At 48.7% G+C, this 231,483-nt stretch overlaps 3 protein-coding genes and 6 long non-coding RNA genes across 18 annotated transcripts; 4 read left to right on the top strand and 5 right to left on the bottom strand.

The window, feature by feature from the left end:
• Window positions 1–3,682: 3,682 nt before the first annotated feature.
• On the bottom strand, window positions 3,683–10,524 carry PSMD6 (proteasome 26S subunit, non-ATPase 6). Its single transcript, XM_068695090.1, has 8 exons — window positions 10,305–10,524; window positions 8,982–9,187; window positions 8,365–8,510; window positions 7,087–7,306; window positions 6,885–6,993; window positions 5,597–5,765; window positions 4,134–4,211; window positions 3,683–3,986 (listed from the first exon to the last, which is right to left on the bottom strand). Exons 1-8 carry the CDS (start codon window positions 10,447–10,449, stop codon window positions 3,890–3,892), a joined length of 1,170 nt encoding a protein of 389 aa, XP_068551191.1. The 5' UTR covers window positions 10,450–10,524; the 3' UTR covers window positions 3,683–3,889.
• Window positions 10,525–18,896: 8,372 nt separating this feature from the next.
• On the bottom strand, window positions 18,897–25,995 carry LOC137862552 (uncharacterized). The gene is made up of 3 exons (XR_011100398.1): window positions 25,812–25,995; window positions 20,803–20,877; window positions 18,897–19,892 (listed from the first exon to the last, which is right to left on the bottom strand). It is a non-coding gene; the product is annotated as an uncharacterized lncRNA (long non-coding RNA).
• A 4,170-nt stretch (window positions 25,996–30,165) lies between these two features.
• On the bottom strand, window positions 30,166–127,536 carry PRICKLE2 (prickle planar cell polarity protein 2). Of its 4 annotated transcripts, XM_068694156.1 has the most exons (9): window positions 127,387–127,536; window positions 127,012–127,097; window positions 58,609–58,792; window positions 48,062–48,175; window positions 46,361–46,498; window positions 45,835–46,038; window positions 44,085–44,271; window positions 40,981–41,835; window positions 30,166–32,011 (listed from the first exon to the last, which is right to left on the bottom strand). In XM_068694156.1, exons 1-9 carry the CDS (start codon window positions 127,426–127,428, stop codon window positions 31,143–31,145), a joined length of 2,679 nt encoding a protein of 892 aa, XP_068550257.1. In that variant the 5' UTR covers window positions 127,429–127,536; the 3' UTR covers window positions 30,166–31,142. The 4 variants fall into 4 exon arrangements, with proteins under 4 accessions (XP_068550257.1, XP_068550260.1, XP_068550261.1 ...); XM_068694159.1 differs by lacking the exons at window positions 127,012–127,097; window positions 127,387–127,536 and adding an exon at window positions 82,068–82,258; XM_068694160.1 differs by lacking the exons at window positions 127,012–127,097; window positions 127,387–127,536 and adding an exon at window positions 67,331–67,795.
• Window positions 33,044–46,194, top strand: LOC137862281 (uncharacterized). Its single transcript, XR_011100165.1, has 2 exons — window positions 33,044–33,551; window positions 43,517–46,194. It is a non-coding gene; the product is annotated as an uncharacterized lncRNA (long non-coding RNA).
• Window positions 127,537–137,639: 10,103 nt separating the features above from the next.
• Window positions 137,640–213,382, bottom strand: ADAMTS9 (ADAM metallopeptidase with thrombospondin type 1 motif 9). 5 transcript variants are annotated; one of them, XM_068695163.1, is made up of 40 exons: window positions 212,995–213,382; window positions 212,454–212,872; window positions 210,914–211,073; window positions 198,571–198,857; window positions 197,579–197,662; window positions 197,355–197,476; window positions 196,937–196,977; window positions 196,705–196,810; window positions 194,919–195,065; window positions 193,912–194,053; window positions 193,529–193,636; window positions 189,386–189,531; window positions 184,891–185,072; window positions 184,663–184,799; window positions 184,213–184,330; window positions 183,858–183,953; window positions 180,899–181,065; window positions 180,660–180,789; window positions 179,978–180,104; window positions 178,187–178,397; window positions 177,391–177,555; window positions 176,091–176,255; window positions 175,164–175,283; window positions 174,277–174,381; window positions 173,964–174,131; window positions 173,485–173,769; window positions 172,669–172,830; window positions 171,958–172,134; window positions 159,598–159,765; window positions 154,501–154,674; window positions 149,779–149,949; window positions 148,350–148,544; window positions 146,381–146,513; window positions 146,057–146,151; window positions 145,805–145,899; window positions 145,576–145,709; window positions 144,304–144,395; window positions 142,769–142,873; window positions 140,972–141,066; window positions 137,640–140,539 (listed from the first exon to the last, which is right to left on the bottom strand). In XM_068695163.1, the coding sequence occupies exons 1-39, from the start codon at window positions 213,086–213,088 to the stop codon at window positions 140,977–140,979; spliced, it is 5,823 nt and encodes a 1,940-aa protein (XP_068551264.1). In that variant the 5' UTR covers window positions 213,089–213,382; the 3' UTR covers window positions 137,640–140,539; window positions 140,972–140,976. The 5 variants fall into 5 exon arrangements, 4 of the variants coding, with proteins under 4 accessions (XP_068551264.1, XP_068551265.1, XP_068551266.1 ...); XM_068695164.1 differs by having other exon boundaries at window positions 193,529–193,633; XM_068695165.1 differs by lacking the exon at window positions 159,598–159,765.
• On the top strand, window positions 154,555–161,796 carry LOC137862778 (uncharacterized). The gene is made up of 3 exons (XR_011100515.1): window positions 154,555–154,693; window positions 160,353–160,452; window positions 161,553–161,796. It is a non-coding gene; the product is annotated as an uncharacterized lncRNA (long non-coding RNA).
• Window positions 162,452–163,678, top strand: LOC137862780 (uncharacterized). Its single transcript, XR_011100518.1, has 3 exons — window positions 162,452–162,590; window positions 162,701–162,835; window positions 163,545–163,678. It is a non-coding gene; the product is annotated as an uncharacterized lncRNA (long non-coding RNA).
• LOC137862777 (uncharacterized) lies at window positions 212,688–213,968 on the top strand. 2 transcript variants are annotated; one of them, XR_011100514.1, is made up of 2 exons: window positions 212,688–212,826; window positions 213,738–213,968. It is a non-coding gene; the product is annotated as an uncharacterized lncRNA (long non-coding RNA). The 2 variants fall into 2 exon arrangements; XR_011100513.1 differs by having other exon boundaries at window positions 212,692–212,826; window positions 213,734–213,968.
• On the bottom strand, window positions 213,748–228,321 carry LOC137862779 (uncharacterized). 2 transcript variants are annotated; one of them, XR_011100516.1, is made up of 7 exons: window positions 228,161–228,321; window positions 224,143–224,209; window positions 223,784–223,856; window positions 221,483–221,594; window positions 215,967–216,079; window positions 214,588–215,573; window positions 213,748–213,872 (listed from the first exon to the last, which is right to left on the bottom strand). It is a non-coding gene; the product is annotated as an uncharacterized lncRNA (long non-coding RNA). The 2 variants fall into 2 exon arrangements; XR_011100517.1 differs by lacking the exon at window positions 228,161–228,321 and adding an exon at window positions 226,447–226,699.
• Between the last annotated feature and the right edge of the window lie 3,162 nt (window positions 228,322–231,483).

Genomic DNA, 231,483 nt, shown 5'->3' with positions numbered 1-231,483 from the left:
ATATGTTTCTGCTTCGTTATGAAATCATTCACCATTAAAGGAAAACATTATCTGTGTCGGTGCCTATGTGAACTAATTTCAGAGAACTGGAGAATTGGGCAAATCCTGTCCTTTTGCCTCAGCACTGCGTCAGCTGCCCCAGGAGTCAGCCTGCTGCAATCTGAGCCTGACGTCCTGCGAGGTTTTGTGGCATCTGGGTTTTGAGAGGTGCCGGGAGTAACGCCGTGGTTTTTTCCCCTGCGAGTTCTGTCGCTGAAGGCTCCTGCTCTTTGGTTTTCTAAACAGAATAACAAGAAACAGCTTTTACAACCCCAAATCCAGTACATTGAAGGGTTGTGGGTTTTTGTTGTCGTTTTGGTTTGTGTTCGAAAAAAGCATCTTCCATTTTTCCCAGTTCAGGCGCCCAGGGTGTGAATTCAGCAGGTTAAATGCTCTTGCAGGCTTTTCTCTGCATGTGACTCAGGACGATTGCATGCGGTGGATGACTTCAGAGAACAGTCTGCAAAACCGGTAAAACTCCTGTTGGGGGGGTAGAACGTGCAGCCAGGGCAATGGGGTTTTTGTTTGTTTGTGGGGTTTTGCCTTTTTCTTTTCTTTTTTTAATGCTAAATGTTTTCCTTAGTATTTGGGATAAATGCTGCAAGCTATAAGTGGGGGTCAGGCAGCAAGCAGGTTCTGCTTTGTCTTTTTATACTGAGTACTTCTAATATTTCTCTATTTACATTACCTTTTGTATTGGCTGATTTTTTTTCGCCTTCCTGCAAATATATATTTTTTCCTAGCAGTAATTCCTAGCTTCTGCTCCGTCCTATGAACTACTGGCACTGAAGTTGTTGTGCTGGGCTCTACAAGTGACTACAGCGTGAAGCATGCAGGAGACGTGAGTTCATGCAGCAGAGCTAGCGCTCCTTGGTTGTCATCAAATTCAGGCAAGTCCGTAACTGAGCCATCTGGTTCAGGATTGCAGGATTAACTCTGCATTTAACTGCATTTAAAATAGGGTTCTGTGTTCCCTGATGCTGCAAGGTGAAGAGGGAGGAAAGGTGAGGTCTGATTGTGTGTTGGAGGTGTCCCTGCCCATGGCAGGGGGGTTGGAATTCGGTATCTTTAAGGTCCCTTCCAACCCAAGGCGTTCCAAGAGGAAAACGTTTGCATTTATCCCATATAACCGAGTTCCAGGGAGCACTGACTGCATGGGGAAAATCGCAGCTTATAATCAGGAAGAGTTTTTTGGTGGTGTGGAAGTTAGAGCCCAACAGTTGATGCGTGTTATGCAAATCCAGATGTCAGAGAGTCTCTGTGCATGCTTTTGAGTGCACGTACGTATTTTAGGTGGCTGCAGGAGCATGGAGCTGGCCCCAGCCTCTGTGAGGCACAGCGAGGCCAGCAGCAACCGCACCGGCCCCCGCTGCCTCCACACGCTGCTGCCACTTCTGCCAGCTACTGAGCCAACCGATACAAGAGCCTGCCTTTGGCTTTATTTAAATGCAAATTTCTGTTGGGTCATTATTATCACGTTCTGCTGCAACAAATAATCAAACACACATGGCTTGTATGATCCACCATGGGACTCTTAATTTGACTGAATGCTTTTCTCAGTGCTTTGGCTGAGTGCTGCATTAGCGATTGGATTTGTTCCTAACAACCAGCGTGGGATCTTTGTCGAAGAGAAGCAGCGTGTGCTTGTTTTATTTGTGTTGTTTTGTTTTGTTTTTTTTCTGGCCCACCGAACTTTAGGGGACTCTCGAAAACCTTTTCTGAAGTTGTTTAAATTAACCTGGATTCAGACTTCATTGCGAAGGATGAAAACTGGCCTGAGACATGCAGTCCAGGATGTGCTGTGTCCAAGCCAGAGAGAAATGGCTGTAGTTGACATCTGCCACCAAATTCATGGAGAGTCTTTCTTGAGCATCAGCAAGGCCAGCAGCACACCAATGCTTTGGTTTAGCTGCTCTCCAACTGCTGGAAGTGTCCATCCATCTGCAGCCCTTCCTGAGCACAACAGGTAATTTATTTATTTTTTCAAAAGCAAGTGACTTGTCTGAGAGCCCAAACTTTGGAGCCCAAACTCCAGCAAAAGAACAAGCAGAGTCTTTGATAGTCCAGCAGACCGGTGAGCCGAAGGATGTTTGCACACAAACTAGATTTCAGCTGTTTTGTAGAAGAGCTTTACCCACACAACCTGTAACACCCCCACCTCTTTTCCCTCCCTCCCGTGTTCCTGTGGTTTAACAGCGAGTGTCTTGCAGAGCGAGGCAGAAAGCATCGCTGGGGGGGGGCTGCAGCTTGGTATCAATCTCTGCGTCTGGCTACTGCAGTGCTAGCGTCAAGTCAGCCTTCCAGAGGGAAATTGGAGAATGGCGTTAGTTCAGGGAGCTGCGCAGGATGAAATTACAAGACAGAATGTACAACTTTTGCATGTGGACTATAAATCCCCAGCAAAGCGTCAGGGCTGAGGCATGACTGGGTGTGTCAGAGATACAATCTGAATTAAATAAATTGAAAGAAATCAAGAGATTAAATAAGTCAGAGGAAAAAGTAGCATGATCATTGGACAATGAAAAAAAGTCACTTCAGGTTTTAAAGCAAGCAGAAATTCTCTCACTTCTGAGTGATATGGAAATTGAAGTAGGCAGTTAAAAATAATAGAGAACGTTATGCCCTTGATCATGGCTCTCACTTGATAATTTCAGGACCAGACCACCCTGGACCTCCCAGAACTCCTACTATTTGAAAAAAGGCTGACTATGTAGCAGATGATCACTTTTTCTTCTTTCAAGAGAGCAATGTAAGTAGCTGCTCTTGCTGTGTATCCAGCTGTGGACTCCAGGAGGTGTTACCTTTCTCTATGACCGTCCATTATTTGACACGGCTGAGAGGCCAAACTGCTGCCAAGAGCCTTAAAATTCTTCAGGTAAAATTGTCGTGACTATTTCCTGCCAGCTCTTGCCTAAAAAATTTTGTTAAGAAGCCCTGCAGGTTCCTTTTAGTTCCTCCTTCACAGGACTAGGCTCAGATCATAAAATGACTGAGACAAGTCAAAATCTTTCTGAAAGGGGGTCTTTAAAAATTCTCTAGTGCAATTAGCATTTTCCTAGATAACACTAAGATCCTTGCTAGAAATAATTTATTGGAGGCAGACAAAAAAGACAAAACTATATTTATTCCTTAGCACCTGTCAAGAATGAAACCATAACCCTCTACAGTATTTGATCAATTGCCTTAACCTGCAGTAGTATCTTGTGACAGCTGCAGATCTCTGAGGAAGTAATTTCAAATGTAATGCTTTGCTAATGGGCTAGCTTTCTTTTCAACAGCTAAAATGCCACGGTAAGGGAGAGGCTGTTTTAGTTCAAGGTGTTCCCAAAATTATAGCCTTTATGGTTTTCATGGTTGTATTAGTGCTCTACCAGTCATTTGCATCCTTAATCCTTTTCCCTTACGCTGTAATCTTCTCATAGCAAGAATTCACACTGTCTGGATAGCATTCAAGCTCAACTACAATTTTTGGCTATTATTATGCAACTGTTTTTCATTTTTGATTCGAATACAGAAGTCTTAAAAATACAACCGTAGGATTGCCATTAGTTCTTTCTGTTTAGATCTTGACCTTGCTTTGCTATTAAATATTGAACACTGACTGTATAGTGGCAAGTAAAGGAACAAAATATATTCCAAGAGATCAATTGTATCATACATTTAATAAATGAACTGGGATCCGTACACCAAAACAGAACATCGCTTACATAATGAAGTGGAAAGTAAAAACACTACCTCTCCTGCTAGTTTTTTTTTTAACCTACAGTATACCAAGTTATACAATATATTTATAGGATACCTCCAAAATGTTTTAAACATCTACATTTTCCATTCCCTCGCATTACAAAAATTACATATTAATTACTCTGGAAAGTTTCTGAACTCTGTTTAGCAGCAAATCTCCTTTCTTGATGGTTTCTTGGTACTGCCAATTCTTGCTATCAGGCCTAAAAATTGTGAGAAAAAAAAAAAAGTGTTTAGATTTGAGATCACATTTTACACAAAGAAACTTCCATTTATGTAGTTAAGTGTGATCAAAACATACAGAATTCAAATGGGGTGTGAAATATGATTTCTAGGAATTGATAACGTACCTGTTAGTTTCTACAATCTCATTTACTTTGTCTATTTTGCAGTGTAATCGCCCAGCTGCAATAAATCTTGAAAGCTCCCTAAGAAAAGAGAAAAAAAGTTGGTTAAATGATACTTCACCAAGGAACTGCAGCCTAGCAGCACAGAACCTGCTCACATTGATAGCCTGCTGACAAAACAACACTGGCATCACACTATTTCTGAAGCAACAACCTATGTATTTTCATAAGGTAGCTTACACACGCTAATCTTATTAGTGCTTGGACATGAAACAAGAACAATCACTACAGCAAGCTGAATACAAAACGTCTTAATATTTTATTCTCAGGCCAAAATCTCACTCGAGTTAAAGTGAGACTCATTTAGCTTAGCATCATTTACTGCTCAAATTCAAAGGCAACAGTCACAGAACACACATTCAGAATTTATCCTGTAAATATCTTCACACCAGTCAATTCATTTTAAAGGTCCCTTAGTAGTTTCTTATTTTCTAGTAGTTCTAAATATACTTGTATAAATATGCTATACTTTTTAATACTTTTAAATACCTTTAAAATATACTATAATCAACTGGTGGCTCACAGCACATTGATGTAAACAGACAAAATTTCTGGGATATACAGTAAGACAAGTTACAACTAATACTAAATTAATGAGAAGCTAGTGTGACAAACATTTACCTCTGAATTGAATGGTATTTGATTTCTCTTGAAAAACCTATTAATTCATTTCTGAATATTTCAAGTAGTACTCATATTTCTGTAACTCTTTTCTATGTTAGAAAATCTGAAATGTCTTTATGAAAGAAGAATGATTCCTGTGAAAGCATTTGAAACAAAGCGTTTCACATACATAATCAAGGTAAAAGTCAATCTCTCACTTCACAATAGTTCTCATCTAAACTAACTCACTTCACATTAGTTCTCATCTGATCTAAATCTGACTTTCCCTCTTATACCCTAGAAAAGGAATTGGAAACTGAGACTGCAATGTATGTCTGAATTAAGTGAAAAACATCACGTCCTGCTTACGTCCCAGAAAGCAAGCAAAGCTAAATGAAAGAGACGTGTACGGTAGATAAAATACATCATTCCCTGAAGTTGAAATATTTACTTTGGCATATCTGTGAACCAAGTTGTCTTCTAAAATATTAAGTTTCATGGCTTATGAAGGTCCACAGAAATATCAGTATAAAGAACAAAGCTACTAGTTAAAGACTAGTTTCTCAAATGGCCCTCAGAATGAAAGAAGTACTGGAAGAGTTGTCAGGAGAGATTGCTCTCAAACTATTTTCTTTACTGAAACAAGATTCATTTATGTTTCTATGAAAGGAAGAGCTTGGCTAAACTTAACTTGGCAGGTTTACAGTCAAAGTAAAACAAAGATTTTTATTCATGAGATCATTATAAATAATTAAAATGTGTAAAGTGAGATCTTTATAAACATAAAAAGCTAAACAACTTACTGATCTATGAATTCTACGCTGACTCCAAATGCTTCCGCCATGTATCCTAATGTCAACGACCGGTAAGACTCAAGGAGCTGGCTGTATGCATGGATTCTCATTTCCCGTACATAGTATCGATAGTGAGGTGCAAACAGCCAATCTTTTTTCATCTCTTGCTCTACAATAGCTGGAAGAAGGAAAAAGAAGAAAAAAATCAATTTCTAATCTGTAAGAAATGTAAAATATTGTTTAGGTAAATTAAATATATATAACACCAGTTAATAAATAATCCGTGTGATCAAAACAACATTGCATTCTTGCATACTTCTGAGTATGAAAAGTATTCTACACTACGCATAAATAACTGTGTAAAACCGTATTCGTTCTAGAACCAGAAGCAGCAGTAAGATGCAAACAATATTGTGGCACAGCTAATTTGTCAGCACAGAATACTTCTAGGATGTCAGCAGCTCTCTCGTGTACTGCAGGGGAATCACCTCGCTAGAAGTCAGGGCTGAAGCCTGCAGCCACCTTGGTGTAACGTGGTGCTGAGATGCAAGCAGTCGTTGGTGTGTATCTACCTGAAGAAACGCTCTTACCCAAAGCTAGGTAATCAAGTAAGACTAACTGTCTGGCTACAGGTAAGTTACTTATAGGGATTTCTAGGAACTATGACTTTTTCTCCTGCTGACACTTAGTTCTCAGCTTGTGGCAAGACCAGCAATAGAAAAACACTGGCCTTCATTTTAATCTCATCAGGCCTCGTCTTCCACAAAAGGAAGGGTTCTTTTTTGCTCTTTCTAAATACCTGATTTTCTTCTATTCTAAATAAAAGAATTGCCAAGAACGGAGAAAGTTTTCTGAAAAGACTTTCTTAAGCATCACCCTTTTACACACAAGCCAGACCAGAAAGCCTGGTAGCAGCACTTTCATAGCGATGAAAACTTCAGATGTAATTTCTTTTACAGTCTGAGATTTTGGCGTCTTTATAAGGCCTGTAATTTATTTCGAAGATCAAACTTTCAAAACTTTCCCGTTTGGCCTGGTTTTTCACATAAGAGGGTGCTCCACAGCTAGGTGTAAAAGAATTTGAAAATAATCAGATGTGACCTTTCGTAAGGCTCACTGTATGTGAAGATATATTTTTAAATTAGCAACAAATTTCAGGTCACTTTTTAAAAGAAGGATTTTTTGTTTTCTGCATAAAGTAGCTCTAGATCTAGACTGTAGCTACTCCACAGAAGTTGTGAATGATCTGAAACGAGCAACTGTAGCACCTGAAATACTGTTGTAAGAAACAACTTACCTAGTGACTGGAAAAAGGCTGCATAACTGCATTCGTAAAGGGAGAAGAGATACTGTCGTACAGCAGGCAAACTATGTAACACTTCCAGAATCTCTGCTCCTTTAATAACCTGAAAGCAGAAGAAGAAAAACCACATTTAAATACTATCACTTTCAGCATGGAGATAGAAAGAAAGGCTGGGTTTGCTTGAACCCATGCTTACCTTTTCCCTAAGGTCAGGCCTGTCTAATGCAATCATGCTGACGTAGACAGTGTATGTTACAAACGTTTTGTAATCCATAAGTTCATAGGACGTAAACGTTGAAACTGTGTCGAGGAAGAGCTCCGCTGCCTGTTTGAAATCTCGAATAGCTACACAGTACAGACCCTGGTACACTTTTAGACGATTTCTCCTATCCCAGTCCCCGCCTTCTTCTATTAGACTTAAAAGAGAGAAAAAAATAAAAAATACTTATGTAAATGTATTATGGAATAAGTTATATGAAACATGTACAGTGAGTCAACTGACACTGTGATTTGAGCAAGAATAATCTACTTTATGGCACAACTTGCTGAAACAGACGAGGCTTCATACATCTGTCAGGGGCAGCAAAGACACTTCCTGGGGGCAGGAGAAGCCAGCTGCTTTTGCACAGTGCACGTCTCAACTTTAAAAAGTTTACAGCTTCTAAAGTTCAGACAACAGCCTTCTGAGATGCACACACAAATATTACTGCCAACCTCAACCATGGCAACATACTTCCGCTGCTAAAATCAAAGCTGCCCAACTTGCAGCACGGAAAGAAATTGTAACAGCCAAACTTTCAGGCATCTCATTATCATAAAATCAATGTGGCCAGAAGCAAGAGCACAGGCCAAGACAAAACCTGTTCAGAAGGCAGTGCACGAGAAAATCAGTGCCCAAGGAGCAGTGTAACGGGGAAGAACATCTAACATCACCTCCCGAGGCACCAGCACACACTGGAAGCTGCAGCTTGCTACAAGAACCAGTGAAACATGAAATGTTGAGAACAGAGAGGGAACAGCTAGCAGTGGAAATGGGGGCAGGACAGCTGCACCAAGCACGCCGTGCTGACACTGGGCTCTCGCTCCTAGAGGAGACCCTGGCATTTTATCAGCCCAGCTGGATGGCGCTGGCGTCAGCTGAGTTCAGCTGGAGTTCCTGCACTGTGCTTTGTTGTGCGGGGGAATCACACCCCAAGCTGTTTTCTAACAGCTACAGAACAGCGCCGTGGGGAGTACAGCTTCAAACCAAGGCAGCTGCTAGAAAATAACTGAAATAGAGATATTAACTTTTTTTTTTCCTCTTCCCCTTCATAAAAATCCATGGTCTAGGAAGCTCTGTAGTACAAGGTAACAGTGCCTGTTACTCTGTGACTCTGTCTGTCAACCAGCTGTTGTCACTGTGTGATAGGGAGGTGTTCACCTTCCATTTCTTCTGCCACAGTTTCTCTGAGCAGCCCCCCAGCCCAAACCATACCTTTTGGCCTTTTCGATGTTCCGCGTGATGAGGTCGTTGTCCATGTAGAACAAGCCAATTCTGAGGAGATAGAACACGATATCCAGGCGATGTCCCAGCGCCACGGTTTTGTCGTAAGTCTTGCGGAAGGCAGTCAGAGCTCCCTCCTAGCAAAGCATTTTACAGGATGAGAACTTGAAACGCAGCTGGATTCATTGCAAAACATCTGTCAAATGTACATGCATTGTCTTCCAGGGACAGGCCTGGCAGTTTCACACAGAACTTTAATGCTGCGTATTCTGAAAAATCTTAAAGAATCAAAGTTCAAACAGGAAGTTAAAAAATGTATGAGGAATGTTTTTTTTTTACCTCTGAGGACTACGGCAATGGACTGTAACTTGAAATTAAGTTGCATTGTGTAACTAGCTTAGGAAAGCCTAAAGACACAAGGTAAATGAAAACTAAAATCTACAAATGGAAAATAAATGTATCCCTTTTCAAGAAAAAATGTTTTAATAGCCTGCTTGTTTGTTACTTGGTAATTTACGTTTCAATTCCCCCTCTTCCATCTCCCACTCACAGAGAAACCACACTGCCAAACCAAATGTGAAGCCATCAAGCCTATGCCAGGAACCAACCTTGTCCCCGATCCTGCACAGGTACTCAGCTTTGGCCATCATGGCATCTCGGATTTCACTCTCCCCCAGGATCTTTTCAGCATCCTCTAATTCGTTATCGAGACGTTTCAACTCCTCCTCGTTAGCTTTCTTCATCTTGTTCAGCAGCTCCGTGTCTACCTGCCACTCAAGAGACTTGCAGAGCGCTTCGTAATACGGAGCCATGTCTGAAAGAAAAGCCAGGAGGTTTGTTACTGCCTGCTGCGACGGGCGCGTTTGTGCAGCAGGGTACTGACGGACACCACAGCAGCTCACCAGTGCCAGCTGGGCTCTTTCTGCAGCCAGGTAGCTGTTAAGTCCACACAGCCAGCTGCGCGTTACCGAGATGCTTCAGCGGGCCTTGCCTCTCCTGGTTGTTTGTTCAGATCCTTCTTACCAGGGCTGCTTTTACACCTCTCCCACTCAGCACTTCCCTTACCGTTTATTGAACCCTCAGCACACCCCAGGCACAGCTCCTGCCTCCTACACCACCAGCACCCCACTGAGAGCACTGAAAACCAGGGACGGGCACCCCACTGATGCCTCCAAACCCCCTGGACCCTTCTCCTGACAGCACCCCAATCCTCCCTGCTGCTGTTGGGCTGCCCACGTTGGGGGCTGGTGGTGCTCTCCAGGCGGGCTGTGGGCACACAGACAGACACACAGAGCCCCCAGGCCACCCCAGGGATCTCCCCACCCACCTCCTGCTACTAGATAAGACACATCCACCCCCTGGCTGGCTGGCTGGCAAATGGGCAGACAGACTGACAGACCCACAGACTGACAGACAGACAGGCAGGCTGTCAGATAGCCCATCAGACAAACTGACAGACCCATAGACAACAGGGTGTCAGTGCATCAGACAGACTGACAGGCTATTGGACAGGCTGGGAGGCTGTCAGATAGACCAGGAGGTCATTGGACAGACTGACACATTGTCAGATGGACCATCACACAGAGGGGCAGGCCGTCAGACCGATCCTCAGGCCATCATACAGACCAGGAGGCCGTTGGACAGACCAACACGCTGTCAGATAGACAATCAGGTAGACGGGCAGGCCATCAGACAGACCCTCAGGCCATCAGACGGACGGGGAGACCATCAGACGGACTGACAGACCATCAGATAGACCATCAGACCATCCATTAGGCCATCAGACAGACCGACAGACCGTCAGACTGCCCCTCAGACCGTCCGTTAGGCTGTCAGACAGACACACAGACCAGAAGACCGACGTGAGGCCACCCCTCAGCCCGTCACAGCGCCCCTCAGCCCCTCAGCCCGCCCCGCAGGCCCTTACGCACCGTGCTGCCTCACGGCCGCCATCAGCTCATCCCTCGCGGCGGGGTCGGGCGCCCGGGGCCGGAGGCTGAGCAGGAAGCGGAGCTGCGCGATGCGCAGGTCGGGGTTTTTGGGCAGCCCCTCCTCCTCCAGGTTCTCCAGCGGCATGGCGGCGGTGGCGGTGGTGGTGGCGGCGGCGCGGCCCCAGTGACTCAGCCGCGACTGCCGGAAGCGGCGCCCCGCTTCCGCTTCTACTTCCGCTTCCGGCCCCTCCGCGCGGGCCCGCAGCGCCCCCTGCCGGCTCGGAGGGAAAGGAGGGGGCGGGGGGCGCGTTGCGCATGCGCAGTGTGGAGGGACGGGGGAAAGAGGGGAGGGGGGAGCGGTGCGCGCGCACAGCGCGGGCTGCAGGGGGCGCGCGCGCACGCGGCCTGAGGGGGCTGCACTGAGGGGAGGGGGGGGGGACATGGGGACGGTGCCCACAGCCCCTGCAGCCGCCTCAGGTGGCCTCCTGCACCCCATCCCTCAGCCCCTGCGCTGCCCCTTCCTCATGGGGCAAGTGGAGTGTGGAAATAATTAAAATAAATCGAAAAACAAAGCCTGTTTTTGCGAGGTGGTGTTCTTGTGGCGCGCCATGAGGGGAGCCCAGGGGCCGCTCAGTGGGGTTTTGATCCCCAAAGTGTGCCCCCACCGCCTCGCCTTGGGACGGGGTTGGGAATTTGGGGATGTTTTTTTGTCAGAAATAGCGGGTGGGTGTTGGGATGGGTCGCCCACGGAGGTGGTGGGGTCACGGGGCCTGTGGGGCTGAAGGAAAAGGTTGGACGTGGTGGGAAAAAAATAAAATTCCTTGACTGGTGGTGGGAAAAAATAGAAAATAAATCAGTTTGTAGCCTTCGTGGTGGCGGAAATAAACTCGACTATGTTACCCAAGAGCATATTTGTGGCTCAAAAAGCCAGAAGGCAGACAAAAAGGGCTCTAAAAGCCCTGTGTTTTGATGCCATCACATGCTGTGCGGGACTGTGACTCCTGGCTTCTCCACCACACTCCCACATACTTCTCATTTAGCTTTTTTTAGCATTTCTCCATCTCTGTGTTAAACACTTTGGTTTTATCTTTCCTGGCCTCGTGCTCTTTCGACACGCCACAGTCCTGCAGGGCTGCTGCCCACCGCTCCTGCTGGATTTCCCCATCAATCCCTCTTTGTGGGGATGGTGCGGTTCAGCGCCGCTTGCTGCCCTAAATCAAGGCCCTTTCTCATCCTATAAAGCAAGGCGAGCATCAGCCCTCGTTTTCCCTTGCCTGTTTGTCTCTGTCATCCCTAACAGGATAACGACGCGGCTGGAGCCGGGCTGCTGCTCCTGCTTAACCAAGGATGCTCCTCCGGACACACTTGGCTCTTAAATGATGCCTTTTGCTGGATCTGAGCTTTAAAAACAGTGCCTCAAATATTTTGGAGTTGGGTTTCTCTTCTAGGTCATGGAGAAATTGGTTCCTCCACTGTTTTAGCACCGCTTATTCCCAAGATTGGTTCCTTTGCATTGGCCATGAATTATTTAGAGATTTGCCAGCAGACACTGTTGTCTGCCGCATTTTTGATAAGTGCTAATATTTGTTATGTTGATTCTGATCTTTTTGTTTGTTTGTTTGTTTCTCATTTAAATTGCTGGCTTGCACTTCTACAGCGTTTTACAATAAAAAAAGGAGAACAAGTGTTTGGAGTTGGGCAGTTCCTTTGTTCTTGAGGAGCAGCCTTTTTTTTTTTTTTTTTTTTTTCCTGTTTCTTTTTTTGACTTGCAATCTCTTTTGTATTGATTGTGCCATCAGGAATTGCTTTGATGCTTTGCAAAGAGCTGTACATTGCAGTAATGCTGATGATATTTGCCTGGTGGCCTTTGTGTTTGCTCAGAAACCTATTAATTACTTGGTTGGTTTTTGTTTGTTTGATTAGGACAGACACCTTTAGACCCCCTGCAAATTATTGTGTTGGAATCTTGTCCCCAGATATGTCTCAGGATGACGTGCTCTGGAGCTGTGGCCTGCTGCATGTTGCTAGTGTGCCACGGTTAGGAAGAAAAGTCTGGCTGGATCTCTCTGACGAGTCCTGTGCTCCAGGCACTCTGCTCACCCAGTGGGTATTGCTCATGAGAGACGTCAAGCTGCGGTTTGGTCACAAAGATTTAGTTCCTAATAAAGATCAGTCTTTTTTTAAAGACCGTGCAGAACTACTGTGTCTCTGGTCACTTGTACTGTCTGCCCAAATCCCTCGCCCTTCTAATCCTGCTGCATTTTGGTGTGCACGATGCGTTGTAGAGGGAAGAGCCAAGGTTTCATTACTGTGCCACATGAAGAAGCTTTTCATTTTCCCATTTCTGGATTTGCCACCTTTTACTTGGCCCCAGTGTCAGTTGTTAGGAGCGAGAAGAAAGTAAGGGAGTCGATTTTTAATTTTCTTGGGCTTAGTTACTGCTGAAATGTCATGTTTTGTTTTGTAACTGTATGAAACACTAGTTAATTAAAAAAGCCAACACTTCTCGTCTGTAAATATTTGCCTACACTTTGCATATTTATGTATATTTAAGCAATAACTGGGAGTAAGGGAGCCAGCTGCACGCATGTGACATTCACTGCTAAACACGGAAGGAAATTCAAAGAGAATATTTGGGTCTCAAATACCTATATGAGGAAATAAGGCCCTGTGGTGACTGTAATTCTTGTGTGGCCTTACAGCATTTAAAAGGATCTAAATGAATAAATACAGGAGGTGTGTTTTTTTTTTTTTTTACCAAATGGACCTCAGCTGACTGCTTCCTTCCCAGCAAGGCGTGGTGGTGCTATGGGCAGCCCCGTGATGGCCAGCAGAGACAGCAGGGCTTGGCTGCAGGTTGGGAAGTGCACGTTTCCACATCTGTGCCATGTCACTGGGCACAACCTGGGACACAAGAGGTCCCAGCTGAGCATCAGGCAGCACTTCTACATGCCGAGGGAGCTTTGGGAGCAGTGAGCACCCCCACAAACACCAAGCTGCCCACCCCAGCTCACTTGCCCCCTAGTCAGCTCCCCTACCACTCTCTCCTCTTTCACCGGCCATGGCTGAGCCCAAATATCACCAAATGTCCTTGCTTTCCAACTACAAAAGGAGTGAAGGGTCCTGTGAGTGGGCTGCAGTGTTTGTGCTGCAGCGAGGAGCTCTGCACGCACCATCCCACCGTAAGCTGCAGGCTCACCTCCGTAGTGCCAATTACACCTTTTTACCTCGCTTGAAGCCGTGCTGTGATCCTCAGGCTTTTTCATCTCGTCAGCTGGGTATCCGTTTCACTTTAATTGCTGCCCTTTATTTATTTATCTGGCTATTTTCAAATCAGTAGATCCTTCCCTGTTAGCGCACCAGGGGTGCTTTGAAGGGCAACATTTCCCTTAATCCGCGCATGAAGTCTTTTTGCAGAATTAAATCAGGGAGTTCCAGCAAACAGCCAGCTTAGAGGGAAGTTAGTACCCCGGGAGGACAAAACGAAACCGCATCATTAGTCAGAGATGTGGGAAGCTGTTAGCATCTAATGGCCGTGAGACATCGCAGGGCAGGTGGGTGGCTGGGGCTCTTCCTTTGCTCCGCCACCTGCAGCAGCCCTGCACATTGGGGCTGGCAGGGCGCTGAAGCTGTTGGATGCGGGTGCTCCAGGAATCTCCTGGGCAACTCCTGTTTAATAGGTGAGAAAGCACTTTTATTTGTTGCCGGGAAAGCATTCAGGAGGAGAAATTTCCTGGGTGAAAAGGGTGGCGGGAGGCAGGGCGTCCTCCTGCCCAGAGCCTGGCCCTGATTTGCCGTGCAGAATTTTGGACTCTTGTCATGATCCAGGCTCCTGCCCTGAATTTATGCCATCATCAAACACAGCACCACTGCACTGACATTTGTAACGAATGCACGTGCAAGTGGTTTACACTTGAACCCTAAAGGCTGCCTTTTATTTCAGGTATTGTGGCTTTTAATGCAGTCAGGTGGAGGCTGGTGTTGTGTGGCTGCTTGCTAACTGTACGAAATGGCAGACTGTGCGCCTGAATTCCAAAATGAGGTCCACTGACTGCATCTTTTCTCCTAAATGCAGATTTACTTTCAGAAAATTGGTGTTTTGGAGCGACCTACCGGTGCACTTGTTTCATATACAGCAGCAGCACCTGGGGTGTAACCAGCGCTGCTATGGAGAAGCGATGGGAATATTCACAGCCTGCTGGTGGACCTGGCCCTCGCCTGCCCACGTGAAGCACCGAGATCGATACTTCCCACAGCCTGATGCCAGAGTTTTATGGGGTGCGGGATAAGGTCTGCTGCCTTGTAAGACATCCCATTGTTTGCAGAAATCCACAAATCTTCATTAAGGTTTGTGGTCTCCAGCTGTGTGCCTGTGTCTGCCTTTGTTTTTTAGGTAATTTGTGCTGTACACTTTCACCAAATGATTGCTTTTATTGTATGCGGTTCCTTCTGCTGGGCACTTCTCTGTTGACTATGATTACTACCACGTCAACTGCAAATGCTCCTTTACTGTATAATTAACTTTATCTGCTTGGCTACAATGCCTCTCCCTGGTAATTACACACACTTCAGCTCTTTCATTGCATTTCTACAACTTTACGAAGTGCTGTGATTACTCTTGCCCGGTCTCTATCCAAACTGGAGGGTTTTCACGTCTACAATTACATCTTTTTCCTTGCAGCAGCCCTGCCGTAGTCTGGATATTGATGACGGTGCGTACCCGATCTTTAAATAAACCATCTGTTTGGACATTGGGCTTTGCATGTGCTGGTAGCAAAAAGCTCACTCAAGTCCTCGGGTTGTTGAATGGTTGGCGTTGTAGTTAGACCTGGGGAAATTTGAAGCGGAGAGCAAGAATTTAAAAATCTTTCAGTGTTTCTGCTCCTTGGGATTTACTCTGTTTTCCTCCTTAGCTCAGTCTTATCAGCCTTTTTTTTTTTTGTATGGTGCATTAGTGACTTTTGTCCTCCATAGATTTTTTTAACCTCCTTTTTCTCAAGGTAATAGTCGGGTGCAATCATACTGTCTGCCCGTCAGCCTGCGCTTCTGCTCTCTAATGGATTTTAAACCTGGATCAACTTGAACCAGATTTGTCAGCTGCCAGGAGGCCTCAGCGATCCATGATTGCTTGGATTTAGGTGCCAGCCAGGTGGGACTGACCCAGGCCAGGAAAGGCGCAGGGGTTCTGGCTAACCTGTGCCACCCTGCCCTGCAGCACCCACATCTCCGCCCCAGCACCAATGATTTCTGTGCAGCCCAGGCTAATTTTGTGGCCGTGGCAGGGAAGGGAAATGTGGGCAGCCATCAGGCACGTAGAAGGGAAATTAGGGAGCGTTGCAGTGGTGGGGATGGGGCAATCTGGGCAGAGGGGAGTCTGCGGGAAAACAGCCGTCGTGGGCGAGTGCACACAGAGCGGCAGCTGACACCGTAATTACAAATATTGACGTGCTTTGCCAGGTCTTTTGCACAGCTTCTTTTCAAACACGCAGCCTCGTTTTCTTTTTCACTCTTTATAATGACAGGTCATTTTCACATCATGCGAAGAAAAGCGCTCGGCTGAGGAGTGTCATGTAACTTCTATTTAGATCTCGTAGCAAGTCAGTCAAACACACATTAATCAAGGGAAGCAGCCTTTGATGCAGACATGACTGCAGCGTTTTATCACGGTGCTGTCTTTTAAAATAAACACTGCGGTGGAGTGGATGCAGCCCGAGCATCCTGCTGGGTTCACAGGGCACGATACCTCTCTGACCCACGTGGGAATTTGGCTCTGACCATCGCTGAGGACGGCTGCTGTACCTGGCAGCACCTGCTGGATGCCCACTGATGTGAAAGTCAAATCAGCTGAGGAAGCTGCTCCTGCTCCTTGCCCTGAGTGCTCTGAGTGCCAGGGTGGATGGGAGCGAGCTACACCCGCACAGCAGTGCTGCAAGGGAAAATTTGGGTTTAATGAAAATAGACGGGTTATTGCTGCGGTGCTGCAGCCACATCAGTACCTTTTGGTTTTGGGTTTAATCTTCTTCAGCAGCAAGTTGACCTTTTAGTTCCTTGTGCCATCTCTTTGTATTGTAACCACCCTGAAGCAAAGAAACCGTGGTGGTACATCATGAACGAGCTCTCAGTGCCCTGCAAGCCCCTGGCTGGCTGGGTTCAGCCCGTCCCCCTGCTTAACTCACACTTTGCAGCTGACCTACAGCATTGCCTGCTAGGTGTTGTTATTTTTCTCTCTGTTTCCATTTCCCTTTCATCCCTGACTTTCCCCTCCCCATCTCTTGCTCTCTGTACCTTCCCTTTTCCCTCGTGCTTTTTGTGCTTGGGGGTGGCAATTCACCTCGCCTGGCAAAGGAGATGGTTCTCCTGCTGTTGCCTCCTTTCAGCATGCAGTTTGGGTTTATCATGTAGTGTATCAGATGCTATATTTTACACGGTGTGATTTACAACTCCTAAATCCTCCTGGTAACTCACATGAGCGGGGCGTGATGCCCAAGCCCTTCTCAGTTGTTCACCCTCTGAACCAACCTCTTTTTACCTTACCCTCCAAAGTGGTGTGGCAGCTACCAGTGCATGGACACCCATCTCTGCCACAGCATTATTCTCATTTATTCGCTGTTTATTGCAATTTGGCACAAAAAATGGAACGGGATTGTCCTGGCCCGCAGCCAGCAGTGCGTGCTGAGGGGTGGCGCAGCACAGCCTGCTGCTTCTAACATTTTCCAGGTTAACGTTTTTCCCTGGTACAATTTAATCCCTTCCTCTCTAAAAGCATAAATCGCCTTTAATGTTTTCCTAGCGTGACCTGCACGACAGCACCTCCCCATCTTGCCCATTTTCTTCCATATTCACACCGAATCCTGCACTGCCACTGCTTCCAGCACCATCCCCACTGCTCTGGGGCTCCCTCCGGGGCTGTACCTGCTGCTCTGCTTCTGGGGCTGGCACCCAGAGCTGTCCCCTTATTATGTTCCCTGATTCACGCCTTCCCCTGGATATTTCAGAGCTCTGGCACCAAGCCGCTCTGAATTTGGTGGCCTGGCTGCAATCTGTGCATGCCTCTGGTGATGGCCATCCCTGCTCAGATGCCATTTAGCCAGGGGTCTGACCATCAAACAGCCGGCCCGCTTGTCCAGGGCTTGGGCTGCAGTTGGGCTGAGCTCCCAGAAACTCTGCCTGCCTCAGCCTGGGGCACCGAGCGCTTGTTCTCTGCTGGCATCCTTCTAACCACATGTGTAGTAGCACTTAAATACATACACAGCACACAGAGCTACACATACAACTATACACACTGTGCTGTATACATGTAAACACACGTATGAATATATCTATCTGCATGTGCATATATATATATATATATATATATCTGTGTATGTAATAAGCCTGGCAGGAGTCTTACTTGCATTTTTTCTTACTCACATTTTTCTTTTCCCTTTCAGAGCATTTCCCTCCTGGAATTTTCTTTACGGCTGAGCCATGATTTTCTGTTTTGCTTCCCTTTTTCCCTCTAGACTCTATTTTTGAAGAACATCTAAAATTACTAAACTATTTATTCAATTGACTTTTAATGTCTAGAACCTTTGCAAGGAGAGTTTCCTGTCTTTTTTTTTTAAATTTTTTTTTTTTTTCCCCAGCTATTTTCAGCTATCTTTTTCCCACCTACCTTCTCTGGTGTTTTGTGCCACTTTACTTGTAGTTTCCATGACAATTCTCCTTAGAGTTGGAGGCAGCCTTGTCCTTGGTTGCTGTTTTGCGAAGCTGCCCTTGCTCGTGCCCATCTAGAGCCCTGCCTGAATTCCTTACTTCCACATCCCCTGTTTGTCCCAGCAGTGCTGTACAGGTGCAGCAGGCTGATATAACACGTATTGCATTCAGCACATTGCCTTGGAAGTGATTTGGAAGGCAGGAGCATCTCTTAGTTGAAGGAATCAGCATGTTCTGGCCTTTGGAAAGGACACTTGACTCGCAGAAGGGCTGTTAGGATGGGTTCTCTTCTCCTGGCACAAGGAAACTCGCTGCCCCTACTCGAATTCCCAGCAGCCTGATATTACAGGTGTGCTCAGCCTGGTACAAACAGCTCCTGCCTTATTGCACAGCCTACTCAACCTTCCCATATGCACCCCTCCCTGGTCGTTTCTGCTCTTGATGTTGTTTTTTTCTTCAGCTGGCCGTTTCCTTCCATTTTTCTGCGCACTGCCTCCCCTCGTGCTTACCTCCTCTGGCCTCCCCCACTGCCCCCAGCTTCCTCCCGTGAATCCACTTCGGTGTAACCTAAAACACACCACGTGGAAGTGGGAGCCCAGAGAAATATTTGCTCTGGCTCTCGGTCGCACCCAGAGATGCCAGCGAGCTCAGAAACGGGTTCTCAGCCCGGTAGTAAACCGAGCCTTTCCCGTAAGCTGAAAATTTGAGTCTTTCGCACACGCTGCAGTCAAAATGATTGTCAGCTCAAACAGCGCCTTTTAACCAGATTCAAAGGAACGCATTCAGAGCAGATTTGGAGTTTGCCCCACGATCAAACTAATTACAATTACCAGCCCGTTACTGAAACAGAAAACACCCAGACTGCCACAATATTTGAAGCACTTCAGAAAAAAATGCTTTAAAGGCCAAAGTGATCATCTTTTAAACAGTCTTAATTGCCTAGAAGATAAATGGAAATGATGTGCTGGGGGAAGGGGAGAGTTCAGATAATCCACGTGGCTACGACGAAGGAGGAGGAAAGGGAGGAGGCTGCGATAGATGTGTGAGCCACCCGGGGGAGATGTCTGTCCCCAGCCAGCTAGAAAAGTCTGTGTCTCCTCCTGCAAAGCTGTGTCCTCCTCCAGCTTCTTTTTTGGGAAATGAGTTTTCAATACCAGGTTGATCAGGGCGTTGGCTTGCTCCTCCATCCCCAGCAGGTGAGCTCTGCTGGCACTGGGCAGAGGCAGCAGTGTTGGGCTCAGGGGAAACTGCCCACACTGAGCCGTGTCCCTTGTGTCCCTCATGGCCCACTTGGGGCTCAGTTTTGTATTCATTTCTAGTAGAGAGGATGCCCTTTCTGCCCCTGAGTTCCCGGCTGGATGTGCTCTATCAGGGATGCACGGTGCATTTTCCCAGGGAGCTGCTGCTTGCTGCATGCCCCCTGCCTCCGTGCTCCCACTGCCTGTGGCAGGACCCCCAGAAACAGAGCAGCAGGGAGCGAGACATGGGATGAGCCTGGAAATCGTGGCTGCAGCTCCCAGTCTGCATTTTTCCTTTGTATTTGGACTCTGCCCCATGCCCTGTGGATGCAGATCCAGGCAGCGTGGTCACGGCTCGCTTCTCCTGCCGAGCAGCGGTGTTTATGGCTGGTTTTGGCACACGGGGCTCGTCTTGGCTTCACCCCAGACGTGAGGTTTGGGGATGACAGTAACCTGCAGCACGGGGCTTTGTCCAAAGGTCTGGGAGCTGAGAAGGCTTTATCAGCAGTGGGTTCACCTCCCTGGTGGTGGGGTCCAGGTGTGGCTGCTCTGCAGTCCCCTCCTGGCATCTCATTTTATCCCAATCTAGGCTAACGATGGGAATGTTCTGGACACTGCAAAGAGATGTCTTGGGTACACAAAGCCACTCACAAGCCTGAGAAGAGAAGAGGGAATTTTTCATTTGGCAGAGAGATAGGCATGGTGAGCGCTCTTGTTTTTAATAAGCTTACAAAGCTCTCTTTAAAGCCAGGGCTTTTTTTTTTTTCCATCCTGAACACATGAGGTATTTTCATTTCATAATGAACGCGTGTTATGTCCAACTTCCAGAAAGCCTTTCACATGAAAAAAAAAAAAAAAAAAAAAAAAAGCAAAGGCTTTTTTAGATGCCGAAGCGAACGGGGTGGAAGTAATCATGAAACCAAATGCTGGGATATTTGCTGTGTGCTCAGAGATTGTGTGGCATCTCACATTGTCTGAACCAGAGCACCGGGTAATAATCATACGTGCAGATCTCTCAGGCTGGGGCAACAGGGAGAGAAGCCAATCTCTGTGTCTCCACAGAGCTGGAAGAAATCTCGGATATTTCTGTTTGTCTGCAGAACAGCTGGGGACTTCTCAGACATGAATCTAATTAAGCATATTCCTCGCCACAAACACTTCAAGTCCTATTTCTGAGATCCGGATGTCTGTCCAAAATGAATCCTTAGGAATATTGCTTTCATGCAGTGTGTGTTTGTTGTTTTTTTTGTTGTTGTTTTTTTTTTTTTTCCTTTGGTCTGGGTGAAATTAAATTATATTTATAAGCTTGGCACAAAATTTACTGAAGTCAATAATATTGATTGATATCTGGCCATCAGCAGAATGCCCTGCATTAATAACAGCGGAGTTTAACACTGAGGGCTGGGGAGGCTGCTCTGAAGCCAGCCAGGCGGGGATGACATATCCACGTACATGCATTTTACACACCCAAAATGCTCAATCCTCTCCCCACAAGCACATCGACTGCCCCTGCTTGCAGGCAGTCAGGGGAGGACCAACCCAAAGGCAGCATTTTCTGTGCTCACCACAAAAAGATCTTTAAAATACAGCATTTACTTCCCGAGATGCAGGCGCTGCTGGGGTCTCCCTTGCATTTCTGCCTCCCTGGTCCCTCGCAGCTCACCTGTGAGCCGAAGAGGAGGCAATTAGTGTAATTAGGGCTCGTTTGAAGTTTTGCCTTGCCTGCATTTTGCTTGTGGCTCATTTTCTTGTGCAGTGTTTAGCAACTGGGAAAAAAAAAAAAAGAGATAGAGCCCTGCATGGGTTGAGGCTCTAAAATGGGGATCTCTCCCTTAAAAATAATAGTAAAAAAAACACCAATTTTTAGAGAGAATTAATTTCTGGGTTTGCCCAAATCCTCCCTCAGAGGAGGCGAGGCTCAGGCAGGGTGGGGAGCCCAGGACATCCTCCTCACCTGTGATTTCACCACTCACCCTCAGGTGGGCTTTCCAGGGCTGGTTCCTTCACAGATCATTCCCCTCTGGATTTTTGAGGATTTGGAGGAATTGTTTCCTCCTAATATTCCAGGTAATAAATTTGCCTGAGGAAAAATTCCGGTACTGATTCACTGAGGTTTTTATCCGTCCGCCTATTTCCTGCTACCTCTAATTTCATTCTTAAGCCATCTGTCACCAGGCACAAGGCTTGCAGGAATCCAGCCCTGGGCTCCAAGTCCTGCTTCATGATGCAGCTAAACTGCAGCTGTGGCGAGGCTGGTTGGTGCAGCCACGTATCCTAAGCCCATCAAGGGGAAAAAAAAAACACAATAAGCTTTCATCTCATAAGCTCCTCCTTGGGTTTCTTACATCCGAAGTTATTTGTCTGTGCTCCTCAGTGTGGTTTATGTTCATTTGCATACACGATGTGTAGCTGCAGCCGGTGAATTCTCCTGGTACGCTTCCACTCTCGTAAGAAATGTGATGGGAAGTGGAAGATGTGATCATCTCTCTCCCTAGTGGCACCAGTAAATATCACACATATCAGATTAAACCCTTGACATTTTTCCAACAGTGTGAAATTTGCTTGAAGACGTTGGAAAATGAGTTATAGATGTGAAAGCAAGGCTCGGGAGATGAATGCAAACACGTTAACCCTAAAACCGAGGTGAGTTGCTCTCCCCAGTGTCCTGGAGCATGGGGAGAGGAGCTGGGGGTGCGTGGGGTGAGCTGTGAGACAGAAATGCCCCCAGCTCTGGAGCAGCAGCAGGTGGTGAAGTCCTGCCCTAGGGTGCTGAGGGATGGATGCCAGCAGTGGCAGGGCCAGTGCCTGCTCCAGCAGCACAGCACTGAGTGAGCAGCATTAGCAGAGCAAAACCTGTGAGAGCAGAGAAATATCGAGCATTTCAAGGAAGAGGCTGATCTTACTGCAGAGGAATCGTGGCAGCAATTACAGCACTGAAAGTAGCTCGATGCCTCTCCTTAATTTCCTAAGCACTACCCTGTTGCCCCTTTGGAGACGACCGAGAAGGACCCGATCCCAGCTGCTACTTGTGAGTGTGCTCACGAAAACTGCGGCTACTTACAGTGCCTGGGAGCATCGCTGGAGTTTCCATGGCGATGCCCAGGCTGGCTGCAAGATGCCTTCCTCAACCACCTCACCGTGCATCCCTCCCCAGGGACATGACAGGAGGAAGCAGGGGGCTCAGGGGAGGCAGTGCTGCTGCTGGAGGGCTGACGGTGAAATCAGAGCGGGTACCGGGTGCTGGGCGGGTTGGGAGGGCACCCGAGTGCTGCAGGTTTGGGAGGGAGGCGAGCCTGGACCTACACCTGCAGATAGAGATGGGGGAGGAATTCACCACGCCGAAATTCAGGCCCAAGTAGCCCTGCGGGGTGCTCTCGTGTTGGCCCTGCTGACCTGGCCCAGAGCTGCTCCTGGGTTTTTGTGTCCTCCTCAAAGGGGCTGTGGCTGCGTGGCAGGCGTGGAGTTGACAGAAATCAGCTGAGAGCACATTGATGGGTGGCACCGTAAAGGTCACCTGGCAGCGGGTGGCTGGCTTCCATGCAGCAGATACTCCAATTTTCTCAACAAACAGCCCCCAGACAAGAAGGTGAGGGGGTTACACACGGCTAAGCTACTCGTAGAGCTGGCATTTGGGGACATGGGCCCGCTGCTGATACCTGACGGGAAGCCTGTGCCATCTCAGGGGCTGGGAGGTTTCACTGGTAATAAATCCTGGCCCTCACCTGAACGCAGGATGACTGCGTGTCCACCTGGATGCCTGGCCCCTTCGGCTTTGTGTGCTCACAGCCTGTGTTTGGCAGGTTTAGGTGTGCCAAAGAGAGCCGACAAAGGTAACACCTGGGGCACTGCACAGCGCCTGCTCTGCCAGGTCCTGCTCCAAGGCCACGACCATCCCCTGACATACAAAGTTAGTGCAGTTCCTACTGATTCCAGTCCTCGGAGTGAAGGTCAACAGTACCTTTTTTTTTTTTTTCTTTTGAGAGCAGTAATGGAAAAAAAATCTTACCAGATATGGAAACAGGGTCAGAAAGCCATGGATAAGTGGAGCAGAGCATCAAAAGAAATGACAGGAGGCCTAATTATGGGACTGAAGGTATGGCGTGAAGGAGGTAAAAAATCTCACAGGAACTTGTGTCTCCTTGTATTTTTTCGAGAACATGAAAAGCTCTTTCCTCTTCTTGCCTCAGCCTTTTAGAGATCAGTACATTTTTAGCTGAAAGTTGGAGACGGGGACCAAATGGCCCAGGAATTAAGCAGCAGATTTCAGTTGTCTAGGAACAGCTGGAGAAGTGTTAGCATTTTCTTCTCCATACACAGGACGCGATGACTGACCTTGAAAATGTAGACGAAGTCAAGGGAAACAGTTGGGCTTTTTTTCCCACTTTTCCAAACTGGAGTTTGCAGGCACCACCACCACATGTCCAACAGAGCTTTCTACCAGCTACCCACTCCGTGTGCTTAATTTAGGACAAAGTTATGTAGCACCGAGCTATTATATCTTTAATGCCTCAGTGAATTCATCCTCGTGCTTGTCCTGATGGTCTGGCATGGGCCACGTTTGCACGTTTCTATTTGCACAGTGACAAGCAGGCATTCACGTTCCTGCCTAGGAGCTTGCCCATCCCAAGGTTCAAATTTGCTCATGCAAATGGGGCAGCACAGCGGGGGCAGCCAGCCGTAAACCCCCCTACCAGAAATTCAGCCTTCTGAAAGCCTCAAATTCAGGGACCCAGCATCTGAGGGAATCAATGAAGAGTGAGGTTGTGTTGAGAAAACGTCCCCCTGACCATGCTCTGGGGGAAAGCATGAGGAGTGTGAGCAGCATGGGTGGTGCAGAAGGGCCCAGGCGCCTTTCCCTGCTGCATGATTTAACCTCACCTCCCTCTGTGCTCCGTGCAGCCACCTCTCCTCTGCTCTGCAGGCAGGCAGGGCCCTGGGATGCTGCTGCTGGCTGCAAATCAGCTCTCTCAGGCCCTTGCTGCAGAAGTAACCGTGGAGCACCAGCGAGAGGAAGGCATTACGCTGCGGTATGTGGTCCGCTCCCACTGCTCGTGAGGCTCTTCCTTCCCCGAGGCGCCGCGAATTAATAACGCAGGATGAAAACGAAGCCAATGTGGTTATCAGGGCTATTAGATGAAAGCACGTCGGGAGCTGATGTGGCTTTAGATATCCCGGCTGCAGCCTGATGCAGTGGGTAATGGGGAAATCACTTCTCTGGAAGAGCACACGCGTGCCGGTGGGAAGAGGGTGCCCCGCCATCCCCAGGCCTGCCTTATCTTCGGGAACGAGTGCTGTGGAATCCGGCTCCGTGTTGGTGAAACTTGATTACTGCCTTATCAGCCAGTCCTCGAGGGATACAGGCATGCTGTTATTAAAATATGTTATTTCCTCGCAGCTCCTCATGTAAATGATAGGGGCCGCGATGCAGAACCGCCTGTGTGGCTGCAAGCGCATTGTGCTCACCTCTGCAAATGCAACCCCGTCTGTTTCAGAGCTGGAGGTGGGTGCTCACTGCAGGGCACTGCCTGTCTTCTTTGTCTTTTGCAGCAAGACGTGCTCTGTGATGAGGTAAAACAACCAGCCAGGTGCTTTTTGCCAGCCCCATCCCAGTAGCCTGTGAATCTCAGGCTGGTCCCCGAAACCATCCTGCAAACCCCAGGCACTGCCTGAACATCCCCAGACATTAATTTCCTCAAAAAGGAAAACGGTTTAAAACATTTTCATTTTGCCCGTCATGTCTCTAAACCGCCTGCAGATTCCATCAGGAATTTGGGGTTGTTTTGACCTGGAAGAATCAAAGCATCTCGGTTCTGACAAGCCGCCGTACTTTGACTGACACCAGCTAAAATCAGCTCTTTCAGACTAAGAGATTTTACAGCGTCATTTGCATACAAACGGGGATCCAGACAAGCACCTGAAAATTTCTTGCACATCCTGACACTTGAGATGAATACAAGGCGTTTTACACCGAGAGCCCAGCGGATGCTCAGCAGCACTGACGTCCTCATCACCATTAGTTTGAAACTCGGAATTATGAAAGCGATTCTGGGAGACTTTCACCTTTCTTTCCTCTCCCCCAGCCAGGGGCTGTTACGAAGCGAGCAGCACTAAAGCTGGAGGCCTTGGGGGCTGCCATAAAGCCTCCACGGGGAGCGGCGCTTGTTTGCTCCAGGTCTTCGTGCATCCCAAATCAACTTCCTCGCTTTGCATCTTTCACCACCAGCGATCACCTTCATAAATATGCACAGAGCTGCTTCCTCTGAGCACGGCCCTCAGCCAGCACCGCCCGGCCAGGTGGTGGAGGCAGGCGGGGAAACTCACCCCCACCGTTACAGAACCTGAAACAAACTGTTGGAAACGTCCCTTCCCTTCCCTTCCCTTCCCTTCCCTTCCCTTCCCTTCCCTTCCCTTCCCTTCCCTTCCCTTCCCTTCCCTTCCCTTCCCTTCCCTTCCCTTCCCTTCCCTTCCCTTCCCTTCCCTTCCCTTCCCTTCCCTTCCCTTCCCTTCCCTTCCCTTCCCTTCCCTTCCCTTCCCTTCCCTTCCCATTTGGCCCCAAATAAAGGCAATTTTACACCAGCACTCACTTGGCTCCCCTGTCCTGCCCCTGTAGCTGCGCAGCTGGTGCGAAACGCAACATGCAAATATTTCGCTCAACATTTTTAAACCGTTTTTTACAAGGTTCTATGAATTTAGTAAAACTCCTTAAATATTCATAGACCGCTCACCAGCCACACCATCTGATGAAGGATGGAGCAGGCTCAAGGGGAGGGGAGGGGGGGGGAGGATTTACTATTTTGAAGAGTCATCCCATAAATTATTCAAGAGCTCTAATGTGACCAGCTGTATTTACTATCAGGGGCCAAGAGCTCCCAAGGCTGCTGCCTCCCCGCTCCGACCAGAAACCTCCCTGCATCGCCTCTTGGCTCAGCGTCAAGGGGTGATCGAACCCATCCGGCTGGGGCTGGAGGAGGCTGGGGGCTTCTTCTGATTCCTCCCAGCCTGGTGGCGAAGCCTTTCGCTCAGCATCTCCCCCCACGTGCCCCTCAGATGCCAAAAACAAATGTACGAAAAATAAATAAATGATTATTTAAACTCCACTTATCCATTAGAAATGATGTCATTATATTTAATTATTTTTTTTTTTCCAAATGATGAGGCTCATTTATGAGCAAGAGAGGGGCACCTCCAGCCCCATGGGGTACCATGGATGGGGTCCTCACCCTGGCAACCCCCCCCCGTTTGGCTCAGCAGGCACACGGGCCCTGTCCATCGCCGTGCCCTCGTGCCTTGCGAGCGATCAGGAACAACGGCAGCACCTCCAGATGTTTTGTGTACCCTTCAGCTTTTGTTTATTTGTTTTCTGGGCCAAGTTACTTGGGATACGGGCAATGTAAATAATGAATATGTGATGAGCAGCAAGAATGGATGCTGCCCCTGCCCCGCTGTTCCAAAAAGCCTCATTAAACCGAGTACCAAAATAAAAGCTGCTTCAGCCTGCTCCAGCGCCAGCCGTAAGAGTGCTTGTGAGCAAATAATTGACAATTAGAGACCAACTTACAGAAAGGAATTGCGGATTTAAATAATCTAGGATTTTTATTCTCCTTGTGGGTAAAAACGTAATTGTGCTGGAGCTTTGGATTTGGGGAAACTGAGGCACCGAGCCCTGGCAGAGCCAGCAGCTGGGCAGGGGTGGCCAGGGCCAGCTGGCTGTAGGGCTGGAGCTGTTACCAGTCCCTGCACGTGTTAATTTATATAAATATAAATTTATTTATACGTAGCCTAATGTACACAAAGCCTGGCCGTGGGGGTGAAGCTGATGTGGGATCATGGCCCAGGGGACGGGGCGCCGGGCTGTGTGTGCATCTGGGTGTGTATGGGCACGTGTGTGTGTGTGTGTGATGGGCGCTCTTCAGAGCTTAATGCTTTATTTAGGCTGAATTAGCTCGCTTCACAGGGCTTTGTTTATCCATTTTAATAAATCAGGTCTTTCAGCTAAATCTCACTTTAAGAACTGATCGTAGCCAGAGCCTCCAAGAGCGCAGCAGATATAAATATTTGCTTTTACAACGGGAAAACTCTCCTGGGAGTGCTTTAGCAAACGGCTGCGGTTTTTGCCTAAAACAGGGATGTCGGTGACTCGTTGTGCTGTTAATAAGGAGGGGAGCAGCAGCGAGGTGGAGCAGCAGGCAGGAGCTCTCGGGTCACTGCTCACCCCAGGTGGAGCAGCACAGGGGGATGCACCCAGCCCAGCGGGTCCGTGCCAAGAGGCAGAGACTTGAATGATTGAAACTTCATCCTTTATTCCCTTCTTTTTTCCTGCTGGGAGTTGCAGATGGGCATTCTTGGCACCAGCTGTGGCTCTAGTGGTGTCTGGATGTTTAGCAAGTGAGTGTCAGCATCCAGCAGTACCTGACTGGGAATAAAAGGCTTTTATTTAATTTTAATTTTTATTTTTAGTATTGTAGAATAGAAATAGCTGTGGAAAATAGCTGGTATTTCAGCGTGATGGCTCGCAGATACTTTTGGAAACAGGTGCCAGCTCTCTTGTGGCTTCTTCATGGCCCTCAGCATCCCTGGCCACCAATTCCCCCTTTCCCCTTGTACTCAAACAGGACCTGAATTCCTAAATAGATTTAAGGATCTAGACTGAAAGTAGGCTGCATAAAGTCTACTCTTTAACATCACGTCAGGTGGTGTGAGCAAATGGGATATCCCCACCCCCAAAAAAAGAAAAAGTCAGGGCATTTAGACTTTAAAATAGCGCCCTGGAATTGCTCTTAGCTAATGAGCTTCTCCTGGCCGTGGAGGATGGTAACCTAGTAGGAGGCAGCAATCTGCAGAATGAGGACAGCCCAGACCTCAAAAAAAAAAAAAAAAAAAAAAAAAAAAGATGTTTTATGGAAGAAAACTGTGGCAGCAATAGGCCTAAACAGATTTTTTATTTATTATTTTCTTGTAGCAGGGCTGATTTTGTGCCAGCCTGACCACAGCTGGAGAGGACTTCCTTGGCAAAACCCCTACACCAGCAGCATCCACGCCTCCCCCACTGCCTGGCACTCATCTGCATCAGCTGGGGCCATGTTAACCAAATTTTTGGAGCTGGGGAAGACAGAAATGACCATGAAGGTGCCCCAAGGTGCCCCCAGCTCCCCAGGCCGCCAGCAACCTGCAGGCAGCAGGTGCACGAGGGTAACCCAGCGGGGCCAGATGGCGAGGGAGCAGAATTTCACGGGCTTGTAGCTCCAGCCCTCAGGCTCAGTGGGTTTGTCAGAAATGGTTAATCATAGCCTGAACAAGGAGAAGGAAAAAAAAAAAAAGAAAAAAAAAAGATGAAATTTTCTTTTTCCCCATGTGCAGAATTGTATGGGACTTCTGGAGCCCATATGAAGAGTAAAAATGATTCTGAAGTTGGGTTTAGCTGGTTTACGCTTTTATTGCTGAAATTCAAACCGACTTGGGGCTTTCTGCCTTCCAAAATGCGGTGTGAGGTCTTTACGTTGGGCTGGCAAAAGGCACGACAGAGGGGAGCATCGCCAGAGCTACCCTTATAGGAACAGTATGGGAAAAGGTGCAGCCCTGCCGACGGTCAGTAATGCTTTAACCCTGCTGGACAGCAGGCAGAAGCAGCTACTGCTCAAGCTCAATTTTTGGAGAGGCAACAAGCGGTTAAACAAGCCAGCGAGGGATTAGTTCTCTGTCATTTGCCGAGCGATTCAGGGTTTGCTGTACAAACAGTGGTTAGTCCTCAGGCAGCTCAGCTGCACGAGGTACTTAGGGCTGATAGACAACATTCATTGTGCTTTTAATCAGTGACAAAGAATTAAATTGTACATATTAAAAGCCAATTATATAATAACCTGTAGTTAGTGTCATACTTGTCACTGAAAGCTATACCCCTACCCTCCTTACCAGGCCTGTTTGGGAAAACATGCAAAGATCTGTGATCTTTCTGAGGAGAAGGCTGTTATTTATAAATTACAGGTTGAAATCTCGCTCGGCACAAAACAGAGCAGTGCTGGGGATTTCAGCTGAGCTGCGCTGACTTGCCCCAGGTGAAGATCTGGGATTTTTAAACACCAAGCCAGCAGTGGGGGCAGCAGCCCTGGGGGCAAGAGCCTCCTGCCTTGGGTTTCCCTGCCCACCAGAGGAGTCAGGGATGGGATGGAGCTGATCCTCATGCTATAATTGTTGATCCTCATGCTTTAATTGTAGCACTGGCCTGGTGGAAATACAGCCCCGTACTCCCCAGTTAACCATCACACCTTCAGAGTAAAATCATACTCATGAGACTCTTCCCTTTGGATGAATACTTCCATTTATTCCAACTGGAAAAAAAAAAAAAAAAACATTATTTTTTTAAATATACTTAAGTGTCATTTCTTTTTTTTTTTTCATTTTCTTTTTGAAGGAATAATAATTATCACATTGTCCTTTACAAACGACAAAAAAATTCCTAGCAATAGTTTGTGGTGTGGAGACATCCAGCTTCACGTTTTTCCTGCAGCTGCTGCTGTGGGCAGGCAACGCCGGGTCCCCGCGCTCTGCGGGGATGCTCCTGCAGCGGGGAGGAGACGGGTCCCCTCCGTCCTCCCGAATTTCCACTGGGAGGTGGTGAGGATGCCAGAGACCACTTCCACAAGCGGCATCACCTGTGACCCTGCTGCTACCCCGATGGCTGAAAGCACACGGAGGAAAAACTCGGGTCCACCAGAACACAGCTGAGCCCCGCTGATGTGGCTCTCGACCAGGGCGATGCTGTCGGTGGTCGGCCAGGGCAGGAGCAGTTTGCAGCCGGTCTCTGAAGTGTTAGGCAGTAGGCAATACTGAGACTTCCACTTGGTAATGAACAGCAGTTAACATAACCCGGAAAACTAGAGCACCATAAGACAAGTCTATATTCAAAACAACGTCATGCTGACATCACACAATTGCACCATTTACACTTTTATTTACTCCAAATAATAGTTCAACGTTTAGTAACTTCAGCATTCTCTACAGAGATGTAAAATTCCTTCTCCAGCTTTGGTCATTTACAACTTTGCAGACATTTGGTAGTTCTGTTCTTTCCTATTTAACAAAAAAGTCACTTTTGCAGCTGTCAGGACTCCTGTATTTGACTGAGAGTGTACCTAAAAACCACAGGTGTGAGCAGACTTCAAAGTGCCACCTAGGCCTCTTCAAGACTTAATGAATCAGCAAATGTTCTCTTTATTTACCAGGAACAAAACGAACAGGGAAAAAAAATGGAGTTTAAAAAATAAAACAACTACTCGAACTCTCACTAATATGCTTAAGAAATTTGATGATGAAATGGAAAGTTGAGGGGGGCTAAAGTACTGTTTGTTCAGCTCTGGTGGGATACAGCTATGGATGTGCATGCATTTTCCCAGTGACTCCTAAGATATAGAAATTCCTCTGATATTACAAAATACAAAAATATTTTCTCCAAACTCTCATTTACATTGCATTTACAACAACCATGGAAATAACTTAGGCTCCCACGCTGTCTGAGAGAGACAAACACGTAACAAAATTGGGTAATGGGAAATGATGGTGTGGTGGAAAGCAGGAGCTACCAGCGGATGGATGGTGACAGCCAACAGTGGCAACAAAAACGTACGGGCAAAGAGAACTCAAGGGGTGGCAGTACTCGGGAGAGAGAAGAGAAACTACTAGGTAAATATTACAGGCTAAAGTGAACTTTTTTTTTGTTTTCAAAGTAAGATGTGCAAAATATATTCACTGTGCCCACGATTATGACTATTTATAGAAGCCAGTCTACAACCTTCTCACAAATCCCTACTCCTCAGGCCTTTTTGTTACAATAAAAGCGCTTACATGGTCTAGAACAGTGCAAGTTTGTGAGTTAATCTACATTCTCCGAAGGTGCCCGGCAAGGATGCCATTAGGATATGATACAGTTTTTGCTCTTCTGTCTTTTCCGGCTGTGCAACTGTCCTCTGCCACCCAAGGTGGAAGACTTGGGCATGCTGTAGGAGCCGTACTTGTGCAGGAGCTCCTCGCTGGTCACGTACCGGAGGCGGGCGGGCTGGGGAATCGGCTCCCCGAGGAAATAGCCCTCGTTGTCGGACTCCGAAGAGGAGGAGCACGTCGAGCACCAGTCGTACTCGGCGAAGTAGGGCCCCCAGCGCTCACCCAAGTGGTTCTGCAGGGCGAGGTCCGACACCGTCCTGGGACAGTGGCCGTAGGCGTCCCTGCGGGGACCCTGCTCCAGGCTCTCTCTGCAGCTCCGTTGGTGCACGAACTGGTCGTAGTCATCCCTGGCTCGCAGCGAGGGCCTCTCCTTCAGTCGGCAGCACTGCTCGCTGGCCAGGTGCAGGGCGTTATCCGAGCGGGAGCGCCGGGAGCGCCGCGAGCGGTGCGGGCGGTAGTGCCGGTCATCGTCCCGCAGGGTAGTTCGCCGGCGCGTGCGCTCGCTCATGGGGGCATGCCTCACGCCGTCCTGCGCCCCCAGCTTGCCCCCGGGCACCCCGCTGCCGTAGTCGAAGCTCTGGTGGAGGCGGCCGTGTGCCGGCCGCTCGCGGTAGCCGATGGGGCTGGCCAGGTCGTGCAGGTTGGGCTCCAGGTCTTGGTACTGCTGCACGGAGAGCAGGCTGCGGACGGACTCGGCGCTGCGGAACTGCACGGAGGAGTTGAGGGTCCCCATGTTGCTCAGCTTCTCCGAGACGTTCATGCCTGAGTCTTTGCTCAGGTCGGGCATGGAGAACCTGGAGAGATGCTCCTGGCGCTTGGCTCCGCCGTCTGCTGAGAGGCCTTGGTGGGGGAAGGGGAAAGGGAGGAAAAAAGAGAGATCAGGAGGAGAATTTCCTGTCACCGGAGATGCAGGGAGACGGCTGATTTTGGCCTGAACCTGTGGGTTTTTGCTTTCAAATAAGCTTTGTTTTAGATGTTGTCCTGAAGAGCCCTTCAAGAGGATGCTTTCTGTTTTATTTTATTTTTTAAGAGGAGACAGATCCTCCTTTAGGGAAATCACACCAATTTAAGGTGTTTTGAGTAGGACTCCAAGGACTGTTAGATGCTTTTCGCGACTCCCTTCCCCATATGTCTGTGCTGTCTGCGACTTGATAGGAATAACCAGTGATGCCAGCAACGAATTCATGCGTCAGAGGTAACCCGAGGCCTCCGGCACGCTGAGATAAATAGGGTGCCATGATCTGGCACCCACACCTTGCTCAACAGTGACATGTTTTGAAGGACTGGGCAATGTCAGGAGCAGCCAGAAATGGGGACGCCGACCAATTCAGGCTCGTCACCGAGCTGTGATGTCCCCAGGTGGGGTGGCAGGAGCAGCCTTGGCCACGCTCAAGGGGCTCCCCTCCAGCCCCAAAGTCCCTAAGGCTGCCACAGAGAGGGGGGCTGTCTGCTCTGTACCATCTCATGGACAAGAAACTCAGCACGCTCCATGGTTCCCTAGGCTCTGGCCTGTTTTCTGGGTGTTTTCTGACTCTTTTCTGACTGCCTCCACGTTGGCTTGACAACTGGCAGCAGTAAGCTCTTGCATTACAAGCTAAGGACAACACATTTCGCAAGCTGTTTCAAAGGAAATACATTTCATCCCAAATCAAATGCAGAGTGTTTGCTTTGGCACTTCTCTCCCCGTCACTCTCCGGCAATCTCCCCGTGCAGACCGAACGGGGAGTGCTGTGCACCATCAGCAGGATTTTCAACATGACGCACGCCCCTTGTGCAATCATCAAGAATTTACGACTTGGTAAATTAATTAAAAAAAAACAACAACCCAGCCCACAATTCAAGAGTAAATTCTTTCTCCCTTAACAAAAGCTGCTTGCATTTCATCAAGAGCTCAGCTCTACCCACTGCCTGCCAAAAACGAGCAAGAAGAAGGGCTGCTGTCACTACCCCTGCTCACAATCCACTTCAGCATCTTCAGGACTTGGCCTTAAAAAGACCTACAGATCCTGCAAAGTTGGGCAAGGCTTTCCTGAAGTGCCCAGCCCAGCTGAATCCTACCCTTGGGGGCACCAGCAAGAGCTTCAGCACTCCAGCACAACCGGCTGCCAGTGTTTCAGCCTGGATCTGGCACTGCCTGGCTTTGCTCCCCAAGTCCCAGCCGCCGGCACCATTTATGAAGCGAGACTGTCTGCTTGCTGGCTTTCCTGCTTTTAATTGGGAAGCTTCCAGTTTTCATCCCAGCAGAGCAAAGCTAAGCAAAGGCAATGCCTGAACGCCACGGGAAAAGGGAGAGGCTGAGCTAAGAAAAGCAAAGCTGCGTTTTGTTTCGAGGACGCACTTTGCGCACCAACTTCGTGCCTTTATTTTTTGCTGATCTCAGGTGAGTTAAACCAACCCTGCAGCTGCCCCCCGCCTCCTCTGTTTGGAAGCAGCCCCGCACGAAGCTTCCCAGCCTGCTGCTGCCTTTGCAGCACCGTCTGTCTCGTGCCACTGGAGCAGCTGCCTTCTGTGCTTTGCTCCTGGTTATGCCATTTGGTGCGTTATTCGCTTCGCCCCACCCCCCCTGTGCCACCCCAGAGGAGCCAGCGAGCCCCCCAGGAGGGACGAGCACCCTCACAGCATGAGCAAAAGCCTCTCCAAAGGCTGGAGGAGCAGCGGGGTGGCCAGCTGAGCCGACCCAAGCGTGAATCACAGCTGCCGACAGCTGAGTTTGGCCTTAATCAGCTGTGTCAGACAATAGCTGATGCCAAAGAAAATGAGCCCTGGGTGACATTCATGCAGTCCTTCATTAAGAGAAGCAGCGCAGCCCCGTAATGAGGAAGAACGACACGGGTGCTCTGCAGAAATACAGCCTTGAGCACCACAGGATGCTTGGGCAGCGGCAGCGGATCCGTTTCGGCAGCAGCATTTGCAAGGAGATTTGTCCTGGTGCACAGCCAGCCCCTGCCATGTCTGCCACAGCACCTGCACTTTCGGCTCCTCTGGGTCTGCACCCAGCAAGAATAACCTGAATGTGCATGGAGAGGCTCCTGAGACAGGAGAGAGCTGAGCAGGATTTCCAAACTAAGCACCACGGCACTGGCCAGAGCCCTGCACGCAGGAAAAATATTCAGAGATGTTCAGGTTGAGGTTTTGGAAGACCCCAACCCCTTTTCGGAGGTCTCCAGACCCTTGCAGGCACCTCAGCAGGAGCAGAGCCTTTTCCTTCCCCTCTTCAAAGAGCCGGTCAGCGCTCGGGGAAACTTTTGTACAAGGGGCTTGTGCTACATGCACAGCCCCGAGCTCCCAGCATAAGGTTTAATCAGCAATTATTAGGCCCAAGGGATGGTTTTGGCTGTTCATCCGGATGGCCTGAATATAATTAAGCGCACACATTATGAGGTCTTTAATCACTGGGAAAACATTGATTGTACCAAGGCTGAACGCTGAGCCGGCTCCGGGAGGGAGCGTGGCCCCACCATGCAGAAGGGGAAAGCACCCAAGAGCTCCGAGTTTGAGATTACCAAGCCTAAAGGAAATTTGCTTAAAAAGCACCACAAATAGAATATATTTCCCCACTTGGCTGGAAGCAAAGCACAACGGGTGCCTGCCCGTGGTCTGTCCATGCTCTGAAACAATCCTGCCCTCCTCCACGGAGCTGTGAAGCCTCAGCGAGCCGGGAGTGCTCCAGCCTGACTGCAGGGAGTCCAGGGGACAGCAATAACAACTGCTCTAAAATGTTTGAGCTAGAAAACGTGAGCTAGGAATAGCGTTTGAAAGACCAGGGGTTGTTTAGTCTAGGGAAGAGGAGGCTGAAGGGGAATAGAATAACAGCCTCCAAACACTGACAAAACGCTTGCAAAGAGGAGGGGAACGCGTTGTTCTCCAGGTCTGCTGAGCTCCTGCAAGGAAAATTTCAGCAGTAAAAGCGGCCAGAAACCTGCAAAAATGGGATGCTGGAGGGCTGCTGAGCACAGGCAGCTGCTGCTGGTCCTGGCACCCCGTGCTGATGGCTGCAGGTCCCCGGGGACGCTGCTGTGGTCCTGTGCTGCCCCTCCCCTCCCCTCCTGCGGTTGTTTAGCTGCAGCACTGCATCGAGGCCCGAGCTTCTTGAGTTACCAGCACTTATTTACAGCCACTGCAGCTCCCCCTTAATGAAGTGTTTCATCTGGGAACACAGCTAATAATCCGATCGAGCCCTAACCTGGAAGAAAGGCAATGCGAGAGGGGGACCCTGCCACGCAGCGGGTATTTTTCCAATAAGGAAACCCGAGAATCTGTTCCACGGGGCTGTGCGGGAGCCTCGCTCTAGCCTGCGGTGTGAGCTGCCTGCTTCTGTACAAACCTCTGGCCCCTTTCCAAGGGTGCAAGCCCGGGGGTGACACAGTAACCCAGAGACGGCTCCCACGAGGCTTTCCTTCTGCGAAGGCACGAGTCCCCAGCGGTACATGCAGCAAATGCACAACACAGGGCTTGGGATAATGCAGAAATCCCAAATGTCATCAGGGGCTTCTCCCCACCACCCATCACACCCCAAAGCTGCTGCTCCTGCTTTGCTGATGCCGACCACGGCCAGCCCAGGGGCTGTGGCAGGAGGCGATGTGCCCGGCTGTGAGCACGGTGCCGCTGGCGTGCCCGTCCCTGCAGCTCGCGCCCGTGGGCACAGCAAGCTCTCATCCTGCTGCTGCCCACCGCTGCGTGGGGCTGCCAGGCTCAATATTTCACGCCGAAGCCATGGAAACGCACGCGTTTGGGATGAACACAAGCGAAAGCTGTAGCTCGTCTGCGGGCATGCGATTTAAAGCTCGGGCTGGCTACGGCTCTGGGAACACAGAGCGGGTTTCTGTTTAACATTAGGGTTTGCTCGGAACACGCTGTACGATCCCCGCCCCGACTGCAAAGGCTGCCCCTGTCCGATCGGGTGCTTCCAAGGAAAATACAACAATGGAAGAAGCAAACCAGCAGCACGAAGTCCAAAGAGCTGATGTTGCTTGTACGCATCACCTCCAAAACCTCGCCACAACAAAGCACTGCAACACGCTCACGTCTCCCCGGCTGCGTTACGGGCTTTGCTAAACCAGGGCTGCATTAATTATGGATTATTAAAACACTGAGCAAATGACAGCGGAGGGGCTACGGCGAGCACGTAGGCTTGGTGTGAGGCTGGAAACGAGGCACCCAGGAGGGGAGGCAGCTTCTGGGCCACGTTACGCTGAGCTCCCCGCAAAGCTTGGCTCACACAGGGCGGCACGGCTGCAGCCAGCAGCCCGTGCAGAGACAGCATCGTCTGTCCCTGCGTGGGGAGAATGCAAAATTTGTGATATTGCAAACAAACAGGGCTCTCCTTGCCTGTATATTTACCAGGGTGCAGGCATTTACCCGCACATCAGAGTCCTCAGCGCCCCAGCCTCATTGAGGTGCCTGCACCAAAACCCTGCGCCCGGACAGGAGAGGTGCTGTGTGACAGGGACACAGCCACGCAGGAGGGGATGGTGTGGCACCCCTCGTTCCCCCATATCACAGCCCTGTCTCTCCTCTAACTGCAGGCAGGCACGTCCTCCCTGCCCCTGCAACAGGATTTATTTGAAGTTCAACCCCCAGCACTAAAAAGGGACTTAAGGAGAAACAGCCTTCCCGGGGATTTGTTTATAACTCAGCCTCGCTGCGCTTCTGACCGGCCTTGGGGTGGTGCAGAAATAAAGCAGAGCCCTGATAGAACTGGAAGTCACGCAAAGTAAACAGGGCTGCGAGGGAAAGGCCAGGAGCCCTGCAATTCGGGGGGAACCACAGCGCTTGCCAAACACATCACGGTCCTGAGGAAATCTTCCCATGTTGGGCACATCCCTCCCCAGCTGAGCAGGGGGAGAAGCACCCAAGGGATGCAGCGGGGGGGCTCTGACATTTCCCTGGCACTGGGGGCACACGGATGGGGACCAGCCCCCAGCCCCTGCTCGCCACAAGGACCATCCCCACCATCCCCAACAGCGTGGGGGACGAGGCATTTGCTGCCAGGAGCAGCATGGGCAGCGCAGCGCAGCCTTGCAGGGACCAGGACTGGTGCACACACATGCAGGCATTTTCTCTCCCCACTTTCTGCCTGTATCACAGTTGTTGTTTAGTCCTGGAAAGAAAAAAAACAAAAAAAAACAAAAACTAACAAGCTGTTTGGGGCCTTCGAGCATCTCGTAACAGAGGAGGTAACAGGAACGTGTGCCATACACGTGCAGTCACACTGCACCCTGTACCAGCACCAGTTACATTTTTTTTTTTCCTGGATTTATGCCTGTGACAGATGAGGGGAGGAAATGAAGCTCGGCTGTTACCCTCACCCAAACACGTTTTCTCAAGAAATACATCAAACCCCTTTCTCCTTTTGCACAGAGCAGCGTCACCATTCAGCACAGCTCCCCGCCGCAGCACTCGTGCTCTGCACGCAGCTCGGCTGTCACCGCAGAAAAACATCCAGCCCGCAGGTACTTGCTTAAGCGGGCTATTTGACCAGGTGGCATTGTGTGGAAATGACTGCTGGGGATCAGCAGAGATCAGCTCTTGATTTCTGATTCAGCTGCTAGGCACGCACAGCACTTGCAAAACCTTTTTAGAAGGCGATGCAAGCACCCCACAACTCTGGGCACACCGTGAACACCGGGGTTGGGGCTGTAGCAGACTGAGCACCTTTTGGCAAAAAAATATAAAGGGTAATATAAAATACAGCAAAAATGAACTTGGAGAATGTGCTGAGAAATGCTTTCAGATCTCAGCTCAACATCCCGGAGCAGGCGCTGGCCCCAAATCTCACTGGAAAACCCCCGTGTCCCTCGCTGCCTCTCCCCCAGCGCTGCCTCTGCTGGCACCTGGGCTGGGGCAGGACCCGGCCGCCCAGAAGGGGCCGTTCAGAGCCTGTTGTAGCCTTTGGCTGAGAGCTGAGAAGGGATTTCCGAACTACAACGTGGGAGGAAGGATGAGATGAGCCCCAGCAGCAGGAAACTCTCCCCTTTGCCAGTGTCCAAATCCCGTCAGCGTTCACGGGGATTACACAAGCACAAGCAGAGGCCAGCAGAGATGAGGCCGGCTAACTCCAACCCAGAAACAAAGCCTGGGGAGGGCTGTGCTACCTCCGACACTTGGGCACCTAACGGGAGCCTGCTGAGGCATCATGGCATGGCCACAGAGCACAATGGAGCAATTCATGGGTGAGTGCTCGGGAGCACGGGATGACCGTGGCGCCGCACATCCCAGCTAAGCCATTCGGGATCTGCTTTAGGGCGACTAAATGGTGTCTGGTTGGTAAGAGGCTCCCCAGGACTTCATTTCACTCCTGTCCAGAGGACAGGAACCACCATCAGACACCCGGTTTGTTACCCACCCCCACTGACATCTCCAGCTAATTATTAGTTAAGTCATAATAGAAACATCACAGCAAGAGCTGCTGCCAGGGAGGAACCAGTCAGCTTTTAATACGCACTCTGCAGGTCAGGGACTGTTTGCTCCCCATAAAAAAGAGCGTTTCCAACCATGCCATAAAATATTAGATGGATTCAGCGCTAATTATTTCATTTTATAAGGTGGAGCAATGCGCAGAGTTAGGAACTCAAAGGGAGCTCACAGCTGGGCAGGAGAGAAGCTGCCTGCAGAGGCTGGGGAGTGCTTCACAAGGGTCTGCAAACCCGAGGAGATACCGTCAGCCCCTGCCTGCCTTCTGAATATAATTTACAAGATGTGCATAGGGAAAAGCATAATGTGGAACAAGCGGCACCGCAGCCTGGTTTGCATTTGTATGGTGTTTGCCATGGAGCTCGCTCTGAGGGGACAAGGAAAGGCAGTGGCTGTGCCCTCTTGCAGAATTTAGGCTTTGCACCTGGCTTCAAAATCCCACGCTCCCACAGACCTTGGCCAGGTCACCAAGGCTGTCCTCAAAATGCTGCCAACCAAGTGGGATAATTCTGGCTCTGTCCCCGATGCTCCCCGCCAGCGAGCACAGCCCTGGGGAGCTGCGGTTATTAGCACAGTGCCCCTGAGCCCGAGCTGAGCCAGGTCCCAGAGCAATGACAATTACTAGATCTTACACATTAATAAAAACGTTATCACCTCCCTCTTCAGAAGTACTGCTCGCATTCGTTACAAGCCTCATCATGCTGAGCAACTCCTCCGAAAAGCAGGCAAGAAGCAAGCAGTTTGCACTGCACAGAAACCTACTACAACCACACGACGAGGATGCCTCTGGAAGATCTCTCTCCCAGGATTCCCAAATGAAATACAGAACGAGTTTTCATTTTAATATGAAAGATTTGCTACGTTTCTCACCCCTTGACTTGTACCTCAGAAAACTTGCTACACTTCGGCTCCACAGCAGGAAGCAGTCGCTTCAGTATTCAGACGTTGCTCACTGGAACTGGGTGTTGCTCAAGACTATTTGTACCGGCAGGGTTTACACAATATGAATTTTCAGGAACAGGAGCAACTTTTGAAATATGGGGCTTTGTTTAGGAGGGCAATTCCCAGCTCCCTCTCCATTTCACGTCTTATTTTCCCTTTTTTTTTTTTTTTTTTTTTTTTTTTCTGAGGCTGTTTGAGCAAAGCCCTCTCCAGCTCATCAGCCTCTCCTCTCCCCCCATGCTCTTAACGTTTGCTGTTTAGGGGGATCCTGGCTCATTTCACGTCTTGCCACGGGGCTGGCAATTTCCCTAAACAAACACACCGAAAACTATAAACAGGGCAAGGGTGTACCCAAAGCAAACCTGCCCATCCAAGCTGGGGAAACACAGGCCCCAGGTTCACCAGCACGGGCTCCCCAGGGCCAGGGATGCTCCCTGGGGGGGAATCCCTCAGGACCTGGCTCCTCCAGGCTGCTCACGGATGGGGGACAGTGAGGGAAGGACTCGATTTTGTAGGGGCAGGAGCAGGATGAGCCTGTCTCCAAACAATGCTTGGCTGGAACGGAAACACGCTGGGGGAGTGGTGAAGAAGGAGCAAGCCAGCATCTCTGGCAAGCAAACCAGGCTTGGTATTTTCTTTTTTGAGAAGTTTGCTGCTTAGGGAGTCCGAAGCAAACGCCAGCTGTGTCCGGTTTGGGATTGGGATGTACTGGGGAGAAAAGGGCTCAACACTCATGTGAGATGGGAAAAGCATCTCGCCTGGCTTTTTCCTGCAGTCGCAACAGCATTGGAAGAGGAGAAAGAGAGCTCCATAGAAATGAGAAGGAATTTGTCTTAACTAGCCGCGAGCTTGATGGCTGCCTAACAAGCAAAAGGGGTTGCAAAACTGGGCCTGTTTCAAAGCATTTAAAAATATTTTTAGCCCACAACGGCAGCTGACAGCAGTCCTCAAAGCGCTGAATGCTAGGATCTGTCTCTGCTTTAGCAGTTGGCCTTGATTTTTCCTCCCTCTGCACAAAAGGGAGGATTAAAGAGCTTGCAAACATTTGTTTTGAGCTATGCAGAAGGGCCAACCAGCTATAAAGAGCTGCGTTTGCTAAACAAGCAGACCAAGTGAGACGGGGCTGCCATGCACACTGGGAGCCGGGCAGGAGGCCGGTGGCCCCCCGTGATGTCCCCAGGCTGCCACCCACACCAGTGCCAGCACGTCTGGTGGCTGAGAGCAAGGGGAGAGGAACAGGAACACTTGCACCCCACATTAATTACAACAACAAGCTATAACGAGCCCAGCTGCTGGGCTGTGCCCACCTCCATGTGTCCGAGCACAGGGTGAGCAAGCACTTTGCAGGTCCCCAGGTCTGGTTTAGGGGAAGGAGATATGGAAGACACCCGCTGTGGTGACCCAGCACATGGGTCCCATCACACGGAGGGGGACAGGAGCCCGGGGTGACGTACCTGTGGCATTTGAAAGCGCCAGGGACTCCATGGAGCCGCGGGGAGTCTGCTCGGTGGGCGTCAGGTCCTCCGTGAACTTGAGGGCGTTGATGGGATGCCGGGTGCGGCACTGCGGCGTCGGCATCCCGCCTTCCTCCTCCTCTTCGTACTTGGGGACTTTGAGGCTTCCTCTGGTCTCGGGGAAGCTCTGGTTGGACATGTCGCTGTAGCTCTCCTGCGAGCGAAGCCGCCCCGAGTAGTAGTCCTCTCTGCAGTCCTGGATGAAGCTGCCGCCGTGCCCCTTCATCGCCAGCGAGGAGCTCCTCTTGGGGTTGCTGAAGTGCTTCCCCCATAGATCTGGCTGAGAGCCCGGGACCTGGCCGGGGTTGTAGGAAGTCCTGATATTGCATTGGCTGAGAAGCTGCAGCGGGCTTTGGGACTGCCCCTGCTCCATTTTACTCCCGTAGTGGTAGAGCTCGTCCCTGCTCCGCCACACGTGCTCCCTGTTGAGGCTGGGCGTCTGGCTGGCCAGGCTCAGCAAGTCCATCTGCAGCGAGAGCGGGTCCACGTCGGCAGAGAGGCGGCTGGAGGTGACCTGCAGCTGGCTCAGCGCGCCCTCCTCCGCCTTCCCCTTGTTCTTGCCGATCTTGGCGCTGCGGCGGGACTCCTTGGCCCGGGCGCTCTGGAAGGCCGAGTCGGAGGAGTCGGAGCCGTTGGGGTCGTCGCCGACGCTGCAGGCCCTGGAGCAGAAGATCTGCCCCTGCTTGGGCAGGAAGGGCCGGCCCAGGAGGGATTTCTTGCACTGAGCGCAGCAGAAGCAGGTCTCGGTGGCGTGCCAGTGCTGGCCGTCGTACGTCATCTGGCCCTGGTCGATACCTTGGGGGGAACCAGATAAAAAGTCAGCCCTGTGCCTGTCCCAAGGCCGGGTGTGCTCACACGGCACTCAGGCAAACCGAGCGGCCCTCCTGCGCCAGCAGCACCTCTACCCGCGCTTGCTCTCACAAACCCTTTTGGAGGGGTTTCTGCAGCGTGTGAAGTTACGCCCGTTCCTAATTCTTTGCAGGTTGCAGGCCTCTGCTAGAGACTTACTCAGTGCTGGGAAAGGCAGCGGAGCCGAGCCTCAAGCCATTTCACATTAAACGGGGATATTTCCGATCATAAAGCATAGGAATGCGAGCTCTCCATAAGGTCCTTGAAGCCAAAGCAATAATACGCTGCCTATTTAAAAAAAACAAAAAGCCTCCAACCGAACCATAAAGAGGGATCTGTGCTGCCTCGGTAAGTGCCTAAGAGAACAGATCCCATCCCTGCCCCTCGCTGCTCTGCTCCTGACTGCCTTCCCAGCCTGACTTTATTCTGGCTGCTGGGGCCCCTTCCCCAGATCGGAAAGGCAAGAGCCTGCCCAGGGGATGTGAGCGCGTCCCCTTGCCTTTCCCCCAGCCAAATTTCCTGGCTTGCCCCTGCCAAGCCCCTTGGGATAAGGAACGAATGCACTGGGGGCTGACAGAGAGCCTGTCCCCAGCCAGCAACACCCCGGGGCTGGCTGCAGGCACCGGTCAGAGCCGCTGCAGCACGTTTACTGGTATAGATGCAGCGCTCAGTCAAAGCCATGAGCAGAGCTCCCGAGGCTTCAATTATAGTATTTATTCGCCTGTTTAAGCTGCCATTCTGGGTAAAAGCCCCCATTACCTGAGAAACTGCTGCACAAGGTGCAGGCTGGCCAGGGCAGCAGCGAGCCACGCTGCACGTGGGCACAGCTCGTGCCTGCATGCACGCTGCAGCCACTGCTTGCACACACTGCACAGCAATAACGAGCAAAATGCCTTTATATAAAGCGCCCTTGTAGCCAGAAGATAGAAAAGACAGCGGGTAGGATTTCATCAGCTCCTTTCTCAATGATCCAAAGCCACCTCTCGGAGACAGGGGCACAGCTTCCGTGCTCAGTAGCTCTACCAAACAACCCAGTCCTCCCAAGCACAAGCCTAACTCTAATGTATGTGGCTGCTAAGCACAACAGCTAGCAACTACTCAGAGCAAGTCGCAGTAAAATGGCTGCAGTCCCTCATTGCTAGAAACACGCAGATATGCAGCAAAATGGGAACCAGAGGGAAAACCTGGCAGCGAGCGGGCTCAGCGCCGATCCACCGCGCCAGCCCTGGCGAAGGGGAGCCTGCAGCCTGTGCCCACACCAGGTAGCAGCTGTCACATTTACCTGTTACAGGCTCTTTTCTTTTATCGAGGCCTGGCAGAACGAAAGCACGTCTGCTATGGGGAAGGGGATGCAAACTAGCTGGGCTCGGTCCATGCAGGGCACCGCGGTGGAGCCGGCGAAGGGGATGGAGGGGAAAACAGGCAGCAGATGGGGGAAGCACGAGGGAAGGGAGCGTGAGAGGCGTAACAGCTGCTTCTTCACTGCTCTGCAGCTGAGCTTTCGGGATGGATGTGCTATAGGTCGCAGCAAACACGTCCTCCAAGTGTTTTGTTGAAGCCCTGTGTCTTCCCCCGTGCCATCTGGCCACCGCACAAGAGCAAAATGTTTTTTTTTCTCTCCCTGCAGCCCGTGAATGATTTGAGCGCTGCGCAGACACGTGAGCTCACCTCCACGGACAGACAAAGGCCACCCTGTGCCGTGCTTCCAACTGCAAACAAATGCTCGGCCAAGTGGCAAAGTGAGCACAGAGAGCAAGGCTGTGACAGCCCAGCTTGCTGCCCCACGGCCATGTACTGGGGTGACAGCTAGCCCCAGTATAAAACGCACCCTAAATCACCCCATCTCCCTGTGCTAGGAAGGCAGGTCGACTCTGATCCATCACTTCTTTCCGTCTGAGAACATCTATCTGTGGGTTAATTAAAAACGGCAAACACAAACAATAATGATGCCTAATGAGCAACCATCTTTCCCGTCAGTAGCTCATTAACTCGTGCGAGCCTTCAGCAAGCTCGGCTGGGCAGAAGCTTCAATCCAAAGAGCCAGGCTGCTGACAGGAAAATGAGTTTTAGAAGAAAAATGCACACGTTAAATTCGGCCAGAGGAAGCTCTCGCTCGTTCCAACAGTTCCTGGGGCTGCTGACAGCCCTCCTGCCACAAAGAGGGATGCAAGCCCATCCCGGGGAGGCGCACGTACCGATGTGCTGGGCGCAGGTGTCGCAGTACTCGGCGTAGAGGGACTCGAAGCAGCTGCAGCAGTAGGGCCGGCCGTCCTTCATGATGTACCTCTGCCCCCCCAGCACGGTCTCGCACTCGAAGCAGCAGAAGTGCTTCATGTGCCAGTGCCGCCCTTCAGCCTCGGTGCACTCGTCGGCAAAAATGATCTGGGAAACACAGGTGGAGAAGAGTTAAGTCAGAGGAGGGACGTGGGATGCAGGCCCCAGTCTTGGCGTCTCCTGCCTGTGTGATTTAGCTGTGCCCCTTTCCCACACAACCTCTAAATTTTACAGCTAAAAATCTGGGTCTGGCTGCAGGCAGGCACACCCATCGGCTCCTAGGGAGCAGCACCCAGGGGAGCCTCCTGTTACGATGCAAATACACCAGGAGGGTGTCAGTGCACGGACCAGAAAGCGTTAACACCCAGCTCATGGCAACGTGTCCTGGCGCTGCTCGTAAGCACATCCATCAGCAGAAGGGGTCGATCGGGGTAATAAACACACTTATATACAACCTATCGACCCGGGGGACTTTTGAAGAACAGAACAGCCACTTATTAAAACACATCTACCCGTCTCTCAGACAGGGGCCTGAATACAAAGGATGATCAAAAGGACAATGAGAAGTGGCAAGGCTCTGGAGGGAAGGGAAGAAGTCGCAACCTGGCTCCTACCACGGCTGCCACCTGCTTGTGCCGAAAGCTTTCCCCTTTCTGAGCTTCTTTCTCGCATGCTTCACTGGAAGAAGCGTGTGTGAAAGAAGCAGCTGAATGAAGGACTTGTATGAGAATTTGCAAGGATGAAAAGTACATGAAAAAAAATTACCCAGCCTAAACCACGGGGAAACGGGGCCAGTTGCATGGTTAGGAGTTGTTTTTTCACTGGTAATGTTACAAATTTAATTGGATACATACGTCAATGTTCTTTATATTTGAAGCCTTGGATTTTTACTATTATACGCTTGCATAGATGGGACTTGCTATTTTATAGTACATATGGTTTTCCACACTATGGTTTTCATAACTTTAAAAGCCAGAACAATTTCCTTCACCAGCCTTTTAAACAGAGATTGACACTTGAGAAACGTTCAGAGTCAACTCTGCACGGTTTTCTATATTCGTTTTGTATTCCATTTGTTCAGCTTCCTATATCCCTTTAATCTCCTCTCTGAAAGCCAGTTTCAGCTCGGCGTGCACTCAAACACCACTACTTGTAAGAAACACAACACTCATCCTACCAGGGGCTTCTTCTGGGGGGAAGGAGGAGAAGGAAGGAATGGCACACACACAACCAGGCTAAAATTACGCAGCACGGGTGGGTGTGTTGTTACTGGAAACGCTCACGGAAAGCCCTCCCCGGATGTCTGTGCGTGAGGACCTGTCTCAGAACAGCCCCAGGCAGATTTCAGCTGGAAATCCCACAGCAACCCCAGGATGCCAACTGGAAACCCCAGGAAAAGCTTGGATGAACACTTGGCAAAGCCAAACCATTGCGTTTTGTGTGTGCTCCCCACACGCACAGGGGGAAAAGAAATGTTTGGGCCATCCCCGTGGGCAGTGTCCATACCGGGGTGCATCTTTCAGTGGGCAGTAGTGGGATTTTGGGGTTGGGTGGAACCCTTTGGTCTGTTTTACTTTCAAGAATCACTCAAGAAAAAACTTCACACCTTGGAAAAAAACGTGGTACAGAGGTGGGCAGCTGGGATTTTAACAGGGCTTGCGGGGCTCTCACCTCGTCGCACGCTGCGCACCGGGGCTTGAGGCACTCGGCGTGGTGCCTGCCGCAGTAGATCTTGCCATCCTGGTAGAAGTAGATCAGGTCGACCAGCAGCTCGTTGCAGACGCTGCAGATGAAGCAGGGAGGGTGCCAGCAAACGCCATGCCCAGCTCGCGAGGCGAAGACGGCCATGTCCCCGCCGTTGATCTGCCCGCCGCACTGTTGGGAAAGACAGGGTATGATATGGGGCTGGGGAGCCTGCTGTCACCCGTCCCTCATGAGTTGCTTTTCCAAAAGTGGCAGCAGAACGTGCTAATTCATTGCTCAGGGAAAGATCTCCCTTTCTGGTGTCTCTCCATCCCTTTTCACCCCCAGGATCCCATCAGCTCCCCCCACATGAAGCCAGGAGCTTTGGGATTAGCCAAAGAAACTGCTCTGGTCCCCCAAAACTATGGGGTGCTCATGGCACACACCTGGCCGACCCCAGCTTTGGTTACTGGAAACCCATCCTGCTCGCATCGCTCCGTCAGCCGCTACCCACCTGCTCGCAGATGGCTCCCGTCATGGTTACAGGGAACGGCCGGACGTTGCCTCTCCCTAAGTTTTCCCTCTTCCTCTGATTGCTGAAGAGTTTGAGCTCTCTCTTCTCCTCCTCATCCAGCGAATTGCAGTAGCGGACCTAGAAAACAGGAGTGACGCTCGGTGCTCCGAGCTGCGGTCCCACGGGCTCTGCAAGCCTCGCTAAGGAGTGCGAGAAAACACAGAGCTACCTCCAGAGGTGGGATTTCAGCAGGAATCCAAACCCTTCCTGCAACCACTTCAATGACAAACAAAAGAAAAACAACCAAAAATGCACAAATGGACCTGGTCCTTGCCATGCAGGAGATTGCTCTCCAGCTGCTAGGTTTCTAGGAAGGCTTGGAAGTCTTAAGTCTTATCCTGACCCAGCAATCGGACTGATGCTTTCCTGCTTCCTCCACCAGCCACCTTAAGGCAGAGATTTTACAGCAGCTTCAGAATATTTTGTTGGTGTTTCTTGAGCACAGCCCATGTTCCCTATGTAAATGATGCAGTGCCGGCTGTTCGGGACCTCCAACCATTATTCTGATATCGGATAAAGTTTGCGTGCTTGCAAAACCTCCTCGGAAGGCACTAAGTGAAATAAAAGGATATAAACAATGAATGTTGCAGTTTCCCCAAAGCTTATAAAACGGTGAGGTTTCTCTGGGTATTTTCACCCCACAGACCTAGCTTTTGGCTGAGCAGATCTCAGCGGAGAACACCAGCAGGGTCCCTCACCGCGACTTCTCAGAGGAATAAAACCAAGCACAAAGGGGAACTGGATGTAAAACCTGCCAAGGTGCAAGGAAGCAGCACAAGCTCTGTGTTTCTTCCATGGCTGCCAGGGAAGGCAGGCGGGCAGGTTGGGGCCCGAGGGTGCAGGCGAAGCCCCTGCCCGCTGCCTGCAGCTCCCTTCCGCGCCGGCAGCGCCGCCGTGCTCCCGTGGCACCCGGCCACGCATGGGCGAACTCGTTAACGTCTGACCTAGATGCAACAAGCTCCCTGCCTGCGTTTCCCAGAGCGGATTCTTCAAAAGGAGCACGAAAAAGTTCTTGTTGTTGTTGTTCACACAGGGAAATGCTGCGGGCTAGCAGAAGCCAATGATGTCGCTGATGGAGGAGCACGTCAGAGACCAGAGCCTTCTCGCTTGCCTCTTGCGAGAGGCACTGAGGTGTGTTTGCTCTGCTGGTGTTGACTCAAACCCTGACTTCCCAGGCTCACAGGCTCTCTGCTCGCACTCGAGAGCCAAACACCTCCTCGCTGCATGCGCTCATGAGCTGGAAGCAGCACTTGGGAAGGGCTTCTGTAACTTGGGATCTGGCCTCACTGCTCCGAACAGCTCTTGGAGCCGCTTCCAGCGTGGCTTTGGCCTCCACGGGCTGAGAAAGCTCTTTTGTGTCAAAGACGTGAAGAAAGCCCATTTCAAGAATAAAAGCTGAAGCTTTAAAAACAAACAACTCCCAGCCTCCAGTGGAACCCCACCAGGTAGCAAACGTGTCTGTTTAAACAGCAATGTCACCGAACTCCAAGTAAATCCCCCAAAAAGCACCCAAAGAGCTGCAGAGAAGTCCAGCCAAGCCTCCGACCAGAGGGACCCCAGGAGGAGCACCCCGTCCCCTCCTGCCACCCTGCCACCACCCTGCTGTCCCCGCGGGGACGCTCTCCCCCCTGGGCCGCTCACCTCATTGTCGTGCGGCGGCAGCTGGTGCAAAAGCTGCTTGATGCGAGATTTTTCCCCCGGGCTGTTGACGTAGGGGACCTTGTCTTCTGGGAGGCAGCTGTAGTACTGGTGCACCTAGGGAACAACAGAGGGGATGGCGGTGACACTCCTGGCCGAGCCGTGTCCCCGCGCATGGAGCAGCCACCCCCGAGTGCAATGATTATTTCTCGTTATCTCAAGCGGGGCAGACGCGTGCTGCTCCGTTTTCCCTGCCTTTTTTTTCCTCAAAAGAGGGCTCGGGAAGGGCGGCAGCCCCAGCAGCTCGTTACCGTTTGCTCCGTCAGCCTCCAGAGCGTGAGCATGCTTCGCCGGGTGCGGGGATGTGTCGGCACCTGCCTCGGCAGGGGAGGTTAAAAAGGCTGCGCCCCGGCAGCCTCCGTGTTGCCGGCTATCTCAGCCTCCACCTCCATCAAAACCCTCCGGGCCTTTTCTGCTGCAATTTGTGGAAATAAACAGCAGATAAAATCTGTTGGAAGGCTTGCTTTTATTTATTTATTTTTTAATTTTTTTTTTCCTCTTCTCTTTCGTCTTGGAGCACGTAATTAAGATCAATTACTGTAAATGCAGCACGGTGGGGCACGGCGTGCCCCGATGCAGGAAGAGCCTGGTGGCAGCCCGGAGAGGAAGCACGCCCTGAACTCCAGCGTCTCTGCTCCGGCTGCCACACCTGGGACGTGAACTCTAGGGCCGGGATGCAGCTCCTGGGATCAGGATCAGCTCCAAAACAGCCACGGTGGCACTCAGGGGCTTGGAGGAACCAGGAGAATGTGAAGGTAAGGGAAAGCTCTCACTGCGTGGCTGGGATCAGGGGTCTGTGCAGCCTCGGACATCTCGGGATGCTCGGGCAGGAGCAGGGGGACAGATGCCTTCCTTAAATCTGCACTCGGCTAGAGAGACGCAAACTGCTTTCCCAGCACTTGCAGCTTTCTGCCTTTGTCACGCTGCATGAGTCCCCCGATACGTTTCCTCTGCTTTTGAGCACTGCAGAAATTCATTTCAGAGCATCTGCACTGCTGGCAGATTTCACAGCCCTTTTTCCCAAACGACACACGCTTTGCAGCGGCTTCACGTGAGCTTTTGTGCTACCGGCACGGTTTGGGCTTTGACCTGGGCACCCCCACCTGGGCTGGGCTGCCCCAGAGAAGGTTGTTCCTCTGCTGACACAACCACACAGCATCTGCGGGATGTACAAGCTACAGCCGGTCACCGAGAGGGACAGGGCTGGCAGGAGAGCTCACCCACGGGCTGGCAGGCTTTGTTCATTTTTATTCTCGGCTATATGTCCAAACCCAGCACTGTTCTGGAATAATTACTCCGCATTCAGCTGTCTCTGTTCTCATTCAGAGCTACCTGCAGGCAGAGCTGCAGTCGTGTTTGCAATTGTTCTTCCTCTCAACAGCTCCATTTTATGATTCTTCTCTGAACCAACACTAAGATATGACTTTCCCTTCATTGGATTTTTATGAAAAAGGAGATTTTTAGCAGATTTCCACCCGTAACTCTGCAGTGCTGACAAAAGGAAATGCTCGTGTCCTGAAGCTGAGGAATGCACTGAGCGTGTGCCTCTGCAAACCCCTGAATTTGCTTTGCTAAAGCAGAGCAGAAACAGAGCCACCAGCTATGGAAACTCTCAAAGCAAGAAGCACGGCTGCTAAGTATTTTGTTATGTTAAAAGGGGAACAAACTATGTACATTAGAACACTTACTTTGCATTTATAGACCATCCTTCATCCAGGGACATCAAAGCACATGAAAAACACTTAAATTCTTATGGCGCACTACATGAGGGAGCAAATACATCCACTGCAGAGCACTATTTGGGGCATAACCATGTGAAATGGGCTGTCTGTGTTCATGCACCTTGTCCATAGTGGAGCTCACAGCTGAAAATCTGAAGGCGATGTCCCCCCTGCCATTCTTTTGTCTGGCTGCCAGGCTCCAGCTCTTCCCCGCTGGGCCGTCCTGGGTGCCCCAAATGCCTGCTGCCTTTTTCTGGGCCAAACTTCCCACGTGCGGGTGGATGGGCTGCTCAGGTCGCTGGGTTTGTTTGTTTTCCTCATGACAAAGTTCTTTTCCCCCGTTGAGTCCCTGAAGTTGGCGGGGACCAGAAATGACTTCTTTTTGAAGAGCTGCCAAATGACATCAGGCTGCTCTGGTCCCTACAGTAACGAGCCGTAAGACGCGCACCCTAGGCAAAAAAAAGCAGGGATGTGTGTGTTTTGTTTTTTTTTTTTTTTCCCTTGGCAGCCCAAGAGGCCAGGAGCTGCCTCCCCGCAGCCCGGCACGGCGCTATGTGTGTGCACGGCTCCTCTCCTGCTTCCGCTGGGAAGTTTTCCATTTAATCCCATCAGGTCTGCGGGAACTGGCTCCCATCGCACCATCAACATAGCTCGGCAGGGATGGGCGATTTGGTTTGAAAAGCAAAACAAAATAAATACTGCAGGCTCCAACCTGCGTTGCGTTGCCCGGAATAACCCGAAAAGTTTGCTTTGGATCCGCATCAGCCAGCGGGATCTGCTCACGGAGGGGCTGCAAAGGAGGTGGCTGCTGGTCCTGGGGCCCCGGATGGCAAAAAAGCCCTGCGGCTGCTGGCCGGGACTGCGGGCACGTGACTGGTGCAGATGCTGGGTGACAATAATCCAGGCTCCTGCCAACAAAACCTCTCATTTATTGCTTCCTGGGATGTCCCCGATCCATGGGACAGGGCCACAAGTTGCCATGGTCCTGGAGAGAGCAGCCAGTGGTTGGGCTGGCACAGCCCGGTTGTGATGCTCAAGAATAGGGAAAAATAAAGGAAAAGGGGGATTTTCAGATAAATCTGGCTTTTCAGAGAGAAAGGCCTGCAGAAAATGTTAACTCACTGGAAAACTAAAACTGCTCCGTCTGCACTTTGCTTTTGTACCAAAGGTCGGTGTTTTCCATGAAAGTCACTGCTGCTCCATCGGTGCCGGTTCAGAGCACACACACACAGATCCTCGGAGCCCCCACAGGCAGAGGGCCCCATCCAGACCCCCCAGGAATCAGCGGACGGCTCTTCACTGACCCCGAGGGCTCTGCAACATGAGCTGCACCCAGATAAGGACAACAGCACGGGGTGATGACTCAGGATGGATAACATATCCCTTTTAAGTCGTGCGGTATCCAACTGCTTTATTATTAAATACTTGCTCTGTACAGCACAGCAGCTCAACTTCCTGCTATTTCCCCTTGCAACAGGCCTATTTTGTCCACGATTATCCTCACAAGCAGCATTAAAACACACACACCACGTGAGGGGCCCTGCTAGATTTCCTCCTAGGCTTCCTCGCTCGCCCCTCTGCTCACATCTGGATGGGAGAAACCCTGGAGGAGTCTGGAAACCATCAGGCCAAGTCAAAATAAGACTTCAGAGTGGGTCAGGGGCCCCAGATGCCATCAGGATGGGGTGGCAGGGTGCAGGGTGAGCCCCCTCCTGCTGCAGGGAAGTCTTGGTTGTCCCATGAGCACTGTCCCATGCCGTGAGAGTCTGGGCACATCAGTCGCTCACCTTCCCCACCCACCCTCCCCATCCCAGGGTGTTATCTTCATCTTTAAAGATGAAAGAAATTACCTAAGCACCCTGTGTTTTAACGAAGGCATGGCTAACAAACGCGGATACACATTTTGGAAGTTAACAGCTCCTTCAAGCTAAAAGAAGGGGAGGGCAAGACAGAAACCAGGAGAAAGGAAAGAACATAACGTAAAACGAGGGTAGGGAAAAGTCTTTAAAGTGGAGCCAACTTTATTCAAAGGCATTGAGGAAAGTAATTACATTAGTTTACAAATGCCTTTGTGTTCTGCAGCCTTCCTAGGTTTGGGGTGTGTTTCCAGTTTAACTTTTACAGTTTAGAAACCTACCCTGGCCCTGCTAAACACAGGCATGGCTGCGGCTCCTGCCGGCGGTCCCACAGGCTCCTCGCCAAAGACAGAACACGCCCAAGCACCTTATGAGCAAACCCCACTGCACCTTCTCCAGGAAGGAAAACTTTGCAAGCAACCTGTGAATCTAAGCCATTGACAAAGGATCTTTTTAATAATGAATTAAAAGGGGGGCAGGAAGGGGATCACATTTTTTTATGCTGTGAATTGCTGGGAAGCAGCACTGCGCACAGCCCTTCGGCAGCGCACGCTTAGGATGCAACCAGCACAGCCACCAACAAGAACACACCTCTCTTACAACACCTCTACCCCGAGCACCCACCCAGCAGGGCTGTTTGGTGTGACTGTACCGCTGGATGGACCACAAAGGAGCACGAGGTGTCCTGGCACGCTCCGTAGAGGTGCTGAGTTGCTGAGCTACAACAGCTCCGGCACAGCCAGTGGGGCCGGGACCTGGCGCTGACAAAACCAGCCCTGCGAGGGCAGGATGCAGCAGCCTGAGTGCAACAGAGAGCCTGGATGTTTTCTCCAAAGGGTGACCCTAGTGGGGTCAGCAGGGCTGTGGGAGATTGGGGGAGATGTGATGAACTCCGGTGAAGTGGGGAGAAGGCAGCAGGCGGCTCCAACAAGCCCGTGCTGGCCTGAGTGAGCGGGGATGTGCTGCCTGCCCGCCCTCTCCTGCCCAGCGTGGGTTTTTAACAGCACCGAGACGTTAAATGATCTTTTACATTGAGAACCTGAAAGCTACAAAGGAACGAAGCTGATGTCTTCGATATTTCTACCATCCCTGCTGGCCTGCCACAGAAAAAGAAAGGTGAAAAAAAAAAGAAACACAAACAAGCCACACATAAATAACTCTGAAAGCATCTGCAAAATTTTGCAAGTGCTTGCAAACAGCCCTCACAGAAGAGCTCTACAGATCGCAGACGTGTACAGCTAGGAAACAGGTTCTGCTTGGCCCAAACCTGGCACGTCCTCCTTTTCTGTGGCCGTCAGGATACAAAGCACTTATTTATTCCTGGGAGCAAAACAATCCTCGCAGCGAGGCCGGGTGCTCCGAAACAAAACAGAGAGGGAGCACTGCAGGCGGCTGGGGCTGGTGTGGGGATGCAGCCGGGCACGTCCCGGGACAGCCGGGCATCCCATGGGATGACTGGGGCAGAAAGGCTGCTCTCCATCCTCCTGTGCCCACAAGCAACCTACTCTGCAAACAGGGAACTGCTGTTGGGATGCAAACCATTAAAAGGAATCTCTGTATGCTTATTATTTAAAACTATCCATTGCCTCTTCTAACTGAGGAACCCCCAGGGAGAGTGTACAGGCCTGTGTCTCCAGGACTGGAAATTGTGCTGGCAGCTGATAAGCACCACAAATGAAGAGAGGTGTTGGGAAAAGCACACAAAAGCCTCAGGTGGGAGAAGATCTTTATCACTCCCCAAATCCGTGATCGTGCCTGTGTGCTGACAGCAAAGACCATCCACAGCGCCAGGCGGCCCAGCATCCCGCCGTGCTGTCCCTGTGCCTGCCGCCACGGGTTTGCTCTTGCAAACCCACTCCAGAGTCATAGGGACAAAGGCAGAGAACAAAGAGAAACAATTCCCATAAATTCTGTTTGTTCTGGCATACTTTGCAGCTCTCCGTGCGCTCCTCTCCCACGGCTAATGGCAGCAGATCCGTTTGAGTGTTGCTGTTCCTTGGTTTCTTGTTGAGAATGACATCAATTTCTGTCAGGCTTTTGGAGCAGTTCTTGCTCTATAAAAGATCCTGCAGAGACATTGCTTCCTGCTGGCATTAAAGAAGAACATTTGAATCAAGGACGTACATCCACAAGTTTTAGACTTGTGAAAGCGCATGCCATGATTTTCCTTTTTCTAAGCAAAAATGGAAATTGGATTAAACAGTCAGAAGCAGTGCTTTCAAAAGCTTTTGATGGTGGTCTTTCGGCTGCTACGTGCTGACCAGCAGCCCCGCTCTCACACCAGAGTCCCTTGGAGCACCAGCATCTGTAAGGATCATCTGCTGCATTGATTATAGCTGATAATTCTTCTGGGTATGCTACTTAAAATGCTCTTTTAAGTTGAGGGATAGCATGCTAGAATAATGCTGTAGCAAGTACAAGCTGTAATTGTACGCTGGAATAAAGCTCCAGGACAAGAAAGGGCGAGAAGGTAAAATGCACTCGATCATGATACATCGGCACAAGTGAGGCACACGTCCCCCAGAGATAACGGCCCAGATAACTGTCTGTCTTTTACCAGTGAGGTGGTAAAAGTCCTTCTTTTACCACTGAGGTGGTAAAACTTGGTATTTTTAGGTACGGTGTAAATGCGTATCCACTACAGGTTTGTCTTCGCTGCTTACTCACTAGCAACCTGAACAGCAACTCATAGAGCTTGGAGGTTTTGTAACTCAGGTACGTGCTATAGGCCTTGCAAAAGCTCCAGAACAGGAATCAACACGTACATTAGCCCCCGAATAAATTCCCCTGACACCTACAGCCTCACACCACACTGCGAAGCTCTCGAGATCCTATCTCCCGGTGGCTGCCTTAGAAGAAAATGGCCCCGAATCATAATGCTGCTAATATTAGCACAGATGAGATTTTCTTAACTTTGAAGGAATTTGATTCGACAAACCGTGCTGTCAGCAAGAGGGAATTAAGTTCTTATGGCACATACGAGGATCTTGAACGTTGGCGTGTTGGAGCCATATGGGAAGCCACACCGCAGCTAAGGCAAAGGCACATCTTTTGTTCCATTTGAAATCTGTGCCCGTAGCCAGCTGCTCCTATTACGGAGACACAATAAAGGCAGAAATCCTCAAAAATCCCTTGTATCCAGAAATTCAAGTTGGCACGTTATAACCTCTTTGGATTTCTCCAAACCACAGGCCCGAGGAATTCAATGCTGCGCATTCACATGTAGTTGCGCATGCCTTGCCTACAAAATGTGAAAAACACATTAGAGAAGTGTTTATTTTCAAGCATCTGCCCCAGACTGGGTGTCAGCGTGAGGAAGGCCCAGCTCGTGGGCCACCAGCCCCAGCAGACACGCCGGCTCCTGCAGCCGCCCTCGCAGGCCTCACAGCCAGGCCCATCTTGGGGTCACTGGGATGGGTTTCTATTGCTGGCTGCCAATTTCAAGATTTTCACACTTTATCTGACCAGAGAACTGCAGGAAGGCAAAAAGAAGAATTTCTTCAAACCCCGAGCTTCTGTTTCTCCCTTCGTACAGCCGTATTTCTCCCATCTGCATCAGCGTCTTCCAGAAGAGAGCTCCCTCCTCTACCACGAAACAATTTTTCATCAGGGTCCTGGTGCAGGTGGGATGAGAGCTCACAGCAACCTCCCGGCCACCCTGGGTAGCCAACTGCTATTGCAAGAAACCACATTTTCTGAACACATTGTAATTTATGGAGCTCACTCTTGGGTTTTTACCCTCCGCCTTCCCTGTTGGCAGGTTGCCGCTGAGCCTAACACCTCTGATGGTTTGAAACCTCTTCCAATTTCCTGCCTGAATGCATTCAGAGCCAGTTTATATCTATGTTCGTGTGCCAAAGTTTTAGCTTGAATAACTGCTCTTCCTCCTGTAATACATAGGGAGTGATAGCAGCCTTTCGACTGGGGAGGCTGAGCAAACCAAGCTCTTCTGGGCTCCACAACACAATAACATTTCCAATCTCCTTCCAGTTTAAATTTCTTTCCTGAGCATAGGTTTCATAAATTTTAGCCCATTTTCCAGATGAATTTTTACCATACCTTATGCAGTTGTATTTTAGCATTTTTATATCACTACCTTTGTTACAAACATTCTTAGAAATATATAACAACTGTTGTGCAAAGCACTCTGTAGTCCTGCAGGCTGATCAGCTATAATAAAAGGCATAACTTGCAGCTCTGCTCTTCAATACAACAGCTGGATCTGACTTGACCAATGCTTTTTTTCTATTCAGTAATGGGCATTAAGTAATCAACACGATTTTCACACAGCTGGCATGTACCATGGACCAGCTGATCACTCCTAAATTACTGTCCAGGAATCCAGTGAGACCTAGCATGCTTGGGTTGATTCCCCTTCTGATTTTGTCTAATAAATATTTTAACCTACAGATAGAAGGGACTCTCCAAATTCTGAAATGACCCACTGAAACTGCCAAAAACCGATGTCATATTTGTTGGCCAACTTCCCCCACTGAAACCCTGTAAATTGCTGCGCTGAGTGAGACGTTGAACACTGTCTCCCAAGAACAGCGAGGTAGGAAGGCTGTCGTCCAAGTATAATAAGAAAACTGCATTAGTCTTTCAGGGGACTACTTACCTCCCCAGCTCATATGCTGCGTGGAGATTTTAATAAAGTAGAATATTGCAGAAAAAGTTGTTTCATTTCATCTGTTTCATGTCAGAGAAATACGACAGCGAGGCAATGGAAGGTAGAGAAAAATTCATTGCCTGCAAATGTGCATTTTCACCCCAGCCTGAGAGCAGCGTCCCCATCCTGCAGCTGGGCCCACCACCAGCTGCTTGACGGCAGCTGCAGGCTTCAGACACCAGCCTTCGAGAGGCTTTGCATCACGTACGCACGCTTGACTCATCGAACAGAAAGCCACATGTCTGTCTGCAGCCTTGTACAGCTCCAGCAAGTCGCTGCAGAGGTTCCTGCTCACTGCACTGCGCCGGGCTGTGCAGGAGGCCAACCCCCCCAGCGCCCCGGGGCACCTCCAGCACCACTGTTATCTACAGGAGAAGCTCAGGGTGCTGCTCTCTATGCCAGCACCACCACCACTACCTACAGGAGAAGCTCATTGTGCTCCTCTCCACACAAGGACAATGCCTGACCCTTTGTGGCTCTTCCATAGCCAAACCTTTTGTCTCCTTAGAGGCAAGATCCCCAAAGGGCTGCTGGATGAGCTGTGCTGGAAGGATTTCAGTGCCTGTCTTAGGCTCTGCTTATGGCTGCTCTTCATCTATCTCCATGGTGATTAGAGAGAGGCCTGAAGTGGTAAATCTGCTGAAAGACCCAGCAACACAGATAGAGAAGCGTAGTTAGAAAGCTCATGTTTGTTTTGAGGAGCACAGTGACCTCTGAAAGAAACAGGTGCTGGAAGAACCTAAAAATACATCAACCTGGGTAACGCATCAGACGTCAGTACCTACTGCGAGAACTCATGGACTTTTTTTCTCCTGAGCATCCCAGACTCCCTGAGGGGAAATAATTTCTTAAGTATCACCTCAGGGATCAAAGAAGCATCCACATCTACTGGTATATATCACCACTGTGCTGGAGATGGGTCTCAATTGCTGTCCATGGCATGCTGCAATCATCAGATAACACGTCTACGGGGTCAGGCATTGCCTTGTTGCTAGATAGCTGTATTTCTACCCGAAGATAGAGTGACACAGGACAGCATGGGCTCCAGAAGCCACTGGGCCCAGGGCAATGCTGAGAGCAGGAGGCTCCAGCTTGGGTATGGTCCTGCAAGGAGACTTCTGTAATGCACCTGGTTTGTGTCCCCTCAGCCTGAGGGACAGGCAGAGCTCCTCCAGGATCATCTGAACCTGGCCATGCACCCAACCTGGCACCTCCTGGGAGGCTCCCAGGGAGCCTCCACCACAGGGAAGGGGACAGAAGACAAGGCTGCTGCCTGACTGCCACGGCTGGTTGGCACCAAATGGTGCTGCGGGGCTGAAAGCAAGCACTAAGCCAGGCTTGTAAAGACAAGAGGGGGAAAAAAAAAGAAACCTAAACAACTGGATTTTCTCTAATCAGACAGATAATATTTACAGCCTATGGGTGGTGCCAAAATATTTCAGGAAATGCCTAAGCCCTTTGAATAAATCTCAGGAAAACACGGGATTTAAAGACAGTAACTGTAACAATAAGAATGAAAGCCTTCTACCCTCTCCCAGCCTCCTTACATGGTTTAAAATGATTGCCATAGCAATTATCAAGGCTAAGCTCATTTTGTAGTCCCCACTGCAAATTAAGTTCTGAGTTGAACATGTAAAAGATCAGCATAAAAACTAAACGAATTGTGTAAGCTGCACGGAGCAGAAATCAATGCACTTTCCACGCAGACAGCATGCTGAGGTCTAATCCGTCCTGTTAAATTCCTACACAGAGATACTCGAACTTCATTAGAGAGATTATTTCCCATAAGTGAAACTTCTTGCCCATTTTTAGAGTGACCTGCTGGCTTTGTCCGTCTGTGCTGGGCTTACTGCAGGGGCACGGTGGCCCAGGAGAGCAGAAATGTGTGCCAGCTGCCCCAGGCACACTGGCATCCCACCACTTCTTCCCCATGAAACAGCGATATGCCTGTCTGTACCTGTTCCTTTCCACAACCACAACAAAATCCATCCTGAAAGTATTTTGTTTCCCCCCTCTCAGTTGCCAGTTACGCCTACAGACACAAAAAACCCAAGTCCCCTGAGGACTGCATCCTGACGTCACTACATTTGTGCGTTCAGACCAGACCTGCATCAGAAAGTTTCTACAGCACACGCAGAAACAGAACCGTACGCAGCAAGTGCTCGCTTCCCTAAAAAATTAGGGCAGTTATTTCTAAAGAGCGGATTCGCACAATATATTTTGGCATCTTGGCGTTACAGTTACCTGCTCGGGTTTCAGGCCGGGGGGCACCCACGCATACTCCTCCAGGGCACAGCCCGAGTCGTCGTCGGAGGTGGAATTCCTCTGGAAGTCGAACATGAGCTTGGTGACGGTCTTCTCCATCTCCAAAGGCATAACTGTCACGATGTGCTCTTCCTGGGAGCACTTACAGTGAAGGCAAATCTTCCTGCAAGGGGAAGAGAGAGAAAAAAAGAAGAGTTCCCCTAGTGAGCTGCACTGCAAACGGGAAACAGCCGAGATCCCTGCCAGCCGCTGGCCTGCAGCTACTGAGCTCAGCCACTTTTTTTTTTTATGCTCAGGCATTTTCTAACAAAGCATTTGTCCCTCTTGCACGCAGGAAATAAAAAGTCCGTATTTGCTATAACAACACTTGGCAATTCAGCTGAGTCAGGCTGTCAGGCATTTGGGGCTATGTAATTGCTCGTCCCTCTGCTGCTCTGCAGAGAGCATTTCCAGGGGCCACGCGCCCGCCTGGCACGGACCGGCCGGTAATTGCAGAGCACTTACCAAAATTAGGACAGCCAAGCTCTTGGCTAATGCATAAAATGGTGGATTGACTGGGAAGCTGTGAATGACAAGTCCTTTTAGCATGCTGATAGCATAAATTTGCTTATTAAAGTAGCATAAAAATTGATTATAGTCTGAACATATACAGCTAAATTAAATTAAGGGAGGCGACACAAGCTGCAGTCGCACGCCAGCGGGATGCTAACGGCCCAGCTCGATGGCACACGCCTCGGCTCAGCGGCATGTCAGCTTGCTCGCTGCCCAAGACACATGCAATGCTGTAATATAATTTATTATAATAAGAAGTACAGAGAGAGCAACCAAAAGGTTGCCATTTAACACACATTAGCTTAACTCAGTGCAACTACCACCACTTAACGTTTCTTTTAAGTGTGTATTCCTGCAGCTGATGGTCCAGAGGAGATTTTTTCATGGGCATGGACCCAAGTATCCAGCTGCTCTGCTGCTAGAACACCCCAGCCATTCACCAGGGGTGATAGCGAAGGACAAAGCAGCCTGAAAACACTCCCCATGCCCCCAAATGGGGGTTAGAGTGCTGATAAATTGCTTTCTATTTCTGAAAATACAATGCTCTTCCACAATGTGGGTCAATGTTATCTATTTTAAAGTAACCGCGCAGGGTTCTGAATTAATTTGAGCTAATCAAACGCTGCTGACTTCTGAGGAACTGGGTGCCACTTCACGTGGGCAGCAGAAGGGGGAATCAGGCCCACATTTCAGAAATAAGGTAACAGACAAAAAGCAGGAGAAAAGTTACTGCGACCACTGCAGCTCTCTCTGCTATAACGCTGTAATTTCTCTGCCCTCCAAAGAAAATTGGAGGGCAGGAACAGTTAAACATCAGGGGCTTTCATTTTCAAACACCTTTCCTTCTCTTTAACCACCGCGCAAAGGCCAGCAAAGCATACCAGTGCTCCGATCCAGCTTTGAGTCTAAATTTCCACTTGGCCATTACAGCACAAAAAATGCACTCTAGCAAAAGTCAAGAGGCTCCGTTCAGTCAAGCCAGGGAGATTTGCCAGATTTTCCCATTTCCTGCCTTTCATCAGATCTAACGTACACACAGACCCAAACGCACCCCGAGTGTCTGGTTTGCGTCCAGCCAGAGCGTCTCGGCATCGCCTCCGGCCGTTACCTTCAAAAATAATCAAGGCACAATTTCATGCGAATACTTTAATTAATCAGCTACTGTAGAAAGGCTCTCTGCCACAGCAAAGCTGCCGGTTCCTTAGCCGTTTCCATCTCATTTCACAACACGATTAGCAGCAGCTCGATACGCAACAAGATGTTAAAAATAATTAATAGCTCCAGAGCCTCACATTCGGGGTTTGCGACTTGGGCAGTTATCCTAACGGAGTTTAGGGCTCCTTTGCCAAATTTAATTTTCAGGACATCAATCACGGGCTTCAAAAGGAGACAGCCCAGCAGCGTGTGCTCGGAGAGCTAATGAGAGAAATCGTGGTATCAGGTGGCAGGGTGGAGAAAACGGCACGGGGAGGGAGGCTGAGAGCAGGCAGCCTCTGCCCCGCTGCCGCCGGGATGTGCTACGTGCCAGCAGCCACGGAAGGATCAGGAGAGCCAAGGATGAGAAGGACACATGGAGCCCCTTGTGACGTCCCCAGGCCGGGACAACGGGCTTCATAAAAACTTTGCACTGTTAAAAATTGAGCATGGGGTTTCTGCAGCCTCCCTGGGCGAACCATACAAACTTGAAGATCTTGCCCTGGAGATGTTCAGTACTCCTCCTTTCCCCTCGTTAAAAACAGAAGATTAACAGTTTTAATTACAAGTATTTTCTTTATGTTAGGATATGCTGTTTCATGGGAACAATACTCAGCATCCTAAGAGTATCTTTCTACTCCTATGATATGGTTTCCATGACTTCTTCACATAGGTCTCACTTATTCAACTTTACTTGATCATCTTCCAGCTCCCTATAATTAAAAATAATTCCCCATAGCGAAAGCTTAATATAAAAATGTACATTTCAAACGTGAGATGAAACTGCAAAAGCAATATCCCCAGTCACAACTCAAAGCAGGAGGGCATTGAGCGAGATAACGCCGGTGCTCGATCGTGTGAATAGTGACCAGAGCAATAAGATGCTGGTGCTGCTGATGCCCTGGTGCTGAGCTGATGGGTTTTGGGGACACGTGGGGCCACCAGCCCGCCCTGCTGCTCCCTCTACCACATTAGGCATTACTGTGGCCACAGGATGAGCATCCAAGCCCGGAGCTGCTCAGCACTGCCCCGGCGTGCTGCATGCCTTTCCTTATACAGGGTGCCGAGCTGCACGTCCTGCACAGGGACAAACCCTCGGCTTGGCCAGCCACCAGCCTCAGCTGAACACCACCACCTTGTCTGGAACGGCTGCTGCTCCCCAGCTCAGCTCACAGCGTCAGCCAAGGAGCCCGATGCTGCTGGTGGTGAGAGCAGGCGGCTGCTTTCTGTTGGTTGGGTGGTGGTTTTTTTTGAAAGTAAGAACAAAATCAGGCCAAATGCTCCCTGGAAATCCTATCTTCATTCCTGAGCCCTTCTGCCTTGCTCTCAGCCACGCTGGGGTGGCTCGTGCTAGCCCCTGAGAAAGCAGAAAGGATCTGCAAGCCCCTCTTGGGGAAGTCCTGCCCCAGAGTAACAGAGATGCGGAGATTTTGGTGCTGTTACTGGAAGCTGGGAGCATCCCAGAACCTCACCTGACTCCAGAGCTGAGAACTAGCAAAGAAAAGGCCAGTGATGCTCTGTTTCCTAACAAAGCAGGGAGAGCTGACAGCACTGCCAACCTCAGGCACGGAGAGCAAATCCAGGAGCTGCCAACCGAGAGCAAAGAGGAGAGGGACCGTGCTGAGGGAGGCACAGGCTGTGGAGCATCCTGGCACGTCTGCTCCGCGTGGAGCTGTGCGTGGGACAGCCCTGCAGCCGGGCTGGGAGGGGAGAAAACTGGGAGAAAATGACATTTCCTGGTTTCAGATGTAGCTGGAGAGAGGCCCGCCTCGAAGTGACTGCACATGGCACGAAGCAGCGGCGGCTTGAGAACAGATTGAAAAATTTGTTCTGCTCAGGGTCAGCAATTCAACGGGTGAGGTTACAAGATGGACACGTTTGATTTTGTGATGGCTGCTTGGTGTGGTGCTCCTGGCACCGGGGAGGCTCCAGCCCGTCCCGTTACCTCCCCACCCACTGCTAGCAGCCCTCAGCTGAGCCCTCTTTCTACAGCCCAAAACAGACACAAAAAGGGGAATGTAAAGGAAATGGGGCCAAAGAGATCAAGTGGAGAACCTGGCTGCAAAGTCCCTCTTGCTTGGGATGCAGAAGCACGCTTCTAACCCAGGTGCACATCCATGAGGTTCAACACAAGTCCAACTGACCAGCGAGGTCTCTGGGACAAGGATCTCTCTCGTTACACACAGCAGTCAGCCAATAATGCAGCAAATGGCACCAAAGCAATCCGTGCTCAGTTTAGGACAGTTTAAAGCCGTGGCAGAAACGTTAACATTCTTCCTGGACAAAGAAGGAGCTCGGCAAACAGCTCCTATCATCTACCCGCACCGCTTATCTCTGTTCCTCACTCGTTTCTTCTGTGATGGAAATAAATGGGTTGTACCAGGGAGCGATGTGAGGAACAGAGCCTTGTCCGCAGCCGGGCCACGAGACGCCTGTGCTCTGCTGTCATGAAGGATTTGCATGCATTTGTGAGCACATTAGCATGCAAGATTGGGAATCCCTCAAAAAGCAATCCTCTGCTCAGCTCGGATGTGAGGTCTGAAAAATAATGGGGCGATTCCCTTGCATCGTGGCGCAGAGTGATTTTTTTTTTTTTCCAGGATTGAGCCATCATTCTGATTGCAATCAGCCCTTTCGGCCAGTTGTATGTCACTAAACCACAAGGCTTCATAGGAAAAGGGAGAGGCTGCGGATTTGGGGCAGCTCATGTGACCCCTGAGCCTCTTAACAAGGGCTTCTTAATGTCTCTGCCTGTTATCTCCTCCCTTCATTTGAGAGCTAATGAGGCATCCTCCCACCCCGAGCGAGCTCCGGCTACACAGACCCATCTCTCCAGATCCCACAGGCAAGGCAGACATTTGTCCTGACCGAGAAACGAACGCAGCCCCTCACTCCTTCACCTCTCCTCCAGTAAGGGCAGTGCTCTCCCGTTTTACAGATGGGGAAGCTGAGGCACGGCAGCAGAGCTCTGCCCACGAATTCACCACGGCAGGCTGAAAGAAGAGTCACTGACTGGCACCCCACGTTGGAGCTGAAGCTCTGCATCCTCCTCCAACTCCTCGAACACCATATTTACCTTACACATAACCCCGGGCAGCTGCCCAGAGGTACCCAGTGCCCACAGAGCTCAGCTACGAAGTGGCATCTCTCTGGACAAAACGTTTCTGCCACTTCACACTCTTCTAGACCCACTTCAGCCAGGAAAAACAAACACAGCTATCAGCAGGAATGAATTGCAAAGACTTTGTAAGACCCGGGTTGAAAAGGAAGCTTAAAAAAAAAGCTTTTATCTGCAAAACCGGGGTGCACGAGGCTAATGGGGTTGTTAATTAGCCACAGGCATTTACAGTAGCAGCAATCCAAAGTCTGAGGACAGGGTGCCCTTGGTGGCCTCTAAGTACAGCTCGGTTGACCCTGGATGCTTGGATCAAGCAGTTGGCTTAAGAGATCACCATAAGGCAGCAGCAAGAGAGCAGGTAGCACAGTAATGCCACAAAGCCAAGGAAGCACAGTAATGCCACAAAGCCAAGGAAGGGAGAAATAATCCAGGAACCAAACTACTCCTAGGGCTGCAGCTCCTCCTGATCTCAGTGCTGACAGCCAAGCATGCACAGGCTGCACACCTCCAGAAAGGCTTGCAGCACATTGCTTTATTTTATTTCCCTCCGACCTTTGTGGTGCCAACAGCAGCAATTGCTAAGGCACTCGGGCTGGTGTTGAAACTTTTATGACAAACCCCATTTCCACTCCTGGAAAAATTCTCCCCTCCTGGCTGGTGTTGTCCATGCTCGGTTTCAGGCTGGAGACTAATTTTACTTTTAAGACTTGGTAAAAATCCTTTACCATTGCAGGATTTGCTCTTGCTTAATTAAGAAGGAAAAAGAACTACCCCCAGTATTGCCAATTTCAACAAAATATGAGCAAAACCAGCCTAGGATGGTTTTCCACTTGGTCTGCCTTCAGGGTGAGTTGAAGAAGCAGGTGGAGCATCTGCGTGTGGGTCCCCACTGCTGCCCCCAAATCCTGCTCCCCTGGGGCATGGCCCATAGCAGGCTCCGGTTTTGGTGTCTGTCACCTTCAGCGCCACGTGGTAGACAAGAGCCAGCAACACACAAAGCTGGGCACCTCCACGATGAGACCAAGAAATTGGGGCAAAACAATACACAACGTACTGGTGGAAGAAAATAAAACCACCACCATCAGATCCCCAGTCTGGGCTCTCTGTGTGTTCCTAGACAGGCAGGGTAGCAGGACTGCATCCAAAGACGTGGCCAGAGCTCTCAGCAGCACCACGGGACGGATCAAAACACACCAACCTGCCCATGCTCAGGTGCCACCCTGTGGCTACACCCAGCTGGAGGAGCTGGGGTGCTTTGTGGGTGGGTGGTGGAGCCCAGGGGTGCTCCAGCTCTCTCCAGTAACACCAGTCCCCTCCTGAGCTGGGCGAGGGCCCCAGGGTGCTGAGCAGGCTCCTGATCCTGATCCAGGCTGCTCCCCTGAGCTGCAGCCCCACCACTGACCACAACAGATCCAACACGAAGATGATTAAAATTAAGGAGTATAAATAACGTGGCAGCCCTCAGATGAAGTCTGGAGTTCTCAAGATATTTTGCAGAGGACGCAGCACTTTTTTTTCCCCCTAACACAGGTGAGACAGGGGTGGGCTCCCTGCGAGCCGCTGCGAGCTGCAGACCAAGCGAGGGAGAGAAGAGCAAGATGTGAGCCCCATCCCTGGCCAGGCAGGCCAGCAGGAGGGAAGGTGTCCAACAGGCTGCTCTGACACATCCTAAACGACGGAGGCAGCCTGCCAGCTCAGGCTCACATCTCAACATATCTGTTTGTTGTTTTATTTTTTTTCCCCTTAAAGGTCCAGCTCTTAGAATACAGAAATGAAAACAACCGCCTGTTTTTTCCCAGTCACGGAGATGAAATGCAAGGCGTTAGTTTCCAAGTCAGAGAGCACAATAGGCTCAGTAACGACCCCAAAGCTGGTAGGGAACCAATCCTTAAGACATTCTCATGATTTTGGGAAGGGAGCCCCAGGAAGGGGGCTGGGGACGCCTGGAGGGGTTTGGTGTCCCCTGTGGCAGGACAAGCCCAGCCCCAGAGCTCAGCTGTGCCTGGCAGGGACCGAGCCCTCACGCTGGGCTTTGCTCAGCATCGCTCCCTGCCCAGCTGCCCAGCACTGCCTACACCACGGGTTATCTTGTTGGTTTTTTAATTACATCGTTCAGCAGCTTTGCAGCCCAACGAGACACAGAGCTGCATCTCAATGGGTTTCTTTCCACTGCTTACCTGAAGGAAGAAAACTGCCTTCAACCTCAGGCTCTAGCAAGACACAGCCTCTACCTCTGGATCCAAAACCAGCTCTCCACAAGCCAGGGAGCAGCCCGGCTCTGCTCACCATGCAGATCCTCACAGTCCCTTCTGCGTAACACCAGTCCCTCCATGAGCAGGATTTATCTCCCCGTCCCTCTCCCTTCACCCACCAGTTCTATCTCCTGCGGTGGTCCCCGGCCAGCAGCGAGGCTGGAGCAGGAGCTGTGATGTGCCCCGGGCTGTCTGTGCTGGCTAAAGGGACCTCACCCGCTCCCATTTGCAGCATGACAAGCAGAAACCAGGGGAGCAGCGAACCCCTTTCAATTTCAGCACATCCCAGGCCGCGTGTCCTAGAGGAAAAAACCTGACTGATAGGCAAAATGCTCAGACGCGGGATAAGCTACGCTCGAAATTGTAATTATTTCAATAGCTGAGGCTTAGACAGCGTCCCCCGAGAGAGGCAGTGCTGACCCAGTTGTGCAAGCAATCGCTGCCAGGCTGCTCTGTGTGTGTGTGCCGGATCACCCCGAGCCGGGCTGCCACCAGCAAGTGCAGGAGGCTGGGTTTTTGTTCAGCTCCATCCGCCTGGTATGAAACAAGCGGCAGGAGAAGATTAAAATGCGAAGGAAAACACAACCTGGTTAGCTGCAGATAGTTTTACTTGACAAATCTTTATCGCGGGCTCAAGCCGGCACCCTTATAAACACAAGGCATCGATGTGAGATGTTCGAGTGCTCCCACAGCAGGTGAAAAAATAGTGGAATAAAAATAAATCAGATAAGTTACAAGATGAGGGAGCTAAAACTGAAAGGATGACACTGCATCTGGTGCGAATAATTATTTTGGCATTATTCTGCCCAGTGCTAATCCTCAACAGCTCGAACAGATTCAATCACTGTTTAACCAAGGAATCATGACTACAAAACAAAGAGTAACTGGATTAAAATCTTTCCATGGTCACAGGTCACGTCTGTGTCACATCTGCTTAAAATGTTCCTCCAAGGAATAGAAAAAAAAAAAAAAAGATTTGACTTTAGAAGATTGCATCGAAATACACAGCCTCCAGGTTTCAGTTCTAGCTTGGTTTATACTTAGGCATTCTGGCATTGAAAGGAAGGAGGTATTATTACTTCAAAACTGTCTGTTCTCAGGAATCCAAACCCAGCACAATAAACATCTGAGCAGTAATGTCATCATCCACAATACCAGCCTGCACACAGCCTGCTCAGAAAATGCCCAGAGAACCCAGGCTTCCTGAGGCTGCGCTTGCCAAAGCAATAAAATTAGCACTGAGAGATGAGGATTTTTTTAATACTTATTTAAAGCCAGCTGAGCCTTTCTGATTATTTTTAAAATGAAAAATCTGTTCGAGTGGCATCACCGCTGCTGACTTCCTGCGGCGGCAGCGGTGCAATTTAACCATTAACCTTTTACATCCATAAACAACGAGAACAGCTGAAAAAAAACCCCACAGCCCCTCTCTAAAGGTCGCCACCAACTAACAGTGCGTGGAGCAAAGTTATCAGGCAGCTACGTGCACGCACAGAACACCGCTCATCCCTCCTCCCTTCTGCTTTCCATTCCTCCCAAAAACACACGACGACTCCGAAGCTGTTGCAAAAAGGCAGCCTCTTACCTGTCCCCGCCGACGACCGTGTTAGTTGTGACAGCTCGCTTTGGGCTGGCGAGCTGCTCCCCGGCACGCCGCAGTGCAATAAAGCATCCTGTATGCTCGCAGAACAGCGCAACAGCCCGGCCGGGGCGACGGCGAGGCAGGCAGCAGGGCTCTGCTTGGAGCACTCAGAGCAGGCTCGTGCTCAACGTGGTGTAGCAGCGGGGAAAATCACCCGTGGAAAACCGCGCCGCTCCTGCCCCACGCATCAAGCTTTCGCTTCCATTGCCTCACTCAAATCGCAGCTCTGGGGGGGTGCCTCCCTCTCTGCTCCCAACCAGCTGAATCCAGCAGCCCCCGGAGCTGCCTTCCCCTCGGTGACCCTTGGCGGTGGCGCTGGGATGTCCGACTCGCTCTGCGAGCGCCGGGCACTAAGGAGCAGAGATGCAGCCCGCCGAGAAGAACTGCGGGAGCGGCGCGGGGCTCTGCTGTTGCATTGCTCTCCTCTGCTGCATGCTAATGAGCAATGATGTCAGCCAGCCAAAGGCACCGCATCCGGACCGCGCGCCGCCACGCCACGGCCACCCTCGCATCGATTTACATGGCAATCAGCCCGCTCCTATAAATCAATAAGCCCTGCGGGCTGCTTTGGGAAAGGGAGAGCAAATCCTTCCCTCTGGCTCGCATGTGCGCCTTTCAAAGAGTTGGCTCTGCACCAGCCGCCCAAATTGAATGGTGTGAAGACGCTAATTATCCTTCCCCAACCATCTTCTCATTTGATGCTGACCCAATCGCAACTTGCTGTCAAACTTAAGGCACGGCTTCGTAGGTAAGCGGGCTATTACAGCAACGATCTGCTGGCTCTGAGCAACGGATCATTTTTCTCCTGGCTTTCAGTGCCCTCTTAATTATTTTCTGCAGTCACTCGCTACGATTCCCCACTGGTTTTTCAGACGCAGCCTGTTTGCGCACCAGCAGGGCTAAACATTCTGGGAAACGTGAGTTATTAGCGTGGCGTTTCGGCTGCCGCATATTTTAATGCATTTTCTCTGCTACAGCCCCCAGAGATGCCCCGTTCACACCTTTTCTGAGCACCTCGGGCAGGCGCTGCAGCCCCTGGGAGCAGCTGCCCCAGCGGGGACGCTGAAGCCTCGTGCCCCGTGGGGGAAAAGCAAAGGCACGGAGGGATGGAGCTCCGCTGCTGGGAGCTCTCAGCTCGTTGCTTGGGAATAAGGTCGCAAACGAACCTGTGGTGTTTGCAGAGTGAAATTTGAAAACCTCATTTCCGGGTTTTGGGATGATAAAAGAGGCAAATAAAACGTTCCCAATGTGTATTGTTTCCACGGCGTGCTACTCGCTTCCAGGGCCTAGCTCCAGCTCTGCGAGCCCTCGCTTTTGGCAACGCTAACCGTGTTTACAGAACACAGACGGGTGCAGAAACTACAGCTGCGAGTCTTCCTCCAGCCTAAAAATGCCTTAAATTATCATTATTAAGGTCATAAATTAGGTTTCATTACAGAGCATTATGCTCCAAGTACGCAGGGCGAGCCCTTCAGCCGGGACACCCAGCGCAGCGCCGCCCAACTCGCCCGGCACAGCACAAGGCACAGGACAGACAGACAGACAGACAGGGGAAGTGCAGAGCCCTCACCTGGCTCAGGCACCACGTTAGACGAAAGGCAATATTCCTGGCCATTAATTAATTAAGTAACACTTTCTTACTCCCCTCTCTTTCTGAATCAGAAGCAGCAAGTGCAGGAGCTGATCTCTGAATCTGTTCCTGCGCCCAGCTGGGTCAAAGCTTCCCCTGGTGGCAGCAGCATCACCACCACCTCTGCTGAGCGATGCCGAGGAAGATCCCCTCCGACCACACTTGCAGGAAAAAAGCCCCCCCTGCCCTCCAGCCTCCTAAGCTGTCACATTTTGTCCTCTCCAGCTTTCGCCGGCATTGCAGGCAGGCTGTCAGCTCGCCTCTGTCTGCTGAGCGTGCCAAGGCCCCAGGATGACGTATTTTCCTCTTAACTTCAGAACATGTTAATTAAAATACAAAGGAAGTGAGACAAAACCAAACGGGGCAAAAGCAAATAAAGAAGGCTGCTTGTAAAATGATAATGTAGAGCAGAAACTCTGCAGAGCAGAAATTACCCGTGTTTACTGTAACAGCCTTCCCTGGAAATACGTTGTTAAAAGCACACGGCAGTAATAGGGGCTGCGGCTAGCACAAAGAACGCGCACCACTCAACATGACAGGTCCTGTAGGTGCTAATTTTCACTGAATACATGAGTAAAACGCCTGCCTTTATCTGCATTAACTTCCGAGGAGCGAAGGCCCCGAGCTATAAACACTCGGGAGCAAGGCGTCAATTAGTGCACTGAGTGCCACTCCAGCAGGGTGCGAGCTCTGAGCCCACCTCTCATACACGTGCTCCGTGCCACTTGCTCTGCAGTAGCCTGGACACCCCAGAATCAGCCTGGCACAGCCCCGAGGGCAGGGAGATGGAGGTGTGAGCCCCAGGCACCCAACTGGGTGCCCTACAGCAGAGCTGAGTCCTGCAGCACGTTTTGCTTGGCTGTCTTGGCCAACTGGGTCATCCCAAAGGAAGAGATCTCAGCAGAAGCTGCAAACTTTTAAGTGTAAGTTGATTCACAAAGAAGCTGCAGGCTTTTAAGTTGATGCAGTGAGATGAAAGGCGGGTGAGAATCATGAGCTGATGTAAAGGATCAGCCACGCCACTGCTTACAGCATCTCAGCCGCACGGCTACGAGCAAGCGCGCGGTGTCTCCGAACAGCGAGCCTAATCAGTTCCTGGCAGACTTCCTGCTGTGATACTCACAGGCCTAAATATCCCCAAAATCCAATGAACGGGCTATTCTGGGACAAGAAATCAGATTAGAAGATGCCACTTGTGGACACACAACTGTCTTTGGAAAGTGGAAATGAGCCTTCCTGCTCTGAGAGCTGCCAGCGCCTTGGCAATTGCTCCATATTACTGCTACCTACTCAGCGCCTGTGAAAAGGTCATGTGTTGGAATAACTCCAGAAGGCACGCAGTATTTCTTGATGGATGCTGCACATTACGCAGGTGAAATGGGTGTTTCATTAAGCAGCAAGGTGAGGACTGAGCCGGCAGAGTGTATTTCTGAAGGTCACATGAAGGACTTGCATCATTACAGGGATGGATGCTGACAACTACCCGCAGGGAAGCGAATACTCTGAACAACCCGAGGTACAGCCTGAGCTACTGAAATAGAAAAGCAATTGCATCAGAGCAGGAAGCCATGCTCAGGTTCAGAAGTGTGTGATGGCCAGCTCTGCTCATAACCACAGCCACTTCTTTCTGCCCTTTGCTCCAGGTTTTAAAGGCAAAGACCCAAGCTTTAAACTTTCTGACATTTGCACAAACTCAACCCTACAGCTGGTATGAAAAGTCGCTGTAAAAGAGCTCGCATCTTTCAAGTGCTGTCTTCTTTATCACCTTGGCGTATCGATCAGCCGCCAGGCTCCACGTGATGCTGTTTGTGATCACAGCGAGCTACAAGGCACGGCCACGTGCAGCCACAGCAGCCTGGCACCCTCAAGGTCACCGGCTGCTAAACCTGATGGATGTCAGGTCAAGTTGCCTTTCTGAATTATTTAGTGAACATCTTCTGCTTGTCAGGGACGTGCTACCACGGGATGCTGTGCAGGCTCCAGCTTCTGCTGTCCCTGAAAGCTGCCTGTGGGACAAAGGCTGTCCCCCTGCGCTCCTGGGCTGCTCAGGGACGGTGACACAGCAGGTCAGCAGCTCCCCTTCGCCAAGCCTGGCTTTGTGCACAACAACAGCTTATTTTCCCACCTCTTTCTACCCACAGAAATGCAGGACTGGATATGCACGGTGTTCTTTTTCCCCTCCGTTCCCACACTCGCCCTGTAATTTGCACAGCAATCTCCGCTCTCCCAGCCAGTGCTGGCTCCGATGCCAGGACGGGCTGTGCTCCGTGCAGTCCCAGCACGCTGCCTGGGGCTGGGGACATCTGGGACATGAGCAGGGACACCGTCGGGACCTCACACCCAAGGCCACAGGGCAGCAGAGCAAGAAGCTCTGCAAACACCGGATACCTCTCAGTGCCAGAACTGCGGATGCCTCATCTCCAAAAAACTCTGAGGAAAAACGGGGTAGAGGCAAAGGAAGTAGCATCCCATGCAGAGCGTTAATCCCAAACCCCAGCCTGCTCAGCTCTTCCCCAGGACTGCCGTTCGTACCTTCACGTGGCTGCTGCCATGCGCGAGACAGACACGTTCCTCCTGCTGTTCCTGCTGCTGCGCTTCACTTATTTTTGGCAGACGCACGGGTAAGGATCCGTGCTGTCAGTCTGCAAGGAGGAATTTAGCTTTTAAAACCGTATCGAGCCCGGCAGCAGACGACACAGAAGGGGAGGCAGAGCCTGTAAGCACCACAGACGATTTCAGACAGCTATCGGTGCTCCCTGCTAATTCAGCCAGCGAGACAGACCCGACCCTCACCCTGCACATGCAGCCCACGTGCCCTGGCACCCCTGGACCACACAAACCTGCGATTTCAGGTGGTGAAAGGTGGGAGGACCTGGCACTGTGCACACACAGCCCAGCGAGCACACAGCCTGGGTGCACACACACCGACAGCACGCCCCGGTACCAGAGCTGCAGGCTGGGTTTCCATCCATCGCTGTATTCCACCTCCTTTTTTTTTTTTTAATCACCTTAATGCAAGAAGCTTTACACAGCTTAACAACAAAAAGGCTTTTCATAGCCTCTGGCTTGAACTCTGCACTACTACGTTTTTTACTTTTGTATGTTAAAATCAAATTTGTAACAGAATGTGAACAACAATCTGCATGCTCAAGTTTTGTTTCTTCCCCTTTGCCAGCCTGACAGCATTCTCATCTGAAGGCTTTTTAATAGTGTCCCTTAATAATGTCTACAAAAACCTCATTAGAGCACTGCATCGAACCTTAAGCTAAATCAACTCAAAGCACTATTTTTTAATTAAATATTTTTCTTGGGGCCTTTCCACAAACAATAAAGCACTCAGTGAAAATATGCTACGAAGGAAATCCATAAATCTTCAGCTTATCTTGCGGTGCATTTTCCAAAGATCTAAACCTTTGATCGGTTACACAAATTAATTTTCCATTTACAAAAAAGAGAAGATGTGCGTACAGGATAACCCCGCGCTACCACGTACCTCAGCAGCAGCTCAGGGCTCCCTCGCTGCAGCCCTTCTCTCTACCTGACACTGCCAGGGTTGCTGTCACTGCAGATGATTTTTTATTTATTTAATTTTGCTTCAAACCTGTCTGATAAGGTGTTTTGGGTCAGCAGTTGTGCCCTGAGGGTTTCATGTCTTTGCTCACAGTGCTCCCTCAGCATCATGCATGAGAAGGCTCTGCCTCCGCCCGCTCCCCCCAAAACCCCATTATCGCAGTGTTTTCTTTTCCCTGCACGTTCAAGCATCTCCATGCTCAGCAGCGAGCCTTGAGCCAGCCCAGGGCCCTGCCCAAGCAACATGAGCAGGGTTTGTACCCACCAGACCCCAACCGTGCCAGCCTTCCCTGGTTGGCAGCTGGATTTCGGCACTACCCCTTGCCCTGGGCAGCATACGTTGGCCAAACTGCCCCAAAACAACCAGTGGTTTAAGCTAGCTGTGTTTCTGCTCTGACATGGCCAGATAGGAGTGCTTGCTCCCTTGGCCAGCTAAGAGAAGAGACCTGCTTGGTCCCCAGCTGCATTAAATGCAGCAAGGTAACGCCAGCACATTTTAGATTCATCTCCTGCTCCTGTGACATATCACACGTCTGGGAGGAGAACGTGTGTTTGTCACGAACATAAATGGGCTTTCATGATGCCTGCGAGTCTTTTACATTTCCAAGTGGATCTGCAAATGCAGGGAGATTGCCTGTGGTCAGGAACGTGGTGGGTCCTCACGTCGGGTAATGAACAGCCTCTTTAAAGCTCAATGGGAAGAGAGGTGCCAAAATGGGTTTTGATTTCCTACCCTGACATTAAATTAAAACAAATAAATAAATAAAATACTGGCAGCTCAACTTAATTTCACTGTCCCCAGCCCATTCTGGACCATAACCCCCACGCACCCTGCCTGGAGTGCATGGGGCAGGTCAATACCTTTTGGGATACTGCAAGGCTTACAGCCTGCCTGCCCCGGTACGAAGGCTGGATGGAGCCCACGTGTCCCTGAGACAGGCTGGCACGGGATGCAAATGACAATAGTTGTTTGCTATCCTTCCCTTTGTTTTAATTAGGAACAACAATTTGTTATCATGGCTTGACATTTGCTCCCACTCAGGAATAAATTGTTTCCTCAAATGATACGCTGAGATTACAACGGGTTTTGCGTGTTTGTATTGGTTTTAGTAGCTCATAACAAACCATGAAATTCATTACTCTTGCCACAAGCACCCATGAGATATGCCAACCAGGGTGTGATTTATACAGAGCTCGACTCACTGAAATTAAAAGGTTTTAGTGTTGCCTGCAAGAACTCAAAGATTCAAAATTTTATACAGCTCAGTTACAAAAAGTCTCGGGTTCAACCTATTCCATTGTTTTATCTGCCTAAGGAGCCTGAGCATTAAAGTCAGGGTAAAAACAATTCACTAGATATTAATTAAGTGTAAAATTTGAACAGTCTTTTTAGCGATAAGCCTTCCGGCCTGCAAGTTACTTCATTATCTTCTTTAACTACTTAGATGCTATGTACAGGAAGGTACTTAACAGCAAAACTTCTCCGCCACGAGATAATTTGGCAACAACGCTGAAAGAAATCACTGGAAACAGCCCGTGCCTCGGCATCCTTAGCAGAAAAGGCCTGTCAGTCATCTCCCAGCCCCGTTCCTCAATGCCACGTCAAGCCTCGTACATCAAGCACAATACACAAATCGCCAGCCCCATCAAGACCATTAGAGCTGCTCAGCCCGTCATGGAAAGGTCAGGCTGGCGCTGGCGGCGCGGGATCAATCACAGCCCTCATCAAAGGCGGCCACGGCCGAGCCCGCGAGAGCGCGCAGCTGGAAACCCCAATCCCCCCCTTTTCTAAGCTGTCATCTTCTAAACCGTTTTCCCTTATTGTAAAACACGGCCCAGCTTTTATCTTATCGCAATCTACAGGGAAAGGCAACTAAACCAGCTGCCGAACAAGCTGGGGAGAGCAGGACTCCAAGGGAGGGATTACGACCGTATCAGGCCTGGGTTGAGCAGGGACATGGCCCTAACTCCAGCGCAGCTCCCTGGGAGGCTGTGGGGTCCCAGCCCTCCTCGCTGCCCCTTGAGATGGGCACAAGCAGCACACAGCCCTTGCTCCAACCACCCTTGTGCTGCTAAGCCTGGACTTCCAGATGGCGCGTCCCAAGCAGGAGGTGTCCTTGGAGCATCCCTCCACGCCTTGTCCCCACTCGCCCTATATAACAGACTAGAGAAAGGTCAAAGCCACCTTGCAAGGAGGTGCTGGCTGATGCCACGATGGCAACAACGAGGCACAGAGTGCAGATGTCCCCAGCCAGGGGACAGCACGAGTGCCCTACACCCATGCAGGAGCATTAGGAAGACACAAACATCACCGTGCCGGGGTCCCCAAATGGGAGCCTGGGGTGCAGGGCTTGAGGGCACTACCAGCACTGGCTCACCAGGGCAGTAAAACTCAACCACTCGCATTTAACGCGGAGACGAGAGCAATATTGACTGCTATTGCTCCCACCAGCCAGTCCTTGCTAAGCAGGCTGAAAACCACAGGCCATTTCTTCCCTTCTTTTTATTTTTTTCCTACCAAACCCTGCTGCATGCAGCATTATCTTCAAAGGGTAAAGCAAACATGTTTGCTAAACATTAGCAGACTAAATACATCAGCCCTTTAGAACCAATTATTGCTGTTAGAGATTTAGTGAGCCTCATTGTTTCGTGGCTCAGAAAGCATTTTCCAGGCTGCTTTGGAGCAGGCTGTTCTTCAAAGCCAGTAACCCCCCGACTCGCCCCCCAAATAGAAACCAGGTGGGCATCCAGAGGAGCCGTGGTTTCTTTTTGTTGAGATTTAACTTGCATTGTCTCCTCGCAACAAAAGAACAGCTGCAATTTTGGGGGTCAGGGCGCTCGAGTCCAAAACCAGGGATCAAAACCCTTTGCTCCGCTGTCACACAGGAGGCAGAGCCAGCCACATCTTCTGGCAAAAGCCGTGCCACGTCTCACCCTTCTGTGCTCTTATTTCAGGGTAAATCAGCTAATCCCCAACATCCCTCCCACATGCCAAACAGGATTATTCCCCCGCAGCAGCACAGGGAAGCATAGGAGAAGGGCAGCTGGGCTCCCCGTGGAAGGAAACGCTTTGACTGTACCTCCAAAAGCCAGTCCCTGTCTCAAAGATGAGCAACCATGGATGGCCAAGCAGACAGATGGGGGAAGGAGAAGGGGAGCTCGTGGTACCGGTGAGACTGTTGTAATTAGTGTAATAAGCAGCAATCACAGCTCAACAGCTGCCTTCCCCTTGCTGAGCGTCTGCTCCACGCACCAGCACAAACCCACAGCCAAGGAGGATGCTGACACTTGCTGTACTCTGAATATCACCACTTTGAGGAAGTTTTCACTTGATTGAGGTTTTCTTTCCAGGTGAAATGCTGAGGGAAGCAGCCTTCCTGCTCTCCCAGCCCCTGCCCACCTGAGCAAGCAGCACCCCGTGTTACAGCAGGGTCATGACACCAGGCTCGGTTTTGGCATTGACTGACTTCGCGTGGGGCTTACAACAAGACCTCATTGCCCCTAAGCTGAGACCAACCTTTCTGAAGCCCAAGGAGCCTCAGAGAGGAACCATGCTACAGAAAACAGCAAACCATGGCAAATCATTTACTACAGCTGTGCCACCAGCCTTGCCTCTGACCAGCTTTAGGGGCTTGCTGGACTGCAAACGCAGCGAGCACAGGCACGGCCAAGACACTTGTGTGACAGCTACGGGTCCCGAAGGGCAAAATATGTCATGGCTTAGATGCAGGCTGCTTCTGAGTCCCTGGGCACACTGTGAACACATCCCCAGGGAGATCTGCTCCTTCTTGCTTCCTTCTGCCAGCCCTTTGTCTACAGGGATGGTCAATGGGAGCTGTCAGATGCTCGGGCCCTAATGGATATTTTGGCAGGAGTTAAGCGTGGAGCTCTCACTGATTTTTAGTGGGTGTTTGGCACCGATGAAGTGCCTAATGTGAAGATGTTCGGAGGTGTGAGCTCTAAACTCTTTATGTGAGGGTCTGTTTCCCACACTGTGGCTCCTACAGTGCTTCAGAAAATGAGCACGCTGAGAAAACAAATAATGACAAGCTCGGAAAGCAGAAAATGTTTACACCAAGGAAATTTAACCCCTCCTTTAAACAAGCTCCAGACCAGGCTGGGCAGGAGAGCCGAGGACTAATTGCAAACAGGCGGCGAACTGCTGGAACCAGCACGTCAACAAACACCATGCCGAAGGGTTAAAAAGCATGCAACACGAAGCCAGAACAAAGATTTCTTTAATTTCCCCGTGCAAAGAAACACGTTCGTATTTTCCCTGACAAGCGGCACGTCAAAGCAACAAAAGAAGAGCAAAAGAGCCATTTCTTGTGACTTTGATCAGCCCCAGCTCCCCAAAAGCGCCGCGGGTCGCCGCGTGCGCAAGGCGCAGCCACGAGCAGCCTCCCCGTTAATGAAGGCTAACGAGCAGCTCTGGCGGCAAGGTGAGCCCTGAGTTAATCAACGGTGGCTTACGCAGCGTGTGCCAACACCTCGGCTTATGCAGAGTGACAAAACACGACACAACAGCAGCAGTGAGCGGTGCTCAGCGCTGCGTGCCGGCGGCGGCCGCGTCATTTTCCTGGTGGCTGCAGGGAGGGAGCAGGCTTGCTCCTCGTGCTCGGGGCGGGACGAGCCGTGCTGTCGGGAAGCAAAGAGCCCCACATGCTTGAGCCTTTTGGTTGCAGCTCTGCTGTAAGGCACCAGTGGAAATTAATGGAGCTTTCAAGTGCATAAATGGATGGTGGAGTCAGCCACAGTGAATCTAATTAGTTGAGATCAGCATTTATTTTATACCAAGGGGCGTTCAGGTAAAGCAGGTATTTTCCCTTTATCTGTATACGTGCCTTTTACGCTTGGCAAATAGTCCACCAAACCCATCTCCTGATGCTCTGAAGTTCACACCAAGACACATTTGTCCTCCCATGCAGACAGCTACAGCTTCGCCCACGGGTGCAGCCTGGGCTGGGCACATCTCCTGGGGCAAGTGGTCTACAAGCCATCACCAACACAAGCCTGCATGTCCGAAGCCCACATCTGGCACATCTTGCAACCAGTACAATCCAGAACAAGGTATCCCGAGTCCTGACACAAGACCCTATTTCAAGGGAACGTTTAACCTGCCAGGTTGCTGATGTTTCAGCCCTTCCATCACTGTGGGAAGTCAACGCCCCGTGCCGTGATCCTGAGGACACAACAACCAGCAAACAAATGCAGCTCAAACACTCAAGTGGCTTCACTTGCAAAACCTAAGTGACGCTTCAGATTTATAGCACCAGAGTAATTTGATGCCTTCTAGCCTGTTAATGAAGCAAGCCTTAATACCGTTTTATCATCAGATTTAATCTTCCCGGCACCATTTCACGCCCACGGATAGCGCACTCCCTGACTTGGTACCTTGGCGGCTGTCGGACACAGCCCCCGAGCAGCAGCTGACTCCCAGCCCCACTGAGAACTCAATCGCGGCTAATCCCATCCCTTTAAAGCAACTCAGAGTTGAGCAATCTAAAAAGGAGACAAATGAAGTCACTTAGGCTTATCTCCCTAATTGCCTGCCTGTGAATCGGGAGGGCTGGTGTCAGCCACCTGCACTCACGCAGCGTGGAGATGAATTAATGCCGGGCAGAGAAATCAGGCCTTAAATATTTACCGTGAGCATTTTCAAACCTGTGATTGGAAGTACTGAAACGCTAGCACTGCTGCAATGCCAGATCCAGCCCTGGCTGTGAGGAACACGGCCTCACCTCCCCTCTGCTCCTGCCCTGCCCAGTGCCAGCGAGGTGGCAGTGTTAACGAACACGGCCCCATGAATATTTAATGCACATTTTCCTGCGGTCCTGCTGTGATAAATGGCCATCTCATTACGAATTACCTTTCCTTCATTTATATCTTGGTGCAGAGTATCTGGAGTTGGAACTACTTACGGGCAACTGAACGGCTGGAGACATCAGCAGATAAACCAACACCAAGAGGGCAGAGCCCAAACACAAACTTCAGGGGAACGTGAAGAGAAACCCAGCCTGTTCAGAGCAAACATTTCATCTCTGCCACCTCCCGGGATGCACAGAGAAAGGCCAAGGGGACAAGACAGCACTGCATTTTCTTTTTAGTGCAGTTATTTGTCAGGTTTTATCATCCCTTGGCTTTTTCAATTGCACGTGGAGGTCCCAGCTCCAACGGGGGCATGCCACCCGTGCCACATGGATGTGGCCATACCTGGGTACCATGCCCACAGCTGGCTCTGCTCCGACACCTCCACCCAAAACCAGAGCTGGGCTGCTCTTCCCACATCTGAAACCTGGGAGCGTGTCCATGACTGGTGCCAGGTTATGCAAGCAAACCAGGAGGGACGTGAGGAGGGAATGGGGATTGCCCCACGCTCTCCTGAAGGAATCACCATCACTATCAGGTATTAATACACTTGCCACGCTCAGCTGGGGCACCCAAGATACAGCTGACCATGAGAACACACCACCACGCTTGCAGTTGCAGTCATAGCCATAATCATTTAGGAATCCAGATGTAAAAATACCATGGGGCCACGAATTCACACCATGAGGCTACAGATACAGAAGACCCAAGGGAATAAAGCTGGGGTATGTTGGAACTGTCGGTAATTCTTCCCAAATCCATAGTTTTGTTGGCACGGATGCCAGAATTTAACCAGAGGGCAAGCATTTAGCTCTGTTTTAGCTGGAGAGTCCCAGACGATGCCTCTCCAACGTACACATGGAAGCAGCCTCATTACTCAATCCATCTTTCAGCGAGTTCTGCATCAGGAGAGGTGTGAAGATAAGGCTAACGAGGGCAGCGTCATTAACACACAGCACAAAAGCAAGAACAAATAGGCTCATCTGAAGCAGGGGCTGCTGCTGCATGGGTCACAAGGAGCCTCCGAAGTGCCAGAGCTGAATCTCTCTACCCTGAGAGCGCAACAAGTGGTGGTGGGTGGGCAGCACTGGTGAAGAACTGGTACCAACTGGTGGGGCTGCACTCCCAGTGCTGAGCAGGGATGCTGGGTGGTCAGGGCAGTGCTGGGCTTGAGCTAGCATGTGGGAAACATAAAGGAGATAAAAGATGCTTTCTGGCCTCCAGACCCAGCCCTGACCCTTGCAGGGAAGCAGAGGCTTCAGCCTCCCACCTCCTGGTGAGCTCAGGATGCTCACCCTTGTGTCCTGGGATGTGAGCTTTCCCAGAGGAACGCTCATCCCTCCCACACACAAAACACACCCCAAATCTCCACTGTCCTGCAAAGTGAGGAGCCTGTGACAACCCCACTATTTCAAATACTTGAAATATTCGAGCAGGTTTTGAGCATGAGCCCATGCATTCGAGGAGACCACTTCTACACAGTGCTTTGTCTGCGTAGCCCTGCCGTCAGGAACAAACACATATCCACACTCAGGTTTTAAATTCCCTGCTGCTGGGGGAAGCAATTCCCCGAGGAGCACTGATGCCCACCTCTCAGTGCCACACCACCGAAGGCTGACATCATTTATACAGCCAGCCTGAAACAGCCGGGTGGGTTTCTAGGTCACCAGTCCTCATCTGTGCCTTCACTCTATTGGAAAGCCCACCAAAGGACCCCAACACAAGAGGGTTGGCAGGGGGGAGCCCAGCAAACTGCCCCCCAGCCTAGGAGAGCCTCGCTTAGGCTCGCTTGTGCATCCAAGTGAGCTGGCAGCTGCCTTTTGGAAAGGAAAAAGACTTTTTGAAAGGGGAAAAAGAAGTGTGTTTTTTTTTTTTTTCCCCTTCTTCTTTCTCTGGGTGCACAAACAGACTCATTTAAGGTGTAAGTAGATCAAGTAGCTAATTAAGAAAATAACCGATAACTTAATCAAGATCATTAGAGGAATCAGCATGTTGCTGCCATTATTTAAATGGTACCAGAGCAAAAATGTGCCTGCACAACCAGAGCTTTAAAAAAAAAAAAAAAACACCTCGGGGAGGCCGGCTCTGCCAAGAGCCAAGCACGGGGAGACTTCCACGTAACACTGCTCGCTTGTGTTACACCGAAAGCTGCACACCATCTGAGGCTGCTTCAGGAAAACGCTCAAATCTCCTGGTAATTTCCTGCAGACAGGACATTTAATCATCCCCCGGCCTCCACCGCAAAAAATCGCGAGTCAATGATTCACACTTCCAGAGGAATTCACCCCAAGAACAAGCGCAGTCTTCTGCTGCGGGACGCAGCCCCTGCCTCTCCCCGGTGGGGGGGGATGCGACTTTTTAACAGAAATACAGCCCGGCACGTCGGGCCCTGGGCATTCCTCTCCTTCGGCATCTTGTGCTGACTTTACTGCTCAGTGGGCTCCTCATGGGAAAGGCTCTGCACCTCCATGGGGACGTGGTGATGCACTGACCCCCTGGACACACTGCACCCATCCTTACTGAATTTATTCCCACCAAGAATTTTTCCACTATGGCACACAAAACTAGAAACATACATTTTTCGCCACCCAAACTCACCCAATTCCTTCTCCCAGCCAGCGCCACGCTCCTGTGTTGTGCCACCCCGTTATTTTAAGGCTCGCTCCCCCCAGCACGGGTGTTTGCGTTTGCTCAGCACCCTGCCTCTCCCTCTAATTACTCCACCAGTTGCACGGATAAAAACATCTGCTTCAAGAGAGAAGCACACAAATAATTTGCACGGCCTAAACAAACAGAGGATGTTGGTAAACAGCCCTGCAGCAGTCCAAATGCCGCAGCCCAGATCCAAATTCCTGCTCCTCCTTTGCAGGAATCCTTTTTTCTTCCCCAACCCAACACGTTGTTTGTCACTAACCGGCGGGGCTGTAAAACACAGCTTCCTCTCTGCTTAATTCCCAAAGTATTCGAAAGCAATTGAATCCAGCAAGTTTGATTAAGGGCTTAGAAGTCTTTGTTTCACTTAAAAGAAACCTTTGTTTTGCCTCAAAGAAATTGGACGTTTTCTCTGGAATTTACAATAACACAGGAAAAAAAAAAAACACACATCCAAAAGTTAAAAATAACCCTTTCCCCTCTATTAAACACAGCTGCCAAAGGTTCAGGATTTGCATTTTGTCATGCCACACAAACCCTTGCAGCAGCTGAGAAGACACACACCACATTTGGAGACCGAGTGCTAAAGATAAGCCTCAGACTCCCGCAGGGTTTCGCACTTCGGATATTTTAAATGGGGTTAAAAAAAAAAAAAAAAAAAAAAAAAGGAGTGGCTCAGAAGCAGCGATGCAAAGCCCCGACTGTGTCACCTAAAAGCTTTATGGTGTCCGTGGGTTCAAATATGAGCATTGGGGTATTCCTGGTCCCAGCTCTGCCCCGGCACATTGAGGCCGTGCCTGGCAGTGAGCATTAAAAGCCGTGGGTAACGCAGCGCCGAGCGCTCGCGAAGGCAGGCAGAAACCTGAGCTGCAAAGAAAAATCATTTCCCAACGCAAACATTTGTACAGCATTAAAAGGGCTTATCCTTTCATATGCTATAAATCGAGCGTGATTACTTACCCGGGCTAAACGGGCACGCACTTCACACGCCGAAACCCCCCCGGGTGACGGGCAGGGGAAGGGGGGACGCTGGGCAGAGGTGAGGCGAGCGCCTTCGCGCCGGGACCGGGGCGCATCCTGCCGCGGTGCCCTGCCGGAGGCTGCCTGCGAGCCAGCAACTGGCTGAGGTCATCTGGGGAGTTAAAGCTCCCCGGCTGCCTCCCCAGCTCGCAGAGCGTGACGCCCACCGGAGTTTTAGCTTATTGGTGAAAATCGCAAGCCCTAATCCAATCCTGTCCCTTTACCCAAATTTAGCTCTCCACGGAGCCAACATCCCTTACGGTTTTGACTAGCGGTCTGAAAGCGAAGTTACCTCGCCCGGGTATAAATCACGTCAAGAGAAGCAATAAAAAGCCCACGCTCAATTTGCTTCACCTCTTTCTCCCCAAAGAGCTCCTCGTCTACCTACTTCGAGGGGACCACAGCCCCGCACGTGCCTCTGCAGAGCGCCAGCAGCCCAGCCTCTCCGCATGCATCACCTGAGCGCAAGTCAACAAGCCGAACGCCGCCGTGCCAGGAAAAACAACATTTATCACAACGCCTAAGCAGACGCTGACACATCTGGGTCACGACCGCATCACGCACGGGGAAGGTTTACAGAAAGTGCACGGTTCCCGAAGTGGTACCGAATTTCACAAAGGGAACTGCTGAAACGTAAAGGGTTCGTGGCGAGTAACAGCCCGGCGGGCGCACACATATGGTTTTCCTTTCTGCCGCCTGGCGCAGACGCTAAGCACGGCGCACAAACCGAAACCTCGGCTGCGGCGACAGCCCAGGGAAGCGGGGCCGAGCTGGGGGCTGCTGGAGGAGGCTCGGGGGCCACGGAGCTGCCCCCATGCACGGGGGCTTCCTCCTGCGGGCAGTGACCAGGGACCCTCGGCTCTTTTGCGAACAATGGGTGGCAGAGGATGAAAGGCACGCATGCAATCATGGATTTCTGCGCTGTTACAGATGTGTGGAGCTGGAGGAACTCCAGGACGTGGGCCAGCGTTTGGGTAAGCTCCGAATGCGCTCACACAGCTACCTCCTAACGAGAGGAGCTGCCTGAGCTCCAGGCTGCAGGAGCCAGGTGCAGGCAAAGCTGCCCTGGCCATCACAGGGGTTAGGGCCTGAACGAGCTCTATTCATGGAAAGCAGAGCTTCCAGTAACTCGGATGCAGCACTTCCAAAGGGTATTCCCACTGTAAGCCTAGTAAGTCCCTTTGCATTAAAAAAAAATCCCCTTTGCAAGCTTCAAACGTGGAAATAATCAAAGCATGCATTAAAAAAAAAAAAAAAAGAAGTTATTTTGCACTTGGCAGCGCTAAGCTTGGAGCCATCCCCATCAGGAACGGGACCAGAGGAGCCTGGCAGCCGCAGGGAGGGCTTACGCTGGTTCTCCAGGAACAAAAGCAGCTCACACAGCCCAGGTTCACCACGTGAGAGCCTAATTAGAGACTGAAGCCCACACAGCAAACAGACAGACTACAGAGGAAATTGGAGTCTAATTTACATGGAGAACGATTACTTACTGCAACCAATTAGTGTCAAGCTGACTGACAGACTACCCAAAACAGGCTTTCCCTGCCCTGCCTTGTACTGCAAGCCTCAGCTTTCCTTGCCGCTTTATTTTCAGGAGGTGAGGGGCAGCACCTTGCCAGGAGACACGAGCATCCCCCCAGCAAACACAGCGTTGGAGCTGCCCAGGAGCCACTAGGCATGAGCCAGCAGCAGAGAACAGAGCAATGTGCTCTCTTTCCTAGTCTTTAAATCCTTAAATCACATCCCAAGGGTCCCGACGAGAAATTCGTCATTCTGGGGCAGTGTTTCCCTTTTCATATCCTGCCTGCCCACATCTGGAGCCTTCAGTCCCTGCTGTGAAATCACACAGGGGACCTGGAGGTAAGGTTTGTGTCCATGCAGCAACACAGCTTGCAAAGTGCCCAGGCTGCAGTTTCTGGGTCCTGACCCATGTTGCTGGCCTCTTCTGCTGAAGACAATGGTATCACAGCAGTAAAAAGGCCTGGTGCTTTGTCATTCTCTACAAAGGAGGTAAAAAGACACCCTGTCTCCAGTAACAGGACTTCTTCCAGCTGCTTGCAGAAGAGCAGACATGGACAGAAAAGCTGCCTCCTGGCTCGCACAGCAGTGCCTGCAGCACCTGTGCTGGGGAGAGCATTGACCTTGCTCAGGGCAGTCTTCCTCAGCTGATAGCTGCCTTGGAAGACGAGGATTTCATGTTTACCAACGTACAAACTGCTTGCTCATACTGCAGAAAAGCTGTCCTTCCTCTGCACTGAATTAGTCCAAAAACTGGTAAACAGACTTAAAAAAAATAAACTGAAGTACACACACAGAATCAAACAAATGCTGTTTGCCTTCCATTCATTGTTAAAGAAAAAATGCCTCGTTCTGTCATTATCATTTTCCCCTTCCCAGAACACGCTCCTCATGAACAGGACTAATTGCTGTCCTTTGCTCCATGTCACAGACTGCACGTGCATTTTGAACGCACAGATTACAACTTGCTGCATTGTCCTAAACAAACTTCTTCTAAGGACAGGCTGTATGAGCAGCCTCTTCACTCTTCAGAGAGTCTTATTCATATTCAGGCACGCAGGGTCTGTATTTTTGTTATTTAACACAAGCTAATCAACCCTTCCTTTTAGATGCACCAATATAAAGCATATTTAAGGACTCTGGGTCTTCTGTACAGATAAGACACATTACTCTTTTCATCTCTGCAGGCTACACAGATATATGGTATCTTACAGGAAACTTCTGTAAAAAGCGAAGTGGGAGGAATCGCTTTGTGCAGTACCTGTTAGCTGCTTGTGTACCTGGAGACAGCCAGGACCTCAGGTGGTTCAGCACCAGCAGGGACACTGATTGCAGTTCACCTCAAGTCAAAGGCAATAAACCAATTTCCACCACAGGAGCACCGTCAGGAGAGGTGATGCCCGGCCACCTCACCTGCATCTCCTGGGGACAGCCACCACGAAGGCTGTGAGTTGTGGTGGCCCTGCTCCCCCTCGTTAAATCAAATCTACGCTAATTATCAAGTAGATGCAATGAAAATGCGCATGTGCTCACACTCCCCAGAATTAAGCTCTTAATCTTCTGTTTATAATCAAATTCACCTCCTTCACACCCTTTTCTTCCCCAGGAACTGACTCGCTGCCACTTTATCTGCAGCCCTGAGAACACCAGGCTGCTTCATTTTTGCTTTCCCCTCCGGTGCTACTCCCTGGATCAGCTCTTCAGGGACGGGGCTCTGCTGGCTGTAATTCCCATTAATTCCCGCTATGATTAACAGGTCAGCTCGCAGTCCTCTGATGACGGCAGGGTCCAGAAGTGCAACTCTATCAAAATTATCTCCACATAAAAGACAATAATTAGAGGAGCGAATTCCACGCTGAGACTTTATCGGCTGCGCGCTTGCTGCTCGCTTTTTGTGCTGCTGCTGCTGGGTTTGGAGAGGGGCAGGCTGCAGCCTCCTCGCTCTACGGCAGGGGCTGCAGGCACACAGCTCTCTGCAGCAGTGGGCGAGATGTTGATTATCAAAGGGTGGAGAAAATCACTCCAGGAGGTGGTAGGGGCAGGCAAGGAGAAATTAGAGAAATTTTCTGAGTGCATCCGTGCCGCTCCCATCAGCGCTCGTGGAAATTACGCCTGCTGATCAAGTAGGTGGCCTTCAGGAGGCTGCTCTGAAATTACAGGGCAGGGAGGGGAGTAAAAGGCGAGAAAAGGGAGGAAAAAGGTGCAAAACAAATTAACCCCCAACGAAGGCTGCAGAAATCGTTGCGGCTGCCTGGGAGCAGGGCACAGAGCAGCAGCTGCTCCCTGCGGGCATCCCCGCGCTGGTGGTCAGTGGGGAGATAAAAGGCGGCGAGACCAGTTGTAAAATACTTGTAAAAATGCTTATGGGCTCAGGCCCTTTGAAGCCACCTCGAGCTCTGCTAAATCGCTTGTTTCATTTGTGCTCTGCCCAGGATTTGCTTGGGTTTGCGCTAACCGTGTTTACGCTGAAGCACAGCATGTCCGAAGGCGGTGCGGATCTGAGCCCAGCTCCAGCCTCACCCCGTGCTCCGAGGGGGTGCTGAAGCAGCTGAAGTGCCAGGTGTGGGCAGCACCACGTCCTTCTGCCTCCCAGAGAACCTCAATTCATCTTTCCAGAGTAGCCTTTCACTGCAAGCCTCTGTAGACCACCCTTCCCTCTTCCTTCTGGCTTCTCCAGTAGGTGTAGGGGAAGGGAAGCCGAAAGCACCTTCACGCCACCTTCCTAGGCCTCTGAAAACGCAGCAGCAGAAGCCATCGCAGTAATAAAAAACAGAAGGAAAAGCGAGAACTTCGGTCGCAATCCTGACCCTGCAACCTGACAAGGTGACAGGTTATTAAGAAATATCCATATTAATCCCAACTGCAAAGCGCTCCGTTCAGCCAATTAAACCGCCTGAATGGCTGAGCGCTCCCGCAGACCTTTGTGCTCCCCCCCCTTTTTTTTTTAAATGCCCTCTTAGGGAAAGGAATGGCTTCTGCAGAGATGAGCTGCCCGGCTCCTTCCCGCCTCGCCATGTGCGTATAAAATGTTCTTGGCTGCTTTCAAACCCTGCACATTAATCTACGCAACAGAGCCTGTCTCTTCCAGCGTCTGAATGATTTCTCTTTGGGGCGGGTAGGACGGAGCTGTTCCACTTGGCATCACATCCCCTCCCTGCCCCCTCCTCGCCTCGCTTTTTATTTTTTGGTACTGCCAGAAGAGCTCACAAGACATCTCTCCGAGTGTGTGCGAAGCTGGAGAACATCCTGCTGTAGGAACACACAGATATATATATCTGTGAGACAGCTACGATGCCCAGGAATGAACCAGGAGATGAGGCTTTTAATGCATCACGTTATGGAGAATACAGCCCCTCCCTTCCTGCAGCTTAGGACTTACTCCTTATTTCTCCCTCAGCCATTTCTTTGCCTGTGGCTGAACCCAGAGTGACAGGGAATGTTTCCTGAATTAAGGCTGCTGGAAATGAAATAGAGGAGAGGTTTATTTGTGGCCATCACCAGAATTCCTCCCCGCGCAACGCAAGCCCCACGGTCCCATCTCAACTAGCCTCATACAGCGATAAACCCAAACATCCCCGCCACACAAAGGGCTGTCCGGTACAAAGCCATGCCACTTTTTATTAACACCATGCTTGGGGCTGGGATTTTCACACCTGCTTACCCCAAATTTCTGCTCGTGAGGATCCCGGCTGCTCCTGTAGCTGCCAGTGAACCCCTCACTGGCTGCTTCACGGGGCCTTCAGGGGCAAGGATGGGAAGGATAAAAGTTGTCTAAGGACATTCAAGCATTTCCGAGCAAGCACCATACACCCCGTCACTCTTGGAAACGCAACCCAGCTCCCACAGCACATCTTGAACCTTGGAAACCGCCACAGGAACAGCGAGCACTTTCCTGTACTTCTAAATATCCCCAAATCCCCAGCCTCTGGCGCTCTCACAATAATTCAGCACACAGTTCTCAGCACTGCGACCCCATAAAACAAAATCCATATGGGGCCTGCCCCCGCCAGCCAGCCGATACCTGCCAGGAGCAGTAATCTTGGTGACACCAGATCTGTACAATAAAGAAGCCCGTTTCACCGGGGCAGGGTTTTCCTATAACTAAAATGGAAACAAAAATTGGCTCACGAAGACAAACGATGCCTGTGACAGTTTTTTTTGCTGCACTTGATTAAATACAGCACACAACAAAACCATTTCTCCTCCTCGAACGATAAACTCCATAGTCTAAAATTAAGCCCAGCAGGGTAAGATCCTGTACAGATTTCGAGATATTGCAAATTTCTTGGAAACCCTGACTGCACTGTGTACACACACTGCAAAATCACTCAAGAACCTCTGGCACCAAATATAAACACAGCAAAAGCTGAAAATCATGTAGGGTTTTTATCTCGATACAGCCCGTACCACTGAGTACAGCTGTGGTTTGCCAGTTCACAATAAACCACGCTTTGCTTTTGATCATTTTGGTGTGTAACTGTGGATGCGAACGTAAGATATTATCATAAAAAGAAAATGGGAAGGAAAAAGCACAATTAAAGAAGTGTGCCAACCCGAAACATGCTTTTTGAGGGGCATTTGTAGATATCGGAACTGCACCATTTCTCTTCAAGACAACCAATCCTTTTCATGAAAATATAATAAGCCCTAGAGAAATTCTGGTTGATCGTTATTAAATGGACAGCCCTCATGCATTTTTTCAGTAAAATAACTGAAGCTTGGCTTTAGCATAATCCTGCAGATTATTTACATCTTCTGCAGTTTTTTCCATGGCTGCTGAATAATCAGAGCTTCTTAGAAAACCTTTGTCAGAGAAACATAAATCCTTTTTCCCCCTTCTTTCCTTTCTCTTTTACCTGTTTTTCTGCACCCCTTCTCACACAGGAGCAGAAAGGAGGCCAAAAGTCCCCTGCAAGTAGGCCCAACAGATACCCCTTGCACCAGCTGTGAGCAGTCAGCATTCCCCACACCATGGCACTGCCCAGTTTTTGGGGCAATTCTCTTATTTCTCCTCAATACTCAGCTTCCAGAGCCGCCCCATTAAATGGGAGCTTGGGCTGCCTTTTAAATGCATTTTCTTCAAGAAAATGGGTTAAAAGATGGCAAAACTGTGCCTCTTCTGATGGCAATAAGAGGATCTCCATCTCCTCTTCAAAGGAAGGGTCTTAAAACCCACTGGAAATGACTTGAATATTGGGTGCTTTGTGGGGGAATCTTGCAGGGATGCTTCAAAAGAAGCTCTTTGCTTTCTTCTTCAGGGTCTGTGTCATTTCCAGTCACACAAACTCCTTCCTTCCTTGCTTTTGCCAGCTACAACCATCCACCACAAACGGCTGCGCACAGAAAATGAAGACAATTAAATACTCTTAAACAGTAAGGGCTGCAATTGGCATGTTAATGAGATCTTTACGCTCCCTAATGTGCTTTCTAAAAATAAAATTACACCCAGGTATAATGCTCTCACGGCTTCGGCATGCCCAGGGAACTGTCTGAATGGAAATTCTCTAATAATTTGGTTGTGCAGTCTCGAAACCAGCCAGGCCCTGCCAACGCCCTGCAGATGCTCCATGCACCCTCAGAGCAACAAGGGCTCGGCTGCTGGGCAGGGTCCCAAATTTTGCCTCATCTCAGGTCAATTCGAAGCCAGGAGACATGGCACTTGGCCTGCTCAGAGCCTCAGAGCCAGGGGTCACCTCTCAGCACCACCAGGCCCAGGCCTCAGCCCCACGGCAGGGTTGGGACCCAGGTCTGCTCCCACACGTGGGACATGCTCCTTGCCACCCTCTGGGGACCTGGGGGGTCCCATCCTGAGCAGCAGTGGTTTGAATTACACAGCAGCCTGCTCTGCAGAAGGCTCGTTTGCAGTAATTAGAAGCATGATGTGGGCGCAGGGGGGGACTTCAAAGCACACCGGTAGCAGAAGTCTCAGAAAGAGTGGTCAACGAGCAAAAATTCGTAAGAGCCCTCAAGCGTCTCTTAAACCAGAATTATACAGAAATCTTTTTTAGGGAAAGCTGTCAGGTCACTGCAGAACCCGCTCCAAGGAAAGCTCGCGGTCTTTCTTCCTTTTTGTATCTTTTAACTCATGCAATTCGCACAGGCAGACACATGCTCTGCTTTTCCTCTGCCTGTCTCTAAAACCGAACACAAACAAGGGCTCGTGTATACTGAAGTCTGTAGGAAGCTTAACATTTACTTGGCTTTTGTGTAAACACTTACGTGAATTACACAAGTTTCAGCCAAGAGGCTCGGCACCCCATCGTGCAGAGCCATATAATTCATTACAATTAAAAGCAGAGAGTGAGGCAATCAGGCTCGCCTGACAGTGTGCTGTTATGGATTTGCTCTTCCAAATGGCTTCCAATTTGTCTCCGCAGCAGCTCAGCCTCTCCAGGAAAAACCTCCCAGAGCATCCCCAACCCAGCCCCATCCTGCACCACCATCCATCCCCTCTGGGAGCTGGGTGGGGTGGGGTGGTGGCACCCAGCTGCAGCTGATGGATGGGGAGGTAGGACCAAAGATGCTCAACCCAAAGATGCAAGGAAGGTGTGAGTCCTGCCCCCATGGAGGTGAACGTGTCCCCACAAACGCGTTTAAATAACAAGAATCAACAAAAATGATGCAGAAAAACATGCATCACCCCCAACTGCCAGGCAGCGTGTATTCCCCAAGTCTCTGCCTTTCTGATTCAGTATTCATAAGATGCTAAGCTATTATTACACTACCCTACGGAAAGCGCTGCGGCTTACGGTGCTGCAGACAAGTGGTGTTATCACTTGGTATTTCTTCTTTTGTTATTACAGTGAATCTTCCTACATCTCTGAAAATAATCCAATTATTGCTTACCACTGGTAAGGTCACTGCTGCTTTGAACAGAGATCTGGGTAATGCTCTGATTACTCTTAAGCAAATATTGCTAGGACTTGGGCAGAAATTTCAGAGAGATTGAAAATCCATTTTACTGGAAACCACAGATGGAAAAATATTCACACTCTAGAGGATATAAACAAAAAAAAAGGCATCGTTTCTCAGCTGTATTAGAAAAATATTGGTTTATCCGAAATCAAGAGAATGGATATATTCAGCTATTAAAACAATATAATTTCTCATATCATATAACCGTCAGAATAAGGCAATCATTAAGTCTTTATTAAATGTTCCCATACAGCCTCCAAAGTGTATTGAACTACTTAAAGGCAATGCATGGAAAACAGCAGAGGGTTTGTATCACTTGTGGGAATAAAACCACTCACAGAGAAAGGCAGATATCAAAGATCAATCTGTAATAAGGAAAAGGCAGTTAACATCCCTCATAGCAGACTCAGAGATTATTTTTCTGCATTGAGCCAACTAGATAAAAGAAAATTCACCTGAAACGCTTATGATGCCAAAGAAAAGGTGTCTATAATATGTCTTTTGGTGCAATTAATCACGGGTTCTACACTGTCAGACCATCTTTAGGTAATGACAAAAAAAAAGGGGGGAAAAAAATAGCCAACCCTTTTTTGCCTTAAGAAGGAATTAATCACATTGTCACTGAAAGATGGTTTTTCTGCCATCACTTTTCTTGTACTGGCCAACTGATATGAGAAACAAAACCCTGCTAGCGCTTGCTATCCTGCTGACAGAGAGGAAGGATGCTCAGAATTAACCCTCGCGTGTCCTCCCCGCTGGGAAGGGGCACATCTCAGCGACACCACCAGAAGACCCCAAAGCACAGGGGTGTCTCTGGACCGGGGGCAGAACAAGGACCGCCAAGGACTGCTGGGGCGCCTGACCCATGTGCAGCTTCTCTTTTCCTCTCTGCAGTGGCATCACTTGCTGTACAGTGGTGTTTTGTGGCTCTATCCCATGGTTGGGATCTGTACCACGTCCTGGCTGAGCCCCCTGAAATGCCACCAAGGCCGGGGACGGTGAGCGGGCACAGCACTGCTCCAGCTCTCCTAGGAAACCTGCTCCTCCTGCCTGACACAGGGACATCCCCAGGGACAGGGGAGTGTGGGAAGCACGTCAGTGCCTTTGTCTCCTGCCTTCCTTCTGGGACCAAGAGGGGGAACCCAGCTGGGACATGCATGCACGGCAGGGGACCGCTGCTGGGGCATCCGCTGCAGGGGAGGATGCGCAGGGGACGTGGATGCACAGGAACACGCAGAGGCACGGGGACGCTCTCGCAGACACGCTCCAGCTGTTTTCTATTTTGAACAAATAGCACGAAGAGTACAAACACTATCTAGCAGCAGCTGCAGCGACACGGGGCTAAAGACTCGTATCTCATGCGATCATTCCTACAAACAGATAAGTTGCCAACTAATCCTCCCTTCTCTGAGTAATAAATACATTTGCATTTTTTCGTGGCATAAGATCTGTTTTTTTGAAGAGAAAGAATCACAGAAGCAGCAGACAAATACTGAAAACTGAATATTTAACAAGTAAATTCTGTTTATGCCTTACAAAGAGCACCGGCTATTTAAGCACCTTAGATTATTAAGTGAAATACCAGGAAATACAGGAGGAAAAATACAGAATGCTTTGTGCTCCGTTAACAGGACTAAAACCCAGCACACAGGAAAACACACGGGGATGGATCTATAAAACCTTCCAGCAGAATGACCTCCAGGTGAGAAGTGCATTAAGATAACTGTATTCAAAATTTCCGCATCGTCCTGCACAGCTCCCTCCCAAAAAACAACCTGGGTGAAAGAAGCTAAAGTGAGTAAGGAGGGCACGAGGTAAAGGAAAAGGCACACAGGGGTTGAGGAGAGGTCATGGCAAAATGACAAGCCAAGTAGTGCCCATCATTGTCTTGGCATGGCACAGCCTTGATTCTGCTAGGTTTCCCAAGGAAAAAAATAAAATAAAAATCAACTGGAACATCAAAAGTCAAGTTGGTTTTAGTAATTCCGGCTTACAAGCAGCACTTGGTAGCGCAGGCTGGGCACAAGGACTCACAAGCCAATACCTGAACCAGAAGGACCCAGGGAGGCTCGTTACGCTCACGTTTGGGCAGCGGCTTTGAAGCAGAGCTGCTGAAAGGAAAGGGGCCTGGGGAGCCTGGCGCAAAAGGAAGCGGGCCGGGCGGATGCACGCAGAAACCCAAGGCGGCTCATTAGCGTGGAGGCGAGCATTGTCAAAGAGCTCACGTCTGCACCAAGGCACGGACCTGGCGTAACTGAGCCCTGCTCTTTAACCGGGGTTGAATTAGGTTTTAGCACACGGAGGTGAGGCAGAGAGCACGGCACAGAGCTGGCTCTGCAGCAGCCGCGGTGGCCAGCAGACCTGCAGCAGCCCGGCACCAAACACCGAGCATGCAAAACAAAAGGATTAAGTTTCCTCTTCTTACCGCTCGATCACAGCCCTGCCAGCACGCACCCCATACACCCACTGCTCCCCCAGTCTCCTGCTGCAGGAGCTCTGAGCTTTCCTGACATTTTGCTTTCCATTGTTTCGGGTTGATTCAGTCAGAACGGCACACCCCTGCAGGGCTGCGGAGGGAAGTGTGAACACCACCACCCCTATCCTATTAAACACTCAAGATTTGGGGACTTTTCAAGTTGGACTGGACTAATTGCTACGGGTGACAGAGCTCTGCTGGAGCCAGCAGGACGTGGCTGCACAGAGCAGCCTTTCCAAAGCGCAGGTATTTTCTCTCCCTGCCCTTCATAAATCTAGCCAAATAATCCGTTTATTTGGCGTGGAGCGCATGCACGGTGAAGTAACGCCTCTTGCGTTATCGAGGCTCTCTTCAGGGATGAGTATGTCATTAATCACCGCTGAAGCCAACATTAAAATGATATTGATGTTAAGAATCCCAGGTGTCCCATTTGGTGCTCATATAACATATGGTACATGTGAATTTTATAGCTTTTGTATTAATCTGCCCAGAATGCCATCACTTTGCAGGATTTCATAAAATATTAAAATTACGGAGGATAATTTATTTTACAATTCCAGGCAAAGGCCCTGGGAACCATGAGAACCTCCCCATTAAATTCACACAGGTCTGCGACTCACAGCCCTAATATCTTGCATCTGTTTGCTGAGCGAGAGAGAGACGCGATGTCTTGCAACTCCATTACGTGATGGATCAGTCTGAATTTGCTTATTAAGGTTTCTACAATCCATTATCACTGCAGGGGAGAGGGAGAGAGAGGGGGAGAGAGACACGACTGACTAAGGATGTTTATCAAGCCCCATGAAGTCCAGACAGACGCTCCAAACAAATACTCCGTAGTCACTGCAGAGAAGTGCCGGGCATCTTTATTGACAGCCAAACCATGAATCACGCGGCTGGCTTTTAAACACCCAGCAGAAGGCTATGATGGGTAAGGACAGCAGAGGAAAAGACTGGATTTTCATGTCTTTTGATTAATGTATCACCGCTGCAAGCATTTCAAAAGGACTCCATGCATCTGTGTGCCAAGCACTATTTGTAGCATCCAAAGGCGGCTGAGATGCTCGTGCACCAGGGCACGGAACCCACCACAGGGTTAGGAGGCAGCTCCCTGTTATCTGTCCAGTTACTCGTGGCTGGGATTTGTGTTGGAACCAGACTCACAGGGGCTCTGGTATGGGCTGGTGGGCACAAAGTCAGAAGTGACATGATACAAGGGTGACTTCGTGCCACCCGATGGCAATCCCCACTGCACGTGCTACGCCTTTCGGAAGCAGGCAGGATGGAGCTGGCCGGTGCCAAGATACTCCCTGCTATAATGATTACTGGAGGGAGTGATTTCTGCAATAGCTATCAGGAAGATTCAAAGCCAACAGCTGCTGTGAACTTTGAACAACCACAGAACTCAATAGCAAATCTCTGATGAATGTTTAACACCTACAAATCTATTTTCAAGATCAGGAATTGGTATAGAGCTAGTAGCCTGCTGCAAAACTACGTGCGCATGAGACACAAAGTCAATATTTCAAACAATTAATCCTCCCCCCCAAAAAAAAGATGGCTGGAAGGGATCATGCAAGGTCCTTTGGTCCAGCCCCATGCCCCAAGGCTTTGGTGCACTGACTGCAGAGGCAATCGCCCACGCTGCAGGAAGAGGCAGGGGAAGGACTCAACTGCAACACCACATTGTCAAGCACAAGTGTGGAACTGCCCAGGTCGCACCTGAAAAAACAGTTAGTAATTCTCATACCTTAAAAGCAGCACACGCAAACTTCTGCAAAATTTATGATTCCCCTGTTCATCGTTGCAAATGTGGCTTATTGAAATCCTCCAAGTCTTGTGACCAAACAAATCATCCTATTGAACACAAACTGAAAGAAATGGATGTGGCTGCATCTGCTTAAATGAGCACACAATTGGTAGTTACTAAGCATGCAATTATGAAAATTTGAGTCTGTATTTACAGAGATGTTTCCCATTAAAAACATCTTGGTAATACCAAATATTCTTGGACCGCTTCTCCGCAACGTAAAAAAATCATGTGCAAAAGTACATTTTACTTCCAAGACACCATAAACATGAACGTCAGAAAACCAATATTCTGAAAAGGGAAGTTCAAAGTTTTCATTCTTGCCCCAAATGGCAGCAGTACAAACAAATGTGCAAACAACCGCAAAACAGCGCGTGTGTGTCCAGCAGAAAGATTGGTGTCCCACAGCCAAGATCGCAAACGATAAGGACAGTGATGACGATAAATGAAGTTGGACCAACAATGTCTGTGCTCTGAATTACACTTGGATTCTGTGACTTGCAGCTCCCATGGCACACACGCTAAATGCATGGACAATTTATCATGGGGACATGTGGATCTGTGTATTGGTTTCAGAGGTACGTTATGTGGATTCACACGAGCAGACAGAGCGCGTGTACCCCAGCCAAGACGCTCATGTCTCTCTCATGTGCACTGATGGGTGGAACAGGCTCTTCAGCACACCGTGTATTTGGTTGATTCACCCATAATTAACATCTGGGTGCCAGAAGAGAATGAGAGCTGACACAAGGCCCGGGACTTCCAAAACTAAGGAGCTCTCTGAACCCTTGAAAACTAAACACTGAATTAAGTAATTCATCCCTTAACCTGAAAAGGAGTTTTCATTTCCAGTTTAAACACGTGTTAAGTTTTACAGATGTGTTTGCCCAGGGTTTTGACCCAGCATCTCAACTGGTGAGAGATGACCCAGCAGATTGAGGAATCCACAGCACTGCCCTGCACCACAGAAACAAGGAGATTTTGATTTAATAGTTGTTCTCTGGAAAAAGAACAAGTGGAAACATTCCCATTAAATTAAACGGGGCTAGAGAATAACAAAACAAAACAAAAAAAAACCTCGCATGCACCACCAAAACTCTACAAAGACGCAGATGGCCACTGCAGCTCAGCCTCCCTTTCTCCCGTGTGGGATGCTCGTTGGAGAAACATCCCCCAAGGGACAGATCAAGTCCCTGTTCACAGTAACCCAACCTGGGGCCCTGCTCCCTCCCCGGGGTGATCGCAGCACTTCGCTGGCTGGGATGCAAAACTGTAACTGGAACCAAAGCATCACGAGTCGGCTTCACAATTTCATTTCTGGGAACTTCCCAGCAGCTCTGTCCTTCCCTATTTGACAGCCCCATGCTGCTCATGTGTAGTTTCATTGATTCTCCTTGTTTTTACAGGTCCATCAGACACAACTAAAAGCAGGAAATAGATAAACGCACCTGGGAAAAAGTCATTACCATCCTTGTAACACCCCCTCAGACTCTCCTTGCCGTGCTGTATTGGAGGACACCACATGCTCTCTGCACGCTGAGCGTTAAGCACTGCGGCAAAGGAAATAATCCTGGTGCTCTAAGCCACAGCAAATCAATCTGGATTATCCCATTATACTTGTCCTGAGAAATAAGGAGGCATTTCTCTGGGGCATTACCCATTCCCTGATGCCCTGACACCTCCCTGTGTTCAGTAGGGCTGGCTGCCCCCAACCACAAGCAAAACCCCACTGCCCATCGCTCTGGGGGGCTCTCGTCAAGCCCCCAGCAACAGACAGGGCTCCTGCTGACATTGTTCACTGCACCTCCTCCACCAACATATCACACCATCACAACTACTTCCACAACGCTCCAAAATTTTGTATTTTTTTCAGAATTCCTGGCTGGGGATTACTGACCTCACATCACAGCCTCAGCCACCACATGCAATGCATGAACCAGGTGGCACTGCCTGGTGGTATAACCCCACGCAAGCAGACACGACCCCTGCCAACACCTGAAGGAGACGCGAGGCTGAAGCTGGCACAGTTTGCTTTCGAGCAGCCGCTGGGGATGGAAGCGAAAACACGAAGTGATGGCACGTGTGACCGGCAGCGCTGCTCTAATGTCACAGTGAGCAGGAGCACACACACCTCCCCTGCGAGTTCACTGCCACGCTTTTGCACCAGGCTGTTTGGGATAGTCTCCAGCCACCATAAACACGCCTTTTGTTCGCCAACTTAATTAATGCCTCAGCAGCGATTAGCAGAATCTGCTTTCACCAATGCTTCTTAAAACCAAGGCTGGAAGAGCAGTTCAGCTTATCCCAAAGTAGATTTGCTCCTCCCGTGCTAGGCAGAACACCAACACAAGCCTTTGAGATACATTTTCAATCCCCCTCAAAGAACATATTAACCATTTTGGTGGCTTACATTTCAGTTAGGAAGAGTCCCCCTCCACATTTAAACCCAATTATCGCATACCAGAACCCAAAGTCGCTTACGTGGCCTTGAGAGCTTCATCGAATGAGGAAAACAAATCTCACTGCCGTTAGAGGAAGGATGCTCTGAATTCAGCTTTTCAGATGCTCTGAACGTTTGACATCAGGAATGCAAGTCAGTAAGTCAATAACCACAGGGCAATGCTCCGGGTCTCCCAAGAACTACGACCATTCACCGACAGCAAAGCTTGTGTGCAGATTTTCCACGCAGTTCCTGTGTTGGATCTGCCTAGCGTAACTGTCTCAGGTGATTTACATAGGAGCTGAAAACCTTCCCAAAACACTGAAGCAGCACTGTCCAATTTGTAAATACCCCGGGCTCCATGGAAGGTTGTTAATGTTAATACAGGGAATCTGTTTGATGCAAATGAAAAAAAAAAATTCTCATTACAGAGTTTCTTGTAATGACAGTGCTCAAATATAACCACAACAGTCTGCTTTTGATTAGAGCAAGCCGTTTAGTGCCGCCGTTATTATTTGTTGTTTCTATGGTTCCTTGGGTGTGCATAACTCTTCCCAGACAGACACAGGGAAAGGCTCAAATGCTTCTTCACTGAAGTAACAAATTCTGCTGCGTTTCAGCAAGGTCAGGCTTCCTCACCGTGCTCCCCACTCATTTGTGGTCCAGGGCAGGGCTTGGTGGGTCCAGTTCAGACTGGTCAATTCTGCTTTCCTCTGCTTTTCTATATTCTGCTTTCTTTGTTGTTGTTGTTTTTCTTTTGTCTTTCCACCTTCTATTCCCCCCTTTCCTTTAGGAGCAGGAGCGGGGTTCCCTTACTCATTCATCCCTATTGGGAACTTCCCGTGCTGCCCTATCAACTTCCAGAGGAAAACATTCCCAATTTTATTACGGCTGAAAAAAATCATTCCCACCTAAATGAGAATTGTTTCATGTTTGTTTAAATCAGCTCGGTGTTACGGACGTACAAAAGCTGCTGCCCAGACGAGTGCATCAAATTCAGCACACGGTCCCCATCCAGCTACATGGGTGGCACAACACAACACTGCAGGCTGGCAAAGCCACTTTCAGCCATCACACAGCGACATTTTCCTTCAGTTTCCTCAATGTCGGGTTTATTTTGATTTAAAAAATAAATAACAATAATAAAAAAAACCTCCAGCAATCTGTCAGGTCAGAGCGCTAGAAAAAGGAGTTTGCATTTAATTGCCCGGCGGTGGCTAACAGCCCCACAAGCATCTTGTGTGCCCAGATCTGCGACCTCAGCTACTTGGCACACACTTTGTTTGGCTACAAGAGACGACACCAGCCACACAAAAGCGACTGCACAGATCCGAGGTCAGTTTGTGCAGTATTAATGAAGCAATATAGATGATAAGAAATACATCCAGCGCCTGGATATCCTGTATGCTCAGGGGAACCCGGCTCATATTAAACAGCAAAATAGTGATCTATTGTGCAGGATGCACGTCTGGAGGAATGGCTTCCAGATGGGACCACACCACTCAAACAGAGATTGCAAAAAGCCCTCTTTTTAAATGAAATAACATATATATATATATATACGCTACACATACACATCGCTCACATTTTTCCAAAGGAGGCTTTATAACACCTCCCCTTTAATTTGTAAGTCTTTTGTACATAGATTATTTTTTTTTTTGAGCCTAAGGTGTTTTATTGTCACAGTATAGCTGTGATTTTATTATTATTATTATTATTATTTTTACCTTAGAAGATGCTAATTTAAATGAGAATCGCCACACCTTTCTTCTGCCCTGCCAAATTCTTCTCCCAGCTCTCAGGACGGCTGGGATGGATTGCAAGGCTGGAGCTCAGACAGCAAGGAAAACAAATGTAAGTGGTTTTAATTTTTATAGTGCTTGCATGTGCAGTGCATAACCCCCTATTCAGAGTAAACAAAAGCATTGCGGAGCTGGAGGGGGTGATAATCAGAGTACACAGATCTCAATAAATACGTCAAACTATCAAACTGCCAAGCTTGGCTCTTTCCTTAGCTATTTGAAAGCAACCAAGCAAATTCTCGGAATTAATCAAAAATCCTTTACAAAGGCCATATAACAACGAGGCTGGTAATAAATCACATCAGCAAAGTATCACAGAACAAACTGGCACTTGTCTTTTGGAGAGACTGATACTGGGGAAAAAACGCTGTTCTCCACCCTCTGTAAACATTATTAAAAAGTTGTTTAGTTGCCATTGACATATTGTTCACAAAGCTGTTGAAAGATGGCCCGCTTGCCAGCAATGTAGGGAAATGTTCAGCGCAGGCTGAAGCCACACCACGAGTCCGGGTCCCTGCTGGCGGGCACCAGCACTCCTCTGGGTGCCGGGGCCAAGGACACCCAACAGGCACAAGCCAATTTTACCTCTTACAACTCCAATATTTGACTCCTGCTCTTTTTTTTTACATCTGTTCACCATGCCCAGTGATGTGCTTATCGGTTTCATTTAAACATTATTTACCTCTTGAACATAAACAGTTTATCGCTCGAGAGCCACTCTACGCCAAACACGGGCTGCGAGCAATATTCCACCCTCTCACTTATGTAAATACCATTTATTCACAGGAGGCACAAAGAGCAGTGCCTGCGCCGAGGCCCACGAAGCTGTGCACCCACAATTTGACAGAAAATCTGAAAAAATGGGGAAAGGCTCGATGCAAAATCAGCAGCAGGTATAAATCAGGAGGGACCCCCCCCACACCACCAGGGCACGTCGCAATCCGACGCTCGCTGCACACCACAAGCCACCCACCCAAAGGCACCAAGCGATTTCCTGCAAGTCCCAAACAGTTCTGAAAAGGCATTTTTCTGGGGGAGAAACGTCAGATTATGGCAAAACGGGTATGGATTTTTGCTTTGTGGCACTGTTTTGTCACAGTCAGGTGGAGCCTGTCAGGAGGAATCTGGAGAAATGATGGCTAAAACATTGTGACAGCCAGGTTGTGCTGCTTAGGTGGTGGAAATTGATATTCCCAAGTAAAACGGTATTCCCTAATGACTGATAACACAACTGATACAAGTTCAGTGCCAACAACAAGAAAAAATCGGTAGGAAAAATTAATTCACATTCTGTCTAATCTCTATTTACTTTGCTAATGACTCCAAACCCTTTCCTTATTCACCTGCCTTACTACTTGTTTACTAAATACGGCAATAAAGAGTTTTTTTTCCCACTGTTTATTTGTATTTCCTATTAAAAGGAAGGCAGAGCTTTACAGAAGGGTAATATACCTGGTGGCTGCTGTCAGCAAAACAAGAGCTGCGGCAGCTGCCTGCAGCCTGAGCAAGCTCCAGGCAAAGCGCCGTGCGTCAGGGTGGAAATCAAGCGAAGTCGCGCCCGCTCGCCACATTCAACAACATCCTCCGTGCAACCAGCTTGGCAGCTGGTGGAAATAAAGCAACCTCTCACGGACCTGCCCGTGGCAAAGCCCCGAGTGGGGTGGATGAACGCCCCGTGAGTCACTTCGTTACCAAGGCTAAGCGCGAGCTAATTAATTGACTGTATCTGTTCCCCTGCTCTGTATTTATGAAATGCAATCTCCCCCAGAAAGGCTGGCTGCCTTGCAGTTACAACATTCAGATGTTATAAATCCGCGAGCCAGAATCAGTAAACATGATGCAATTAGAAAAATAAGTTGATGTGGAAAATCAACTTAAAGGGTCCTCGAGAGAAAAAGCACTTCTAGATAAAACGCCTCATAAAAACGCACGCGATGGCGGCCTGGCTGCAGCACAGCACACAACCAGGGAGTACATTTTACTTCGTCCTGAGTGAATCACGCCCTGAGACAGCTCGTTCTGCCTTCCCATCACAAATGGGTAGCAGAAGTACACAGCCCTGGACCTAGTCCTGCTTCTCGAGCCGTTTTACCCAGACTGGACCAAGGATTTGTGGCCGTATTTATTCTGTAGGAAGACTTCTCTAGCTGTGCTTCTTGCTGTTTGCCAACATTTTTTCTTGATTTTACTGTCACGTTAATTCTCTTTAAATCCCATTATAATCACCCTTAATCCAGCTGCCTGGATCCCAGCATTCGTTACCTTGCCATTTCCCCTCCGTGAGGTGTGAAGCTGCCTCATCCCACCCGAGTCAGATGAGTTTCTAATTGCAGAGCCATTCCCAGGCTCTTTGTTTCTACTTGCAAAACAATTTCCAGTCGGGAGGCAAGTAAACCCTTGCACAAAGCCTGCACTTTCACACGGTCAGCACATTTCTTGGCTCCCTCGGCAGCTCCCCAAACCACTGACCAGCTGCCTGCCTCCTGCAGGACCCGACACGAGAGGACAGGTCCGTCCCTCGGTGGCTTGTCCCACTTCAGAGGTCTCCAGATACCTGGGTGGGCAAACCTCTCATCTCCTCAGAGGGCTCCCGTGAATCACAGCCTCTCATGCAAAGGCTGAGGTCACTCGGAGAGAGATCAAGAAGCATTTTTGGTTGCAAGATCATCATTTCGGGACACTCTGCCCTACATCTCCACCAGCGGGTGTGGAGGCCGAGGGTCGGGTGTCTCTGCTATGGGAGAAAGCCCAGCTGCAAACCAGGCACCAAACCAACACAAGACCAGGGTGACACCCCTACCCTTAAGACCTTGTAACCCCCTCGAGGAGAGAACAGGTTTATCCTATTGCTTTGTTGGGTTCCGTTGTGCAACCAAAAGCGGTCAGGAGCGCTCTCTTCTAAAAGAAACCCATAAAGACCAAAGCAAACATCACTGGGCTGGGGCCACAATTACGGCCCTCTACTCACCCCCCAACCTACGCTCACCACCCCACACCCCTCGAGGAGCCGATTTGCACATCAGGACTGGGGATTTGGGGGATTTTTTCCTTTCTTCTGGCTCCGAGCGATGCAAGGAGCTGGCTGAGCACTTGGGCAGATTGTTAACCCAGCGCTCATGCCAACATGTGTCAGACACCATGGCAACTGGTGCGCTAAGCTAATTATGGCTGTACACAACGCTTAATAATGAAGCATTATATCGCCTCATTAGAGAGCCTTTGCCTGGCTTCGGCCCCGCTCCCCGTGCTGGCTGCAAGGTGAGGCAGGCACCCGTCCGCCAAAGCTCTGCGATGCTGGGGAGGGGCACCTGGGCACAGACCGCTCCATCCATCCCCACAAAGGGGCTTTGTGGGTGACAGGCACCCCGTCGAGGTGACAGAGCCAGCAAACTCTCCGCTGCTCTTCTAAGAAACACCCGTGCCACAAGACAAACAGACAGGGGCAAGCTCCGGGCGCAGGTCCTGCTGCCCACCTCCCTCCCCAGCACCATCGCTGCTCTCCGTGTGTGGTCCCCGTATAAGCACCATCTGTCTCGAGTTTAGCACAACACCACCGCAGTCCCAGCAATTAAAACAGCCTGCCAGAGTTAAATCCTAAATAAATGCAAAGTCGAGTAAATGATAGGCAGCGAAGATAAATAGGAAGGGGAAGCCCAAACACCATCGGGGTTGGCATAGGGGCTGGGGCGGGCGCTGTGCTGATGCACAGGAATGGGACCCATCCCCAAATCCCACACCCACTGTGCCTACAAACCCTGGGTACAGCACCCCGAGGCCATCCCAACCCTTAGGATCCAGGGGTACAACTGAGACACACCCAGAGACTCAGCCCCTCATCCTGCCACTGCAGCCTGTTTGCTGCCATCATCATCCAGAGCGAAAATCAGGCGCTGTTTTGAAAAGGGAGCAAGGAATAATGGGCTGGTGGTGCTGCACTCATCTCTGAAATCCAGGTCAAATCAACCCCAGGTAGAGTCATTTCCCTTCCTGGCCATTAGAGTGGTGACAGCCCCGTCAGGAAATCGCTGGCTCCTTAATGCCAATTGAGCTGTCCGTGGCTGCCTGTACCTCGCTGCAGCAGCAGCAGCTGGGGGGTGAGAGGGAGGCTGCAGAACATCACACGTGGAAATGCAATTTGCTGTGAGTTAGGGGAAAAGCACCATCAAAATGCAAATCTTGTTTGTTCAGGAGCAGAATGAGTTTAAAGGCTGGAACTCCAGACACAAGGAGCATCACCTGGATGTTCTCCTCCGCTCACCTCTTGCTGACAAGAAAGCGAGCGGCGATGCAAGGCGAGTTAAAAACAAGGCCACATGTGGGCAAGACATGAAAGCACAGCCTGGCCCTCCCCACATTAACAGGAGCGACCGGAGCAACGCGACATGAAACGATGCCCTCAAAATGTAAATAGGGAGCGACCATCTGCATGGGGCCAGGAGATGAACTGGGCAGCGCTCGTCACCACGCTCGTGTTACCAACTGATGTGGTTTCCAGAAACCCTTACTGAAACCCAACGTGCAGCTGACCTTGATTTACTTTCTCCTGCTTACAAAAAAAGAAATGCAGAAACAAGAGTTTCCTCTGCGGTTCTGTGAAGACTTGAAAGGTAAAAAGGCGATGAAAAGGAGCAGGGGTGGATGGGGTTTGGGCAGCCACAGACAAACGGAGCACACTGAGCAGCTGTCACAAAGCATCGGGCACCGGGCCAACCCACCAGCTCCCCAAAAACCCTGCCAAATTCGCTGTCAGCTGAATCTGCAAGCCACTGTGTGCCGAAGAGCCTGCAAAAGACCCTGCTGCCATCCGTGCCCGGGGGGGTCTCACGGCCAGCTGGCTCCCCGGCTGACTTTCCCTGCTCTCAGCTCCCCCGTGCGAGTGCCAGCAAAGCTTTGGGGCACAGTGGGGTGCTCGTGCATGCCAGGATGCACACACACACACAGGCATGCTGCTGCCAGTGCTGCACAAGCATGCTGAACAGCTGAATTCCTGCATGCTTCAAGACGCTGAGCCATTTGGAAACACGTCTGGAGCAATAGGAACAACCTCCATGAGCAGCCCTTGGTTGGGAACGAGCAGTGCTGAGGAGTGGGATGGGGCTTGGGGGCTTTGGGGAGTAAGAGGAAAATGGAACAGGCTTTGTCTACCTTTATCCCTCTATCACATGAAGCTCCTCTGGTCCCCGCTGCTCACACCCAGATGAGAGCACTGTGCATCCTCTCGGAGCAGCAGTCCCCCACTGCAGGTGTCCCACCGACTCCAGCAGGAAGGGGACCGAGCCCTGACCCAGGGGATGCAGGTGGAGGCTGCTCGGTGGGGATGCTTCAGATAAATATCACATAAAACAGCTCGACCCCAATTCCTGTGCAGCAATGCATTGGCTTGTGTTTACCACCCACATACCATTTTATTAAGACATAATCTCAAGTAGGAATTGTTGCCATTGCTGAAGTTTATTTTAACATATGGCTAACCGAGACGAAGAAAAACACGTAAAATACATTTTAACGTGCTATTCTTGCCTAATGGTTTTTATAATTTTTTTTAATGCCCAATATATATTTATACATTCCAAACACTGGGGGGGATGTACGTTAAAAAATTATATCAGTCACATGGTGACTGCTAAATGAGAAAGGTACTGTGGTTCCTTTGTATTAGTCCAGAACCACTAGCACTGTTCTAATTTTCAATAGGCAAAAGGCAATTTGTGGTTTCATAAATTCTGTGCAAGACATCATAATTCTTACCTGGTTACGGCTGTCAGATGCTGATACACCACGGCGAGGGGTTTTTAAAACCAGAGATGGATGTCTTGTAAAAAGCCCAAGGCATTTAAAAGGCAGAAAAATTGTTTCAGGCCAGAAAAAGCCCAGTTCAAGTCTTGGTTGGGGTGAGCTGCTTTTGCTACGGTTCAGCAAGGTATTTAAACACGTGCCTAATACGAAGCCCAGAAGCAGGCTGTGCTGCCTTTGACAAACCACCCACGTGTGCGACTTCAGGCTCGTGATGTGCCATTGAATCACGGCCTCAGCACACCAACAACATGAACCCGTTTGCAGAATTGGCCTCTCTGGAGAGGTGCCCCCAAGCAGCAGGCTCTGCAATCCCACCCACGAGCAGGGGTTTCATGGGGTTGGGTTCCAGAAACCAGGACTGACCGACCTCAGGCCAGCACAGCCAGAAAGGCAGCGACCTCGCAGGGCAGCCTGAGCTTCCCCCGACAAATCATATGGGCTGCCACGACCCTCAGAGGCTCTGCAACTCACCCGTACAATGAATTATTGACTTAATCAAGGGTGGCAACGAGTCTTGTTCCTACCACGAAGCCATAAAAACATGGACACGCCAGGTGGAAGACGAGCTCCTAACGCATCAGCTGCAACACCCCGGGGCTTTTTCCAGCTCCGGGTAGCAGGACTGGATGAAGTTACAGCAGAACACCCCGAACAGCCCCTGCTTTTCAGGCTTGGAGGTCCACGGCCCTAAATGCATTTATCCTCTTCTGAAAGCCCACTCTGCAGAATTTAATTGGATATATTCTAAAATGTCAGCTTTGTTTCTTCACCAATAAAGCAGAAAGCCACTCTCTCCCATGTTTATTTGAAATAGGGATTTAGCGGGTATTAAACGCGTCCCTCTCAGCTAAGGTTCCAGGCCAGGGTTTAAGTATCTGTGTTACGAGACGAATTGGAGTTTTAACTCGCAGTAAGCACATTCTAAAAATGGAATAAAATAATCAAGTCCATGTGCAAATCTCTGCCCCCCCGGTAACCCTCCTGACCCCATCACAACCCACGCTCTGACCTGCACGGGACGTTCACCCCTGCCCACTGTATACATGAATTAAAACAAGCCAAGAAAGCAAAGACAGAAAATACTCCCCAATTTTGTAGTTTTCAGCTAATTTCCCTCAAAGGAACAGAAGGGCAGAGTGATGGGGGATGAACTCGGAGCACTCGGAAAGGCCGCCGTGCACACTCGCAGCACGCTGTACGCATTATTTACATCTCCGCTCGCATCCTGTTTTGATGCAAATCTCAACGTACTTCACCCCGTCTGCAAAACCAGCAAATTCCTGCAGATCTGGCAAAAACACTTAGGCCTCTGCTTAGCTTCGAGGCCAGAAGTTGCTCAATGGGGCCATTCATGGGCCCTGCAGGGGCTTCGGTGCTTCCCGCACCCAGGGGTGCTGAGCTCTGTGCCTGGATGTACCCCTGAGCTGCTGGCACTACCCAGCCAAGCAGGTATTTTCACCTACATGCCCTTTGGCTTTCTCTCTCCCTTTGTGCTGCACGTGACACGATGGCAAAAAGAAGAAAACCATGAAGGACACCAAGTTCTCAATTTGTTTCGAGCTGGTTGCCTGAAGGCAGTGGTGCTTCAGCACAAATAACAAGCAGCAGAGGAAGGCATTGCCCATCCCATATGGAACAATGCTCCTAAAGTAGCATTATTCCTGGAAAACACTTGAGATTAGCCTCATGCCAGTCATGGGGTTATCATTTTATGATGTGTCTAGTTTCTTCTTTTTTTTTTTTAATAAGAGAAAAAGAACCATAACTTTTTACGTTCGGTGAATTGAACTCCTTATAATTAGGGTTGCTGGTTTCCACGGCAACGAGGATCCAGCTCCGTTTTATGGGAAATACAAAAAGAATAGCTACGCTCCAGCTGTCAGTGTGGTCCAGGCACCGCGAGCCAGCAAGGGGACAGTGCCCAGGATACGGCAGCGCTCAGGGCAGCCCCGCTCCGCTCCTGGCATCACCGTGCTGGAGGAGATGTGCACCAAAAAGCCATGCTTTTGGCCTAATTCATAGTAAGAAGTGGAGATCGTGACTTCTCCATCCTCCCTGCTGGAACCCAGGGACACCACCAGACCTCATTTTGGAAGAGCCGCATTGCCCCCGCCCTTCCCCAAGGGCTCCACGAGCTCCTCTGTGATGACTTCACCTATAATAACAACTTCCAGGGCCTTGCGGACTTCAGAGGAAAATAAAATCCAGTTATTTTTTTTTTCCCTTTATAGCACTCTTATTTTAAGAATTTGATGTGGGTGTAAAAGAAAAAGACACACCTATCGGAGCTGGAATAGAGCGCTGGGCACGGTGCAACTCCAGCAAGCAGGAAAATGAATCACACGAGTACCTGCGCCGACTTTCTCAAGTAGTAATTTACCTGGGCCAGGCTTCCGTAACAGATGTTGCCTTATATATGTAATTTTGTGTTGTTTTTTTCAGATACGTGAGGAAAAAAAAACAATATAATATTCCTTATCAGCAGGCCAGCACTGCTCTGCACACATCTGCAATGCTGAAAACAAACACGGGTGAAAAATAAAACAGGAGATGCAGGCACTCAGCAGCACCATGAAGCAGCACTGCAGGACTCAGTTTGGGGAGAAAAAGAAGGATTTTACCAAAAATGGGCCATAACAGACATGGACTCAGTGTTGCTTGCAGTCCACCACGAAGTCTGCGCAGGCCGCGTGCAGGAGATCGATGCCAGCATCGACTTTCCCCATCGGTTTGCGGCAGATAACGCCGCCGCCCTTCGCGCCTGATTTGATTCCACAAATCAATAGTGAATGCTTAAGAACGGAGCTGGCTGGAAAAGGCTTTGTTTGCAAATTTCCATGGGGAGAAAGGGAATTTTCTGTTATAATTTCAACGCTGACTTCTCAAACGAGCAAGCCCTCTTTAAACCAAAGCTCAGCACCTGAAAGGCTGAGATAACCGAAGGTTAACAAGTCTGTTCTGAAAATTTGGAGCTGATTATTTCCTGGTGGGTTTCTCCCTCTCTCCCTGCTTCTGGCAACCCAGCGCCAAAGCCTGGCACGGGCAGGACCCCCTAGCCCCCGGCTGGACCTCATGTACCCAGTGTAGGCTGGAGGCAGCTCCTGGCCTCTGCCTGTCCCTGGAGCTGGGGAGGGAGATCATTTCCAGCTGAAGTGCAAGAGACTCACTCAGCTCCATCGTGCCCCAGCGCCAGATGTCAGGCCAGGGCTGTTTATGCAGCCAAAAAGCCCGCTTACATCCGCAAACTATCAGTGCTGATAGCATCTCTCAAACACAACAACTATCTGCACAGCACTGGAACATCACTTGTGCCCCTCTGCTGAAGAACGCCTGCAATTTTTAAATCCTTTCCAGGAAAAAAACTTATTTTTTCACTTTACTTCCAACCAACTTTTTTTTTTCCTATCATTGCGTTGTCTAGGAATCTTAATTACAGATACACTGATGAGGGGGTCAATTCAGTTGCAGTAATTAAGCTACCACCACTACAGTATGTTGCTACACATCAAACTAAAAAGGCACAGATAGGACCTGCCCGAAGTGCCACAAGCTGGGGGGGGGTCTCCCCCTCTCATTCCTCAGTTTCCCCACTTGCATGCAGAGGATGGTTGGACTTGCTGAAGGAAGCCAAGCAAGTCCAAAGCCAACGAAATGAGGTGGTGCCCACCCAGAGGCACTGATGCTGGAGATGCCAAAAGCGAGCACGGATTTAAAGGCAGAATGGGCAGCTCACGGGACAGCAAGGCACCTGGGGTTACCAAACACCTAAAATCACGCCTGGCTTTGAAAGTCCATGAGCTGCATGCAGCTCCTTTGGGTGTGGGAGAGTCACACAGCCCTTCTGGCTGCTCCCCTCTGCGCGGCGCTGCCGCCAACCGCACCGCTTACCTGACTCACCTGCCCTGCTCCCAGCTTACGCACAGCTCCCTGTTCCAAGAACAAGAGCACTTCACAAGGCACAAAATTGCTGTTTGTTTCTCTGGTCTTTTAAACAAGAGCTTCAGTAGGAAGAACAGGAAGCCTACATTGGAGGAGTCATTCCCAGGGACCCGACAGACCTGTTTCTTCCCCCCTGAGCTCTAGCAGGTTGCAAGCACCGAGGAAGTTTTGCCAAGGAAGTTTTTCAACCTAAGCCTAACATCAAATAAAGCCTAAATTCATGAGACACTCTTAAGTGAACCCAGCAGGGACATAACGTGGCGTGAGGCATTTGCAAAATTCACTTTGGAAACGCGCAGAGGTACTCACGAAGACATCCACCCCAATCAAAGTGATTTATATTTTTCACAAGTGAGCAGTTCGCTTACTAGGAAAGAGACAAGTTTAATTTTTAATTTGATTTCCGTCAAAACAGTATTTTCTTGTTGCTATGATGGCTAAGGGGAAAACCTCTTGCTTCCAGGACAAGCAGTTAATGGGACTGCTGCATGTCCCCCAGAAGCAGGGGCTTGGGGAAGGAGCGTGGCCACGTGCATCACCGTTGGCTCTCTGTGTCTGCTTTGATGGGGGTTTTTTAAAAGGCTACGGTGAAGCCAAGGACTAGGGAGCCTCTAGGGAGCTAGGGAAATATCTACAGACCACGGGAGCCTCATATGGATGGAGCCCTGGGGATGCTTCCCAGGGTTTCACACCAAGCTGCGTGTCCCCATACCCGCTCGGCGCACCTCTGATCCGAGATGCACAGCGCCGGGGGAGAAAAGGACATCTGCTGACCATCAGCAGATATGGCAGGAGTCCAACAGCAATAACAGAACGGGCTGAAACCTATAACCGCTTCTTCTCCTCGCGCTCCTCCTCCACGGCGACCAGCCTCACAATGCTCAAGAAGTGCCCCGATGAATAAATATCTTCTTTTCCTTAGCAACAGTTAGCAACGGAGTCAAGCTTCTTTTTTTTTTTTTTCTTGCTCAAAAGAAACACATCTCGAGCTAACACAGATGATTTAAACGGCAATAAATATAGGACGTGGGTGTAATCAAAATCTCCGAAATGCAAATCGCACTTTTTAGCCTGGGTTATTTTAAAGCACGAGTAGAGCTGCCAATGAGCTGTAGAAACAGAGCGGAGAGGGCTAGGGGGGTAAGGAAAAACGCTGCAACATTTCTGGGAGGACAGAAAGATGCTGTCCAAGCAAAACCCAGCCCGGGAACAGCGATAAGATCCCTGATATTTGTCTTCAGCCTTTAGTACAACTTGTGTTGCTGCAACAGATTTCTCTGTCTACAAACTGCAGAGGTCTGAGATAGTCAAAAATCTGTTAAATGCATAACCCCGGCGCACAGAAAACGTATTCTTTTCACAGCTCTATTCCTTTAACAGTTCATTTAAGACGTCTGCCTTGCATTTTTCCATTTGGTGTTGGGAAAATGTTTTCTTTCACCTGGCACAGAGCCCGATTCAACAGAAAAAGAAAGCCCTTCCCGTTTCCATGGGGCCCTGCAGTATAAGGCACCGGACTAACTTTACCCCGAGCTGGGCACCTTCCGGCTCTGTTCCCAGGTATTTTGTGCCCTGCCCTTCTGCCAGGGCTCTTCCCCCCTTGCCATTTAGAGGTTCACTTCATCTTTTGATGGATTGCTTCATCCTTTGATGGATCACATCTCCCGTTCCTGATGCTGTCAGACAGAAATCCCATTGCAGCTCACTCCCGACACTTCCCACAGACACGGGATGGTTTGGAGATTTAAATGAAACCTCACTGCTCCTTCAAGACCAATAGCATTACTTGCAAAACAAAACCATGGAGTGGTCAATTAAAACACAAATTCTGGTCTTAAACGTAGCTCTTTGCACAACCTGCCCTCCCCAGCCGTGTTCCCGTAACCTTGTCCCCTAAGTACCATTTCATAGTAAACGACCCTTTTCTTTAATTCTTTAATGGTTATAAAGACCACCTCACCACCATGCTGCCTGCAGAGATCAACAGCAGCCTGCTGTCAGCTGGTTTGGCATGGACCCATGCTGCCCATCACAGATTTGGGTGGTGACCAGGGTCACCAACTTGGATCTTGGGGCAAAAACCTTTGTGTTTAGAACACCACATTTCCCTTTCCTTTTTTTAAAAAAAACAAAAACAACAACAAAAACCCTCCCATCACGTGCCAAGCCAGAGCACTGATAACACATTGCTGGAGGGAAAGGTTTGAGGGAAACAGAAGGGCCTGGCAATTCGATGGGGAGAAGACGCTCTGCAGGACACCTGGCTCCCAGGGCTGTGCGTGGGATGGTGAGGGAGATGGTAATGGAGCCGGGCAGCCCTGGTGTACTGAGCCTTTATTTCTCTAGAGACCCTGAGAGATAACAGCATTTGGTTCCTGCTCTCTGAGTTTTTCAGGATAAAAGATTGTTTCAATTTTATTTAATTTTTTTTAAATTGAAGCTCGAGATTGTAGAAGGCAGCTCCATAGCTACAGACGCCCAGCTCCCCTGGCTGAGACTGGATAATGACACAACCCCTTCCCTACCCTGCTTTATTCCAATAAGGGAAATATATCCGGTGCTTCTGTCTAAATAGCTGCCAGCTTCAGAGGAGGAGAAGTCCTTGACAGATGCTGTGATTAACGGGAGGCCGATCCCCATCGCAGCCACGGTCAGGACAGCCGGCTGCAATGCCTGCTGCGGGGCCACACAGACAGATTCACAGCTGAAACGATTCGGGAGGAGGGTGTCAGGCGGTGCTGACCAAGAATCAGGCTGCTTTATGTTTATCTGTAATATGTAGATATTTAAATCCCTAAGCCTGAAGTAAAATAATTTAGAAGCTCCAACTATAAAAGATCAGCTCCCAAATCCTCCTCGCTTTTCAATCCTAGTCTCTGACACATTATACTCTTTCTGCATTTAATGTGCCCTTAAGGTGGGGATTAGGTAGGCATTTGATTATGTCTTTTATGTTTATAGCGATTCATTTCCAAACCTTTACTAACTTTAATTAAATGCTGCATTTTCACTGCCTCGTCCTGAATTGAGAGAGAGCAGGAGAGAAAAATCTGTCCTCAAACAGAATTTACATTTCTAAAGCACCTTTTTCTGTGCAAGCACCTTGGGGCTACTGCATGAAATCGTTCTGAGCTGCCTTAAGATGTATCGGTGCAGACATCAAAGCAGCTCTAATACCAAGACTCGCACAGACCCACAGACATCTGAGATCACTACATTCGCAAGCAAGAAAAGACCTAAACCAGCTCCTGCCAAAACCAACCATCGATCCCCTCAAAAGGCGGCCACGGAGAGAAGAAGTCAAGCTCCAGCAGCACTGACCTTAACCTTGGAGGAAGGGGCAAGGGATCAAAGGGCATGGCAGTCTGCACTGCACTCAGCCCAGCCCCACACCCTATTTCCGAGCCCTGCTATCCATGAGAGGAGGCATCATCATGCCTCCTTGGGACCCGATGTGAGCTGGGCGACCCCAACAAGGAGACTCAGCACAAGGGAACTCGTCTGAATGAGGTCCAGAGCTAAGAAAGACCACGCCACCTCAAAGACAACGTTCCTCGAACACTGATGCTCCTAGTGGTTGGAAATTTTCATGCCATTTGTCTAAAATCTGGATTGCTCTCTTAGGTTTGCTTGCAGTCACGGTCACCCCGCCCTTGGATCAATGCAAGGCCAAGCGGGGTCACGCATTATTTCACACAAGGCACACTCCGAACTCTCTTCCTTCAGCATTTAGGAGCAGGGAGATTGGATTCAAAGCCAAATTTTTAACTACAGGTTGGAAATCAGGATTTTGTCCCGTTTTGAAATCTGGGTGCAGCAGAAAGCAGATCAAAACCCCACAGACCTGGTAAGATTAGCTGAGCTCGGCAGCTTTGCCTTTTGGGGCCAAGACATAAGAATGACATCAAATTTTTATCAGCTAAGAAATTCAAGCCTAACTCGAACACCACCACATCTCTGCAGCCCATCGGAATACATTCACACTGCGCAAGGAGAATACTAAAAAGGTTTAGTGAAAATCTCGCAGGTCGGGTAGCTCCAAGGTTGAAGCTGCAGACAGCTCTTCACAGAGGCACAAAATGCTGAATCCGTAGCAAGATCCCTGTTTGTTCTGCTCTCGTGCAACACCCTGTGTATCCCTTAAATGATATAAAGGGGTTCAGTCTCCAGCAATGCTGCACCTCACTCTCCGCCTCCCCATCCTGTGTGCTTCAGGGTGGCAAAAGGAGGCAAGGTCTCTGTAGCTGTGGACAGTGCATGAAACCCACCCAAGCTGACACGTCACCCCGAGCCATCCCAGCCTGCTGCAAGTCACCCAAACAGCTTTGGGGGTGATTTAAATCATTGATAAGCCTTGTGCTCACCCTCTGGGCTGGGCTGAAATTTCACCCTTTGGGTTACCATGGTTAGAAACACAGCAAGTGCGCGTACCGTCCCCAGGTTGCAAACTCATCCACTGCTCACATCAAAATGGCTCAGCTTTTCCTGGCTTGCACAAAGGCATTTCCCAGCGAGAACCACCATCAGGGCGAATTTTGGCCTTCTAGCTGCAGTTCTTGCCATTTGAGAGCATTATGAAGATGTAAAGCTGTATTTTACCTTGCTGAGAGCGCCTGGAAAAGGCCAAATATTTTTTATTCAAAAGCTGTCATCACCGGTCTCACACTGGAGATCACAAGCCAGGTCCCTGGGAAACTTAGGGCACGTCTCCCAGTGACTTCCCCAGGGCCAGGACTTCACCCAAGCCTTGAAAAGTCCAGGCCAAAAAGAAAGCTTAGACAGTCACTGCGTGCACTCGGAGGGAGTGGCTGGAGGAAAAGCCAGCGTTTAACAGCGCTAGCAGCCCTGCAAAATTTTACAATACACAACCCTCACGTTAGAAAATCCATTTCTTTCTTCATAAAATATATGGGGCCTTTCCACAAGCTCCTTTTATTGGTCCATTTGGCTACTTGTTCCTTTTATGAACTGCTCGAGTTCCAGCATCAGCTGGAAAAGTCCAGGAGGCAGCCGGGCTAAAGCAAAATGATGTGCTAGGCACTGGTAAAAGCATCCCTGCTAGCAGGATTTGGGCACCACGTGCGAAAGCGCAGGCGAGAAAAGGCAGCAGAAAGGGCAGCTGGGTTTCATCACCTGAAAGGAAGCACACAGCGTCTCCTTAACCTATTTCTTCTTACTGTCTGCAAGGTCCTGGAGGTGCAATGTTGATGTGAATACCCCAAGCCACAGCGCCTCTTGCCTTAGTGTGAAATCCCCTCGGCAGCAAACAAGTGGTTAAGGCCGGGGATATTTTTACCAGCCTCCCATAGCTCTTCCATGGGGGTCCTTTAATGGCTACAGTTAAACAGCAATCTCGCATGGAGGTCCACACGCTAACATAACAACATATTTTAACTGTGTATTTAAGCAGTTTCATTTCTATTGACATTGGCTAAGGTGAGCCCTACGGCTCGAAGGTCTCTCGCACGACGCTGGGCTGCCCACGAGCACAACCGTTCCGACTGCGCGCTGCCAAATCTGCTCCGACGACGAAAAGCTCCTGCAAAACACGCCACAACCCTCATTTCTCAGCAAACTGGCTGCCTGAAGCCCTCGGGGTGCCCAGCAGGGTGCTTCACAGCATGGTCAGTCCTGGATAACGACACGTAAAACCTGCAAGGTGGGAAAAGCCAAGCGGCACGGGCAGAAATGTGCAGTAAACTGAGCTCTCGTGTGCCTGGCTCCACGTGTCTGCCCCCCAGCAGGGCACATACGGGGGTCCCGCAGTGCTGGCCATGCTGTGGCACCCTGCTTCTGCTCTTTGTCCCAGTGCTAGGGCTGCAAGAGGTAATTCCCAGTGCTTCCCAGGGACATGCAACTGGTGGGACTGGACGTGCCAGGCTGATCACCCAGCTCCAAATCTCGAGATGTGGGAATTGCCCTAACGGGTCCAACCACCGTGTCCCAGAGCCCCACGGCAGCAAGACCTCCGGCAATGCTGCCTGTGGGCAATTATCTGGGCTCATCAACATCACCGCGCCTCTGCACCGGTGAGAAAGTGATCTCCAGCACGCAGGGCAGCCTGTACCCTGGAATTTGTCATGCACATCATGCCTTTGCTGCACCAAGGTCTTGCAAAATAACAACACAAGGGTGAAAACTGTGTGCAACAACCCCTCCAAGATCCTGCTGCAGTCCTCTGACAGGGTCTGCTGCCCTCCCGGATAGCAGGGTCTATTGAAAAATCCTTGCTACTGTAATCTTAGATTACTCCATGACATCCAAATCTTAATTAGCGCCTGTTATAAGGCCCCTGCAACATTTCCATGTGTCTCTGATCTTCACATTCCACAGACACCCAGCAGCAAAATCCACCTGGCTTTGTATTTTGCATAAAGCAGTTATCTTCAGCTGCACGTCCTTTCACTCTACTGGCTGGCAGGACCCCAAAATACCCACACCCCTGATGCAGTATGGAGATGCTTTGGGACATTTTGGGAAAGCCTCATGCACCAGCACCTCTCACCCCAACCGCTGGGACATCCAGCTCTGCCACTGTGTGTAGCCATGGAACTGCTACCCCCTCCAGCCACCAAACACACTGCTTTAACCTTCCTTAAATCACTGAAAATCGCCATGGGGAGATGAAAACCATCTCAAGGACTTCTCCACCAGCTCCATGCTGTCAGGAGCGAGCCCACAGCACTGCGAGCTCCGCACCAACCCAGCACCAGGCTGAGCACCACTCAGCACAGAGTGCACTTCAACTTCAGCCACGACCACGACCACTTCAGTTTTATATTATGTGCTAGGATTATTTTTATATATATGCCACCCTATGCTTTTTTATATGCACATATACATGGGCAAACACACACAGAGTATTTAATTTCTGCAAAACATCGTGTGAGCCCCGTGGTTTTCTCCTTCAGGCAGCCAGCCTCCCAGCTCGACGATGCCGAGTGCCCTCTGCTGTACACGAAGACAAATGCCTCTTTGTTTAAAGAGATTAGTGGTGTTTAAAATAGGTATAACTTTACTTTGGACAAAATATTTATGAAAATTACGCGTGAGCACTTCCAGCGTGACACGCGGGGCTAAAGCCACAAGACTTCTGCTGGCAGGCACTGAAAGGCTCGTGTCTCCTACAGGTTGCATCGGCAGAAAGTAAATAGTCTGCGCTCAACTGCGTGGTCTGCAGTTTGAAAATGTTTTATTTATACAGAATCACAGAATCACAGAATTTTCTAGGTTGGAAGAGACCTCCAAGATCATCGAGTCCAACCTCTGACCTAAAACTAACAGTCCCCACTAAACCATATCCCTAAGCTCTACATCTAAACGTCTTTTGAAGACTTCCAGGGATGGTGACTCCACCACCTCCCTGGGCAGCCCGTTCCAATGCCTCACAACCCTTTCAGTAAAGAAATTCTTCCTAACATCTAACCTAAAACTCCCCTGGCGTAACTTCAGCCCATTCCCCCTCGTCCTGTCACCAGGCACATGGGAGAACAGGCCAACCCCCACCTCGCTACAGCAAGTTTGAAAGCAAGTTTGACAGCAAGTTGATTTTACGTTTGAAAATAGCGCAGGGAAATCAGAACAAACAATATAGCTTTATTATTCAGGCATTTATCAGATAGCCTTCACACCCCAGTGAGTCCCACACCTATTAGAGGTACAAGCTGGAACTATCAAATGGAAACATGAGATCATTTTTCTTTTGTAAAACACCATTGTTCCTGCTACTGGAAGGAAAGATAATATTAAAACACATTCAAATATATGTATTCGAAACCTCTACATCTTGTAATAAATTATGCACTCGATATTAAAAATCTGAGCTACACCACACATACCTGACTTAGGAATATTAACTTTTATCGCCTTCTCACTTCCCAGCCCTCCTCAAACCTGACATTTAAAGGGTCTGCACAACCAGCACATGGCCTTATTAAATCTGTTTTCAGATTTAATAAGGCACGGACGCGGATTCGTGATGAATGTTACCATTTGTTTGGCACGGGAGAAGGGAAAGCCGCTCAGCCTCGCCACCCTCCACCTGCCTCTTCTTCACACGCCGGGTAGCCTTGAGCAAAAACTGACTCCTGCCGGGTTGTGGGGTTTGTAAAATCAGGAATTAAAGCCGCACAGCACCCAGAAATCCCGGTTACCTGCCTATGCTGGCGATGCCTTCTGCTGGGAACAGCCTGAGACTGAGGACAGCCCCGCGCACGGCCCTGCCGGGCCACCCGTGGGCGCAGCTCCCACCCTCGGGGCCCGCGGGCGCTCCCACGCAGCCGCCCCGTCCCGGCTGGCCCTACACGGCCGCACCGGCACAACGGGTTCCCGTGACTCACCCCAAACCCTCTCCATTTCCAACACTCGTGTTCGCTTCCCAGCTCACGTTTCCTAGAAGCAGCAGTGCCCCGAGACCAAGACTCCTCTTATAAGCGTGCCCAGATGAAGCCGATCAAGAATATATTTTTCAATGAACTCATTTATCAGTATTTTTCCCCAACCAAAAGTTGGTATTTTTTACAACTTTTCATCTTGCTAGCCTAAGTGATTCTCGTCCCAGTTTCCCTATCTTGGTTGGAGGCCAAGCATCGCTGGCTGAGCCAGAGGGAGTATAAAAGCATCTTTCTAAGACACTATAAAAAGGAAGAATCGGATCCTGGCAGCCCATTCACTATCCTGCCTTGGGTATTTAAGGATCAAACATGCATTTGTAAGCTGACAGAAGGTAAGAGGTGGCTTTGAGACTTCATGGTGTCTAAAGAACCCTCTGAAAACAGCTTTTCACTAGCCAGGCAGCACAAGAGAAAACGAGGAGCAGCAGCACATCCCCAGGGACAGCAGGGCTGCCGGCCACTGCCGCTGGCACACGGGCACGCCGCGCTCACGCTGCTGCTCCGCTTGCAAAGCAAACAGCTGAAGGCAAGGAAGTGGGAACCACCCAGGACACTCTGGGGAGGTTTCCTATGGTTACTGCTGCCATGGAAATATTTTTTTGTTGTTGGCTCGATCTAAATAATATCTGGCTCCTCGGCTACAGCGCGCTTCTCGCGAGGTCAGCTTGACGCTCGGACGGCACGTAGGAGGGGAGCGCCTTACACACACAAGTCCCTCGTGTGCCACGAGGGATGGACACAGTGCAACGAGAGCTGCTGGCACCAGCACCCCAACACCAAGGGGTGACTGCAGGGAGCAGGATCCGTCCCTGAGCTGGCACAGCTGCCCGAAGCTTCACCCTGCTGGCGAGGCTCAGCCCCACCGTCGGTCTCACACCCAAATTGCTCCGGGTTTTCCTGCCTGGCTCCCCGAGGCCGATGGCTTGGTTTCAAGGAGAAGAGGAGGAGGAACCAAAATGGGGAGGGAGGGAGAAAGACATCTTTTACTAATTGCTCCCAGCTGCGGCCAAGCAGCTCCCATTTCGGCTGCCAGGAGCTGCAGCCGGCAGGGAGCAGGCGCGCCCGCTCTGCCTGCGCAGCAAAGGGCTCGGGAGCAGGAGGAACCCCTCGTGGGGACTCTTCTCCATCCGCAGGCTCTGCATAGGGATTTCAGTAATTATATTTATACACTCTCCTTATCAGTGAGAGCAGCCATTATGCCTTTTATCATCGCGGCAGCAGCATCTGCACAAGGGCAACTGATAGGGGATGAAATATTTGCTGCGATGGCTGAGTACAAAGTGCCTCCCTCCGCGCTAAGAATAATAATTGCAATACTTAGTGCTTGAAGTGTTAAGCCCTGCCATCAAGGCCCTTTGGAGAGCCACACACGGGGGAAGGAACAGCCTCTCCAGTGGCAGAAAGCAGCCTGAATTTTGCATGATCCTCTTGGACCAGCGCTGGCCTCAGCCCTATTTTGGTGAAGCTGAGCAAAGCTCTGGCTGTCGGCTGCCTTGGGGCTGTGCACACCCAGAGCCCACGAGATAAAGGCTCTCTGCAACACCAGCCTTGCTCACGAGGTTTACCCCCAAATTAGTTTTCCTCACATCGGCCGATTCTGCTTAATGTTCCAAATTCCTCCAACATTAGATAGTGACCACAGAGCAGAAAGATGTGGCACACGCGGGGAAAGAGTCCCCAGCCTGGCCTTCCAGCCTAGGAGATTATTCATCGGAGAAAAAGTAAATATCCAAACGAGCGTCGTGAACGGCAAAACCATCTGCCAAAGAGCTGAGCTGATGCTATCTGCCGTCCTTAAGCTCGGTGATATACTTACAAGCCAGACAATGAAAACGCAATTGATTATTTGAAGAGTGACTCACTGGTGTAATAAGGATGGATTACTGAGGCGGAGGTGGGGGGGAGTGGAGAAAGTCTTTGAAAAAAAAATAAAGGCCAGCAGATTGACTTTTTAAAGGCAAACAGAAAGGGAACAAAAACCAAGGGCAACTCTCGAAAGGGCTGAACAGCCCTCCACGGGGGAGAGCAACAAAGAGGAGGGCAGTGCTCTGCGGGCGCCAGCCCCATAGCTGCAGCCTGAGCTGAGCATCTCGGTCACCAGCCCCCGTGCTCCCCGCCCAGGTCTTTCCCAATCGGTGGCCAGAGGTTTTTTTCTCTCTCACGACATGCGGCACTTGTGACAAAAGGCCTGTTGCAACCCCTCTATTAAAAGAGTAGGAGGCTTCCATCCCTGCAAAACAGCCTGCTGGGCACGTGCCGCACGCCCTGTGTGGGTGATCGCAGCCGCACATGGGGTCCCTCTGGTGCTCCCCACGCTGTGACCCTCAGCATGGGGAGCCAGGGACACATCTTGGGGGGAGAGCAGACAGGGCAGAGGCTGCAGCAGGACAGAAAAGCACAGTAAGGGGATTGGGACCACTGGACCGAGTGACCATTCATCCCTCACCCCCCTCCTCCTTGCACCAGCCTGGCAGAGGCTTCAGTGAGCGATGTAAGGCATTAGCTCAGTATGGGGGGCTGCACGGGGACTCTGGGACCCTCCCCACCCAGCCGTGACAAGCTGTTAAATCAGCTCACCGCCTCCCACTAAATCACGCCCGACACGGCACCCGAATTCACAACCGCAGCCTCCAGCACTGACAGCTGTCTGCTTGGAGGAAATCCCTCGTGCAAGCCAATCTACCCTGCCCCTGCATTTTGCAAGGTCCGTCTCAGGCAATTTCATCCAGAAAGGCTCTGTGAGGGAAACGTGCTTGCTGGTGAAAATCAGCTCAGCTCCACGGCTGAGGGTTGGACCCAGGCACTGAGAAAGCGCTGGCTGCTGTGCTGCTGCCTTCGGGATGGCAAACACATTCACACTCGCACCAGGCAGGTAACATTGCACTCTTTGCATGCTGAGATGCAGCTCTAGTCAGTTTTTCCAAAAACTCAATAAAAAAAATAACAATTCTTTTACATGTATGGGTTTAGTCTAGGAATAAAATATCAGGTAAAATCAGAGGTCACTGTTTTTCCTCTCTGCCCCCTCACTCATCTGGTACATTCAACAGTCACCAAGAAAACAGAACAAACCCCAAAACCTAAACCCACATCAGATTATTGGTGTTTTTTTCACCTCCTTTACAAAACTAGAATTGCAAAAGGATGCTTCAAAACACACAGAAAACACGGGACTTTTTCTAGGAGAAACTTTGCTTTTCGGGCTTCATGGGGCCACCCGCAGCAACTCCAGTTACACAAGCTGCAGACTGGGGCTCTGTGTTGGGATGAAATTTAATCAAGAAGTGTCTCCAGCTCCTTTGAGCTGCTGCAATACAATCCTGAATGACTTGTAAAGGACTTCAAACATGCTCCTCAGGCTTGCCCGGAAACAAGTACGTACCTCACCTGCTCTTTTGTATGTCATGTACAAAAAAATTAAAGAATTTATTTTGGGCTTTTTGCCAGCCGCAAAACTGTCTCCAATATTGTAGTGCTCTTAAAATGGATATCGTGCCTCGCAGCCAACACAAACAGGATACCTTATCAGTCCCGGCTGTTTTAGGCGCTGTTTCAGCAGCAGGGCATGAAGATGTGAAAGGACCAGGCCAAAAAATCTCCTGGGAATCCCTAAACTTGCCTGTTTGCTCAACATTTATGTAAAGAAAGGTTGTCCCAGGGTGGGTGAAGGTGGAAAACTCACTGAATCCTCACTCTCAAAATTGTCCAAACTCATACCTCAATGCCAGGCTGCCCCTTGGCATGGTCCTTTGCAGCAGGACCACGTGGGGAGGATGCGGCCACTGCCCTGCAAGGCTCCCAGCCTCCATTTGGTGACCTCGATGGGACTCAAACACCTTCAGGGAACTCAGCCTCTGTCCTGGAGCTCTCAAGGCTGGAGCAAGAGCAAGGACATCTCTGAGGACATGCAGCAGCACCTCCCACACGATCCATCACCAGTTACATGGCTCTTCCCCTGCTGACACAGGGGTGGAAAGCTCAAAGGAAGAAAAAATCACCCCTGATTTTTCAAACGCTTGCACAAGTGCTTAATCTCACAGGTGCAGGCAAATGGGACAGCTGAGGTCATTTATGCCAAGGGAGGTGCAGGCTCCTGAGCCCAGCTTCAGCACAGGCAGGGGAATGGCAGCCGCCCCTCCCGAACCTGCCCTGGCCCACGGCTGAAGGACACTGGCTTTGGCACTGAGTCACCTGGCAGGGAGCGACTTCCCCGTGCCCAAAGTGCTTACAACAAAAACCATCATGAGCAAGCTAACCACGCCATCCCCTTATGTGTAAGGCCTGGAAATCAGCAGGCAGAAGCCACCTGAGACGTGGTTGCACCCCCTCCATCAGCTTGATGGCCTGCTCAGGGACCAGGTGACTCCAGCCCACCACAGGCCCCACAGGGACAGCAACAGGCCCCACAGGGACTCACCTCCGGAGCAGCACACAGCTCCCCGCTGGCAGAGCTTGCCTAGCCCAGCAGGTTCCCCGCTGCAAAATGAAAAGCTGGATAAAAACCACAGGAGCCGACGGTGCTCGCTGTGGAGGCAACACGAGCATAAAGGCTGCCCGAGATAAGGTATGGCTATCCTTGCATCTCCGAAGCCTTTCAAATAAACACGCAAGGAAGTGAGGAATATCTGAATCTGAAAGGAGGGGGAGGCACAAAGCGTGTTATTCATGAAAGGGAAAAGCTGGGGCCGTGTGTGTGAAAGATACATAACCTACTAAAAATGCTGGAAACATATGGAAGCAATAATCTGTACTTTTTTTTTTCCCTGAAAAAGAAGTAATAACAAATGCTTCAGGGTTCGGCGTTGCTTGTTCCTGTGCTACATACAAACACTGCTGTTTCTCTGGACGAGGCACGCGTCACCAGGCCGACAACCTGAACCTGCTGGGGTGCAGCGGGGATGTCCCGGTGCCAGGTGAGCACGGAGCCAGGCAGCACAGATACACACAACACAACATACACACACACTGCTTCCCATCGCGCCCACAGCCGTGTTTGCTGCTCACCACGCAACAGCGGATTGGGTCCGGAGGAGTGGGAGCTGTGCAAACACGCAGGGCAAAGGAAATAAAGAGCCACTGCCACTAGCAACTCCCAAGCTACAGACAACAAAACAGAGGCATGAGACGCCAAGCGACCAAGCCGCCATCATCCAGAGACTTAAAACATCTCCAGGGTTTTGGCTGACCACCTCATTTACCAGGTTCCCCGTCCTACTACACGGATCTCCTCTTTCCTTGCCCATCAGCTCAGCCTTGTGCACAGGTTTTTGTTTTCCAGTCATCACTCAGGGCCCAAAGTCCCCGTTATCCAGGATTCCCAGGCAGTCTCTCCTGAGAAGCTCACAAGTTTGTCCTTGCAAACGCTCCCTGACCTGATGAGGCCAGATGTCATCAGACTTCTGTGGCACTGGCCGCAGAGGATTACAGCGAGGTGCTGAGTTATGGAAGCCAAGAAAGAGCAGATCTGCTCCTCACCCAAGTGTGTTTTCAAGGGATGAAGATTACACAACAGACATGGGGAAAAAAAAAGACTCCAAGGAAAGATACAAAACACCATCTCACGTTGAAACTAAGAACTCAGCGAGCCAGTTTTTGTCCTTATGTCATGTTTATTACTGTTATTTAACCGCTTCTGCGAGCGAGAAGAATAACTATGGCAACAAAGACTTCTCCAAATGTTTCAAGACAATTTTTAAAATCATCTTATCTGCCACAGCCTCTGAAAGCCTTCCCTCTGAAACCAGCAGCACCTGGCTCTCTGAAGGCTTTGCAGACTAGATGGGTTGCGTCCATCTTCACATCACAACACAGCTCCAGCATGGTTTTGAGACCGAGCTTTGCTGCATCCATGCAGCATCTGGCATTTTCGGAGCAGGCAGAGATGGGGGAAGAGCCAGGTTTGTTGAAGTGGCAAGAGGAGCTCTTTGGGAAGGGCTTCCTCCAAGAGACCGTATGCACAAACAAATCACACCCGTGTGTGCTGAACACATGCCAGTCATCCAACACGCAGAGCCCAGTGCCTTCAATACAGCACCAAGTTCCTAACACGACTTTGCCCAGGATAAATCCCAAATTAAGTTCCTCACAGCAATCTCAGCGACTGCTCCAGTCGCTCAGCTGAGAGCCATTTGTCACCTTTAAGGCCTGGATGCCCCCACTAATTGCGCTAGGAACTGGCTGTAAATTCCCTTCCCTCCTCCCAGACCACCTCTGGGCAGGCTTTTCTCTGCACATTATGTGAAAGCCACTCTTAATGGCCATTCAGCCACCCAACTCCAGTGACAGCTTTATTTAAAGCCAAAGCTTGTTAACAAGCTGAATGGCACACAGCTTAATGCGATGCAGATCTGATTAGAAAACAGCAACCGGACTCCTAAGGAGCTGGAGATTTTGATTGAATTTGATTTCACTTTTTCCACACAAAGCCACCTTTCAAGTATCAACCTGCGTTAATGGAGGTCTCGTTATGTGTTCCCAATTTCCATCCTCAGGATCACAGCCCACACAGAACTCCTCAGTCCTTGCATACCTTACTGACAGGCTACCCTAAAATAAAGCAGGGGGATCAGAGGAAGGAGTCATTTCGTCGTTCAGGCCACAAAAAATTGCAAGTTATTCTGGTTATAGTTTGACAGCTGCATCCTCACAGACTTCATGCTCAGGAACGATGGGATTCAATCCTCAGCCTTTCAAAGGAATCACTTGCCTTCTCCTCTTCGAGGCTAAATGATTTCAAACTGAAAACTGAATTGCTGCCTTAGAAGAGGCAGAGGTCTGCAGGATGCAGGACATTTGGGAGCTTCAGAGGGGTAAGAAACACAGCGGGCTCCAGTTTAAACGTGCCTGTAAGCACTTGGGGTCTTCAACTCTTTGCTTGCACTGAATTAATGTAAAACTTGCAGCACACAAACAAGAAAATTCATATGCTACCCTGAGACATAATTTAGGAGCAAGATTTAAGAAGATTCAGAAACATACTCCAAAGCCAGGGATATTTTTGCACTACTTGGGCATCCCCTTTCACCTTTTTCCTCACATCACCTACAGCACAGAGACTGGTTTTGTTCTGAAAAGAAAATAGTTCTGCAGAATACAATTTATTTTCAAGTGGTTTCCTTGGCTCAGGAAGCATGCCTGTGCTCCCAGGAATGATAAATTCAACCAACGCTCCAAGCCATCTCTCCATCTGAGAAAAGTGGCTTTTAAGAGAAGGCACAGGCACAGAAATCTTTGGCGTCTAATAAAGCAATTTGCCTGCCTGATGGATTGGCTGCACAGATCATACCTAAAATCACAGGTGACTAGAAAGCTCAGCCCTGCATAATTAGATATATGACAATGCGTGCATCATCAGCAGGGATGAGCTCTGGTCTCAGTGCCTAAAAGCTCAGACATTCTTTTCTTCCTGCCTAAAGCATGTCACCAATTCTCATCTTGGAAGCAGAAAGCCTGATTCCCATTCCTCAGCAAAACTCTACCATTAAAGGGATTATGAAAAGGCTTATGAATCTCTAGTGGTTAATTGATCTGCGTTTGTATCCTTAATCTGCAGATCTCCTCGCACACCATTGTTTTCTTGCAATCCCATTCTGCTAAAGTGTTGAAGCATTTGTGAGCACCCTCAGCAGGAGCTGGAGGCACCATCCTGTGTGCACGGGCTCCCGAGCAGGTCTGTGACCTACAGAGCTACCTGCTATCAGCAGTCTGCCTGCTTACCTGTCCTGAGCACTAATAGACCGCTGGCTAATGAAAAATGGATCTCCTCCCTCTTCATTGTGTTTGGGCAAATAGGTTGCCTTTTTGTTTTAATTGCACAATTACTCTTACATCGAGGCAATTAAATGTGAATGCATGTGCAGGGCTCACAGCTTGTCCCTCCAGAGCGAGGCTGAGGCGTGCATCTGTAGGATGCTCAGTGGGACGCAGAGCTGGCAGCACCCATCCTTCCGCTGCCCTGGTGAGATAACCCCCTCCTTCCCGAGAAGGATCCATCTGTTTTAACCAGAATCTGTGCAGTAAGTGGGGAGCCTCAGGAAAGTGCAGCCAGGAGGCGGCTGCACATAGCTCTGATGGGCTGAAGCCTCCTGCTCCTTCCTCCTGCAGGAGCGGTTTTGCAGGATCCTGCAGGAGAGGCACAGTGTGCTGCTGCAGAGGTCACAACCTGCACAGAGCCACACCACCACCTTGCATCTGACACCCCCAAGAACCTCAGTGGTGCCTCTCCTGCTTGTTTGGCCTTTGATCAGATGGTATCGTGATAACATGGTATCAAAACCTTGCTTAATTTTTCAAAATTAAGTGTAACATAATCAGCAAGTCACAGCACCTTATAATTCCTCAGGCCAGAGGAGAAATACCTCTGGTGACCATCCCTTTTCTTCTTATCCTACATTTTAAAGCTCTCCGTGACACTTTCAAGGCACCTCTGCGACAACACCTGCTACCCCAGACTTCAGCTGCAAGGAAACCTGCGACAGCTCCTGAAAGCATTTTATAAGCCCTTAAAATTGGAAGAAGACACTCAGGGGTGACCTTATAAATCCATTAGCGCACACGTGGCAGACCCTGATTAGCAGGAGGCTGTCAGGAGACCGCAGCTCCCGTAGCTGTGACACCTTCACCTTCTGAAGGTCTGGGGTGGGACGTGGGGCATCGGAGGAGCTGCTGGCACCTGCGGAGGGCCCGGCTGGGGACCGTGGTGAGGCTCATCCATCACCTCGCTGCCGCACCAGCCATGTGTCCCCAGGGTGGACCTCAGCCCAAGGACCCTGTCCTGCACTGGCAGCAGTGCTGATTTGCAAGGCTGAAGCTTTAGATAGGATTCAACACTGATAAATCAATCCAGCATCCCTCTCCTCGCTCTGGACCCGTGTTTTAATGTGCAGAGACGCAGCTCTGAGAAGTAGGGCACACATCGGGAGAAGTGTGGCAGATGCTGGAGAAAAGGACATATCCTATGAAATAAGGCTAAAAGATCACCAAGGGCTCTCTGTTAAGTCTGCTCCAGCTCCTGGAGCCCCCAGTCCAGAAAATTTAATATCACCAAATCCCAAACCACCCATGAGCACGAATTCATCTCCAGACAGCACGATGGGGGGAGATGAGGCGGCTCCAGCATGAGGCCAGGGACCCCTGTGCCTCACAGGTACCAGCAGTGCCAGCTTTATGAAGACACACAACACAGATAGAAATACCTGTTCGTTCTTATGCACACGCCCACACCCTGCTGGGGCTGGGGGGTCCCATCCATTCCAAGAGCTTGAGGGGGGTAAAAACCCACCGTGGGGGCGTGGGGAGAGGCAGGAGGTTTATGAAGCCTTTTGGGGGAACCCCCGAGGGTCCCCCCCACGATGTCCCCCACCCATCTCAGCCCTGCTGTCCCCTGCCCAGGACCCAGAACCAGCAGCAGGAGCCCCTGACTGCGGGGATGCTAATGGGGGCACTGGTGACCCCAACACAGGGCACTGCACCCGCTGCACCCAAGACAAACACCAGCACACCCGTGGGCTGCTCCAGGGGGATGGAAGCACCCACCTGGGATGGAGACCCACCTACCAGGGCAGGGGGCATTCACACCAATACAAGCACACCCCAAAAATCCCTATTTGCACCCCAAGCAATCCTCCATGGAGCCACAAAACCCTCATGCCCTCGGTGGGTCAAGCTCCCACTGAACTCCCATAGGTGATGGGGGTCAAAGGGGGGGGTTCCCACCCACCCCTGGGTGCTGGGGGTCGAAGGGGGGCTCCCACCCCTCCAAGGGGAGCCGGGCAGTGGGGTGTCACCGAGCCTTACCTCCACTTGTGCAGGGCGAAGCCGGGACACTGATCCCCGCAGGTGTTGCAGGGCTGGCCCCGCTCCGGCTCCCCCGACGCCGTCACCTGCAAGAAACGCAGAGGTCAGCCCGGTCCCCGAGCCGGGGTGGGGGGGGGGGGAACAGGACAGGGACGGGGACACCGCGGGGTGGGGGCAAGCTTAGGAAAAAGACGGAAAAACCATTAAAAAAAAAAAAAAAAAAAAAAAAAGAGAGAGAGAGAGAGGGGACATTTAGGGTGGCGGGGGCAGGACGCGCACCGGGATGGAGCCACAGGTTGGAGGGGGGGGGGGGGGGCTGAAGGAGGACACCCCCCCCAGCCCACCAGCAGCACCTCCACCCCCCCGGGCACTCACCGAGCGGCCCGAGAGCCGCTTGCGGGAGCCGATGCCGAACATGGCAACGCCGCCGAGCCGAGCCCCAGCGCCCGGCAGCGGCCGCCCCGAGCAGCCCCCGGTCGCCCCCCGGCTCCGTCCCCGTCCCTTCGCCGCCTCCGCCGCTCCCGCCCCTTCCTCTCCGCCCCCGGCCCCGCAGGCACCGCCCCGGGCCGGCCCGGCCGCCCCCCGCCCCGCCCGGGCTGCCCGCCCCGCCCGCTGCCATCATTCCGCTCCAGAGTGAACGACCCCCAGCCGGCACGGGGCGTGGGGGGGAAAAATAGTTGGAGAGCCGCGGGAGATGGGATCCTGCAGAGCCCGGGGGGGCAATTGCTGAAGTTTCAGCTCTGAGCAGGCTGCGGGGGGGTCCTGGTTTAGGGAGCGAACAGCCCGGGTTCCTGCTGGGCTCCTGGTCCCCGCCTTGCTAAGTCTAAAAGCACCAGGAGGAATGCAGCCGTGTAAAATGTGTTTGCTGCTTGAGATCCCAGGTGGGACACAAGGCACCTGTTGCACCCCCCGAGGTCCTGGGGCTGGGGGCTATGGGGCCGGGGGCAGCCCGTGCACCAGCTCTTGTCATCCGTACAACCCCCTCCAAAGGGATCCCCCCTGGCCAGCCCCCAGCCCGTACCCCTGGGGGCTGCAATCTGGTGCAGGGCAGAGCGAAGCAACGTGGGGAGAAGCATGAGCAGCAGACGGGCTTCGTGCAGCAGAGATGCCTCGGGAACACTCAGAGGGAGAGGGGAAAAAAAAGGCACTCATCCTCGCCGGGGAAGGACCAGCTTCACCATTAACATCTCGCAGCCTCACCCCAGTGGCTGTGGCTTTTTGCAGATCCTGTCACCTCCTTCCCCTCCTTCCCCGCTGCTTTGTTCCCTTGCCTTGCTGCTGCACAGCTGGGTAAAGCCGTGAGGCTTTGATAACTCTTCATTTAAGCAGTTTTCATTTTTTGTCATTTTTTCACTCGTATCTTCCTCGCTAGGAGACTGAAATGAGGCCAGGAGCTGCATGATTGGCTTTTGAATGTCTCTGGCAAAAAAAAAAAGTTTCAGGGTGATTTTCACTCTTTCCTCCCATAAATGTTGGGCTTCCTTTTAAAAATGAAAAAACCAGGGAATTTTATCATGGAAAACATTTCCTTTTGCATAAGATTTCTGCATGTCAGTGGGAAAAACTGACATTCCCTCCTCGTTCTGTTCTGTGGTTGCTATTTTTACCCCTCCAAAGCCTTCCAGCTTCCCCTCGTTGCTCCCTTCTGCCAAATTTTCTCATCATGTTCCTTCTCAGTTTCCCTCTCAGTTTCCTGCTCATATGGTGGTGCAAGAATACGTCCTAAACTCTCGGGGATGGAAGCAAGCTCTTCAAATACACACACGTTTTGTCACACAGTGGGCAACTGCTTGCAGGCTGGGCTTTGAGCTCGGATGAAAACATCCCCAGCTGCATGGCATATAGGGTACGGTAATATCAGGGGTGCAGAGTTGCTGTCATCTCCACTGAAGGACAACAGGATTTTAGGGAATGCGCATCATGCAAGAGAGGACCTGAAATTCGCCAGCACTTGGGGTGTCTTGCATAAGATTCAGAATATTTAAAACTCCAATTAAAACTGCTGAAATAAAAGCATTAATGGATACAGGACTTATAACAAGACTCAACGTGCTGTGGGAAATGCTTTAAAGGTGACCTGCAAATCCTTTTAATTGCTTCGCTGTTGCAAGAGGTGCTGTGTGCCCTCAATAACAGGGCTGGCGAGGACATCAGCTCTAAGTTAAAAACAGCAAAAGTAAGTCAAAGTTGGAGGGTGAAGTCCTTGGAGGTGTGGCTGTGCTGAATCACGGCTCCCGTCCTCTGATGAAGAGGCAGGTCCTGAACTTAAAGCAAGCAGAGTTTGCCTCCTGCCCTCCATGGTGCCGTGGTAGCCACGGGGCCACCAAAACTGCCTGGTGACCTGCAGGGCCTCTGTCCTCCAGCATCAGTTCAGCAGTTGCTGCAGGTGCTGGCGGGCAATTCCTCAACACCCAGGGAAGGTGCTGAGCATTAAGACTTGCACCGAGGTGCTCGGAGGGAGAGGGGAGATGAGGGCTCAGCCCTCGAGTGCAGAAAATATAGATAAGAGCTCAGTGCTTCTGTCCTGATGGTCCTGGAGGGGAACGTGGGGAGCTCACATACACCCAGAGCCATAAAAAGGTTCAAGTGCCGCAGCCCCCAGCGGAGGCTTAGCAGCTTCCAGGCTTCTAAATACCTCCTGGGGCCGGCACTTAATCTCTCTGACCCAAGGCATCTGGGACAAAGGAGGGTTAATTGTCCGTGCGAGGTCCAGGGCTGTCAGCAAGACTTAACTCGCATTTTTGGGATGCTCAAATGCTGCATGAGAAGAGAGTCAGGGCCAGAACAGCATCTCTGGGATGTGTTCGGGAAAGGGAGGGGAGACATTATCTCACTGGCCTGAATGCTCCTCTTCTCTTTCCTCCCCCAGAAAAGCTGCCGAGAGCGAACACAGCTCAGGAAATAAACTCCCACTCCCTTGTGCTCAGCATGTTCGGGGGGATGATGCGCACAGGCTGGGAGGGCAGGGGACAGGCACACAGCTCCAGGCCTACCTGTGCTCTCACACTACCACAGGAGGTACTCTCAAAAGTTCCTTTTTTTCTTTCTTTCTTTATTATTACTATATTTTTTTTTTATATGTACACCTAGATCTTCCTCCTGAGAGAAGCCTCAGCTCGGAGGTGGGGGCTGTCAGATCCTGCTGTCAAATAGACTCAGGAGCAGAGACATGCAGATAATATATGCCAGACAGTTTGTCTGACAAATTATTGTTTCTGCTGCCACTTAAATTGTTCTGCTCGTCATCTTCCCCTCCCATTACTGTTTCAACCAAACCTGCCTAGGGATGACACTTCGTACAGCCCTTCTCAGGACTAAATCAGCCTGAATCTCATTTTCCCCTTTCATGCTCAGCAAGAAGGACCATTTTTCTTTTTGAAGTTATGGATGGCAGCAGAAGTTGGAAAGAAGAAACCGGTGATGCAGCAGAGCTGTTCTGCTTGCCTGACCCTGTGGCATGTGCCCGACCCAGCAGCTCTGCACGAGACCTTGGGACAGCAGCTTGAGCAACAGGAGTGAAGTCACCTGTGGCCAAACCCAGGGGACACACGAGAAGAGGAACTGCAGTAGCTGCAACCAGTGGCTGAGAAATACGGGGACAACGTGCACAATCTTATGGAGCTAAGAAAGTTTGCTAGCCTCTCCAAACAAGTGCCCCCAGCCCTTCTCGTGTCTTGAAAACAGTGTCTCCTGTTAGGAAACCACCTCCGAAATAGCTGTAGAAAACTCTGAGCATCCCTCTGCCAGCTCTGCCGCCCCCACGCCTGCTGCCCTGGCCATCAGCACCAGCACCACCAGCACAGCCCCCTGCAATCAGGCAGAAAGCAGAGCTTATTTTGCCTACTAGACCCGTTTGCTTCTCCCCACTGCCGTGTCAAGGTAAATTTGGCTGTTAGGGACTGCTCCATCAGTCCCCTTCTGGTTCCTCCTGCCGGCAGCCTGCGCAGGTGAATTACAGCTCAGCGTGGATCCTGTCACCATCCAGTACCCTGAAGGTGATAAATGGCCGGCTGTTATTAGGCAGTTATTGTCTGAAGCCTTTTGACAACAAAAGGGGGGCTTGGAAACTGGCTCTAAATGCCACAGCTGCTGAAGACACATGCTAGGACCAGGCATTTATTTTCCTGCGCAGTTCTTCCCCCAGACCTCCTTCCTGGGTAAACGTGCCCCCATGAGGGCCTTTTAGGAGGGAAACCATTCAGTGTTTCCGCTCATTCCAGCTTCAAGATTTGCAATTACTGCAGGCAGAAAAGATTGCACAGAAACCCCAGTTTGAGGTGGGGATATGGAATTTCAATCTGTGCTGTGCATAACAGGAACCCGGGCCGGGATGAATCATGCTATGTTACTTCACTTTGATTTTTTTTTTAAATTTTTTTTTGCACTGCGTAGGTTTTTCTAGGGCATATTCCATCAGGCTCATACTGGTCAAATTTACTTTGAACATTTATTACACTGTTAATCTGTGGTACACATCTTTCAGATGTCAGAAGCAGTAACAAAGTGGGTTTAGCATCTTAACAAAACCCTTCCATCATTTCCACAGATCGCCGCACGTTTGCAGAGTGCTCTTTAATCACAGCCATTCGACCACTGCAAGGATTTTTTTTTGTTGTTCTATTTGTCAGTTCTGAGGTATTTTGATTAAAACCGCACCGAGTAATTTCACCTTTTCTCCTTCATCAATACAGTAATTTGTAAATATCACATGAATTTTTTTTTTGTCCTCCCACCCAGGAATGCAAATGGCCATTATGTGCTCCCAGAGGTATTGCCAAATAACCCTTCTCCTTTTAACCTTAGGATTTTATTGTGTTAGTTGCTAGGTAACTGAGTAAGATTTATAGTCATCTATTGTTAATTTTGAAGGAGTCTTCAATTTCCCTGTAAATAGCATTTAGGAGTTGGACTCCAAACCAATAAAACTTGCAACCTGGTCCCGCTATGCGGAGGCGAGCACCTGCTAGGAAACGCGGAGCCAAGTGGAAACACAAAGCTCCCCCCCAAAAAAATAAAAAGAAAAAAAAAAGAGAGAAAAAAAAAAAGAAAAAAACAAAACACAAAATCTCTAAAATCTGTGCTGTGGGGTTCAGAAGGTTCCGCACGGGTGCTGTGCTCGGGGGAAGTTAACTCAAGCTTCAATGCCCTCTGGTGCCAGCACGGCGAAGTGTTTGCTCGGCGTGGAGCGCAGCCCCCAGCCCACTCGCTGCCCCTGCTCCTACTAACATCAGCCTTGCAGTTTCTCCCAGAACTGCATTTCTTTGCTGTCAAGCTCAGGAACCCCTGGGTGCAGCTCTACCTCGAGGGACAGGGGTAGGTTAAGCTGCTCCGTGCCTTCCCCGAATGCTGCTCAATTTGAGGCTAAGCAAAGCAATGAAGTGGGTCGCTGCCAATTTGTGCAGAATCTCCTCGTGCTATAGCAACAAGTAATTTTCTACTATCCCCCCTCGCTCCCTTGAGCTCTCTTATGATCCGTCAGGATTATTTGCTTTGTGCTGTAAAGCCACACTCCTTCCATGCTACTTTAACTTCTCAGGATCATTCCTGAAGGTGAGAAAAAGCAAACGTGTTTCGGATAACTTGTGGAGAGGCAAGTAAGAGCAACCAAGGGGGGACAACGGCTATCCTGCTGTTTGCTTGCCATGGCACTGGAAGCACCAGACACTGCTCTGTGCTCAAATTAACCAGGCATTTGCCATCTCGCAGGTAGAAGTATCTTTTTATTATATATATATATATATATGTAAATGTTTTCCTGCTTCTTCTCGTTGGAGGAAAAGAAAATTGCCTTTTTCTTCCCTTTGTGCAAGATTGAAGCTGTTGATAAATGGGGGTATGAGATATCTGTGCAAACCAGACCACCAGTGGTTTGGAGGATGGCAGCTCAGAGCAGGCAGAAGTCAGGTAGCTGCTCCAAGGGAAAGCTCAGAGAACCAAGGGTCTTTTCCCTGTTTGCCCTCTTCTGGGCGTATTTATTTTGGCAGGTTTTTCATTTGTATGATTTTTGCCTGCTGAAGATGGTGATTTTTGGCCAAGGACCTACTCACTGTTTAAGGCTTACAGTACTCCCAAGGTAAATGCTTCTGCATTTAGGCTCCTGAAAGGCCCAAGTGTGATGAAATGGGAAAAAGCCATCAGTGAAATCCAAACACAAGTCATATTTAGAAAGCTTTACGTACCACTTGCATAACACAGAGGAAAGATGACGAAGAGGAGGAAATTATCAGATTATCTCGGGCACCTGACGGAGGCAGCCCCTCCCAGGAGAGCGGCGCAGCAGTGCCAGGAGCACCCGTGGCTTTTCCACAGGGAGCAGCATGACGCTGCAGACATTGACGAGAGCACTGGAAGGACTTTAAGACACCCCAAAGCACTTAATGCAGTGTAGTCAGCAGAATTTAGAAATATCTGTTAAAAAAAATAACATAAAATACCACTGCATCTGAAGGGAAGCTTTGTGCTGGCACAGCCACCTCTCCATCCAGGCAGGGGGAACAGAAGGGAGGCACAGCAGCCTGGTCCTGCTCTGGTGGCCTTGCTGAGGTTTTTCTCAGCTCAGCTGTGCCATTGTCCCTGATGCTCTTGCCCCTGAGGTGCCAGGGCTCAGACAGACCTGGGAAGGGGGCAGGCAAGCTGGGATGAACTTAAAACACAGTGATAACTTTCAGCAGCTGAGATCCAGTGCAGGTGGGAAGAAAGGACACTTGGTGCCCCCCCCCATGGGGCAGGGCTTGGACCTCCTGGGCCAGCAGGCAGCCTGCTGTGGTGGCTACCAAAATAGCAGCTTGTCCCACACCATCTGCGGGTTGTTATTTCAGAGATTTTATGCCAGCTGAGCTAGCACAGGTGTGTTTTACCTGCAGCTGAATCTCCCCAGGCAGGACCAGGCTGCCCCCAACAGGGACTGGTCTGTTCCAGCTGAGCTGCAGCAAGGCACGGGCCTCAAGGGCAAGTGCCCAACTGCATGGTCCCAGCACCACAGATCTGTCCCCTGGACTCAGCAGAACTGAGGTTTTCCCAGTGAAAATGGGTTGGTGTACATGGCCGGGCCTCAACCACGGCACCTTGCCTCCAGTCGCCGCCATGGCTTCGCAACTAAAAATGTATTTCTACCTCCCCTGCTTAAGCCAGCACCTACAGCAGATCTTCGTGTACTTCCAGCCAACAGATCACATCTCCAAACACTTCAGAAGTAGCATTTGTAACCAGAGAGAGACAGAAATCATTTCATGGAAATTTCACAGCTTTGATTTTTTTTTCCCCTTTTATTGAAACAAACAAACCAAACTTCCCCCTAGGAAATAAAGTACAAAGAGCATATGTGTTAGGTCAAAACAGTATTCTGTTCCCATTTTGATTTTTTAAAAACTGTGCCTTATGTTTGGTAATATAAAATAGCTTAAAAATTAAGCCAACTTTGAAGTGGAAGTGCAGACTCTTCTGCGAAGTCCAAAAATAACTTCTCGGTATTCTTCATCTCACTGTTGCAAAGAGGTCAGAAACTTGTCAACTAAATCTGCTTCTGGAAGGCTGCGATCCCCATTGCCTGGATTACTCTATAACAGGCAAAAAATACTTGGAAAACACTGGTGTGAGCCTGGCAGGCAACGCCAGGGCCTTCTGCTCCTTCTCCTGCACAAAGCGAGCTGCGGAGCTGAGGCCAGGAAGAAGCTTACCGGGGTTAGCAACTTCGGGATGAACTTTTTTCAGAGCCATTTCTCTTGATGCCAAGAGTTCAAGTGATGGGAGAGCTGAGCTGGTCAGCTGCTAATGACGGTCATTGGAAATCATTGCTGGTTTGTCTGAACGCCTGTCCCTGGGAGAGGGGAGCACCGCCTCACCGCTGTGTGCTTCCACATGCAGAAGTGCGTCCCCTGAGCCAATGCTCAGACCGCTCTTGGGAGGAGGACTTGTGTCGGAGAAACCAACAGACCCACTCTGTAAGTGCCTTGGTAGAAAATGTCCTTTCCAAGCCAGCCTGCCCTCCTTGGTCATTTCTGCCGCTCCCCATTTCTCAATACACTTTTCAAAGCATGCCTATGCAGGACAAGACAGTTTTCTAGTGAACATCCCAATTTAAGTCTGGCTCTCTGAGATGGACATTTCCAACAGCCTTCAACAAAATTAATTTAGTTTCTCCATAGAAGAAAAACGCTCATTATTAGGACAGAAGAGAAGGTTGGAGAGATGAAGCGATCGACTCCATCTCTGAAGCAATTAGTCCTGGTAGGCTGTACAACAGGGCTGCAAAAGAGCACTGTAATTTTCACAGAATTACCGGACCTCAGAGTCAAAAGTGTTTAAATAACCCCCTCATTATTTAGGGCTGGAAAGTTAAATGCTATTCAGGAGCCATGCACAGCAGCGTGGCTCCACGCAGCCCACATTGGGAGCCTTTTTAGTCATTTATTAAAGATAAATGATAGCAAAGAATGACACCTTTGAGGTATTGGTGAGGTACTGAAAGTAAGAGCCAAGGTTTTGAAGTACTTCATGGTCTATTTTCTGCATTTGATCATGGTTGGGAGAGTACAAGAAATGTATCCTCTCTCTCTGGAATAAAAATACAGAAGCAGAAAAAGGCTGGAGCTGCCGGTATCGAGAGATCTGCTGCATCTTCTGAGAAAAAAAAAAAAAAAAAAAAAAAAAAAGAATCAAAACAAGATGAACATACAGAGAAGGGCAGAAAAAATGCAAACTCCTCACTTTGACCTGCAGCCTCCAAAAACCTGCCAAATTTTGGTGCTCAGAGCTGGTGGGGTGGCAATTACATCCTGCAGCTGATCACAGTCAGACTACAGATCCTCAGCCTGACTCCACAATTCTCCCCAAAGCAGCTTTATTAGGGACTGCTTTCTTTTTTCTTTTTTTTTTTTTTTTTTCCCTGATAATTAGAGCAAATTTCCAACAAACCATTTATAGGGCTTCCGTTTCCAGGTCTATTTCTACTTCCATTTCCAAACCTTGTTTTTTAAACTGTAAATCTGACTTGGGGCTGTGTTGACATAAAATTGTTTATAGAAAGTTAACTAATTAGTAACACTAATTGGGACTTATGTTGCCTGCTACAAGGCAGAAATAGAGACCTTCAGCTCAGAAACAAATGCTTTTCTGTCAAGTGAATTTTTAACCAGTAACCATGTTTTTTTTTGCTAGCAACACTGAAATTACCAAGTGAAGAGAGTTGCACCACAGTCAGAATTTGCTAAGAATATGTAATCTGAAAATGGGTAATGATACGTTATAAAGAAAAGTATCCTTTAAAACATATAATTGCTGATTTGCCATGATGACAATAAATTAGATTATCTTTTAGGAAATAGTCTGGTCTATTTATATCTCTACTGCTACGTAATTGCAGAAAGCCTGCTGCTGGAATGTGCTTTTGCATGTAGCTTAGCTCCCAAAGCAGAACACACACTGCTAAAGAGAAAGGCTTTGGTTTTCCAATATGCTAAATTTGGCCTTCAAACCTATTGGTGAATGTGAATGGAAACAGCATTGGTTATCAATCAGGGTTATCAATCCTGACTGACGGAAAGCTTTGGGCCATTTAGGAGCAACTATTTGAAGACAGTTAATACAATTAAGGAGAGAAGTCTGGGGAAATAGCTGTGGGGCTGAGCTGCCTCCCTGGCTGCTCCTGGTGCTGGCCAGTGTGGTGGTACCATCACGTCGCTGAGCTACAGGGATGGATGACACAGCTCAGCGTCCTCTTGGAAAAGGCAGCTGGCTGCAAGCCCGAAGGAGAACTCTGACACGTCACCATTTAGCAAATGGCTTCTGTGGGATTTCAGTACGTGCTTAAAGGCTCTGGTGAGCCACAGCTTCAGGTATGTGCTTCTGCTGCGTTCACACCATTCTCACCCTGAGATGGGGCATGTCAGAGCTGGACATCGTGCGATCACGGTGGGTGGGAACAAACCTGGGAAACTCTGAAGCACCGGGACCTGTGGGAGGTTGAGGGACTGGCCAGGAGCGGGGGGAGCTGGGAGAAAACCCAGGCTTTTGTGATTGCTGCCACATCTCAGTTATTGTCTGTTTTGTTAACATCAGAAAGAAAAAACTAAATCCACACAGGGAATTCTGCAGGAGCTGTAGTAGATGACAGCTTGCCAGCTTGGAGGAAATCATCCCGGCTGTGTGGAGGCTAAAAGGGCTCCCCAGGAGGCATCCCTGTTTACCATCACCCCATTTGCAGCCTGTAGCACCCAGCCTAAGGGCAAGCCAGCAGATGCCAGACTCTGGCTGCAATTTGCTGCTTGGTTTCCTTCCTGGGAGCTGGTCCCCATGTTTGCCTCCTTTTAACCCAACTTTGTTCCGCATACGTTTTCTTGTAGACTTGAAATGATTTTTTTTTCCACAAAATTTTCTAAGTTGATTTATTTTTGCAGCATCACTAGCGGGTCCGGTATCCCAAGTCATTCTTCAGGCACATTTGTAGAATGAGGGGAACGCCTTGTACCTGGGGCTGTTCCCCCCTGGACAAGAATTGTGAGCATCAGCCCAGGACCCTGGACCGCAGGGCAGGGCTCTGCACAAGCAGCATTCCTGCCCCCCCCTGCTCCTTTCACACAAGACAAGAGAACAAGGAACCCAAAGCCTGGGAATAAAAACCAGCACAGAAATGGATGTTTACCATTCACTGTATTATTCCCTTGTGTACAAAGTATTTTGCCTCTATAATAGCACACAGGTATTGAAATATGATGGCAAATGCAGAAAGACCATACAGACATCTCTTACAGGTCTCTTCATTTCCTTTTGAATATAATCAGAAAGAAAAGAAATACTGTACAGGAAAGTGCTCGCAAAACAAAACAAAAAGTTTGTAGAAAAATAATGGCATTGATATACAAAACCCAGAGTTGTTTCCTGAACAAGAAGCGTTGAAGGCCTCTGGTCCTCAAAGTCTGTTCCTATTTAATGAAGCCCTTTAATGAATCATAATCTAGTGAATCAGTGATCTATCAATTCTTCCCTTATAGTTTATTTAATATTTTTTTAGGTTTCTCTTGCTCTGTTATTAGCTGTTATGAATCTATATGGTAGACAGGAATGTGTACAGGTCAAAATAATATTTCTTTTTATAAATAGCCATTCACTTCATTACAGAAAATATAATAAGCCTGTACTTTCTAAGCACCACTGTTTCTCTCTAAAGTTCATAGTGCAATTTTCCCTTTTCCCCTACAGAAGTTATACATGAGCAATTATCATTAAAAAATCTTTATTCCATAACTATTGCTTTTCCCTTTTTCCTCTCCCTTTCCCTATCCCTTTTTTCCCTTACCCTATCCCTTTTTCCCTTTCCATTTTCCCTTTTCTTTTCTTTGACTTTTGAAATGGTATTTTTGGCATTTTTCTCAGAAAGGCATAATTCCTCATTGCTACTCATAGGCATACAACATAGGTGAAATCAGCCTTAAGATATGATCATATCTACTTATTTTATGTGCTATTAAACAAAACAAAAAAACAAAAAATCACCCCAAATGATGAGTAAAATAGTCTCATTCTTTCCTCTAAGCCTGAATATTAATGAGAGCGGCAGAGGCACGCATGGGTAAGTGCCGAGCACCGATTCTTTAGCTGCTGCCTTTTAACAGGACCCTGCTCACACATTAGATGTCTACCGATTTACGTGAATATATCAATACCTGACTGTCAGGCTGACGGGTTTCATTCTGCAGGCTGAATACATGCATTATGAATCCAGGGATCTGACAATTTATTGCTATTGATCTGACTGTTTTGTAACAGACTGACTGCTCCTCCTCTGGGGAGCTGGGTAATGGCAGGTAAAAGACTTGCAGAAGATCCTGAGGATGGGTTTGTTGAGCGTTTGCATCCAAAATTGAAAGATTTAGCCAGATTAGCAGACAAGACTCTTTGGTCTTTCAAACTGCTGGCAATTTTGTGCTAAAAAGCTTCCTTTCCTTGTACTTTGTGCTGCTGGCTGCCCTGACATACGGCAGCGGGGCAGCGTCTTCCTATAACTAAGTAAAATTGTGGAGAAAGAATTAAGAGACATAGTCATAGACTACAAAAATAATCTGGTCACATCACCCCCGTTCAACGTGCTACGAAGCTCTGCGAAAAACGTGGCATGCCGCAAGCAGCAGGCTATGTACAGGCGGAGCTGCAGTCATCACACAGCCGCGGTGGTGCCTATGGGAGCTTTCCCCTCAATTAAAAATAAAATAAAAAAACAACAAAAAAAAAAACATTAAAGGTCTGGTTGTACATTGGATTGCGGACAGCAAAGAGCGCAGATGCCCTACCAGGAAGATACGAAGCAATACAGAAGTAGGCGTAAAGCAGGCTGTTTTCAAAGGGGGGGGGCAGAGTTATCTGCAAGTACACGCTGATCTCGCTGCTGCCGCCTGCCCGGCCCTGCGTGCTTGCAGATGGGCTGCCAGTGAGTAGGAAGCCGGGAAGCATCGTGGGGCAGCAGGGCAGGACGTGCTGTCCCCAGCCCCTACGTGCCCTGCTCCCCCCAGCCACGCAGGCAGGTGGTTCAGGGTGGTGGGAGCACAGCAGAGATGCTTTGGGCTCTGCGTTTGGATTTTGTGACAACGTCCCTAATAAGCTGTGGTGCTTCTCAGCCCGGGGAAACATATGGGCTCATCAGCCTGCCTGGATGAGTTAATACCCCGCTGCCAGATGGAGCCAGGAAGCACGGTGGCACATGCAATTAGCAGAGAAATGTATGGTGTTTTTTTTTTCTTTTTTTTTTTTTTTTCTGAAAAGCGAGTTTGCTTCGGAGCCCTACTAATAAAAGGGGCTCAGCTGAAGATCCATCTGCAGGAATTTTCCTGAACCTGGGGTAGATCTCAATCGATTCGAATCGCCTGACAATTTTTCTGCTTTCTTCCTTTTCTCACTGATAAAGGCACTGGATTAACTAAAACTACAGAGCGTTAATAAATACCATGTTAGCACCAAACCAGTGCTTTAGCACTGGCCACAGAGGTCATGTGAAATTCAAAACATACCTAAAAGATAAAGATTGCTAATGCAACTAGCACTGTATTCATTGTCATGTTTTCCTTGAGTGCTGTTGGCCTAATCACTAACATCAAATTTAAGCACATCTTGTCTATTTTCCTTACAGAAAGACAGATTGAAATGCCAAAAATACCCCTATGCAGATTGTGTAGCACCGTAGAGGGCCAAAGCAGCCCATAACTGAAGGAAAATTACTGATTGAAAGTAAACAACTGAATACAGTGACAATAAAGTATCACTTGTCATAATGCTACATATAATGTAGAGTACGCAAAATGCAGTGGTTTGACTGCAGGATTTAACAATAAAAAATAAAAATAGTAAAAGCAGCCTTAATATAATGATTTTACGTACAAAAATATTAAATCAAAATAAATAATTCCAAACATAAATATTATACTGTACATTAAGAATATGCGATCTATATACACACATAAACAGATAAAAAAGTGGAAGGCAGAGGTATTGCATCGCTATCCTTCATCCATCTCGTCTCCGCGGGCTGCTCCCAGACAACCTGCAAAGCACAGATGAGGAGCATGTCAGAGTCAGGCCATCAGTTTTGCCTTCAAAACCTGTAAGTGGTGAGACCAGCGTGGGATCTGTGCTGAGGCAGATGCCAGCAAGGTGGAAACGTGCTTCCCTTTGACAGCATCACTCCCATGGGCATTACTGGGAGCACTGGAGCTGCTCCTGCTGCCCAGGGTGCGCTCGCTGGCCCCATGTAAGAAGCCCCTCACAAAGGAGTGTGCGTCCATCAGTCCCGTGGGACTTTTCAGGCATTTTTCAGATTATCACTGGAGCAAGTCTCCAGAAGATGTGCCCCAGACCTGAGTGATGAGCTGGCTTTGGGGAATGGGAGCTGGATGCTTTGCAGCCATTGCCTGCTGCGTGCCTTCAGCAGGACATTTTGGGGAAGATTCCCCTTTGCTCTCGGCAGGGCACTTACCATTGCTATAACACCTGGACATCGAGGCCTGTTCCAGACGATGGAGTACACTTCCCACAGTAACCACCGCATTTTCCCACTACTTTGGTACCATCCTGCAGGCAAAAACAGAAGCAACATCTCATGTAAGGGCTTAAGAACTCCAGGCTGTGAAAGAGCCAGATCTGGGTTACTCCAGCCAGGGCTTTAATAGAAAATGTCTTGGAAGAAAAACAAACAATGCCTAAATCAATCTGCAAAATTACAGTTATATTTAAATGTATGCAAATGTAATTCCCTTTAGTACTGCCAGGTCAGATGGTGAACACAAATAAGAAAGGGTACTTTTGATTTATTACACTGCAAGATGCCCAAGGAGAAGGCCATTTGGAGGGATATCTCAAGGACATCTGCTTTCTCCAATCTGCCCTACAGTGAGTAACTGCTTGTTCCACTGTAATGAGTGGAAAACTTGGATCACGAGAGAGAAATAACACATCCAGACAAGAACAGCACCTTGGTGGTGAGCGAGCATGTGAAGGACACAGAGGACATTACGGAGAAACATCTATTTGGAAGGTAAGAGCTGGTGTGCCTCCAGAGCAAGGACATGACAGGGATGCAGTGAGGCTGTGCCATGTGCTGTAGTGCCTTTCCCCATCAGCTCTGTACCTCCAAATTCAGAGGAGACCCGTGAAAACGCAGTCCTGGGCTGGCCAGGTCTCCAGCAAGCATGGGGCGACTCCAGCCTCAAGTCACGATTGATGCCAGCATCGGCAACACCTCCATCTGGCCTTCCTCACCCCACCTCTGCACAAGTTTTCTCCTCTTGGTGACTACCATGGACAGACAGTCCTTGAGGAGAATTCAACCCTCAATTATCAGAAAATTGGGCTTAAGTGCAGGACAAGCTCACACAAAGCATTTATTTTTAGGCGAGCTCCCTCCTGCCCTTGACACTATCGATCTGTGATTGCAGCAGGCTGCTATCATCTCTTCTCGCTGTCCCTTCCTTTCTTCTGCTCCTGCTGGCAATTAAACCCCTGGAGCAGCGCTTGACAGATGCCACCGGGTGAAGGAGGTAAGAGCTGTCTCTTAGCCTCCCTTGGCCCTTAAAGCTTGTTTTAATTCTGCCAGCCGTGATTGTGTCTGCCCTCTGCAACCCTGAAGGTGGCTGCCCGAGCCTCTCCTCTCTGAAGTGGAGAAGAACAGCAAAGCACCAGCCAGAACTAACGTACGGGGTCTGTGCAAGTCCTCTTACACCTGCACCAGGGCACAGACCAGAAGGATCCAACCCCTCTGCTGAAAAGACTTCTTTACAAGCCCCAGTACTGACGAGGCTCATGGGCTCGAGGCAGCCCAGGAGAGGACATTTTACAATCTGCTTCTTGTTAAAGGGCTGCAGTGACCTCTTTAGGACAGTTTTAACAGGGGCAAACATTTTGGGAACAATTCCTTCCCAGGGTGCATGCTTCATCCCCACTCAGCATCCCTGCTGCAGTGCCTCCAGCCCTGCTTGCCACAAAATGCACACACTATGCCCACCACCAAAGCCAACTAATTACAGATAGGTCTGCCCCACAGCACTCACAGTGTGCAGATGCAAAGCTAAGCAGGCTCACTAATTAACTGCAATAACCTGGATCAAGTTAAACCCACTAACATCCTCCCCACTACAATTATGGGCAACACTTTGTTTCTAATGATCGATGTCAGATTTTTGTTAGCATCTAATTGGAAGATGTTGCCACAAAAGATGACGTGGCAATTAGAAATTTCCCATGAGTGGATATAACCATAATTAAAATTGCAACTTACTGGGGATTTCTGAATTTCCGACACTGCGTAATTCCCTTGCGAGAGCCACTTCGCTGTTCCCGTTAAGGACAGGCCTGTCCCATACAGGTCTATGCTGAAGCGACCCTAAAAAGCAAGCAGACAAGCCTGGTTATCCCAAAGCCCCGTGCCTCAGCCACACTTGCCACAGCATCACTTCTCTAACAGGATCGTGTCAGCAATGTTTCCAATTTTTCCATTGCTCTGACAGTAATTAGCACATAGTGTACAAATCACAGCATGTCTCAGGTCAGGAATTTCATTTTCGTTTGTGGCTGCAAGGAAGGAGGGGCTTTTGCTTGGTTTTTCACTGCTTTTGCTCTTTTCCGCTGCTTTTTCGTGGTTTGCCGATTGAGGGCATTCTTGGCTTTTCCACGGCAAGCTGCGGAGCCTGATGTGCTCCAGCGGCAGATGGAGAAGGTACCCCAGGAATGTGCTGCAGCTGCTCTCACTTCTCCCTCCTCAACTGGAGAGGGCACACTTGTTCTTTTTTCTGTACTTTCCGCTGAGCCTTTTTTTTTTTTTTTTTTTTTTTTTCCCAGACTTCAGTAAAATCAGAACTCTTTCATTTATTTCTTAGAAGTGTCCTTCACTTCATTTCCCCCCATCTCAAAATGCACAAAATGGATAGAAAATTCAGGACTATGACTGCATCCACCTGAGATCCCCTAGAAGACGCCAGCCTGGCCCATTTTGGGATCTCTGGGCACACCCCAAGGCTGACCCATCGTTGTACCAGGTGACTCTGAGCTTTGCTCCCCATGATCACCACCCTGGCGATGGAGATGCTCTGCGAGGAGCGAGCTGCCTGGTCAGGAGGATGGGCATTAACATTCATGAGCCTTCCTGAGGTAAGAAGGCAATCCCTAAGCTGCTGAGCCGTGCAGAAAAGTGCCAGAAGGAGATGGAGAGGTTTGCCCTCTGCTGCCTTTTGCTGCAGCTCCTCACCTAATGCCCTTTGCCAACAAGGTCTGCATAGTCCAAGGTACTGGGCAAACACATCACTCATCATCCCCCAGCTCCACAAAAGCGAGGTGTGCCAAGGACAAAGAGCGAGCCACCTGTAGCACGGTGTTAATTAGTCTCCTAATGACTTTCAAGAGCACATATTTCTTCCAAGCAACCGAGCTTGACATCTTGCATTACCTCCCAAAGCCGCTGAGGATGTGACTCAGCCTGTGCCCGGCTGCTCTCCCTACCTTCAAACACACGTGCACACAACAGCCCTTCTCCCAGCCTCATTTCTTCTGCTTTTTCTGCTTTAATGGTGACTTTCTCAGCACCCTCAGGGGCTGTAGGCCCTGGGAGATGTCCCTTAGCTAGTTCTGCTGCTTGTTTGATAACAACCTGGCACCTTCCTAAAGAAACGTGAAGAGCGGCCGAAGGGAAAAGTTTCTGACTGCTGATTTGAGAACGGGACACTCACTGGAGTCTGCTTGATGTGATCAGCAGTAATTAATAGAGGGCCTGGACATGACAAATGGCACCAATTCCTGTGAAACGCTATTGTCAAATACCTGCGGGCACTTGGCTGCGCTGTAGCAGTCCCCAGCAGTGGCATAAGGAACAGGTCGTCCATCATGCGTCCGTGCAAACTGTAAGTCAGTTGCTGTGGAGAAGAGTTGGTGAATAACATGGCAAGAAATATGCAGGGAGAGACAAAAAAACATGTAAACATGTTCTTTGCTAATGTTTAAAGTCACTAAAGCTCATTTCACGCATTAATGAGAGTTGAGACCTCATCTGCTGGATTTTTAATATTAAATCCCCAGTTCATCCCACACAACTCCCAGCACACTAGGACTGAATTTCACAGGACCCTCATATGCTCAGTTTTATGGTTGGGTTCAAGATTTAGGGCCTAGGTATAAATAACAACAAAACCAGAACCTGTGCCTTTCCTTTTATTTCTCTATCGGACAATTTCCCATTTTGATGGGGCAACTTCTAAACCTTCCTTTTGAACAAAGCCAAACAACTGTCCCCAGACTGCCCCTAGCCTGGGTGCTCCAGCTCAGGTGTTCAAAGGGATTTGAGGTATTTTGCAGCGATCTGAAGTAAGTGAGACTCCTTTTGATGGGGATGCAAGATAGCTCCTGCCTGACAGAGGTGGGTGCCCAGCTCCTTTTGAAATGCAAAGGGAGCTGGTATCAGATTCCCTGAGGGTGGCTCCTAGGAGCTTTTACAGACTATTAGAAGCTTTTTACAGATTAATAGATGGTGAGGTCTCATGTCCTGAAAATAAAGTGATAAAAAACCCTGTCACATAGAGAGTCATTTTACAAGGAAGGCCTTTGATTTGCCAAAAAACCTCTGCTATTTACTGAATGAACCAGCAACAATTTGTTGCATTTTAAAAACGTTTGCTGGAAACTAAGAGCATCCTTGGAGCCAAAGGGACTGAAACTGTACCTGAGCAGTGGGGATGCCTCCCAGCTCCCTCGCATGCTGGGTCACAGGGTACCACTGGTGTTGCACAGCTACAATTACCTTCCCCTTTGCAAACCCACAGCCCCCTCTCCATCACTCTCAACACCAGTTATTTTACCAGGTCTGACTCTGCCAGGAGCCTCCTTCACCTTCCTACTGCCCCAAGGCTGGCACCGTGCATCTCTGATGTGCTCGGGCTGCAGCCTTTAAGTGCAAAGGTGACCAGGTCTTAAAGCAGCTTTTAATAGGAGAGCTCAGGAATAACCTTCACTAGACTACTTCTGCTTGCTTGTAATTACAGCTACAGTTATGTAAAATAAACATTGTTTTTTAATGGCAAGGCCCTGTTTTTTACTCACTTATTATTTGCATAGTGTTCAGGTCCAGCCTTACTTTGCTGAAGGTGGAAAACCCAGCTGCTGTGTAATCTTTCCTACACTGGCAGTCTTCTCGTCTGCTCCCGTTATATGGACACTCAGTCGGGTTATGCAATCTAAATCAAAAGAAAACCCTTTCTACTCATGACAGGAAAATATTGCCATAGCAAACAAAAACATTGGAAAGCTCAGAATTAAAGGGATTTCTTACCTGTATCCATACACTTCTGAAAAATTCTCTGCATCCCCATTTACAAGGGTCACGTACTCCTTTGGGCTGTCAGTCTGCATCCCAGAACAATACACCTGAAAGAGAGAAGCCGTAATTTTGTCAGGCATCACGAGCAAAAGGAATGCCTAGAAAACTGGAGGTAGAAAATGCAAGTGGAAGTGAGGAACACACGCAGGGTCCTCTTGCACCTTTGGGAAATGCATAAACCATCAATCTGTTGCTGAAACGCACCTTTAATGTCTTCCCTTTGACTTTAAGGAAATATTCACCATCGTCAGTGACACCTTTGAGACTTTTAACATCTTTGCAACTCCTTGGTAATTCACCTGAAACAAAACAGAAACACTTACAGTCACTGAGCAATGGTACATCAACATTTCTTTTACGAGACATGCACAGCCTCAAGACAAGATGTTTATTTTTAAGAGAGCTCCCTGAAGTGCCTTAGTGCTTTGTTGGATGGCCCCAGTGCTTGGAAATACAGCACATCTCCGTGAGTGAACAGAAGTTCAAGGTGCAAGAAAAGGAAAGAAAGGTGCAAAGCTGCAGACTCACAGTCATGGACATTGTGACACATCCTCCTCTCTTCGGGTTTCAAATCCGCGTGGCACAAGCTGCTGAGCTGGTCATCATTTGTCAAGCACTGCACTGACCGGTGCATGACTCCAACGCCACAGGTCACGGAGCACTGCAAGACCAGACAGAGGTTCCTATTTTATCTCAAGGGCTTTTGGGCTCTGGACTAGAACAGAGGCAGCCAGTTTCCCGTGTATAAAGAGACAGCAGCAAAGGTCCCAATCCCACAAAGGCTTAATTTTAATCAGACAAGTAGTCCCTTTGATTATTTAATCCTTTCATTATTATCATCATCCTTAATTATTTCAAGAAGACTATACTTCACTTAGCACTTATATACTTTACTGGATGAGACCTGTGCTCAAGCAAAAATGTTCATTTTGCAGGAGGAAGGTTGTGCAAGGAAGAAATGTTCACCAGAAGGCCTGAATGCTAGAAGTGCTCCCCTAACACAGACAGGCTTCTGAGCAACCATGACAGAGTTTGTTGTCTTCTAACCAAATTGTACCAAGAATACACAGCCTGCAAGCTCTATTCCTCCTCATCCTCTGGAAAAATGACCAAATTGTGCAAATTCTGGGTTGTCCTTCCATGGCCCAAACCAAGGCTGCAATACCAGAGGCCACTGGAGGTCCTGAGCAGCTGGGCCCAGCTGGCTGCTGCAGGAGGCCACAGGCTGACCTGAGAACTGAAAATCAGCTGAAACAGGCACCACCTTAGGCCACCAAGAAAATGAGGGTGCTCGTGTGTTTGGAAATGCTTTGTGTGCATCAGCACGCCGTGAAGGAGACTGCCTTCAGCAGCTCGTGCCATTCGCAGCTTGGTGTTTGCTCTTTATCAGTTCCACATCCATAAAACCTCACGATGGAGCAGAGCAGCACGCTCTATTTGTCCATCAAAGGTGATGGTAATTTACACCGAACCCCTCAGAAAATCAGAGGTGAGAAGGGTCACGGCACTTTGTAGTCCCTGGTATGTTCAGCAGCCCCAAGCAGGGATAGGGATCTTGCTCTCTGAAATGGATACTCTTCTCAACAGAGGTGCATTAACGAGTTGGGTATTTTGCACTGAAGTTCTGGGGGGAAATGCCAATTAATCGAGGCTGAGCTCTTTGCTGTAACTCCTCTGCCCTGACTCGCAGGGAGGATCTGAGGCTTCCTGTGGGGCGCGAGGAACTAAGGTTTCAAACAGCTCTGCCATTTACTGTGACAGCTTCCACTGCATTTTGCTTGACTTGACCCTCATTGCCTTGTAAAGGTTTGACAAATTCCTACAAATGCCTGAGCTGGGTTAATAAATCAAATTTATGGGAGAAACACCACATTTCAAAGAATGTCAGAAGCCCAAAGAAGTGAAATGTTATCACCTTAACTAAAATCTGATCTTGTAGTTCAGGCCCCAGAAATGGGTCGGCACAAATAACTTTTACAGAAAGGTTAAGTTCCTTCCCCTGCCCTGTCCCAGCATTTGGAAGGAGGAGGAAGAAGGTGGGGGGAAGAAAGAAAAATCCTTTTAAGGCTCAAATTACCCATCTTTTGGCCTTCTGCTGGCTCCCACATCTTGCTCACACACATGCACAGGCAGGATCAACCCCGGCTGCCAGCTATACATCACTCCTGCTGCTCTAGCGCAAGGGATTCAGGCCCTTTTCTGGAAATGACCCCACTTTCTGACTAAGTATTCAGTATGGCTCCAAATTTTAGCTACATCTGAATTTTTATGGAGATTGTGACTTTCATGGCTGCTGTAAATCCCCCATACAATGGGGTTCGGTGTGGAGCAGCGGGCCTTACACTCACCCTACAACACACCATGGCATTTGGTGTGTTCATCTACACAACTCTTCAACAAACCTTTGGAACGTGCCCCCTGTGTAACAAAATAAACATACATATAGATAAGTTTGTTCCAGTTTCTTTTGGTTAAAAAATAAAGTCACTAAACTTACGCTTCCCCAGTTGCCAACGCGCCAGGAGGCTGAGACGGGGCACTCGCCGAGGTAGCAGGGCTGGATGTTGGGCGGCTGCGTGCCGGGGCAGTTGACCGTGTTCTGGTACCCGTACTCGTAGTGGTCCTTGCCGGTGTAAATCTCGCTGCACGACACCAGGCGCTGCTTGTAGCCCTTGCCGCACGTGACGGAGCACTGGGGGCAGAGGAAGCGCCTGTCAGTGCTTCACGCTCGTGGTGAACAAGACAAGGTGCTGCGAGGGATCACCGATAACTATTTAACCCAGCCACGAGCACTGGCTACACGTGGCTGGGGCCTGATGCTGCCTTTGAGCCCCAGTGCCTCCCTGCACTGCTCCAGGACACCCTGCCCCGCATGGGCTCCAGACCACAAGTTCCCTTTCCATGAGCAAAGAGGAGAAGGGGATCCTGAACTCAGAAATGTCTCCATTATTGGAGTTGCCTTTCTTCCTTTCTTTTTTGGCCATGGGGTGCATAGAGAAAGAACACAGTTAGACTGACCCTGAGCTGCAGGTGCTTGGGAACAGCTGGAAAAAAGGGAAGGCTTTCCTTGTAAACTTCAGCTCTGCCTGCTCTCGCCCATTGCCTCATCTTCATGGGGCTGAGGGTGCACAGATGGGTTGTGGGCAGAGGGGCAGGGCTCATAGGCACCCTAATATTTCTCCCAAAACACCACCCAGGAGACTGGGCTGCTGGAGACATTCCCATCTCCGCCTCTCACCCTCCTGTGCTATCTCGGGCTGTGTGCCTCTCCTCCCCCTCACTCCCGGCATGTTTGCTTTTTCCCTTCTCTTGCTCTTTCTTTTTAATCAGTGCTGTGTCAGCAACTGCCTCGTCACTTCCCTCTGCTGTTCTTCCGAGTGGAAACTAATCCTTCGCTCGCTGCAGAAGGAAACAGCCTAAGATTAGCCTGGGTCCTCCCGCATGGAGCGCCTGCTGCGAAGAAAACCCATCTATTTCCCTTGCCAAGCCCTCTCCCAGTGTGAGAGCAAATCTGACACTGAGGAGGATGTGTCCCCATGGTCACATCCAGGCGTGCCTTTCCAGACATGGACCCTGCACCGGGCTGCAGACTTGTAGAACCCCGGAGATCCCAGGACGAGATGGGAATAATAATAATAATAATAATAACAATAATAATAATAATAATAAAATGGCACAAAACCAAGGAGGGTGCCTGCTGGATGTGATATGCTTTGGGAGAAAATTCAGTATTTTGTTGTCTCTCGCAGTCCTTCTCCACCTGTCCAGCAGGGAAATTGCACAGAGAAGCAAACCAACAAATAATCGCTTAACCACGCAGCGCTGCCCTGCCACCTTTGATTTGGGTTGCAATATCTCAGCGAGGCTGGCGGCGAGAGGAGGAGGGAGTGGTGGGGACAGGGATGGGGACGGGGACAGGGACTCACCTCCGACCACTCCCCGGTAATCCAGACGTACTCGCAGGGCGGCAGCTGGCAGCTCTCAATCTCGGGGGGCCGTTTGCTGGCATCGCAGTAGGCGCTGCTCTGCTCCTGCTTGCTCTCGTCCATGCAGACCACCTTGCGGTACCGAGACGCCTCGCCGCATGTCTTCACGCACTGCTCGCGGGAAAAAAGAGCTCACCCAACGCACCAGGGACTGCAGCAAATCCACCCACACCCCCAGACCAAGTACATCCTTCCCCGACCAGCCCAAGTGAGCCTGTGGCTCTGGGCTCGGTGTGGGCATCTTGTGGTATTAATTGGGGCGAATCTAAGGATGATTGTGACAAATTGTCCCGACTGCATGGAGGTGCCAAGGCAAAGCGTAGGGATGGGGAGGAGCAGAGTATGGATGGGGCTGGTGAAGGATCCAGCTGTGACAGCAAAAAGAGATGCAGAGGGGCCACGCCAGGACAAGGGGGGGGAAAAGGGGCCAAGCCCCATCATTTTGTCCCCTACTAAATAGAGCTGCTGGGAGAAAGACAAGGCAGCTGCCCCGTGCATGACACAGGCCGTCACGCCTCTCATTGTGCCTTGCGAGCACCCTTCTGCTTCCTTTCTTTTCTGAGCGCTGCCCTGACCCACGCTGAGAGCGACCCAGGCTGTCCGAGCACAAATGCTCCCCGAGGTCTTCTGGGGACATGAAGGGCTCGACTCTTCCTCTGTGCATCTCAGAAAAACAGCCTGGCTGTGAGGCTGTGCCTGCCACCCGCGAAGCCCTTGCAATGCTCCTGGGAGCAATTTGTCTTGCAAAAAATACAAATAAAACGAAATAAATCACTGTACGGTGACTGTCCCAGTAAAACCATATTTTCTTAACGTTCTCATCTGTAATAGGCTTCTAACGCTTTCAACTAACTGGATTAACAAAGAGAAAAATGCATGAAAGCACTCATTTTATGGAACGTGCAGGGAGCTTCTTGCCCTAAGGAAAGGATAAGACGTCCAACCAGACCATCGCTATCAGCACAGGAACACCGTTTGAAGTCACCTGTGCTGGTAGGACCGTGTCAGCTTAATCTAGTTACAGCCTTGCCATCCGAACACTGCTTTCAGCTCCCTGAAGCAGCTCCTGCTCTCCTGGCTCACCTGCAATTAGCAAGATCTTGGAGAGTTCACCTAATTGCAAAATGCAGGAACCTCAGGCCCTGCTTTCTGTAATTAGCTGTCAGGATGAAGATGGCAAATTATTTGAGGGCTTTAAAACCCCAAATCAATACACAGCATAATATTTGTCATCAATACCCAGTAAGCACGCAAGCCGGGGGGGCAGGAAGGGGAGCCAGCCCTACAAAGCAGAGCTTATTCCAAAGGAATAACTCGGCAGCTCTTAGGCAACAGTCAGCACTGCAAAATCTGCAGTTTGCCAGAAGACCCCCAGGGCTTCGTGTGCTTTCAACCTTATTTACTCTCTTACTCTAAGTCCTTGCAGTGGAAGTCGCTTCTAGGTCTGCACTGAAACACGGCGGTGCTACGGGGGCTGGAGGAATTTGCTGGAGAGTGATTTAGCCAGAGAGCGAAGAAACTTTGCTGTATTTGCCCATCTCTGATATGTTATGTAAGGAAAACATGGAAGTGGGTTATTGCAAATAACCCACGTGGCTTCCCTGAGCAGGCACTCACCGCAGCACAGCATGGCTGCGGGATGCCCAAAGCTCCCCTAGTCTCATGTTACCCCTTCCTCATGTAAACTTAAGCCTAAATTTGATTAACTTTAGGTGGGTGAACAATCTCCTTGTTGTGAAAGGGTCTTCTGACACTGGCCAGGACCAGCTCTCACATCCCAAATGAGCCCAAATGAGCCCATCCTCGTTTAAAACCATTGACTGCTGATGGGAGATTGGCACTCTGAAACATATGCCACCCTCCTTTGTTTTTCCTCTGCAAGTAATGGTCATATGGATCACTAAAGCTGCGCCAGCTCTGCACATCTTGCTACCATCAGTTAATTGAAGTTTGATTATTTGTATTTTGGGGGATAATTGGCAATTAAAATAATTCCACTGAGATATTAAATACAGTACAAAGACAGAGAGACCATAATAAAACAATTCAAAGAAACATTGCAGAGGTTCCAATCAGCCACAGCAAGGTTATAAAACAACTCCCAGAGAAAATGGGCAGCTCAGCTAGCACAGAAAGGTTGTTTTTGTCCTTTGGAATGGGGACAGATTTTGTATGAAATCTCATGTTCGTGACCGATCGAAACCTCACAGAAAACAGCAGCAGCAGGGTTCAACAGGGATGGACAGCAAGAACTTCAAAACTGGCTAGGCATGCGACGGTATTTGTCTCTTTTGCCCCATTTCCCAAAATCTGAATTGTTTTCCTGGCAGTTCAAATTAAGGACTGTTTCAAGCAGCTCTGCAGCTATTTTAGACAAGTAATAATAACAAAAAATTTTAAAATCCTAAAGGCATTGCTTTGTGCAAGCATTCATTGTGTTTCTTTTTTTTTTTTTTTTTTTTTTTTTTCCCCCCTAAATCTAACTCTGAAACACAGCTGGGAAGAAACCCCACTTCAGACATCCCCTGGGTGACTCTGGAATCCAAATCATGCAAGGATGGCTTAATTTTCCCCCAAAAATAAAATGTCAAAGATTCAAGAATTACATTGCAGTTTCCAGAGCTGGGCACTGTCCCTCCCCACAAGCTCATGTAAAAAAACCTCTCTATCCACCACTTTCCCCTCTTTCTCTGTGACCCTGCCCTCGGCCTTACTCTGACATTACCCAGGCCCCTTCTGCTGATGTTCTCCTCCCTGGTGTGGGCACAGCTAATTAACGGCCATACCATAACAGATCAGTAAATGGTTCCCAATAAGTTCCCTTTTACTTTTCATCAGCAAAAATGAACATTTTCTAAACAACAACAAAATGGAGCAATAAAAAAAAAAGAAACCTCTTGACATATTCCCTTTAAAGATAAGAAATCAAGAACAAGACAGTGCTGGGATGTTATTTTGCATCCTGCCTTTCATGTCAATTAGGGCTCATTGCTCAGAGAATGCTAATGCAATCTGTGTCTCCTCGCTACAGATAACTTGCAGCCAGGACTTACGGCTGGAGAGGAGGTGACGTTGCTTCGGGTGCATGAACAAAATAAGAAGTGCTCCGAACTGTTTGGGATCAGCCAAAGGGGGGAGCTCGCATCGGGTGACGCTTGCATGTTTCTATTAACCATCGTTTATGGATGAGGAAACTTTCAAGTCACCCCGCTAACAAAGCTCCCCTGGAATAAAAAGCTGGGTAAAACATTAAGGATTTCCTTGGTGCAGTGCAGAGCCCTGGGGCTCCCCTGGGTCTCCCCCTAGGGCTTGGGGTGGGGGCAGGCAGGGGACTCTCACCACTGGGTTGAGAAGCTGCAGAACTAAGGGAAAGGGGACCGAGGGACGGGGTGGGAAAAGTGGCATTTTGACTCAGGCGCAGCGGAGGGGAGGAAGCTGAACTTGTCTGCGATGTCCCGGTGGGGCCGAGGCGCAGCAGCAGGTTTGTTGGATCAGCAGCAGCGCGCTGAGCATGAGCCAGCAGGGAAGGAAAGGCTTCAGGAAAGCACATGCTGCTTTCACAGAGATTTCTTTTTTTTTTTTTTTTTTTTTTTTTTCTGGCTGCAGGGCTTGTTGCACAGCCTCTGCAAGCACAAAACTTCGTCCTGCTTCAGGACGCCCCCCCTGCGCAACGCAGGAGCAATATGAAAGCAGTCTGAGTGCCAAGGAAAGCCGAGCCCCTGCTTGATTAATGTTTGTCCTGGTCCCCAGCTGGGGTGGGGGATTCTCGCCTATGGGACAAAGGCATCCCATCCCCTGCATGGATGTGAGGAGTGGATGTGTCCTGCACCACCAGAGGCAGCTCCCCCAGAGCTGGTCCCATTCCCAAGGCTGGCAGTCCCCTGCACTGCGAGGAGGGGCCTGGGAGAGCGGTCCTTTGTCCTCCAGCCACTCACCTCCTCCTGCCCCAAGCGCTTCTGACCCTTCCCTGCCTCTCCTCAATACCAATTTGGGTAGCCACGGACCGCTAGCCACCTTCTGAGGACCACCAGCACACCACCAGCCCGTTCCCCAGGACCACCAGCAGGCAGCTGGGCGCACGCAGCCTCTGCCCATCCATCACCTGCACTGCCGGGTGCTCTCTGAGCCACCCCAGCTCTGTCCCTGCTCCAGGATGGCTTTGCTGGGACCGATTCTGACCACCATCACCCCTGGGAGACCTCATTTCCACGCTGCCCTTGCTGAGCAAGAAGCTTTGGCAGCATCTGGGGCAGCTCAGTGACAGCACCAGCTGTCAGACGGAGCTGGGGGAGGAAGGGGACGATCATCGACATCCACCCCTTCTTTCAATAAGTCTTCCAGCCGAGGAGCGTCACAGCCCAGCCGCACGAACCAGACCCAAAATCCGCTAAATATTTGCATAAGTCCCAGCCAAACACAGGGCAGAATGAAGCAAGAAACTAACTCTACCGGGGTATTTCTCCACTCCCCCTCCAGCAGAGCGCGGAAAGGGGCACAGCCAGGGTGCATTAGTTTTTTTTTTGTTTTTTTTTTTTTAGCAAGCCCTGCTTGCAACCCCAAATCATAAATAAAAGGAGGGCACAGGACCCAGACCCCCACCCTCCTCCAGCATCATCTCACGCTCGAGAGCCCAAGGGAGGCGGCGCGGGGGGCCCCACTTACCGCTTGCCATTCACCCGCTGCCCAGCGGTGCGTGGGGCACTCGGGGAGGTGACAGTCCCGCTGTGACGGAGGCCGGCTCGCTGGGTCGCACGCTGCTGCCTCGGCTGCTGCCGGGGAGCCACCGTGGCAGTGCACGGAGCGCTGCTGGACACCACGGCCACAGGACACCGAGCACTGGAGGAAGGGACGAGAGGTGAGTGGCGGTGGCCGTGGGGCTCGCTCCCTGCTTTGCCTTCGGCAAGGTGCAAATGCCGGAGCTGAAACTTCCAGGCATTTTGCACCGCTTGCTTCGCGAGGGAAAATGTTTGCAAGGGCAGAGCAGAGGCTGGAATTGCTGCTTCGCTGAAGCCAGTGGGAATTTTGGCCTCTAAGATAGGAGCGCCGTTAAACCGCAGCAAACCAGAGGCAGCACGGCTCTGTGTGTTACTTCTCATGCATTCTTAACAAAAAGGAAGAGTTCAAAGTACATCGGCTGCCACCAGCATCATCAGAGTGGGCTTTAAGGAAAAGCAAACTTGAATGATACGGAAGGAAAGAGTGCAGCAACAAGGAGGTAAAGTTATACAGCTGGAATTCCTTTCAGCATGCATCTAAACATGCACAGAAGTCAGGACATGCTGTATCATTGTGAAAGCAAATGTCTTTTTTTAAATTAGCTGCTTTTCCCCCCTCTCCCCCCCACATTTCCTTCATTATACTGTGGGCACATTTCTGCCCACTTCTAGGCACAGCGAGAACAGCCTGAATTTCTCTGTCTCAGACATCTTCAAATTATTTTCTGCACTGCAATGCTTTTAACAGCTTGTTTTTTTTTGTTGTTTTTCTTTTTTCTTTCACTCAACATTTCTTATTGTTGTGACTGCATAATGTAACATGTTTAGCAATACTTAACTTCTCTCTGCTATGGATTCTTTCTTGCTAGATGTTAAAGTTTATTATGGAGGTGTGGAACAGAAGGGATTGGTGTTTATAAAAGAAAGTGTGCAAAAATCAAAGGCGTTCATTTAAAACACAGCTATTACTACTAACTTTTGCTGAATTAACAATTAGTATAAGCATCCTTATTAATATATTAGGAGGGACTTAACAAATGAGATTATGGTCCAGTATTTCAACAGCCACCAAAGTGAACCTTCTCAAGGCAGGGAATTTAGCGGCGCATAACAGGGGAGCAATTCTCTCCTGTCTAGTTCTGGGGAGTATTTCTCCGTAATGCTTCGCTATGCAAATACCCCATAAAGCCAAAAGGACCTCAGAAAGCTGACTGAAAACTTTCAGCTGTCTTCAGAGATTTGTGAGGTGGTTTTTTTTTGTTTTTTTTTTTTTGTGTGTGTGTAACTTGGAAAGTAGCAGCTAGATTTCTGTCACTGCTGATGCAAATGCTTCCCATATGCTGCGCTGCCTCCCTGTGATTAACAGCGCTGTTTGTCCTCCGCATTCCACACGGGATGCTTAAACTGAATAATGGCAACAAACTTGCAGAATCATACACACCAGGATGCATACCATGCTCTAAAATGCCTTTCGGTTTGCATTTATCACCCACCTAAGAAGCATGGGTCCGGGAGCCCTGTGGTAAGGGAGGTGAGCTGTGCTGGGGCTCTCCAGCACAGGTTTTGAGAGTGGGATGTTGGTCCCTGGTGGTGTGAGGCTCCAGGAAAAGCCCTCAACTTGTTCTGCTGCATGCTCAGGGTGAAACTTTCCCCCCACCATGAAGCTGAGGAGGATAAATGCTGCCACCCAGCCCCATCCGCAGGTGGCTGTGCCATGGGAGCACTGCACCAGCACAGGGAGTGAGATCCCTGGGACCCTGGGCCGGGGCTGCTGTGTCCTGAATGTCCCTTGAGAGAGATGTGCAAAAACCCTCCTGCAAAGAGCTTTTCCTTGGCTTCTTGGCAGCGGGCACAGAGAGGCTTCCCCTAGCCAAGGGCTCAAAGGCTCTCTCAGGGCACGCGGTGGCCCAGACACCACAGTGCCCTCAGCGCTGCCATGCCCCGGTAGCATTTACATCAGGCTTCAAAATCCCAAAGAGGCATTACAGAAGCATGAAAAGGCAATGTCTTGAACCAGTTTCATCCCAACTGCTTTAATCCATAGCATTTGTCAGTGACCTGTCCTGGGCAAACACAGCCAGCTGGCTCTGCTCAACGCTACAAGCAGAGCGGGCCTGAAGCTATGCAGGTTGGGGCAGCCAGCTTGTGCTGTACCCATATATTCCTTCCCCTATGGGATGCCAGGAGCCAGGCAGCCTCTTTGTCCTTCCTATGGAGTCTATACATTTCCCTAGGGATGCTCCTTTTCCTACTGAGCAAGTCTACCAGCAAGCTGCAGAGCGCCAGCGCGGCTGTGGAGAAGCTCTACGTTATGAAAGCACAAGGCAGGATTTCAGCCTGTAGCTGAAATATGTAAATGCCAGACAGCAGAATAAATATTGGTATTTTTACTAAGTGAAAGGTAAATGGCCATAATTGATAGCATTTAGGAGATACAAACACATTAAATCTGACATTTTGGTGCTAACACAAGCAAATTTAAACCTTGGAGAAAAAGACTTTTATTCTTCCCTTCTGATTATTAAGAGATATTAAAAATGGTTTGCTGTAGGAGAGCAGATTCATAACAATCCAGAAAAGAATTACCTAGCCGCTGAATACAAAGCATCCAGGGAGAAAAGCACCTGGGAGCAGAGCACTTGGCTCAGACGACTGCTGACAGGGATTCGTTTTTAATCTTTCTGAAGCATTTCCCAAAAGGAAAATGAAAAAAAAAAACTAAATGCACGTGCAGCACATGTTCTGTGCATCAACAGGGAGGATGCACTTGTAAAGGCAAACCTTGCCTTAGTTCTCACACACACCTTTGCTGGCTTACCCACAACCAAAGGTGCCCAGCTCTCAGCAGCTTGGCTTTGGGATTATTTTTACGTGGCAATCAGGCCTCCAGAAAGCTCGTTTAATAATACCTAAAAGCAAACTGACCGGGCTCCTATGAACAGCTCCAGTGTCACTGCTGATGAGGAAGGTGATGCCACATTTCCGTGCCCATTTAGATCCTGATCTACTGGCTAGCAGGGTGCTGAGCCCCTGCCTGTTTCATAGCCTCACCAACAAGTCTGGTATCTCCATCCAGCTCGGCGTTACATCTTTTGCAAAACCCCGCAAGCCGTGCACACCTCTTGCGGGGACAAGCATGCTCCTCTTCGATTTGGTGCCCAAACTGCTGTCCTGTTTCCAACAAATGCTTTAGAGGAGAAACGGAGGGCAGGACCAAGCTGGTGGAACCACCGCAGCCGTGCTGCTGCCTCCTGGAGCCCCTCTGATTTTCCCACCCAAAGACAAGAGCTGAGTTGCATTCAGCACTCTGCGCTTCCTTCCAAACTACTTCTATTTCCTCTGAGGGAATAAAACATAATTAAACTACCCCGGGCAAGCTGTCTCCACTGCATTTGGTGTTTGGCTTTGCTACTCATAAACGCTTTGAGGCCAGGGTTGATGTTGCAGTGGGTGCTTCCACGCCAAGCACCCGCAGCACCCTTGCTGTGGTGCTCAGAGTGTGCTGGGAGCGCAATGCCTGCTCCTTGCTGCTCATCAGCATACAAATATTCCTTAATTGCCTAGTCACAAGAGATTACCTCAGGCCATAAATCACCTCGTCCTCCAATTAAGTTGTGTTTCTTTCTCCACTTGCATAAAATTAACTCCAATCATGCGGAGGAATGTTGGGAATTTTGAAACACTTACTTTTATCAATTAAAATTAGCGCGTTTTAAAGCAATCGACAGACCATTACATTATTATGTTTACAATTATTAGCTGTAAAAAAAATTTGCTTTCAGCAGCAGTCACTTTAAATAAGGTGCAAATAGGATATGACAAGTGCATATAATAGCTTTCTATTTTCAATCTAGCTTCCTATATGAAGTTGAGGGTTTAGTCCCGCAGATAATAAAGCAGGGGGTTAATTGTCAACATGGGAGCAGTGCTCCCATAGGGTGGGTGCCCCTGGGTGCTCTGTCAGTCCTGGTGTAAAGGACCTGGATCTCAGTAGCTGAAACTCCATGGTGAACATACACTTATCCCTTAACAAACGCAATGGCAAACACTGCTATTGCATGAATTCGAAGGTAAGCATAAAAAATAAAATACAAGTCTGAAAACAATCATAAAACATCAATGGGTTTATTGCCTTTCTTAATAGTCGACATTAAACAACAATATGCTGTCCTAGTCCTAACGTTAGCCTGTGTGCCAGTAGACACGCAAAGGATTTATCTTTTAGGGAACTTGCACACAGTGAGAATTGGTGTTTTGTACCTGAATGTAGAAGACAGATCGCAAGAGAACACGATGTTTTACAAGGTAACAGTTCATTTAGTCTGGGATTTTCAATAATTCTGCTGATTAGCACACTAATGAGGTAGACAGAGAATTGAGGTTCAGAGCTAAAAATGTGGTGCAGCAGATTCAAGGTGAAGACAAAGACATTATTTTCAGGAAAACAAGGATTCAAGATATGCTTTCAGCAAACAAGATGCTTAATAACTCCAAGCGCTTTTGCATTTCCAGCAGCCTCTGCTCTATGCATCAGTGCCTGACTTTTTAATGAAGCAAAATTAAGTGATGAGCTTATTAGGAAACAAAAGGTAGTGAAAAGCATTTTTAATGAACAGCTCTGACTGTTCTTTAGGCTTTCCCAGGAAGCTGATAATAAAATTAATTTCAGATTTCTCAAAACTGAGGAAGATTTTGCTTGGGATGTGACACATTTAAATAATGACAATATTAAAAACATGAATAAATAGTAGATTCTCTTTAATATTACATACTGTTGGCTTCTCTAGCAGGAGCTTAAAATATACAACAAGGAATTTGCTTTCAGTTATACACTAAAAGCAAGCTGCCACGTTTTCAGCTGGTACAAATCAGTGCTGCTCCACTGCTGCCTATGAAGCTACACTGTTTTACGCCACCTGAGGAGCTGGCCCAAGACTTTTACCCTTGTAAAATTCAAGAGGACAGAAGTGACGGGAAAACCAGCTTCTAACCAACTTGACAGAAGAATATCAAAGGGTGCAAAAGGGTATACAACATGTCTCACCTGTCCCCAATCTCCTGATTTCCACTTCGGACATCTGCCCCCTCTGCATTTCTTTTGCACATTGGGCTTAGCAAGGTGCTTGCAATAATCGTCTTCTATATGCCTCCCTTCCTTTGTCAAACAGTACACAGTGCGGTGCTTTTGGCCCCTTCCACAGGAGACAGAACACTGTAAATATAAAGTAACAACAAATCAGCTCTCACACAGGGCCAGCTACGCAGTTCCACATGGGCCATGACTACACAGGGCATTTTTGTTTCATCTGGACCAAAAAGCACATCCCCAGGCTCCCGGCAGCTCACACAAAGTTCAGAGGGGATACGGAGGGGCAGAACATAACCTGGAACTGGAAATGTTCCCATTTGTACTTCACATCTCATGTTTGTGGTCAAAGCCCCCCGAATGCCAATATCAAATTGAAGAAAGAAGCTGGCATTCAGCAGGGATAATGGGCTTTGGGGCTAGATTCCTGGCACTGCTCCTGTGGTTTCAAAGGAGCAGAGTCATCTTATGGGGATCAAGGTGGGAGCCCTCAGTATCTGCTCAGTACTTGAAAGGGACCATTTCCATTTACCTTGATAAAAAAGGGGGTCAAATGTTGGTAAAACAGGAGAGTAAAGTGTGATATACACCTTCAGAGAGGGAAGTAACGGCACAGAGGACAAGGCAGAGGAGCAAAACGCAGTCTTTCCATGCTTGTTTTACCCTGTACCACTGTAGACTGATTTACTTTTTTTTTTTTCTTCTGAACAAAGACTGAAACCAGGACATGCTCATCCTGAAGATTTATGCATTTTGAAAACAACTCAGAAGAAGGCAGAGCCTGGAGAATCAAAGCAGAAAGGAAACCAGCAGGTATGTTAGCTGCAAGCTTTGTAGTGAAGCAACGAATTTCAACCTCCCTCTGCAGGTTCACTGAACTTTTTCAAATGTGACCATTTCTGGCATGCAAACCCCAAGCAACTTCACTTTGATTTCAGATTAGTCTCCTCCAAAAGATTTAGGAATCAAAGGGGTCTGGAATCACGACAAGAATTTAATATGACAGTTTCTTGTAGAACAAGCCTCTTACTCAGCATGATGCACCCAGAGACTCAGTTTCAATTTCTTCATTACACGTTATGCAACTCATTACGTACTGTATCACAGGCATCTTGGCTCAATCCTTGAGCACAAACACACTGCTCCAACCATCTCTCCATATAAAATGCTCTGCTTCCTTTACAGAAAGGAGCAAACACGCAGAGATAAAGCTTCCTCCTTCTTTTTGAAGCTACTCCATCAGTATATTTGCTAAGAAATAAATTACAGCCCAAACTCTTCCCTGTCTATGAATACATTTGAAACCTAACAAACTACAGATTATATATATATAGCAGTTCTGAAAAATCCATTAGACCAGAAATTGGCACTTGCATTGACAGCCGTGATTATTTTAAATTACAGCACTACTTCCAAATCGCTCAGCCCCCATTGTGTTAAGAGGTATACAAAGAAACAGTGAGAGAGCAGTAACTTGCTCCAAAATGAAAAAGTTCAGGCAAACGTGGAGAGAAAGGGATGCAACTCATAAGATCAGACGTTGCTGCTTAAAAGCTTATGTAAAAGCTTTACACACAAAAGCAATGCCCTGAAAAAGGCAGTTTTCCTGTTGTAAGACCACTACCAGAGGTAGCCAACATCCCTTGAGGTCAATGGGATTTCAGGGACCTTTAGGAGGTCAGGGCAGGACCCGAAGACCAACATTCAACCCTGCACTGGAAAACAGAGGAAATGCTGTCCCTTTGTTCCAAAATAAGACTTTCACAAATCACTGAGTTTCATAAACTTCACTTTTTTTTTTTTTTTTTTAGTATCAATAGGAAAAAAAGATCGAGTTACTGTTATTCTACTTTTATAAGTCTTCAAATCTCATCAGGAGTTCATTTTTTCATTCTTTCAACATCTCTCCTCAGGCAACGAACATCAGCAATGAGAAGAAAACACCAAGTCCTAACAAACTAAGTTATAAACTTCTAATACGTCCACCCCTTTAGTGTCTTTGGGCTAAATGCCAAGAGTGGTACTTCAGAAAAATTCAAGTGCTCCTCAGTGCTCTCTGTGCAGGTCGACACCACTTTAAGGTGACAGTGAAAACTAAAGCATAAATTCACATGCTTGATCAGGGCTCTGTCTTGTCCCACATCCTGAGCCAGTAAAGCAAAGTGCATGCTTTCTCTAATTTAAAAAACACATTGGGCCTGGTACTTATTGTAAAAGAAGAGTAACATCATCGTTTTATAACACACGTACATTTCTGGGGACCTGAAGTTGTTTGATAAACATTTAATCTTGCAAATAATATGGTACCAGTAATTTCCAAAATTGCTACCCCCTTCTACAAATTGCTTACCTTTGGTGCAGAGCCAGATTCTGACATTTATCTTGGCATCTGATGCCATAACATCACAGGGCTACAGGCACATTTTGGTGCACTTTGAGGCTGAGACATAATCAGACTAATTTTGTTAATACTTGAATGTAATTCTCAAGATGCTGCAATTAATCATTTCTATGTCTGCCTTTAATGTACATTAAAGTTAGGCAGCTGTACGTTTTTAGATCTAAGACATCCCTTTGGTTTCACGCACATGTGAGTTATGATCTCATTTGCTCTGACAGACAATAGAGGCTGAACGACCTGATGTAACCAAGAAGTAGAGACCAACAATTCCTCTGCAAAGGGCCTACCTCGTAATTGCCTTCTAATTCTTCTCAGCTATTTCCAGCTTTTATTTGGCACGTAGATTGTAGGCATATGCGAGCCACATGCACAAAATAATTCAACAGTGCTTAATCTCACTGCCACGTGACTGAGGGGAGCAACGCACCTAGCTACTGCGGTCCCCTCATCAGTTACTTCTGACCCTGGAGGAACTTTGCATTTCATTAGCAGGGCTCTTTTCGTCGCTGGAAACGCTTACGATATCTATCAGTAACAATGCCACGGTGAGGTAAGCGTTGACCTTGCCTTCTTTAAACATTTGAAAAGCACAGACAAAAACACTCCTCTCACCGACTCCTTTCGTTCTTTCTTTCTTTCCTTCTCCCCCTCCCTGTGGAGAATACTTCAAAGTGCTGGGGGTGGACGGGTGGCTGGCTGTGGAACAGCAGCCTCATCCAGGGCTCTTTGAAGCCAACAGCAAGGCTCCTACTGCTTTCAGTTCCCTCTGGATCCAGCCCCGAAGGTGCAGCCAAGGTACTGTATTGACTTTGTTCACTGACCAGCTCCCTAGGGTCGGGGATCACGTACGCTCGGACATGCCCATGGCCAACCTGCCTCTGCCAAAGCGCTTGGAAACATCACTCTGAAATGCTGTCTCCAGCCTGAGGCAGAGGCACGGCAACAAATATCAGCACCCCTGATATTTGGAGCTGGGAGGGCAGCTATCCTCTCCCTGGTGTGCAGGATGGTGCAAAAACAACGTGTAGTGGTGGTTATTAACGCAGCACATAAAATAACAGAGAAGGGCTATTTCAAAAAACAAGCCACAGCAATTGCAGCAAGGACGCTCGTAAACCTTCCTCTTGCAATCATCTTTATTATCTCCTTAAAACGACCGCAGTCACACCTGGTGCTTTACATGGAAAATAAGAATAAGAGGTCCCTCCTTACAGCATTAAGATCAAAGCTTTTGAGCGCAGATTTAGGGGAATTATGCTTATTGGCATGTTCACAAAACTGATCACGCAAGTACGGTGGATTGGCATGCTGCTGATTTCTTCAAATAAATACACCGCTTAGTTTAAATAAATGCAACAAAAACAGTTTAAATAAATACAAGAAAAATATTTCCGTACCAACTGTTTCCAGAAAGGTCAGAACATGATGCTAAATCTCTCCTGCAATGCATTGCTCTGTTCCAGCACACACTTGTATTTTTGTTTCCACAGAAATTTGTTTTCAGAGTTCAGGAACGATGAAGATTTTGCTACTTTACCAAATACGTGCACATTGCTTTATACTAATCCTCACTGCATTTCCTACTCAGCCTTCCTGGGAGATGAGGGTACACCTTGTTGAGTAAGGCCTTTCTAGAATAAGGCGGCTGCTACCTGATTCACTGGGTTAGGAGCAGAGGAAGAAAAACAAGATGGAAACAACAAAAAAAATAATAACAGAATATACACCGCACCCAAAATGCTCTTAAAAATTTTTACAGTTTCTGGCCGGCCGGGCCCAGGTTCTGATCCTGTGTCAAGGCTGTGCTGCTGAGAGCATCGCCAGCCCCCAGCACCAAGGAGCAGAGAAGCTCTGCTCTCGTTAACTTTGTGCACCAAATGTCTACCTGAACACTGGGCAGAGAGGCAAGTAAGTCAAGAATCTGGGTAAATTCTCCACCAAAAATGGAAACTTTCAGAAAATGCTGCCAGACTGCTTTTCCAGGCCCTGTGCATCAATGAACGATTTGGGAGGTATTTGAGATAATGAATGCAAGCTGTGGTGATCACCAAATGAATTCCCCAAGATAGGTATGCTCAGATAGCTCGGGAAGGGCAGTGGAGGGGGCTGGGAAGAATTAGACTAAAACGTCTTTATCAGATTCTGCCAGGAGCAACTTTTCAGAGGAAATTAAAATCAATCCTTCTAGATTTAGGTTTCCACACATTAAGGATTATATGGAAAGTGAGCGCTCGTAAGTAAGCCCTCATTCATCCTTTCCAACAGTCTGAGCTGAAACATGTGCTAGATGAAATAAAACAGAAAAACCACCGAGTCCTACAGCACTGCTTCATGCTCTTACATCCCATCTGCATTAGGAGCTGTGCTCCTGGATGTCAGCACACTTCTCCCACTGCCAGCAGAGGCCAACCATGCACCCTCATAGTGACATTTCAGCATCCCATTGGTGTTCATCAGCCTCCTGCTACAACTTATGCTGCTGCTACCAGGTTCTGGAAACTTTGGCACAGCCCCGTGACATCCGTACCTCTAAAGTCTCTCGAGCACAAAGGACATCAGAAGAGACACCACCAAGACAAGCCTGGATTGTCCCTCGCCAGCTGACTCCTCACTGGAAGTCTTAAAATGCCCGAGCCTTTGTGTTATTCAGCACTGGAGGCTCCGTGGCATGCAAACCAACTCAATTAGCTTCAAAGTAACAAGGCATTTTAGCAGGTAACTCCTTGGGTGTTGGTGGGACAAACACCAGGGTGCTGCTCCATGTCACGTATTCTCCCGTGGCTGCAGCACTTTAGGAGCTGTTTAGGAAATAGTTGCTCCCGGTTTTGCCCTAGAGTCTGGGAGAACCTTTAGCAATGCCCAACCCATGCTGGCTCCCCAGAGAACTGCGAGGAATGAAGAAAAGGCAACACTTAAGGGTAACACTTAAGATTGAACATCCTGAGCACTTAAATCACTAAAATAATTTCTCCAAGTTGCAGAACCTCACAGGATATATTGGAAACAAGTACCTGCAGAAGCTGCATGAATCTCCCGTCTACAGCACCCATCTGCTAGGTAGCACCTTGTCCCCCTCCTTCTCCCACTCACACCGTTGTTACATCCCTACAGAGACTGCCAGGTGCAGAAATCAGCAGGGCTGTGAGAGCCCGCTTTAAAAGCTGCGTCCCTGCCCCACTCCAGGCTTTTTAACTTAAACAGCAAACAAGCAAAAATCACCAAATAGAGTCTGCAGGAGGACTGACTTGAGGAGAGACTTTTCCTCAAATTAGGAGGAAATGTGTGAGCTACCCGAGGAAGCCTGCATAATGGGATGTGGAAGGGGCTGATGGAGCCTATTTTCCATGCTGTGCCACTTTTTAAAAAGTAGCAATTGAAGCAGCAAGCAGCCTCGGCTAACTGACACCTCGGTTTTTCAGTGAGCAGTTGTATTATAATACCGCTTAGAAGTGCCATTCAGGGATAGGATTTCTCAGTGTTGGATAGAGAGAAACACAACATAAAGAGTTCCTCAAAGAATGCCAGCCCCATTTCACAGGTGTGCATCACACCGGGTGCCTGTAGGAGCAAGGGGCTGCTTCTTACTCCCCAGTTTTATAAAGAAAAATGTTGCCTTAATGCACCAGCGATCAAACACTTTGTCAGCCTGCATAGTCTTGGGCATCAGGCAGATTTTCCTGCGTGCTGCTGGCTCACCCGCCTTCCTGTGAGCTAGTAAAAATTAAAACATGAATAGAGCGTTAAGTGCCTTTGGAGCAAGATTAACTGCATTGTTTTTCCTTAATGACTGCACAAATCTGTCACCATGAAAGTTAGAAACACAGTCAATATCTTTATGCTTAATATCCCTCATCATCACACATTCTTGCTTCTAAATGCTACAATCCCTAGGATCTGAGCGACAGCAATTATTGCAGTTTGGGGTATGCAGTGGGAACCTGGCACATGGACAAAAACACAGGCAGACTTCCCAGCTCCCAGCCCAGGGACCTGCGGGAAGTTGCTGAACTTCACAGCTCATCTTTGGAAGTGTTTCTGCTCGGACGTGTCTGCTGCAGTCTGACAGATTGCAATCACTGCACAGAAAGTGCTTTGCGAGACAAATGTTCCCCAAAATTGCCATTTATCATTTGTTTCTCCTGTGTGTGAGCGTGTGCATGTGTGTGTACAGCAGGTCTGCCCACAGCCACGGAGGGGCCATCCATGACCCGGAGACCGAAGCCACTCCTCCCTGATCAGCAATCCCCAAATCTTTTGGTCAAGCTCAGGCCAGCTGTGCGTGGCCTGGAAAATAACCACCTCACTGAGAAAATGTGTAAGAGGGGAAGTGTAAAAGGCAGCCAGGGAGGCACACGAAATGCAGCCTTCCCCTCCGTGGGGTCCTGCAGCCCCCTGCTAAAGGGGCATCGTGTAACATCCCAAGGGGAGCCACGGGCAGGGGCAGAGGAGGGACCTGCTCACTCCGGGAGGAGAAAGGTAAATATTTTCAGCAGGTTAGGACAGAGGCATGGATTGGACTATTTGTAGGGTAGGAAACATCAGGGATTACTGATGTAGTTGCCTGCTCTGACTGGGAAAGACACTGGGAAGAGATGCAGCACCTGTGGGTGTGGGGAAGAGAAGAGGTTCAAGACACCAGGAATTACCCTTCCTGAGGCCCCTGGTGCAGCGAGCTTCTGCTGCTGGCAGTGACAGCAAGAGAGGCTTACGAAGAGCAGATGAGCTGGCTGTTTTCTGCAGCTCATACCCTGGCATTTCCTTAGCCTTCAAACCCTGGACCTGGGTTTGGACCTGGGGGGGGGTTGAGAGACCACTGCTACCTCGTCATTTTAGTTCTCCGTCAGCCTGAGAGCTGTGAAATTTAACCACCAGAGCAGATCCCACCAGGTGCAAAGACAAAGCATGAGGATTGCGACAGCAGAGAGCGGCTGCAGGAAATAACCCTGTGAGGTATTGATGCAGCAAAGCACCTAAGCACATGCTCAGAGCACCACAGCAGGGTCCCCACCCCTACCTAAGGCATAAAGGCTTTGGTGCTTGTAGCCCTGCTCACACAGCATGGCACAACGGGGCAGCAGAACTGAGCCTACACAGCTCTCATCATTTAAGGAGAAGAGACAGCAGAAGACCAGTGGTGATAACAGGCAAACAGCAAGAATGGAATGGAAAATTAAGAGCAGGGCAGGAGGAAGGCAGCAGGCAGGCATGGCTCTGCCCCTCCAGCAGTGCTGGGGCTGGGTGAAGCTGGATAGATGGCACACAGTACTGCAGGGCTGAGGCGGGTCTGGTTTGCTTGTTTTTAAACAAAGCAAAGAGGTCTGCACTGTCAAAGGCCTTTTTCTGACGGGGGAGCCAAAGCAGACAACTTTTTGCCTTTTATCAGCTCACCAAAGAGCTGTCCCTGCAGTCAGGAGGTCTGCCTGACCCCAGAGAGGAGACAGACAGGGAGACAGCAGCTTTGGTGGGCCGGCCTGAGCAAACAGCTCTGAGATGGAGACAGATTGCTAAAGATATCCATAGGCTACAAAGTCCTTATTTTGGTTTGTATCAGCTTTATTAAATCTGCACTGCATCTATTTCTACATGTTTTTCCAAAGACGTGCAAGCCACACACAGAGCATCCCTCTGCCTGGGTTATGGGTGCTGGGACCTTCTGTGCAGCCCTCCTCTGCTGCATTTGTCCTTCCCCCCAAGGCTCCCAGGGGTAGGATTGTTATTATTTGTTTTCTGACAATCCCTGGCACTACACAGAAATACAGGCTCGCAGCCCCAGAGCCTGAACCAACATCGTATGAATGAAGGAGAGGAAGAGCAATGTGAAGCGCTGGCTGACTGCAGAGTTCAGCGTGCCCATCACTTCATTTCCAAGGATGGCTTTGTTATTGCAAAAACATGTGTAAAGGATCATGCCGCAGCTCAGTAATGCTGCTGTCACAGCAAATTCATCTTCTGCAGAAGAGAGGAGGAGAACAGCAGAGCTATATACACTTACAACCCAATCTGCCCCTGGTTATCACTTGTGCCTTAGCAAGAGCTGACACACTGCCTGCTAAGAATGTTATCAGAACAACGACAGGGAGAATATTGCTGTTGAACAGCCTATTTTCAGCAAGCTTCACGGGGAGGGCATCTTGTAAACAACGGGTTGGGGTTTTGGGAGAATTAAATACAAATAACCCAAACTTTGCATCGTCACCCGTTTTCAGGTTGAAATTCCCGCGTGCCAGGCAGCAGCCCTCATGCTCCCACGTCTCCAGAGAGACTTTACCATTACCTACAGCCCTGCACACAGCCAAGGAGCCCTGCAAAGCCACCAGCTTCCAGTGCTGGCTAATAGGCTACAGCATCTAAACCCCAAACTGCATTCCCATTGACTGTAACAGGGTTTGGATTCTAGCCAGTTCATATTCTAATTATTTCATTACAAGCTTCCAGTTCTTCACCGTTTGATCAAAAGGTCTGCCACAAATCATGATAACCAGCATTTCTGCCTGTTTGATAAGAGCCAGGGAGCACACAGCACAGCTTCCCAGGCACCACAAGCTACCCAACCACTGCATTAGCAGCTCCAACTCTTGATACCAAAGAGCGATAAGTACTCGGCTGAGCAGATTACCTTTAAAATTATAATACTCTTTAGGAAGTAAGCCGCCCACCCATTGTCCACGGGTCAAATTCAAATGATTACTATCCCACCGCAATGAGGTCCAAAGGACTGACCCGCCTGACCCAGGGCAGAGTGCTGTGAGATATAATTGTGTTTCCTTATCTGTGTCTGTTTCCTAACGTGGAAAGACTGAGCAGCCCATGACAAGGGAATTTGGCATTACTCACAAGTTGTATCAGGATACAGTGCACGTTAGCGTAAACTCTCCAGCACTGAAATTTCACAGAGGTTATGGCAAGGAGCAGATTTGCTCTGAGAGGAATGGTTTGAGATTTGGGTTTTAAGGGAAACCACAAATAATACTCCATGAGCATCTCCCTCATTCTGGAGAACATGGCGAGATTTCCTCTCGTTATTCAAGAGCATGTATAGACATCTGTGTTTGCATCATGAGGCATTCAGAGGAGAAAAAAGAGTCTCTGTATCCTGGTGACAGTCTCTGCACGTTTTCTAAAGCATCATTTTAATAAAAAAGTCAGGTCTATCACACGGCTTACAGTTCTGCAGTGTTTAAATACATGTTCTTAAGTAAGCAAGGAAATAAAAGTATCACCTCCCCTCAGTCCTCTTTGAAAGTACATTATAATATCAAGGCATCTCACCAGTCTCCTATTATAAAATTATCATTTCCATACAGAATCTGTTTATTCATTTAATAATCTTTTTAAAACCTGGATTTAACCAGCCAGATAAAACCGTTTGTTTACTGTATAAAACTGCAGTGGAATTTTGCCTAAGGACTGAGGGTTGGACTCTTCAGATTCTCTTGGCTTTCATTTGTACGTATTTTATAGCACTTATTTCATTCCAACTTGAGTGAAGCTAAGCCAATCAGATGCTTGCAAGAAATTAGTTTAACCAAGCTTCATGATTTATACACTTTTAACTGTTTTTTTTTTTTTTTTTAATTATTAAGAATGACAGTTTCTGTTGGAGAACAAAGCAAGTAAACCATTTCAGAAAATTTAGTAAAAGTTACCAAAAACTAATTATATGATCTTAATTTAGCAAGGCTCAAGAAATCATTATACAAAATCATTTATGATTACATTCTACTTGTCTTTAATTTTTTCACTGTTCAACATTAACATTAAACATTGTAAATGTATGCAATATTTATATAAAATTAAATAACAATATTGGAAAAATAAATACACTTTTACATAAATACATAAATCCATACTGCTGAAAAGTTTCAGCTAATACTATACTCTTGTTTCAAAAGTGACCAAAAAAATATGGTAGTGACACTCCATCCAAACAGATGAAGTACGTACAGCTACAGAATGATGTTTGCAACCTTTGACAGAACTAAAGCATATCAGGTGCTTCCACACTAATGAAAAAATTTGGACGTTGCTACCTACAGTAGTAGCACGAGGTAGACATACACATAGAGCATTTTGCAGGAGGGACACGATGCCCTGTTGACCCCATAGATTAAATGCAGTCCTCAAACAGCTCTGGGGTCCCCTACATCAGAGCCAAATGACACTTGGGTAGCAAGACCTGAAAAACCAAGTCACTTCGTGGCAGTGACTGGAGCTGGGCTCGGCAGCCCCTGCACTGGGAAGGGGAGAGAGGGGGTGCTCAGCATCAGGGTCCACATCCCCGAGGGGAGACGGGAGGAGATGCTGCAGGAAGGATGCCCCTGCCCTGACATCCCAGCTCTTCCCAGGAGACCGGGTGAGGGACAACCCACCAAGGTTTATACAGGCAAGAGATTTAGTAGAGGCAAAGGAATTTTTTCTGGTTAAAAAAAAAAAAAGCAGAACAGCCAAATACAGGACTGCATCCTGCATTAGGAATGCACCCTGCATTTTAAGCAGAGAAGCAGATGCAGCCCTCCAGCCGTGAAGAGGCTGAATGCTGAGTGACACCAAAACGCAACACAACTCTGTCCACACCTGTGGTTCTTGCAAATGTCCCAGCACGGGTAACAAAGGCTCGCAGCACTTCTCAGCTGGTAATGCTTCCAGAGAGCTGCTGCACGGGTTGCTAGTTCTGCTTAGCTCGCCTCGCTCATTTGTAGCACCAACTATCAGCGTACAAGTGATACATTAGCACCTCAAATGAAACATTTCATATCACTGTCCCTTGTACTGGTGAAGCACCGTATGAACACTAGTCCAGCAGTTTATGGCTATTGCATATCACTGAGGTATGAGAAAAATATTGAGAAACGTTACTGAAGGCATCCGCATTACTGAAGTATCCACAGAAACTAGTGAGGTTATGTTCTAGCAAGACGGCTCATCAATCAAACCATGACAATTAAGGAAGTCCGATACATTATAAGAGAAAAAAGGCCTCTTTGTAAAGTGCTTTTGAGTCAAATTATCTTTTTTCTTCCTTTTTAAAAAAATCTTCTTGAAAAGCTGTTATTGCAAAACACCCACTAAAAGTCGACATCTGTTTGAAGGCCCCTCCAAAACGGGCAGGTCCATGGTTTCCAGCACACCAGAGGTGCCCCATGTGGCACTTGCACTGGCACAGGGGCTGCTGCTCTGGGCAGGGAGAATTTCAAAGCCGCAGGACTCAAAACAACATCTTAGATCCTGGCTCAGGATCTAAAGCCACTGCAAGAGCATCTCTGTAGAGGAATCCCAGCCAGACAAACTCTCCAGCAGCAGAGAGATGCGTGAGGATAGCTTACAGGTGCCTCTGCGCAGTGCATCACACGTTTTATATGGGAGTAGAAATACAGCATGGGTGTGGATGCACACGTTTCTATGTAAGTGTGCATGGGGCAGCTAGGGACATGCACATGCATCTCTACGCACTTGTACCTGCAAGGAAGCCGATGCCATTTAGGACAATTTTAACCCTGTCAGTATGTGTTTGGCAGAGAACAGGCAACTTGTAAACCAGTAGGCACACGGTGCAGTGTTGCCATTGAATGTCAGCACAATTTAACTTCGATGCAAAGGTACTGCTTAAATGCCAGGTTTAAATCCGTATGCAAAGGACTCCGTGAGAACCAAGACTCATAATGCACAGCACTTGCACGGTGTAGCAAAATGGACGAAGTTGACTACTTAGCAGAAAGTGCCTTTTAAATTAACGGACTTGAGCTCCCCTAATGTAAGCCCTTCCTGAACAGGTGTTATTCTGAATATATCATCAATAATCCTCTTTAAGTGCAGTTTTAAGACATGAAGCATTAGCACCTTAGTTTGAAGCAAATTAAATTGGTTGTTATGGGATATCCACAAAACGGTTCACAAAGAGAAAGAGTTTATGGCCGTACCGAGCTCCAAGGACCAGCGCTCCAGGCAGCATCTCTAGGACAGTCGTGCACATTGCACTGCTCTCTGTCCGGTGGCTTGTCAAGGATTTCGCAGCTCAGATCCGTAAACCTTTCTCCGTTGGGGCGCTGACACACCACGAGCCGCGTTCTTGTCCCTGCCCCGCATGGCTTTGTGCACTGGAAGTCAGCAGAGGACAGAGGATCACCACCTGGGCACCCACAACTCTCTCGAGCCCCCAGGGTTGTTTCTGTTCCCACCTCACCCTCTCCAGCCATGTTCCCCCAAGCAGATGAGGCATCAGCTTCTCTCTCCCCAAAGCCATTCACACTGCTCCACAATGAAATTTCCAGACCCAGCAGGATTATCTGAGGTTAGCATCTCCAATTGCTCATCTTGGATGAGTTTTCAGAACAGAGCAGTGTTTTTATTACAAAGAAAGGCCTTTGGTTGAACTAGACATATCTCAAAAAAACAGAAACCTCAATTTTTGTTTCCAGGCAAAAGCAAATTCTACAAATGTTTCCCATGACAAATGGAATCAAAACCACCACCAAGCAGTCGCTAGGGTTCACTCGTTTATCAGAGGCTGCCTTTCATGCTCCAATATTTCTAATTTCTAACTGTGATTTTCCCCTCCTACCCCATTTCTCAGCCACCCCCTAGCAGAACCCTTCCCTGCGCAGGGAGGATAGGATTAATGGTGCACTCACCTCTCCCCAGTTGCCGTAAGCCCACTGAGGACAGGGGCCAGACTCGCACGATCTCTGCTCCATGGGTTTGGTTTTCTCATCGCAGTTATTCGCGGTGTATCCATTTTCATCCTGGCACACCACGACCCGCCGCTGGAACCCCCCCGCGCATGTGCTAGAACACTGCAAGACACAATTGCCCATAGCTTTTCTGAGTCCAGGAATAATTGAGCACTCCCTGCTCCTTCCCAGCACACCACACCATGGGAATGCACAGCTAGAAATGTAATACAGCTAACAGGCATTATTAACTTCAAAACTCTGCTATTACTAATAGCAGTGCAATGACTTAGGTGCTGACTAGGCAAAGAAAATAAACACGAGCCTGGTTTTGAGCAGGTGAGTAATCCCCCCTGCCTTTAACACAGTGTTTAATATCACATTCGTGTTTAATTCCCTTTAGAGATTTCCATGATAAAGTGCTTCAAACTGGCTGGGGGTGGGCAAGGAGCTGGCATTAAGGCTCTGCTGTGCTTTGGCAGCAGCTCTGCACAGCTGTAAATGCCCCAGGAGGCAGCCAAGAAACAGGCTGGCTTTTGCCTTACGGAAAATGATGCTATCTGCACACAGAGCCTGGGCAATGTGTGCTGGGAGGGGAGGAGAAGCGATGCCTTCACCCTGCTGCAGCACCGGGGGGAGTGAGCAGGGAGCAGCACGCAAGGAGAGGGGTCCCTCTTTTTCCCTGCATGGTGATGTTAATAATAATAGTCATAAATAATAATAAGCCTGAATTAGCCCTTGAAAAATAAATGGATATAAGAAAATCCTGGCACTTACAGCACCCCAGGGACCGATTCTCCACTGATTGCCTCCCGGTATATGTGCACGGTTTCGGTTGGGGCTGCCTCCGGGGTGCAGTTTCAGGCGATGATCCGGATAGAGGAAAGGGTGGATGGGCCTGCCGTAGTCGTGGCTGTTTGGATGACAAGGAGACATGGAGCAGTCTTGCTCGGTGGCAGGGAGGTCGTCTGGATCGCACTCACTCCTGTCCACCAGCTGGTCACTGTAATTGATGCAGATCACTTGTCGCGTTGCCTTACCTTGACCACAAGTCACCGAGCACTGCATTACAGTGGGAAAAGGAGAGACAGTCACATTTCCAGCTTTGAACACCGGACCGACCGCTATCACTAACAAAGAACAGCTGAAAACCTTAATCTCCCCACTTTATAAAGGGCCGAGCGCGACAGATTAATGAAGTCTATTTCCAGCAGCCAGGCCTACAAGGCTCTCCTGCGAGAGGCAGCGATGCTTACAGAGCTCCACTCCAAGGCTTTCCACTGCCCGCACGGTGTCACGGTGCACATTTCTGTGGCTGACGGCTTCGGCAGGTGGAAACAAGCAGACTCGTCGGCCACCGAGCCCTGGTCATCCCGACAGCTGACATATCTCATCCGCGTCCCTTTCCCACATGTTGCGGAGCACTAGGGAAGAGCAACAAGCACTCCACTAGAAAGCTTCCTGTTATATGCCACAAGGGCTTTGGAACAAAAAGCCAGTCAAATGCACTTAAAAATATCACAGCGTCTACTGTAAAGTAATCCTGAAAGTATTACGACACACGCTTACCGGTGTCCAGGATCCAAATCTCCACTGAGTCCTGTGAATGCCTGATACGGATCTCTTGGCTTCGGGACTGTTTGGATGGGGAGGACATGCTGCTATCTCACAGTCCTGTAAGGGGAACACAGGAGAGGAATAATGCAAGAGATGGAGAATTTGCGGATGTTTCCGTTAAACCACCTTTTCTTCAGTGCTTTCTCCTTGTATGTTCTTGCTGAATGAGCAAAAATTTAGAATCAGTGCCCCTAAAGGCTTCATATGCAGCACCTCAGTGGACTTTTAAGTTATTAAAAACTCTAAAATTGGGATCCTCATAACTAAGTGCCATCTTCATGCATTAAAAAGCGATGTTTTGAGGCAAGAGATGAAAGTTCATTAAAAGAGCTCTGGTATGAAGGCATATCTACAAAGCAGCACCTTGGTCTCCCTTCAGAGATCCCAAACTCTTTGTTCAGTGCAAGACCTTTAACCTGCTTAACAAAGGTTACGTTGTTGAGCTGATTGCAGCCCTCTGGTTCCCCGTAGCCCACCAGGCTGCCCATAGCCACGTCCTGATCTTCTCCACACACTAAAAGAGCGAGGGTTTGGGGAGGGAAATGTCATGTTCAGCCTCGTTACGCTGCCTCGCAGGGGGCTCCAGTCCCTTCTGGCCCTCCTGGGAGGTTTGGCAACAGAAGTAATGGACAGCCAGGACATGACTCCATGAGCCTACAAGTACTCAGTGACAAACAGGAAATTAAAGTTGATCTCCACTACAAGAGAGAGATCACCCAGCCCTTGACAAATGGCCTAAGTCGTTTCCGCATTGCTAAGATTTTACTTGTGCTGGAGATGTGCGCGCCAAACGGTCCCATGTTATGGATGCCAGGTGGCACAGGAACAGCAGGATTTACCTGGGTGTCTGTTGGCCTGGTTGCAGCATTGCACTCGTTATCATCCACCACTGACACGTAGGTGCCCACGACACACTTCACCACTCTCATCTGGTAGCCTTGGCCACAGGTCACTGTGCACTGGGAGAGGGCAGACAGGAGAAGTGCTGGGTCTGAGTAGCTGCTTTGGTTAGAGAGCGTTAATCAGCCCAGCCTGTGTTTAAGCATGTTGCACAAGCAGCAAAAATAAAACCCAACTTCCCTTCTGCTTTCTCTCTACAAGTTTCAGCTTTAAATTAGGTCAAAGTTTTAATTTACTGTGCCCATCAGAGCCTCACACACTTCACTTACTGTCCTCAGGAATGAAGGTGTGAGCGTTTAAATGATTTGCTCTTCTGAACACAGTAAATCAGTCTGGTAGAAGCTGCACCATATCCTTCTTTAAAACTGTCCGTTCAGCCCCACAGTAGCACGAACAGCTAATGAATATTTTTGCTGATGGGCAATAAGTCTGGCTGGGACAATTGGCTTTGCTGCTGTTTTTTTTTCTTTGTTTTTAAGTCAAAAGTTACCAGCTTTGTGGAAAAGAAGATACCAAAACACTCCAGGAGAAATGAGCAACTTGCATCTGAACAGAAAAAAAATCTGTTTTAATAACTCCCCCCAGAAACTGGAAAACATTAAAAGCAACAACCACTACTCAGTGGGAGCAGCTTTTTTTTTTTTTTGGTGAAAAATTAGGCCATGTATTTGTGTGCCTAAACATGGACTTAGAAGTGTAACCTTAGCAACCCTTGAAAATCATGACCAATTCAGTATGACAGATCAAATTTAGCACGATGGGCAGGTGTTATTACTGCTGCCCCCAAGCGAACAGAGGGTGTGCACATTTGTGTGTGCAAATCCATTCACACAATTATCACCAGGATAAATCCTTTGTGGAGGTACCTGGCCCCAGGGCCCCACTTGCCACGCCGCACACTCCTGCTGCTGGCACGTTTGCACTGACTCCGGCTTCGTTTCAGGGTCGCAAAACCTGTCGTTTAACCGATCTTCTCCAAACTGGCACCAGGTCTGGCGATGCTTGTGCCCTTTCCCACAGGTGACCAGGCACTGCGAGGAGGAAAACATGAGCTCAGGTGGTGCCCAGGCAGCACCTCCCTGGAGCTTGAAAACAGACCCGAAATCATCACTTGAACACGGCTGGAAATATGGCTCTAGCCAAACACCACGTGTGCTGGAAAACACACGAGTGTATTTGCAGTGACACGGGGCTGCCTGGGAGCAGGGAGAACACAGTCGTGTGGGGAACTGCACCAAGGACGGGTGCCAGTCCATGGAGGCTTTTCATTTCCACTAAACTCAACAAGTGGCTAAATCCTGGTGTAAGACTGATTTAAAAATTTCTCAAAATCAAGGTCCACATACCATACCCTGGCATAACGCAGCCTCGTGGCTATTTTCATCATTTTTATTTTTTTTCCTAACAACAGTTCTTCCAATGTGCCAAAGGACACGGAGAAAAGCACAGCAAATGTGAGTGCCAAGCAGGATCGCCAGAAAGAGACAGAGACAACGATGCTTTCCCCCCTGCCAAGGCAGATACAACCTGGCTCCAGGGATGACTACATCTTCCAGCAGCTCCCAGCAGCTGTGAGATGTAGGGCAAAGCTGCAGCACTGCCCTCTAGGGCTTTGGTAGAACACAACAGTGTGCCAAAGGCTTGTAAAAGCAAAGCATACTTGCTTGCTTCTGAGCATGCATGATAAAGCTGTGTGTGAGAGCCTCTTCCAGCATCTCTTCCACTGCCACAAGCACTCATCCCAGCAGACAGGTATTTTGTGGAGAACAATGGTCAGTTAACAGTCTCCATTTCCACTTAATTTCTTTCATTATTTCTTAAAACGATACATTCATAAAAATGAGAGCAATTTGGCCACAAAGGTGACAAGAAGCCTTTGAAGACTACTTCCTACATCACCAGTCCTGCTGCAGGGAAAGCTTATTAAGGCACGGCTTTGTTGTGTTATGAAGGACACCAGCTGCAGTGAAAGCAGCAATGGTAACAAAAGGCAGGGAGAGAGCTGAGCAAGATATTAGTAGGGTGAAATCCTTCCCTGCGGTGGCAGCCAGAGCTGATAGGGTACGGCACTCAGGCAATGCACACAACACAACAGGGACGAGCAGAAGAAGAGGAGATGCCTCTCTGCTGGCAGCAGTCCACTGATGTGAGCCCGCCATCCCTTACCTCGGACCAGTCGCCAGTTTTCCACTGGGGGCACAAGAAGTCGCTGCAGCGCTGCACTGTCAGCTTCTCCTGCTGGCTGCACTTGCTGTCGTCCAGGACGTCGTTGTAGGTGTTGACACACATGGCCCGCCGCCTCCGCGTGCCCCCGCCGCAGCTCTTGGAGCACTGCAAAGAGGAGGCACTAAGCAAGCACGCTCTGCCGCCCTGTCACGGACCGGGAGCCTGCTCATCTCCTCCTTCCTTGCAGTCAGGACTACAAAGAGACCGCGGAAAACCTCCACAAGAACAATTTGTACTCCAAGTAACAGGCTATTACTTTATATATTCCTTTAAAAATCCAATCTCGCTAAGCTTAATAAAATCTTGCAGCAATGGGTTTCACAAATTCATCTCAGGTTATAACCCCATTATTACTTTTACAAGTGTTGCCTTTCAGTTCCCCCCGATAGCTGATGCTTGTTCTCATTTTACAAGAGATTAATTCCCTCTCCCCAGCCCTCCCTCCTTCCCCGTGCTGTCCCTGGAAAGCTCTGGGCTCGTGATTCTCTCCGTGCTCTGTCTGCACTCAGGAATATCCGCGCCCAGCTTCCTGCTGAAAAGGGTAAAGGGGACAAATTTCAAAAGCCCTCTGCTGACGGCAACACAGCCTCCATTAATCGCAGTGGAAAATAAGAAGCATTGGGCTCACTCGCACTGCAGAAACATCAGTGAGAGCAGAATGGCTTGTGGACAACTTTCACAGCCGTCTGTAAAGCAAATTAGCCCTGAGCGAGGAGGCGAGGGAGGCCGGCCTTACCTCGGTCCAGGCGGAGTACCGCCACCCTCCCACGTTACAGTCCCCTGTGCACTTCTCCCTCGTGCTCGGCTTGGGCTGGCTGTTGCAGAAGCGGTCGTCGACCTTCTCCGTCTTCCCCTCCAGCCTGTTGTACTTGGAGCAGTAGATCTCCAGGGTGCGGTACCCCAGCCCGCACTGTGCCGTGCACTCGCTCCTCCTCGCGATGTGCCACCTGAGCCGGGGAAAGCAGCCGTCAGCCCCCGCGCCACAAAAACCCGCGAGGGGATCAGAAAGGCGTTATTAAATGGGAAGTTTTGACTCTTCCCAGTGCTCTGTGGTCTCCAAGCACTCCAGAAATATTAGGTAATGACCCCTGGCATTACTTCTTGGAGGGAAGCAACAGTCCCCAGCTTCTCCTTATAGGAAGGAAGCCATGCTGTGGTCCCGTGGGGAGGGAGTGCATGGCCAAGCACAGAGCTTTGACAGCTTTCTGCCCCACATCGCAATGCAGGAGAGCCACCTCAGCCCCTAAAAACCAGAAGCTGAAAAACACAGCATCGGAAAGTGACCCGAACAGGCTCGAAAGGTGTGAAAAGTCAATGCACCTGGCATGAGGCCTTCACGAAAGCTTCAGCTCCCTGAAGCGCAAGCATGTGACTGCCACAAGGCACCCAAGGCCCAGAGGTGCCAGTGGGGATTTGGGGTGCTCCCCCCAGCCAGGAGGGACACCCAGCCTGTGCCTGCTTCCCAGGATGGGCAGCATGGGGAACTCCTGAGGACCCACACGGGGACGTTTTTGGGAAGCAAAGCCCCTGCTTCCCCGACTGGGTCAGCGGGGTGTGTGAGCACCCAGCGCCTGGCAGGGGCAGCTCCTGGGGAAGGTGGCGGTGACATCCCTGTGGGGCCTGGGGACCTCTGGCCACTACAGCAGCCTGTGCAGGCACACAGCCCCATTCCTAAGCCCAGAGAGCAACCGCAGCAAAGCCAGGAGAAGAATAAGATCAAGGGGATTTAGAGTCAATAGCAATCACAGGAGCCCTCGCATCCCTGCCTGCTTTTCAAACTTGGGCATTTCCCCTTCTCAAGTTTCCAACCTGTCGCAATGGCAACAGCTGTTACCGCGACAACCCAGCCTGCAGCAGCTCCGCAGCCGGCTGTTTTCACCCCAGATTTAACAAAGCAAGAGAAACCCCTCAGAAAACTCAGCAATGCAAACTGCAACGCCAGCAGCCGCTTAATGCCACCATATTTAAGCTCCCGAAAGGAAAACAGATTGCTGCTTAAAGGAAAATGGGTTGCAATGATTTAGGCCACACTCCATCGATTCCAGCTCACCAGGAGTTGTCTGGGGACAGCCCCAAACCCACTCCACACTTAAGCTCACTCCTCATTTGAGGCAAAAAACCCAAGTCTTAGTGACCCTTTTGCTTTGAGCACGTTTTTTCTTTGCAGGCTGCTCGTAGAACAGCGCTGAGCATTTTCTCATCTAAACAGATGCAAATTTCAAGCACTATGCTGCACAATGAGATTTTTCAACATTACGTGATTGTTTAAAAATGTATTCTATAGTTAACACTAATTTAATTCAACATGAGAAACCTGCAAATGTAGAAAAGTGCCTCCCAAAACACAGCTGGTGGGCATCGACCCTTCTTGGTTGAGAGGGAGGCAACTGTTAATCCTTTTTTCTGGTTGTTTTTTAAAACCTAAGACAGGCTGCTGAGAAAAGGGATTAAGGCCAGAGGTGAAAGGAGAGAGGAGTAAACAATAAATATATGATGTAATGTATATACATGAGTGAATAGAGTGCACCTTAATTCACACTCCGTGCCACAAGGCTCAGTTATCGGGTCAGGCTGGGGAATTCGATCACATCTTTGGTCTGACACCGTGAGCTGGTCTGACTCTCTTGTACACACAGGTTTCCTTTTTCTTTCTCCTACACAGGAAAAAAGAAACAAACATGTTGTTTGAGACACAGGATAGCCATCAAATCAGTTGTTCCTCTACCTCCTTTGATAGCAGTATTTAAGAGACATTTAGTTATGCTTTTAATATCTCCTTCAGAAAGAGAAGGAACAGGGGCAGGAGAGCTGCAGCATGCTGCACTGCATTTAGCACGATTTGCATACGTAGCTGGGAACTGCTGGGTGATAGACCCAAACCAGACACCCATGCCTTCTGCACCCTTAGGCAATGCACAACCTTTTCAGTGCTCCAGCTGCCTCATCTGCAAACCAGGCTGCAGGACTTACCTAGCTCAGAGGGGGCTGTGAGGTTTCCCTGCTTTGCAACTGAAAAACAGCAGCAACGCAGTGCTATAACTTGCAAACTGGTACGGGGCACCACAAGCAACCTACTGCCGTGGCTAGGGAAACGCTCAAGCCCATAATATGAAAATCTCCAAGGCAGCAAATGGAGAAGGATTCATCAAGGGTGCTGAGATACCAGATGAACCCACTTCATCTTCTTTAAAGCCTTCCCAAGCACCTACCTTGGCAGAGCTTACTGCAGGGCTGCCAGGGGCCATAGGCATTCCAGTAAAACTGCTGAGGTTTGTCTTCAATGGGGATATTAAAAGTGTAACGAACGTCAGGATTGTACAAATTGCCCACTGATAAAACCTGAGAGGAAAAAGGGATAAAGCAGAGTAAACTAACAGACTTCACCGCCTACTGTTTTCAGTCCAATAATGCTCGGCAGACTTTTCCACACGCACAACATATACTTCACCTGAAGTGTTATCTCTTGCTCAATCCGATCTGTAGAATTAATCCTTTCAACAGTATTATCCGATCCGCTGTATTCGATCACAGCATTCCCAACTTTGATTTCCCTTTTAAACATACTGACGACAAAGTCTCCATTTAATATAAAGTCTCCTTGACTGTTAGATAAGGCTGCATAGGTGCAAAAAACAAGAACTAAAGACACAGAATTAACTCAGAGGTACATAATAACGTGGGTCATGTGCTCTCAGTGCTCCCTTCCACTGGATTTGGAGGAAAAGTCAACTGGCACCCTTAAACAGAAGGGACGTAAAGAGAGCAGCAGAGGTCTTACAGACATCATGCCTACTCCTTTTTTCACTGGAAACCTCATTAAAATGAAGGCTGAATGCCTGAAGGTGTTCCTAAATAGCTCACCCATAACCTAGGGTGAAGAGGCACCGAACAGGCGTGCCAAGCAGGCTGTTGTGGGCTGTCTGGATCCCAAGTGTAACAGTTCTGCCCAAACTTTTTCGTTTGTCGTGCAGATAGGGTGACTTTCACATTGCTTCCAGGTGTGTTCTTAAGGTAAATTTCTGTGCCCTAATTGCCTAAACTTCATTTTCCAGTGGATAATTACCACGGAGTTTGGTCAGCATCTCCCTCCCTCCTCCCCTCTTACTTTTTTATTATTCCAAATCTTAAGGTATGTGAAAGCACCGAAGGCTTAAAGCCTAAATGCTTTATAAAAGGAACAGTTTCCTGAAAACAGCAGTCTGCTGCACAACTTCACACTAATGCGATTATGTAGCTAATTTCCTAAGTTAGTTTCCCCACCATTTCACCCATCACAGCTACATTACTACAAAGCCTCTGTACTGAAAAAATCCAAACTTAACACCAAAACACCAAAGGGAAGCTTTTTACACCAAATGAGGAGAGATAATGAAGCAAAACACTGCTTGGTTGCTAACAATCGTAGATGGAGAAAAACTTAGAAAGCAGACTCTATACTTAACCGAATTCCATACTTTGGAGGCTTTAATGTCATTAGGCAGTGGTAAAACTCATTAAAAGATTCCTTCCCATTTACTGTATCTTCCCCCAACAGTAGGTACGCGCCTTGGACTTGATGACAACATCAAATTCCTCCTAAATTGTTAAGCAACTACAGGGTTCACGGTACTGAGGGCCCGAGATTTCACACTCAGTGAGCTGCAAAATAAGTGGACACATGCACGCTTCTCATTTGCTTCTCTTCAGGCCTAATATGAAGAGATGCTTTCCCAGCAATATTAAAGCAACATTAAAGAAGATTTGACTTCATTGCTTCCCAAGAAGATTAAGGGCCCTCCAAGAAGAGTTGAGAAGTTCTTTGGGGCTCCTTCTGGGGTGAGCTGCTCTGAATAGGCACTACATGGGGACGATTGCTTTTCTAAAAAAGAAGAATGATGAAACCTTTCTCTTTCCCCCAGGACAGAAAGCTATCACCCCTCAGTGGGGTTTTCTGATGTGCATCCGTGCTGCCCCATTTTGGTGCATTGCTGTGAAAGCGAAGACTGTGGCAGTGCAAGGACAGCCTGGGAATTGGTGGGGCAGTTTCTGCCTACATAAGGGGTCTGGAAACATGGACAGCCTTTCAGAGTGACAGCCAAAACTACACCATGGTCTCCTCTACCTGCTTTCCAAGTGGCACAAAGAAGGGAGCTTCTTCACCCCCCAGCCTGGGCTGGGAACCCCCAGTCCCATTCCTAGTGCACCCAGTTCCATTGAGTGCTTAGGCTAAGCTCCACATTTTGGGAAAAGGTGCCAACAACTCATGGATATTGCTGTCCCTTCATCCTCTCTTCAGTCTGTGGGAGTTGTGTGTCCCTGCTTTTGAAAGACACAGCTCGCTCCCTCTGTGCTGGTGCCGCTCTGCCCTGCTCCTTGCTCCCCTTGGGTCAAAGATGCTCCTCTCTGCACACCCCTTTCCCAAAGCACGCATGGAAATCACCACAAAACAGCAGCACCAGCCTGTTTTGCTGAGCTGTCTTTACAAAACAAGGCACAGCGAACTCAAAGATCTAATAAATAAGTGACCCCAAGTGCCTGGTGCCAGGCACGGGGTGTGCAGAGGAGGGGACACAGAGCCAGAGCAGCCAGCCTCCCCCACGGGCTGCCAGCAGGCTCTGAGGGACACGGGCAGGACTTGCTGGCAAACCCATTCTGCTGTCAGCAGGGATACAGTCAGCCACAACGTGTTGTTTCCTCTACTGAGCCCAAGAAGATCATGCTACAGATTACTGCCTGGCATGGTGAAAAAAACAAACACACGGCCATGTTAAAAGCTATGTGCATGCAGCAGACTGGTCTAACATAGTACTGCAAGCATTCTTCATTTGGCTCTAGAGACGTGCCCACAGGTTAGAGAAATCACTCTCTATGAATAGCCAACTGCCACAGGCCAAGGCATTGTTAGGTCTAAATCAAATCAACTTACTATACAATATTGGCTGGTGGGGACAAGAAAGGCTTAGACTAAGTGAAATCAGAATTATTCTGATACTGCAATAGAAGATACTTTCTACCCACATCTTTCTAGGTATGTCACATTTACTGCCCAGCCATGGCATGGTGACAGCAGAGGAGCATTAATTAAAAATTAAGACTCCATCAGAAGTCCCAAGTCTGGCTGCTCCCCAGCTTCGTGCCTCTGCTGTCACTCCACAGCCTGGGCTCAATCGTCCCTCGTAGCCCCAGAGATCCTGCAAGGGGATGCTTCCTATCACCTGAGAGCCTCCCTGACGTTGCTGCAAGGATGGCAAAACCAAAGAGCAGGATGAGGCTGAATGTACTTGGCTGACATACAGGATATATTCTTGAAAAGAAAACCTCCTTTAAATTAGTTCTTCATCTCCCTTCGCAGAGAGCAGCCAGCAGATATATCAACACGACCAGAAAACAGAGCCAAACTCGGGACTGAAAGACGCACTGCAACTCACCCAGATAGTTGTCATCCTCTGGTTTCCCTGAGTAACTGTGCTGACGCACATCAATATTTGTTGCACCAGCTGGGATGCGGACCACAACGTTATAGCCTAGAACAGATTTAACACAAAGTCTATTACACAGGCATTTCATTTGCTTTTTATGGGGGGAAGGGAGCTGAGTGAAATTACCTCACATTACACAACCCAATACTCTTCATTTAGGGATAGCGTAAATAGATATAAACTGGAATTTGCTATAGCTAGAAGGATTTCACATTTTCCATCGGTGTTTTTGTAGATTAAGTGTGGTAATGGCTTTTATAGACCCGCATTTTTCATGATAAACTTTTTAGCAACAGATTCTTACCATAATGCACCGTGTTAAATGTGCCCGCAACAGTTTTGCATGAAGAATTATCCCCACCACAAACACCACATTTATCTCTTCTCGCTTTTGAATTCAGCACATGATCACATCCAGCTTGCTTCAAGAGAAAAAAAAAATTGAAAAACGAGATTGAGCAAACGCAGACTGGAACAGCATTTACAAACCTCCAAATTAAGCCCCACAAAAGCTTTGTGTGGAGAAGGCTGCCGCGGGACAAATTGCTTTGCTTCCCCACGTTTCTGCGCTGATTTACTGCGCGGCCATCCCACGCTGGTTACAAACAAAAAGCAAGACTCGGGAGCACTGTTTGCACACGGCAGTGCCTTAGCTGGAGGAAACTTCTTGCAATTCGTCTTTCCCATAGAGAAAAGTGCCCCCCCAACGCACAAAATGGAGACCATTATTGCAAAAGGAAGGGAAGATCATTACCCGGCAGAGGCCCTGCACACAGATGTCGTTGGTGTCGGGGCCACAGGGCGTCCCGTCGATGACGCGGTCCCGCAGCTGGTAATACGCCGTGTTCCCCGCCACGCGGCAGAACAGCTTGCACCGATCCTTCATCAGGACTGGGGAGGGAGGAAGACCAGGAGAACATGACCAGCTTGCCATCGTCCCGATGGGCCACCCGGAGGAAGGAGCCCGGCCCCCGCCACTTACTGCCGCTGTATTTGGGCACCCAGCGCACGTTGGTGGGCAGCCCGTTGATGTTGAAGTGTTTCCCGTCGAAGTCAGCGCACTGCTCGTCCCGGAAATCCTTCTTCAGCTTCGAGCAGGGCTCGGTGTTGCAGGACTTAAATTTCATTCGGCGCCCCACGCAGTATTTCCCACCGTTTTTAGGCCTGCAGGAAAAAAGGGAAGGAAGCTGGCTGCATCATCCCACCAAGGCTGCATTTACCGGTGCCTCCTGCATTGCTTTCACCTCTCCTCCTGGCCTCCTGCCTCTGACCTCCACCCCATCAAGCTTCTGCATGTGGGATGCGGCGCAGCAGGGAGGTTTTGTCTTATTAAAAGCCAAAACAAAACATAGAAGTGATGCTAAAAAGGGATGGAAAAAGGGAGTATTTGCCCTCCACAGCTGTAGTAAGAGAGGAGAGGAAGTGCAGCATTCTCCTCCCCAGCTGGAGATTAAGCTTCGTGCTGAAGGATCCCCATAAGGGGAAGAACCATCCCTCCACAACCTCATCGGCCCTATAGATTTGGAGGGTTCATCTCTGATCTACTGGCTTGCAAATAACTGAACATCACAGCAGAGAGCTGCTTCCCTGCGGAGGCTAAAAGGCCAGGCAGCACTTAGGGATTTATAGCCCAAAATCGTAGAAATGGTGACACCAGACACTTTTAAGTAGCTTCCTCTGACAGCAAGTTCTGGACAGCAAACCACTGTGTACATACAGGGGTCTCTACACACAGCAAGCCCACAAGCTCCTACAGCTCAACACAACCTTTCGGTGTCTCAAAGTACAGGCGCATCACCCACCTGGGAAGCCCAGCAGTGCCTTTCCTCCCACACATAACATATTCGAAAACTATTTGTGACAAGCAGTAGAGTTCCTGTGAAATCCCTCAGTCCCACCCCAAATACAGCCGGGTATGATTTGTCCTCAGGCACAGCCTGCAGCAGGAGCGCTAACACCAGCTCCACCTGCTCGAGGGCAGCTCTCACGTGCTGCCTGGAAACTCAACACTGCCACTTGCAAAGCTTCCAGGTGCCTGCAATTAAACAAATAACAGCGACACAAAGCCCAGCCGACCACGCAGCACTAATGATGGATTTCACTTCACAGACTGCTCTCAAACCACTTCTCAGTAGAGTGAGCCTCTTCTCCACCTTAGTTATTTGTCAAACCAACTCCTGCCTGGCCCCCTCCAGCCCCAAAGGGACATCCTGACCATCTCTGGAAGCTTCCTAGCAGCAGCACGCTCCAGGCCTTGGTGAGCCAGAATCATCCATGGGGGAGTTAATAGGATTCATCGTTTTTGCTTTGAAAGCATTTATACCGCAGTAGGATTGTTGCAATCTGACAAAGCCTTTAAATAATGCAAACATCTAACAGAGCTTTTCTTAAAAAAAAAAAAAAAAAAAAAAAAAAGCTTGCAATGATGACATTTTTATGGTAACCACATGGCTTCCAATACAAATCAGTTTAATTAATATGAGACTTCTAAATGCTGTTAATTAAGAAGAACGTGCAGGAGCCTTTTTTCTTTTTTAAAGGGTTATGTCTGACATGATCTGAAGATCCCAAGCTATACTTTCCTTTTCTCTAGACATGACACATGAGATTGAGATAACATTGAACACATGGGCACACCACAAACTGAATGATCCTAAAAGTTACCATCGCGTTAGAAACCATCAGCTTGGTAAGTGTGGCAGTAAATCTCCCCACAGCAAGCATTTGGGGCTTAAGCACACTCACATTTCAAAAATAGCCCCAAACCACTCTGACAATTTTAGGGTGTTTTTAAAGCAGTATTGCTTTTCACAGTCTGGGTAAACAAAAAGAGCTGACCCTGAAAAATAAATCTGCCTCACGTACCATCAATTTTTAGTGCCATGAAGAAATGCTGGATTCTTCAGCGCTGTGTAGTATTTTTATGGATCATCGACACCGTACCGCAGGGCTGGGAGGGAAGCAGTGCACACACAGAAACCTCCTTGCCCTGGCTTGATTTCCCTTATCTCTGACCCATCTATTTCATCAAGTAATGGCCAGTATCGGACCCGCTTCCATTCTGGCATTGCTCTCCTTAAAAACTTCACAGCCCTGCTTTGCTGACCCCTCAAGCTGGCGGTCTCCTTCAAGTCACCCTAGGAAGCCTCAGGACACGATCTGCCAGCCCATTCATCCCCACATGCGCCCACATGGCCAGCTCAGACAGCTCCCAGCACAGGTATAGACTTTGGTGATGGACTAAAACGCAGACGTGACCCAGCTCGCATCCAGAGACAACGCTCACCCATGCAGAGAGGCACTCCTGAACACAGGGCTCCTGGCATTGACATTTTGAGAAATATGCCTTTCCCCCATCATTCTGTAGCTCAGCCTTGCTTGGAAAGCAGGGCTCGCACCACAAACCCTCTACGTGACGTGCTGCAGCCTGTGGCTCTGTCAGGACCATCCAGCCTCAAATTTCCACGGGACTGCCCTGGGATGGGTCTGGTCAGTGAGCACATTCCTTAAACTTGTGTCTGAACACAGGCTGCTTCCTTTCCAGAGGCCCACAGCTTCCTACAGCCCTACAAAGAGCTCAGCCCTGCAGGTATCGGAGCAGCAGCACAGTATGGGGAGGTCATTTGGAATGCCAGATTTAGCAGAATATTTTATTGGCATGCAAGATGCCACCCCAGATCCTGGTGCTGAGAAAAAGCTTTAAAAAAGGGAAACAGTCTTTGAATGTAAAAGACTTGAAAAGTATTACTCCAGGTTGGTTTTGCTGCCTTTCACAAAGCACAAAAAGCAAAGACAAAACCTGCTCTGTATATTTTTGAGGTACTTTGAAAAGCAAGAGAGGCAGGCATGTTTTGTTCTTGCCTCATTCACTTGCATCATCTCAGCACCACGCTAGAGGGAGGGAGGATAGCAGAAGCCCACGCTATGATGACAAATTTTGGAGACAAAACAACACATTCGGCACAAAGCTGTGTGCATGGTGCTACAGCAGATGGCTCCCTGAAGAGCCCTTACGAGGCCTTCGAGAAGGGGCCAGCATCAGGTCCACGGCTCAGGACAAGGAGCTGGAAAATAAGCAGTGGGAAGCGTAGCGGATTTTACAGGCAGCTTGGTGCCTAGTGGATGTAGGTGTTTTTGAAAGTCCCAGGCAAAGCAATGTGCCTCACAAGACACCAAGACACAAAACAGATGCTATAAAAGATGGAATTTAAAATCCCTTGGCTAGCCTTTAGGATAAAGAAGATTTTCTATCAGGAAAGCTATCAGTCCAAACAGACACTGCTCCAGAAAGCAGGAATACATCTCACTGACAGCATCCGAAGGTTTGGCTGCACAGCTATTTCTGTGCACGGAAAGGTATTTCATTTCTGTGTAGCCATGGCTACTGGGAGACCATATGGCACGTGCTGACTCAGCACAGCGAGACGAGAACTCCTTCACACTTGGGTGTTTCTTGGTGTTGTTTTAATTCACGGGCTGGTGTCCGGCTCCCTTAGCCTCACCCCTTCTCTTCCCTTTCGGCACTTGGCCAGCCCCTGCTGTTGCCATCACTGTCACTGCAGGCACAAACTCTCCCATCAGCACTCCTCCAGCATGGGCTTCAAAGGCTCGCAGCAGGTTTTGCAGAGGGATGAAGAAGCCGTCGCGCTGCTGATGGCAATTTCCTCGGCAATAAGCCGTCTGACACCAAAGGCGAGAAAGCACAGCGAGCCTGCGTGGCCTTTTACAGCCCCTTCCTCCAGCCAGCCACCGAGCTGTCTGCCCTCCATCGCCTTGCTCTGTCCCAGACCAGAGCCCAGAAAGTATCCTGCTCACCCCTTCTTGCTCTCAGGGGACAAAAGGAAGCAGAGAAACCAGCACAGCTCACAATTTGTGCAAACACTCTGCTTTCATACCAGTTGCTCAACCCATTACTAGTATTTCACAGGCCACACATTCATCTCCTCGAAGCCTGCGGCCAAATTCCCTGCCATTTCAAATAGCTCAGGATTTTGCGTTCCAGGCTGATGGCAAACATTTTCAAGCGCCACTTTTTAATGGGGCACAGATTTCAACTGAGGTTTTGCTAGTCTGCGCCAGCTGACACATACCAGCATAAAGGATCAGCTGCGAAAGCAGCCAAAAACTGCAAAAACATCCAAAGCAGGAGAAAAATGGTAGAAAACCACGGAGAAGATCTGGCCTGCAGGAATAGTTGCAAAAGCAGGGCTAAAATGGTGAAAAATGGATAAATAACACAGCACATCTTATCCCCGGACTCCTCCTCTCCAACCAGCATCTTTCTGACCCACAACTTTGAGGAAAGAAAAACACCACTGGGACTAAGCAGGACCCCAGTTGTACCCACTGGGACAACAGGAGGCAATAAATAAATGCAAATATAACAGCTCTTTCCTTTTTTCTCCCCCACTCAATGGACCCCTTTTTAGTACACTTTACCCCCGAACAGAGCCGCACATCCCTGTCTCAGCACTTACTCGGGCCGGTTGCATTCCCGTATGGCCGTCTTGATGCCGCCGCCGCAGGTTCTCGAGCACGTCCCAAATGGGCTCCAGGTCCCCCAGGCTCCATCCACCACCGGCGCCTCTCGCTCCTTGGGCACACACATCCCAAAGCGGCAGTGCTGCGTGCAGAGAGATGGGGAAGGGTTGCATCACATTCCATTACTAGTTGGGTGCCAGAGACCAGCCTTAAGCCAAAACTCATAATGCAAGAACTATTTCACAGTGAAAAAAAATGAACTCATTTACTTGTTTCTGTCACCTTCCTTTTTTTTTTTTTTTTTTTTTTTTGAAAAAAATCCAGGGCTTGATTTTAAGAGTCCTATAGCAGAGCAAACACACAGGGATGGCTTCAGGCAGTGATTTACAGGAAGAGGATTGAGGACAACAACATCCACCAAATACTCCCTGTTTGCTGGTGCCAAACAGCATGGCAGCGCTCATGGCACTGGTGTTTGGAAAAGCTGCTTATCTGATTTCCTGGAGAGCAGCAGGAACCGCAGAGTGTCAGGAGAGGAGACAGACCACAGGGAAAAGAAGAGAAAAAATGCAAACCTCTCCACAGCTGCGCAGAGCCCAGAGCAGAAGAGAGAAAGGAAATTTCTAAATCCAAAGGGCAAATTAAAAGTAGAAAAATGAATTTCTCAGTCCAAAGTACTTTTTTTTTTTTTTTTTTTTTTTTAAACTCAGCCATAACACGGGACTTGCCAAAGCCTGGTCTGTGCTTGTGTTTTCCAGCTCTAACCCTTGTTTTCTTTTGTTTGGAAAAATGGTTTAAATTATCTCAGCAAGCCCCTGTCCCTGATTTTTTATGGTATTAATTGTGTTTCTTTGGGGTGTGTTTGCTAGCACAACTACAGAGACTTCTGGGCAGGCAATAACTAGAGGACAGCCACATTATGGTACTGCTGATCGAAATGGATGGATGGAAAAATGGCATTTCACTCTCACCGAGTAGTTCTTGTTAATGCAGATTGACACCCATGGACATGCCTATCTGCTGGCAAATGCCTAAATCATTGCAGTTATATGAAGGCCAAACGTTGCTGATGGCACACAGATTAGAAGAGGTTGGAGACTTAAAGGAGAAAACACAGAGATGCATCACTAAAATATTCCCTTGCAGTAATTCTCCACACCTGAAGATCTTCATGGAAAAGGGCTGAATTTACTGATGTGCTGCGTTTATCCATCCCCTTCACTAACAACAGAAGAAGGTTGCATCAAGACAGAACACAAGCTCACCCCCTTTACAAAGCACCTTAGGGAAAGCTATCTGGGAAAACAGCAAACGTAGGGGGCTGAAGAACAGGATGGGGGCCCCCATGCCAGTCCTGCACAGGGACTAAGAGGTCCGATGGCTATCGCCAGTGAACAGAAACACACGACATCAATACAGCAGAGCTGTCCCAGCAGAGAATTTCTTGCAGAAATGTTGATGCTCCCAGCTAAATATATAACCGCAGTCATGCTTGGCACCACTGACCCAGAGAAGACGACCGAATAGCTAACTAGTGAATGTGCACAGCCTTCGGACCGTGACATGACTTAGACGTCTCCCATCCCACGGTTGAGAATTAACCAGGAAATCACCTACATCTCTTGGTTTTATTTAAAATTGGGGGTTTGAGGGTGATAGGAAATCAAGTGGGGAAAAAAAAAAAAAAAAAGAGCAGCTGTTTTAAATAAGCAGCAAGATTATCTTATGGAAACGCAATGGTGTTTCTTGGAACCACGCTGTGAGTAGTCTGGCTGTGCAGCCTTCATGCCTTTTGTATTTTAAAAATAATTTCTATGTTGAATTACAACAGAAAACTAAAAAGTCTGCCAGGGTTCTCTTTCCTATGAGCTTACAGATCAGACAATGAAGAGAATAAAAGAGTTTTTGTCTGGAGCAAGTTCAAAATAACTTAAACGGACACAAAGTTGAACAGGAGAGCAATAGAAGGGACAGGAGACACTATAACAGACTTTCCTTTCCTTTGTCTTGCCACAGGAGTCCTAGATAATTCACCAAATCCAGCTCCCATCCACGGGCTGACTTTGGCTGAATAGATTAGCAGGGGGCAGACAAGTGCTGTGAAGCTTCATGCATGCATAACATATATGCTACCTGCTGCCCAGAAGGCAGGAGACAGAAATGATTACTACCCGTCTACTCTTCTTTTACCATTCTTTAAACAAACCTGAAAACCGCAAGAGATAGAGGTCCGAGTTTATGACCCTCTTTATTTCCTTTCTTTGTGGCATGGTGATTTATTTCTTGCCCGTAACGCACCGGAGCTGTGAAATACTGTAAACCATTGTGGCTGGTATTCACCCAAACACCAGGCTGAGCTTATTCCTTGGGCCAGCAGTATCAAATTCAGTGTCCTCACATGCAAAATATGCATAAGCTAACGCTCCCATGTTGTTTTAGTATACTTGATTTAAGAATAAATGCGGAGCCTGATTAAATCTACATCCCAGCAGTTTTAGCCAGACTTTTCTAAGCTATTCAGGCTCCCTCATTTCCAAAGATATCTCCATAAAAAAGGCATGGTATTTTCTCCATCTGCCAACCCATATATCATGGATTTTAAACATGCAGACTTGCAGTAAGGCATTAGTCAGCAAGCAGCAGTTTGATGGGGCTCCTGGCCACAGCAGAGCACCAAAATAGTGATTTATTCCAAGGAAAGGCACTCCAGACTCACACCTCAGCACTTTACAAGCCCAAGAAAACACTCAGGAGGAGAGAGTTGATGACAATCCAAACTTCGAGCTTGAATTAGATCAACACAGAGATATAAGAATTACTCCATAAAGCCTTTTTTGAGAGTACATTCAAACGCCTAAGCACGATTGGACTGTGTTATCCTTTCTTAAGAGCCCCTCCACTCTCTGCTGGGAAGTTCAGGTCACATTTGTCTAAATTTGTCTAGCCTTGTCAGACTGGCTAAATTTGTGGAGTGAAATGTTTTCCCTTACATAGGCTTCAAGAGCCATGCAGATATACACGGCCTCTCAGCTAATGCATGCTAACTCCAAGGAAGTGCTAATGTGCTGAACTGCAGATGCTTGAACAACACTCTGGTCCCTATCTGAGGGTAACAATGCTGGTCTGAAAAAAACCTGCAGCCCAGATTTTCAGCCTCAAAATAGTCATTTCTGAGCTTCCAGCAGTGACCAGCACTCACAAATGGAGAAGTTGAAGATACAAGGTCTAAAGTCAAGGAGACTCCAGGGATGCCTAAGTATTGGTGTGCCACTGGCTCCAAAGAGTATCACAGGAATAGGATTTCCAGACACAACTCTAAAGCACATTCTCAACGACAAAAGCAAAAGTGTTGACTGCTCTTTTCCATGAGAAAGGAAGGCAAATTGATACAGTGCCTGTTGCTTTGAATGAATTCAGTCAAGTTTTGTTGAACAAATGACTTCTCAGGCATATATATGCAGCAAAAGATTAATTCAAAAAAAAAAAAAAAAAAGATCTACAACCTTCGTTTGTTTTAGTTAGGATTAGAAAACTAGTTAGAATTTTTCTTAAAAATATTCAGCAACTCAATTAAAAGAAAACAAAATTCCTCCCAGCTACTTTTCTTGAGATCTGGACAACTGAAAACTAAAAACTTATTCTAGAAGCCACAATACTAGTGGCTTCTAGCTAACATTGCACATAGAAAGTTTCTATGAATTACTGCCAAAACCGTTCCATACAGAAAATGTCAACCAGTTCTATATTTTACTCTTAAGTTGTCAAGATGAGAAGCCAGTTGGCAAATTTACATTATGCAAAATTACTAATTACTCACATCAGATAGGAAATTTCTAATAAAAGCTTAGGGAAGCTTTACAAAAGTTTAATCAAGAGTTCATTCAAGGGCATTAAATTAAAAACTAACATAAGCACTCCAAAAAGAATACCTGCTTTAAACAAAGTTATATCAAGCAATTTTAATCATGTTATGAGGGGTAAAGTTGACTCCTGTGTACCAGGATTATGACACATGGAGCTGGCTCTGGGCTTCCACACTTGCAGGCAGAAGCTGTGCCCCATTCAGCCATCGGGATTAGGATGACTGTGACAGACATGGGAGATGTACTACAAGGCAAAAACCACCAGGTGTTACAGACCTTTCCAGGCTCACATTCTGTCCCATCTGCCCAGGGTGTGTGCTGGGTACGACATCCTTTGTGCGCGCCATCAATGTTAATGCACCAAAGTCGCCGGCACTGCATCTGCTTAAGTTATTGAAAACATCAAAATATTAAATAAATTCTTCCCACATGCCCTACTGGATAGAGAATCCTTTATGAAATTATCCCCCTAGGATTCATCATTAAATCAGAAGCTTGATGATAGCCTGATGGCTCATCCCACCCCTGCAGCCAGCAGAGCCAACAGCCAGCTGGTAGGAGCATCCTTCGCACCAGCCCCCTGCCCCCTTCACCCAACTCTGGGAGCCTTACTTTGCTCTGGCAACACCAGCAAGACCAAGGTGTGGAATTGCACTTACCATGTAGGGGCACACTTGGGATCCAGGTCCAAAAATTAACTCGCATTGCTTATTGACATCATAAATCAGCCCAGGAAGCTGCTGCGGCAAGGCGTAAGTTCTTGATGAAGGCTCATCAAGCAAACACTCCCCGTAACCAGTGCTGCAACACAGAGCAGAACAGCATCAAACAGGAGGTGATGAGACCAGAACCCACTGCTTTTTATCTGAGTTAGCCTTAGGGCAGACGGACACCACATTTACCCTATTTAACACACTACAACAACCGCTGTGGGCTTGAGCACAGGGGTGTAGGAGGCTGTTACCCATTCACCACCCCCTCCTCACGCTGTGCTAACAACCATCTACCATAACACAGCCAGCTACCCTGGCAAAAGCGTGTCTGAGCGTGCACAACCTGCACTTAGCTGCTGAGCAAGCACCGATACGCATTTAGAAATAAAATCATTGATTAACAGAAGCAGCACCCATGGGACAGAGCCCCTGGATTTGCCAGGACACCATCAAGGGTCTCGCTCTGTTCCCCATCACAACTTGTGGAAAGGCATCACAGCAAAACAGGTGATCACCATGCGTCAAACTGACCCGAGGGCTCCTTCAACAGTGTTTCCACGATGGACTAGTGCCAGGGCTTTCTCTTGACCTGTGGAGCAGAAAGGCAGATGCAATCTGCCTCCCAAAACACAGCTCCATATCTGGGCCACAGGGCTTGGAAAACTCACTCTTCAGGTTAGAGGAGAACACGCATTCCTTAAAAGCAACATCCATGGGGGAAGACTTACTCCTCCCCTTTGAGAGGCCAGTCCTTGCCAGCTTATCACGAGGCTGAACTGGCAGGGACTGGATGCCAGGGCTGCATTCCTGCCCTATGTAAAGGATGCGTGTACACACAAATCCCTCTCATTTCCTCCAAGCTCTGCACACCAGGGTTTCAGATTAACTGATGAACCCTGTGGGACACATGCACATGTAAAAACAGCCCGACACACACAGATGTAAGGCCTTACTCCAGAAACTCAGTGATGTATTTCCTACTGCATTTTGACCACATCCAGGGATTGGTGTAGAAGTTCAGCGTTGGTGCCATAACATGCTGTTGATTTTTTCCTCCATCTTCTTTGCACTTGTGATTGTCATCGTGTGGCATGTTAAACCTAAGAGAAACACAGCAGTGACAGCTTCAGTTGGATAAATGACAAAGTATTTAGTGTAGAAAGCTCAACAGCACAAACTAAATATAAGCAAACTTGAGATTTTTCCACAGATAGGCTACTGGCAGGCATTACAGCATAAAAATAGATGATTCGTTTAGGGACATAGGGACCCTTTTTGGGGTAAGACACAACTTCAGCTGGGGCTTTCTTTTCAGCTGATGGGCTTGGTCCTGCAGGCAGGCACCTGGTCCTACCTTTGTAATAATGCAGCCTCTCTGGAGAGAGACAAGAGATGATTGGGGAAATAGGTCTGCAAAGGAGAGGGATGGCTGAGCCCATGGACAACCAGAGCCTGAAGTCCCTCGTGTATGTAGGCAGCACCCTGTGTTGGCTGTATAACGGGCTGCACTGGGGATAGACTTGGCTCCTATACTTTCTTCTGCAGGTTTCCAAAATGCCATCGAGCATCAGTATCAGCACAAACCCATGTGAAGCTTGCAGCACATGACACATTGAGGAATGCGGCAAATACGCAACGGAGACAGAACGGCTTAAACCGCTTTGCTGTTTGAAGTGGAAAAGGGGAAATGACCCAGTGTGATCCTGCGCTCGAAGGCCGGGGAGTTTACATCCCATTAAGATTACCTCCGGTGAACCACCTTGCCACTCTGCTCCCTGCAAAAGAGCAAGGAGGCATTTCCTGCTCGGCTAACCCCTCTGGGGCAGCGTTAGCGAGGGAATTAGCCACAGGTTGGGTGTGGGGAAAGCCAGGCCTTGGGGGACTTTCTGTTGGGAAATCTCATGTAAATAAATACTACTGCGATTCAAAATAGAACGTTTCAGGCAGCCCTCTGTGCAGAAAAAGGGAGTTTAGGACAATGAGCGATCTGTGCCTGGGTACTCATCCATCCCACACCCACAGCTCCCGCTGCAAACCAGGTGGGAGGTGGTTTCGGACTGAGCCAGCTGCCTAAAAGGGCTGGGGACAAGGGACTATGTGACCTAAAATGACTTCTCTTATAACTCATTCTCAAAATCAAAATGAGTTAAAAGAAATTTCCATTGGAAGAGGTGAATCTTCAATGATGGCATCTCTTCAGGGCATGTCAGTAGCATGAGATCCAGTAGCATGAGATTTACCTTGGCAAAACGGCTCAGCAGGTGGGTCGGGCTCGTTTATACATCCCGACCAACTGCCACATACCCTGGGTAGCTCCCCCCTTTCCTGCAGTACGCTGGCTGCCCCCAGCAGCCCCATGTACAGTTGAGGTGGCAGGCTGGGGACCTGCTCTCGGAGAGAGCCCAAAGGCCAGGTGAGATGTCCCTTGCCTTCATCCTCCCTGCGGCACCTCGGGATATTTCGTTAGCTTCCTCCCCCAGCTTGGAGTACCGTCACTCATCCGCCCCAAAACATGGATCTGATGTTTTTTGCTGCTCTTGGATAAGCTCCACAGCACTCCACTGCCTCCAAGTCACACCACGGCTTAATCCTCCTCGGTGGTATGCCTTCTACCCAAGTATATTTATCTCCCCTCAAATAATTCAGCTCAGCAGGTACTGAGTCCTAGCCTGGCTGGCAAGTCCCAGCTAGCATAAATCTCAATCTATTTAAATGTAAATGTATTTACATAAAACATACACATGGCCAAGTTCATGTGCTATTGTGAAGGCAGTGCTCAGTCCATTATCTTCACTAATTGAACAGCTCCTGTAGGGGTCACAGACAGTACCCAGCTCTGCCAGACCTAGGAGAGAACAAAGAGGAGTACAATAGAAAAGGAAGCGTCACCCATAGTTTAGCACAGGCAACTAACATTATCACTACAAAAAAAAAATAAGTTTTTAAATTACAAAGAAAAGGTTTTCCTTACCCAGAGTATCACACTTGTCGTGCGCTCTACAAATGTCCTGTCTGAAAGCAGAACAGACCTGACATGTTAGTTTTCAGTGTAGCAGTGAGATGAAGTACAAGCACAACAACAAAAACATCCACAAGCACTTCTTGCTCCTCCAGTGGACCTTCTCGTGCTGCTTTGTCACATTGCCCAGTCAGAGCCCGACCCAACCAGGGGGTTTCACACACGTCGATACCCTGGGCAGTCCTGAACCCAAGTCATCTACTGCCATGGGGGACACGTTATCCCAGTTCTGCTTGTAGTTACACTACTTCAACAACTGCATGTGATTATACCCACATCAAACTGAATGTTTCACACAGCTACAGATGTTACGTGCTCACAGCCTCTGACACACGACTGGCCATGGTCTTCATGAGAACATCCACCATACCTGGTGACAAGGACGGCTGTGTCGTGCTGAAGGTGACTTCCTTCGGGGTGGTTCTGGGATTGCTGCCACTGGCAGAAGTTTTTTAATGTTGTCTGGGCATTGTAAGATATTGCAGGACCATCCTAAAAAGCGATACACATAAAAGCAGGTATTTAGTTATTCATCTCAAGGCTTGCTACAAATGTCACTGTCAAACAGATGGAGAAGAAAAACACTTCCTTTACCTGTTCGTTATGTATCACGACCAATTTCACAATAACAATATTAATTAAATTTCCAATGCTTGGGTCTTTGTAGATAGAAGCCACCTGTTTTTAAGAAGAAACAGAATTATTCAAGGAAACAAATAAGACAACACTTGCATATTTTTAATTTTGCAACCTTTTTTCTCCTGAGCCACTCTTCTGCCCTGCTCTGTGCTCTGATGCTACCTGGCCCTATATGCACCCATGAACTTACTGCACACCTTGCAGAGACCTCCTGCCAGCAGCACGACATTATATGGAACAAGCCGCTGATATTGCAGATACCCAACACTTCCCTTTGCTTTACCACATCACCAAATTACAGCATCATTCTGCTCCAACACCCAATGACCGCTGACCATGACTGTCAAGAGCAGCTTATTCTCTCAAGTGCCTCATTTTGACATGGCCAGTTTTAGACCACAATATCCACGGTGCTTCTGCACTCAAACAGGATGAGAATCCCTGCAATGACATCACCAGGTTGGATGCTCCCTTCCAGTCACCACGTATCCATAGAGCTGCCTGTCCAGGGATTGCACAACTGCATCCTACTACCAGCAGCTACTAAAATGCTTGTCCTCAGCCTGGAAAGCCAACCCTAGCACGGTTCTGAGGACCAAAGTGATCGCTATCTCTTTCTCCTTTAACAGCAAGGGAAGCCAAGCAAGCGCATAACCTACTAGCATCCATCCCTAGGAAGGCTCAGTCCTCAAAGCACATTTTTAATTTAGCTGCTATTTGATGTGAGCCTAAAAAAGGAGTACAATCTGTAGGTTAAAGGGAGAGGTGTGGGAAGGGTTAGGAAATGTGATTGGTCTGGGAAGGAAAGCATCACTTGGAGTCTTCCAGCCAAGCTCTACCAAGCTTTACATTACACCTAGCTGAGGCAAACTGATGGTATTCACACGGCAGAAAAGAAGTTCTTTGGCCACCAGGGGTGAACCCACTCCCCGCAGCTGCATACTCACTATTGACATCAACGTTAAGACATAGTGCTGTAGATTGGCTCCGTGGTAGGCGACCATCCTGCTGTCAGCCACCACCATCACTTCCACAAACCGAGGGTAGGAGAGAAACCGCTTTGTTCTTCTGTGGCTCTTCTTTTCACTGATAGTCCCGGTCTTGTTGCTATCCGCAGAAAATGAATTCACTTCCAGGCTGTGCTTTAACATCTCCACGTCAGATAATATGCTGCTGTCTACCCACTGCTTTCTCCAGTGTTTCCGCTTGTTCTTTTTGTGACTGTGTTCATGATCTACAATTAAAAAGCAGACACATGAAGTACATTCTGGAGTGAGCAGAGTTAATATCCCAAGCATTCTGTCAAAATACCTATTGACTTCAACCAAGACATAGTAGGCTTGCTCTAAACAGATAACCAAAAGAGAAGCCTTGTGTGGAAGCCTACCACATAATCCAATGTCTTTAATTCTTAAAGACTGAAGCCAATGACACTTCGGGTAAGGGTTCTCCAGCTGTACGAACATCCCGTGGCCGTGCAGGAGGCCCCAAGCCCGGGCTGCAGCGGCTCCGCTCGCCCCAAGCCCGGTGAGGGTAATTAGCCAACGCGGGGGCAGTGTGAGGATTCTGGGCACGTCCAAGGTGGCCAGGAAACCGCAGGAAACAAAGGTCCAAATCCTGTATTTCTAACTCAGGCATGAAGGACAGCAGGATTTGGCCTTCATAGTGAAGCAATTATATATGATTTATTTCTGTCTCTAACAATAACATGGCTGGGCTTCAATTCCCCCCCTCCCTTTATTATTCTGTGCTACAGGAATGGTAAAGGTCATCTAATAGCCAGCTGCCACTGGCTAAAGAATAGAATTCAGGAAGTTTCACATATACTGCTTTTGATATTCAATTAGGCCAAACATAAAAGCAGCCTGAAAATATACTCCATGCTGACACAAAGACGGCAAAGCAAAGAGGGAGAACAGGCAAATAAAACATATGGAACGTGTACAATTAAGATTTACCATCTGATTAGTATGTAATTATAGCATTATTTAAATATAAGAGCAAAATCAGTCTTATTTGATGCCACTTAATTTTTAATCATTTCATCATAGGAAGTTGCTAATTGAATGTGATTCATCCACGAGAGTCTGTTCGCTTCTGCATTTAATATAAAGCCAGATCTGAACTACTCATCTAAGACTCCAGGCTACAACCCTCACGGTCTTTGTAGCTTTAGTTTAATTTAGTCATGCTGGTGAAAAATATCACGTTTCCTTATCTGACCCAGTGAGTAGGTTAGAGGAAGCATAATATTAGGGAACAAAGGAATATTCAATGCTCAAACAAGATTTAAACGATAAGAACTTCTTAGCTATTTCTCATGTGTGGTTTCCTCCTAGGATATTTGGTAATAATTTCCAAAAAAAGAAATATGAAATATATTCTCTAACATCAAGGCAGGCAAAGGGGTTGGCCAGCATCTAGCCATCTGAAAAATATTGTTTTTCCCCCACATGTACACAGGCAATGGATTATTTAAGAATTAAATTCCGTTTACTCTGCACTACCTAAGCCCTGTGAATTCCCCTTTCTTGATACAGTCCAGACCACCTTAATACAGCGGAGAGTCCACAGTTATTTGAGTAAGAATTCGAGAAAGCCAATGGCATTTGTGGTTATAATTGGATTGCCCTAGTTCCTCTGCACTAATCAATGCCGTTGTGCTGGCAAGGTTGTGCTCTCATGCTGGCACGGCTTCGTGGGCAACCGTGACATTATCCCGACTTGTGCAGTGCCAGTCAGTGCAGGGAGCCAACCGTGCATACAAATAACTTAAAGGTGAGAAGACGACCAGATGGTGGAGAAAGTGCTAACCTCAGCCCTCCACCCAGTCCCCCGCACGCTATGGGGCTCCTCTCTGCACCCTTGGCTGGTCACTTAAATTTCTGTATTAAATTACTGACTTCCAGAGGGATCAGCGGGATCGGCCACTCGAGGAAAAACACATTAAGGATTGAGAGATGCTCAACAAGGGGGCTGCAGCGAGGCTGGACATAGGGCTGCCACGTGAAGGATTGTGAAAGAGGGAAGTGTAAAGGATTCTTTGAAGTGACACCCATTATGTTGGAGGTACTTAAATTAATTTTTATTTACCAGGCTTGTGTTGCTCAGGAAAAACAGGAAAAAACACCTTTTCTTTCCCTGTTACACAGGTCTCACGGTGCTTCCTCTCTCCAACACACAGCTCATCCCTTCAAAGCCCAACATATTTTTTCCCACGTATGAAGTCACTCCAACACTTACAGCATGATATCTGGACACCGGTCACGCACAGTGTGTTTGCCAACCTAGTTACTGTAAAACCAAGCTCAAGCGAGTGGGGATACATTTCATGTCAAGCCCCTCCTGGACTTTGATAGTAGTGAGCTGTTATCTTCACCCATCTTGCGTGTAACTACACTCAGAGATGGTGCACATTCACCTGTAAAAGATTAAACACTAATGGCAGTGTACTGCTCTCAACCCAAGCATGAAAACTCCCACCAGCCTTACTGGGAGTCGCACCCAGGGACTACCAGCCCTCTGCTGTTGCTCTCTCTCACTCTGTGTTACGATGGCCACAACGCAACAGAAACACTTTTACTCAATGGTGTGTCCTACTCCTACTGCAGTTTAATTAAACAAGTGAAAAACTCACATCATACAAGAAAACTGTAGTCTTATAACACCAGCTTCCATTGCAACACCAAACACCAAAAAAGGGTGTGATATTTTTCCACATGCTTTTGCTTTTTTTTTCCCCTCCTATCATGTTAATATATTAACAGAAATCAGGAAGCAAAATGGTCTGCTTGGCAAGCTCTCAATCTCTGCAAATGACCTGAAAAACATCTACCTACACATGGCAGTAATTGGATGGGTTTAAGTACCAAAACATTTTCCTTAATTTGCAGAAAAAACAAAACCCCAATGAGTAGACAAACACTTGAAAACCACGCAAGCTGCAGATCAATAATTCAAGTACTAGGCTAATCTATGCACTGATTCAACAGTTAATATTCATTTATGAGATGGCTAAAAGGCTGCTGGAGTAATGCCCATTTTATTGCTTGCTTTACTAAGAAAATACATGGTAGTCATACCATCTCTAGACAGGTGCATGATCTCTCTTTTTTTTGTTTGTTTATTTGGTTTATTTTTTATTTTTTGGTTTATTTTTTGCTACGTGAAACTTAAAAAAGAGGTCTGATCCTGTGATATTCACTGTGACAGGGATATCCCTTCCCTGATGGCATCTTCCAACACATGCTGCTTGTGCTTGCTTAAGATGCCTCAGCCCTGAGCCCATTGAGCTGATTTACGGACGAATCCTGGTGATTAATGGACTATCCCAAGGGAGAATCAGGCCCTCCACGAGCACTTTGCCTGCATGAAAGAGTGACAGGGCAGAGCCAGGGACTGCTTTTGAAATAGTAGCTATTGTTATGCTAAAACCAAAAATTAAAAGCAAGGGCGATCGCTTATCCCAACAGTTCTAATCCTTTCCATTTCTGCATTAACTTGTCCTTGGAATAGAAAGCAATTTGCACAATTAAATAAGACATGTGACAATGAAAGCAATTCCAGTTCAGCTCCAAGTTCATGAGAGCTGTACATAGCAGGGGAAAAATAAAAGGAGAAAAAGCAGGAGAGGGAAAAAAATGTCTATTTCTAGAGCTAATAACATTAATGACCTCTCCCTGCTAGAAAAGGAGCATGGTCCTTTCAAATCAGCTTACTCTTGTGAGTTTTCTGAGCCTGTGACCTAGAATTTTTAACACGAAGTTTGCTACCCTGTGACTGGCCCAGAACACTCCTAGAACTGCTCTGATCCAGCCCTGCAGATGATAACACCCTAGTTTGGGAGTTAATTATTTATTGCACACCTTCATAAAGCAGATCAAAATTCAGCGGAGCTCCCTGAGGGCAGCATGTGCCCTGTCTCCCTTGGCTCCAGCACAACCACAGCAGCAAACCCTGCCCCGATGCCTTGGTACAAGCTCTGGCTACAGTCAGCTCGCCCAAATTTGCTGCCTGTAGCATTTACAGCTGCTGAAGCAGCTGCCACCCCTGGAAAGGAGCTGCAAGAGACGAAACTGATTTTCTGCATGCAGAGGTCAAGAGCGGATGACATCCAACCATGGTCTTCTTGCCAAGAAATGGGATGGAAACTGCCTCCTCGTGAGGTCCCCCACAGGTCCTGAACTGGACCAAGGGACTTCTCTAGCCCTGGGTCTGCAATATAAGCAGGAGCTCCATTTTCATTCTATATCAACACATTATATATCTCTATCTATAGATTTATCTACAAATACATCTCAGATGAATGTATAGGTGGACAAACGCTCATTTCTGTTACCATGGGCACGTTGCTGGTGGCAGAAACCTCACACTTACACCAGTACAACCCAGAGCAGAACACCCTTTGCTGCTGGCAGCTTGTCGCTCTGGATTGCCCCTTGGCTTTGCATCCAGAGCTGCTGTCACCAGCAGAAAAGGAAAATAGTTTTTACTGGTAGAGGTGAGATTAATGACCTGCACCAGGAGAGAAATGAAGGGTCCAGGTCAGCCAGGATCCACAGAGAAGGGTACTCTGCACTAAGGGTGAAAATGAAAATTTCCTTGACTTTTCTAATCCCCAAACCAGAAAGTGCTCAAATGCAAATTAATCTGAACCACATAACTGCCAGAAATCAACCGGAGTTTCAAACTTTATGAGCGAGAGCTGGACAAAACCACATGAATCAAACTTTTATGGCTGGAACTAATGAAAATGCAGTAAAATATCAGACCTTTCATAGGTGCCATTATTAGAGCAATGAAGGAGGGAAGCTTTAATTTTCCACATTCATACTTCCCTTCAATTAGGAAATAACCTTGGCACAGAAGAGCTCCCTCTGAGCCTCTTCCAGAAGAATCAAAATATTGACCTTCAAAACTAAATTTTTTCTTTGCTGTTAAGAGAAACGTTTGCTTGCTACCCAAGCATACCTGCTTGCTAATTTCCTTCCCCTCCTTCCCTTTGAATTTCACACTTACACTACTAAGTGGCTTCCTAGGTGCCCGACTGGAGCCAAGCCAAGCTCCTTAGAAGGGTCCGTGCCCAGCAGCACCTGGGGCTGCAGTCAGTGCCCGCTTCCAGCCCACAGCACGCAATTTGAAAGACCATCAAGCAATGGAGCAGTCCAATAAGCTGTTTCGATGAAGCACTGGTGATGGCAGAAGGAGCAGCCCCATCTCCCTTCACCCTCTGCATCTCCGTCCTTGGAGGTGTCAGGGCTCAATGAGGCAGAGCTGAGCCAAGGCTGGCTGTGCAGCACTGCCAAGTCCTGCTCAAACCAAGCAGGATGCTGACTGAGGTGAAGTCCAGGCCTCCTCCAAAGGGCATTTCTGCAAGTCTGGGATCCTCCTCCTCTCCCAGATGCCCTCTGTCTTCTCTCCTCTCAGTGTCCCCTTGAGCTCGCAGCCATCCTGAACTTCTCCATCGCTATGGCTCTTAGCTCCAAAGACGCACCAATTATGCTCCTCTCCCCACAAAAATTCATGCCTTTTCTACAAAACCCTCAACTTCAACTGCCCAGCACGTGAAACCTTTTCCTAGCTCCTCACCATGTGACAGAGCAGCCCCCCCAGCCCACCCCCAGCCCTGCTAAGGGACCACACGCTGCAGAGGAGACCAGGAGGCTTCAGCAGAGATGCTGAACCCACCTCCACCTCTCAGCTGGATCCTGCCTTTTGTCCTGCTGCTTGAACCAGACAGCTTGAGAACCACGGGCTCGCAGTTAGCACCAATCAACTTCCCGTTGAAAGAAAAATATTCGCTGTTTTTACACCATCTGAGCACCAAAGACCACACGTACTCTAGACATTTCCTTTCCCAATGATGCATGAGAGGATGCATTCCAGCTTTAAAGAACTTTTCTCTGCCTAAGGTAAAAACTTGTATGTGAAAGCAATCAATTTTGCACAGCAGACAGAAACTAGATTAATGAACAAAACAATAAATTGCCTTTTTAAGGCACATGCGAGTTAAGTATGTGGGGGAAAATGGTTCAAGATCGTCTTACAGACAAAATAATTAAATAACTGCATCTCACAACTGCAAGGCACAAAAGCATTATTGAACTGATAGAGAATTGGTTTACAGGATGGCTGACAAAGTTACAGTGCTGAAAATCACCTGTACCAGTTCCATAACCCACAGGTTCGGAAGGAAAAATAAACCGACCCTGCAGAATGACTAGAAAAAAAACACAAACATTGAAAAATAGTCTTAGAAATCACCCTGACACTAAGCCCAGTGTTTTATCAGTGAGAAGACACTTAGCCAGGCTGTGGGTCAGACCAGTACGTACCACAGCCACGGAAACACAACCAGTGGCATTTCAGCCTGCCAGGAGACCAGTCATGGCCAGTGATGCCACACCAGAAGAGCTGAGTGAATGAGACCACAAGCAGACCATTAGAGAAGAGACTCTCCTGCATCACTCTGAATAAACACATTTCCTGTTTGGTGGCTGCAGCAGCAAAACAAAGATTTCAAAGCTGCCTTTGCCAGGCTTAAGAGGTTGAAACAAAGCCATGGTGACTGACAACAACTCATTTACACCCATTACAATGGTTGTTGCAAAAACGACTTGGTGCAAAGATGTTTTCTTGCTTTGATTTACCAAGTCAGTACAGCTTTGTGATTCATGCAGGCAGCAGAGACCCCACAGCAGTAATTAATTGCACAACGTGGATGTTGCCACTTTGAACACGCACAATACACGGTGTTTTCCATCTCCAGCATCCTCCAAAACCTGCCTGAATGATGCTACTGTATCTGGGAAGGTGACAAACACGTGGAAAGCCTACAGCACATCAACACAGCGGGACCAAACGTCACTTCAGACAGCCAGATCAGTCATTCACTAAGGACATGGCTTCTCCAGCGGACTGACACCCAAGGCAGACCATGTTCCTGTGGTCACAAACACTCCACCACTGAGAAAACTATTGCTAGCTTTATGACCTGCCCCTAATTTTGCATCAGGAGAGGAGCAACCTAGTATTGTATGCTTGCCCTGGAGACGATAGGATCATTAGGATGCCAGCATGTTATTCACACATGTCCAGCAATACCCCAGACTGAAGTATTCCCACACCAACTGGAAACAACACCGAGACCACCACGCATCTTTGTGCTGGCACTCTGTAAAAGATGAAAGGAAATATCTCACCAGAAAGAGAGAAACTCTTTCTCTAAATATAACTCCATTCATTTACCACGTCTAAAAACAAAACTCACTCAATAATAATTTGTTTAGTCCCAGTGTTGGTCTTTGACCATTACAGAATTAACCTTTCTTGCCCAGTGGATCTTTGACATATTTTCAGTGCTGAGAGTCACAACAAAACACATGCACCTTGCTTCCAACACTCAGAAATCTTCACACAAAACCGCAGTTATGGGATCTGCATCAGTGTAGGTAATCCAATTTAAACCAAAGTCTGCCTAAAAACTTACTTCACTTGCCAACACCGCAGCGAGATAACACAAAGATTGCAGCCCCATCCCTTTCCCAAGTCAGTATGGGAAAAGCTCGTGTCGGACATCCCAGGCCCATCTGACCAGTACTAGTTGGCTGTTGCTGCACTATTACCTCAATGGGAGGCCAGAAATAGAATTAATTACATTAGCATACAGGATCCATGACGTAACTCTCTCATTTGCTGTTTTCGGGAGGGAAGGAAACCTGAAATAATTACTCGCTGGCTATAAATTACAATCCGCTTCCTTACAATGAAAAACTTTTCTGAGGCAAAGAACGAAGTCAATGCATTACCCTGAAGCCAAAAGCAAAGCTGACAGCTTAAACAGACTTCTGAAAGAGCTCAAGGATCACTCAACCTGGAAGCAAAGGCTTAGGAAAACCTCCCCGCAGCTCTTCTGCAGCCCCACAGTTACGTGAGACCCAGCAGTACAGAAATTGCCTGAAGACCTGCCTGGAAACCAGACACCTACAACACGAAATACCACCGGATTAAAGACTTGAAAACCAAAACAAGAACATGGTTGGAGGCAAGACAAACAGTCCAAAAGAAATAACAAAAAATGTGAAGCAGCTTTACCCAACAGCGTGATGCAAAGCATCTAGGGCTTCATGACTCAGAGGAGTGTCAACACTGAGTCCCGTGGCAAAGGCATTCAAAGTTTGTGCCTCAAAACTTCTGAAAAATCATTATATAATGCAAATAAATGGTCTGTAGAACGGGTATGAGATTTTCTACCACTGTTCTCCAGTGGTGCTGTTTCAAACTGTGGGTGCGCACCTCAGAGCCGAGCATGGACAGGACCAAAAGCTCACAGCAAGAGATGGTGTTATATGGAAAGGGACAAAGCCAGGCGTTAGCCACGGCATGCAACTCCCACCACATCCCTCTTGGGTCCCTCTGGTCACAGCACCACCGGCACAGTTACAAACCCACACCCTTGCACCCTCCACCAGGCCACCCCTTCCCATCACATGGGGACGCGATGGCAGGACCACCTCCTGCTTGCAGCACAGATCCACCGCTGCCTTCCCACACAGCTGGGTGGCACAGGAGAGAGACAACAACCACCTCCAGGGCTGAGCGGGCAGGTGCTGATTAGCACATGGGAACAGGATTGCAATCATGGAGCTGGCAGCACCAGGCACGGGATTGCTCAAGACACAGGGCGGCACCCCTCTGCTCTGGTGACTTCCCAGCACCGTGCTCAGTGGTAAAAGTTGTTAAAGTTACTACGAAAGGGTAATCTATTACGAATTACTCATTAATGCAACTAGGAAATTAGTGACATATTACTGATTATGCCTGTGTCACGCTAGCTCAGCCACAGGACCTGGTTCCCACTGCCAATTTGTCTTGTGCCTATTACAGCCACTTTCCCAACACTACTCACACACACACACTGAGCTTCTTTTCCACCTCCTTACTCAAACAAGTACATGGGCCGTGACTTTTCGGAGCTGTCATGCCTGCTGCAGGAGCCAGAGAGCAAGGTGCTGCCTCCTGAGCTATAACACCTTGCAGCTAAATGCCCAGATGCAAATCTGAGGCCCTTCTGCACTCATGCGAATAAAACATTGCAAGAGCGAGGAAGGCCGGGAGCTGGGCACCCCTCTGCAAGACCAAACCTTGGGGGTTTCACGTGGAATCCAATGGGAAGGTCTCATCAGGCGGCTCCTGGCAGGAGGTCAGGCCAGCCTCCCGACAGCATCCACATCACCCCAGGATGCAGCTCCGTGCCTTTTATCATCCCAGTCAGATGGTTCCTCTGCAGGGCTCAGGAAAGCCCTGCTCTCCAGCTACGCAATGAGCAACTTCCTCCGCTTTCTTTTTTAGGAGCTGAATATCTTTTCTCTTCCTCCTCCACCTCAAAAGAGCAGATATTAATAATATGGATCGGAAGAGCTTGCTATCGTGAAGCAATGGGTGGTAGCGGCGCTGCACCTAGTGACATCACGCAGGCTGCCTGGCCAAGTCTTCATCCCGTCAGGGCTATTCAGTAAAACACAGCTAATTATTCCACCAGATCCTCGGCCAGATGACAAATTGATTCACGGTAGTAACTAAAAGAAGGGAAGGAGGAGAAATTGCACCATTTCCTATGCCTGAAACTACATTACCTGTTGCCCCAAGGAAAACTTTTGACAAAAGTTTTTATTGCAGTTGTTGAACTATACACCAGACGGCTGAAGTGCACTGCCAGGAGACCCCAGTGGTGTGCTACACAAGTTTATATGCAGAGCACAGCTTGCATTTGAGATCCATCAGCATCCAGAGGAGAAAGATATTTATTTTTTTCCAAAACATCTGCAGTGTCTCGTGTATAGGGTACCTAAATAATTACCAGAAACTGCTAATTAAAAGTTAACAAAAAGCAAGCACCTGTTTCTCCACGTTGACCTGACGATGCTGAAAACTAAAAGCAATGCAAGGGAGGCTACTCGAAATGAAAGCTTTTACTCTATCAGTCAGCTCACAAGGGACACTTTTTCTGAATTCCACCAGAAGTCTATAATTACATCATCACGGCAAGGGCACACAGTATGCCACTTATTAATCATTTCCAGGAAGAACACTATCAAAAGGTAATTCTTAATAGCACCGCTGCCTGGCAAGGTGCTCTCCCTTGCTCACTGCAGGGTGGGTACTTAAGACTTCCCTCGTGTGAATTTCCTCTTTGAGCAAATTAAGATCTCTGCCAGGAAAAGCCTGCAATGCAAACGCACCTTTTCACACGTTGCTCTGACAAAAGGCTGGGTTCACACAATGCCCTACAGCGATACCAAACTCTCACAAAACCTCTCTTCTCTGCTAGAAGTGACAGACACATCCCATCAGAAAGTGCTTGAGAACTGCTAGAGCTTGTGTTTCCCCCCCTGCTCCCAAGGCACATGAGATACCTTCGCTCTACCAGCCACTGTCTACTCTACACTTGCTCCTTAAATGAAGTGACCAAGACTTGTCCACCACACACGTATAACCAAAGCAGCACTCCCTTTCAGGAACAGGGACAACAGTACAAGGGGAGGAACAGATGGAGGGAAAGCCAGGTGATCATGGCCACCCGGAACCTACTCCTGCATTTGAGAGGCAAGACCTCCTCCTTCCACTACAGGACGGAGCTGAAAACAGATAAAGAAAACAAAGACATGCAAGAGGCAAAGTTTGCTGGAAAAGAGAGGAACATGGGTACATGTATGTCATACCATTTACTGAATATTATTATCATGAATCATGATCCAGAAGAATAATGGAAGCTACAAGACAAATGGGGTGAAATACAATGGACTACACAGAGTCAAGTCCGCAAACGATTGTCAGAGCCCTCCCAGCTACCTTTGGTTCAATGAGTCCTGTGATCTGCTGCTCCATTCCTCCAAGGGCTACTGATGAATTGTGCCAGATTCCGGGTTTCTTTCCAACTGTTCTGAGTCTCCTGCATCTGATCTCAAAGAAGGGAGCAGAAACAGCTGGAAGAGAGAAACCAGAATGGCATAGTCCAGCAGCAACCCTTGGAAGAACAGACAAAAACAGCCTTGTGAGAGGCACCATGGTCCCCCAGCACACACGTTTGTATGTGGACGCATATCCACACGTCTTCTAGAAGAAGAAGCACGTTCCTAGTGCATCAGCTCTACACTGTCACAAAGCACCAGAGCTTCTGACTTAGCTGAACCACCGACAGCTCAACAGCATGGCCACGATCCACAGTCACGGGTGCCAAATGAGTCACATGTGCTAAATGCTGGCCAAGTTTGGCACCACACTTCTCCTCCGGTGGTACTCTTACTCCCCAAGCAGCTCCACCTGCTCTGCAGCACGTGGGCAGCTCTCGGCCCACGCAAGGGAAGGCAGTCAAGGTCTACTCTGTTTAGGCTCTAAAGCTCCTGTGGATCTAGCTTCAGGCCAAAGGAAGAGGGAGAAACAGCAGGTGAAACAGGAGACCAAAGGAGCAAGCTTCTTCAGAGGGAACTTGGGTATTTGCTGCCAAAGGAGAGGATTAGTTGTGAAAATCAGGAAGTCAACGAGGCAGGGAGCAGCGGGAGGCCACTGCAGATAATAGGGACAGTAGGAGCAAGGCTATTGCTCACCAAGGCACGTGAAGGGGAGATGAAAAGGCTTGTGCTCTTTCATATGTGCAAAGACTAGAAAGAGGGAGCGAAGAGGTCAGGAGACGGTGCTGGTGGAGGAAGGGCCATAAGGAGAAAAAGAGCCTTTGAAAGTGAACCATGGAAAAGTGATTAATAAGGGCAGAACTGCCAGGGTTGGTGTCAGTACCTTCTCATTTCCACTAGAAAGAAACAAGACGTTGCAGCTTGTGCTAAGATCTGGGGAGGGAGGACCAGGGGCACAGCGAGACCAAGACAGAAGGATGTCATTAAAAGGACAGAAACAGAATTTCAGACAGAGAGCAAATCAGATTAGGATGGTTAGGAATTACGTGGAGGTGGGGACAGAAAGCAAGTTTAAAGGCTCATGGGATATTTATAGTGAGACAGCCCAGATGATCTCCTGCCAGGAGGGATGAAATGGAAACCAAAACATTTTTCCTGACCACAACTTCCTTGTAACTGATTACTAGAAAGCACAGGCGCATCACGTCTCTCCAGGACAGCAGTACCACTGCGAGCCTCTTCCTAACACACACCGTACCACTTCTAAAAGGATCCTCGACTTCACATCCTTTCTGCCCTACATCAACCTGGCGACTTTTTACTGCAAATTAGCTCCCTTTTACAAGGGCCAAGTCATTAAGAGCAGAAACAAAACGAGTACCTGGAGTATCACAGGTCCGCCTGTCCCTTGAAGAGTTGGTTGGAGGCGTCCGCTGTCGGTAGACTAGGTGTGGTTTTTTGTGCTCTTCCTCATATTCCTGTTCAAGCGATATCAGCGGCTCGACAAAATAGTCCCCATCATCAGACTTGAACGTGCCTAGCTGAGAGGGACCGGAGAAGGGCAGGCAGTCAGCTTTGGGCAGTGATGAGCCCCAGAGCAGGACTACCCAAAGCAAGCACGAAAGGAGGGTCTGCAGCAATCCCATGAAGACAAGGCTGGAGCTCCAGCTCCCACCACATGGATCACACCCCCACCAGGCTGCACTGCTTCCTGCAGCTGTCCTGATGAAACTTATGGAAAGCAAGCTACTAATTTGTAGGAGGGAGCGTGGCAGAGGGATGCCAGCCAGATTGTATGCCAGTGACCATGCGACTCCTGCCCAAGGGGACACAGTGCTGCAGGGCACATCAGCACAGCCCCACCACATTGTGCTGCTTTTCATAAAGCAGCTCTCCCTGAAACAGGCTTTCAATTCACCCACGAGGATCCAAGGGAGGTATCCAGCCAGTGTAGTCCCTTGCTTATGAAAAGACACCAATGCTCCTAGTTGCACCTAAGTACGAATGCGATTTGGTGGGTTTAAAAAAAAAAAAAAAAAAAAAAAAAAAGGGAAAGAAAAAGAAAAGTACAGCCAGGACAAAAAGCATCCCGTGGCCATCCTAGGCTGGGAAGCAGGGCTGGCAGCTGGGATGTGCTGCTGGGAGGAAGGCCTGCCCAGCCACACACGTGTGCTAGCTTGGCTCAGCCCCCAGCCTGCCCCGTGGGGCAGCACTGCTGCATCGGGATGGATCCTAGGGGTGAAGGGCTGTGTGGGCTCGTGCACCCAGAATAACCCCTGGTCCAGGCAGGGGCCAGCAGGGACCTCCCAGAGGGGCACCTGGGACAAGCACATCCCTTCCTGTGCATCACTGGTACCCTGGGGTGCAAGGATGCTGGAGGGGTCAGGCAGCAGCACTGCTGGGGAGCTTCTGCCCATCCTTCTGCCAACATCCCCAGGTGCAGAAGGACACCAGGACAGGCTGCAAGGAAGCCTGTGTTCCTCTCTCCTCGGGTCATGCCCTTGTCCCGAGCTGCAGGAAGGCTTTGGGGTCAGCACTGCCGGCTCCCCCAGCCACCCCTTCCCAGACCCCAGCAGCACCCCATGCAGCAGGACGGTGCCCTCCCCGCTCTCCCTACACCCGACCATCACCTCCCTCCCTCGCGGGGTGCCGCTGGGGGGCACTTTTGCCCCAAAACCCGCGGAGCTGGCTGTCCTCACCCCATCCCCTGACCCCGACGGGCTACAAAAAAAAAACAAAACGGGACCGGGCGAAACCCCAGCGCGGGGCGAGCGAGCCGCCCCCATCCCGCAGCCCCAGCCGGGGGCGGGGGCAAGGGGCCGGCCCCAGCCTTTCCTAAACCACCCTCCCTCCCCCTGCTCCTCCTCCTCCTCCTCCTCCTCGCTTCCGCCGCGGCGGGGCCGTGCAGGGGCTTCTCTTACCATCCCGGAGCAGAGGCTGATGACGGCGGTGTGGCGGGGCCGGGAGTTGACGTGCCCCCGGTAGAAGCAGTGCTTCACGTCGGTGTCCGCCGCCTCGGCGTACAGGCGCCGCTGCTCGGCGGAGGGCTCGCCCAGGAGGCTGACGGTGAAGAGGGGGGCGATGAAGGCCGAGCTGGCCGTCAGGTTGAAGAGGAACTGCTGCCCGAAGGCGGAGAGCCTGTAGTGAGCCTTAGGGGAGGACGAGGAGGATGAGGAGGAGGAGGAGGAGGAAGCAGCAGCCGCCGTCCAGGCGTCGGGGGCAGCGCCGGCGCTTCGCCGCCTCCTCCTGAAGTGGACATCGGTGGGGAAGGGCTCGCCAAACTCGTCCACGCGGGTAGGGGTCACGATGTCGTACTCGCTCAGCTTCTCCAGCAGCTTGGCTGCAAGGCAACGGAGGCACAGACCCCTGAGCGCCTCGCCCCCCAGCCCCCGGGGCCGGCAGCCCAGCATCCCAGCATCCCACCCCGTGCCCTCCCAGCCCCAAATCCCCGCTGCCCCGTACCTTGCCTGGGGTGCAGCTTCTGCCTCCTCGCTGCCGTCCTCAAGCCGTCGATGAAGAGCGTGCTGAGTGCCAGCGCCAGCGGCGCAAGATGCATGGTGCTGAGCGCTGTCCTCAAGAGGAGCGCAGCCTTCCCCCTGCGGCGGTCGGGCTCTTCTCGTCCTCTTTTTTTTCCTCTCCCTTAGTTTATTTTTTATTTTATTTTTTTTTTCTTGCCCCCCCCCACCGCCGCCCCCCGGTGCGCTGCCGGAGCCGGGCGGCGTTAGGGGCGGGCGGGCCGGCGGGGCGCGGGGCTTTTGGGGCCGCGCATGGGGCCGGGACCGCCGGGCCGGGCCGGGGGAACCGGCCGCCTGCCTGCCTGCTGCTTCTCCCTCCCTCCCTCCCTTCCTTTCCTCCTCTCCCCCCGTCGGGCTGGTGGACGGGGCGCTCCCGGGAGCCAATTTAAGGGGGCGGGCTCCATAGATCAAGCAAGGAGAAAAGAGCCCGCCCTGGACAGCCCTTCCTCCTCCCACCCCCACGCCCCCTTCTTTTCCCCTCTCCAACATGTCACTTTCTTTCATTCCCGAGGAACGCCGGAATCGCAGGGTTTCGCCGAGAAAAGCCCTCACCGCGGCTCCGAGCCTGGACGGGGCGGGCGGGGGGCTTGGGGGGCAGGGAGAATCTCATCCCCCCCCCCCTCTGGGAGCTAAGAGGGCTTTTCTTACCCAGCTTGGCCTTTTTCTCTCTTTTTCTTTTTTTAAAGACAGCTCGAAGAAGCGGACACGGAGAAGCCCACGTGTGGCACTTTTTATAGCATTCGGTGTCTCCTGCGTTTTGCAGATACGAAGCACTTGAAGCAACTTGGGGCAGGGTTATTTTTACGCCGGGCAGTTTTCAGCACCCTGTGGGAAAAGAGAGATTATTTCCTTATCTAAGGCGGTTGGTGTCTTGTTTTACAATTTGGAAAATTTCCATAAAAAATTAAGACATCCTTTAGAGCTAAGTGCCACTCAACATTGTTTTCTGCCCTTTGTCAAACCTGTTTAGTTTTTTTCCCCTTGATGGGGAAGGATGCTATGAAACTTAAAGCCTATAGCAAGGCAAAAGAAAAGAGGTGGTTGAGAGCTTGACTTGCTCTTCCACAGAAAATGTCAGGTTTTTTTTTTTTTCTTTTTTTTTTTTTTTTAACTTCACTCAGTTCTGGGACAAAGAGCAGCAACACCAGTACTTCCTGCAGAAAGGGAATTTACTTTAAGATAATAAGTTCAGAATTCACTTCTAGACAAAACAGCACCTCCTGGCTCTTCTAAACTAACTGCTGAAGCCCTACAAATCCCAAACTGTAGTGGTAAATTATTTATTCTATACAATGAATGCAGAAGCCCATGTAAGCAGATCATCACCCACAAAGCCATCGTCTGTAGCTGCTGGACGAGGAGGGCTCCTCAGCAGCCCCAAAACTGAGCACTGTCCGGGATCTCCACATTGGTGGAGACCTCCATGAGCACATCCCAAGGGCACCCTATAATGGCACATAACCTCCCAATATGCCTCCGTTATGCCTCTACTTATAAACCATGTTTAATTTAAGTCTAGGCTGCTTATAAGGTAACTCACCCATGCGCCTTCTGGTGCTCAGCAGAGCCTGACTGCTTCCAGGCGTGAGTTGCCTCGTGTGCGGTCAGCTTTGATGGTGCTGGGTCTTGCTGCATCCACCTTTAGGATTGATGAGGGGACAGCTGTGGCTGCATGATGGTCACAGCCTCTAGGGAGCAGGGGTGTCTGCCACGAGTACGGAGGAATGGGGAAGTGCCTCTCCTGGTAGGTGTCACCTGCTGCCAGGAGCAGTGCTTCAGAATAACCAAGCATGGGTGGATCTTCAACACTCACCAGCTTGTGAACAAACCTGCACCAGGTTTGCTTTCAGTGCTGCAAAGGGCCTGCACGGTCACATCTTCCTGTCCCAGCAGCCAATTGCTCACACACACACGTTAAGAAATCTGCAGAATAGGAAAGACACCAAATTATCCTAAAACAGCTTCCATCTGCAAAGCCTGTTGGGGCTACCGTGCAAACCCTGACTAGCATGGCCTCTCCTGGCTCATCATGAAAGTGTGGCATCCTCACCCGTCCCATGCTGAGCAGTGTCCTGATCACATCTGAAAAGCCAACGAGGTTCTTGGGCTGCTGGAAGAACAAAAAGGGGAATTTTGAAACATCACCACATAGCAATGAGGCTTTCCTCTAGGCTAGTCCTCTTGGCTTTCTCTGCCTCATCATCAAATAAATGACTTAACACGTTGCAGTATCTGCTCCCTGAGCTGTCGTGCTGGTCTGCTGGGAGCACACCACGTGTTACCGAACCCCTGACGGTGTTCCATCACCTTCTCACCATTTCTACACGTGCCCCAAAACTTTGAGGCTTCACATGCGGAGGGATGTGGTGTGATGGAGTGTGGGTGATGGCCCCGGTTGTGACGGGCAAGGGGAGGCCGTATCCTGCACTCAGGTGGGCACAGACACGTACTGGGAGCATTGAGCAACACCAGGCTGCTGCCGGTCAGCGAAGGAGTCAGCAGGAGCAGGACAAGCAGCAGAGTTGCCTGAGGAAAGAGTGAAAAGCCGAGCATAGCACGGGAGCTGAGTCAGAGGGGAGGGGAAGAGGCTTACGTGGAGCTCATCCTGCAGTGTCCTGGGTGAGGGATACAGCCCGAACTCATTTCCTCGCCCTCCCATCAGGGGGGTGTTGGGAAATGGTCTGCTGTTTTATCAGAGTGCCCCCAGGGTAAGGGATTTCACAAGCACCCCGCATCCCACTGGTCCCAGCCTTGCCTGCCCCTTGCACCAGGTTGGGCATTGGCAAGAGCTGGTGCAAAAAAAATCTATCAAAGCTTTACTTCCTTGCTCAGTTTTCTACCAGATAATCAGCAAATTTAGCTCTGGGGTTGGGGTCAAGTTGCTCAGGAGCTGGCATGGGGTGATGTGGCTGCACGTACCTGTGCTGTGGGGGGGTCGGATGCCTCCTTTTGGTGCTGGCGAGCTGGATGGAGCCAGGCTGGTGTGTGAAGAAGCATCCCCAAGGGTTCTGTCTGACCTGAAACCTCAGCACCTGCAATCCAGAACAGGACCGAAATGAAACTTTCCTTCTTCAGAAGTGGGGGGCTGTCCCATGGAGTGACCACAATTAGGTCTCGCTTCTGGGGCAGAGCTGGGGAGTGCACTGAAGTGTCCCTAGGACCAAATTCAGGCTTTGTGATGGCACTAAATGGTCTGTCCTCCCAGGAGCACGGCATTACCTACATACAGCGTTGTTTCCATTGACAGGCAGAAAAGTTGTATGTTGTGCAGCGTTCTGAATCTTTACAGCTGGAGATCAGAAAGCGTAGAAGGAAAGCTGTAGTGTAAGTAAATAGATGATGTGGAGTTTAGAGGAACTAAGCTACAAACTTAAATAACTTTCCTATTAGGAAGGATCTATTAATACTTACAGTATGGTAATTGTGCAGGCTCCAAAGTCCTCAGCCAGTCAAAAAGTAACCCCTCAGAGCCCATACCTACTCGGGGAAAAATCCCCTTGAAACACTGAGAATTTTGCCTTCATAAATACTGCAAAAGTCGAGCTGCAAATGCCTCTCCTATAAACTACAAAATGAGAACTCGATCCCAACAGCAAGACTTCAGTAGGAGAATTCAGGCGATACACGCTGCTGCAAGAACATGCTGGAGGAGACCAAACCTCCCGCAGGCTTTGCGCTGCGTTTCACCCTCCTCACCATTTCCTTTTCCTCGTAGGTGAGCACAGTTCCCAGACATTGATCTTTGTTCTTTGCCGCTCTGCCTCTCTGGGTAAATGGCATCTTCCTTTATCTGCTGCATCCATTCGCTTGCCCAACAATTATCCCGGGAGGCAGACAGTTTCTCTTTGATAGCTTCTCTTCAATGGCAGCAGATAACTGAGGAGAGCAAACATTTTCTCCTGGTGTCTAATCTGCATGGTCAGAAAGTGAAAGATTTCATTCCCTTCAAACAGCTGCTCACTGCCCTCAGCCTCGCTTGCTTGCACTGCCAGCAAAGATACTGCTCTGTGCTGCTTTTCTCTCAGATTTGGAGGATGTTCTGCTCACATAAAGGGTTCTCTTTAAAGGACATTTTCAGCAAACATGTCAATGCTTTTTGTTTTGTTTTAATATTTTCCCATTTATTTGGAGGGACTGAGACTTACAGGTTCACCATATGGTTAATATTCAAACTTATTTTCAGTGCCAAGCCAACTCTTTCTATCCTGATTAAAAGGATTTAAATATACTGAGTAATTCACCTACAGTAGCTGCTTCAGCTCCTGGTTTCTCTGTTGGGCTCTGTGTTCTCACCCTGAGCCATGCCCTGTGCAGCACGCTGCTGCCGTCGAGGTCTGAGCCATTTGGTGGGTTTGGGGTTTGCTCCTCAGACCTCAAAGTGCTGGATGGTGGTACCTGCATTTCCAAATTCAGCTCAGTCCCGTCCTGGTGCCCTGAATACTGCGATGTGCACGTTGAGGAGACTCATCCAAGATCACACAGGCAAATAAGACCCAGATGTCCTCCAGCCTGGGCTGGGGTCAGTGGGTGCAAGTCTGGCGCCTTCCCACCCAGCACGCTGCGTGTCTGGGGGAGAAAAGCTGCGAGCAATGGGAACACGAGGAGAGCTGTCCTTGTGTCCCTGCTCCTTCTCTGGGCTGGGAACCAAGGCTTGAGAACAGAAGGTGAAGGAGGGAGAGAAAACAAGTGTCACAAAGTGCTCTGTGAGGAAGCACGCCTCTCGGTTTTTGGTTTGGAACAACGTTGACCCTGAAAACTCATTAGGAACTAAGGACTGCATGGGAGGAACAGTAAAGCCCACACGGACACTGCAAATGTGTGGGATTTTTGGTTTCAGATCAGCATGGATGGACGTCATGATCCCTTGAGGCTTTCTGACTGAAACTGCTGGTTCCAGCTCGCCCCTCCCTGGCTCCCAGCACTGCTGCTGACCGCTCGCACGCTGCGCCCTGTGCTTGCGCCTCTTATCTGCAGCGGGGGACACGCATGCCCAGAGCAGCCCAGCTCCTGGGTCCCACTGCTGACTTGCACTTAAAGCCCCCATCCCTTACCCTCGTTACTGCAGGCAGCAATCTGGGGCAGGTCCCAAAGTAGCTGGGAAACACTTAGCACTGCATCTGCCCGGTTTTGTGCAAATGAAGCCATCGAGTGAAACATTACAGTGGTTTATCCTTTGCGTTTGACACGCCATAAATCAAACAGGACCTGAGTGCACTCCTTTTGACTTTTGATATTGCAGACATGTGCATCTGCGCTAAGTTCCAGGTGCCTTTGCCAAAACATTAGCAGTAACGCTGGGAGGACCAAGCAGAGCAGATGTTCTGTAACCCCACACCAAAAGGCAACCTGGGAACATTGCAAGTCCTGCAGGTACAAAAAGTTTTGCCCTTTGAGCCACGTATTTACATTCACATAAACTAATTATCACAACAGGTCTGCAAGGTATCACCGTCACCTTATGAAGAGGAGCCTGAGATGGTCGATCTGGCACAGGACACGGAGCCCTGACCCCGTGATTATTTCTACCCTCCCACACCAGCCTGCACAGAACGTAAGAGCACAGCTTAATATTTCAGTGCAGGCATCGTTAAACTGTAAAACTCTATTTTAGGAGGGTTGTTTTCATTCTTTCCCTACATAGTAGATTGTCTCCAGAGATAATAAGATACGAACCTCTAATAGAGTAGGGAAAAAGCCAAGCAGCTCTACAGATACCAAGCTCTTTTTCCCTGAGGGTGTCACAAGGTAGCCAGCTACAAGCAAAGACATCTCCCTGGGGGAAGCGTTGGCGACATCGTATTTGTATAGTGGTAGGAGCTGTGTACTGGTTATACAACCACCAGAAGATCATCAATAGCTAAAAAGCATGAATGTTAATGGGTCTTGCTCTGCTGTCAGGTGCCCGCAGCCTTGGTTTTGTTACCTGACTTTACTGTCAACCTCTACTTGGGGAAACAAAATTCCTGCTTCCCAGTAGGAATTCAGTGTTTCTTAAACGATGGGGTTTAAGAGATGTTAAGGAACAGGCTCAGAATTTGTGGGATGCAACCAAAGGAGAGCAATTTCTGGCTGATCTGCAAAGCTCAAACAGTTGTCCTCTCCTGTTTCCACCAGCCATTTCTGCTCCATGCCTTCCTGCCTTCTCACTCACTAAATACCTTTCCTGATGGCAAAGGCTGTGTAGGACTGAACCTGGAATCCCCACGTTCCCCTCGCAGGTGTGGGGAGAGCTATGCGAATGATGTGAATTGGCTGCAGCCTTCCTAACCACATTCATGTCGTGCCACTCAGCCTGGGCTGCCGTAGAGAGAATTAATGGAGTGTAAATCCCTGTTGGAAGTGCACTGCCTCTCCAGCTTCTCCCTGTAACTCCTTCACTCCCTTTGCAAACCACAGGAGAACGAGAACTCCCTGGGGAACCCCGGCTGGACATCTTGCATCACGATAGAGAGAAGTGGAGTATCCACGCAGCCAAAGCTGCCTGGCTGACAGTTTCAGAGTTCGCTGTGACACTTCCAAGAGAATCCGTAGTGCTGGGACTAAAGGCTGCTAGAAACAATCTTCTTTTAAAGTTACTGTATGGCTTGGCTACAAAGATAAGGCACCAGATGGCTTGGGAAGAATTTTTAGGAGACAGTTGTGCTGGTATGCCTGGAAGGATCTCGAGAGTTTACATTTACAATAGAGTACTTCTTTGGAGGCGAATGTTTGTCAGGATCGTCAGTTTTAATTACCCAAAATGCAGGCTGCTTCTAAATGCAGGCAGTCAAGAGGAGGATTTCTTCTTTATATGACTTTTTTTTTTTTTTTTTCCCTCCTGAAGAATCTCTGCCTTTAACTTTATAGGTAGCAGACTGATTCATGGAGGCTAACGTTGAACAGTTTTCATGCTAAATGGTATCCTGCAACATTTTCTTTCACTGATGAATTATACATTGCAGAAAAAGGGACTGCATTTTATCTGTTTTCAACCAACTGAATAAGGTGCCAATTGTGTCAGCTTTAAGCACACACAAACATAGATCAGTCCCCAAATTTCCCAGGCCTTTAAACCAAACCTTACTTGGTCTTTTTGGCCAGAGGAAGGATGACCTGGTAGGATCGCTCTCCGTGAGGATGCCAGGAGAAATAAGCACCATTCTGTTTGGGCCTTGCACGCCTGCAGATACAGCAGCACGACTGAGGAGTTAATTTCCTGTCCTACCATCCAGGAGCACTGGGATACACATGCCATATTTTTCAGGCCTCTCTGCTTTCTGTATACACTAGAATATAAATAACATTACTGAATGCCGGTGATGGGAATCAGGCTCGAGTTTTAAGCCAGCTGTTTCCACGTTTTCTCCCTGTGTTTTATCAGCTCAATTCTCAGATACCTCTAACGTTTCCATCCAGAATTTTTAAAGGGAGGAAGCATGACTTAGAAATCACTGTAATGTGAATGGCTCTGTTGACTTAACTGACGTTGTTTTGACATGCCAGGGCCTACTGAGGGACCAAGACCCCTTTGTGCTAACTGCAGTACAAACACAGGCCTGAAAACGAAGCCGGTATCGGAGTTCCCCTGCCTTATCACACTCAGTTAATGCATTACTCCATGCTAGCTAGCCAGCTGAGAGTAGCATTTGTTACAGGGGGAGGGCTAGCTTGGACATAGCGACACCATTGTTTCTCTGCACTGTTTTCATAGCAGGTTCCCTGCCCACGGCCCTTTGTAACTGAAAGCCCATATTCAGAACAGATAATTGTCCAAATCTGAGCCATTTCGCCTACCAACAAGGTGGGCTTTTGTGTTCATACAACTCCAAGGCAGGGAGATGCTAGTCCCTGGCCGAGAGCCCTAGCCCCATCATAGCTTGTGAGCCAGGCTGGCATCTCTCAGCACCCACAGGTGAGGCAAACACCACAAGAGCCAAAAGGGCACCCTTGAGCAAGCAGCGGTACTGGGTTCATGAACACAAACTCATGCTTATCTTGTTTGGTTCTGGGAATCAACTAACTCCTCAGAACAGGGAGAACATAGTTTTGTAGCCCTAGCCAGGTACGTATAAAACCATCTGGTTAGAGCAGCAACATCTAATTGATCACATGAAATTTGTCTGAGCACCGCAGTGGATGGAAAACAGGGGCAGGAATCAGCAGTTTTCAAGACCTGACATACTTCTACCAAGAACTTCAGGAAGGACCTGGATTCACCACCTCTCTGCTTCTTTGGCAGCTTCATGGGAGCACGGACCAAGAACTATCCCCGTGTCCCTTCTCCCCTACAATCCACTGCACAACACAAGGAACAAAAGAGGAGCTTCTGCATTGCTTAAACACACAAAAACTGCTGTCTTGTTAGGAGCCATCTCATGCCAACTCCAGGGCATGCCAGTGGTGACCACACGACAGCAACAGCATAAGAAGGTGGTGAGCTTACAGCAGTGCCTCACCTGAGCACCAGTCCATCTTCCAGGGATGCGCCGCTGGGTGATCCATGCCAGAAGTGACATCTTTGTGTTCTTCTGCTGAGCTGCTCCAAGAAAAGAGGTATCTGAGTCCTGCCTGGGGAGATGCACACACCACTGTAACTCTCACCGGTTTGCAAATACAAAGTTCCTGTTGAAAAGCTCAGCCTTACACTCCCCTACTGTCCGATGTTGATAACAAATGTGATAGCTTAGCACCAAGCACCCAGAGCAGACATGGCCAGGGAAGTCTCAGAGTAACAAAAAATCCCATAGTGTCAACGGCTATTGTGTACAGCCAGACTAGGATTGCTACTGGCTGTGAGCTTTTAGTGAAAAGGGCTGTGAGGATTTTGGTGACCAGAGCTACAATTACAGTTCTCAAGGACAGAAATCCCTTTCACTTTTCTGCCCCATCCCCTGAGTCTCTGTGGATACCCTGCCCTCTCCTTGCATCCTTCCTTCAGACCATGTGTCATCTGCCCAGGTCACCAGCGAGTCAGGTTCCTGCACACAGAAACCAGCTCACCTTACTGATGGCTTTTTCTTCCTGCATTCACTGAAACCTACACAAGTAGATTGTTCTTACTTGGCAAAACCTTAGATATGTTGAAACCAATTTATTTGACCCAGCAAAGAGCTACCAGGAAAAAAGACATTAGGGTGTGATACAGTGACTGGGATCTCAGTTACCAATGTCAGTTACCAAATATGTTTTCTTCTGAAATGCTTTAGAAGCTTGCAGTTCCCTAACCAAGCCCTTCAGCATAAGGTCACATTTTTTTTTTTCTCAATCTTGGTTTAAAAAAAATGCACAAAAGCAAACAGCTTTACACTGCTGCTGAAGGTGTCTGGAGTACCCTGCAAGCATGGGTTCAACCTCATCCTGCCGTCGTGCCACAGCAATGAGCCCCCTGGCCCTGGGGGATGTATGAATGGCACGGCACTTGGGAAAATTCACACAGAAGATTTTGCAAGCTCATTTGCTGGACGAAACTTTGCCCTAGTGACTCGAGCCTCCTACAACTGTGAGAAAGGAGGTCCTTTTTAGTTTATAGCTAAGGTCAGTGGAGGGCCAGAGCAAGGAAGTTTGTATTGCAGCAATTTGTACCTTATCTTGTTTATAGATGTAAACAGAAGGTTTACGCTTCCGTTACTGGACTCTCCTACACCAAAAATATTCAGTGCACAGAGGAGGGGAAGGACAGGCAATGTGCACACACATTTCTTGAGCATATTTTGAGAAGCACAGTTAAAGTATCTGGTGTTTCTGAAGCATGTGGGAAGTAGGATGCCCTTGCAGTGACTGAAAAAAAAATATTAAAATCACAACCAGCCCTGCCTCCCCCTTCTGAATAAAAAACCAAACACCAAAAACCCCCAAACCAACCACAACCAACCACAAAACCCCAGCAATCTCCTTGTGGACTGCAGGGGTCATTCCAGGATCTCCATAGGGTCTGGATATAACTCAAGTCTCATATGGACTTGGGTCAACTTCCATTGAAGCCAGGAGTGCTTTCATGAGCTTTAGGTCACTCCCAGTTGCTTCTGAAGTCATTGCCCAGGCTTTTCTCATTTTAGTCACAGTACCAAAGTTTTGTACCGTTTGAAAAGCTCCAAAGCAAGGGACATATGGAGCCTACAAAAGCATAGTTATTGTGCTAGCTAGCTCCAGTCCCATGCCAAGCAAATTATTCATGCGTACTCTGTGGATAGAAGGCACAAGCTTTCATGTGGTTACATGGATAAAAAGGGAGGAGAATTTGGGCCACTGACTCAGCCTGTCAGCAATGTTTCCCCCCTGAATACAGCCATGGAGCTGCAAAGCAGATTTCTCACAGCACTGACGGTGGGGTAGTACTCTCTTTGGAAAATGTGACCCCTTACTTACATGCCACTTGGAAATCGGTATCATGTAAGGGTGCCAAATGCTTCCCAAAGTAAGGCCTTTTGATTATAACCTTTCATGAAAGTGACTGATTGAACAAAAGCAGCTTAGAGATAGCATTTCAAACAAGAATCAGACAGCTTTTCTGGAACATAAGCAGTAGCAAACTGCCCAGCCTGTTAGAAGAATGGCCGTGCTATACGATGCTGCACTCTTGCATCCAAAAGGAAACCTGACATTCAACAGGTGTTCCGCTTCTTGGGTAGTCTCATGGATGGAGAGGGAGTTTGAGGAGACACGTTACAAAAAGGTCCTTTAAACGTACCTACTTTTCTATTTCAGGCTCCATGACCATTTTTTTTTCCCCCCACTGTCAGTGGATTTTATTCAATTACCATTGCAGTGGGCACTGCAGAGTACGGGGTACATTCCTACTTCAGTTGTCTTTGTGTCCACTTGGCAGGAATCCTGAACAGCCAGAAAAGCAGACAGTTACTATTTTCCACCATTTTTACATTCCCTGTAGAAATATTTCTTATTTGGCCTCACCACACTGACCAAAAAAACACAAAACAACAAAACTAACCCACAAGCAACAACAACAACAAAAAAAACACCCTTATGGTCTTTTCATAAAGGAATTAAATTCACTCTATTATTCTAGTTAGTGGAAATAGAAAAGCCAATCAGGTGACTGTAGTGGTAAAATAAAGCCAAGAGTAGCTCATTTCAATCTTTGTTCTGTAATACTTACATAATTCAGACCTGGAGACAAAAGCACTAAGGTCATGGATTAACTGTGGCTTAAAGTTGAAAATAGCCTGAGGAAGTAAGGATGACAAAATAATTACTAGTGGGCAAATCATATGTTAATGGGTATGAGAATGATTTAGTGTATGACATTTAATCAATGTAAATGGAAATGTAGTCCTAAAGCAAATTTAACTTTTAAGTCCTCCATGGATATGTGTATATATATATATATACACACACATATATATATATAGCTAGCTTCTATAGCTGAAATAAATCTACAAAAAATTTAAATCAAAGTTTCCATATGTTAAAATAACTCATTTTGTCGTAATCATAACAGCTGTTGAAATAGAGATAGTGCTCATGAATAATGCTTTAAATATTTGCTTTGCTCCATGATGTAGAAGACTAAAGCCTGTACCATTCAAGTGAGGCACCAAACAATAGAAAAACACACTATGCAGAAACCCATTCCAAAACACCTGTCAGGAACTGCACTTTTCTAGATAAAACATCATAGTTCAGAGGTAAATCATTTTGGCAATTCACTTTGATATAGCATTTGAGGTAAATCACATCAAAGCCTTCCTGTGAATACCCAAACAAATTAGTTAAAGTCTATAATAAAAGCTCTGGCAGGGTCCATATGCACCAGTGCTGGAGGTCACGAGACACCTAGTAATGCTGCATTAGGATCCCCTACTGCAAGCAGTACAGCTGGTACAGTAATAATTACTGTGCCAAACATAATTGTGGAGATTGCAAGAGTGCAAAATGCAGGAAAATTAGAAAAGGAATGCTGTGATGAGAATGCCATGCAGTTGTTCCCACTACACACGGGGAGAAAATTAGATTTCTGAATAGAGGCTGAATATTCATTTGCCAGATTAACAGCTCCTGCCTGCACTGAAATCAGCCCTGAGAGCCCATGGGATGTTCAGAGCTGGGAACAGCTGAACACACCCAAGAAGAGCAACCATTATTTTTCTAGCGCTTCTGCAGTTAAAGAAATTACACCTGGACATGTTATTGTTGGGTGGAAAAGCACACATCAGTAAAAATGTTCCTGAACTATGACTGTAACTGAACAGACCACCTCCAGCTGCCTCTTGCTCAGGACAATTCCTCAAAGGCAAGGACCTGCTCTTCGTGTTTGGGACCTACTCTTAGAAATTCATCTTGCCCTGAATTCTTAGCTCAGAGCAGAGAGTTTACAGAGAGCTTTTGGTTCTTTGTAGCAGCGTCAGCAATTGAAGAAATAAAACCACTGTTTTGGGATAATGCACCTTCTTTTATACAAATGTTTCATCTTGAACTCTTAAGTAGGCAATAAAATGATAATCAGTCATATAAGTCTTTCTTGTTTAGGTTCACAGCGCACTAGCTTACCACATACATTCCCCACATTCAGAACACCTAGAAACCTCTATTTATCAGTGACCCATACCAAAGTACGTGTGCCATTTGCTTCAGAGATCATCTATTCTGAAGAAGGCTGCTAGCCAGACCCTGTGAATAAGGTGCACTTGATTATTAAAAAATAATTGAAAAAAAAAAGTAAATTCAGAAGTGAATTTTTGCACACTGTTATTCAAAACCATGCTTTCTTCATTCAGATATAGGGCAGGACCTTATGGAAATACCCATTGAGACCTTCCCTGCTGCCTGCCTTTGGATGCCAACACTGGGAAGCGGACGAGACATTGCGCAGCGTGCTTGTACACACAGCACAATGTCTCAGGCTTTTCCAGGGTGTTTTACCTGTCCTTCAATTGCCCCTTACAGAAGCAAAAAGACTGTTAAATATCCGCAGCACAACATAAAGACTGCTTAGCAGGCTGCTTCTGATTCCGTGTGTCCTAGGAGCCACATAATCCCATTGAGTGTTTTAGCTGTTCCATAAACAAATCAGTAGCTCTGTACTCTTCCTTCTCCAGTGACAGCAGATATTAATGCCTTGAGCATGCTGCACTCAGCCAAAGCAAGCATTGAAAGTGTTAACTCAAAGGCAGGATAATGTCCTATTTGGTTAAAGCAAAAAGTAAATAAATACAGGATTTACTGCAATTTAAGGCTTAAAATGAGATCAGATGCCTGTCATCTCCAAACACCTCTCAATCAGCAAAAAATAATCCTTCACAAAATAGATTGTTATTTTTGCTGCAAGTTTTTTTCATGGAGAAAATGGAGCCATATATTATTCCTCTGTAGGCTGCAAGTAGGCGAAGCATAAACTCAGCTGAAAACTTATCCAGGGCTTCTGGCAAGTGCAGGCCAGAAGTGTGTGATTTGTGCTGCTTACCAGATCTCTGCAGTTCATGAATCCCAGATGATGTGCGGGGGGAATCTCTTTAAATGGACGTAGGAAGCTAAAACTGTCAGCAGCTAATGAAGAGGGCAGGGAAACGAAAATGGAGCAAAAGGGAGAGTGGGTCCGGAGCTCTGCCCCAGCCACGCACAACGGAGAAGTTGCTCACGTTGATGGGAATTACTGCCTTTGAGCCACCTGACTACAGGGTTAATTTTCTTCCCCTCTTCATTTCAGATGAGGGGAGTCAACCTGACCTTTACTGTCAGATCTAAGAGAAGCCTTGAAAACGAGAACAGTGAAGCAGTCCAAATGCAAACACTGGCTACAGTAGACCTATTTATAAATAGTTTAGAAGAACACCATGAACTGCAGAAGGAGGGGAATTTTCTCCACCTCCCCCCCCCCAAGTTTGCTGCCTCGGTGAACATAGCGGCATGCTTGAATTTGCTTTCTTACATACCAGGAGGCCTGCAGCAGAAAATGAAGTTAAAGCCACAGGCACAGCCCCTGATTCAGCCGTGTGGCACCAGCTCCAGCTTCACTGTGGCGCACGAAGCTGCACAGCAAGCCCCTTGTTCCGAGTGCCCCCTCCAGCACAGCCCTCCAGCCGGTGCTGGCGATCCTCCCTGATGGGAACGGCCAGACAGGGCTGCCCAGGGGAAAGTCCTGACCCAGGTCAGCCAGCAGGGAGGAGATCTGCCTCGAAGGAGAGCCTCCCAGGCTGCCTCCAGCCTTCCCTTCCAGCTCTCTCCAACCTAAAATGTTTCTCTTTATAGGGATCGTGAAGAACAAACAAGCAAGCCCCTCAATTTAGCTGCGTGCCCTAGTAAAACGAAAAATCTGAAAAGTGGAAAAATAGCCCAAAATAGCCAGCGCAATCCCTTACAGATTCTTGTACCAGTTCAGATTTATCATAGCTTGAAACACAGCTCTTGCTCACGCTTCTGACTGGCACACTTTTGCAGGGCTGCTACTTTTACTTGAACCTTGGCCCTACTCGGGCCGTCTGACCAGATGGCTAACCCTTGCTTTAAAGGATGTCATAAGTAAAAGCAAATGCTGACCTTGCGAAGCTTTCTTCTTTGTACTTTTTTTTTTTTTTTTAACCGCAAAATTACTTGGAAAAGTAATCCAATAGATTAAATTTCCCTTTCTGAGAAGTGTCACCCAAAGGCAAGTCAGTACTGACGTCACCAGACAGATGACACAGTCACTTCGATGTGGCTACTTGGTCAGGGGAGACCGTTCAGATACTTTAAAAAGCATTGCATAATGAGAGATAAAAAAAATAACAAACTTCCAGACCTTTTTATTCTTTCCTTTTGCAGCTCTGGCATTCTTTATATTATTATATTATCACGGAGGTACAAGGGAGGTTTGTGGTGCCTGACAAAGCTAGAGCAGATCACACAGAGCTGGCTGGTTGTACTTTGTATTATTGCAGAACAATACCTAGCTACCTGCAATTATTAGTCTTTTCCTCTCCCACCTGCAGGCATCCCAGGCTCTCTCTCACCCTCATTTGAATCACTTCACATGAGGATATAGGAGAACTGGTAACAGAAGTCAGTTAAAGGTGAGAGGCAGAGAAGAAAAAAAGCACCTCTCTGACACATCACTGTAAACAAAGGTTAATCCACCTGCCCCTCTTTTGCAGGTCACTTTTAAAGTAGAGGGATTTTACCAACCAGCCATTTCCATTTACCTTTATCTTCTTTTTCCCATCTCGTTTCTTCTTAAACCTCTTTAACAAAGTTCACAGATGATTTCAGGAGCCAGAGACATGTCTTCATGTTGGTATTTCATAGCCATCAGTAGAATTGTTTTCCATTAACTCATTTGGTTGCTTCTGAACTCGGAAAGTTCACAGCTGTGGAAAGGAATAAAAATTATATAGTTAATATTATTATTTTTTAAAACAGTAGTAGTTGCAGACAGACTTTTCTCTCCAGCTGGCTGCCTGAAACAGCCCGTTCCATTTCACAGGAGATCTTCAAGCTCAGCTGAAAGGGTCATTGAACAAGTTGTTGGCTACCTCAGAGGCAGACTTGCTCTTCTAAGGTTGCTGTGTCTAAGTTACATTTATTTCTCACAGGTCCACTCTTGAATTCAAGTAAAATAAGAAAAAGTGTGTAAAGAGGAGAACGAGGCTCACCATGCTGGCCAGACGTAGCAGTCCTCATTTTGGACAACCTGCTGGTGAGGAGGCAGAGTCCCCAGAAGTTCACACGTGGCTCTGCAAATCAGCTCCAACAGGAACCCAGTAACCCAGGGGTGACAAGGGAGGGAGCCCCAAAACTGCTGTGCCTGCACCGAGGTCCCAGACATTCCTGGCAAAGCACCCCTTGAATTGATGGTTTTTGGATTAGGCTGATTTGAGAAACAGCTGGAAAGGTGAGTGTCTTTAATTAAGTGGACAATAATTTATGAACTGCATTGGATGCCTCAATGTAAAAAATAAACTGTTTATTAATAATGGTTTTAAGGCTCAGTTCCTGTTTTTAGCAAAATAAATTCAAGTAAGCAATCCCAGCTGAACTTCTGGAGGGAGGGAGTTTACAACAAGAATTAAACAAGTTAAAAAAACAAAACAAAACAAGAACTACACAGCAGTTACTTGTGTTCGTTTGCCACCTATAAGCTTTTAGGAGGAATCTCATGCAATTCAGCTCATACACTTTCGTGAACAACTACCAACAAGCAGCCCAAAAATCTCTCTTTTCTTATTTTCTTGACATTGTAGGTATATTTTACACACACACACACACACACTTATTACTGATGCAAGGCTTCTTGATACTGTTCTCCAACAAAGAATTTGGCAGCTGAAATGTGCCCGGCTTGGTCTGCCTAACTCTCCCAAACACACCACACCAGACAGAAAGACCAGCAATTACATACCATTTTGTTGCTGAAGAAGGATCAGTTCCCTGTGATATTTCAAATTCCTTCCTTAACCAGGGGTAGATGATTTAGTGCCAGGCATTCAGGGGGATTTAGGTTTGCAAAGAAGCAGATAGAAAATGTATAGGAATTTCTTTAATGCCAGGTGCCAAGGGAAGCTGGACATCTGGGGAGAATTTTGAGATTTGCTCTGTGTGCTTCTTTCTTTCCTAATTCACCTCAACAGATTTAGTTCTCTCTGCCCCAGCTCTTCCTTTTCAGAAAAATGGCAAAAACAGTCATTTCCTCCCTTATCAGGAAAGATCAGGAGAGCGAGGTGCTCCGACAAATAAGTCAGCCGAAAAAAGGAGACAGAGGAAGGAAAAGTTCAACATATTGCTTCTCCCCTTTACCATCATGAATGATTTATAAAATACTTGCTGGCAGAAACGTATGAAGAGAACATCAAAAATTCCCCTCACATTAGGCTATGCTACCTAGAGCCTATATGGCATCATAGCTTCCTGTACATTGCCTTTCTTTTTACATTTAACAACAAATGTTGGTGCAGACTTGGAGCAGAGCTTCAGAACCGACAGTGATATTCAGCTCTAACCCCTTTTCTCAGCAATGATATGTCAAGAAGTTGGTTATGAGGGTCTATGAAACCACTGAGCTGGAAAACAGCTCCTATGTGTTCCCTGCCACACAACATGCCTGGCATCTAGCACAAACGTGTTTTTTTTTTTAATCAGTCTTCATTACAGGACCATTACAGTACAAACATCCATGTTCTGGGATCATGGAAACATTACATTATATCATGATTCTGACTCGTTTGCATTTTGGACTTACAGAAGTCCCTGCCCCAAACCAGTGGTCTCTGGTCACCATCCCATCTGATGCAAGAAACCTTTCTCTGCCCTCAAGCTTCTTTTCCTTCTGTCATTTAAAATTGTTAGTAAAGAAAATACTGGAAATGCATCTTCCAGAGTAGTTGCACAGTATTTAATAAAAAAAAAACATCTTTATATATACCAAAAAAAAAAAAAAAAAAGAAGAAGAAAAGAGCAAAAAGCTGGCATGCATTTCTGAAGGTGAAGTTAGGAAAGTATTTAACCACAAGCCAATTCACAAGAAACAGAGGCTGCTAAGCCTTGTTTCCTTTGGCTCCCTGGCTCAGGGTTGGGCTAACCTCTGGACAGTAAAAATCAAATCCAAGCATCTCCTACAGAGGAAATATTCTCTCCTATGAGTATTCAGTGTGGTTTGAGATTTCCTTGAGATTACAGGCCTTTTTTTTCCCCCCCTCTTGTGGCAGGGGGATATGCGAATTTCATCTCTCCTTTCCTCCACTGCTTATCTTAATATTGCTGACATATCTAACTGTCAAATTTGTATGAAACTTGGCAGTGTGTTCAGATGTAGAACGTGACCAACCGTCTGATGGCAGAAATCTCCTCTTTAGGAAACCTTAAAGAATAAAAGCTCTCTTTAACTATATAATAAGTAATTTGACATGTCCACTTTAGCTGTGTTGGCTCTACTGGTGATTCACGGGAAGTTACTGAAACAAGTTCACAAAAAATGATGCACAACATGGGAACTGGTTGCCAGTACTAGGGGGAATAGGTAGAATATTAAATGACAGTCACCTACCAGGCTAGTAAGCACAGAGCTTGGCATTCTTGTAGGAAATACCATCAACCTCTGATACAAGACAAGGGACCACAGAAGACCTTTCCTTGTAGCTACAGCACATGCAAAGCAGCAAAGACATTCTCTGCACCTGAATAACGTGTTTCTGAGTAACATTTCCGAGTGAACAACCATCAAGAAATCCAGACATTGTCCACTTTCTCCCTAGGATACATCCTGCGGGGGTTTCCTACAGGTCATTATTATGTTATCTGCTGAGCCATAAGACAATAAGCCAAGCCAGAGAAATGCTGCCTAGTGAAATGTGACGTGAGTGGAGGATGCATCAATTTGCTACTTAAATAAATAATTGTTTAAATATTTAAACAAAACTTTTGGTTTAAGAGGAAAAGCTCTGTGAGAGAGAGATGAAAGCTGACATTTTCTGGACCAACAACAGATATAACTACTGATCCAAAAAAACTTGAATGCGGGAATCACTGCCAG

Source organism: Anas acuta, chromosome 11, assembly GCF_963932015.1.
Source record: "Anas acuta chromosome 11, bAnaAcu1.1, whole genome shotgun sequence".
In the NCBI taxonomy this organism is placed as follows: domain Eukaryota; kingdom Metazoa; phylum Chordata; class Aves; order Anseriformes; family Anatidae; genus Anas; species Anas acuta.
The sequence above is the reverse complement of the archived record's forward strand: the minus strand, read 5'-3'. Positions and strand labels throughout refer to the sequence as shown.

Bases quoted from the DNA above. Each gene is read 5' to 3' on its own strand.
- PSMD6 (XM_068695090.1), bottom strand. From the start codon at position 10,449: ATGCCGCTGGAGAACCTGGAGGAGGAGGGGCTGCCCAAAAACCCCGAC. The intron at 9,188-10,304 runs GTGCGTAAGGGC...CTTTTCTTTCAG, and splicing joins GGCGGCCGTGAGGCAGCACG to ACATGGCTCCGTATTACGAA. The intron at 7,307-8,364 runs GTATGGTTTGGG...CTCTCTTTTAAG, and splicing joins AACATCGAAAAGGCCAAAAG to TCTAATAGAAGAAGGCGGGG.
- PRICKLE2 (XM_068694156.1), bottom strand. From the start codon at position 127,428: ATGTTCGGCATCGGCTCCCGCAAGCGGCTCTCGGGCCGCTCG. The intron at 58,793-127,011 runs GTAAGGCTCGGT...TTCCCCTTGCAG, and splicing joins TTCGCCCTGCACAAGTGGAG to GAAGATTTGCCTTCACTGTA. The intron at 48,176-58,608 runs GTAACTGTAACG...GTTGTTCCCTAG, and splicing joins CCGGCCTGAAACCCGAGCAG to GTGCACCAGTACTACAGCTG.
- ADAMTS9 (XM_068695163.1), bottom strand. From the start codon at position 213,088: ATGCATCTTGCGCCGCTGGCGCTGGCACTCAGCACGCTCTTCATCGAC. The intron at 149,950-154,500 runs GTAAGTGGGGCC...TCCCGCGAGCAG, and splicing joins CAGCGGGTGAATGGCAAGCG to TGCGTGAAGACATGCGGCGA. The intron at 144,396-145,575 runs GTGAGTAAAAAA...TCTTCTCCACAG, and splicing joins GAACACTATGCAAATAATAA to CAACTGACTTACAGTTTGCA.